Source organism: Bombina bombina, chromosome 4 (genome assembly GCF_027579735.1).
Source record: "Bombina bombina isolate aBomBom1 chromosome 4, aBomBom1.pri, whole genome shotgun sequence".
NCBI lineage: Eukaryota > Metazoa > Chordata > Amphibia > Anura > Bombinatoridae > Bombina > Bombina bombina.
Window position 1 is genome coordinate 459,813,733 of NC_069502.1, and position 288,358 is coordinate 460,102,090.

General features: G+C 40.8%; 1 protein-coding gene across 2 annotated transcripts; it reads left to right on the forward strand.

Annotated features, from left to right (window-relative positions):
- Positions 1–645: 645 nt before the first annotated feature.
- Positions 646–237,969, forward strand: AP2M1 (adaptor related protein complex 2 subunit mu 1). Of its 2 annotated transcripts, none has more exons than XM_053710328.1 (11): positions 646–748; positions 45,269–45,387; positions 83,130–83,395; positions 84,480–84,562; positions 116,895–117,030; positions 155,051–155,192; positions 156,363–156,482; positions 156,608–156,743; positions 179,468–179,565; positions 198,574–198,685; positions 236,880–237,969. In XM_053710328.1, the coding sequence occupies exons 2-11, from the start codon at positions 45,314–45,316 to the stop codon at positions 237,012–237,014; spliced, it is 1,302 nt and encodes a 433-aa protein (XP_053566303.1). In that variant the 5' UTR covers positions 646–748; positions 45,269–45,313; the 3' UTR covers positions 237,015–237,969. The 2 variants fall into 2 exon arrangements, with proteins under 2 accessions (XP_053566303.1, XP_053566304.1); XM_053710329.1 differs by having other exon boundaries at positions 683–780.
- Positions 237,970–288,358: the final 50,389 nt, after the last annotated feature.

Genomic DNA, 288,358 nt, shown 5'->3' on the forward strand with positions numbered 1-288,358 from the left:
CATTATTTCCTCAGCAGTTTGTACAGTTGTTACTGAGAGGGCTGCTTTAAGTGACTGTGTACAGTAAACAGTTACAAATGTATAAAAACCTGTAGGCTGAGGGTTTGATACAATGTATCCATGTAGGTGAGCAGAGCTGGCTGGCTGGGGAAAGTCTATGGGGAAAACAGGGACTTTACACCCCAAAATATGGCTCCCCGTTTTGTTCCTGGAGACACAAACACTGCAGTATTGTTGGTAGCCCTCATCTGAACCCCCACGCCAATTTTTGTAGGAAAATAATGAGATATGGCTGAGAAAATGATTTAGAACGCTAAACTAAGATTTTACCCAGCTTGATTAAAAAAACAACTTCCTTGTCCTGATAGTTTTTCATTATTTGAAAACCAAATTTATATTACAAAATGCTTTTTTGTCTATCTGATTGCTTTGCTTTCCATTCTTTCTGTATCTCCCACCTCATGCTCCGAGTCCATCAAAATACAGTATATACATTCTAATAACAGATGGGTCTCCCACAGTGCACGCACCTGTGTTATCAGTAGGTTGGTGACACCGCTACTATTAGGCAGCTAGTAGCTACTAGCAAGTAAGTACAGTCATATGCGCATGCCCAGCTTCCCATGAAAGTCTTGACAGCTTGATAAAAGACTAACGTAGCTGCGTATTGACGTCAACACTGCGGAAAGTAGTGGTGGGAGGAGGTGGCCGCCATCTTGGTTTATCATCGGAGGCACCAGGAGTGGCTGTAGGTATCTTGACAGGGCGGCGAGTTGGCTGGTAATAATCCAGATGTCATTTTGGCTTTTCATGTAATGGGAATGCATATGTGTATGTGACGGCAGGAGGGAGTGTTGGCACATTTCATCTTGTTTGTAATCTACTTTATATCATATAATGAAAATGCGGTTTCTTCTATGTAACTAGTAATTCCCTTGTTTGTATCTCATGCCTGTATTATTGTATCCCTCTGAAAGCGATTCCGTTGTCTGGATGTTCCTTCTGTGATTATTCATTGATATACCGGTTGTATATGCCTTGCACCGCGTTAGTTTCTTGCGCACAAATAGCGGATGATATATTGGCCTGTGTGCTGGCCTCCTTTACTTTCTCATATGCTCCTGTCACTATACGTTCAGTACACAAATATGTTTCCTAAATGCACTTTTCAGGTTGTATATCTCTCAGCCTTCTCTTTTTCGTACGTAACGGGTAGTATATCCTTTTTGTCATCCTTAAGGGACATAAAGCCCAATTTTTTTTTTTCTTTCATAATTTAGAAAGAGAACATTTAATTTTAATAACGTTCAATTTTACTTATTATCTCATTGCTTCATTCTTTTGATCTCATCATTTGCTAGATAGGCTGAGTTGCTTCTGATAGGTGACTGCACATAGATGCCTCGTGATTGGCTCGCCCACGTACATTGCTATTTCTTCAATAAAGGATATCTAAAGAATGAAGTAAACGACATAATAGAAGTAAATTGGGATGTTGATTAAAATTGTATTTTCTACCTGAATCATGAAAGAAACATTTTGGGTTTAGTGTCCCTTTACTGTCTAGAATACCCCGCCTAATAAATCCTTACAATAATCTCCCTGCTTTCTTGTTGCCCTTTAGCTGCAACTATCTCCTTTTAGTTACCTATGGGATTTTGAAAAGCAGAAAGTGCCCAGTCTGACAGATACCAGAAATGTTTACTCTTCCGCTATTCTGCATAAAAATGGATAGTATGTTTTGTTAGCTAATAAAAAGTGCAAATGAGCATTTTCTCCAGGAAGGAGCTTTGTTACAGCCATTAAAGGGATAGTATAGTCAAAATTAAACTTTCATAATTCAGATAGAGCATGGAATTTTAAGCAACTTTCTAATTTACTTCTATTATCAATTTTTCTTCTTCCTCTTATCATTTTTTTTTTTTAAAACAGCTCTCTTCCCTCTCCCACCCCCTAGGGTCACCCCATCTTAAGTACTGGCAGGAAGTCTGCCAGTATATCTATCTCTCTGTCTCTATTTCTGATCCCCTTTACCACCCAACCTCCCTGAGCCACCCTAACATTATTTTTTATAAAAAAAAACACTTTTCCGTAGTGTAGCTGCTCCCCTCCAAGATCCCTTTACAGACACGGATCCCACTCACTTCCGCGGCGTAGCGGTCCTGCCCGCCTCCAGCGATAGGCCACCTCCCTCCAAGCCCTCCCACAGCACCAATAATTGGTACCATCGCTGGCTGATGCAGAGAGGGTCACAGAGTGGCCCTCTCTGCATCGGTTGCTTAGCAAAGTGTATTGCACAATGCCTCAATATCGAAGCATTATTATTATCGGTTATTTGTAGAGCGCCAACAGATTCTGCAGCGATATAAACAAAGGGGGAGTACAACAAAACAATTATAGGGTAGAGGGCCCTGCCAAGAGTTGCACTGTTGTAGTCAGCTCTTAAGAAGGTGATCCACAAACAGCTGGACTATTAGGCTTACATGCTAAGAGGGTTCAGGGGATTGCAGTGGAGGAGAGGAACTGGTATTAGGAAAGGTTAGCGTAGGTTGTATGCGTCCCTGAACAGTAGAGTCTTTAGGGAGCACTTGAAGCTTTTAAAACTAGAAGAGAGTCTTGTGGAGCGAGGCAAAGAGTTCCACAAGATGGGAGCCAGTCTGGAGAAGTCCTGTAATCGGGAGTGTGATGAGGTGACAGGAGAGGAGGAGAGTAGGAGGTCATGAGCAGAGCGAAGGGGACGGGAGGGAGAGTATCTGGAGACAAGGTCTGAGATGTAGGGGGGAGCAGTGCAGTTGAGGGCTTTGTATGTCAGAATGAGAGTTTTGTGTTTGATCCTAGAGGCAAGAGGAAGCCAGTGAAGGGATTGGCAGAGAGGTGCAGCAGATGAAGAGCAACGTGTAAGGAAGATGAGTCTGGCAGAGGCATTCATTATGGATTGTAAAGGAGCTAGGCGGCAGGTGGGGAGACCAGAGAGGACAGAGTTGCAGTAATCAAGGCGGGAAAGAATGAGAGAGTGGATTAAAATCTTAGTTGTGTCTTGTGTAAGGAAGTGTCTAATTTTAGAGATGTTTTTAATATGAAAGCGGCAGGCTTTAGCCAATAACTGAATGTGAGGAGTGAAGGAAAGATCTGAGTCGAATGTGACCCCGAGGCATCGGGCGTGCGGGGTAGGGGTAATGATGGAGTTGTCGACAGTTAGAGATATTGGGGGTGGGGATTTTGGAAGAAGGGGGGAAAATGAGGAGCTCAGTTTTGGAGAGATTTAGCTTGAGGTAGTGAGAGGACATCCAGGAAGAGATATGAGAGACAGTTAGTGAGACGGGTTAGCAAGGAAGGAGATAGTTCTGGTGCAGAGAAGTAGATTTGGGTGTCATCGGCATACAAATGATATTGGAAACCGTGGGACTTAATTAGGGAACCTAGTGATGACGTATAGATAGAGAAGGGGACCGAGGACAGAGCCTTGTGGTACTCCGACAGAAAGTGGTGACGGGGCAGAGGAGGCCCCAGAGAAGGCTACACTGAAGGTACGGTTTGACAGGTAGGAAGAGAGCCATGAAAGGGCTGTGTCACAGATGCCGAAGGATTGGAGGGTTTGGAGCAGAAGAGGGTAGTCGACAGTGTCAAAGGCTGCGGACAGATCAAGGAGGATAAGCAGAGAGAAGTGGCCTTTGGATTTAGCTGTAAGTAGGTCGTTGGTGACCTTAACAATAGCTGTCTCTGTGGAGTGATAGGGACGAAATCCAGATTGCAGTGGGTCAAGTTTAACGTAAGGAAATGGGATAGGCGTGCATATACTAGTTTTTCGAGAAGCTTTGAAGCAAGAGGGAGGAGGGAAATTGGGCGGTAGTTGGATGGTGAGGTAGGTCCAAGGGAAGGTTTTTTGAGGATAGGTGTGACCAGCGCATGTATCATCGATGAGGGAAATGTACCAGTGCTGAGGGAGAGGTTGAAAATGTGTGTTAGTATAGGGGTAAGGGTAGCAGAGAGAGAGGAGAGCAGCTGTGAGGGGATAGGGTCAAGGGGACAGGTAGTGAGGTGAGAGCGTAGTATAAGTGCTGAAACTTCATCCAGCATTGCTGCAATACCCTGAAAACGATCGCTTTTCAGCGTTTGAAACTCCTGAGGACGTACCAGGCATGTCTTTTGTTTTTTTGTAGGACGTACCTGGTACGTCCTCGGTTATTAAGGGGTTAAAACTGCCCAAATTGATTGTAGTATGCAGTGTTATTGTTAATTAGCTAATATAACATTTAAATTCAATCTGTTGCAAAATTATTATTAAATGGACAGTGAACACCTTAAAATTGTAATACAAAATAAAACCACTTTGGCAATATACTTAAAACTGTGCTAAAGGGGCAGTGTACTGTAAAATAGTTTTTCCCTTAATCTGTATCCAATGAGTTATGCCAGCTGCAGAGTATAATATAAATTGCTTGTTTAGGTTTATTTTGCATATGTAAAAACTGTTTGTTTTTCTTGAAACCACATCCCATTAAAACGGGATCTTATTTATCTTTCTGTACACATGTGCTTGTTTTATATTATCTCTTTGTATACAGAAGTCTAATACCTAGAGAGAACAATTGAATATTATCATTGTATTAGTTCTCTCCTGCCTCCCTCTGGGAGTGTGTGTGTGTAAATAGTCCAGCAGGCAGAATGGTTCATTGGGAACAAATTAAGGTGGAGAAAATGTTTGGGTACACAGTCCTTTTTAACGTTTAAACAAATGTATCACTGAATATTGGTGTGTTTATTTTAAAATGTACAATACAGAAATATATGTACTCAAACAAGAACAATGATAAAGAAAAACACTTTAATGACTTTGACTGAATTATTCCCCTGTAATTTGTGGTGCCTTGAAAATTGTTCACATTAAAGTTATTGTGCAACTCTGCTGTTCTCACAAATTACTTTTTTGCTTTTATAAAAAAAACAAAAAAAAAACCTACTAGTTATATTATTAACAAATGACTATTTTTAATTGTGGGATTATGGTTTTTTTTTTTTTTTTTTTTTTTTTTTTTTTGGGGGGGGGGGGGGGGGGTTACACAAGAGCGCAAAATAGCGTTTTAGTTATATGTAAGCAGTAGTAAAATGTTCTAACAGATTAAAGCATTGCCTTTTTAATGTTTAATGGAATATTGTTAGTAGTTGTATAGTTTCACTTTATCAGGTTTTTTTGTTTTTGTTTTTTTATTTAACACTGCTGAGCAATACACAGGGTGCTATATCCTTATGTGTAGGGGATGTGCATTCTTGATTAAATGAATTCCTGGAAGCAGAGACTCGGTTACTGTGAGTCAGATTTTTTTGGATTTGACACCACCAAAGTATTATTGAAAAATCTGTGCCTTGCAATCTACATATGAGCAAATTTGCGTTCTCTCCTTAATTTCATCTGTATACATTCATGCCAAAATATTATGTACTAGATAAATTCCAGGGACCACTGATGATAAGCTTCCATTTAAAAAAAATCTAAGCAGTGGTTTACTAGCTTTTGTAACCAAAACACGGTTAAAGTGAATGTAAAGTCAGCATGGTCTCTAAAGTTCACATTAACTTTAAAGTTAAAATAACAGCACTTTAATTCATAATTTTTTTTTTAAAGATTGTAATTACCGAGTATTTTAATTTAATATCCTCGCATTCGTAATTATAATCGTCTGCCCGGCATTTTTCATCATTGATTGACAGGGTAGGCTCGATCATCAGAACCAATAAATGTATTTACCACGGGGGGACCAAACCCCTTTTGCTGTCACGCGTCTGTACTGCGCTTGCGTTAGACAGTTCTGACAACGATATCTGAAGCTCATGCACATTTCGCGCATGCGCAATTAGTTATCGGACTGTGTGAGGTGTTTAGCATCGCTTGGAGCGCGCATTGCCACTACGTAAACAGCGGGTGGGACCGCTGTATACGTAGGATTGAATAAGACAAGGAAGTTGCGGGTGGGAGGAGCTGGTAATTATAAGAGACTAAATTTCATATTATAATATAAAATTTATTATACATTTTATTAAAAAATGAAAGTGGCGGTTTAATTGATATAGTGATAAGCTATTGAATGATACATTCATATCCTAAAAAATTGACATTCACTTTAATCTTTATGTGCTTTGGGGAAGTTTATTTTTTTTTTTTCAATGAAATTCTCAGTAGCAAAGGGGTTAAAGCTAGTTTCATAATGGCGTCAGGCTAATAGGTGCACAGTGGAGTTCAAAGTATCACATAACTGTCAGGCACATATCTTGGCTAATAGACAAGGGAGGAGTACATACTGTGTTCATCTGGCTATAATGAGATTATAACAATCTGCCTTTTTTTCTTTAAACTGAAGTTGGTGGCAAAGATATGAAAATTCTCTGCTTTTTAAACCAGGGGTTCAAAATTTAAACTGTTAATGTATTAGAAACAAAGTCGGTATGTTTCAGCTTCCAGGGTTTGTTTAAAGCTTGGTCTTCTAGTTTGCTTGATTTCATTATAAACCTTTGCAGTTTAGAGTTGGTTTCTTTTACCCCACGTGTTTTCTAATTTTATATTTTCTGTGTGTGTTAAAATGAATCTCTAAAACACCTTCTACCTTGGCTCCTAAAGGTTTTTAGTTTGTCGATCCATATGTTTCTTGAATGTGTTTAAAGGGACAGTAAACCTAAAAAATGTTCTATAATTCTGCACATAGTGCAGAATTATATAACATTATTTTAGTGCTATAGTTATAAAAGCCTTTTTTTTTCCCTTTTAATATTTTAAAAATATGCCGCTTTTACAGACCCGCTCTCTGCTGAGCGGGTCTGTTTTTTTTTTGTTTTTTTTTTTTTTACTCAGCGCATCGGGCCAGCTGTATAGTCGCAGCCTGCCCCGACTGCGCCATAAGACTAAGTGCAGCTCGCTCCTGCTCTGTCTGACAGCAGGAGCGAGCTTCACTTAATGTTATGGCGCGGTCGGGCCGGGCTGTGACTATACAGCTGGCCCGATGCGCTGAGTAAAAAAGACCCGCTCAGCAGAGAGCGGGTCTGTAAAAGTGGCATATTTTTAAAATATTAAAAGGGGAAAAAAGACTTTTATAACTATAGCACTAAAATAATGTTATGTAATTCTGCACTATGTGCAGAATTTTATATAACATTATTTTTTTAGGTTTACTGACACTTAAAACTTTAAATACAAGCTTTTTTACATGTTTGAAACCTGTAGGGTTTTTTATTTTATGCCTATACATGTAGTTTTGTATGCAGCACGGATTACATCCTGTCTTCACAGGAACTATTTATTTTGTTAGCATTATCACTTAACTTTCCTGAGACCCTTGTCAGCATAGTGCCAGTTATTTCCTAAGATTCAGCACATTCTCCTGAATTTTAGGTCCTACCATTTCCTTCCTCAAATGACTAGGGAAGTAGAGCGATGTTTTATAATAAATTTGTGCTTTCCCTTGTTGGGGGGGAGTTTTTTGTTTTTAAAGTGGTGAATTTTGACGAATTAGTGCCCGGTTTTTAATAATCCTATTTAAAAACAAGGGCACTTTTAATTAATCAAAATTGACATTTCAAGCATTTTCTTCAAAAACGTACCTTTTTAATCCTGGGAGCCGCTGCAGTGCTTCCTCCACCCGTCGCAAGCCCTCGGGGAGAACGCCGTGATTGGAGGAAGCTGGATTCGCCATTTCTGACATAAGCAGAGGCTTCCGATGGCCGGGGGGGAATAGATGGAGCAGCATTCAGGATTTAAAGGTAACTTAAGATTTTGAAGAAAACGCTTGAAATTTCAGTTTTGTTGAATTAAAGTGCCCTTATTTTTTAATAGGATTATTTAAAAACTGGGCACTAACTCGTCAAAATTGTCCTTCACTTTGAAAAAACGCTTGTATGTAAAATGTCAACATAACGGGTTGAGAGGTTGTTTTAGTATCTGGGATGGATTTTCTTCATAGATGTGTGGTGAAAAATCTAAATGTTTAAAAGCTGGAGGTAAAATTGTAGGGGCCTGGGCTTCACAATCTGTCAAGCCCTTGGCTAAAATTAGGGGTGTGCATTTGGATGCTTCACAAGCATCCAAATGCAGGAGGAGGAGGCCGCTCGTGCCATTTGGCTCTTTTTGGAGCCACATTTATTCTTGTGAAAGTGCAACACAAAGATCTGTGCAAATCTTAGTGTGTAGTACAATTACAAGAATAAACGGGGCCCAGAAATGCGCCGAACAGCACAAGCGGCTGCCACATTTGGATGCTACTGAAGCATCCAAATGCACAGCCCTAGCTACAATATATAAAGTATATTAGAGCATTTTGGTATAGGATAAATGGAGGTTTTTTTTCAGTGGGTTACTTAGGTTCGCACAACATTCTTGGGTGCTCTGAATTTATGTAAATGTAGCCTTAGAGGGGGTATTCTATGCAGCATACCATAATAGCTGTGAGATCAGGCTACTTTTAATCTGTTGGGTCTTTGGTTTTATGTTTCAAATAATTATTATAGAAGGGGGATGTTGGCTAAAAGATCACATCTGGTAGATATGTAAAGCACAGTGGAATTTTTGCTGCCCCCTCTCCTGCTGGGATGTCTGAGATGTGTAAACTTTAGGAATGTGTGCGGATTATTTTTTTCACCAATTGCCTATTCTCCATTTTTCCATTCTCCTGTGCACCCAGGTTTAAAGGGAAAGTAAACACCTTGAGATTTTTATATAAGTTTCATTATGTGAAATGAAACAACTTTGCAATATACTTTCATTATTTATTTTGACCCTTTTTATGTCATTGCTCTGAAAATTTATCAATTTCTATTTCTTGGAACTTAAAATGCTCCATATTGACCTCTCAACACTAACTCTGCTACATATGTCCCTAATTGGTTTTATCAGATAACTGTAAAACCATTCCTTTTAAGTTAACTAACAGTTTGCGGACTAGTGCCCTAATTGGCTCCTCCAAATAAGGCAAATGGTGGGTGGCATTTGGCTATTGAAAAATAATTGCAGTAAAAAAGGATGTTACTTTGTTTTAAAAACTTTAGACCCGGCTGATATAATGTATCGCAACACAGCAGAAATGTCTTGTAATTACAAGGTGCTTACTTTTCCTTTTCAGTCCAGTGATCATCTCTAGCATATAATGCCCCTTTTAGTGGTGAAACCTGGGCTATTTTTTTTTATTTTTTTTTTTTTTTATTATTATTAAGAATTATTAGTTATTTTACTCCGAACAGAGTTAAACTTGAAATATTTTTGCAGTTTGCTTAATTAATTTGTATGTTTGATTTGATTAGTGTGGTTGAAGGACCTGTGTGACTACTGTATTTCTATTTTATGTTAAAATAGTTTTTATTGAAATAACATTTTCAAACAGAATACACGTCTTATGCAGTCAATTACAGAATCTTATCTACAGGCATAGTTAGTCAATTCAAGACCTTGTCACTGGTCTTTTTCCATATATCTTGAGTTGTCGATATTTATACATCATATCAGTTGTACTACTCCTCAAGGACTGCCAATGCATAACTTATACTCCTGTTACAGAGTAGAGAAAAAATAATAAAAAGGGTAAACCCTAAAAATAACTATGGATTTACAAACAAAACATTTGGTCCGATATGGTCTTTCAATCGTACATTACTGCAATCTCTTGTAAACAGGTCCTTTTATTTTTCCCTTGTGATCAGAATCCCTATCTGCATATATAATGTTTGGTGGGGTTTTTATGTTGAATGTAGTATCCAGTAAAACCAGATCTTGTGGAATGTGTCAGTCGTGCCTAATATCATTGCTGCCGCTTCATGTAGGGAGTATGTTAGTTTAAATCTCTCTAGTATTTCATTCCATGTTGGTACTCCTTCCTTCCAATATTTGGCAATACTTAGTCTCGTTATCGTGCAGAGTATTCTAATGAGAGTGTTGATATGTTTGTTAAGATTTGGTATGGGGGCATTCAGCAGTCCCTGATATATAGATAGCTCCTCTAAGAGGGAGCTGAGATGGGATGAAAGTTTGGACCAGATGTGAGCCACTCTCGGGCACTCCCACCACATATGTATATAGGTACCAACCGAATTACAACCCCTATAACAGTTTCTACTTCTACCTTCTGTGTAGTGTGAAGTTTTAATAGGCGTCAAATACCACCGAAAGATGGTCTTTAAGCTGTTTTCTCGAAGGTCCGCGCTGATTAATCCCTTGCATGAAGAATAAAAAAGGTCATGCCATTCTGGCAGTTCTAGTGTAGACTTCGTGTCTGTTTCCCATCTAATCATTATAGGTGTTTTAGTGCTACCCTCTGGAGCTTGTAAGGCCAAGTATAATTGAGAGATGGATTGTCTAGGTCTCGCTTGTGCGCTACACAGTCTTTCTAGTATGGTGCAGGGTTGTTTGCATATATTTGGGATGAACTTATGTAGGGCAGAGAGTATTTGTAAGTATAGATACCATTTGAGTGATAGTGGTGTTAATTTCTCTTGTATCTGGTTGAAGGTTAGTGGTTTATTGTTCATTAGAAGGTCTCCCACCCTGTAAAGACCCCTTATTTTCCCATTTATCTAGCTGTTTGCGATATTCCCCTGGGATAAGGTATTTAATTGGCATTTTGGGGGAGAATCTGGGCATCTTCCCCTTGCCAAGCGCCATTGTCCTCCAATTGTCAAGTGATAAAGTCGTAACAGGAGAGTATGTTTTATTTTGTTGTTGGAGTGTTCTATCCCAAATCAGATCTCCGGATGATTCTAGATCTGCTATCCCTGCTTCTATTTCCTTCCATACCAAATTTCCCAATGAGGAGCCCAGAAGAGCATCCTGTGCCAATCTAGCTGCTTCATAGTAATTAAGCAAGTTGGGGACCCCTACCCCCCCCTAGCTGTCTATGCTTGGTTAAAGTTAAGTGGGGAATTCTTGCTTGTTTCTTACCATTAATGAAGAAATTAATGTCTGATTGTAGGGTTTTGAGATCATTCTTTGGAACTGGGACGGGCAAGGTTCTAAATAGATATAGGATCCTCGGTAGTAGATTCATTTTTATGGCAGATATTCTACCATACCAGGAGAAGTTCAATAGTTTCCATTTAGTAATATCTGATCTTAGCTCTTTAAATAAGGGGAGATAATTTACCTTATATAAGTCTGAGTATTGGGTCGGTATCTTTGTACCTAAGTATTTAATATGTGTTTTAACCCAAGAAAATGAAAAATTTAACTCAATTAGTTTTTTTGTGTGAGCCGGTAGGGCTATGGCTAGTGCTTCGCTTTTGTCCAGGTTGATCTTATAGCCTGAAACCTGGGAGAACCTCTGCAATATTTCGTATAACCCCGTGAGGGATTTCAAGGGTTTGGTGAGAGTTAAGAGGACATCGTCCGCAAACAGGGAGATCTTATAGTCTGTGTGTTTGATTTTAAGTCCAGTCACCTCAGTTGAGTGCCTAATATTGGCCGCTAATGGTTCCATACAAAGGACAAACAGTAGTGGGGAGAGCGGGCAACCCTGTCTCGTTCCATTTTTAATGTATATAGGTGTGGAGTGATGTCCCATGGCCCTAACTGTAGCCGTAGGTTTAGAGTATATCCCTCGCAGTGCGTCTACAAATGGACCAGTAAATCCCATTTTATCCAGGACCGTGAACATGTATGTCCAGTCAATTCTATCAAACGCCTTCTCCGCGTCCAATGAGAGGACCAGAGAAGGCGTTTTAGTCCGGTCGAGTTGGGCTATTGTTGCTATGATCCGTCTTACGTTGTCAGGTGCTTCCCTACCCGTTATAAATCCCACCTGGTCCGGGTGTACTATGGTCGGTAATATGTGTTTTAGTCTATTGGCCAGAATTTTGGTAAAGATCTTTAGGTCCTGGTTTATAAGGGAGATGGGTCTGTAGTTGGGACATCTTTGTGGATCTCTGCCTGGTTTGGGTATCACCACTATCCTGGCTCCTAGTAAATCGCGTGGGATCTCATACCCCTGCATAATATAATTCGAAAATTTAACTAGATGTGATGTCAGGGAATTTTTAAATAATTTATAGTATTCACCCGGTAGTCCGTCTGGACCCGGGGCTTTGCCCGGTTTCAAATCTTTAATGGCTCCCAATACCTCGTTGGCAGTTATCGCCTGGTTTAAACTCTCCCTGTCTGTTTCTGTGATAGAGGGTAAATGGGCGTCATCTAGCATTTTTGTTAGTATGGATTCCGTGGTGGGGGAGTGGGCGACATGGGTTCCCTCATATAAGGTGCCATAGTATTGAGCAAAGCTGTCCACAATCTCCTGTGGGTGGGAGGTTGTGGTGCCATCTTGTTTTTGAATCTGTGTTATGGAGGCTATTTTTGCCCGTTCGCGAATTCTGTGCGCTAAGTACCTATCTGGCTTGTTTGCGTATATATAGTAGTTTGTCTTGAGCCGGAAGGCTGCTTTGACTGCCTGATCATTTAGAATAGTTGCTAACTCTGTTCTTTTACCCTGAAGCTGTGTCAGTGTAGCTCTAGATTGTCAGTTTGTGGTGCCTTTCTAATGTATCTATTTCTTTCTGTAGAGCTAACTTCTGTACATTCCGCTTTTTAAGAAGGATAGATTTTTCTTTTATCAATAGGCCCCTTAGGTAGGTTTTGTGAGCTGCCCAAGTCATGATAGGGTTAACCGTCGTCTCCGTGTTTATGCCCCAGTATTCTAGCATGTTACGTTCTACCGTCTCTCGGACCGTAGGGTCTCTTAGACAGAAGGGGTCATATGTCCATGATCTGGTCCTCCCCGGAACTTGCATGTCACCCAAGGTAAGCTGTACTATGGAGTGGTCTGACCACACACAGGAATGGATATTTGAGTTTATTAGGATGGGGCGTAGAAACTGACTGACAAATATATAATCTAGTTTTCTGTATGTTTTGTGCGCCGCTGAGAAAAAAGTAGAATCGTTTGTATGACCATATAATGTTTTCCAGGAGTCTATTAGTGTGTTGGTAGCGAGGTAGTCTTGTATTACTTTGATCATCCTACATTGTTTGTGTTGCTTAGTGGTATGTGGGGGGTTGTGTTTGTGGGGTTGCAATGTGAGATCTACATTAAAATCTCCAGCAAAGATTGTCCTAGTCTGAGACCATTCTGTCAAGAGGTGTGTAATTTGTCTAAAAAAGGCATCTTGTTTGTCGTTTGGTGCGTATATATTGCAAAATATTATATCGGAATTTTGGATCTGTCCTTTCACAATGAGGTATCTGCCCTCCTTGTCTTTGACTGTTTCCTGATGTGTAAAGGGAAGGGAGGAGTGTATCAATATGGATACCCCACGTTTTTTAGAGTCAGAGGTTGAGTGGTAATGGTGGCGGAAATCTTTAGTCCAGTATTTGGGTATTTGGGAATGTAGAAAATGTGTTTCCTGGAGAAAGATCACATTTGCTTTAAGAGATTTATATTGCGTGAGTGCCATTCTGCGTTTAATGTCTGTGTTCAGCCCCCTTACATTATGTGAAATTAAGTTAATAGTCCAGGGATCCATCTATCTCGGTGGGTGGGTGTTTGCTATGATTTTTGAGATTTTCTGTGAGTGGTGCACTAATAGAGCACAGGATGCCGTGAACCCCAGTTTGTAGACTACAAGCTGTGTTGCATAGTAAAATTTTTTTAACTCTCACCTTGGACCTCTCTCCCCGTTCCCTGCATACCTTCGAGGAGATCAAGAGAATGCAGTAAGGTCGTGACCAAATGAACATGGCTGATATATTGCATGAGTATTCACATACCGGATCCATAACAGTAACTAAGGAAAGAAAAAAATTAGAACAATAGAAATAACAAAACATAATAACTGAGATGTGCATGGTATACACTACATCTATGAACATTCTAGGGTTACACATTGGGGTAAATGTGCATTACAAAACTGTGTACATCATAAAAGATAACTATATCAGCAATGAGAGTAATTAAATTGTTTTTGGTTGATTTAAATCTAGTCTTTAACTTATGGGTGTTCACCCATCCCTGGACAGTCTCGGTTCGTCCCCTTTTGAAGGGGGTCAGTAGAAATTAACATTTTAGCCCCTGCCTGTCTACTTATCTCTAAATGGGTAGAGTCACCTAGGCAGGACAAAATGATTTTACAAATAGTAGCATACTTATCTATTAACCATCTGAAGGGGTTAGGCACTCTTCTTTCAGAGTACCTCCATTTTTGAACAGTCCTGATTAGTCTGGTCTCGTAGGGAAAAACCAGGAGAGAATTTTGTTCGATATGTTAAGTCAGAGTCCCAAGTCTCTCAAGTTTTCTGTTTCTTTTTTACAGCTTTGGTCCATCTTTCCCTGGTGGGAAGTAGCTGACGAGAAGTGTATTTCTATTTTAATTGGCCTAAACTATTTCTAAAGCTGCAACATAATCTACCGACCTGTATAATTGCATGATTACATAAGACCCTCAAATTAGATTATTTTCAATAGATTGTGATACATTTTAATTGTTAGTTGCATTTCTAAATTATATTTCTAATGACACGGTGAGTTCACGGATCATCTCTAATTACTATTGGGAATATCACTCCTGGCCAGCAGGAGGAGGCAAAGAGCACCACAGCATACCTCCCAACATTTCAAAATTCAAAAGAGGGACAACCCCCCCCCCCCAGCGGTAAAAAAAAATTAAATGTGGTGAGCGGGGCTTAAAAAAAATCATAAGACCAAAGTAATATAAATAAAATTCTAAATAAAGTCATATATATTTTAATACATAGCTATACCAGCGGTTTGAGCTTGTGTTTGATTTGCTGCCTATGTATTTAATTAGCCTTTGCAAAGGCATTGCTAAATATTTTTATCTTAATTGGACATTTAATAATAAATTCTTTAAAACTGCTCTCTGCATTCCGCATTAATATTCTAGATTCTGGCCTTTAAAGTCAGCAAAAATAGCTTACTTATACAGACAGACACTACATAGCTTACACTTATACAGGCAGATACACAGACAGACACTACATAGCTTACACTTATACCAAGGGCTAGACATCACTACCAGAGGTAGGTTAGAGAGGTCACCAATACCCGTGGTCAGTATATACAGTCTTCTTACTCCTGCTTAACAAACACACAATTCCTTTTCCACAGGGAATCTAACAGGTATCTAACTCTGTGAGAGCAAAGCCAGCTATGGACCCAATAGAATTTAAAAAAAAATATTTTTTTTTTTAAATGCCTGAGGCAAACCGGGACAGGGGAACAGACCCCGAAAATCGGGACTGTCCCGCGAAAATCGGGGCAGTTGGGGGGGGGGGGTATGCCACAGCAAAGCTGTTAAATATCACCTCCCTCCCTCCAACCCCAGTCATTCTCTTTGCCTACGTAAAAGCAAGGAGGTGGTAAAGTTTAGGTGTCTGAAAGAAGATTCTTCAATCAAGATTTTATTATTTTACAGCAGAACAAGTTTGTTCTGCTCTTTCCTGGGGTTTAGCCGTAGCCCATGTCAGTCTCTTCAGTAGAGCAGTGGTGGCTTTTATGAAATTGGGAACTTGTGGGGTATAATCCTTACTGCCCCTCCCAAAATAATTGTTGCTGCCCAACTTGAAAGCCTCAGTAAGATTACTCAGTCTTTATTTTTTTTTTTCCACAGGTCCATGGCGAGGGATATGACTCTCAAACTTAGTGAGCTGCCATTGAGGTAAGTGCTAAATTTATTTTTCTAAACGGGTAAAAAGAAAAATATTGGCACTTTTAACAGCTCTGTATGGGACATCAGATGCATTAGTCCTATTTGTTAATAGGATAATGTGAGGCAGTTTGTGCAGGCCCAGGGGACATAGGCTCAGTTTGTTTTTATTCTGGTCAGGGTGGTTAGTGTTCTTTCTACTTGCTCTCGGCGGCTTTACCTTCAGAGTGAAGATTAATGCCGGCCGGGTGGTTCTGCTTGATACGCGCCTTTTTTTTTTTTTTTTTTTTTTTTTTTTTTTCCTTCTTACTTCCTGAGTGCCGGAAGGGTGACATACTTCATTGTGGCTCTGCATCTTAGTGATGGCGGTCGCCGGATACCGGTGGGAGCAGCTCTGTATTTTCTCTATTGATTCCAGCAGGACAGGTAGGCATCTCAGAGCTAGCTGAGGTGTAGAGGCTGTCTGGGGTGCTCTAAAACGGCTGTTTTTGCATTAAGAAATAAAAAGTTGTTGCATTACAGGGATAGACTTTTTAATTCTAAGGTGGATGCTGTTCAGGGGTCTCCTGTTCAAGATATGCTGCAGCTTTCTGCTCAAGTGTCCCAAACTTTATCGTCTACACATGCAGTGCCCTGCACTTACTCTCACACTTCGGTTGGAGTTACTTTGCAAGACATTGCTACCCACATATCTTCTGCGGTAACTGATGCGCTTTCTGCTTTTTCTATTCTGCAGGGAAATCGCAAGAGGAAATGTAAGGTTTCTGACAGTCGTGGCTATTCCGAATGTTCCTTCCCTGAAGTCTGAGAAGGAAGATACTTCGGTGGCATCTGAGGGTGAAATCTCAGTGTAATTCCTTCTTCTGATGCTGAAGTTGTATCATTCAGATTTAAGCTGGAACACCTCCGTTTGTTACTTAAGGAGGTTTTTGCTACCTTTACCGACTGACACTACTGTCGTAGTCAATCCTAAGAAGTCTAGTAAGCTAAACAAGTACTTTGATGAACCTTCCATGGTGGAGGTTTTCCCTGTATCAGACCGGGCTACAGAGATTATTGCTAGGGAATGGGAGAGACCTGGTATCCCTTTTTTTTTTTTTTTTTTTTTTTCTCCATTCCCAATTTTTAAGAAGATGTTTCCAATTGCTGACTCTATCAAGGAGTCTTGGCAGATGGTCCCCAAGGTGGAAGGGGCAATTTCCACTTTGGCTAAGAGAACCACTATTCCCATAGATGATAGCTGTTGGAGGTGTTACTTAAAGTTGTATGTACACCAGGGTTTACAATGGCAACCTGCAGTGTGTATTGCTAGCGTCACCAGTGCGGCGGCATACTGGTTTGGTGTGTTGTCTAATTCTATTCAAACAGATACTCCCCTTGAAGAGATCCAGGATAGGATCATGGCTCTTACGTTAGCCAACTCCTTTATTACGGATGCTTCCCTACAGTTTACTAAGCTGGGAGCAAAGATGTCTGGTTTTGCCGTACTGGCCCACAGAGCTTTATGGTTGAAGTCCTGGTCTGCGGATGTATAGTCTAAGCTTTTGGCGATTCCCTACAAGGGTAAGACCTTGTTTGGGCCGCACTTGGCTGAAATTATTTCTTTCATTACGGGGAGAAAGGGTCATTTCCTCTCTCAGGATAAGAGGAATAAGCAGAAGGGACATCAGAGTAATTTAAATTCCTTTCAAAACTTCAAAGGTAAGCCTTCCTCTCCCTTTGCCAAGCAGGAACAGTCCAAACCTTCCTGGATGACCAACCAGTCTTGGAACAAGGGGAAGCCCGTTAATGACTCAGTCAGCATGAAGGGTCTGCCACCGATCCGGGACCGGATCTTGTGAGGGCAGACTTTCCTTTGCTCAGGCATGGATTTGGGATGTTCCGGATCCCTAGGCGGTGGACGTTGTGCATGATTAAGAACCTGTTTGGTTTGAAACGTTGCATTTTTATGCTTTTGTACTGGCCCAATAAAAGATAATTTATATGGTGCGGCTGCTTCTTGGACTTTGTACTCTTTTTGAGGGTTTAGAGTGTGAACCCTGCAGCAAGCACATTCCTGACACTGGTGCTGAACTCCTTTGGTTTTTACGGTGGGCATTGTGCCCCAGGGATACAAACTAGAGTTCAAAACCTTTACTCCCAGGGGCAGGTTTCTGCTCTCAAGATTATCTATAGACAAGATAAAGAGGCGTTCTTACACTGTGTCTGCGACCCTTCTGACCTGGGAATGATAGTTCCTGTTCAAATGCAGGAACAGGGTCTGGGATTTTACTCCAATCTGTTCGTGGTTCCCAAAAAAGAGGGAACTTTCAGACCAATTTTAGACCTCAAAAGTCTAAACAAGTTCCTCAGAGTACCATCCTTCAAGATGGAAACTATTCATTCTATTCTTCCCTTGGTTCGAGAGGGTCAATACATGACAACAGATTTAAAGGATGCATACCTGCATGTTCCCATCCACAGGGATCATCACAAGTTTCTGAGGTTTGCATTTCTATACAAACACTTCCAGTTTGTGGCTCTTCCATTCGGCCTTGCCACAGCTCCCAGAATTTTTTCAAAGGTCCTGGGATCCCTGTTGGTGGGGCATTTCAGTGGCGCCTTATCTGGACGACTTTCTGGTTCAGACGCCATCCTTTCAACAAGCCAACTCCCACACGGAGATGTTATCCTTTCTGCGTTCTCACGCATGGAAGGTACATTTGGGAAAGAGTTCTTTGATTCCAGCTACAAGGGTAGTGTTCTTGGGAACCATAATAGATTCCTATATCAATGAAAATATTTCTGACAGAGGTCAGAAAAAACGAAGATCTTCGATTCAGTCCTCTCCTCGGCCGTCAGTGGCTCAATGTATGGAGGCGATTGGTCTGATGGTAGCTGCCATGGACGTCATTCTGTTTGCTCGGTTCCATCTCAGACCTCTGCAGTTATGCATGCTCAGGCAATGAACAGCGATTTATGCGGCTCTGTCTCAGTGATTACATCTGGATCAGGCGACGAGATTCCTTCCTTGGTGGTTGTCTTAGGAACATCTCTCTCAGGTAACCTGCTTCCGCAGACCCACCTGGGTGATTGTGGCAACGGACGCCAGCCTGCTGAGATGGGGAGCAGTCTGGGGCTCACTAAAGGCTCAGGGGACATGGACTTAGGAGGATTCTGTTCTCCCCATAAACATTCTAGAGCTGATGGCAATCTTCAATGCTCGCCTAGCCTCAGTTAACTTCAGCTCGGTTTATCAGGTTCCAGTCGGACAACCTAACTTCAGTGACAACCTAACCCGGCGTTTCTTGGCCATGACAGAGGTAGCCAAGATTATTCAGTGGGCGGAGACCCACAACTGCTGTCTATCTGCAATCCACATTCCAGGAGTGGACAACTTGGAAGCGGATTTTCTGAGCAGACAGACCTTTCACCCGGGGGAGTGGGAACTTCATCAGGAGGTGTTTTCCAGCTTGACCCTCATGGCATCTCGACAGAATGCCAAGGTACGGGTCGAAGTCAGGCTGTACTGATAAATGCTCTGGCGGTTCCTTGAAATTTCAGACTAGCATACCTATTTCCTCCGTTCGCTCCCCTTCCACAGGTTATTGCTCAAATCAGAGGAGATGTTGTCGGTGATCCTCATTGCACCGGCGTGGCCTCGCAGGATCTGGTATGCAGACCTAGTGGAGATGTCTTCTCTTCCACCTTGGAGACTTCTAATTCAAGGGCCCTTCCTTCATCCAAATCTCGTTTCTCTGAAGCTGATTGCTTGGAGATTGAACACTTAATTCTATCTAAGCACAGGTTTTCGGAGTCCGTTATTGAGACCTTGATTCAGGCTCTTAAGCCTGTAACTAGAAAGATTTACCATAAGATATGGCGTAAATATCTGTATTGGTGTGAATCCAGAAGCTACTCTTGGAGTAGAGTTCGTATTACTAGAATTTTGTCCTTTCTCCATGAAGGTCTGGAGAAGGGCTTATCTGCAAGTACTTTGAAGGGTCAAATATCTGCCTTGTCTGTTTTGTTGCATAAACGTCTGGTGGATGTACCAGACATGCAATTTTTCTGTCAGGCCTTGGTCAGAATCAGGCCTGTGTTTAAACCTGTTACTCCTCCCTGGAGTCTTAACCTTGTTCTTCAGCATGCTCCGTTTGAGCCTATGCATTCCTTAGATATTAAGAGGTTATCTTGGAAAGTTTTGTTTCTTGTTGCAATTTTTTTTCTGCTCATAGAGTCTCAGAGCTCACGGCGTTGCAGTGTAAATCCCCTTGCCTTATTTTTCATTTGGATAAGGTAGTTCTGCGTACTAAGTTAGAGTTCCTCCCTAAAGTGGTTTCGGATAGGAACATTAATCAATCGTTCCTTCTTTGTGTCCTAACCCTTTTCATAAAGAGCGTCTGAAATACTATTTACAGGCGTCTAAGGATTTCCGCCAGTCTTCTGCTTTGTTGTTTTCTCTGGGAAACGCAAGGGTCAAAAATCTACGGCTACTTCTCTTTCTTTGTGGCTGAAGAGTATAATTCGTTTGGCCTATGAAACTGCTGGACAGCAGCCTCCTGAGAGAGTCATGGCTCATTCCACGAGGGCTGTTTCCTCTTCCTGGGCATTCAAAAATGAAGCTTCTGTGGAACAGATTTGCAAGACTGCAACTTGGTCTTCTCTACACACTTTTTCAAAATTCTATACATTTTGATATTTATTTTTTTTTGCCTCAATTGAGGCTTCTTTTGGGAGAAAGGTTCTTCAAGCAGTGGTGCCTTCCGTTTTAGGTACCCTGTCTTTTCGCTCCCTTATCTGTGTCCTCTAGCTTGGGTATTGATTCCCAATAGTTATTAAAGATGATCCGTGGACTCTCCTTCTCGTTAGAAAGAAAATTAAATTTATGCTTACCTAATTTATTTCTTGACACGATGCGTCCACGGCCCTCCCTGTTTATTTAGACAGATTTTTGTGTTATAAACCTTAGGCACCTCTGCACCTTGTGTTACTTCCTTTCTCTTTTTTTCCTTCGGTCGAATGACTGGGGTTGGAGGGAAGGGAGGGGACGTTTAAAGGACCAGTAAACACAGCAGATTTGCATAATAAACAAATGCAAGATAACAAGACAATACAATAGTATTTACTCTGAATTTCAAATGAGTAGTAGGTTCTTTTCTAACACATTTTAAAGTTATGTATATTTCCACTCCCCCTGTACCATGTGATAGCAATCAGCCAATCACAAATGCATATACGTATAGTCTGAGTTCTTGCACATGCTCAGTAGGAGCTGGTGACTCAAAGTGTAAATATAAAAGACACTGCACATTTTTTTTAATGGAAGTAAATTGGAAAGTTGTTTAAAATTACATGCTGTATCTGAATCATGAAAATTTAATAAAACCTGAGTGTCCCTTTAACAGCTTTGCTGTGGTGCTCTTTGCCGACTCCTGCTGGCCTGGGGGAACGGGGGCGAGTAGGTTTGGCTGATTTGAGGTCTGGGGGCAATACGAAATGAGGGGATAGGTTTGATATCCTGGTCAGGTTGCAAAATAGAGAATCTGCTTAAAGGGACAGTTCACTCAAAAATATTCTACCCATGTAAATTGTTCCCAATGATCCATTTTACCTGCTGGAGTGTATTTAATTGTTTACAAGTAGCTCCTTTACCCCTATTTTGGCATTTGAAATATCTGATTTAGCCTTTGGTATCCCTACCTATACTGGAGTCTAGGCTAGTGAATAGCCTAAGTAAATACTGCCAGCAGAAGAAAAACAGTGGGGTGCAGGATAATTAAAGGGCCATTGTACACCAGATTTTTCTTTGCATAAATGTTTTGTAGATAAGCCATCTGGTGGTATTTTTGTAACAATGCTTTTTTTTTTTATTTTATTTTTTTTAATTTATAACTTTGGGCATTAGTTAGGAGACTAAAAATCAGCTCCCAACCCCCTTTCACTGGGTTGTCCCAGCTTAACCTCATCAACGGGGCTGAACTTGGAGTTTCTAAGTAAGTTGGTTTTTTATTTTCTCTCTCTCTCTTTGTCTTTGTCTTTGTCTTTCTCTCTCTTTCTCTCTCTTTCTTTCTCTCTTTCTCTCTTTCTTTCTCTCTTTCTTTCTTTCTCTCTTTCTTTCTCTCTTTCTTTCTCTCTTTCTTTCTCTCTTTCTTTCTCTCTTTCTTTCTCTCTTTCTTTCTCTCTTTCTTTCTCTCTTTCTTTCTCTCTTTCTTTCTCTCTTTCTTTCTCTCTTTCTTTCTCTCTTTCTTTCTCTCTTTCTCTCTCTTTTTCTCTCTCTTTTTCTCTCTCTTTCTTTTTCTCTCTCTTTCTTTTTCTCTCTCTTTCTTTTTCTCTCTCTTTCTTTTTCTCTCTCTTTCTTTTTCTCTCTCTTTCTTTTTCTCTCTCTTTCTTTTTCTCTCTCTTTCTTTTTCTCTCTTTCTTTTTCTCTCTCTTTCTTTTTCTCTCTCTTTCTTTTTCTCTCTCTTTCTTTTTCTCTCTTTCTTTTTCTCTCTTTCTTTTTCTCTCTTTCTTTTTCTCTCTCTTTCTTTTTCTCTCTCTTTCTTTTTCTCTCTCTTTCTTTTTCTCTCTCTTTCTTTTTCTCTCTCTTTCTTTTTCTCACACTACTATAGCCTTGGGTGCAGCAAACAAAATGATCAATCCTGAAGAAAAAGTGCACTCCAAAGGTCTTGATATAGCTTCCACTTTAATGTGTTGACGTTTTCAAGCCTTAGCAGCTGGTCCTCAGACAGAAATTGAACAGCTACACTTACCACCACCGTGACTTTATACACAACACATCTGATCGTCACGCTCTACACGGTAGACACTCCCGGAAGTGGGAGTAGTCAGCCGTGTCAACGTAACGCTAAATAATAAAAACACCTAAAACGTTGATATATAACATTTTTACCAATTACCATGCAAATAACACGTAACAGTAAACGGACACCAGTGGAGACAGATGTAGGGCATTCGTAATACTTATGATAAACTATTGCCAGTCCGTATGCTACACAGTAACCATAGAAACTGTCAACAGAGCCGCTGTCAGAAAAATAGCGGAGCCGAGAAAGTGAGCCTCTGTCATATCTGTTCCAGTAATGTGTGTCGGATACATATAAAGACCATCCCGGCTATAGATCATAATAAAACCCAAAGTTGAGCCCATATAGACAAACCAGAGTCAACACAGTAAAATAGCAACAAACGAGTTAAGGCAAAACAATCTTCTACGATCAACGGAGTGATGACAGATGTGTGTATCTAACACAATGGATTCAATGTATCTATGGCCTGACAAGCAGAACAGGCATAACCATAGAATACAGATATCTAGTCCTCTGATCAAGTTTACATGAACCACAAAGTGTGAGAAACCCACATGTATCTACCCCCAGGCAAAGTGTGTAAATATCAAGCCAACAATTAGCTAAATCAAACGGTAGAAAATCGGCACAACAAGCAAATATACATTATATAAATGGATCGTGACTGTGTTCCTAACATCAGGCTGCTTGTTCTATTCCATATTTTATATATACATACATACATACATACATACATACGTACGTACCTTAGTAAGCAAGAAATGTTCTTACCGTGTCTCCAGGCAACCGTCACTGCTAACACTGACACCCGTTTTTTACAAAAGTATTGTTTTTCCACTTCAGTCGCTCCTTAATGTCGTTTGCCTCGACCCGGGTATCACTCCTGCCGCTATCCTCTCAGGGTAGGCAGAATCACCCGGTGGCGTCCTACGTGACTTCCGTATCACGTGTTGGCTAATCGACCAATTGGAGGGTAGATGCTCCGTACGGCGCTGCTATGGGGAAATCCCGTTCGGTGTCAGTGATCTTGGCGGTCTATAGGAGCCCTAATCCCGGAACCTCAACGGGCTATAAGCAAAGACTGCTCTGGCAGCTATACCTCAGCATACTCCAGTGCTTGTAAGGTATGAAAGTCAAATGATAACTGCACATCAAAAAGTTAAAACTTATCCTTTATTGAATTTTGTTAAAATTCCACGGCACACATGATAAAATCCATAAAACTTCAGTGAGAAATCCGTCAGTCTGACGCGTTTCGGCTATCTAGCCTTATTCATAGACTTAATTTGACTAGCACCTGTGGAGCTTAAATATGCTCCCTCACATTCTCATTGGTTGCCTATTTCTTCACTGAAAATTGTAGCATGGAGGCTTAAAGGGACAGCAGATACACACCAGTAATGACACTATAAAGGGGAAACACAATGTTATAGTGTAATAAACCCCTAGCTGGCTACTATATAGTTTCTATTACTCCTAAACATGCTATATATTTTAAATTCATATTAATTATGTTCAATATTGCATATATGCTAGAACAGAAGATATATATATATATATATATATATATATATATATATATATATATATATATATAATGCATGTGCATGCAAACAGATTAATACCTCAATCCTTATTTTGTGCTGAACATTGCCTATATCCTGACATGTCCCTTATAATTGTGTTTAGTATAGAGTAAATGATTAGTAATTGTTGATCTCAACATGATACCTAATTACTATATGTGTTCCATCTTGCTACACATTTTTACTCCCAAAAATTGATGATGTCTCCATCTATGTTTAGGCCGTTTGGTTTACGTGTCCTAAGCATAAAGATCCAGTAGGCCTCTTTTCTGAAAAGGGCATGTACCCTATTACCACCCCTGGGCTGTTTCATTACTAGATCAATAATCATCCAGGTCAGTGTTAGCGGTGACGGTTGCCTGGAGACACGGTAAGAACATTTCTTGCTTACTAAGGTATGATTGTACACTCTATTACTGTGACTCGGCAACTGTTTTGTATGTATATGAACATTATTATATCACAAGCTATTTATAAGGTGATATAGTAGGTAACCCACGTATAATAGAACCTCATAATAGCACTAAGATATTAACGTGCTATTTAACTCTTCATAATAATTAAGCATTTCTTGTCTATAAAGTAATTACTGAGATAGAGAAATGGAGAGTGACACGGCCACATGTAACAGTAATTTCTATTCAATGTTAAGCATGGATGACTTTGAGAAAAGCAGACCAACTTTAGAAAATACCTTTAATCCTGACAATCAGATAAAGGATATGTCAGAAATCTTTATGAGCATGGAACAGGCCCTTATCAGAGAATATCAGATCTGGTGGGACAAGAGATCCCTAGAAAAATATGTGGACTTAAATATGATACCCAGAGGCCTCAGATTACGCAAGAGACCATCCTTTCAAGTCTCTGATGAGTGGTTTATTTCAGAATGGAACAGTATACTAACGGAGTGTTCCATCAGACTCATGGGAGTCATAATTAAATTTAAAAACCAAAAGCTTGAAGAGGCAAGGGAATCTATTAAAGATCTACAGAGAGAACTGAATTCCTTTATTACACATGACCGTTACAGAGAATTAGATGTCCTATTAAAAACTACAATTGACAATATGAAACAGGACATTGACAGGCTAAAGTACAACAAATTTCAACGTGACACAGAAGACTACAGTAACAACAAGGTATATTACTGGAATACACAGACCTTTAGGAGACAAAGGAAACAGAAGAAGGTGAATAGAGGGAATACATCCACAGCTAAGAGCCAGGCACTTGGACAAGGGGGGAAGAAACAAGTGACATTTTCAGATACTGAAGAGTCCAATGAAGACATTGAAATTAGAGACTTTGTTGACTATATGTCAAGTGGTGCATCCTCTGATGAGGAAGCCTTAACACAATTTAATGAGGGTCCTACGAGTACATTACCAATAGGAAATATAGAATCATCAGTAGCCCCAAACACTACAGCCTCCTCAGGCATATTAAAATCAGGGAATAAAGGCAAATCGAATAACAAATATACTAGGGCTATAGAGATACAGCCTAGTACACACCTGACTACTGATAATATCGAGGCACAGGTTTTTCAGGGGGATGGGGCCAGAGGACAGGGGGGAGGAAGAGGAAGAGGAGGAAGAGGCAGATACAAGGAACTACAGTCCCAGAGAGACCAATACACACTGAGGAAAGGAACACAAAACAAATACAAAATATGAAGGTAATTAACATATCTAGAATAGAAATTAGTGAGGAAGAGATGTCCGCTTTGAAACTGGGCCTAAATTTTGTTCCCTCTGCAGACTTCAATGTGTTTGATACCCTAGTTGATGTTAACACTGAAGAAATATTTCACTAGTGGTGAAGATGTAGAAACAGAAACACATTTAAGTACTACAGATGAGTCTACCATAATGAACGATTTCTTTCAAATAAAAGATGCAGCAGATTTCCTTTCCCTTTACCATCTAGAAAGAGAAAGTTGTCCTCCCTCCACTACGAAAGGCATTCACAATGGCTTCAAGCGTAAGTCCAACTTTTATCCCACCCAGTCAAGGGGTTTGATCTTGGAACTCTTTCACAAAAGAGTAGAGGAAGATCTAATTAGACTCAAAAATGATGCTAAAACACATAGGTCCAACTTAACCAATAAGGAGAAAGAGGGCCTTAGAAAATTGAAAGAAAGAGACAACATAGTCATCAAAAGTTCAGACAAGGGGGGTACAACTGTAGTTATGGACAAGAGTACATACTTAGCAGAAGCATTTAGACAACTAGATGATGCTAATGTCTATAAGATACTTCATACTAACCCCACTAAACACTTCCAAGAATTATTAAAAGATTTGCTTGACGATGGCCTGGAACAAGGGGTGATGGACTTGTCGACCATGGAATATCTGTATATACATGAGCCAGTGATACCAATTTTTCATCACCTGCCGAAGGTCCACAAGTCCATCACCAATGTCAAGGGCAGACCAATTGTCTCAGGAATTGGCTCACTCTTTGAGAATTTGTCCAATTGGATAGAGTCCCTTCTACAGCCACTTGTTTGTAAATTACCCTCATTTTTGAGGGACACCAAACATCTGCTTAACTCAGTAAAAGATATAACTTGGAAGGAGGGGTATAGTTGGCTCACCATTGATGTGGTGAGCCTTTACTCCTCCATACCACATGAAAATGGCCTAAGAGCCATCAAAGAAATGATGGATCTCTTTAGTGACTATGAGGACAATCTGAAAGAATATATTGTAAGAACTGTTCACATTCTGCTGACCCATAACTATTTTGAATTTGAGGGCAAGTTCTATCTGCAGAGGCGTGGGACAGCAATGGGGGCTAAATTTGCCCCAGCTTACGCCAACCTATTTATGGGTTGGTGGGAGCTGTCCCACGTCTATGCAGATGGAAATCCTCATAGAGAGTCGCTGGTAGGGTACAAACGCTATATTGACGACCTCCTATTTATATGGACAGGGTCAGAAGCAGAGAGTGAACAGTTTGTAGCCTATCTTAATAACAATCAAGTGGGTCTTGAATTTACCTCCCAGTTTGGAGTGAATAAGATTGACTATCTTGATGTAACACTGGAGGGAGATATATACATTGGATGCATATCAACCTCATTATACACTAAACCAATATCTGCAAATTCCCTTTTGCATGCGAAGAGCTGTCACCCCAAACACATGCACTATGGGGTGTCAAAAGGGGAAATGATAAGGATTAGACGTAATTGCTCAGATGAAGGCACTTTTCTCAAAGAAAGCAGAAATTTAATTGCCAAATTGAGAGCCAGAGGTTATCCAGAGAATAGCATCATGAGAGCTTATAATGATGTTAGAGACATACCTAGGGAAGAACTACTTAAACCAAAAATGTCAAAAACAAAATATAAGAGAAATGAGAAAAGTACTAGCCACAAGAGTCAAACTGGAGGAATCACATTTGTGACCACCTATACAAACCAATACAACAGTATTTGCAATATTATTAGAAAGAATTTACCAATTTTGAAAGCTGATAATGTATTGAAAAATGTTGTTAAGGAGGGGTGCAAGTTTGTGTCCAAAAGAAATATTACCATAGGTAATATGGTATCCCCCAGTGTTTTAAAGAAACCCAAAAAAAACAGTAGTTGGCTCACTTGTAAAGGGCACTACAGATGTGGTACACGTAGCTGTGTAGCATGTGACCTTACACAGACAAGTAAGGTATTTCAATCTTCCAGTACCCATAAGGTCTTTAATTGTAGCTTTTGTACAAACTGCAGATCAGATCATGCCATATATATGGTGACATGCACAGCCTGTGAGAAACAGTACATAGGATGCACTTCCAGAGAGACAAGAGTTAGGATTAAAGAACACCTATATGACATAGACAAAGAAAGAGCCACTACAGGGGTTTCAAAACACTTCATATTTGAACATGGGGGAGATACCAGTACATTTACCTGGATGATTATTGATCTAGAAATGAAACAGCCCAGGGGTGGTAATAGGGTACATGCCCTTTTCAGAAAAGAGGCCTACTGGATCTTTATGCTTAGGACACGTAAACCAAACGGCCTAAACATAGATGGAGACATCATCAATTTTTGGGAGTAAAAATGTGTAGCAAGATGGAACACATATAGTAATTAGGTATCATGTTGAGATCAACAATTACTAATCATTTACTCTATACTAAACACAATTATAAGGGACATGTCAGGATATAGGCAATGTTCAGCACAAAATAAGGATTGAGGTATTAATCTGTTTGCATGCACATGCATTATTTATATATATATATATCTTCTGTTCTAGCATATATGCAATATTGAACATAATTAATATGAATTTAAAATATATAGCATGTTTAGGAGTAATAGAAACTATATAGTAGCCAGCTAGGGGTTTATTACACTATAACATTGTGTTTCCCCTTTATAGTGTCATTACTGGTGTGTATCTGCTGTCCCTTTAAGCCTCCATGCTACAATTTTCAGTGAAGAAATAGGCAACCAATGAGAATGTGAGGGAGCATATTTAAGCTCCACAGGTGCTAGTCAAATTAAGTCTATGAATAAGGCTAGATAGCCGAAACGCGTCAGACTGACGGATTTCTCACTGAAGTTTTATGGATTTTATCATGTGTGCCGTGGAATTTTAACAAAATTCAATAAAGGATAAGTTTTAACTTTTTGATGTGCAGTTATCATTTGACTTTCATACATACATACATACACACATACATACACACATACATACACACATACATACACACATACATACACACATACATACACACATACATACACACATACATACACACATACATACACACATACATATTATACATGCACACACAGTCATTGTCTAATGTTGTCTATAGGATAATAAAAAAAAAATAACATAACTACACTTCAAACTGAGATGATTATACCAATATTTTGCCAATACTAAAACACTGACAAAGTAATAAAGTTGTCTAATAACTAATTCAGTTAGTGCTTTCAGCAGTTTGCAAGGCTGGTGGTAGTTGTATAAGGGATTATCTTAGTGGGGGATGGTAAAGTTAGTGTTGTGAGAGGTTTAATATTAAGTTTGGTAGGGGATTCAAGTGGTAAGGGGTACATTATGGTGTATTATATAGTGATGCTTGGTGCATGTATACAAGTTTTTATCTTTGGCTCAGAGTAATGTATTGCAGCTGGAAGGTGAGGGGTTAATAAATTAATGCATAAGGATAGACGTATACATATGGGTGAGAGAGCACTCACACAACTGCACGATACACAATGAGTGAAAGGACATTCACACAACTACCAGATACATGTATGAGAGCACACTCGCACAAGTTCACTATCTCCCTCATTGGGTATTACACAACTTACCCCTCCTCCCCTTAGCTGCCACAAAACTTACTCCAGCCCCTTGTACAGAACAGTTTACTTTCAGGACTTACCGTACTGAGCAGATAGTTACTACACAAAATAAAGCCAGGATCCCAACACACTTCATGCTGCTCCTTCTTGTTGCGTCTTTGTTTTACTGCCCTGTCTGCTACTGCTCACTGGATATTATTGTCCTGCACTGCTGATGTCACTCTCAGCATGAGCGCAAGTTATCTTATTGATGCGCTATTAGTCTGCTGCTGATATCACTGTGAGGACTGTGAAACAGCTGCCCCATCTCTGCTTCCTAGCAACTTGAAAGCCACAGTGCGTAGCAACACCTGCCCAGCCCTAGTGAGTGCAGCAGCTTGATTGCCAATGAAGATATATATATATATACATTGCAAATCAAGCTGCCGCACAGTTGCTACGCAACAGTGCCTTGCAAGTTGCTAGGAAGCAGCGTAAAGGCTGGAGCTGTTCCATAAATCAGATTCCCAGATAGCGCTGACTCGCAGGGGGTTTGTAGCCTAGGGCCCGCGGCCACTTCCAGAACTTTGCACAATCAGTAATAGTAGTAGTACCACAATATTCCACCCTACCACTACCTGATGAAAAAAACAATAGCCTCTGTGCTAATCTGGCCCTGAAGCCAGCCCAGCCCACCGGGCATTTGGTGGGGACACGTGATGCTGCGTGAATCGATTCAGCCTCTTCACTGCATCTATGCAGCATCGTTGAGGGTTGCATCGCGATGCATTGTGGTGGCGATTATTTTCAACACCCCTAGTATATATACTGATGATCTACAACCAATAAGTGGATGTAGGCCAAAAAACTGTCAGACAAGACAGACCACGCCGCAATAAGCGGCTGAGTAACGTAACAGCAGGACAAGGAGGAAATAGGACCAGTAGAGCTGTTATAAGACAGAGAAATATCAAAAATACACCAAAGATGGCAAATCATAATGAAACCATTTATAAAATAATAAAGGCCTATTTAACAAAGCAACCAATTTTTGTACAGGATAGACTAGATGGAATAAAAAGTCCCATTCTGTAGGCAATAGATAGTAACCACTACTATGAGAGCTATTATGTTGGAAAACATCAGCAAGCTACTACATAATTTAACTAATAAATTGTGGCTCTCATTGTGGCAATACTTGTGTTTAGAGAAACACCTGCCAATCAAGGTGTGCGTTAAGTCCTTTTGGTGTCACAGTTTCTAATTTAAACATCCATCTCGACTCTCTTTGTAGCAACAGTTTGTTACGACCATGTTGCACTCAAAACCGGTCAATATAATCGATCCCTGCAAAAAACAGTTATGTCCCTGTTAGGCTACCCAAACCCCCCAACATGTCAGTCATCTATCACAAATACATCAGGAGTAACATAAGATTTCTAAGCTTACATACTAGCACACACAGGGCCACATATTAACCAACCCTAAAAGGCATGTTGCAATATAGACTCCCAATGTGGTATAACTGCATTCGCCCACTGTAGTGTGCTAACAATGTTGCATCCAACCCAACTAACCGAGCATACGTCAATAGGCAAACCCAACAACTACAAAATGCATTGGTAATCCAAATGCACATTCAGGCCCTTTGGATACATTGTGTCAAAGTTAAAAATCCACATGGATTAGGTAGTAGTAGGTGTTTGGCCCCATCACCCCCTCTCACACTTCTAGGAACATGATCAATAATTATGTACCTCAAATCGGATACCCCATGTTTGTTAGTACAGAAATGCCTGGCCACAGGTTGGTCTGAATCACCATCTTTGATGGCTTTGCGTATCGCAGACCGGTGGTTCGCCATCCTTGTCCTAAGATCATCCTGGGTCTTCCCTACGTAAAACCTGCCACATGGACAGTGAAGCAAGTATACAATAAACTTCATAGTGCAAGTAACCCTATGCTGTATATAGAACTTCTTATTGGACCAAGGATGTGTGAATGTATTGCTCTGTGTCAAGCCACTACACTGGAAACAACCCATTTTGGTGGTGCTCAACCATGTAGTTGACATATAACTATCACAATTGTCAGGTCTCAGCAGCAAGTCCTTCAAAGATCTTCCTCTCTTAAACCCCACCATGGGTGTTTCCATCTTCTCAAATGGTAAGGTATCATCGCTGGATAAAACCTCCCAATGCTTTCTCAATCTCCTTGAGAATTGTAATGTTTCTGGAGAAAATACTGTGGTAAAAATCATCTTCTGACTAGTTGTTCCCTTGTCAACATTCTCCAGAGCCTACTCCTGAGTCATAGACAGTGCTTCAACCCGTGCTTGGTTGAGTAGAACCATACCCACGGTCCATAAACTTCTTCTGCATACCATTTTAATTGGTGTTTTTCCTGGATCATCAGAATTGTTGCGAACCACACGCTTAAATTGTGACCTTGGAAGGGACCTCTTCAGACTCGGAGGATGACAGCTGGTCACTTCCAATAAAGAATTTCTGTCTGTCTCTTTATGGAACAACTTTGTACATAATCTCTTGTTATCCGTATAGATCCTTAGATCCAAAAAATCGATGCTATTGAGATTGAACGTTAGTTTAAAACAAACTTGAGTGTTGGCCTTGTTTAAATCTGCAAACCAAGTTAAAAGCTCTTCAGGGGTGCCACCCCAAATAACCAACAGGTCGTCTGTTTTGTAGAATTTTACCCTGTTGTCCCTAAAGGCATCCTTTTCTACAGTTTTGAACTGTGCCATAAAGAGATTCGCGTAGAATGGGGCCACATTGGACCTCAGTGCTGTGCCAGATGTTTGTAGAAAAAACTTTTTTTCAAATTGCCAGGATTTCAATAGCTTAAGCTCAATTGAGTCGAAGGAATGAAGTAGTTTCTCACTAACGGCTGAAGAATAGCATCCACATGTCGCTAAGGGTTGTGAAATAGACCCCCCCACCGAAACAATCGGCCTGCCTGGTGGTGCTGTCAGGTTTTTAAGCCAACTACATGGTTGAGCACCACCAAAATGGGTTGTTTCCGGTGTAATGGATGCATTACCTGTGGTGGCTTGACACTGAGCATTACATTCACACATCCTTTGTCCAATAAGAAGTTCTATATACAGCATAGGGTTACTTGCACTACGAAGTTTATTGTATACTTGCTTCACTGTCCATGTGGCAGGTTTAACGTAGGGAAGACCCAGGATGATCTTAGGACAAGGATGGCGAACCACCGGTCTGCGGTACGCAAAGCCATCAAAGATGGTGATTCAGACCAACCTGTGGCCAGGCATTTCTGTACTAGCAAACATGGGGTATCTGATTTGTGGTACATTATTATTGATCATGTTCCTAGAAGTGTGAGAGGGGGTTATAGGGCCAAATGCCTACTACAAAGGGAGTCCATGTGGATTTTTAACTTGGACACAATTTATCCAAAGGGCCTGAATGTGCATTTGGATTACCAATGCTTTTTGTAGTTTTTCAGTATATTTATAAGAATCTTAGCAGTACTCTCCAAATAATGAGTATATGGCAGGGTTATAACCCCTTAACGACGCAAGTCGTACAGGGTACGTCGCACACAACCTGGTCTTAAAAGACCAGTGATGTACCCTGTACAACATTAGGGGATTAAAGCGGCTGGAAGCGATCCTGCTCGCTTCCAGCCGCTTTCTGGTTATTGTAGTGATGCCTCGATATCCTGCAATAACACCCCTTGGCCATCCGATGCAGAGAGAGCCACTCTGTGGCCCTCTCTGCACCGGACATCGGTAGCCGGTATCGTTGGTGGGTGGGAGGCGGGTGGGCGGCTATCGATGGGCCGGGAAATGTAGAGGGGGCGGGATCGGGGGCTATGCGGGCGTGCACGGGGCAGGAGTGGGTGGGAACCGCTACACTACAGAAAATGTATTGTTATAAAAGTGGGGAAAAGGGTGTTATAAGTTAAAAAAAATAAAAATAAATCGAAGCTATCTAGGAGGGGGTGGGGGGGGAGCTACACTACAGAAAAGGGGGAAAAAAATAATAAAAGAAACTATTTTATACTAAACTGGGTACTAGCAGACAGCTGCCAGTACCCAAGATGGCGCCCATTAAGGCAGAGGGGGAGGGTTAGAGAGCTGTTTGGTGGGGGATCAGTCAGGTTGGGGGCTAAGGGGGGGTCCTACACAGCAGCATATGTAAATATGCTTTAAAAAAAAAAAAGCCTAAATATACCTTTTTATTTTAGTAGTGGCAGAGTTGCTGCCAGTACTTAAGATGACGGGGACAATTGTGGGGGAGGGAAGAGAGCTGTTTGGGAGGGATCAGGGGGTCTGATGTTTCAGGTGGGAGGCTGAGCTCTACACTAAAGCTAAAATTAACCCTGCAAGCTCCTTACAAGCTACCTAATTAACCCCTTCACTGCTAGCCATAATACACGTGTGATGCGCAGCGGCATTTAGCGGCCTTCTAAGTACCAAAAAGCAACGCCAAAGCCATATATGTCTGCTATTTCTGAACAAAGGGGATCCCAGAGAAGCATTTACAACCATTTGTGCCATAATTGCACAAGCTTTTGTAAATGATTTCAGTGAGAAACCTAAAATTGTGAAAAATTTAACGTTTTTTTTTTTTAATTTGATTGCATTTGGTGGTGAAATGGTGGCATGAAACATACCAAAATGGGCCTAGATCAATACTTGGGGTTGTCTACTACACTAAAGCTAAAATTACCCCAAAAAGCTCCCTAATTAACCCCTTCACTGCTGGGCATAATACACGTGTGGTGCACAGTGGCATTTAGCGGCCTTCTAATTACCAAAAAGCAACGCCAAAGCCATATATCTCTGCTATTTCTGAACAAAGGGGATCCCAGAGAAAAATTTACAATAATTTATGCCATAATTGCACAAGCTGTTTGTAAATAATTTCAGTGAGAAACGGAAATTTTGTGAAAAAGTGAACTATTTTTTTGTATTTGATCGCATTTGGCGGTGAAATGGTGGCATGAAATATACCAAAATGGGCCTAGATCAATACTTTGGGATGTCTACTAAAAAAAAATATATAAATTAAATGGATATTCTGGGATTCCTGAAAGATATTAGTGTTCTAATGTAACTAGTGCTAATTTTGAGAAAAAAATGGTTTGGAAATAGCAAAGTGCTACTTGTATTTATGGCCCTATAACTTGCAAAGAACATGTAAACATTGGGTATTTCTAAACTCAGGACAAAATTTAGAAACTATTTAGCATGGGTGTTTTTTGGTGGTTGTAGATGTGTAACAGATTTTGGGGGTCAAAGTTAGAAAAAGTGTGTTTTTTTCCATTTTTTTTCCCCCTCATATTTTATAAAAAAAAATTAAATTATAAGATATGATGAAAATAATGGTATCTTTAGAAAGTCCATTTAATGGCGAGAAAAACGGTATATAATGTGTGGGTACAGTAAATGAGTAAGCGGAAAATTACAGCTAAACACAAACACCGCAAAAATGTAAAAATAGCCTTGGTCCCAAACGGACAGAAAATGGAAAAGTGCTTTGGTCATTAAGGGGATAACTTAGTATATGCATATTTGATTGTGGGTTCAGTTTAAAGAAAGATTGTTAAATATATTAAGACAATAAAATTAATATAAATTTCTAAATTCTTTGTATTAGTTAATATCTATGAACACATTGGAATATATCTGTAGGGATCAGAATGTGAATCAATACTATACACGTTTGAAAACTATTAAAATATGCTATGTAGAGTTCATACACGTTTACCTTATTCACAATAGCCTTTCATTCAGAGTTGCATTTAAAATATCACAATGAGACTTAAAGGGCCATAATACCCAAATGTTTAAACACTTGATAGTGATGCAGCATAGCTGTAAAAAGCTGACTAGAAAATATCTCCTGAACATTTCTATGTAAAAAAGAAAGATATTTTACCTCAAAAGTTCCTCAGTAGCCACCTCCCATTGTAAAGGATTTCTAAGCAGCATATTAGTATGTCTGTCTGTCCTGGGACAGCTGAAAGGATGAGCCTCGTGAACTCTCATATTATTTCACCAATCAGGTAAAGGAAGCTAAGCTTACTATGAAATCTAATGAGAGCTAAGTCAAATCTCATTAGATCACAGTAAGAGTTCATGACCTCAGCACTGCTGATGTTGATTGGCTGCTGTTCATTTCTTCATTTTTATTTTTTTTTTTTATTTTTTTTTTTTACCTGCAGCTGGGAGCAGCTGAGTATAACTTTTTACACAGAACTTACTCTGCTGAGCTGAGGAAATTGTGAGGTAAAATATCTTCCTTTTTTACATAGAGATGCTCAGGGGATATTTTCCTGTTAGCTTTTTACAGTTATATGCTAAATCACTTGAAACTTATGCAGTATGAGTATTATGTCCCTTTAAGATAGCCACTACAAACATTCAGCAATACAATTTACAGTGCTAATTTAAACAATGGTACAATATACACTTCTATTAAAACATCAGAAATTGTATATTTCTGTTGTAAGGTGTATCCAGTCCACGGATTCATCCATTACTTGTGGGATATTCTCCTTCCCAACATGAAGCTGCAAGAGGATCACCCACAGCAGAGCTGTCTATATAGGTCCTCCCCTAACTGCCACTACCAGTCATTCTCTTGCAGCTCTCGACAAAGGAAGGAAGTTTCAAGAGAGATGTGGTGAATTAGTGTAGTTTATCTTCAATCAAAAGTTTATTTTTAAACGGTACCAGCGTTGTACTGTTTTTATCTCAGGCAGAAATTAGAAGAATAGTTTTGCCTGAGGTTTTTGATGATCTTAGCAGGTTGAAACTAAGGTCCACTGCTGTTCTCACACATAACTGAAGAGTATGGGAAAACTTCAGCTGGGGGAACGGCCTGCAGAATTAACTGCTCTGAGGTATGTTCAGTATATTTTTTTTCTAGAGAGATAAGGTCTAGAAAATGCTGACAGTGCCTGATATATATAAGGTAAGCCTGATTGCAGTGATTTAACAAACGACTGGCATCATGCTTGCAGTAAAGGGTAATATTCATGTTACTTGCTCTTATGGCCTAGTATGTAAAACGTTTGCATGATATATAAAGAACGTTTTTTACTAAGGGTGATAAATCTTTATTTGGGGCCTTGTTTTCCACATGGCTGACTAGATTTCTCCTAGGAGTAGTTTATTTATGGCCCTTTCACTTTGAGTGCATGGTGGGAGGGGCCTATTTTCGCGCTCTAATTGCGCAGTAGTTTTTACATTCTGAGACATCCAGCTTCCCTGAAGGAGTCCCCTGACATATTGGACCTCTGTAAAAGGTTTTTGTGCCTACAAAAGTAGTTTTATGGGAAGGTAGGAGCCACAGTAGAGCTGTGGCAGTTTGCTTGTGACTGTTATAACTGTTTTACCGTTTTTCTGCTTCGTTTTTGAGCCTGAGGGGTTAATCATCCATTTGCAAGTGGCTGCAATGCTATTTTAGTCCTATTATACACACTGTAAAAATGTAGAGTTAACTGCTTTTTTTCACTGCAGTTTTTGTGTTTATTTTTTTTTCCCTTAAAGGCACAGTACCATTTTTTTATATTCTGCTTTTTCACATTAAAGTGTTTTCCAAGCTTGCTGATCTCTTTACTAGTCTGTTAAACATGTCTGACATAGAGGAAACTCCTTGTTCATTATGTTTAGAAGCCATTGTGGAACCCCCTCTTAGAATGTGTACCAAATGCACTGATCTTACTATAAGTTATAAAGACCATATTCTGGCTTTAAAAGATTTATCACCAGAGGAAATTGACAAGGGGGAAGTTATGCCGACTAACTCTCCCCATGTGTCAGAGCCTATAACTCCCGCTCAAGGGGCGCCAAGTACATCTAGCGCGCCCATTGCGTATACTTTACAAGACATGGCGGCAGTTATGAATCATACCCTTACAGAGGTATTGTCCAAACTGCCAGGGTTACAAGGAAAGCGAGACAGCTCTGGGGCTAGAACAAATACAGAGCTCTCTGATGCTTTAGTAGCTATGTCTGATATACCCTCACAATGTGCAGAAGCCGAAGCAGGAGAGCTTCTATATGTGGGTGATTTTTCTGACTCAGGGAAGACACTTCAACCTGATTCTGATATGTCTACATTTAAATTTTAAGCTTGAACACCTCCGCGTGTTGCTCAGGGAGGTTTTAGCAACTCTGGATGACTGTGACGCCATGTAGTCCCAGAGAAATTGTGTAAATTGGATAAATACTATGCAGTGCCTGTTTACACTGATGTTTCTCCAATACCTAAGAGGTTTTCAGAAATTATTACTAAGGAATGGGAGAGACCAGGTGTACCGTTTTCTCTCCCCCTCCTGTTTTTAAAAAGATGTTTCCTATAGATGCCGCTACATGGGACTTGTGGCAAACGGTCCCTAAGGTGGAGGGAGCAGTCTCTACCCTAGCGAAGCGTACAACTATCCCTGTCGAGGACAGTTGTGCTTTTCTAGATCCAATGGACAAAAAATTAGAGGGTTACCTTAAGAAAATTTGTATTCAACAAGGTTTTATTCTCCAGCCCCTTGCATGCATTGCCCCTGTCACTGCTGCTGCGGCCTTCTGGTTTGAGTCTCTAGAAGAGGCTCTACAGGTAGAAACCCTGTTGGATGATATCCTTGACAAGCTTAAAGCTCTTAAGCTAGCCAATTCATTTGTTTCTGACGCCGTTGTTCATTTAACCAAGCTAACGGCTTAGAACTCAGGTTTTGCTATTCAGGCACGTAGGGCGCTATGGCTTAAATCCTGGTCAGCTGACGTTACTTCAAAGTCTAAGCTTCTCAACATTCCCTTCAAGGGGCAGACCCTATTTGGGCCTGGACTGAAGGAGATCATTTCTGATATTACTGGAGGAAAAGGTCACGCCCTTCCTCAGGATAGGTCCAACAAATTAAGGACCAAACAGACTAATTTTCGTTCCTTTTGAAACTTCAAGAGTGGCGCAGCTTCAACTTCCTCTAATACAAATCAAGAGGTAAATTTTGCCCAGTCCAAGCCGGTCTGGAGACCTAACCAGGCTTGGAACAAAGGAAAGCAGGCCAAAAAACCTGCTGCTGCCTCTAAGACAGCATGAAAGATCAGCCCCCGATCCGGAAACAGATCTAGTAGGGGGCAGACTTTCTCTCTTCGCCCAGGCTTGGGCAAGAGATGTCCAGGATCCCTGGGCGTTGGAAATTGTGTCCCAGGGATATCTTCTGGACTTCAAAGCTTCTTCCCTAAATGGGAGATTTCATCTCTCACAATTATCTGCAAACCAGATAAAGAGAGAGGCATTCTTACATTGTGTTCAAGACATCATAGTTATGGGAGTGATCCACCCAGTTCCAAAGGAGGAACAGAGGCAAGGCTTCTATTCAAATCTGTTTGTGGTTCCCAAAAAAGAGGGAACCTTCAGACCAATCTTAGATCTCAAGATCCTAAACAAATTTCTCAGGGTCCCATCCTTCAAGATGGAGACTATTCGAACCATCCTACCTATGATCCAGGAGGGTCAATATATGACTACCGTGGACTTAAAGGATGCTTATCTTCACATTCAGATACACGGAGATCATTATCGGTTTCTCAGGTTCGCCTTCCTAGACAGGCATTACCAGTTTGTGGCTCTTCCCTTTGGGTTAGCTACGGCACCAAGAAGCTTTACGAAGGTTCTAGGGTCACTCCTAGCGGTCCTAAGGCCGCGGGGTATAGCCGTAGCCCCTTACCTAGACGACATTCTGATACAGGCGTCGAATTTTCAAATCGCCAGGTCCCATACGGACATTGTTCTGGCATTCCTGAGGTCTCATGGGTGGAAAGTGAACGAAGAAAAAAGTTCTCTATCCCCTCTCACAAGAGTTTCCTTCCTAGGAACTCTGATAGATTCTGTAGAAATGAAGATTTACCTGACAGAGGCCAGGTTGTCAAAACTTCTAAATTCCTGCCGTGTTCTTTATTTTACTTCTCGCCCTTCAGTGGCTCAGTGTATGGAAGTAATCGGCTTAATGGTAGCGGCAATGGACATAGTGCCGTTTGCCTGCCTACATCTCAGACCGCTGCAACTCTGCATGCTCAGTCAGTGGAATGGGGATTACACAGATTTGTCCCCTCTACTAAATCTGGATCAAGAGACCAGGGATTCTCTTCTCTGGTGGCTATCTCGGGTCCATTTGTCCAGGGGAATGACCTTCCGCAGGCCAGATTGGACAATAGTAACGACAGATGCCAGCCTTTTGGGCTGGGGTGCAGTCTGGAACTCCCTGAAGGCTCAGGGCTCGTGGACTCGGGAGGAGGCACTCCTTCCGATAAACATTCTGGAACTAAGAGCAATATTCAATGCTCTTCAGGCTTGGCGTCAGCTTGCTGCGGTCAGGTTCATCAGGTTCATCAGATTCAGATCAGTCGGACAATATCACGACTGTAGCCTACATCAACCATCAAGGGGGAACAAGGAGTTCCCTAGCAATGTTGGAGGTTTCAAAAATAATTCTATGGGCAGAGGTTCACTCTTGCCATCTATCAGCTATCCATATCCCAGGAGTAGAGAACTGGGAGGCGGATTTTCTAAGTCTGCAGACTTTTTATCTGGGGGTGTGGGAACTCCTTCCGGAGGTGTTTGCACAGTTGATTCAACTTTGGGGCAAACCAGAACTGGATCTCATGGCGTCTCGTCAGAACGCCAAGCTTCCTTGTTACGGATCCAGGGATCCCAAGGCAGCGCTGATAGATGCTCTAGCAGCGCCTTGGTCCTTCAACCTGGCTTATGTGTTTCCACCGTTTCCTCTGCTCCCTCGTCTGATTGCCAAGATCAAGCAGGAGAGAGCTTCGATGATTTTGATAGCACCTGCGTGACCACGCAGTACTTGGTATGCAGATCTGGTGGACATGTCATCCCTTCCACCATGGACTCTGCCGCTGAGGCAGGACCTTCTACTTCAGGGACCTTTCAACCATCCAAATCTAATTTTATCTGCGGCTGACTGCTTGGAGATTGAACGCTTTATTTTATCAAAACGTGGTTTCTCCGAGTCGGTCATTGATACCTTAATTCAGGCTCAAAAGCCTGTCACCAGGAAAATCTATCATAAGATATGGTGTAAATATCTTAATTGGTGTCAATCCAAGGGTTACTCATGGAGTAAAGTCAGGATTCCTAGGATATTATCTTTTCTCCAAGAAGGATTGGAGAAGGGATTGTCAGCTAGTTCCTTAAAGGGACAGATTTCTGCTCTGTCTGGCGGATGTTCCAGACGTTCAGGCGTTTTGTCAGGCTTTAGTTAGAATTAAGCCTGTGTTTAAACCTGTTGCTCCGCCATGGAGTTTAAATTTAGTTCTTTAAGTTCTTCAAGGGGTTCAGTTTGAACCTCTGCATTCCATAGATATCAAGTTTTTATCTTGGAAAGTTCTGTTTTTGGTAGCTATCTCTTCGGCTCGAAGAGTTTCAGAGTTATCTGCCTTACAGTGTGATTCCCCTTATCTGATCTTCCATGCAGATAAGGTAGTTTTGCGTACCAAACCTGGGTTTCTTCCTAAGGTGGTATCTAATAAGAATATCAATCAGGAGATTGTTGTTCCGTCACTGTGTCCTAATCCTTCTTCAAAGAAGGAACGTCTATTGCACAATCTTGACGTGGTTCGTGCTTTAAAGTTTTATTTACAAGCTACTAAGGATTTTCGTCAAACATCTGCATTGTTTGTTGTCTACTCTGGACAGAGGAGAGGCCAAAAGGCTTCAGCAACTTCTCTTTCTTTTTGGTTAAGAAGTATAATCCGCTTAGCTTATGAGACTGCTGGCCAGCAGCCTCCTGAAAGAATTACAGCTCATTCCACTAGAGCGGTGGCTTCCACATGGGCTTTTAAAAATGAGGCTTCTGTTGAACAGATTTGTAAGGCGGCGACTTGGTCTTCGCTTCATACTTTTTCTAAATTCTACAAATTTGATACTTTTGCTTCTTCGGAGGCTATTTTTGGGAGAAAGGTCTTACAGGCAGTGGTGCTTTCCGTTAAAGCGCCTGCCTTGTCCCTCCCTTCATCCGTGTCCTATAGCTTTGGTATTGGTATCCCACAAGTAATGGATGAATCCGTGGACTGGATACACCTTACAAGAGAAAACAAAATTTATGCTTACCTGATAAATTTATTTCTCTTGTGGTGTATCCAGTCCATGGCCCGCCCTGTCATTTTAAGGCAGGTGTTTTTTATTTTTAAACTACAGTCACCACTGCACCCTATAGTTTCTCCTTTCTCTTGCTTGTCTTCGGTCGAATGACTGGTAGTGGCAGTTAGGGGAGGAGCTATATAGACAGCTCTGCTGTGGGTGATCCTCTTGCAGCTTCCTGTTGGGAAGGAGAATATCCCACAAGTAATGGATGAATCCGTGGACTGGATACACCACAAGAGAAATAAATTTATCAGGTAAGCATAAATTTTATTATTTGTGCGAATAGCCAAACTCTGAATTATAACTCTATATTTGCACAGATGAAACAATTTAGCATTAAGGATATATGTTTAACAATACATAGGCTATGAATATGAGCTAAAATACAAACTGCTCTTTAAATTTATTTACTACAGCAATATGAACACCAATCGATATCCAGTATTTCTTAATAGGAACAATCTCACCTCATATAAAAATAAGTGTAATTGCAATTGAAAAAGTATGGCCCACTTTGCTTATAGTTTGACTGTCTCCCACGCAACAGTTTTCAGTCAGTTTAGCAAAAATCCTTAGCAGCCTGCCAGTCCTTCTATCCTGCCTACAACTTATATTTAATCATAGGTGAGAAATATGAGGGGCCCTTCGGAACCTTGTCCCTTCTGATTGGACAACCTGGGATATATAGTTGCTAGGGAAAATGCATCCCTTAACAGCCAATCTCCTGGCTGCAATACTGGATTCCGGCCATCGGGGGGCAGCAGACAAGACAGATTCACTCAACCATTTCTAACATTCATGTTTGCTATATTTTAGATATCCCATATGATTATTTAGAATCATAATTTTTTACATTAAAGGGACAATTCTGGTGTAGACTGTCCCTTTAATTACTTACCATTCGAATTCCAGGCAGTATAGCCTCATGCCAATTTTCTGATTATTCCAATACTTGATACCTTTATGTTTTTAATATTTTATATCAAAAGAATTATACTGTTAATCCCAATATCTCCCTATATAATGGTTATTTAACATACTTTAAATTATTGCATTCTTGTTAGCATTTATATTTCATTTAGCATAACAGAAAATTTACAATTTGATATCAAACATCAATATTTTATAGTCCTATCACATCAAAGTGACTTCCATACATGCATCTCACTATATTTCAAGAGATGTATTTAAAATTTTATAAACATTTAGTGCATAATCATATGATATGACTTAGTTCATCCCATGTATGCAATCTTGTATTTATCATCTTTTAGCTCCATCTGGAAAAACAGAAAACTAGATAAATAGAATATCTATATCTATATCATCTTTTTTTTTTCCCCATGTCCATAGGTATATGTAATACAATCTGAGGCATATTTAATATGTTGTCTGAATATATGTAAATATATATATATATTCATACCAAATACAGCAGATAAATCATTGTTCTATAAGAAACAAAATTATACCAGTTACATTTTCAGTGAATTTCAAAGTTACAATACAACATACTTTCTGCTGTTTTGTTGGTACATGGGGAAACTCCATGGGCGATAATTTACACATGGCTGTCAATATTATAGTCCCTGAGAATGTTTGTGTTTTCGAGTCTTTTACCTAGACAGAGCGGCTACATTTTGGGTAGGAAACCCATATATGGGCATGTACCTTTGAGATTCCAGCATGCTAATTTCCATCTCATTAGGCCTTAAAGACATATCCCAGACACTTCGTCTTCACTCACTGTATGGGGTAAAGAGTGTTCTGAAGTTTGCATTTCCAATTAAGGAGCAAATGTTGTATTTTGAAGTTTTAAAAGGGGTTGATGGCCAAATGCTTTAGTGCCAGAAGAAAATTTCAGTTACAATCTGATATGCACTTCATTTTCACACCCTAGCTAGAAATGTCTCTTTTTAAATTACTTCTATGAGTGTCCTGTGTAATTGAAAGAAGTGGGGGAGGACTGACTATGGGTTTTAAGTCAATCCTTTACATCAGAATTGCTATTCTAGAGCACATCTGAAAATATATATATATATATATATATATATATATATATATATATATATATATCCTATTTATTTATATATATCTCTCTATCCTCTCTCCATCCTCTATCCTCTCTCCATCTCTATCCTCAAACTTAAAGTGATATTTTATTTGTTTGCATGTCATTGTCTATAGGAGAATAAAAAAAAATAACAGAACTACACTTCAAACTAAGATGATTATACCAATATTTTGTCAATACTAAAACACTGACAAAGTAATAAAGTTGTCTACTAATTCTACAGTTGGTGCTTCCAGCAGTTTGCAATTCTGGTGGTAGTGGTATAAGGGATTCTCTTAGTGGGGGCTGGTAAAGTTAGTGTTGTGAGAGATTTAATATTAAGTTTGGTAGGGGATTCAGGTGGTAAGGGGTAAATGATGGTGTATTGTATAGTGATGCTTGGTGCACGTATACAAGTTTTTATCTTTGGCTCAGAGTAATGTATTGCAGCTGGAAGGTGAGGGGATAGACGCAGATCCCATATTTGGCATAGTTTCTATATATTTTATGGAATAGAACACCTTATAACTTATGTAATAAATTAAGCTATGACATTAGTAATTAGGATATACAGAATCAGATTTTGTTTTCATGAACAATTATCCCAAAAAAATACTCTCCCACTTGCAACATAAATTTAAAACTGCTCCCTACATTTGAATGTAGTGTGCTGCTATATCAAAACAGTGAATTTCATTTCTCACCGTAGGATTCAAAGTAACAAAATAATGAGCCACCGTGGTCTACTCTGTCTACAACGTGTCACACAGCGGAAATAGTGTTACGTTACGCTATTGGTTGCTTCCATGGACCGCCTTTTAGCAAACCCCTTTCTTCTTAGTTATCAAGTCCCACGTATTGTCTATCACTGCGCTAGTTTAATTTGCTTTGTATTCTCTATTGACTATGCAAAGGTTGTAACTTGAATACAGTGCATTCGGCTTGCGACCTTTGCGTATAGTCAGAGAATACAAAGCGCAGTATACTAGCGCAGTGATTGACGTTACGTTGGACTTAGTAACTAAGCATAAGCCAACTTAATATTAAACCTCTCACAACACTAACTTTACCTGCCCCCACTAAGAGAATCCCTTAAACCACTACCACCCGACTTGCAAACACTAGACAACACTAGATACGAAGTAGTCATGCGCAACAATGGCCTTGCCGACATGAACAAAAATGGTGAATGGCTTGCAGATTCCGGCACCTTAAAAAGTCTGGTGATAGTGGCAATGCTTTCCCACACAAAATAATTCACAAGGTGGTGGGTGTCACCAGGCCATTAAACAGAGAACCAGATTGACCAGGAGGTCACTGCATGATAGTGATAAGTGGATGTGGCAACAGACAATCACGTTGTGGCTAGGCTGAAGCTAAAGATGCTGCATTTGTGGTCACCAATCGGCAGCTAGCTCCCAATAGTGCTTTGCTGCTTCTGAGCTTACCTAGGTATGCTTTTCAATTAAGTATACTAAGAGAATAAAGGACATTTATAGAAGTAAATTGTAAAGTTGTTTAAAAATGGTATGCTCTATCTGAATTAAGAGTTTATTTATAATAGTGTCACTTTAGGTTTTTTATATATAACATTTCTTAACCCTTGTGTTTTAAGGTTTATCTGCTTATCACTGCTCTGTTTATACATTCTAAGCATATGCCTATTATGAAAAGCAAATGTTTGGATAAGGATTCCAATGTTCTTGTGAATAACGCTCTACTTTTTTTTTTTTTTTCCCCCCCAGACCTTTTAACCACAATGGGAAAGAGAAACTGATGCCAATATCACCATGATCGGGGGACTTTTCATCTATAATCACAAGGGGGAGGTCCTCATCTCCCGGGTGTACAGAGATGACATTGGGTAAGTAACTTGGCTTCCTTATGTGCCTGTATCTTATAATTTGTTACTAGATGCAATGCCCTGTGCACTTGTGCTGCATATGTGATCCATGGCATGTGAAAAATGTACTGCTGTGTGGAGACTATTTACATTAAAGTATGGGTGATCCCTTGCTGCATGAACTGATATGGGGATATTCCAATAAGGTTATGTTCTACTTCCCATACTGTCCCGATTAATTGCTTGGCATTTTGTTCATGAAGATTGTTGATGATGATAATACTAATAATAAAGTTCAGCTTGAGTAAACCTGTTTTGCACATCACCCAAAGTTTTCTGTCATTTGGTAATATTTAAGCTGATCAAAAGCTATGTTTAATGCTTGCTCATCTTCAGTGTCTGACAGTGCTGCATGCTGCATTTTTATTTTTGCAACTTCTGAAGCAAAGGTAGTTCTAAGTGTCGGCCGCTTTTCATGTACTCATTGTAAGGAAAATGCTTCTATGGATCTATATATCTTTATAGATACTTTAATTTATACCCAGCTTCACTGGATTATAAAATTTGCTTAGACACTGACACTTAACACCTATTTGTATTTGTGGTGTGATTTATGTCTATGTTGGTGAGGGTCCACAAAATCCTTACTCTTGGGAAGTTAAAAACTTGACCACTAGGAGGAGGCAAAGAGACACCAAACCATAGTCTTCAAAAAGCCTTCCCACTTCCTTTCCTGTAGTTCTTTGCCTCGTCAAGGAGAAGGCAAGAATAGAGGTGTTAAGGGTTATCTAACAATTTTCTGTGAATAACTTATTGTACCAATCCACCTGCATATATAGTTTAATTTGCTTTTCTGACATTCTTCTGAATGCTAGTTCACTAATTAATGCATATTACTTGTTAGTAGACTGAGGCTAATCCTGCATCTCATTCTGGTTTTTTTCTTGCAGTCCTGAATATAATCAGTACTGTGTGTTTGTATGGTATTCACATTATGGGACTGACCCCTTATATATGCTTGCAATATGGTTGTCTGTATACATGCAGATGTGTATCTAAATTCTTTATTGTAGTTTTTGCCTATAGCGCAGTAACTGCTAACTCTTTTTGCAGTTCTGGTGTATACCGCAGGATCTGCTTTTATATTGCATTGCAGGTCTAGTGTATCTCACAATGTCTTCTGAATCTATTGCAGTTGGTGTGTACTGCATATCTGCTTTAATTTTGTTTTGTAGTTATAGGTATACAGAAGTATCTGTTTTTTTTATGGATTGCAGGTCTAGTGTATTCCACAATATCTGCTGAAATTGGTATTGCAATTCTAGTGTATGCTGTATATAGCTTTTTATTTGATATTGCAGTTCTAGGTATACCAAAGTATCTGTATTATATTGCATTGCAGGTTTCGTATATCCCACAATGTCTACTGGCATTTTGGGTTGCGCTTCTAGAGTGTTCCGCAGTATCTAAGTACATGGCAAGTCCAGCACTTATCAAAGTGTCTGCTTAATTTTTGTATTGCAGATTTAGTGTATGCCAGAAATCTTTACTGCAGCTCTAGTGTGTTCCGCAGTATCTGTCTTATACTACAATTCTAGTATATTCCGCAATAAGTGCCTTCTCTGGCATTGCAGGTCTGTTGTCTTCCACAGTACCTGTTTTTCTATCTTGTATTATAGCTTTGGGATATACCATTGTATGTGATTAAACCCTGTGTCGCTATTTCAGTATATACCTCAGTTGCTGCTTCGGTATTGCAGTTTGGGATATGCCGCAGTAACTGTTTTAAAGCAGACATCTCAGTTTTGAGAGATACCACATTAACTGCTTTAACCCTGTATTGAGGGTTTAGGTAGACCACAGTATTTGAGTCAATTCGGTATTGCAGGTCTATCGTATGTTGTGGTATCTGCGTAATACTGTATTGCAATTTCTAGTGTTTTCCATAGTATTTGTTCAAACCTGTATTGCAGTTTTAAAGTGATGGTAAATCCAAGTGTATAAGAGACACTAGGATTTACTAGCACTAAAAAAAAATCTTAATTTTTGCCATAGTTTCCTAAAAAAAAACGCTGTTAAACTCTGTAAGGCAAGTTTATCGCTAACTCAGCGCTCTTCTCCAGTAAGGTGACATTTCCACCTCTAGACCAATAGCTGGGATATTATCAGTTGACACGCATTGCTATTGGTTTAGAGGTGGATAGCGCTTTGCTGTGGGAGGCTGGAGGCACTGAGCTAGCGATATACTTCCCTTACACAGAGGGTGAGTTTAACAGTGTGTGTTTTTCTCTTGTAAGGTGTATCCAGTCCACGGATTCATCCATTACTTGTGGGATATTCTCCTTCCCAACAGGAAGCTGCAAGAGGATCACCCACAGCAGAGCGGTCTATATAGCTCCTCCCCTAACTGCCACCTCCCAGTCATTCTCTTGCAGCTCTCGACAAGGGAAGCAGCTAGAGAGATGTGGTGCATTAATGTAGTTTATCTTCAATCAAAAGTTTATTTTCAAATGGTACCGGAGTTGTACTATTTTAGCCTCAGGCAGAAAGTTGAAGAAGAGTCTGCCTGTGGTCTTTGATGATCTTAGCAGGTTGTAACTAAGATCCATTGCTGTTCTCACACATAACTGAAGAGATGAGTAACTTCAGCTGGGGGAATGGCGTGCAGGGTCTCCTGCTCTGAGGTATGTGCAGTTTTAAATATTTCTAGAGAAATGATAAGCTAGAAAATGCTGACAATACCGTATTTATTTAAGGTAAGCCTGATTAGTGATTTAATAACGACTGGTCTCATGCTTGCTGTAAAGGGTAATATTTTTATTATTTACTCACATTACTGAATAGATATAACGTTTGCTTGATGTGTATATAAACGTTTATTTCATATTGGTGATAACTTTATTCTGGGGCCCAGTTTTTCCACATGGCTGACTAGATTTTGCCTAGGGATAGTTTTTTAAGGCCCTCTCACTGTGAGTACAGGTTGGGAGGGGCCTATTTTCCATTAGTTTTTGCAGCTTGAGACATCCAGCTTCCCTGAAGGAGTCCCCTGAACATATAGGACCTGTCTAAGGTTTTTGTGCCTTCCAAAGTCGTTGTATGGGCAGGTAGGGCCACAGTAGAGCTGTGGCAGTTTGTTGTGACTGTTTAAAAACGTTTATCGTTTTTTTGATCCGGTTTTGAAAGGGGTTAATAATCCATTTGCAAGTGGGTGCAATGCTCTTTCAGCCTATTATACACACTGAAAAAATTTCGTAAGATTTACTGCTTTTTTCACTGTTTTAGCAGTTTCTGTGATTGTGTTTTTTTTTCTCTTAAAGGCACAGTACCGTTTTTTTTATTTTTTGCTTGTTCAGTTATTAAAGTGTTTTCCAAGCTTGCTGGTCTCATTACTAGTCTGTTTAAACATGTCTGACATAGAGGAAACTCATTATTCATTATGTTTAGAAGCCATTGTGGAACCCCTTCTTAGAATGTGTACCAAATGCACTGATTTTACTATAGATTACAAAGACCATATTCTGGCTTTAAAAAAATGTATCACCAAAAGAAATTGACAAGGAGGAAGTTATGCCGTCTAACTCCCCACGTGTCAGATCCTATAATTCCCGCTCAGGGGACGCCAAATACGTCTAGCGCGCCCATTGCGTATACCTTGCAAGACATGGCGGCAGTTATGAATCATACCCTTACAGAGGTATTATCTAAACTGCCAGGATTGCAAGGAAAGCGAGACAGCTCTGCGACTAGAATAAATACAGAGCTCTCCGACGCTTTAGTAGCTATCTCTGATACACCCTCACAATATAATGAAGCTGAAGCAGGGGAGCTTCAATCTGTGGGTGATTTTTCTGATTCAGGGAAGATACTTCAATCTGATTCTGATATGTCTACATTTAAATTTAAGCTTGAACACCTCCGCGTATTGCTCAGGGAGGTTTTAGCAACTCTGGACGACTGTGACACTATTGTAGTCCCAGAGAAATTTTGTAGATTGGATAAATACTATGCAGTACCTACTTACACTGATGTTTTTCCAATCCCTAAAAGGTTTTCTGAAATTATTACTAAGGAATGGGATAGACCAGGTGTACCGTTCTCTCCCCCTCCTGTTTTTAAAAAGATGTTTCCTATAGACGCCGCTACACGGGACTTATGGCAGACGGTCCCTAAGGTGGAGGGAGCAGTTTCTACTCTAGCTAAGCGTACCACTATCCCTGTCGGACAGTTGTGCTTTTCTAGATCCAATGGATAAAAAATTAGAGGGTTACCTTAAGAATTTTTTTATTCAACAAGGTTTTATTCTCCAGCCGCTTGCATGCATTGCCCCAGTCACTGCTGCTGCGGCTTTCTGGTTTGAGTCCCTAGAGGAGGCTCTACAGGTTGAAACCCCGTTGGAAGATATTATTGACAAGCTTAGGGCCCTTAAAGTGAAGGTCAATTTTCATCAATGAGTGCCCGGTTTTTAAAAATACTTTTAAAATCAGGGGCACTTTCATTGATGAAAATTAACATTGCACTGGATTTTAAGAAATACTTACCTTTTACTTCTGCAAAGCCGGATCGACAATCTACCTCCTTCTTCTTCCTGCTGTAGACAACAGCAATGACGAAACTGGCTTCCTCCAATCACAGCCAGGCATCACGAGCTGGACGCTCTGGGGTGCAAGCCATGATTGGAGGAAGCCGGTTTTTGTCATTTCTGACGTCGCTACAGAGGAACTGAGGCTGAGATCGGCGATCCGGTTTTGCAGGAGAAAAAGGTAAGTATTTCTTAAAATCCAGTGCAATGTTAATTTTCATCAATGAAAGTGCCCCTGTTTTAAAAAGTATTTTTAAAAACCGGGCACTCATTGATGAAAATTGACCTTCACTTTAAGCTAGCCAATTCATTTGTTTCTGACGCCGTTGTTCATTTAACCAAGCTAACGGCTAAAAATTCAGGTTTCTCTTGTAAGGTGTATCCAGTCCACGGATTCATCCTTTACTTTTGGGATATTCTCCTTCCCTACAGGAAGTGGCAAAGAGAGCACACAGCAGAGCTGTCCGTATAGCTCCACCCCCCAGTCATTCTCTTTGCCGGCTCTAAGCACTAGGGTCTCTCTCGGGAGGGTAAAGTGAATGTGGTGTTAGAATTGTAGTTTTTATTATCTTCAATCAAAAGTTTGTTATTTTAAATGGTACCGGTTTGTACTATTTACTCTCTAGCAGAAAAGTGATGAAGATTTCTGCTGAGAGGAAAATGATTTTAGCATGTTGTAACTAAAATCCACTGCTGTTCCCACACGACTGAGGAGTACCAGAAAACTTCAGTTGGGGGGAACGGTTTGCAGGGTAGTCTGCAATAAGGTATGTTCAGTCATTTATTTCTAGACAAGACTGAGATAATGCTAGAAGAGACTGACAATATCCCCATGAGGGGAGGGTAAGCTATGTTCAGAGACTTAGTAAGGAATTGAATGCTTACATAACAGGGCTAATTATGCTGGTTGACACTAATTCAGGGCAATCGATTGTTTATCTAAGGAAAATATCGTTTCTCCAACATAGGTGTGTCCGGTCCACGGCGTCATCCTTACTTGTGGGATATTCTCTTCCCCAACAGGAAATGGCAAAGAGCCCAGCAAAGCTGGTCACATGATCCCTCCTAGGCTCCGCCTACCCCAGTCATTCTCTTTGCCGTTGTACAGGCAACATCTCCACGGAGATGGCTTAGAGTTTTTTAGTGTTTAACTGTAGTTTTTATTATTCAATCAAGAGTTTGTTATTTTGAAATAGTGCTGGTATGTACTATTTACTCAGAAACAGAAAAGAGATGAAGATTTCTGTTTGTATGAGGAAAATGATTTTAGCAACCGTCACTAAAATCCATGGCTGTTCCACACAGGACTGTTGAGAGCAATTAACTTCAGTTGGGGGAACAGTGAGCAGTCTCTTGCTGCTTGAGGTATGACACATTCTAACAAGACGATGTAATGCTGGAAGCTGTCATTTTCCCTCTGGGATCCGGTAAGCCATGTTTATTACGATTGTAAATAAGGGCTTCAAAAAGGGCTTATTAAGACTGTAGACTTTTTTTGGGCTAAATCGATTGATTATTAACACATATTTAGCCTTGAGGAATCATTTTATCTGGGTATTTTGATATAATAATATCGGCAGGCACTGTTTTAGACACCTTATTCTTTAGGGGCTTTCCCAAAGCATAGGCAGAGCCTCATTTTCGCGCCGGTGTTGCGCACTTGTTTTTGAGAGGCATGGCATGCAGTCGCATGTGAGAGGAGCTCTGATACTTAGAAAAGACTTTCTGAAGGCGTCATTTGGTATCGTATTCCCCTTGGGGCTTGGTTGGGTCTCAGCAAAGCAGATACCAGGGACTGTAAAGGGGTTAAAGTTCAAAACGGCTCCGGTTCCGTTATTTTAAGGGTTAAAGCTTCCAAATTTGGTGTGCAATACTTTTAAGGCTTTAAGACACTGTGGTGAAAATTTGGTAAATTTTGAACAATTCCTTCATGTTTTTTCGCATTTGCAGTAATAAAGTGTGTTCAGTTTAAAATTTAAAGTGACAGTAACGGTTTTATTTTAAAACGTTTTTTGTACTTGTTATCAAGTTTATGCCTGTTTAACATGTCTGAACTACCAGATAGACTGTGTTCTGAATGTGGGGAAGCCAGAATTCCTATTCATTTAAATAAATGTGATTTATGTGACAATGACAATGATGCCCAAGATGATTCCTCAAGTGAGGGGAGTAAGCATGGTACTGCATCATTCCCTCCTTCGTCTACACGAGTCTTGCCCACTCAGGAGGCCCCTAGTACATCTAGCGCGCCAATACTCCTTACTATGCAACAATTAACGGCTGTAATGGATAATTCTGTCAAAAACATTTTAGCCAAAATGAACACTTATCAGCGTAAGCGCGACTGCTCTGTTTTAGATACTGAAGAGCATGACGACGCTGATATTAATATTTCTGAAGGGCCCCTAACTCAGTCTGATGGGGCCAGGGAGGTTTTGTCTGAGGGAGAAATTACTGATTCAGGGAACATTTCTCAACAAGCTGAACCTGATGTGATTGCATTTAAATTTAAGTTGGAACATCTCCGCATTCTGCTTAAGGAGGTATTATCCACTCTGGATGATTGTGACAAGTTGGTCATCCCAGAGAAACTATGTAAAATGGACAAGTTCCTAGAGGTGCCGGGGCTCCCAGAAGCTTTTCCTATACCCAAGCGGGTGGCGGACATTGTTAATAAAGAATGGGAAAGGCCCGGTATTCCTTTCGTCCCTCCCCCCATATTTAAAAAATTGTTTCCTATGGTCGACCCCAGAAAGGACTTATGGCAGACAGTCCCCAAGGTCGAGGGAGCGGTTTCCACTTTAAACAAACGCACCACTATACCCATAGAGGATAGTTGTGCTTTCAAAGATCCTATGGATAAAAAATTAGAAGGTTTGCTTAAAAAGATGTTTGTTCAGCAGGGTTACCTTCTACAACCAATTTCATGCATTGTCCCTGTCGCTACAGCCGCATGTTTCTGGTTCGATGAGCTGATAAAGGCGGTCGACAGTGATTCTCCTCCTTATGAGGAGATTATGGACAGAATCAATGCTCTCAAATTGGCTAATTCTTTCACCCTAGACGCCACTTTGCAATTGGCTAGGTTAGCGGCTAAGAATTCTGGGTTTGCTATTGTGGCGCGCAGAGCGCTTTGGTTGAAATCTTGGTCGGCTGATGCGTCTTCCAAGAACAAGCTACTTAACATTCCTTTCAAGGGGAAAACGCTGTTTGGCCCTGACTTGAAAGAGATTATCTCGGATATCACTGGGGGTAAGGGCCACGCCCTTCCTCAGGATCGGCCTTTCAAGGCAAAAAATAAACCTAATTTTCGTCCCTTTCGTAGAAACGGACCAGCCCAAAGTGCTACGTCCTCTAAGCAAGAGGGTAATACTTCTCAAGCCAAGCCAGCTTGGAGACCAATGCAAGGCTGGAACAAGGGAAAGCAGGCCAAGAAACCTGCCACTGCTACCAAGACAGCATGAAATGTTGGCCCCCGATCCGGGACCGGATCTGGTGGGGGGCAGACTCTCTCTCTTCGCTCAGGCTTGGGCAAGAGATGTTCTGGATCCTTGGGCGCTAGAAATAGTCTCCCAAGGTTATCTTCTGGAATTCAAGGGACTTCCCCCAAGGGGGAGGTTCCACAGGTCTCAGTTGTCTTCAGACCACATAAAAAGACAGGCATTCTTACATTGTGTAGAAGACCTGTTAAAAATGGGAGTGATTCATCCCGTTCCATTAAGAGAACAAGGGATGGGGTTCTACTCCAATCTGTTTATAGTTCCCAAAAAAGAGGGAACGTTCAGACCAATCTTAGATCTCAAGATCTTAAACAAGTTTCTCAAGGTTCCATCGTTCAAGATGGAAACCATTCGAACTATTCTTCCTTCCATCCAGGAAGGTCAATTCATGACCACGGTGGATTTAAAGGATGCGTATCTACATATTCCTATCCACAAGGAACATCATCGGTTCCTGAGGTTCGCATTCCTGGACAAACATTACCAGTTTGTGGCGCTTCCTTTCGGATTAGCCACTGCTCCAAGGATTTTCACAAAGGTACTAGGGTCCCTTCTAGCTGTGCTAAGACCAAGGGGCATTGCTGTAGTACCTTACTTGGACGACATTCTGATTCAAGCGTCGTCCCTTCCTCAAGCAAAGGCTCACACGGACATTGTCCTGGCCTTTCTCAGATCTCACGGATGGAAAGTGAACGTGGAAAAGAGTTCTCTATCTCCGTCAACAAGGGTTCCCTTCTTGGGAACAATAATAGACTCCTTAGAAATGAGGATTTTTCTGACAGAGGCCAGAAAAACAAAACTTCTAGACTCTTGTCGGATACTCCATTCCGTTCCTCTTCCTTCCATAGCTCAGTGCATGGAAGTGATCGGGTTGATGGTAGCGGCAATGGACATAGTTCCTTTTGCACGCATTCATCTAAGACCATTACAACTGTGCATGCTCAGTCAGTGGAATGGGGACTATACAGACTTGTCTCCGAAGATACAAGTAAATCAGAGGACCAGAGACTCACTCCGTTGGTGGCTGTCCCTGGACAACCTGTCACGAGGGATGACATTCCGCAGACCAGAGTGGGTCATTGTCACGACCGACGCCAGTCTGATGGGCTGGGGCGCGGTCTGGGGATCCCTGAAAGCTCAGGGTCTTTGGTCTCGGGAAGAATCTCTTCTACCGATAAATATTCTGGAACTGAGAGCGATATTCAATGCTCTCAAGGCTTGGCCTCAGCTAGCGAGGGCCAAGTTCATACGGTTTCAATCAGACAACATGACAACTGTTGCGTACATCAACCATCAGGGGGGAACAAGGAGTTCCCTGGCGATGGAAGAAGTGACCAAAATCATTCTATGGGCGGAGTCTCACTCCTGCCACCTGTCTGCTATCCACATCCCAGGAGTGGAAAATTGGGAAGCGGATTTTCTGAGTCGTCAGACATTGCATCCGGGGGAGTGGGAACTCCATCCGGAAATCTTTGCCCAAGTCACTCAGCTGTGGGGCATTCCAGACATGGATCTGATGGCCTCTCGTCAGAACTTCAAAGTTCCTTGCTACGGGTCCAGATCCAGGGATCCCAAGGCGGCTCTAGTGGATGCACTAGTAGCACCTTGGACCTTCAAACTAGCTTATGTGTTCCCGCCGTTTCCTCTCATCCCCAGGCTGGTAGCCAGGATCAATCAGGAGAGGGCGTCGGTGATCTTGATAGCTCCTGCGTGGCCACGCAGGACTTGGTACGCAGATCTGGTGAATATGTCATCGGCTCCTCCTTGGAAGCTACCTTTGAGACGAGACCTTCTTGTTCAGGGTCCGTTCGAACATCCGAATCTGGTTTCACTCCAGCTGACTGCTTGGAGATTGAACGCTTGATCTTATCGAAGCGAGGATTCTCAGATTCTGTTATCGATACTCTTGTTCAGGCCAGAAAGCCTGTAACTAGAAAGATTTACCACAAAATTTGGAAAAAATATATCTGTTGGTGTGAATCTAAAGGATTCCCTTGGGACAAGGTTAAGATTCCTAGGATTCTATCCTTCCTTCAAGAAGGATTGGAAAAAGGATTATCTGCAAGTTCCCTGAAGGGACAGATTTCTGCCTTGTCTGTGTTACTTCACAAAAAGCTGGCCGCTGTGCCAGATGTTCAAGCCTTTGTTCAGGCTCTGGTTAGAATTAAGCCTGTTTACAAACCTTTGACTCCTCCTTGGAGTCTCAATTTAGTTCTTTCAGTTCTTCAGGGGGTTCCGTTTGAACCCTTGCATTCCGTTGATATTAAGTTATTATCTTGGAAAGTTTTGTTTTTAGTTGCAATTTCTTCTGCTAGAAGAGTTTCAGAATTATCTGCTCTGCAGTGTTCTCCTCCTTATCTGGTGTTCCATGCAGATAAGGTGGTTTTACGTACTAAACCTGGTTTTCTTCCAAAAGTTGTTTCTAACAAAAACATTAACCAGGAGATTATCGTACCTTCTCTGTGTCCGAAACCAGTTTCAAAGAAGGAACGTTTGTTGCACAATTTGGATGTTGTTCGCGCTCTAAAATTCTATTTAGATGCTACAAAGGATTTTAGACAAACATCTTCCTTGTTTGTTGTTTATTCTGGTAAAAGGAGAGGTCAAAAAGCAACTTCTACCTCTCTCTCTTTTTGGATTAAAAGCATCATCAGATTGGCTTACGAGACTGCCGGACGGCAGCCTCCCGAAAGAATCACAGCTCATTCCACTAGGGCTGTGGCTTCCACATGGGCCTTCAAGAACGAGGCTTCTGTTGATCAGATATGTAGGGCAGCGACTTGGTCTTCACTGCACACTTACCAAATTTTACAAGTTTGATACTTTTGCTTCTTCTGAGGCTTTTTTTGGGAGAAAGGTTTTGCAAGCCGTGGTGCCTTCCATTTAGGTGACCTGATTTGCTCCCTCCCTTCATCCGTGTCCTAAAGCTTTGGTATTGGTTCCCACAAGTAAGGATGACGCCGTGGACCGGACACACCTATGTTGGAGAAAACAGAATTTATGTTTACCTGATAAATTACTTTCTCCAACGGTGTGTCCGGTCCACGGCCCGCCCTGGTTTTTTTAATCAGGTCTGATAATTTATTTTCTTTAACTACAGTCACCACGGTACCATATGGTTTCTCCTATGCAAATATTCCTCCTTAACGTCGGTCGAATGACTGGGGTAGGCGGAGCCTAGGAGGGATCATGTGACCAGCTTTGCTGGGCTCTTTGCCATTTCCTGTTGGGGAAGAGAATATCCCACAAGTAAGGATGACGCCGTGGACCGGACACACCGTTGGAGAAAGTAATTTATCAGGTAAACATAAATTCTGTTTTCTAAGACACTTTGAAAGTCTTTTTGGGTTCTTTCTGGGGTTATTACCCACATGGCTATTTTTTTATTCACTTAGGACTGATTTCTTAGGCCTCACAGCTCCGGAGTAGAGTGGGAGGAGCCTAATTTCGCGCCTCAGATGCGCAGTTAGAATTGCATAGACGTTCATGCTGCTTCACATGGAGGGTCCTGCTGCTGTTTGAGGGCCTAAAAGAAGCTATATTCCCCCAAATCTGATCCCTAAGGGCAGGTAGGGCCACAGCAGGGCTGTGGCAAGGTGCTGTAGTAATTTTAACCGGGTGTTGGCTTTAGGCTGCTCCGGTTTGGACATTAAGGGGTTAATCGTTTTGCTACTAGTGGTGCAATCTTACTAAGGCTTTAGGTACATACTGTGAAAATTTCAAAAGAATTGCTGCATTTTTCACTGTTTTGCAAAATTGTGTGCCCTTTTTATCTCTTAAAGGCACAGTAACGATTTTTCAAATTGTGTTTTTTATTTGATTAAAGTGATTTCCAAGCCTGTTTGTGTATACTACTAGTCTGTTAAACATGTCTGACACCAAGGAAAATCCTTGTTCAATGTGTTTAGAAGCCATGGTGAAACCCCCTCTCAGAATGTGTCCCACTTGTACTGATATGTCTATACACTTTAAAGATCATATTGTTGCACTTAAGAATGTGGCCCAAGATGATTCTCAGACTGAAGGTAACGAGGGTAGCCCGTCTACCTCTCCCCAAGTGTCACAACCAGTTACACCCGCTCAAGCGATGCCTAGTACCTCTAGTGCGTCTAACCCTTTTACATTACAAGACTTAGCGGCAGTCATGGATAATTCTCTTACAGCCTTCTTATCTAAGCTGCCCGTGTTACCTGCAAAGCGTGATAGCTCCGTTTTAAGAACAGATTATGAGCATTCTGACGCTTTGGTAGCCGTATCCGATATACCCTCACAACGCTCTGAAGTGGGAGCGAGGGATTTGATGTCTGAGGGAGAAGTCTCTGATTCAGGAAGGGTTCCTCCTCAGACAGATTCAGATACATTGGCTTTTAAATTTAAACTAGAACACCTCCGCGTTTTGCTCAGGGAGGTATTGGCTACTCTGGATGACTGCGACCCTTTGGTGATCCCAGAGAAATTGTGTAAAATGGACAAGTACCTAGAGGTCCCTGTTTACACTGATGCGTTTCTGGTCCCTAAGAGGATTGCGGATATCGTTACTAGGGAGTGGGATAGACCAGGTGTTCCCTTTGTTCCCCCTCCTGTTTTTAAGAAAATGTTCCCCATATCTGACCCCGTGCAGGACTCGTGGCAGACGGTCCCTAAGGTGGAGGGGGCTGTTTCTTCACTTGCTAAACGCACAACCATACCAATTGAAGACAGTTGTGCTTTTAAAGACCCTATGGATAAATAATTAGAGGGTTTACTTAAGAAAATTTTTGTTCAACAAGGTTTTCTTCTCCAACCTATTGCCTGCATTATTCCTGTAACTACTGCAGCTGCTTTCTGGTTTGAGGCGCTGGAAGACTCGCTGCAGACGGAGACCTCATATGAGGAAATTATGGATAGAATTAAGGCTCTAAAGCTAGCTAATTCTTTTATCACTGACGCCGCTTTCCAAATAGCTAAGTTAGCTGCAAAAAATTCAGGTTTCGCCATTTTGGCTCACAGGGCGCTATGGCTAAAGTCCTGGTTGGCCGATGTGTCGTCTAAATACAAGCTTTTGAACATCCCTTTCAAAGGAAAGACCCTCTTCGGGCCTGAATTGAAACAGATTAATGGTAGCAGCAATGGACATATAGTCCCTTTTTGCTCGTATACACCTCAGACCACTGCAACTATGCATGCTCAAACAGTGGAATGGGGATTATGCAGATTTGTCTCCTCAAATTCAGTTGGACCAGGAGACCAGAGATTCTATTCTCTGGTGGTTGTCTCAGGATCACCTGTCTCAGGGAATATGTTTCCGCAGGCCAGAGTGGGTCATTGTAACGACCGACGCCAGTCTGTTAGGCTGGGGTGCGGTTTGGGACTCCCTGAAAGCTCAGGGCTTATGGTCTCGGGAAGAAACGCTTCTCCCGATAAACATTCTGGAACTGAGGGCGATATTCAACGCTCCTCAGGCATGGCCTCAACTAGCTGTGGCCAAATTCATCAGATTTCAGTCGGACAACATCACGACTGTAGCTTACGTCAATCATCAGGGGGGATCAAAGAGTTCCCTAGCGATGACGGAAGTAACCAAAATAATCAGGTGGGCGGAGGATCACTCCTGCCATCTCTCAGCAATTCACATCCCAGGAGTAGACAACTGGGAAGCGGATTTTCTAAGTCGTCAGTTTTCACCCGGGGGAGTGGGAACTCCACCCGGAGGTATTTGCCCAGCTGACTCAGCTATGGGGCACTCCAGAGTTGGATCTGATGGCGTCCCGTCAGAACGCCAAACTTCCTCTCTACGGGTCCAGGTCCCGGGACCCCAAGGCAGTATTGATAGATGCTCTTGCAGCGCCTTGGTCCTTCAATCTGGCTTATGTTTTTCCACCGTTTCCCCTTCTCCCTCGTCTGGTCGCCAGAATCAAGCAGGAGAAGGCTTTGGTGATTCTGATAGCGCCTGCGTGGCCACGCAGGACTTGGTATGCAGACCTAGTGGACATGTCGTCTGTCCCACCATGGACGCTGCCAATGAGGCAGGATCTTCTAATACAGGGTCCGTTCAAGCATCCAAATCTAGTTTCTCTACGTCTGACTGCTTGGAGATTGAACGCTTAATTCTATCAAAGCGTGGTTTCTCTGAGTCAGTTATAGATACTCTGATTCAGGCTAGAAAGCCTGTCACCAGGAAAATCTACCATAAGATATGGCGGAAATATCTTTGTTGGTGTGAATCCAAGGGTTACTCATGGAGTAAGATTAGGATTCCCAGGATATTGTCCTTTCTCCAAGAAGGACTGGAGAAAGGATTGTCAGCTAGTTCCTTAAAAGCACAGATATCTGCTCTGTCTATCCTTTTACACAAGCGTCTGGCAGAGGTACCAGATGTTCAAGCGTTTGCTCAGGCTTTAGTCAGAATCAAGCCTGTCTATAAACCTGTGGCTCCGCCATGGAGTCTAAATCTAGTTCTTTCAGTTCTTCAAGGGGTTCCGTTTGAACCTTTGCATTCCATAGATATTAAGTTATCTTGGAAAGTTTTGTTTTTGGTAGCTATCTCTTCTGCTCGAAGAGTTTCAGAATTATCTGCCTTACAGTGTGATTCACCTTACCTGGTGTTCGACGCAGATAAGGTAGTTTTGCGTACCAAGCCTGGTTTTCTTCCTAAAGTTGTTTCTAACAAGAATATTAAACAGGAAATAGTTGTTCCTTCTCTGTGTCCTAATCCTTCCTCGAAGAAGGAACGTCTGTTACACAATCTTGATGTAGTTCGTGCTTTAAAGTTCTATTTACAAGCAACTAAGGATTTCAGGCAAACATCTTCCTTGTTTGTTATCTATTCTGGTAAGAGGAGAGGTCAGAAAGCGACTGCTACCTCTCTTTCCTTTTGGCTGAAAAGCATCATCCGTTTGGCCTATGAGACTGCTGGCCAGCAGCCTCCTGAAAGAATTGCTGCTCATTCTACCAGAGCAGTGGCTTCCACATGGGCTTTCAAAAATGAGGCTTCTGTTGAACAGATTTGTAAGGCAGCGACTTGGTCTTCACTGCATACTTTTGCCAAATTTTACAAATTCGATACTTTTGCTTCTTCGGAGGCTATTTTTGGGAGAAAGGTTTTACAAGCAGTGGTGCCTTCCGTTTAAGGTACCTGTCTTGTTCCCTCCCTTCATCCGTGTCCTAAAGCTTTGGTATTGGTATCCCACAAGTAAAGGATGAATCCGTGGACTGGATACACTTTGCAAGAGAAAACATAATTTATGCTTACCTGATAAATTACTTTCTCTTGCGGTGTATCCAGTCCACGGCCCTCCCTGGCATTTAAGTCGGGTAAAATTAGTTTTTTTGTTTAAACTACAGTCTCCACTGCACCCTATGGTTTCTCCTTTTTCTTCCTAACCTTTGGTCGAATGACTGGGGGGTGGAGCTAGAGGGGGAGCTATATGGACAACTTTGCTGTGTGCTCTCTTTGCCACTTCCTGTAGGGAATGCGAATATCCCATAAGTAAAGGATGAATCCGTGCAAGAGAAAGTAATTTATCAGGTAAGCATAAATTCTGTTTTTCTTTATTCTGTCTAGGGAGAGACTAATTATGGCAGAAAGGTTTTCCTGGTAAATAGGTGCCTGCCTTTAACTTTTTTCTCTTTCTCTTTCTCTCTTTCTCTCTTTCTCTCTTTTTTTCTCTTTCTCTCTCTCTCTCTCTCTCTCTCTCTCTCTCTCTCTCTCTCTCTCTCTCTCTCTCTCTCTCTCTCTCTCTCTCTCTCTCTCTCTCTCTCTCTCTCTCTCTCTCTCTCTCTCTCGTTCTCTCTTGTTCTCTCTTTCTCTCTCTTTTTTTCTCTTTCTCTCTTTCTCTCTTTTTCTCTCTTTTTCTCTTTCTCTCTTTTTCTCTCTTTTTCTCTTTTTCTCTCTTTTTCTCTCTTTTTCTTTCTTTTTCTCTCTTTTTCTCTCTTTTTCTCTCTTTTTTTTTCTTTTTCTTTCTCTCTCTTTCTCTCTTTTTTTTTCTTTTTCTTTCTCTCTCTTTCTCTCTTTTTCTTTTTCTTTTTCTTTCTTTTTCTCTTTCTTTTTCTCTTTCTTTTTCTCTTTCTTTTTCTCTTTCTTTTTCTCTCTCTTTTTCTCTTTCTTTTTCTCTCTCTTTTTCTTTCTTTTTCTTTCTTTTTCTCTTTCTTTTTCTCTTTCTTTTTCTCTTTCTTTTTCTCTTTCTTTTTCTCTTTCTTTCTTTTTCTCTTTCTTTCTTTTTCTCTTTCTTTCTTTTTCTCTTTCTTTCTTTTTCTCTTTCTTTCTCTTTCTCTTTCTCTTTCTCTTTCTCTTTCTCTTTCTCTTTCTCTTTCTCTTTCTCTTTCTCTTTCTCTTTCTCTTTCTCTTTCTCTTTCTCTTTCTCTTTCTCTTTCTCTTTCTCTTTCTCTTTCTTCATGTCACTGTTGAAAATGTATTAATGACCCAAAGAGTAGAGATTTTCTCCTCCATATCTATTCAGTAGAGAATTATCCCTTTACAGTCAAATACAGAACACTTTTTTTTTTTTTTTTTTTTTTTTTAACTTTTTGTCAGAACCCCCAAATTTTATTTTCCCTTTTGTGGCCCTTCATAGCTTTCTGGTGGTGGGAGCACACTGACTAATCAGATATCTAGATACCTGTCCTACACCCACCAAATGGGAAACACCTATAACATTAATCATAATTACACAAACTGTGCGAGTCATTTACCTCCATTTGGTTTAGCAAGGCGTTTTCCTGCCGTTCAAAGGGGGGGGGGGGGGAGACTTTAAGTTGCCTTGCACTTTGCTCTAATTAATCATAGTCACTATTAAAGCAACCTTTGTAGTGCTGGGCCACTCACAAAAACATATTGTGGAGAGATTGGTTAGAAGACAGGCCTAACCAAACCCCATGTTTGCTTCCTCGGCTATAGGAGAGAGCAGTAAAGTGTATCTACTGGAATGCATAGCATGACAAGTCTGTACTGGCCAGGTGATTATATTAAGTAAATAGAAATATTGTTTTCTTTTTAATGACACGATGAGTCCATGGATCATCTAATTACTATTGGGAATATCTCTCCTGCCCAGCAGGAGGCGGCAAAGAGCACCTTCCCTCCCACCCCTGTCATTCTCTTTGCCTACGTTAGAGCAAGGAAGTGGTAAAGTTAGGTGTTGGTAAAAGATTCTTCAATTAAGAGTTTTTATTATTTTTTAAGTAGTACAAGATTGTGCTGCTTTGTTCTGGGGTGTAGCCGTAGTCCATATCAGTCTCTTCAGTAGAGCAGTGGTGGCTTTAGAGCAATGGGAACTTGTGGTACCTAATTCTCACTGCGCCTCCTATATATTTATGCTGCCCTAATCCTGAGTAAGATTACTCAGTCTTTATCTCTGTTTCCACAGGTCCATGTGAGGGAGAGGACCTCTCAAACCTAGTGAGCTGCCTTGCTGCCTGGCAGATTTATGAGGTAAGTGCTGACTTTATTTTTTCTGAGACTAGTAAGAAAAAAGGACTCAGAAAAAGTTTGGGCACTTTATTCATTAGGAAAAAATATGGCATTTTATATATTTTCCTGGTGTGATCCTAATGTACTTAAGGGGATTATATACGGCAGCATTTGCAGGCACTGGGGACTTGAGGAGAATTTGCTCAATGTTGGTGATTCTCTTATTACGGAGCTTCACATAAAATGTCGACTGACACATTCATTTTGACACTCCCACGATTCGCGGGGCTTGTGTGGCGGTAGAATCATCTGTTGCGGACATATTTTCTCTCAATTTTGATAATATGAATGAGAGAAATTGGTCTACTTGCCGTTATTTTAGTTAGAACGGATTAAAGATAGTTTAACATTGTTTACAACAGCTCTGTTTTGGTTCCGGTTTCAATACACATTATCTCTGGTAATCCATCAAGGTTGACAACTCAGTAGAGCTATAGCTGAGATGTAGAAGCTGTTTGAAGTGTGTTGAATCTTTATTTTGCAGTAAAAAATAAAGCAATTGCGTTTTTTCAGTTCAAAAATAAAAGTTACGTTTTTGCAGTTCATCAAAAATAAAGCAGTTCCTTTTTAAAATTAAAAATAGTAACGTGTTTTTTTTTTTTTTTTTTCCTGTTTAAAATGTTAGTAAAATTTTATGATTTTATTTCTGTTAAGATCAAGACTCTGTTATAGATTACAGATATCCTTTTTGTTTAAATGATTATATAGTCCACCAGTCCTTTTCTGTTCCTCATGTGTTAAGAGAACACAATATTTATTTTTTGAGCCAATATTGTTTGCGTTTTTTGACAATGTTCAAAATATGCCGCAGTTTTTCTCCTCCGGTGTCCCAACATTTTTTTTTATTTTTTATTAATACAGTGACATGCTTTTCCTCCCAATTCCCTTGCTACAGGGAAAGCGCAAGAGGAAATGTAAGAAATCAGTGTGTATGGTTTCTGTCACGACTATTTATGCAGAACTTTCCCTCTCATAAGTTTGAAGAAGAGGATATTTCGGTATCGCCTGAGGGTAAGATCTCAGATTCAGACATTGTAATTCCTTCCTCTGATGCTGAAGTTGTATCCTTCAGATTTAAGCTAGAGCACCTCTGTTTACTAAAGGTTTTAGCTCCCTGGACGACTCCGATACTACTGTCGTAGTCAATCCTAAACAAGTATTTTGAAGTGCCCTCCATGGTGGAAGTATTTCCTGTACCAGATAGGGCTACAGAGATTAATGCTAAGGAAGATATCCATCTCCTATATTTAAAAGATGTTTCCTATAGCAGACTCTATCAAGGAGTCTTGGCAGACGGTACCCAACATGGAAGGGGCAATTTTCACGCTAGCCAAGAAAACTACTATTCCCATAGAGGATAGTTGTTTCTTTAAGGATCCTATGGATAAGAAGTTAGAGGGGTTGCTCAGTTTACAATGACTTCCTGCACTTTGTATTGCTACTGTCACTAGTGCGGCAGCATACTGGTTTGATGCGTTGCCTGATTCTATTCAGACAGACACTCCCCTCGAAGAAATCCAGGATAGGATAAAGGCCCTTAAATTGGCCAACTCTTTAAAATCTTGGTCTGCGGATGTGTCATCTAAGTCTAAACTTTTGGCTATTCCTTACAAGGGAAAGACCTTGTTTGGGTCTGGTTTGACGGAGATAATTTCTGATGTTACGGGAGGTAAGGGACATTTTCTCCCTCAGGATGAGAGAAATAAACAAAAAGGGACATCAAAGTAATTTTCATTTCGAAATTTCAAGGGAAATCCTTCCTCTCCCTCCTCCAAGAAGGAGCAGTCCAAGCCTTCCTGGAGACCCAATCAATCTTGGAACAAGTGAAAGCAATCCAAGAAGCCTGCTGTTGAGTCAGACAGCATGAAGGGGCTGATCCTGGACTGGATCTTGTGGGGTGTCAGATTTTCCTTCTTCGCTCAGGCTTTGTTTCGAGGTGTTCAAGATCCCTGGGCAGTGGACATTGTGCCCCAGGGATACAAACTAGAGGTCAGGACCTTTCCTCCCAGGGGCAGGTTTCTGCTTTCAAGATAATCTGTAGACCAGACAAAAAGAGGCGTCCTTACACTGTGTACGGGACCTCTCCGACCTGGGAGCGATTGTTCCTGTTCCAATGCAGGAACGAGGTCTGAAATTCTATTCCAATCTGTTCGTGGTCCCCAAGAAGGAGGGAACCTTCAGACAAATTTTAGATCTCAAAAGCCTAAACAAGTTTCTCAGAGTGCCGTCCTTCAAGATGGAAACTATTCGTTCCATTCTTCCTTTGGTGCAGGAGGGTCAATTTATGACCACTGTGGATTTAAAGGACGCATACTTGCATGTTCCCATCCACAGGGACCATCACAAGTTTCTAAGGTTTGCTTTTCTAGACAAACACTTCCAGTTCGTGGCTCCTCCATTCAGCCTTGCCGCAGCTCCCAGAATTTTCTCAAAGGTTCTGAGATCCCTGCTGGCGGTGCTCCTTTGTGGGGCATTGCAGTGGCACCTTATCTGGACGAAATTCTGGTTCAGGCACCTTCCTTTCAACAAGCAAGATCACACACGGAAATGTTATCTTTCCTGCGGTCTCACGGATGGAAGGTGGATTTAGAAAAGAGTTCCAAGTTCCAACTACAAAGGTAGTTTTCTTGGGAACCATAATAGACTCCTCATCAATGTATTTTTTTCTGACAGAAGTCAGGAAATCAAAGATTTTTGATTCTTGCCTAGCACTTCAGTCCTCTCCTCGGCCATCAGCGGCTCAGTGCATGGAGGTAATTGGACTGATGGTAGTGGCAATGGACATCATCCCGTTCGCCCGTTTCCACCGCAGACCTCACGGGTAAGCATGCTCAGGCAGTGGAACGGAGATTATGCGGATCTGTCTCAGCGATTGCAGCTGGAGCAGGAGACAAGGGATTCTCCACTTTGGTGGTTGTCTCAGGATCATCTCTCCCAGGGAACCTGCTTTCGCACACCTTCCTGGGTGATTGTCACAACAGATGCCAGCCTCCTGGTATGGGGAGCAGTCTGGGGCTCTCTAAAGGCTCAGGGAACATGGACTCGGTCGGAGTCTGTTCTACCAATAAACATTCTGGAATTGAGAGCAATCTTCAATGCTCGCCTGGCCTCAGTTAGCTTCGGCCCGGTTCATCAGGTTCCAGTCGGACAATATAACCTCAGTGGTTTACATCAACCGTCAGGGAGGAACTCTAAGTTCCTTGGCCATGACGGAGGTAGCCAAGATCATTCAGTGGGCGGAGACCCACAATTGCTGTTTGTCGGCGATCCACATTCCAGGAGTGGACATCTTGGAGGCGGACTTCCTAAGCAGGCAGACTTTTCACCCGGGGTAGTGGGAAGTGTTTTCCAGCCTGATTCTCAAATGGGGTCAGTCGGAATTGGATCTCATGGCATTTCGGCAGAATGCCAAGCTTCCGAGGTACGAGTCGAGGTCAAGGGACCCTCAGGCTGTACTTATGGACGCTCTGGTGGTACCTTGGAATTTCAGTCTCGCATACCTATTTCCTCCGTTTTCTCTTCTTCCTCGGGTCATTGCTCGAATCAAGCAGGAGAAGGGCGTCTGTGATCCTCATTGCACTGGCGTGGTCTCGCAGGATTTGGTATGCAGACCTGGCGGACATGTTCTCTTCCACCTTGGAGTCTGCCTTTGAGGAAGGACCTTCTACGTCAAGGACCCTTCTTTCATCCAAATCTAGTTTCTCTGAAGCTGACTGCTTGGAGATTGAACCCTTTTATCCAAGCATGGATTTTGGAATCGGTCATTGAGACCATGATTCAGGCTCATAAACCTGTGACCTGGTAAGATTTACCACAAGATATAGCGTAAATATCTCTATTGGTGTGAATCCAAGGTCTACTCTTGGTGTAGAGTTAGGATTCCTAGAATTCTGTCCTTTCTTCAAGAAGGTTTGGAGATGGGATTATCGGCAAGTTCCCTAAAGGGTCAAATCTGCCTGGTCTATTTTGTTACATAAACGTCTGGCAGACGTGCAATCGTTTTGTCAGGCCTTGGTCAGGATCAGGCCTGTGTTCAAACCAGTTACTCCTCCCTGGAGTCTTAATTTTAGTTTTAAGGTTCAAGTGGCTCAGTTTGAGCCTATGCATTCCTTAGATATTAAGCTGTTATCTTGGAAAGATTGTTTTTTTGTATTTCATTTGCTCGTAGAGTTTCAGAGCTCTCGGCATTACAGTATGAGTTACCTTACCTTATTTTTTATATCAGATAAGGTGGTTTTAGGTACTAAATTAGTGTTTCTCCCTAAAGTAGTTTCAAACTGGAACATTAATCAGGAGATTGTTGTTCCTTCCTTGTGTTCTAATCCTTCTTCTCAGAAGGAACGGCTTCTGCACAATCTAGATGTGGTTTGTGCATTAAAATTCTATTTACAGGTTACTAAGGATTTTCGTCAGTCTTCTGCACTATTTGTGGGTTTCTCTGGGAAACGTAAGGGTCAGAAAGCTATGGCTACTTCTTTCTTTATGGCTGAAGAGTATAATTTGCTTTGCCAATGAGACTGCTGGACAGCAGCCTCCTGAGTTACGGCTCATTCTACGAGGGCTGTTCTTAAGACAGGTTGTTGGTATGTTATAAACTTCAGACACCTCTGCACCTTGTTGCTTCCTTTCCTTTACTTCGGTCGAATGACTGGGGTGGGAGGGAAGGGAGGTGATATTTAACAGCTTTGCTGTGGTGCTCTTTGTCGCTTCCTGCTGGGCAGGAGTGATATTCCCAATAGTAATTAGATGATCCGTGGACTCATCGTGTCATTAGAAATAACAAAATTTATGCTTAGCGGATACATTTTCTTTCTAATGACTTGGTGAGTCCACGGATCATCATTAATTACTGTTGGGAATATCACTCCTGGCCAGCAGGAGGAGGCAAAGAGCACCACAGCAAAGCTGTTAAATAATACTTCCCTTCCCACAACCCCCAGACATGCTCTTTGCCTATAGTGCAAGGTGGAGGTGAAGGCAGGGACGCTGGTCCCGTGAGAAATCTGCTCTTATCATTTTGGAGTTGAGAGCAATTTACAATGCTCTGATGGTTTGGCTTCAGTTGTCTTAGCCCAGTTTATCGAGTCCTAGTCTGCCAATATAGCCCCTAGGGCTTACATCTTTTCCTCTGAGTTCCTTAGTCATGTAGGAAGTGTTCAGATTTTTTTTTTGTGGGCAGGTGCTCACAGTTCTGTCTATTGGCCATCCACTTTTCTAGAGTGGACTTCTGGGAAGCGGAGTTCTGTTCAGACAGACTTCCCATCTCAAGGAGGGGGACCTCGACTCGAAAGTGTTCTTCAGGTTAACATCTATTTACCAGAATTGGTTCCGATGGTGTCTCATCAGAACATCAAAGTTTCCTTGTTCGGTTGAAGTCAAGAGATCTTCATGCCTTTCTGATAGATGCTCCGGCAGTTCTTTGAAACTTCAGGTTCACTTACCCTTTTTTTCTCGGTTTGTTCTCCTTCCATGAGTCTTCGCTCAGATCAAGTAGGAGAGAGCATTGTTGTTTTTTTCTATTGGCTCCTGCATGGCTCGCAAGATTTGGTAGGCAGATCTAGTAGAGATGTCATCTCTACCTTTGTGGAAATTTCATCCAAATTTTGTTTCGCTGGCAGCTTGGAGATTGCAAGCTTGAATTTAGCTAAGCGTGGGTTTTCTTCTGTTATGTGTGATCAGTCCACGGGTCATCATTACTTCTGGGATATAACTTCTCCCCAACAGGAAATGCAAGAGGATTCACCCAGCAGAGCTGCATATAGCTCCTCCCCTCTACGTCACTCCCAGTCATTCTCTTGCACCCAACGACTAGATAGGATGTGTGAGAGGACTATGGTGATTATACTTAGTTTTTATAACTTCAATCAAAAGTTTGTTATTTTACAATAGCACCGGAGCGTGTTATTGCCTCTCTGGCAGAGTTTGAAGAAGAATCTACCAGAGTTTTTACTATGATTTTAACCGGAGTAGTTAAGATCATATTGCTGTTTCTCGGCCATCTGAGGGAGGTAAAAGCTTCAGATCAGGGGACAGCGGGCAGATGAATCTGCATTGAGGTATGTAGCAGTTTTTATTTTCTGAATGGAATTGATGAGAAAATCCTGCCATACCGTTATAATGACATGTATGTATACTCTACACTTCAGTATTCTGGGGATGGTATTTCACCGGAATTACTCTGTTAAAAGTTCACTAAACCTTTTAATAGGTATTTATCATGTTAAACGTTTTTGCTGGAATGTAGAATCGTTTGCATTTTCTGAGGTACTGAGTGAATAATATTTGGGCATTATTTTTCCACTTGGCATTTGCTTGTTTTAATTGTGACAGTTTCGTTTCTCTCTCACTGCTGTGTGTGAGGGGGAGGGGCCGTTTTTGGCGCTCTTTGCTACGCATCAAAAATTTCCAGTCAGTTACTCTTGTATTTCCTGCATGATCCGGTTCATCTCTAACAGAACTCAGGGGTCTTCAAACTTCTTTGGAGGGAGGTAGATTCTCTCAGCAGAGCTGTGAGACTTATATATTGACTGTGATTAAAAACGTTGCTCTGTAATTTTTATTTTCAAATTTAATTATTGTTACTTTACTAATGGGAACAAACCTTTGCTAAAAGTTGTGTTGTTTTTTTAAGGATTGATGCTATAACTGTTTTTCAGTTCATTATTCAACTGTCATTTAATCGTTTAGTGCTTCCTTGAGGCACAGTACGTTTTTGTTAAATAAGATTGTAACCAAGTTGCAAGTTTATTGCTAGTGTGTTAAACATGTCTGATTCAGAGGAAGATACCTGTGTCATTTGTTCCAATGCCAAGGTGGAGCCCAATAGAAATTTATGTACTAACTGTATTGATGCTACTTTAAATAAAAGCCAATCTGTACAATTTGAACAAATTTCACCAAACAGCGAGGGGAGAGTTATGCCGACTAACTCGCCTCACGTGTCAGTACCTGCATCTCCCGCCCGGGAGGTGCGTGATATTATGGCGCCTAGTACATCTGGGCGGCCATTACAGATAACATTACAAGATATGGCTACTGTTATGACTGAAGTTTTGGCTAAATTACCAGAACTAAGAGGCAAGCGTGATCACTCTGGGGTGAGAACAGAGTGCGCTGATAATACTAGGGCCATGTCTGATACTGCGTCACAGCTTGCAGAGCATGAGGACGGAGAGCTTCATTCTGTGGGTGACGGTTCTGATCCAAACAGATTGGATTCAGATATTTCAAATTTTAAATTTAAATTGGAAAACCTCCGTGTATTACTAGGGGAGGTTTTAGCGGCTCTTAATGATTGTAACACTGTTGCAATTCCAGAGAAATTGTGTAGGTTGGATAAATACTTTGCGGTACCGGCGAGTACTGACGTTTTTCCTATACCTAAGAGACTAACTGAAATTGTTACTAAGGAGTGGGATAGACCCGGTGTGCCGTTCTCACCCCCTCCAATATTTAGAAAGATGTTTCCAATAGACGCCACCACACGGGACTTATGGCAAACGGTCCCTAAGGTGGAGGGAGCAGTTTCTACTTTAGCTAAGCGTACCACTATCCCGGTGGAGGATAGCTGTGCTTTTTCAGATCCAATGGATAAAAAATTAGAGGGTTACCTTAAGAAAATGTTTGTTCAACAAGGTTTTATATTGCAACCCCTTGCATGCATCGCGCCGATTACGGCTGCGGCAGCATTTTGGATTGAGTCTCTGGAAGAGAACCTTAGTTCAACTACGCTGGACGACATTACGGACAGGCTTAGAGTCCTTAAACTAGCTAATTCATTCATTTCGGAGGCCGTAATACATTTAACCAAACTTACGGCTAAGAACTCAGGATTCGCCATTCAGGCACGTAGGGCGCTGTGGCTAAAATCCTGGTCAGCTGATGTAACTTCTAAGTCCAAATTACTTAATATACCTTTCAAGGGGCAAACTTTATTTGGGCCCGGTTTGAAAGAAATTATCGCTGACATTACAGGAGGTAAGGGCCACGCCCTGCCTCAAGACAAAGCCAAAGCTAAGGCTAGACAGTCTAATTTCTCCAACATAGGTGTGTCCGGTCCACGGCGTCATCCTTACTTGTGGGATATTCTCTTCCCCAACAGGAAATGGCAAAGAGCCCAGCAAAGCTGGTCACATGATCCCTCCTAGGCTCCGCCTACCCCAGTCATTCTCTTTGCCGTTGTACAGGCAACATCTCCACGGAGATGGCTTAGAGTTTTTTAGTGTTTAACTGTAGTTTTTCATTATTCAATCAAGAGTTTGTTATTTTCAAATAGTGCTGGTACGTACTATTTACTCAGAAACAGAAAAGAGATGAAGAATTCTGTTTGTATGAGGAAAATGATTTTAGCAACCGTAACTAAAATCCATGGCTGTTCCACACAGGACTGTTGAGAGCAATTAACTTCAGTTGGGGGAACAGTTTGCAGTCCCTTGCTGCTTGAGGTATGACACATTCTAACAAGACGATGTAATGCTGGAAGCTGTCATTTTCCCTATGGGATCCGGTAAGCCATGTTTATTACGATTGTAAATAAGGGCTTCATAAGGGCTTATTTAAACTGTAGACTTTTTCTGGGCTAAATCGATTGATTAACACATATTTAGCCTTGAGGAATCATTTTATCTGGGTATTTTGATATAATAATATCGGCAGGCACTGTTTTAGACACCTTATTCTTTAGGGGCTTTCCCAAAGCATAGGCAGAGTCTCATTTTCGCGCCGGTGTTGCGCACTTGTTTTGAGAGGCATGGCATGCAGTCGCATGTGAGAGGAGCTCTGATACTTATAAAAGACTTCTGAAGGCGTCATTTGGTATCGTATTCCCCTTTGGGTTTGGTTGGGTCTCAGCAAAGCAGATACCAGGGACTGTAAAGGGGTTTAAAGCTTAAAACGGCTCCGGTTCCGTTATTTTAAGGGTTAAAGCTTCCAAAATTGGTGTGCAATATTTTCAAGGCTTTAAGACGCTGTGGTGAAAATTTGGTGAATTTTGAACAATTCCTTCATGTTTTTTCGCAATTGCAGTAATAAAGTGTGTTCAGTTTAAAATTTAAAGTGACAGTAACGGTTTTATTTTAAAACGTTTTTTGTACTTTCTGATCAAGTTTATGCCTGTTTAACATGTCTGAACTACCAGATAGACTGTGTTCTGAATGTGGGGAAGCCAGAATTCCTATTCATTTAAATAAATGTGATTTATGTGATAATGACAATGATGCCCAAGATGATTCCTCAAGTGAGGGGAGTAAGCATGGTACTGCATCATTCCCTCCTTCGTCTACACGAGTCTTGCCCACTCAGGAGGCCCCTAGTACATCTAGCGCGCCAATACTCCTTACTATGCAACAATTAACGGCTGTAATGGATAATTCTGTCAAAAACATTTTAGCCAAAATGAACCCTTGTCAGCGTAAGCGTGGCTGCTCTGTTTTAGTTACTGAAGAGCATGACGACGCTGATATTAATATCTCTGAAGGGCCCCTAACCCAATCTGAGGGGGCCAGGGAGGTTTTGTCTGAGGGAGAAATTACTGATTTAGGGAACATTTCTCAGCAGGCTGAATCTGATGTGATTACATTTAAATTTAAATTGGAACATCTCCGCATTTTGCTTAAGGAGGTATTATCCACTCTGGATGATTGTGAAAATTTAGTCATCCCAGAGAAACTATGTAAAATGGACAAGTTCCTAGAGGTGCCGGGGCTCCCAGAAGCTTTTCCTATACCCAAGCGGGTGGCGGACATTGTTAATAAAGAATGGGAAAGGCCCGGTATTCCTTTCGTCCCTCCCCCCATATTTAAAAAATTGTTTCCTATGGTCGACCCCAGAAAGGACTTATGGCAGTCAGTCCCCAAGGTCGAGGGAGCGGTTTCTACTTTAAACAAACGCACCACTATTCCCATAGAGGATAGTTGTGCTTTCAAAGATCCTATGGATAAAAAATTAGAAGGTTTGCTTAAAAAGATGTTTGTTCAGCAGGGTTACCTTCTACAACCCATTTCATGCATTGTCCCTGTCACTACTGCCGCATATTTCTGGTTTGATGAACTGCTTAAGGTGCTCGATAGTGACTCTCCTCCTTATGAGGAGATTATGGACAGAATCAATGCTCTCAAATTGGCTAATTCTTTCACTCTAGACGCCTCTTTGCAATTGGCTAAGTTAGCGGCTAAGAACTCTGGGTTTGCTATTGTGGCGCGCAGAGCGCTTTGGTTGAAATCTTGGTCGGCTGATGCGTCTTCCAAGAACAAGCTACTAAACATTCCTTTCAAGGGGAAAACGTTGTTTGGTCCTGACTTGAAAGAGATTATCTCTGATATCACTGGGGGTAAGGGCCACGCCCTTCCTCAGGATCGGCCTTTCAAGGCAAAAAATAGACCTAATTTTCGTCCCTTTCGTAAAAACGGACCAGCCCAAGGTGCTACGTCCTCTAAGCAAGAGGGTAATACTGCTCAGGCCAAGCCAGCTTGGAGACCAATGCAAGGCTGGAACAAGGGAAAGCAGGCCAAGAAACCTGCCACTGCTACCAAGACAGCATGAAATATTGGCCCCCGATCCGGGACCGGATCTGGTGGGGGGCAGACTCTCTCTCTTCGCTCAGGCTTGGGCAAGAGATGTTCTGGATCCTTGGGCGCTAGAAATAGTCTCCCAGGGTTATCTTCTGGAATTCAAGGGACTTCCCCCAAGGGGGAGGTTCCACAGGTCGCAGTTGTCTTCAGACCACATAAAAAGACAGGCGTTCTTACATTGTGTAGAAGACCTGTTAAAAATGGGAGTGATTCATCCGGTTCCATTAAGAGAACAAGGGATGGGGTTCTACTCCAATCTGTTCATAGTTCCCAAAAAAGAGGGAACGTTCAGACCAATCCTAGATCTCAAGATCTTAAACAAATTTCTCAAGGTCCCATCGTTCAAGATGGAAACCATTCGAACTATCCTTCCTTCCATCCAGGAAGGTCAATTCATGACCACGGTGGATTTAAAGGATGCGTATCTACATATTCCTATCCACAAGGAACATCATCGGTTCCTAAGGTTTGCATTCCTGGACAAACATTACCAGTTCGTGGCGCTTCCTTTCGGATTAGCCACTGCTCCAAGGATTTCCACAAAGGTACTAGGGTCCCTTCTAGCGGTGCTAAGACCAAGGGGCATTGCAGTAGTACCTTACCTGGACGACATTCTGATTCAAGCGTCGTCCCTTCCTCAAGCAAAGGCTCACACGGACATTGTCCTGGCCTTTCTCAGATCTCACGGCTGGAAAGTGAACGTGGAAAAGAGTTCTCTATCCCCGTCAACAAGGGTTCCCTTCTTGGGAACAATTATAGACTCCTTAGAAATGAGGATCTTTCTAACAGAGGCCAGAAAAACAAAGCTTCTGGACTCTTGTCGGATACTTCATTCCGTTCCTCTTCCTTCCATAGCTCAGTGCATGGAAGTGATCGGGTTGATGGTGGCGGCGATGGACATAGTTCCTTTTGCGCGCATTCATCTAAGACCATTACAACTGTGCATGCTCAGTCAGTGGAATGGGGACTATACAGACTTGTCTCCGAAGATACAAGTAAATCAGAGGACCAGAGACTCACTCCGTTGGTGGCTGTCCCTGGACAATCTGTCTCAAGGGATGATGTTCCACAGACCAGAGTGGGTCATTGTCACGACCGACGCCAGTCTGATAGGCTGGGGCGCGGTCTGGGGATCCCTGAAAGCTCAGGGTCTTTGGTCTCGGGAAGAATCTCTTCTACCGATAAATATTCTGGAACTGAGAGCGATATTCAATGCTCTCCAGGCCTGGCCCCAGCTTGCGAGGACCAGGTTCATACGGTTTCAATCAGACAACATGACGACTGTTGCGTACATCAACCATCAGGGGGGAACAAGGAGTTCCCTAGCGATGGAAGAAGTAACCAAAATTATTCTTTGGGCGGAGTCTCACTCCTGCCACCTGTCTGCTATCCACATCCCAGGAGTGGAAAATTGGGAAGCGGATTTTCTGAGTCGTCAGACATTGCATCCGGGGGAGTGGGAACTCCATCCGGAAATCTTTGCCCAAGTCACTCACCTGTGGGGCATTCCAGACATGGATCTGATGGCCTCTCGTCAGAACTTCAAAGTTCCTTGCTACGGGGCCAGATCCAGGGATCCCAAGGCGGCTCTAGTGGATGCACTAGTAGCACCTTGGACCTTCAATCTAGCTTATGTGTTCCCGCCATTTCCTCTCATCCCCAGGCTGATAGCCAGGATCAAGCAGGAGAGGGCGTCGGTAATCTTGATAGCTCCTGCGTGGCCACGCAGGACTTGGTATGCAGATCTGGTGAATATGTCATCGGCTCCACCTTGGAAGCTACCTTTGAGACGAGACCTTCTTGTTCAGGGTCCGTTCGAACATCCGAATCTGGTTTCACTCCAGCTGACTGCTTGGAGATTGAACGCTTGATTTTATCGAAGCGAGGATTCTCAGATTCTGTGATCGATACTCTTGTTCAGGCCAGAAAGCCTGTGACTAGAAAGATTTACCACAAAATTTGGAAAAAATATATCTGTTGGTGTGAATCTAAAGGATTCCCTTGGGACAAGGTTAAGATTCCTAGGATTCTATCCTTCCTTCAAGAAGGATTGGAAAAAGGATTATCTGCAAGTTCCCTGAAGGGACAGATTTCTGCCTTGTCGGTATTACTTCACAAAAAGCTGGCAGCTGTGCCAGATGTTCAAGCCTTTGTTCAGGCTCTGGTTAGAATCAAGCCTGTTTACAAACCTTTGACTCCTCCTTGGAGTCTCAATTTAGTTCTTTCAGTTCTTCAGGGGGTTCCGTTTGAACCCTTACATTCCGTTGATATTAAGTTATTATCTTGGAAAGTTTTGTTTTTAGTTGCGATTTCTTCTGCTAGAAGAGTCTCAGAATTATCTGCTCTGCAGTGTTCTCCTCCTTATCTGGTGTTCCATGCAGATAAGGTGGTTTTACGTACTAAACCTGGTTTTCTTCCAAAAGTTGTTTCTAACAAAAACATTAACCAGGAGATTATCGTACCTTCTCTGTGTCCAAAACCAGTTTCAAAGAAGGAACGTTTGTTGCACAATTTGGATGTTGTTCGCGCTCTAAAATTCTATTTAGATGCTACAAAGGATTTTAGACAAACATCTTCCTTGTTTGTTGTTTATTCAGGTAAAAGGAGAGGTCAAAAAGCAACTTCTACCTCTCTCTCTTTTTGGATTAAAAGCATCATCAGATTGGCTTACGAGACTGCCGGACGGCAGCCTCCCGAAAGAATCACAGCTCATTCCACTAGGGCTGTGGCTTCCACATGGGCCTTCAAGAACGAGGCTTCTGTTGATCAGATATGTAGGGCAGCGACTTGGTCTTCACTGCACACTTTTACCAAATTTTACAAGTTTGATACTTTTACTTCTTCTGAGGCTATTTTTGGGAGAAAGGTTTTGCAAGCCGTGGTGCCTTCCATTTAGGTGACCTGATTTGCTCCCTCCCTTCATCCGTGTCCTAAAGCTTTGGTATTGGTTCCCACAAGTAAGGATGACGCCGTGGACCGGACACACCTATGTTGGAGAAAACAGAATTTATGTTTACCTGATAAATTTCTTTCTCCAACGGTGTGTCCGGTCCACGGCCCGCCCTGGTTTTTTTAATCAGGTCTGATATTTTATTTTCTTTAACTACAGTCACCACGGTACCATATGGTTTCTCCTATGCAAATATTCCTCCTTAACGTCGGTCGAATGACTGGGGTAGGCGGAGCCTAGGAGGGATCATGTGACCAGCTTTGCTGGGCTCTTTGCCATTTCCTGTTGGGGAAGAGAATATCCCACAAGTAAGGATGACGCCGTGGACCGGACACACCGTTGGAGAAAGAAATTTATCAGGTAAACATAAATTCTGTTTTTCGTCCCTTTCGGAATTTCAAAGCAGGAGCAGCATCAACTTCCACTGCACCTAAACAGGAAGGAGCTGTTGCTCGTTACAGACAAGGCTGGAAACCTAACCAGTCCTGGAACAAGGGCAAGCAGGCCAGGAAACCTGCTGCTGCCCCAAAGACAGCATGAACCGAGGGCCCCCGATCCGGGACCGGATCTAGTGGGGGGCAGACTCTCTCTCTTCGCCCAGGCTTGGGCAAGAGATGTTCAGGATCCCTGGGCGCTAGAGATCATATCTCAGGGATACCTTCTAGACTTCAAATTCTCTCCCCCAAGAGGGAGATTTCATCTGTCAAGGTTGTCAACAAACCAGATAAAGAAAGAAGCGTTTCTACGCTGTGTACAAGATCTGTTATTTATGGGAGTGATCCATCCGGTTCCGCGGTCGGAACAAGGACAAGGGTTTTACTCAAACCTGTTTGTGGTTCCCAAAAAAGAGGGAACCTTCAGGCCAATCTTGGATTTAAAGATCCTAAACAAATTCCTAAGAGTTCCATCGTTCAAAATGGAAACTATTCGGACAATCTTACCCATGATCCAAAAGGGTCAGTACATGACCACAGTGGATTTAAAGGATGCTTACCTTCACATACCGATTCACAAAGATCATTACCGGTATCTAAGGTTTGCCTTCTTAGACAGGCATTACCAGTTTGTAGCTCTTCCATTCGGATTGGCTACGGCTCCAAGAATCTTCACAAAGGTTCTGGGTGCCCTTCTGGCGGTACTAAGACCGCGAGGAATTTCGGTAGCTCCGTACCTAGACGACATTCTGATACAAGCTTCAAGCTTTCAAACTGCCAAGTCTCATACAGAGTTAGTTCTGGCATTTCTAAGGTCGCATGGATGGAAAGTGAACGAAAAGAAGAGTTCTCTTTTTCCTCTCACAAGAGTTCCATTCTTGGGAACTCTTATAGATTCTGTAGAAATGAAGATTTATCTGACAGAAGACAGATTAACAAAGCTTCTAAATGCATGCCGTGTCCTTCATTCCATTCAACTCCCGTCAGTAGCTCAATGCATGGAGGTGATCGGCTTAATGGTAGCAGCAATGGACATAGTTCCCTTTGCACGTCTACATCTCAGACCGCTGCAATTGTGCATGCTGAGTCAGTGGAATGGGGATTACTCAGACTTGTCCCCTACTCTGAATCTGGATCAAGAGACCAGAAACTCTCTTCTATGGTGGCTTTCTCGGCCACATCTGTCCAGGGGGATGCCATTCAGCAGGCCGGACTGGACAATTGTAACAACAGACGCCAGCCTACTAGGTTGGGGCGCTGTCTGGAATTCTCTGAAGGCTCAGGGACAATGGAATCAGGAGGAAAGTCTCCTGCCAATAAACATTCTGGAATTGAGAGCAGTTCTCCATGCCCTTCTGGCTTGGCCCCAGTTAAAAACTCGGGGGTTCATCAGATTTCAGTCGGACAACATCACGACTGTAGCTTACATCAACCATCAAGGAGGGACAAGAAGCTCCCTAGCAATGATGGAAGTATCAAAGATAATTCGCTGGGCAGAGTCTCACTCTTGCCACCTGTCAGCAATCCACATCCCGGGAGTGGAGAACTGGGAGGCGGATTTCTTGAGTCGCCAGACTTTTCATCCGGGGGAGTGGTAACTTCATCCGGAGGTCTTTGCCCAAATACTTCGACGTTGGGGCAAACCAGAGATAGATCTCATGGCGTCTCGCCAGAACGCCAAACTTCCACTCTACGGGTCCAGATCCAGGGATCCGGGAGCGGTTCTGATAGATGCTTTGACAGCACCTTGGAACTTCGGGATGGCTTATGTGTTTCCACCCTTCCCGCTGCTTCCTCGATTGATTGCCAAAATCAAACAGGAGAGAGCATCAGTGATTCTAATAGCACCTGCATGGCCACGCAGGACTTGGTATGCAGATCTAGTGGACATGTCATCCTGTCCGCCTTGGTCTCTACCTCTAAGACAGGACCTTCTGATACAGGGTCCATTCAAACATCAAAATCTAACTTCTCTGAAGCTGACTGCTTGGAAATTGAACGCTTGATTTTATCAAAACGTGGTTTTTCTGAGTCGGTTATTGATACCCTGATACAGGCTAGGAAGCCTGTTACCAGAAGGATTTACCATAAGATATGGCGTAAATACCTATACTGGTGCGAATCCAAAGGTTACTCCTGGAGTAAGGTTAGGATTCCTAGGATATTGTCCTTTCTACAAGAAGGTTTAGAAAAGGGTTTATCGGCTAGCTCATTAAAGGGACAGATCTCAGCTCTGTCCATCTTGTTACACAGGCGTCTGTCAGAAAATCCAGACGTCCAGGCCTTTTGTCAGGCTTTAGCTAGGATCAAGCCTGTGTTTAAAGCTGTTGCTCCGCCATGGAGTTTAAACTTAGTTCTTAACGTTTTACAGGGTGTTCCGTTTGAACCCCTTCATTCCATTGATATAAAATTGTTATCTTGGAAAGTTCTGTTTTTAATGGCTATTTCCTCGGCTCGAAGAGTCTCTGAGTTATCAGCCTTACATTGTGATTCTCCTTATCTGATTTTTCACTCAGACAAGGTAGTTCTGCGTACTAAACCTGGGTTCTTACCTAAGGTAGTCACTAACAGGAATATCAATCAAGAGATTGTTGTTCCATCCTTGTGTCCAAATCCTTCTTCAAAGAAGGAACGTCTTCTACACAATCTGGATGTAGTTTGTGCCCTCAAGTTCTACTTGCAGGCAACTAAGGATTTTCGACAAACGTCTTCCCTGTTTGTCGTGTACTCTGGTCAGAGGAGAGGTCATAAGGCTTCGGCTACCTCTCTCTCCTTCTGGCTTCGTAGCATAATTCGTTTAGCCTATGAGACTGCTGGACAGCAGCCTCCTGAAAGAATTACAGCTCATTCTACTAGAGCTGTGGCTTCCACTTGGGCCTTTAAGAATGAGGCCTCTGTTGAACAGATTTGCAAGGCTGCAACTTGGTCTTCGCTTCATACTTTTTCCAAATTTTACAAATTTGACACTTTTGCTTCTTCGGAGGCTATTTTTGGGAGAAAGGTTCTTCAGGCAGTGGTTCCTTCTGTATAATGAGCCTGCCTATCCCTCCCGTCATCCGTGTACTTTTGCTTTGGTATTGGTATCCCAGAAGTAATGATGACCCGTGGACTGATCACACATAACAGAAGAAAACATAATTTATGCTTACCTGATAAATTCCTTTCTTCTGTTGTGTGATCAGTCCACGGCCCGCCCTGTTTTAAGGCAGGTAAATATCTTTTAAATTATACTCCAGTCACCACTTCACCCTTGGTTTCTCCTTTCTCGTTGATTCTTGGTCGAATGACTGGGAGTGACGTAGAGGGGAGGAGCTATATGCAGCTCTGCTGGGTGAATCCTCTTGCATTTCCTGTTGGGGAGGAGTTATATCCCAGAAGTAATGATGACCCGTGGACTGATCACACAACAGAAGAAAGGAATTTATCAGGTAAGCATAAATTATGTTTCTCCGAATCGGTCATGGAGACCATGATTCAGGCTCATAGTTTATTTCTAGATATTGTGGATCCCAAGGATCTTATCTTTTTTCTCTGAAGACCTTGAGACGGAGTTCTCTTAGAAACCCTCAAGGGTCAGATTTCGGCTAATTCCATTTTGCGGATGGTGTCCTACGATAGCTTAGTTGTAAACTTTGTTGCTCTGTAAGCTGAAAGTCGAGTTCTGATCAGAGTTCCGGACTCTCGGCTTGGCATCGTGGTTCTCCTTATTTCGTATTTCTGACAGATAAGGCAGTTTTCTGTAGCAAGTTTGGTTTTCTTTCTAGGGTCCTTTTCGGACAGAAGTTTTTTATTCAGGAAGATGTTGTGCCTTTTCTCTGTCCTATTCCTTCTTTCATTAAGATCGGCTGTTGCACGTTCTTGATGTTGTGCGGGCCCAAGCATTTTATCTTTCTCATGAACTTTGTCAGTCTTCTGTAATTTTTTATTTTTTTTTCTGGATAAACATAAATGCCGGAAAGCTTCTTCTACTTTTCTTCTCTGGTTGCAAAGTGTTAATCGTAGGGCTCATAAGCCTACTGGATAATAGACTCCTGAGAGTATTTCAGCCCCCTCCACTGGGGTGGTGTCCTTGTCTAGCCTTCAAAAATGAGGCCTCTGTGGAACAGTTTTTTCTTAATTCTATTAGTTAGATTTTTTGCCTCGGCTGGGGCATCTTTTGGGAGAGAGGTTCTTCAAGTAGTGGTGCCTTTTGTTTAGGTTACCTGTCTTGCCCCTCCCTAATCTGTGTCCTCTAGCTTGGGTATTGATTCCCAGCAGTAATTAATGATGATCCGTGGATTCACTGTGTCATTAGAAAGAAAAGCCAGGAGTGATATTCCCAACAGTAATGATGATCAGTGGACTCACCGTGTAAAGAAATAAATTTATCAGGTAAGCATAAATTTTGTTTTTTATGAATGGTTTGGAGATGGATGTAGATGGTACTACACACAAAGGTGGAACGTAAGTTGGGGATGGAAGAGTAGCAAGTTACTTTGACTCTACACAAATAGCTGATAAAAGAAGTTGATAGCGAACTGTGCCTTCATTTATGAATTTCAATAAAGGATGCAGCCTGTCTCAACATTACTTTATTTTGACAATCATTCTATTCCATTCTTAGAAATTGTGATAACAAAGAATGACAAGCCAAGGTTCCCTGTCTCTTGCAGTTTTCATGCTACATTTCCCTCTGTGACACTCTATTCTGCCTTTTTACTATCTAAATTTATACAACTGCTAGGACTTAAAGCACTGTTAGTAATTAATTATTTTTGGCATGCAAACGTAAGTTCCTACACGGTCAGCCTTAAGAGTTATGAGATTGTGTGTTGTCCATTTTGCATCACTGGACTCTGCTGTTTTTTTTTGGGGTTTTTTGTGTTCATTTTTTTTTTTTTTTCTCTTTGATTTCTAACCCTTTCTTTCATTGCTGTCACTGTCCTTTTCCTTGCTGGTGCCATCTTTTCATCTCATCTCCTCATTGGCTGCTGTAGCAATAGGTAAGACCACTTGTACTGCTGCAACTTGCCCTGTGGTGGCTGCTGATAGTTTGCCTCTGCTGGGTCCTTGATTTATAACCTTTTGCTATCTTCACCCAATAGCATGCGTCCTAACATCTTAATGTCTGTATATCTTGCTGGCTTAGATGACATTGGTAAAGTGATATGGTTTACTAACAAATTAGGTTCACTAATCACTGCTTAGAAACCCTCTAAGCACAATAACGTACATTTTCTAGTGCATACCTACTTCTCCTTTCCCTTAAAGGCAACAACTTCTTACTGACATGCAAAGGATTTAGTATTAATACATTGTCGGCTTGCTGTGATTTGAGATTTAAACTAAAGTATGAAGATGTTTTATCTATAGTTATTTACTAGCGGTTGAACTTAACTGGGAAACGCCTTGTGATGTGCTTTGGGTCTCTGGCAGAGATGTTTAAGCACAAATTTGTTTTTTTTTTTTTACACAAAATCAAGAGGTGTGTGCCTCTAAGAAATACCCGCTCACTCATTTGTTCAGTTAGAAACCAGTAGTGCATTTCTGCTCCTTTAAAAAAAAAAAAAAAAAAAAAAAAAAAAAAGATACCAAAAGAATGAAGCAATTTTGATAAAAGATGGAGCTTGCAACTTTAATTCCTTCTATATATTTTTCTTCATTTTCTTGCTATCTTTATTTGAAAAATCATGAATGTAAGCATAGGAGCTGGCACATTTTTGGTTCAGCACCTGGATAGTGCTTGCTTGATTGGTGGCTACATTTACCCACCAATTGGCAGGCGCTACCCAAGTTCTGAACCAAAAATGGACCAGCTCCTATGCTTACATTCACTATGCTTGCTTTGTGTGTGTTTGTTTTGGGGGGGGGGGGGTTAAGTGTAATATGCTTTACATACAATAGTTTTTGAACGCATATTTTTTCACTTTTGTGATAAAACGTTTTTAAAACCAAGCTTTATTATCTATCTTAATGTCATACTATACAAATGTGTGTTTTTAGCCCATACCAAAATGTATGCAAAGAGATTAAACAGTCGGCTCTAGAGCAGTAATGCCCTACTGGGAGCTAAATGAATACATCTGGTGAGCCACTGATAAGAGACAAATGTCTAACTACCAATCACCAGCTAGCTCCCAGTAGTGTAGAATATGTACACATTCATATTCAATAGAAAATCATGCAAATTTAATTTAGGCTTTCCTACTCAATTTAATGTTAGTCCCTTCCATGCCAGAGACCAACTGCACAGTATAGTTATGTTGAATTCAGCATTTTAATTGCTTCTTCATTTATTTTAGGCGTAATGCAGTTGATGCATTCCGCGTCAATGTCATCCACGCCCGGCAGCAGGTGCGTTCCCCCGTTACAAATATCGCCCGCACCAGTTTCTTCCATGTCAAGCGTTCTAACATCTGGTTGGCGGCTGTAACCAAGCAGAATGTCAATGCTGCCATGGTGTTTGAGTTCCTGTACAAGATGTGTGATGTAATGACTGCTTACTTTGGCAAGATCAGTGAAGAGAACATCAAAAACAACTTTGTTCTGATCTATGAGCTGCTAGATGGTAAGAGGCATGGGTCTGACATGGTTCTCAATGGAGCCTTATCAGCAAACATACTGCTGTAAAACAAAAAAGTGTTCGTCTAAAATGTTCCTACATGTGCAAATGAGAGAATTTACTTCTGTTAATTCTAGATAACCTGTAGTTTGTAACAGAAGCACATTTTAAATAAAAATAAAGATGCATAGAGGTAGCTGTTAATTAATACTGGTCTCTTCTGGGCAATTGTAGTAAAAGTTCAAGTTACTTTGACACCACACAAATAGCTGATAAAACAAGTACATTTTATTGGAGGGGGTCCCCATTTGAGCTATAGAATAGACTGTTCTTTTCTTCAGCTAGTGCAACACAACAAAAATATTTATATATCATATCCTATTCACTGTATACTGTGCTATTAAGGGGATATTTAATAAAATATACATTTGTTCATATCCCTGCTAATTGTTTTATAATAAAGGAGCTTTCTTACTGGTTCATCCAGCAAATCTATAATATAGAAGTCCTTTGTCAGCATCATTTGAAGGCAAGCATTTTCTCCTGAGTTAAAAACAAAATAAAAAAAAAAATCTCTGCTTGGTGTTTCTAGAGACTTGAAACCCTTGTTTTTAGCTTTAGTAGTAAGTGTTTGTTACTTGCAGAAATAGCCAAATTGAATTCAGCTGCTGAAAGTTTTTTTTTTTTTTTTTTTGGCCAAATTGTGTGTTCATTGTATTTCCTACATTATTCTTCTTTTTTTTTTTATTTATTTATTTTTAATTTATTTTTGTCTAGTTGCAACCAAAATGCATTTCAGTGTTTTTCATTTACTTTCCTTAATATCTCTTTTTAAAAGGCGTGCAATACCCTGTACAAAAAATAGGTTATTTCAAAAAGGTCTTAAGGTTGTGGCGGAAATTAAGAGAATACTGATTTTAAATATAAAATGACAAATGTGTTCCTGTATGGTCTTTGTTTACACACAACTTCCTTGTCAAGAAAAGGTGAACACTATAGTATGTTCCTTCCTTAGCTTGTGCATGTTTGTTTGTTGCATGATACTCACTATTACTATTTTTATTTTTTTATTATTAATACAATTCTGTAGAAATACTGGACTTTGGTTATCCTCAGAACTCAGAGACTGGTGCACTGAAAACTTTCATCACTCAACAAGGGATTAAAAGTCAGGTATGTTGTGATTATCTAAGTAAATCTACATTTTACTTTACAATTAGTGTGGGTTTCTTTTACCCCCGACTAGTGGCTTGTCAGTTGTCCTTTTATCACCATCCTGTTTCTTTGGATGTAAAAGTTTGTTTCATTTATACGTGTGTATGTATGGTTTTAGGCAGGTGTGAAAAAGGCTTTAAAGTAATAATGCTTTCAGAAATAGAAATGTTAAGTTTATTTTTTTGGAAAAGATAATCCCTTTTATTACCCATATCCAACACTCTTAATCTACTGCCTCGTTTCAGTTCTTCTGACAGACTTGCATTTTAGCCAATCAGTGCTGACTCATAAATAACTTTACGGGAGTGAGCACAATAATTTAAATAATGTGTGTATCTGTAAAGTGAGGTATACCTGTGTATGTGTGTATGTATGTGTATGTATATGTGTGTGTGTGTGTATATATGATGGCAGCACTCACTTGTCCTTTTACATGTGTACTTTTATTTGTGACGTTTCGGGGACCGTATCCCCTTCCTCAGAAAGAGAATACAAGTGAAATGCATTCCTTTATACAAACAACCAACCAATGAAACACAAATCCCACCCCCTGAGTGAAAAAAACGCCAAAAGGTTGTCATAGCAACCTCTCTAAACATACACACCCACACCCATCAGGACCACAACAGTTCTCATAGGATCCAATGTAAACAGAGCAAATGTGTTAATCACATTGCAAAACAACAAAAAATGCAATAGAGCAAAAAAGCAGGGAAGACCTTAATCTGTTCTAGAAGTACCTGCACAGGGAAATCATGCTATTAACGTCATGGATACAGACTCAATTACACAGAGTAGAGTGGACACATCCCACACCGTTCATGTACAAATATGCAGACACCGTAGTGTCACCTTTGCGATCCTCGCATTCACTTTCACAGACGGGGAGGCCAATGAAATGTTCACATTCAGGATTATGTACAAAATCAAATATAGTAATGCGCATAGTAAGTACCCTGGAGCTAGGCTGCTGCGTTCATGACAAGGACCGCAATACCAGCGTGTGTCACGGGGGGCGGTGCCTATTGCGTCATCGCGTTGACCAGCTGGAAACCAAACAGCTGTCAGTCGGAAAACACGCTTTTACTACCATACAGGCAGGATGCAGCAGTCATCATTTCACCAATATAGGAAAAGATACACACACTCACACACTCACTCACTCACTCACTCAATACACAGCAATACATACGGCACCAGAAACAGTAATACACGGTTACACAGGGGCATAAATTCAGTGTGATATAGCCAATATGGACATAAGTCTGTAAGAAGCAGAGAATGTGTGTACACCCCATTAGCTAAACGGCTTCAATATACAAGACTCCATGAGAAAATGCATAATGTACATAATCGAGAAATATGGTCTATATAAAAAATGAAATATGTACAATATGAAAAATATAACTTAACAATGCAAAAAAATGTAAAAAATAAACAAATGGGTTGAGTGGAAAGAGGATTAAGAATGATTACAAATGATGCGTATAGCACCCACAGGAGGGGACCCAATATATGTTGCATTAGGGACAAAAACAAAAGCAAAAAGAAGAGAGAATGAAGCACCCACTGACCAGAGGTGATATACACAGCCAACTGGATGACAAGTTGCTGTACACCATATTTCACAATTGTGGGAAACATCGTTCTTATACAAAATCTATGTATTTAAAATACAGACACACGCTAGAATGGCTCATGGACTCTCAGAAAGTAGAATCGCTGGACAAACTAATTAAAGAAAACAGTGCCAATCGAGCATTGAATTTATTCCATGTGGTTGTATAGTGTTTAATCAATATGTCCATTTTGCTTCAATTTGGAGGAGAATTCTATTCCTATCACCACCCCTTTTCAGAGGTGGGACATGGTCAATGAGGACAAAGCGAAGATCCGTGGGGTTATGTCCAGCCTCTAGAAAATGTCTTGCGACCAATTGGTCGCTCTTTTGGTCCTTGATCGCCGCTCTGATGGCCGAACGGTGATTCGCCATCCTTGTACGGGCGTCATCAGATGTTTTTCCTACATAGAACTTGGCACAGCTGCAACTCAGTAGGTAAATGGCAAACGTCATTGTGCATGTTAGTCGATGTCTAATCGTAAACTTTTTTTTCTTATGGGGGTGACTGAATGTTGCCCCTGGAAGCCTAGAATTACAAGTAGTGCATCCTATGCACCGATAGCATCCCAACTTTTTTGGTTGGAGCCAAGTGTGTTTTTGATAACAATGGCTAGGGTCTGTCTTCATGAGGAGATCCCTCAAACTGGTGTTCCTTTTGTAGCCAACCCTTGGTGGTGCCCAATTGGACAGTGGTAAGTTAGGGTCACCTTGCACAATGTGCCAATGTTGTCGAAGACTCATCCCAGTCAATTATGTACATTATGCATTTTTTCATGGAGTCTTGTATATTGAAGCCGTTTAGCTAATGGGGGTGTACACACATTCTCTGCTTCTTACAGACTTAGGTCCATATTGGGTATATCACGCTGAATTTATGCCCCTGTGTAACAGTGTAGTATTATTGTTTCTGGTGCCGTATGTATTGCTGACTGTGTATTCCATATGTGTGTGTGTATGTCCAGCGTGTTTTCCGACTGACAGCTGTTTGGTTTCCAGCTGGTCAAAGCGATGACGCAATAGGCGCCGCCCCCCGTGACACACGCTGGTATTGGGGTCCTTGTCATGAACGCAGCAGCCTAGCTCCAAGGTACTTACTATGCGCATTACTATATATGATTTTGTACATAATCCTGAATGTGAACATTTCATTGGCCTCCCCGTCTGTGAAAGTAAATGCAAGGATTGCAAAGGTGACACTACGGTGTCTGCATATTTGTACATGAACAGTGTGGGATGTGTCGACTCTACTCTGTGTAATTGAGTCTGTATCCATGACGTTAATAGCATGATTTCCCTGTGCAGGTACTTCTAGAACAGATTAAGGTCTTGGATACTTTTTTGCTCTTTTGCATTTTTTGTTGTTTTGCAATGTGATTAACACATTTGCTCTGTTTACATTGGATCCTATGAGAACTGTTGTGGTCCTGATGTCACGTGGTGTCTTGCCTGTCTATTGGGTGAGCTGTGTGGGTGTGTATGTTGTTAAGAGAGGTTGCTATGACAACCTTTTGGCGGGTTTTTTCACTCAGGGGGTGGGATTTCAAACGTTAATTATTATGGACAACTTATATGTGCGAAAGTATAGGAGGAGCAATACAGACATATACCCCTTAAAATCATAAGAGCCAAAGCAACAAGAAATAAACGTACTTATTTCTTTAGGAAAAAAGTTCAATTTCAAAAAACAGTTCTGTGTCATAAGTTGCAAGAGTGGAACAATGTAAAGTATCCTTAGTTAAGTTTGCGGTCCTACTTACAGGAGACACCCTCAATCCTATGAGGTAAGTCTGATGCGCAGCTTAGGTAATCCACTGGTAGATTCTTTCACCAATTTTTCTGTTAAGTAAGGTTCGTGCTCCTTTTGGAGTGCGATGTAGACTTTCTGAAGAGTCTATCCGTCGGTTTAGATTATAGGATCGAAAAGAAAAAGAGCAACATAGCGTAACTCTGTAAAACAATTTTTATTGAAGTGTGGAGAGTACAGAGTATCTACTTACATAGTGTGACCTCAATCTATATGAGGTATCACATTGGCAACAAGTACAATTAAAATTCCAATCCCAACAGTTGCGTTCAATAAAATGGGGTTTTAAAATATAGATCCCCGGGTTTGTCAAAATCTATCGGTGCCAAAAATGAAGCTAATACAAAGCACCAATGAGTATCGGGCTAATAATCAGATTAAAGTGCATGGAAAATATAAAATCCAATTGGAGATTTAGCCGTTAAAAAAATATATAGGAATGAGTGAGCAGTCGGAACACACTGAAACACCTGACGCGTTTCAAAGCTACTCAGAGCTTTTTCATCAGAGGTAAGTGTTGTGCTTTAATTCCGGTTGCCCTTTTAAACTTCCCGCCGTTTGCGTGGAAGGAGTGTGTGTCCCTCTGCTGCCTTCCTATTGGTTGATAAAAAAGTCACTTTGTAGGATATGTTTATAAAAAGTATATATTTATACTTAAAAATTGATTTTGTTGTCTAAAAATGGAAAATATTCTTTGTATATTAATTTGAGCCTGAAACGAGCTGTAGATGTAAAAATGTGTGCTGATGTTACTAATGTTAATTAGCCGCTATATTTTATGCTCTACCAGAACAAACTTTTAATCGTTCTTAAGAGCTGCCTTATTTTAATGTTGATTTACACTCTACCTAGCCCTGTTTAAATAAAGTTTCTTGCTGATTTTGCTCAATTATGCAATTTGCCTATAAAAAATCCCCTTATTTAATGTATATTTGTATATAAAAAAAGAATTTAATTTTTATTTACAGAAATGTTTTGTTTTTACAATCTGTAAGGTAAAAACGATGTGTATTCATTTTAACCCTAGTACTCTAATTGGGCGGAAAAAAAATTGCTGATAGGTAGTATTGCTGAATATCCGCTGGATTTATGTACTGCTTTAGATAAAAACACAATTTATGCTTACCTGATAAATTTATTTCTCTTGTGGTGTATCCAGTCCACGGATCATCCATTACTTGTGGGATATTCTCCTTCCCAACAGGAAGTTGCAAGAGGACACCCACAGCAGAGCTGCTATATAGCTCCTCCCCTAACTGCCATATCCAGTCATTCGACCAAAACAAGCCGAGAAAGGAGAAACCATAGGGTGCAGTGGTGACTGTAGTTTAATCTAAAATTTTGACCTGCCTTAAAATGACAGGGCGGGCCGTGGACTGGATACACCACAAGAGAAATAAATTTATCAGGTAAGCATAAATTGTGTTTTCTCTTGTAAGGTGTATCCAGTCCACGGATCATCCATTACTTGTGGGATAACAATACCAAAGCTAAAGTACACGGATGAAGGGAGGGACAAGGCAGGTACTTAAACGGAAGGTACCACTGCCTGTAAAACCTTTCTCCCAAAAATAGCCTCCGAAGAAGCAAAAGTAACAAATTTGTAGAATTTGGAAAAAGTATGAAGCGAAGACCAAGTCGCCGCCTTGCAAATCTGTTCAACAGAAGCCTCATTTTTAAAGGCCCAAGTGGAAGCCACAGCTCTAGTAGAATGAGCTGTAATCCTTTCAGGAGGCTGCTGTCCAGCAGTCTCATAGGCTAAGCGGATTATGCTTCTTAACCAAAAAGAAAGAGAGGTTGCCGAAGCCTTTTGACCTCTTCTCTGTCCAGAGTAAACAACAAACAAAGCAGATGTTTGACGAAAATCTTTAGTAGCTTGTAAGTAAAACTTTAAAGCACGAACCATGTCCAGATTATTTAAAAGACGTTCATTCTTTGAAGAAGGATTAGGACACAATGATGAAACAACAATCTCTTGATTGATATTCTTAGTAGATACCACCTTAGGCAAAAACCCAGGTTTGTACGCAGAACTACCTTATCTGCATGGAAGATCAGATAAGGAGAATCACATTGTAAAGCAGATAACTCGGAGACTCTACAAGCCGAGGAAATAGCCATCAAAAAAAGAACTTTCCAAGATTAAAGCTTGATATCTATGGAATGAAGAGGTTCAAACGGAACCCCTTGAGGAACTTTTAAGAACCAAGTTTAAGCTCCATGGGGGAGCAACAGGTTTAAACACAGGCTTGATTCTAACCAACGCCTGAGCGTCTGGAACATCCGCCAGACGCTTGTGCAAAAGAATAAACAGTGCAGAGATCTGTCCCTTCAAAGAACTAGCTGATAATACTTTCTCCAAACCCTCTTGGAGAAAAGATAATATCCATGAGTAACTTTTGGATTCACACCAATAAAGATATTAATGCCATATCTTATGGTAGATTTTCCTGGTAACAGGCTTTCGTGCCTGTATTAAGGTATCAATGACAGACTCGGATAAAATCAAGCGTTCAATCTCCATGCAGTCAGTCTCAGAGAAATTAGATTTGGATGATTGAAAGGACCTTGAAGTAGAAGGTCTCGTCTCAAAGGCAGAGTCCAAGGTGGAAAGGCTGACATGTCCACTAGGTCTGCATAAAAGGTCCTGCGTGGCCACGCAGGCACTATCAAAATCACTGATGCTCTCTCCTGCTTGATTTTGGCAATCAGTCGAGGAAACGGTGGAAACACGTAAGCCAGGTTGAAAGACCAAGGCGCTGCTAGAGCATCTATCAGCGTCGCTTCCGGGTCCCTGGACCTGGATCCGTAATAAGGAAGCTTGGCGTTCTGGCGAGACGCCATGAGATCCAGTTCTGGTTTGCCCCAACGATGAATCAATTGAGCAAACACCTCCGGATGGAGTTCCCACTCCCCCGGATGAAAAGTCTGACGACTTAGAAAATCCGCCTCCCAGTTCTCTACTCCTGGGATATGGATCGCTGATAGGTGGCAAGAGTGTTTCTCTGCCCAGCGAATTATTTTGGAGACTTAGGAGTTCGCTAAGGAACTCCTTGTTCCCCCTTGATGGTTGATGTAAGCCACAGTCGTGATGTTGTCCGACTGAAATCTGATGAACCTCAGGGTTAACTGAGGCCAAGCCTGAAGAGCATTGAATATTGCCCTCAATTCCAGAATATTTATTGGGAGGAGTGACTCCTCCTGAGTCCACGATCCCTGAGCCTTCAGGGAGTTCCAGACTGCACCCCAACCTAGAAGGCTGGCATCTGTCGTTACAATTGTCCAATCTGGCCTGCGAAAGGTCATACCTTTGGACAGATGGACCCGAGATAGCCACCAGAGAAGAGAATCTCTGGTCTCTTGATCCAGATTTAGTAAAGGGGACAAATCTGTGTAATCCCCATTCCACTGACTGAGCATGCAGAGTTGCAGCGGTCTGAGATGTAGGCGCGCAAACGGAACCATGTCCATTGCCGCTAAGCCGATTACCTCCATGCACTGAGCCACCGAAGGGCGCGGAATAGAATGGAGAACACGGCAAGAATTTAGAAGTTTTGATAACCTGGACTCCGTCAGGTAAATTTTCATTTCTACAGAATCTATCAGAGTCCCTAGGAAGGAGACTCTTGTGAGTGGGGACAGAGAACTCTTCTCGTTCACTTTCCACCCGTGCGACCTCAGAAATGCCAGAACTATGTCCGTATGGGACTTGGCAATTTGGAAATTTGAAGCCTGTATCAGGATGTCGTCTAGATAAGGGGCCACTGCTATGCCCCGCAGCCTTAGAACCGCCATAAGCGACCCCAGAACCTTTGTAAAAATTCTTGGGGCTGTAGCTAACCCGAAGGGAAGAGCCACAAACTGGTAATGCCTGTCCAGAAAGGCAAACCTTAGGAACCGATGATGATCTTTGTGTATCGGAATGTGAAGGTAAGCATCCTTTAGATCAACCGTAGTCATATATTGACCCTCCTGGATCATAGGTAGGATGGTCCGAGTAGTTTCCATTTTGAATGATGGAACTCTGAGGAATTTGTTTAAGATCTTTAGATCCAAGATTGGTCTGAAGGTTCCCTCTTTTTTGGGAACCACAAACAGATTTGAGTAAAATCCCTGTCCCTGTTCCTCCTTTGGAACTGGATGGATCACTCCCATAACTAGGAGGTCTTGCACACAGTGTAAGAATGCCTCTTTCTTTATCTGGTTGACAGATAATCGTGAAAGGTGAAATCTCCCTTGTGGAGTAGAAGCCTTGAAGTCCAGAAGATACCCCTGAGATATAATCTCCAACGCCCAGGGATCCTGAACATCTCTTGCCCACGCCTGGGCGAATAGAGTCTGCCCCCTACTAGATCCGTTACCGGATAGGGGGCCGTTCCTTCATGCTGTCTTAGAGGCAGCAGCAGGCTTTTTGGCCTGCTTGCCTTTGTTCCAGGACTGGTTAGGTTTCCAGGCCGTCTTGGACTGAGCAAAAGTTCCCTCTTGTCTTGTAGCAGAAGAAATTGATGCTGCACTTGCCTTGAAATTTCGAAAAGGCACGAAAATTAGACTGTTTGGCCCTTGATTTGGACCTGTCCTGAGGAAGGGCATGACCTTTACCTCCAGTAATGTCAGCAATAATTTCCTTCAAACCAGGCCCGAATAGGGTCTGTCCCTTGAAGGGAATGTTAAGTAGATTAGACTTTGAAGTCACATCAGCTGACCAAGATTTAAGCCATAGCGCCCTACGCGCCTGGATGGCAAATCCAGAATTCTTAGCCGTTAGTTTAGTCAAATGAACAATGGCATCAGAAACAAAAGAATTAGCTAGCTTAAGTGCTCTAAGCTTAAGTATGTCCTCCAATGGAGTCGTTGTCTGTAAAGCCTCTTCCAGAGACTCAAACCAGAACGCTGCAGCAGCAGTGACAGGAGCAATGCATGCAAGGGGCTGCAGGATAAAACTTTGTTGAATAAACATTTTCTTAAGGTAACCCTCTAATTTTTTTTTATCCATAGGATCTGAAAAAGCACAACTGTCCTCGACAGGGATAGTAGTACGCTTTGCTAAAGTAGAAACTGCTCCCTCCACCTTAGGGACCGTCTGCCATAAGTCCTGTGTGGTGGCGTCTATGGGAAACATTTTTCTAAAAAAATAGGAGGGGGGGGGGGGGAAACGGCACACCGGGTCTATCCCACTCTTTATTAATAATTTCTGTAAACCTTTTAGGTATTGGAAAAACCTCAGTACACACCGGCACTGCAAAGTATTTATCCAGTCTACACAATTTCTCTGGCACTGCAATTGTGTCAGTCATTCAGAGCAGCTAAAACCTCCCTAAGCAAAACACAGAGGTTCTCAAGCTTAAATTTAAAAGTAGAAATATCAGAATCAGGTTTCCCTGAGTCAGAGATATCACCCACAGACTGAAGCTCTCCTTCCTCAGCTTCTGCATATTGTGAGGCAGTATCAGACATGGCCCTTAAAGCGTCTGTATGCGCTGTATTACGCCTAACACCAGAGCTATCACGCTTTCCTCTAAATTCAGGTAGTCTGGCAAATACCGCTGACAGTGTATTATCCATGACTGCCGCCATGTCTTGTAAAGTAATCGCTATGGGCGTCCTTGATGTACTTGGCGCCATTTGAGCGTGAGTCCCTTGAGCTGGAGTCAAAGGGTCTGACACGTAGGGAGAGTTAGTCGGCATAACTTCCCCCTCGTCAGAATCCTCTGGTGATAAATTTTTTAAAGACAAAAGCTGATCTTTATTGTTTAAAGTGAAATCAATACATTTAGTACACATTCTCATATGGGGTTCCACCATGGCTTTTAAACATAATGAACAAGGAGTTTCCTCTATGTCAGACATGTTTGTACAGACTAGCAATGAGACTAGCAAGCTTGGAAAACACTTTAAATCAAGCAAATATAAAAAACGGTACTGTGCCTTTAAGAGAAACAAATTTTGTCAAAATTTGAAAAACAGTGAAAAAAGGCAGTAAATCAAACAAAATATTTACAGTGTATGTAATAAGTTAGCAGAGCATTGCACCCACTTGCAAATGGATGATTAACCGCTTAATGCAAAAAACGGATAAAAAAAACGAAATAAACGTTTTTTTAAAAGGTCACAACTGCCACAGCTCAGCTGTGGCCCTACCTTCCTCAATAAACAACTTTTGAAGCCTTTAGAGCCCTTCAGAGATGTCCTATAGCATGCAGGGGACTGCTGAGGGAAGCTGAATGTCTGTCTGTCTCTAATTTTAACTGCGCTAAAATAGGCCTCTCCTACTACAACAGTGGAAAGCCTCAGGAAACTGTTTCTAGGCAAAAATCAAGCCAGCCATGTGGAAAAAACTAGGCCCCAATAAGTTTTATCACCAAAGCATATATAAAAACGATTAAACATGCCAGCAAACGTTTTATATTGCCATATTATCAGAGTATATATCTCTGGTAGTAAGCCTGATACAAGTCGCTATTAAATCACTGTTTTTAGGCTTAACTTACATTTAATCAGGTACCAGCAGCATTTTCTAGTCCCTAGAGAAACTTAAAACTGCACATACCTCAATAGCAGGATAACCTGCACGCCATTCTTCCTCTGAAGTTACCTCACTCCTCAGACATATGTGAGAACAGCAGTGGATCTTAGTTACAAGCTGGTAAGATCACAGAAAACGCAGGCAGATTCTTCTTCTAAATACTGCCTGAGATAAAATAGTACAACTCCGGTACTATTTGAAATTAACAAACTTTTGATTTAAGAAAAAACTAACTATTTTACCACTCTCCTCTTACTACCTCCATCTTTGTTGAGAGTTGCAAGAGAATGACTGGATATGGCAGTTAGGGGAGGAGCTATATAGCAGCTCTGCTGTGGGTGTCCTCTTGCAACTTCCTGTTGGGAAGGAGAATATCCCACAAGTAATGGATGATCCGTGGACTGGATACACCTTACAAGAGAAAACCATTGAGTATCTTTAAAAATGCCTGATTTAACTATGTACTTACACACTGCCTAGCCTTTACTGGATGATAGGTATTGTGTTTTTTATATAAAGAATTCTTGTTGTTTTAGCTCAATTTGATTATTTAAGTAGATGAAATCTAATAGTATGTTTGGAGTTGCAGTGTGCCTGCATTTTAAACATAAAAGGGCTAAAAGTTTGCTTCATATGTCTTGTAAATTATCCTATTTATACACTGGTGGCTTTTATGGCTTTTATTTTCTCTATTTGAGAGGATGGGATATATATATATATATATATATATATATATATATATATATATATATATATATATATATATATATATATATTTTCCTGGAAAAAAAAACGGATGCACTCTCAGGTCTTTTTAGTGAAGAAAAAATCTTTAATGTAACGTTTTCAGGGACTTCCTCCCCGTCATCAGCATAAGTTTTGTGTCAAACAAGCAAATATTTAATTCAAAACATGTGATTTTAAACAATTTCAAATACCTGTGTTGAAATCAATGAGCTGGCGCATCTCCTGCGTTCCACTGTGTGCATATCGGAACTAACTACACTTCCTGTGTTTCCGGCAATTGGGGTCAATAACTAGAATAATAAAATTGCAACATAAAACTGTGCTTCAATATAAAATTAGTATGCAATACATATCGTGAAAGAACTTAAGTGTACCATTCTTGGTTGTGACATTAATGTGCTTTAAATTGTGATATCACTAAATCTGCTAAATGCTATTCTGTGTCCCTCTGTTCTTATTACAAAGCTAACGCGCAACACTTTTTTCGTTTCTTTATGCTACTCGCATATCTCTATCTGCAAGCATTTAGACTTGCTATTAGAGTATCTCTTTTGCCCAAGAAGTTTGTAATATTTATTGTCTTGCTGAGCGTCTGATTTGTTTGTCTGTGCTGCTATGGTAACCGGCTACTGCCAGATCTACTTGGCGCACTGGTCTATGGTAGTATTTGCACTCTAAAGACCGCTATAACAGAAAAGTTTTCCCCAATAGCAGGGGTTGGACCAACGTCCTCAAGTAGTAAATGACATGATTATTGCTGCTACTGTATGTGTGTATATTACACCAACATTAGCCACTAGAAGCAACTCGGGCACAATAAAGGTGAACCATAAAACTAAGACTTAAACACATTGAGAGGGGCATAAGGGAAAATAAAAATAAAAACGAACAACATAAATGCACAACTAAAAAAATTCAAACCAGTATTTAACAATATTTCATATATCTATGGTTTACACTACATGTATACCCCATAGTCTGGTGGACTTAGTCAAATGTCCGCAATGAAAAAATGTGCTATTAGCACTCAGTACTGTCTCTGTACTTCCTATTATCCGTGGTGGTCAACTGACTTGCTGTACCTGCATGCAAGTCTGCATATAGAATAGATCCCAGTCTCAGTTGTATGTCCATCCATGTTAGCTCTCAATGAGGCCTTTTGTTGGGTTTCATCTTCCCTTAGTTACATCTTTCTTTGGTAGGTTTGTCCTTTCTGTACGTCATTCCCAATTTCTTCTTGTAGACTTAAACACATTGAGAGGGGCATAAGGGAAAATAAAAATAAAAACGAACAACATAAATGCACAACTAAAAAAATTCAAACCAGTATTTAACAATATTTCTCCTACATTGGTGTGTCCGGTCCACGGCTTCATCCTTACTTGTGGGATATTCTCATTCCCTACAGGAAATGGCAAAGAGAGCACACAGCAAAGCTGTCCATATAGCCCCCCCTCTGGCTCCGCCCCCCAGTCATTCTCTTTGCCGCTCTGAACAAGTAGCATCTTCACAGGGATGGTAAAGAGTATGTGGTGTTAGTTGTAGTTTTATTTCTTCTATCAAGAGTTTGTTATTTTAAAATAGTGCCGGTTTGTACTATTTACTCTACAACAGAAAGCGATGAAGAGTTCTGTTAAAAGAAGAGTATGATTTTAGCACCAGTAACTAAAATCCATTGCTGTTCCCACGCAGGACTGTTGAAACAAGAGAACTTCAGTTGGGGGGAACAGTTTGCAGGCTTATCTGCTTCAGGTATGATCAGTCACTTTTCTAACAAGACCTAGTAATGCTAGAAGACTGTCAGTTTTCCCTTATGGGATAGGTAAGCCATTTTCTTAGACTCAGTTACAGAATTAAGGCTTATAACTTGGGCTCTATGCTGGTTGACACTATTGTGGGCTTAATCGATTGATTTTTATCATGTTTATTTGACATTTGGAGTGTTTGGCAAACTTTGAAACACTTTTGGGGACATTTATTTGCGCCTGGCAGTTGTTTAAACACCTAATCTTGTTAGAAAGGCCCCTTCACTCTGGAATGCAGAGGGAGGAGGCCTCATTTTCGCGCCTCAGTTGCGCAGTTACTTTCTCTAGGCAGTGCATGCAGCTTCATGTGAGAAGGTCCAGTGGCTTAGAAAAGGACTTAGAGAGGCTTATTACTGTTGTGAATAACCCCTAAGGAAGGTAAAAGCCGCAGCAAAGTCTGTGGCAGGGACTGTAGTGTGTTTAAACCGGTCAATTGTGATTATTAGCTCCGGTTTGGTCATTTAAGGGTTAAGAGACTTGAAATTTGGTGTGCAATACTTTTAAAGCATTAAGACACTGGGGTATAAGTTTCATAAAAATCGGATATTTCTTTGATGTTTTTTCAATCATTCAGAAATAAAGTGTGCCCTTTTTATTATTTAAAGAGACAGTAACGGTTTTGTTTAAAATTGTTTTTATTGCATTAAAAACCTGCCTAAGTCTGTTTTAACATGTCTGTACCTTCAGATAGCCTATGTTCTGTGTGTATGGAGGCCAAGGTGGTTCCCCCATTAAATGTATGTGCGAATTGTGCCATGGCGTCCAAACAGAGTAAGGACAGTACTGTCACATTTAATAATGTTGCCCAAGATGATTCTTTAAATGAAGGTAGTGGGGATAGTTCATCATCCTCTCCTTCTGTGTCAACACCAGCTTTGCCCGTGCAGGCGATACCTAGTACATCTAGCGCGCCAATGCTTGTTACTATGCAGCAATTAACAGCAGTAATGGATAATTCTCTAGCAGCTCTTTTATCCAAACTGCCAGCATTTCCTAGAAAGCGTGATTTCTCAGTTTTAAATACAGAGGATGAGCAAGTAGGCGCCGACGATTTATCTGTTATACCCTCACATCAATCTGAGTTGGCAGTGAGGGAGGGTCTGTCTGAGGGAGAAATTTCTGACTCAGGAAAAATTTCTCAGCAGGCAGAACCTGATATCGGGGCATTTAAATTTTAAGCTAGAACATCTCCGCGCTCTGCTTAAGGAGGTGCTAGCTACCCTTGATGATTGTGATACTTTGGTGATTCCAGAGAAGTTGTGCAAAATGGACAAATTCTTAGAGGTCCCAGTGCACGCTGACGCTTTTCCGATACCCAAGAGGGTGGCGGACATAGTGACTAAGGAGTGGGAGAAGCCAGGTGTACCTTTTGTTCCCCCTCCTATGTTTAAGAAAATGTTCCCCATTGTCGACCCCAGAAGGGATGCATGGCAAACGGTCCCTAAGGTAGAGGGGGTAGTTTCAACGTTAGCTAAGCGCACAACTATTCCTATAGAAGACAGTTGCGCTTTCAAAGATCCTATGGATAAAAAATTGGAAGGATTGCTTAAAAAGATATTTGTTCAGCAAGGTTTCCTTCTTCAACCAATTTCGTGCATTATTCCTGTCACCACGGCGGCGTCTTTTTGGTTTGATGAACTAGAAAATTCGCTCCAAAAGGAGACTCCATATGATGAGGTCATGGACAGAATTCACGCACTAAAGTTGGCTAATTCCTTTATTTTGGATGCTGCTTTTCAATTGGCTAAATTAGCGGCGTAAAATTCAGGTTTTGCAATAGTGGCGCGCAGGGCGCTTTGGCTAAAATCTTGGTCGGCGGATGTGTCGTCCAAAACAAAATTGCTTAATATTCCTTTCAAAGGTAAGACCCTTTTCGGGCCAGAATTGAAGGAGATTATTTCAGACATCACTGGGGGAAAGGGCCATGCCCTCCCACAGGATAGGCCTTTCAAGGCTAAGAATAAGTCTAATTTTCGTTCCTTTCGCAATTTCAGGAACGGACCGGTTTCTAACTCTGCAGCCTCTAGACAAGAGGGTAACACTTCCCAGCCTAAACCAGCATGGAAACCATTGCAAGGCTGGAACAAGGGAAAACAGGCCAAGAAGCCTGCTGCTGCTACCAAGACAGCATGAAGGGGTAGCCCCAGATCCGGGACCGGATCTAGTAGGGGGCAGACTTTCTCTCTTTGCTCAGGCTTGGGCAAGAGATTTTCCCGACCCCTGGGCACTAGAAATTGTCTCTCAGGGGTATCTTCTAGAGTTCAAGGAACTTCCTCCAAGGGGAAGGTTCCACATGTCTCGCTTATCTTTAGACCAGATAAAGAGACAGGCATTCTTACGTTGCGTAGGAGACCTATTAAAGATGGGAGTGATACACCCAGTTCCAACAGCGGAACAAGGTCTGGGTTTTTACTCAAACCTGTTTGTAGTTCCCAAAAAAGAATGAACTTTCAGGCCAATTCTGGATTTAAAAATTCTAAACAAATTCCTCAGAGTTCCATCATTCAAAATGGAAACCATTCGGACGATTTTACCAACGATCCAGGAGGGTCAATATGACTACCGTGGACCTAAAGGATGCATACCTGCATATTCCTATCCACAAAGATCATCATCAGTTCCTGAGGTTCGCCTTTCTGGACAAACATTACCAGTTCGTGGCTCTTCCGTTCGGTTTAGCCACTGCTCCCAGAATTTTCACAAAGGTGCTAGGGTCCCTTCTAGCGGTCCTAAGGCCGAGGGGCATTGCAGTAGCACCTTACCTAGACGACATTCTAATTCAAGTGTCGTCCCTTCCCAGAGCAAGGGCTCATACAGACATTGTTTTAGCCTTTCTCAGATCTCACGGGTGGAAGGTGAACATAGAAAAGAGTTCCCTGTTCCCGTCCACAAGGGTTCCCTTTCTGGGAACAATAATAGACTCTGTAGAAATTAAGATTTTTCTGACAGAGGTCAGAAAGTTAAAGCTTCTAAACGCTTGTCGAGTTCTTCAATCTATTACTCAGCACTCCATAGCTCAGTGCATGGAGGTAATAGGACTAATGGTTGCGGCAATGGACGTGGTTCCTTTTGCTCGAATTCATTTAAGACCATTGCAACTGTGCATGCATGGGGATTATGCAGACTTGTCTCCCCAGATTCAAGTGGACCAGATAACCAGAGACTCACTCCTCTGGTGGTTGGCTCAGGATCACCTGTCTCAGGGAATGAGTTTCCGCAGACCAGAGTGGATCATTGTCACAACCGACGCCAGTCTCTTAGGCTGGGGCGCGGTCTGGGGCTCCCTGAAAGCTCAGGGTCTATGGTCTCGGGAAGAGTCTCTTCTCCCGATAAACATTTTGGAACCGAGAGCGATATTCAATGCGCTCCTGGCTTGGCCTCAACTAGCGAAGGCCAGATTCATAAGATTTCAGTCGGACAACATGACGACTGTAGCGTACATCAATCATCAGGGAGGAACAAAGAGTTCCCTGGCGATGAGAGAGGTATCCAAGATCATCAAATGGGCGGAGGATCACTACTGCCATCTAGCTGCAATTCACATCCCAGGAGTAGACAACTGGGAGGCGGATTATTTGAGTCGTCAGACTTTCCATCCGGGGGAGTGGGAACTTCACCCGGAGGTCTTTGCCCAGTTAACTCAACTATGGGGCATTCCAGATATGGATCTGATGGCGTCTCGTCAGAACTCCAAGGTTCCTCGCTACGGGTCCAGATCCAGGGATCCCAAGGCGACACTAGTAGATGCATTGGTGGCGCCTTGGTCGTTCAATCTAGCTTATGTGTTTCCACCGTTCCCTCTCCTTCCCAGGCTTGTAGCCAGGATCAAACAGGAGAAGGCCTTGGTGATTCTAAAAGCTCCTGCGTGGCCACGCAGGACTTGGTATGCAGACCTGGTGAATGTCATCGGCTCCACCATGGAAGCTACCTTTGAGGCAGGACCTTCTAGTACAAGGTCCATTCGAACATCCAAATCTAGTTTCTCTGCAACTGACTGCTTGGAAATTGAACGCTTGATTCTATCTAAGCGTGGGTTTTCAGATTCGGTTATAGATACTCTGGTTCAGGCCAGAAAACCTGTAACTAGGAAAATTTACCATAAGATATGGCAAAAATATATCTGTTGGTGCGAATCCAAGGGTTACTCTTGGAGTAAAATTAGAATTCCTAGGATACTTTCATTTCTCCAAGAGGGTTTGGATAAAGGTTTGTCAGCTAGTTCTCTAAAAGGACAGATCTGCTCTGTCTTGTTGCACTTACTTCTGGCAGCCGTGCCAGATGTACAGGCATTAGTTAGAATCAAGCCTGTCTACAGACCTATGACTCCTCCATGGAGTCTAAATTTAGTTCTTTCAGTTCTTCAAGGGGTTCCGTTTGAACCTTTGCATTCCATAGATATTAAATTACTATCTTGGAAAGTTCTGTTTTTGGTTGCTATTTCTTCTGCTAGAATTTCTGAATTGTCTGCTTTGCAGTGTACTTCACCCTATCTGGTATTCCATACAGATAAGGTAGTTTTACGTGCTAAGCCTGGTTTTCTTCCAAAGGTGGTTTCCAATAGGAATATTAACCAGGAAATAGTTGTTCCTTCTCTGTGTCCGAATCCAGTTTCGAAGAAGGAACGTTTGTTACATAACTTAGATGTAGTTCGTGCTTTAAAATTCTATTTAGAAGCAACAAAGGATTTCAGACAGACATCTTCTTTGTTTGTCGTCTATTCTGGTAAGAGGAGAGGTCAGAAAGCTACTGCTACCTCTCTCTTTCCTTTTGGCTAAAAAGCATCATCCGTTTGGCCTATGAGACTGCCGGCCGGCAGTCTCCTGAACGAATTGCAGCTCACTCTACTAGAGCTGTGGCTTCCACATGGGATTTCAAGATTGAGGCTTCTGTTGAACAGATCTGTAAGGCAGCGACTTGGTCTTCTCTGCATACTTTTGCCAAATTTTACAAATTCGATACTTATGCTTCTTCGGAGGCTGTTTTTGGGGGAGAGGTTTTGCAAGCTGTGGTGCCTTCCGTTTTTAGGTTACCTGACTTGTTCCCTCCCTTCATCCGTGTCCTAAAGCTTTGGTATTGGTTCCCACAAGTAAGGATGAAGCCGTGGACCGGACACACCAATGTAGGAGAAAACAGAATTTATGTTAACCTGATAAATTTCTTTCTCCTACGGTGTGTCCGGTCCACGGCCCGCCCTGGCTTTTAGTCAGGTTTAAAATTTTTATTTTTCTGTATACTACAGTCACCACGGCACCTTATAGTTTCTCCTTTTTTCTCCTAACCGTCGGTCGAATGACTGGGGGGCGGAGCCAGAGGGGGGGCTATATGGACAGCTTTGCTGTGTGCTCTCTTTGCCATTTCCTGTAGGGAATGAGAATATCCCACAAGTAAGGATGAAGCCGTGGACCGGACACACTGTAGGAGAAAGAAATTTATCAGGTAAACATAAATTCTGTTTTCATATATCTATGGTTTACACTACATGTATACCCCATAGTCTGGTGGACTTAGCACATTTTTTCATTGCAGACATTTGACTATTAGCACTCAGTACTGTCTCTGTACTTCCTATTATCCGTGGTGGTCAACTGACTTGCTGTACCTGCATGCAAGTCTGCATATAGAATAGATCCCAGTCTCAGTTGTATTATATGTATGTCCATCCATGTTAGCTCTCAATGAGGCCTTTTGTTGTGTTTCATCTTCCCTTAGTTACATCTTTCTTTGGTAGGTTTGTCCTTTCTGTACGTCATTCCCAATTTCTTCTTGTAGATCACTCGTATCCGCTCATCGTTTTAATAAGATGTTGTTTTATTTCATTCCTCTGTTATTTAGGGTATAGGACTGTAGGGCTACTTATTTAAATAGAGTCTGCAGTCTTTTTTGTGGGTAAATGGCTAAATAGGGGGCTCTGAACTTTAAGTTGGAGGGAATTACTCCTGTGTCCCCCTCCACTATAAATGTGCTGTATATGTTGGATAATCTACCCCAAGAGGGGCCTGATTCACAACATAGAGCTACAAAAGGTTCCTAGAGCCTCCAGCCGTACCCTAGTTTGTTGCTCCCCTCTATATAAGTGCCTTAAAGTCTGGAGGAGAATTTAAACCTCCTGGGGCTATGGTGCCCAACCTATATATCCATTCTGCCTCTTGCCTTAAGAGGGCTTTGTTGCGATCTCCTCCCCTATCTAAAGGGGGAATGTGATCAATCAGAATGTACCTTATAGTGGATACTTGGTGTGCCATCCGTGCACAATGTCTGGCTACTGGTTGGTCGGATTCTCCCTGGGACAACGCTACTCGTATGGCTCGTCTATGATTCGCCATCCTCTCACGTAGTGTGCCACTCGTTTTGCCGACATAGAATCGTGCACATGGGCAGTACAGGAGGTATACCACAAATGTGGTGTTACAAGACAGAGTGTTTGATGGTGTATATTTTATTTGTATGTGGGTGATGGAAATTCTTTGTTGCTACCCAGCCATTGCATGTAGTACACCCCAGGCATTTGTATGAGCCTTTAATGTTGATACAAGTTGTTTGTATGTAACTATGTTTTGGGTCTGTCCGTACCAGAGCATCTCTGAGGTTGGTGCCCCTTCGATAGGCTATCATGGGTGTTAGGTTTTTCGTGAATGTTAATTTGGTATCTGTTTCAACCACTGGCCAGTGCTCCTTTAATATTATGCCCGCATCCGTAGTACTGGGTGAGAAGGTTGTGGCCATGATCAATCTGTTTTTCTCTATTGGCTTTTCCTTGTGGCTGAGGCTATGCTGTGTATGAGGTAGGATTTCTCTTAACATGTTATCCACTACCTGTTTCTTATAGCCCCTCTGCAGGAACTTATCCCTCATATATTGCAGTTGTGAGACCCCTGTTGCTGTGTTGGAGTTGTTACGCATGACCCTGGTCATCTGGGATTTAGCGATGCCTTTTAATAAAGCTGGTGGGTGGCAGCTAGTGGCATCCAAGATAGAATTTCTGTCAGTAGGTTTACTATAGAGCGTTGTTCCTAGAGAGTTCCCTTGTATGAAAATACTAAGGTCAAGAAATTGTATTTCTGTATCATGGTGTGTCATTTTAAACCTCACTGGGGTAGGGGTATTGTTCCAATACTCAAACCAGTCTAGAAGCCTTTGTCGCCCCCCTCTCCAGACCATGAACACATCGTCGATGTATCTTGCATAGAATACTATCGAGGATGTGTCTATTTCACAGGAATTGATTTTCGAATTCGGACATGTAGATATTGGCATACGATGGGGCCATATTAGACCCCATCGCTGTGCCTGTGAGTTGTAAGTAAAACAATTTCTCGAACCGGAAATAATTCCTGGTAAGACAGAATTCCATCAATATCATTAGAAAGTTAATGGGTGGTCCCTCATACTGCTCACTGTCAATGAGGTGTCCTGTGGTAGCCGTCAGACCAGCGTCATGAGGGATAATGGTGTAGAGACTGTTGACATCCAGGGTAACCAGGATGTCACCAGTCTCCACGACCACATCCCCCATTTTCCTGATCAAATCACTAGTGTCAGATATATAGGATCTAGTCTTCTTTACAATAGGTTGTAAGAGGATGTCAATGACCTGTGCCACGGGCTGTGTGACTGACTGTATTGCTGACACTATCGGGCGCCCAGGTGGGCGGTCCAGTGTTTTGTGTATTTTGGGAGTAGTGTATAGGATAGGAATTTTAGGATATGTGGTAGTACAATACTCATAAAGTTGTTCAGTGAGGTGTCCCTGTTCGAAACCTAGTTTCAAGATCTTATCTAGTTCATTTTTGAATTTAGCTGTGGGGTCATTGTGTAACACTTTGTAGGTATTGTTATCAGCTAACTGTGTTAAAATGTCTTCTCTATAATCATCATAGTTCATAATGACTATGGCCCCGCCTTTATCGGCCGGGCGGATGATTAAAGTATGATCATCTTGTAAAGATTTGATTGCTGTCCTCTGTCTGTGTGAGGTTATGTTTCCATAACTTGTTATTTCTTTGATGTTCCATGTCCTGTGTGACTAGTCTCATATAGGTCTTAGTGCTAGCGCTGCTGTTTTGGGGCTCAAAGGTACTAGGTTTCTTACACTTTTGTATTGGGCTTATGGATTCCACCCTTTGTAGAATATGTTGAAAATGTTCTTTAATTTTCAGGGTGCGATTTAATTTGTACAGATCTAATTTGAGATCTAACTCTGCCATATTATGGCTTGGTACAAACGATAAGCCTTTGTTAAGGATAGTACGTTCAGCCATTGTGAGGACATGCTTACTAAGGTTAACTATTATATCCTCCGCCTGTTTTGGCGTGTGGGTCTGTACCTGCCTCCCTGCCCGCCTCTACACCATTATCCCTCATGACGCTGGTCTGACGGCTACCACAGGACACCTCATTGACAGTGAGCAGTATGAGGGACCACCCATTAACTTTCTAATGATATTGATGGAATTCTGTCTTACCAGGAATTATTTCCGGTTCGAGAAATTGTTCTACTTACAACTCACAGGCACGGCGATGGGGTCTAATATGGCCCCATCGTATGCCAATATCTACATGTCCGAATTCGAAAATCAATTCCTGTGGAATACAGACACGTCCTCTATAGTATTCTATGCAAGATACATCGACTATGTGTTCATGGTCTGGAGAGGGGGGCGACAAAGGCTTCTAGACTGGTTTGAGTATTGGAACAATACCCCTACCCCAGTGAGGTTTAAAATGACACACCATGATACATAAATACAATTTCTTGACCTTAGTATTTTCATACAAGGGAACTCTCTAGGAACCACGCTCTATAGTAAACCTACTGACAGAAATTCTATCTTGGATGCCACTAGCTGCCACCCACCAGCTTTACTAAAAGGCATCGTTAAATCCCAGATGACCGGGGTCATGCGTAACAACTCCAACACAGCAACAGGGGTCTCACAACTGCAATATATGAGGGATAAGTTCCTGCAGAGGGGCTATAAGAAACAGGTAGTGGATAACATGTTAAGAGAAATCCTACCTCATACACAGCATAGCCTCATCCACAAGGAAAAGCCAATAGAGAAAAACAGATTGATCATGGCCACAACCTTCTCACCCAGTACTACGGATGCGGGCATAATAAAGGAGCACTGGCCAGTGGTTGAAACAGATACCAAATTAACATTCACAAAAAACCTAACACCCATGATAGCCTATCGAAGGGGCACCAACCTCAGAGATGCTCTGGTACGGACAGACCCAAAACATAGTTACATACAAACAGCTTGTATCAACATTAAAGGCTCATACAAATGCCTGGGGTGTAGTACATGCAATGGCTTGGTAGCAACAAAGAATTTCCATCACCCACATACAAATAAAATATACGCCATCAAACACTCTGTCTTGTAACGCCACATTTGTGGTATACCTGCTGTACTGCCCATGTGCATGATTCTATGTCGGCAAAACGAGTGGCACACTACGTGAGAGGATGGCGAATCATAGACGAGCCATACGAGTAGCGTTGTCCCAGGGAGAATCCGACCAACCAGTAGCTAGACATTGTGCACGGATGGCACACCAAGTATCCACTATAAGGTACATTCTGATTGATCACATTCCCCTTTAGATAGTGGAGGAGATCGCAACAAAGCCCTCTTAAGGCGATAGGCAGAATGGATATATAGGTTGGGCACCATAGCCCCAGGAGGTTTAAATTTTCCTCCAGACTTTAAGGCACTTATATAGAGGGGAGCAACAAACTAGGGTACGGCTGGAGGCTCTAGGAACCTTTTGTAGCTCTGTAGTGAATCAGGCCCCTCTTGGGGTAGATTATCCAACATATACAGCACATTTATAGTGGAGGGGGACACGGGAGTGATTCCCTCCAACTTATAGCTCAGTGCCCCCTATTTAGCCATTTACCCACAAAAAAAGACTCTGCAGACTCTATTTAAATAAGTAGCCCTACAGTCCTATATACCTATACCCTAAATAACAGAGGAATGAAATAAAACAACATCTTATTAAAACGATGAGCGGATACGAGTGATTGGGAATGACGTACAGAAAGGACAAACCTACCAAAGAAAGATGTAACTAAGGGAAGATGAAACCCAACAAAAGGCCTCATTGAGAGCTAACATGGATGGACATACAACTGAGACTGGGATCTATTCTATATGCAGACTTGCATGCAGGTACAGCAAGTCAGTTGACCACCACGGATAATAGGAAGTACAGAGACAGTACTGAGTGCTAATAGCACATTTTTTCATTGCGGACATTTGACTAAGTCCACCAGACTATGGGGTATACATGTAGTGTAAACCATAGATATATGAAATATTGTTAAATACTGGTTTGAATTTTTTTAGTTGTGCATTTATGTTGTTCGTTTTTATTTTTATTTTCCCTTATGCCCCTCTCAATGTGTTTAAGTCTTAGTTTTATGGTTCACCTTTATTGTGCCCGAGTTGCTTCTAGTGGCTAATGTTGGTGTAATATACACACATACAGTAGCAGCAATAATCATGTCATTTACTACTTGAGGACGTTGGTCCAACCCCTGCTATTGGGGAAAACTTTTCTGTTATAGCGGTCTTTAGAGTGCAAATACTACCATAGACCAGTGCGCCAAGTAGATCTGGCAGTAGCCGGTTACCATAGCAGCACAGACAAACAAATCAGACGCTCAGCAAGACAATAAATATTACAAACTTCTTGGGCAAAAGAGATACTCTAATAGCAAGTCTAAATGCTTGCAGATAGAGATATGCGAGTAGCATAAAGAAACGAAAAAAGTGTTGCGCGTTAGCTTTGTAATAAGAACAGAGGGACACAGAATAGCATTTAGCAGATTTAGTGATATCACAATTTAAAGCACATTAATGTCACAACCAAGAATGGTACACTTAAGTTCTTTCACGATATGTATTGCATACTAATTTTATATTGAAGCACAGTTTTATGTTGCAATTTTATTATTCTAGTTATTGACACCAATTGCCGGAAACACAGGAAGTGTAGTTAGTTCCGGTATGCACACAGTGGAACGCAGGAGATGCGCTCCAAATGCACTGTTTAGGCGCCAGCTCACTGATTTCAACACAGGTATTTGAAATTGTTTAAAATCACATGTTTTGATTTAAATGTTTGCTTGTTTGACACAAAACTTATGCTGATGACGGGGAGGAAGTCCCTGAAAACGTTACATTAAAGATTTTTTCTTCACTAAAAAGACCTGAGAGTGCATCAGTTTTTTCCAGGAGTATCCATCGCATGTTTGCACCCAGGCAGATGTGTAAAAAAAAAACTGTCAAAATGCACTAAGATAAGAGGCGGCCATCTAAGGGACACAACCCAAATTTGTTACAGGGATAGACTTTTTGATCCTGAACCATCGTAAGCTAAGGCGGTTGCTGTTCAGGTGTCTCCTGTATCAGATATGCCACAGCTTTCTCCTCAAGCGTCCCAATCATTTTCGTGTCCACATGCAGTGCCCTGCGTTTCCTCACGCTCCGGTAGGAGTTTCTTTGCAAGATGTTGCTGCCCAAGTATCCTCTGCGGTGTCTGAGGCGCTGTCTGCTTTTCCCATGCTTCAGGGAAAGCACAAGAGGAAATTTAAAGAGTCAGTTAGTAAGGTTTTTGATCCGGTTGTGGCTAACCAGGGTGCTCTTTCTCAAAAGTCTGAGACACTTTGGTAGCATCTGAGGGTGAAATCTCAGACTCGGACAGTATAATTCCTTCTCCTGATGCTGAAGTTGTATCCTTCAGGTTTAAGCTGGAACACCTCCTTATGTTACTTAAAGGGACATTGAACCCAAATTTGCTCTTTTGTGATTCAGATAGGGCATGCAATTTTAAGCAACTTTCTAATTTACTCCTATTCATTTTTCTTCATTTTTTTGCTATCTTTATTTGAAAAAGAAGGCATCTAAGTTTAGTTTTTTGGTTCAGACCTCTGGGCAGCACGTCTTTATGGGTGGATGAATGTATCTACCAATCAGCAAGAACAACCCAAGTTCACCAAAAATGGGCCGGCATCTAAACTTGCATTCTTGCATTTCAAGTAAAGATACCAAAAGAATGAAGAAAAATTGATAATAGGAGTAAATTAGAAAGTTGCTTAAAATTGCATTCTCTATCTGAATCATGAAAGAAAAAATTTAGGTTCAGTGTCCCTTTAAGGAGGTTTTGGCTACTTTGGACGACTCGATAGACTGTTGTAGTCAACCCTAAGAAGTCTAGTAAACTAAACAAGTACTTTAATGTTCCTTCCACGTTGGAGGTATTCCCTGTACCAGACCGTGCTACAGAGAATATTGCACTGGAGTGGGAGAGACCTGGAATTCCTTTTTCTCCATCTCCAATGTCAAGAAAATGTTTCCAGTAGCTGACTCCATTAAGGAGTCATGGCAGACTGTTCCTAAGGTGGAAGGAGCGATTTCCACTTTGGCCAAGAGAAAACCACTATTCTCAGAGGATAGCTGTTCTTTAGCAAGGCCTCCAACTTCTTTTCCATTGGATCCTTAAAAGATGTACGTTCACCAGGGTCTCCAATGGCAGCCTGCGGTGTGTATTGCCACTGTCACCAATGCGGGAGCCTAGTGGTTTGATGCCTTGTCTGATTCTATTCAGACAGATACTCCTCTAGAGGAGATCCAGGACAGGATCAAGGCGCTTAAGTTAGCCAATTCCTTTATCACGGATGCTTCCTTACAAGTTATCAAGTTGGTAAGGTTAGGGAACCTAAGGGGGTTTGTGACATTGAAGTCAAGTGTAGAATTATACACTAGTTAAATCAAATAGCAAATATATTTATTTTTACACTTTTATTTAACAAATATGCTTGAAACAGACGTTACCAGGGGGGGAATAAAGTAAATCCACGGTTAAGCAACCTCTGGACCAATTGTAAATTTACAGAATCTAGAGATCCCCACCGGTAATTGGACAAGTAAAATAGGGATGTGTTATAGAAGGCTAAAAAAGAATGGGATAAGTCACTTCCATACTTCAAATAAATAATAGCCAAATTCGATAGCATCCAAGTTTAAAAATAAGGGCTAGTGGACTGGGTGTTGCATGTCAAATCAGTAAGTCATACAGGGTAGGGAAGTTAGCATAAGGGTGATTCCATACACACAGGGTAGGTACTTAGGACAAGCATACAAATGTACAAGCTATGCGCTCAAAGGCGTCCTCCTGCCTGCGTACTGCTCTGATTAAACAGAGTCAGACGATTTCTGGCTAAAATCCCTTTCAGATAGAGCTAGTTCACATACACACAATTCATTCTCATATGCGCTCTGGATGTATTATATTCAATACAAAATGTCACCATAAATTTCTCTCAGTTAAGTTCAAACCGATACATTCAATTCAACATCAAAGGTTACTATGTAGCTTATAGCGTAATGGCGTATAGAGCTTAACAGAAATGTAGCTGTTTGTAACTAGGCAATTAAGCTTATTCTTAGATGACAGTTATAAATATTATAACAACCCTCCTATAGTAGCAGTTGGAGTGAGAAAACTATAGCAATATAAATATAAGGTTACAGCGGTATACAGTTAGAGAATTTTGAAAAAACCTCTACTGCTATTTTGGGTATGTGACTAGCTCGCACGCTTATTCCACCCAAGGCCACGCCCACCAAAGCTCTATCTGAAAGGGATTTTAGCCTGAAATCGGCTGACTCTGTTTAATCAGAGCAGTACGCAGGCAGGAGGACGCCTTTGAGCGCATAGCTTGTACATTTGTATGCTTGTCCTAAGTACCTACCCTGTGTGTATGGAATCACCCTTATGCTAACTTCCCTACCCTGTATGACTTACTGATTTGACACGCAACACCCAGTCCACTAGCCCTTATTTTTAAACTTGGATGCTATAGAATTTGGCTATTATTTTTTTGAAGTATGGAAGTGACTTATCCCATTCTTTTTTAGCCTTCTATAACACATCCCTATTTTACTTGTCCAATTACCGGTGGGGATCTCTAGATTCTGTAAATGTACAATTGGTCCAGAGGTTGCTTAACCGTGGATTTACTTTATTCCCCCCCTGGTAACGTCTGTTTCAAGCATATTTGTTAAATAAAAGTGTAAAAATAAATATATTTGCTATTTAAGTTATCAAGTTGGGAGCAAAAATGTCTGGTTTTGCTGTGCTAGCTCACAGAGCCTTGTGGTTGAAATCCTGGTCTGCGGATGTTTCATCTAAGTCAAAGCTTTTGGCTATTCCCCCCCCCCCCCCACCCCCACCTACAAGGGTAAGACCTTGTTTGCACCTGGCTTGGCTGACATAATTTCAGATATTACAGGTGGAAAGGGATACTTTCTTCTACAGGATAAGAGGAATAAGCAGAAAGGACATCAGAGTAATTTTCGTTCCTTTCGAAACTTTAGAGGTAAACCTTCCCCTCCCTCTTCCAAGCAGGAACAGTCCAAGCCTTCTTGGAAACCCAATCAGTCTTGGAAGAAGGGAAAGCATTTTAAGAAACCCATGGCTGATTCCAAGTCCGCATGAAGGGTCTGCCCTCGACCCTTTCTCGGTGGACATTGTATCCCACGGGTACAAGTTATAAATCAGGGTCTGGGATTCTACTCCAATCTGTTTGTGGTTCCCAAGAAAGAGGTAACTTTCAGACCAATTTTAGACCTGAAATGTCTAAACAAGTTACTCAGAGTACCGTCCTTCAAGATGGAAACTATACGTTCTATTCTTCCCTTGGTCCAAGAGGGTCCGTTCATGACAACCATAGACCTAAAGGATGCGTACCTTCATGTTCCCATTCACAGAAATCATCACAAACTTCTGAGATTTGCCTTCTTGGACAATCCCTTTCAGTTTGTAGCTCTTCCGTTTGGTCTTGCCACAGCTCCCAGAATTTTTTCAAAGATTCTGGGGGCTCTACTGGCGGTGGTCTGGTCTCGGGGCATGGCAGTGGCGCTCTATCTGGGCGACGTTCCTGTTCAGGTGCAGTCTTTTGACCGAAGTGGCTCGAATTATTCAGTGGGCGCAGGCCAATATCTGTTTATCTGCGATCCACATTCCAGGAGTGGACAATTGGGACACGGATTTTCTGAGCAGACAGACTTCATCCCGGGGAGTGGGAACTCCATCCGGAGGTGTTTTCCAGCTTGACCCTTAAATGGGGGCGACTGGATCTCATGGCATCTCGGCAGACTGCCAAGCTCCCGAGGTACGGTTCAAGGTCAAGGGATCCACAGGCCGTTCTGATAGATGGCATACCCGTTTCCTCCGTTCGCTCTCCTTCCACGAGTCATTGCTCGGATCAAGCAGGAGAGGGCGTCAGTGATTCTCATAGCACTGGCGTGGCCTTGCAGGATCTGGTATGCAGACCTAGTGGAAATGTCATATCTTCTACCTTGGAGACTACCTCTGAGGAAGGACCTTCTACTTCAGGGTCCCTTCCTTTATCCAAATCTCGTTTCTCTGAAGCTGACTGCTTGGAGATTGAACGCTTGATTTTATTTTTTGATCCAGGCTTGCAAGCCTGTGACGAGAAATATTTACCATAAGATATGGCATAAATATCTGTATTGGTGTGAATCCAGAGGTTACTCTTGGAGTAGTCAAGATTCCTAGGATTTTGTCCTTTCTCCAGGAAGGTCTGGAGAAGGGTTTGTCTGCAAGTACTCTGAATGGTCAGATCTCTGTGTTGTCTATTTTGTTGCATAAACGTCTGGCGGACATACCAGACGTGCAGTCTTTTTGTCAGGCCTTGGTCAGAACCAGGCCTATGTTTAAACCTGTTACTCCTCCATGGAGTCTTAACCTTGTTCTTAGTTTTACGGCAGGCTCAGTTTGATCCTATGCATTCCTTAGATATTAAGTGGTTATCTTGGAAGGTTTTGTTTCTTGTTGCTATTTCTACTGCTCAGAGAGTCTCAGAACTCTCGGCATTAGTGTGATTCCCCTTATCTTTCATGCTGATAAGGTGGTTCTTCGTACTAAGTTAGGTTTCCTTCCTAAAGTTGTTTCGGACAAGAATTTTAATCAGGAAATCGTTGTTCCTCTTTTGTGTCCTAATCCTCCTCATAAGGAGCATTTGCTGCACAACCTAGATGTTGTGCGTGCACGGAAATTCTACTTGCAGGCGACTGTCTTCTGCTTTGTTTTTCTGGGAAACGCAACAGTGAGAAAGCTACGGCTGCTTCTTTCTTTCTTCTTTCTTGCAAATCTGTGGAGCAGATTTGCAAAGCTGCAACTTGGTCCACTCTGCATCCTTTTTTCTAAATTTGATACTTTTTCTTTGGCTGAGGCTTCTTTTGGGATATAGGTTCTTCAAGCAGTGGTGCCTTCTGTTTAGGTTACCTGTCTTGTCCCTCCCTTATTTGTGTCCTCTAGCTTGGGTATTGATTCCCAACAATAATTGATGATGGTCCGTGGACTCACTGTCTTAAAGAGAAAACAATTTGTTTACCTGATAAATGTGTGGTTATTGCAGGATGCCTCGATATCGAGGCATCCTGCAATAACACCCCTGGGCCATCCGATGCAGAGAGAGCCACTCTGTGGCCCTCTCTGCACCGGACATCGATGGCCGGTATCGTTGGTGGGTGGGAGCTGACTTGGGAGGCGGGTGTGCGGCCATCGATGGGCCGGGTAATGTAGAGGGCGTGGCCGATGGGGGCGGCGGGCGGGCGCGTGGACGGGAGCAGGTGGGAACCGCTACACTACAGAAAAGTTTTTTGTTTGTATAAGTGGGAGAAAGGGGTATTTTAATGTTTTTAGGTATCTAGGAGGGGGTGGGGGGTTGGTCTTTGGTGTGGGGGGGAGCTACTCTACAGAAAATGGGAACATTTTTTAAAAAAAACTACAATTTTATTCTAAACTGGGTACTGGCAGACAGCTGCCAGTACCCAAGATGGCGCCCATTAAGGCAGAGGGGGAGGGTTAGAGAGCTGTTTGGTGGGGGATCAGTCAGGTTGGGGGCTAAGGGGGGATCCTACACATCAGCATATGTAAATATGCTTTAAAAAAAAAAAAGCCTAAATATACCTTTTATTTTAGTACTGGCAGAGTTGCTGCCAGTACTAAAGATGGCGGGGACAATTGTGGTGTGGGGGAGGGAAGAGAGCTGTTTGGGAAGGATCAAGGGGTCTGATGTTTCAGGTGGGAGGCTGAGCTCTACACTAAAGCTAAAATTAACCCTGCAAGCTCCCTACAAGCTACATAATTAACCCCTTCACTGCTAGCCATAATACACGTGTGATGCGCAGCGGCATTTAGCGGCCTAAGTACCAAAAAGCAACGCCAAAGCCATATATGTCTGCTATTTCTGAACAAAGGGGATCCCAGAGAAGCATTTACAACCATTTGTGCCATAATTGCACAAGCTGTTTGTAAATGATTTCATTGAGAAACCTAAAATTGTGAAAAATTTAAAGTTTTTTTTTTTTTTAATTTGATCGCATTCGGCAGTGAAATGGTGGCATGAAATATACCAAAATGAGCCTAGATCAATACTTGGGGTTGTCTACTACACTAAAGCTAAAATTACCCCAAAAAGCTCCCTACATGCTTCCTAATTAACCCCTTCACTGCTGGGCATAATACAAATGTGGTGCACAGTGGCATTTAGCGGCCTTCTAATTACCAAAAAGCAACGCCGAAGCCATATATGTCTATTTCTGAACAAAGGGGATCCCAGAGAAAAATGTACAACCATTTATGCCATAATTGCACAAGCTGTTTGTAAATAATTTCAGAGAGAAACCACTTTTTCACAAACTTTTGAACTATTTTTTGTATTTGATCGCATTTGGCGGTGAAATGGTGGCATGAAATATACCAAAATTGGCCTAGATCAATACTTTGGGATGTCTACTAAAAAAAATATATACATGTCAATGGATATTCAGGGATTCCTGAAAGATATTAGTGTTCTAATGTAACTAGCTCTAATTTTGAAAAAAAAACTGGTTTTGAAATAGCAAAGTGCTACTTGTATTTATGGCCCTATAACTTGCAAAAAAAGCAAAGAACATGTAAACATTGGGTATTTCTAAACTCGGGACAAAATTTAGAAACTATTTAGCATGGGTGTTTTTTTGTGGTTGTAGATGTGTAACAGATTTTGGGGGTCAAAGTTAGAAAAAGTGTGTGTTTTTTCCATTTTTTTCTCATATTTTATTATTTTCATCATATATACATATATATATATATATATATATATATATATATATATATATATATATATATATATATATATATATATATATAATATATAAATAATAATAATAATGGTATCTCTAGAAAGTCCATTTAATGGCGAGAAAAAGGTATATAATGTGTGGGTACAGTAAATAAGTAAGAGGAAAATTACAGCTAAACACAAACACCACAAAAATTTAAAAATATCCTTGGTCCCAAACTGACAGAAAATGGAAAAGTGCTGTGGTCATTAAGGGGTTAAAGACCAAGTAATATGGCTGAGGCATATTGAGCTGTATGTCTATGGGTTAATGTTTGCAATCTAACAGTATGGGCTGTCAAAACCATTTTTTCTAGTGATCACAAATGGAAAGAGAAGTAATCCTTTTGTTCTTGCCATAAGTACTAATTGTTCTTACCTTGTCCACAGTTACCTGACCCTTTAGATCTAACTAGACTTCTCTTGTTTTTGTTCGTGTTTCCTGACATGCTTGTCCGTTCTCCCTGCGTTTGCCTCCTATGTCGCTGCTTTTTCTGCTGTGTGGCTGGACCTGTAGCATCAGGTAGGAAAGCATAGATGTAGGTGCATTGCTGGTATTCTGCAATACTTGGTATTGGTGTTTTATGTCTTTTTAGTCTTTATGATTGCAAAATGTTGAGGTTTTTTTTGTCTACTTTTAATCTTAACCAATTTTCTTTCTTGTCAGGATATTAGCATTATAATTTTAAAGGAATCTGAACAATCAGAATTATAGATAGCTGCTCCTTTTTTGTTTTAAACTTTAAAGGGACACTGAACCCAAAAATCTTCTTTCATGATTCAGATAGAGCATGCAACTTTCTAATGTACTCCTATTATTCAATTTTCTTCGTTCTCTTGCTATCTTTATTTGAAAAAGAAGGCATCTAAGCTTTTTTTTTTATTCAGAACGCAGCAATTTTTTGCAAGGACAACCCAGGTTGTTCACCAAAAATGGGCCGGCATCTAAACTTACATTCTTGCATTTCAAATAAAGATACCAAAGGAATGAAGAAAATTGGATAATAGGAGTACATTAGAAAGTTTCTTAAAATTTCATGCTCTATCTGAATTGCGAAAGAAAAAAATTGGGTTCAGTGTCCCTTTAATTTATTAATAAATGCTTTTAATCTCTGCAGTTGCGTGGACAGACAAATGCATATATTTTTGTGTATACCCAGATTTAACATTTATTTTATTTTTATATTTTTTTTGTAGTTTGGATTGTTTCAGAATGATCATTTATTTGTATAGAGCCACAAAATTCCGTAGTGCTGGGTACTTTGATAGTGGTATACAGTGACAAGCATTTGTGATGAGATACAAAAACATAACTGACTAAACTAATCTAGTACAGGAGGAGGAGGGCCCTGCTCCGAAGAGCTTAGTCTACTTGAGGTGGTTTAGCTAATTTTGGACACTTTTTTTTTTTTTTTTTTTTTTTTTTGTTTGTTATAATTTATTTTAAAGTGCAAACATATTACTCTGCACTGTAACATTTGCTACAGAGTAGCATTGTACATAATTATGGTTTTATGTAATTTGTGAGAAATATCCAGTACATCCTTTTTTTTTATATAACCTCTCTTTCTTTCCTTAATAGACCAAGGAGGAACAGTCACAGATCACTAGCCAGGTGACAGGACAGATTGGTTGGAGACGTGAGGGGATCAAATACCGCCGGAATGAATTATTTCTTGACGTTCTGGAAAGTGTAAACTTGTTAATGTCCCCACAAGGTGAGCACACTGCATAGGTCATTTCTTTAGTGGTTGTAATATTCTTCAAAATCTGATGGGTGTTATCTTTTTTTTTTTTTTTTTTTTTTTTTTATTTTTTTATTATAGTATTTCATTACTGTTATTTCATATTACCTAACATCTTTCTGACTAAAAGGAAAATGAAATATATTATAAAATCAATCAGTATACATTAGAGCAATGGACCAAATTTATTAGAGTGTATCAAGATTAAGAACTAAGGCAGAGTCCTGAGCAACACATGACACCCCTCAACTAGCGTGAGATATGTATGTATACATACTAGAGCTGCAACAACTAATCGTCATAATCGATAATAATAGATTATGAAAATAGTTGTCAACGAATCTCATAATCGATTAGTTGGATTGCAATTAGTTGGTCTGTGCACAACACCAGCTGCTTCACTCCAATGAACTCCTGTACATGGTATTGTGTTTTATGGTTATGTCCTTAGCCTAAAGGACATCTACAGACGTCTACTTTTCACTTTTTCAGGACAGTATACGTTAACAACTACCCCTGGCTTATGTGCAACTCAGAAATAATAGGAGTCATCATTTGGATTGTTTATATTAAATCAGGTGATTTGGAACTATGCTTTTCATGATATAGTGCCAAGCTTGTTATTTACACCTAGCCCTAGATTGATGAGAGTTATTTAAATTGATGTGCACTATTATCTGTTTGCACAATTATTAGCATATTGCTTGTTATTGCTGATTATATGTACTGTAAAAATAAATGTGTAAGGCTTTGTCCTGTTATTGATATAAAGTCATTGGCGCGTTTGATTTGTTTTTTATTGTTAATTTATATTTTTAATATATTGTGATAATATGTACCAGATTCAACCTATATGTATATATCTTTTATTTTTAGAGTGGACTAGATATTTCCCTCTAACATTATAGCTGGTTATTTGCCATTGCATATAGATATTCAAGATATTTTTTTATGTAAGAATGAAGTCAAGGGTTACTTTATTGAGAGGCCCCTTGCCAAGCTGAAAACCCCTTTACATTGGTGAAGAGCTAACAAAGATAAATATCCCACTTTGGTGAAATTGGCAAAACCCTACTTATACATCTCAAGCACCTCAACACCATCGTAGTGCCTTTTCTCTGCTGCAGGAAATATAGCTGCAAACAGAGAACCAGCCTTAGCCAGAAGCATGTGGACATGTTGAGATTTTTTGCATTTCAATGCAAAGTTTTTGAAAGAGTGAATAACAGAATGTTATCAACAGTGATAGTCTAACTCTTTCTAGTTCTACCTCTTTTCAAACAGGTTTTGGTTTTGTTTAATTATAAAACTGTTCTCTGCTGCTTAAAAATTGGACAAACAGTTGTGTTAATGTAAAGTTTTAGTCTGAAGTTTATATTTGTAACACTCAGTATGTGGATTTTATTTAAAATATAGGAAACAATTATTGATTCTTTTTTCTTTCATGTAATTAGCAAGAGTCCATGAACTAGTGACGTATGGGATATACATTCCTACCAGGAGGGGCAAAGTTTCCCAAACCTTAAAATGCCTATAAATACACCCCTCACCACACCCACAATTCAGTTTTACAAACTTTGCCTCCTATGGAGGTGGTGAAGTAAGTTTGTGCTAGATTCTACGTTGATATGCGCTCCGCAGCAGGTTGGAGCCCGGTTTTCCTCTCAGCGTGCAGTGAATTTCAGAGGGATGTGAGGAGAGTATTGCCTGTTTGAATTCAATGATCTCCTTCTACGGGGTCTATTTCATAGGTTCTCTGTTATCGGTCGTAGAGATTCATCTCTTACCTCCCTTTTCAGATCGACGATATACTCTTATAAATATACCATTACCTCTGCTGATTTTCGTTTCAGTACTGGTTTGGCTTTCTACAAACATGTAGATGAGTGTCCTGGGGTAAGTAAGTCTTATTTTCTGTGACACTCTAAGCTATGGTTGGGCACTTTTTTAATAAAGTTCTAAATATATGTATTCAAACATTTATTTGCCTTGACTCAGGATGTTCAACATTCCTTATTTTCAGACAGTCAGTTTCATATTTGGGATAATGCATTTGAATCAAATTTTTTTCTTACCTTAAAGATTTGACTTTTTTCCCTGTGGGCTGTTAGGCTCGCGGGGGCTGAAAATGCTTAATTTTATTGCATCATTTTTGGCGCTGACTTTTTTGGCGCAAAAAATCTTTTCTGTTTCCGGCGTCATACGTGTCGCCGGAAGTTGCGTCATTTTTTACGTTCTTTTGCGCCAAAAAATGTCGGCGTTCCGGACGTGGCGTCATTTTTGGCGCCAAAAGCATTTAGGCACTAAATAATGTGGGCGTCTTATTTGGCGCTAAAAAAATATATGGGCGTCGCTTTTGTCTCCACATTATTTAAGTCTCATTTATTACTTCTGGTTGCTAGAAGCTTGTTCACTGGCATTTTTTCCCATTCCTGAAACTGTCATTTAAGGAATTTGATCAATTTTGCTTTATATGTTGTTTTTTCTATTACATATTGCAAGATGTCTCACGTTGCATCTGAGTCAGAAGATACTTCAGGAAAATCGCTGTCTGGTGCTGGAACTACCAAAGCTAAGTGTATCTGCTGTAAACTTTTGGTAGCTATTCCTCCAGCTGTTGTTTGTATTAATTGTCATGACAAACTTGTTAATGCAGATATTTCCTTTAGTAATGTACCATTACCTGTTGCAGTTCCATCAACATCTAATGTTCAGAATGTTCCTGATAACATAAGAGATTTTGTTTCTGAATCCATCAAGAAGGCTATGTCTGTTATTCCTCCTTCTAGTAAACATAAAAAATCTTTTAAAACTTCTCTTTATACAGATGAATTTTTAAATGAACATCATCATTCTGATTCTAATGACTCTTCTGGTTCAGAGGATTCTGTCTCAGAGATTGATGCTGATAAATCTTCATATTTATTTAAAATGGAATTTATTCGTTCTTTACTTAAAGAAGTACTAATTTCTTTAGAAATTGAGGATTCTGGTCCTCTTGATACTAAATCTAAACGTTTAGATAAGGTCTTTAAATCTCCTGTGGTTATTCCAGAAGTTTTTACTGTTCCTGGTGCTATTTCTGAAGTAATTTCCAGAGAATGGAATAATTTGGGTAATTCATTTACTCCTTCTAAACGTTTTAAGCAATTATATCCTGTGCCGTCTGACAGATTAGAATTTTGGGACAAAATCCCTAAAGTTGATGGGGCTATTTCTACCCTTGCTAAACGTACTACTATTCCTACGTCGGATGGTACTTCGTTTAAGGATCCTTTAGATAGGAAAATTGAATCCTTTCTAAGAAAAGCTTATCTGTGTTCAGGTAATCTTCTTAGACCTGCTATATCATTGGCTGATGTTGCTGCAGCTTCAACTTTTTGGTTGGAAACTTTAGCGCAACAAGTAACAGATCATGATTCTCATAATATTATTCTTCTTCTTCAACATGCTAATAATTTTATCTGTGATGCCATTTTTGATATCAGAGTTGATGTCAGGTTTATGTCTCTAGCTATTTTAGCTAGAAGAGCTTTATGGCTTAAAACTTGGAATGCTGATATGTCTTCTAAATCAACTCTACTTTCCATTTCTTTCCAGGGTAACAAATTTGGTTCTCAGTTGGATTCTATTATCTCAACTGTTACTGGTGGGAAAGGAACTTTTTTACCACAGGATAAAAAATCTAAGGGTAAAAACAGGGCTAATAATCGTTTTCGTTCCTTTCGTTTCAACAAAGAACAAAAGCCTGATCCTTCATCCTCAGGAGCAGTTTCAGTTTGGAAACCATCTCCAGTCTGGAATAAATCCAAGCCTTCTAGAAAAGCAAAGCCAGCTTCTAAGTCCACATGAAGGTGCGCCCTCATTCCAGCTCAGCTGGTAGGGGGCAGGTTACGTTTTTTCAAAGAAATTTGGATCAATTCTGTTCAGAATCATTGGATTCGGAACATTGTTTCAGAAGGGTACAGAATTGGTTTCAAGATAAGACCTCCTGCAAAGAGATTTTTTCTTTCCCGTGTCCCAGTAAATCCAGTGAAAGCTCTAGCATTTCTGAAATGTGTTTCAGATCTAGAGTTGGCTGGAGTAATTATGCCAGTTCCAGTTCCGGAACAGGGGATGGGGTTTTATTCAAGTCTCTTCATTGTACCAAAGAAGGAGAATTCCTTCAGACCAGTTCTGGATCTAAAAATATTGAATCGTTATGTAAGGATACCAACGTTCAAAATGGTAACTGTAAGGACTATCTTGCCTTTTGTTCAGCAAGGGCATTATATGTCCACAATAGATTTACAGGATGCATATCTGCATATTCCGATTCATCCAGATCATTATCAGTTCCTGAGATTCTCTTTCCTGGACAAGCATTACCAGTTTGTGGCTCTGCCGTTTGGCCTAGCTACAGCTCCAAGAATTTTTACAAAGGTTCTCGGTGCCCTTCTGTCTGTAATCAGAGAACAGGGTATTGTGGTATTTCCTTATTTGGACGATATCTTGGTACTTGCTCAGTCTTTACATTTAGCAGAATCTCATACGAATCGACTTGTGTTGTTTCTTCAAGATCATGGTTGGAGGATCAATTCACTAAAAAGTTCATTGATTCCTCAGACAAGGGTAACCTTTCTGGGTTTCCAGATAGATTCAGTGTCCATGACTCTGTCTTTGACAGACAAGAGACGTCTAAAATTGATTTCAGCTTGTCGAAACCTTCAGTCACAATCATTCCCTTCGGTAGCCTTATGCATGGAAATTCTAGGTCTTATGACTGCTGCATCGGACGCGATCCCCTTTGCTCGTTTTCACATGCGACCTCTTCAACTCTGTATGCTGAATCAATGGTGCAGGGATTACACAAAGATATCTCAATTAATATCTTTAAAACCGATTGTACGACACTCTCTAACGTGGTGGACAGATCACCATCGTTTAATTCAGGGGGCTTCTTTTGTTCTTCCGACCTGGACTGTAATTTCAACAGATGCAAGTCTCACAGGTTGGGGAGCTGTGTGGGTATCTCTGACGGCACAAGGGGTTTGGGAATCTCAGGAGGTGAGATTACCGATCAATATTTTGGAACTCCGTGCAATTTTCAGAGCTCTTCAGTCTTGGCCTCTTCTGAAGAGAGAATCGTTCATTTGTTTTCAGACAGACAATGTCACAACTGTGGCATACATCAATCATCAAGGAGGGACTCACAGTCCTCTGGCTATGAAAGAAGTATCTCGAATTCTGGTTTGGGCGGAATCCAGCTCCTGTCTAATCTCTGCGGTTCATATCCCAGGTATAGACAATTGGGAAGCGGATTATCTCAGTCGCCAAACGTTGCATCCGGGCGAATGGTCTCTTCACCCAGAGGTATTTCTTCAGATTGTTCAAATGTGGGAGCTTCCAGAAATAGATCTGATGGCGTCTCATCTAAACAAGAAACTTCCCAGGTATCTGTCCAGATCCCGGGATCCTCAGGCGGAAGCAGTGGATGCATTATCACTTCCTTGGAAGTATCATCCTGCCTATATCTTTCCGCCTCTAGTTCTTCTTCCAAGAGTAATCTCCAAGATTCTGAAGGAATGCTCGTTTGTTCTGCTGGTAGCTCCGGCATGGCCTCACAGGTTTTGGTATGCGGATCTTGTCCGGATGGCCTCTTGCCATCCGTGGACTCTTCCGCTAAGACCAGACCTTCTGTCGCAAGGTCCTTTTTTCCATCAGGATCTCAAATCCTTAAATTTAAAGGTATGGAGATTGAACGCTTGATTCTTGGTCAAAGAGGTTTCTCTGACTCTGTGATTAATACTATGTTACAGGCTCGTAAATCTGTATCCAGAGAGATATATTATAGAGTCTGGAAGACTTCTATTTCTTGGTGTCTTTCTCATCATTTTTCTTGGCATTCTTTTAGAATTCCGAGAATTTTACAGTTTCTTCAGGATGGTTTAGATAAAGGTTTATCCGCAAGTTCTTTGAAAGGACAAATCTCTGCTCTTTCTGTTCTTTTTCACAGAAAGATTGCTAATCTTCCTGATATTCATTGTTTTGTACAAGCTTTGGTTCGTATAAAACCTGTCATTATGTCAATTTCTCCTCCTTGGAGTTTGAATTTGGTTCTGGGGGCTCTTCAAGCTCCTCCGTTTGAACCTATGCATTCATTGGACATTAAATTACTTTCTTGGAAAGTTTTGTTCCTTTTGGCGATCTCTTCTGCCAGAAGAGTCTCTGAATTATCTGCTCTTTCTTGTGAGTCTACTTTTCTTATTTTTCATCAGGATAAGGCGGTGTTGCAAACTTCTTTTGAATTTTTACCTAAGGTTGTGAATTCCAACAACATTAGTAGAGAAATTGTGGTTCCTTCATTATGTCCTAATCCTAAGAATTCTAAGGAGAAATCGTTGGATTCTTTGGATGTTGTTAGAGCTTTGAAATATTATGTTGAAGCTACTAAGTCTTTCCGAATGACTTCTAGTCTATTTGTTATCTTTTCCGGTTCTAGAAAAGGCCAGAAAGCTTCTGCCATTTCTTTGGCATCTTGGTTGAAATCTTTAATTCATCATGCCTATGTCGAGTCGGGTAAAACTCCGCCTCAAAGGATTACAGCTCATTCTACTAGGTCAGTTTCTACTTCCTGGGCGTTTAGGAATGAAGCTTCGGTTGATCAGATTTGCAAAGCAGCAACTTGGTCCTCTTTGCATACTTTTACTAAATTCTACCATTTTGATGTTTTTTCTTCTTCTGAAGCAGTTTTTGGTAGAAAAGTACTTCAGGCAGCGGTTTCAGTTTGAATCTTCTGTTTATGTTTTTCATTAAACTTTATTTTGGGTGTGGATTATTTTCAGCAGGAATTGGCTGTCTTTATTTTATCCCTCCCTCTCTAGTGACTCTTGCGTGGAAAGATCCACATCTTGGGTAGTCATTATCCCATACGTCACTAGCTCATGGACTCTTGCTAATTACATGAAAGAAAACATAATTTATGTAAGAACTTACCTGATAAATTCATTTCTTTCATATTAGCAAGAGTCCATGAGGCCCGCCCTTTTTTGTGGTGGTTATGATTTTTTTGTATAAAGCACAATTATTCCAATTCCTTATTTTATATGCTTTCGCACTTTTTTCTTATCACCCCACTTCTTGGCTATTCGTTAAACTGAATTGTGGGTGTGGTGAGGGGTGTATTTATAGGCATTTTAAGGTTTGGGAAACTTTGCCCCTCCTGGTAGGAATGTATATCCCATACGTCACTAGCTCATGGACTCTTGCTAATATGAAAGAAATGAATTTATCAGGTAAGTTCTTACATAAATTATGTTTTTAGTCGATTAATCGAAAAAATAATCGGCCGATTAATCGATTATAAAAATAATCGTTAGTTGCAGCCCTAATACATACATATACACATATATATATATATATATATATATATATATATATATATATATATATATATATATCTATCTCTATCTCTATCTCTATCTATCATCTCTATATCTATCATCTCTATCATCTCTATCTCTATCTATCTCTATCTATCATCTCTATCATCTCTATCTCTATCTATCTATCATCTCTATCTCTATCTATCTCTATCTATCATCTCTATCTATCTCTATCATCTCTATCATCTCTATCTCTATCTATCATCTCTATCTCTATCTATCATCTCTATCTCTATCTATCATCTCTATCTCTATCTATCATCTCTATCTCTATCTATCATCTCTATCTATCATCTCTATCTCTATCATCTCTCATCCTCTACCCTGTAAGCTACTAGCCAGGCCAAAATGTTACTCGCCACTTCTAATCCCGCCCACACCACACCCATTACTCAACCCCCTCTGCATATTTTTTAGCCATTGTGAAACACATTATTGTGCATTCATTTTTAATGTTTATTATTTTATACCTTAAATTAAAAAAGGTTACCTACAGTAATAGATTAACAAAAATGAGTGCATAGCAGTTAGCAACATCACCTTGGTGGCTCTTGGTAAGACAACAGCTGGATAGAAATAGGAAGTTGTTGAAGTGAGAGAGTGCTGATAGTCATGGAAGGTCATAGCAGACCTGGAGATTTCCTTTTAATAATTATCTCCTCTCCCTTCTTTCTCAACTATTTTTCTCCTCTCCTCTTCAATCTCTTTTCTCTTGTAAGGTGTATCCAGTCCACGGGTTCATCCTTTACTTGTGGGATATTCTCCTTCCCTACAGGAAGTGGCAAAGAGAGCACACAGCGGAGCTGTCCATATAGCTCCCCCTCTAGCTCCACCCCCCAGTCATTCTCTTTGCCGGCTCTAAGCAATCGGAAGGGTAAAGTGAATGTGGTGGTAGAATTGTAGTTTTTATTTTCTACAAGCAAAAGTTTATTTTAAATGGTACCGGTGTGTACTATTTACTCTCTAGCAGAAAGGAGATGAAGATTTCTGCAGGGAGGAAGATGATTTTAGCATGTTGTAACTAAAATCCAGTGCTGTTCCCACAAAGGACTGTGGAGTACAAGAGAACTTCAGTTGGGGGGAACGGTTTGCAGGTTAGGCTGCAATAAGGTATGTTCAGTCATTTATTTCTAGACAAGACACTGATAATGCTAGAAAAGACTAATAAGATCCATCCCCATGAGGGAAGGGTAAGCTGTATTCAAAGACTAAGTATGGAATTGCTAGCTTACATAACAGGGCTAATTTATGCTGGTTGACACTACTTAATGGCAAACGGTTTTCTCTTGTTAAGTGTATCCAGTCCACGGATCATCCATTACTTATGGGATATTCTCCTTCTCAACATGAAGTTGCAAGAGGATCACCCACAGCAGAGCTGCTATATAGCTCCTCCCCTAACTGTCATATCCAGTCATTCTCTTGCAAGCCTCAACCAAGATGGAGGTCGTAAGAGGAGTGTGGTGTTTTAAACTTAGTTTATTCTTCAATCAAAAGTTTATTTTTAAATGGTGCCGGAGTGTACTGTTTATCTCAGGCAGTATTTAGAAGAAGAATCTGCCTGCGTTTTCTATGATCTTAGCAGAAGTAACTAAGATCCATGGCTTTTCTCACATATTCTGAGGAGTGAGGTAACTTCAGAGAGGGAATGGCGTGCAGGTTTTCCTGCAATAAGGTATGTGCAGTTAATATTTTTCTAGGGATGGAATTTGCTAGAAAATGCTGCTGATACCGAACTAATGTAAGTAAAGCCTTAAATGCAGTTATAGCGACTGGTATCAGGCTTATTAATAGAGATACATACTCTTATAAAAATGTAATATAAAACGTTTGCTGGCATGTTTAATCGTTTTTATATGTATTTGGTGATAAAACTTATTGGGGCCTAGTTTTTTTTCCACATGGCTGGCTTGAATTTGGCCTAGAAACAGTTTCCTTAGGCTTTCCACTGTTGTAATATGAGTGGGAGGGGCCTATTTTGCAGTTTTTTTTGCACAGCAAAAATTACAGACACAGCCATCCAGCTTCTTCCTGCATGCTCCAGGACATCTCTGGAGGGCTCAAAAGGCTTCAAAGTCGTTTTTGAGGGAAGTAAAAAGCCACAGTAGAGCTGTGGCAGTTGTGACTGTTTGAGAAAAAAAACAAAAAACGTTTTTGTCTTATTATTTTTTGGGTATTAAGGGGTTAATCATCCATTTGCAAGTGGGTGCAATGCTCTGCTAACTTGTTACATACACTGTAAAAATTTTGTTAGTGTAACTGCCTTTTTTCACTGTTATTTAAATTTTGACAAAATGTGTGTTTCTTAAAGGTGCAGTAACGTTTTTTATATTGCTTGTAAACTTGTTTAAAGTGTTTTCCAAGCTTGCTAGTCTCATTGCTAGTCTGTTTAAACATGTCTGACACAGAGGAAACTACTTGTTCATTATGTTTGAAAGCCATGGTGGAGCCCCATAGGAGAATGTGTACTAAATGTATTGATTTCACCTTAAACAGTAAAGATCAGTCTTTAACTATAAAAGAAATATCACCAGAAGATTCTGACGAGGGGGAAGTTATGCCGACTAACTCTCCCCCACGTGTCAGACCCTTCGCCTCCCGCTCAGGGGATGCACGCTAATATGGCGCCAATTACATCAGGGACGCCCATAGCGATTACCTTGCAGGACATGGCTGCAATCATGAATAATACCCTGTCAGAGGTATTATCCAGGTTGCCTGAATTAAGAGGCAAGCGTGATTGCTCTGGGGTTAGGAGAAATACAGAGCGCGCAGATGCTGTAAGGGCCATGTCTGATACTGCGTCACAATATGCAGATCATGAGGACGGAGAGCTTCAGTCTGTGGGTGACATCTCTGATTCGGGGAATCCTGATTCAGAGATTTCTAATTTTAAATTTAAGCTTGAGAACCTCCGTGTGTTGCTTGGGGAGGTATTGGCTGCTCTGAATGACTGTAACACAATTGCAGTACCAGAGAAATTGTGTAAGGGGAAAAATACTATGCGGTACCAGTGTGTACTGATGTTTTTCCTATACCTAAAAGGCTTACAGAAATTATTAGCAAGGAGTGGGATAGACCGGGTGTGCCTTTTTCCCCACCTCCTATATTTAGAAAAATGTTTCCAACAGACGCCACTACACAGGACTTATGGCAGACTGTCCCTAAGGTGGAGGGAGCAGTTTCTACTTTAGCAAAGCGTACTACTATCCCGGTTGAGGACAGTTATGCTTTTTCAGATCCAATGGATACAAAATTGGAGGGTTACCTTAAGAAAATGTTTATTCAACAAGGTTTTATTTTACAGCCCCTTGCATGCATTGCGCCTGTCACGGCCGCGGCGGCATTCTGGTTTGAGGCCCTGGAAGAGGCCATCCATACAGCTCCATTGACTGAAATTATTGACAAGCTTAGAACACTTAAGCTAGCTAACTCATTTGTTTCTGATGCCATTGTTCATTTGACTAAACTAACGGCTAAGAATTCCGGATTCGCCATCCAAGCGCGTAGGGCGCTATGGCTTAAATCCTGGTCAGCTGACGTGACTTCGAAGTCTAAATTACTCAACATTCCTTTCAAGGGGCAGACCTTATTCGGGCATGGTTTGAAGGAAATTATTGCTGACATTACTGGAGGTAAGGGTCACACCCTTCCTCAGGACAGGGCCAAAGCAAAGGCGAAACAGTCTAATTTTCGTGCCTTTCGAAATTTCAAGGCAGGTGCAGCATCAACTTCCTCCGCTTCAAAACAAGAGGGAACTTTTGCTCAATCTAAGCAGGCCTGGAAACCTAACCAGTCCTGGAACAAAGGCAAGCAGGCCAGAAAGTCTGCTGCTGCCTCTAAGACAGCATGAAGGAAAGGCCCCCTATCCGGCGACTGATCTAGTAGGGGGCAGACTTTCTCTCTTCGCCCAGGCGTGGGCAAGAGATGTTCAGGATCCCTGGGCGTTGGAGATCATATCTCAGGGATATCTTCTGGACTTCAAAGCTTCCCCTCCACAAGGGAGATTTCATCTTTCAAGGCTATCTGCAAATCAGATAAAGAAAGAGACATTCCTACGCTGTGTGCAAGACCTCCTAGTTATGGGAGTGATCCATCCAGTTCCGCGGACGGAACAAGGACAGGGTTTTTATTCGAATCTGTTTGTGGTTCCCAAAAAAGAGGGAACCTTCAGACCAATTTTGGATCTAAAGATCTTAAACAAATTCCTCAGAGTTCCATCTTTCAAAATGGAAACTATTCGGACCATCCTACCCATTATCTAAGAAGGTCAGTACATAACCACAGTGGACTTAAAGGATGCCTACCTTCACATACCGATTCACAAAGATCATCGGTTTCTAAGGTTTGACTTTCTAGACAGGCATTACCAATTTGTAGCTCTTCCCTTCGGGTTGGCTACAGCCCTGAGAATCTTTACAAAGGTTCTGGGCTCACTTCTGGCGGTTCTAAGACCGCGAGGCATAGCGGTGGCTCCGTGTCTAGACGACATCCTGATACAGGCGTCAAGCTTTCAAGTTGCCAAGTCTCATACAGAGATAGTTCTTGCATTTCTGAGGTCGCACGGGTGGAAAGTGAACAAGGAAAAGAGTTCTCTATCCCCACTCACAAGAGTCTCCTTCTTAGGGACTCATAGATTCTGTAGGAATGAAAATTTACCTGACTGAGTCCAGGTTATCAAAACTTCTAAATGCTTGCCGTGTTCTTCACTCTATTCCGCGCTCTTCGGTAGCTCAGTGTATGGAGGTAATCGGCTTAATGGTAGCGGCAATGGACATAGTGCCATTTGCGCGCCTTCATCTCAGACCGCTGCAATTATGCATGCTGAGTCAGTGGAATGGGGATTACACAGATTTGTCCCCTCTGCTAAATCTGGATCAAGAGACCAGAGATTCTCTTCTCTGGTGGTTGTCTCGGGTACACCTGTCCAAGGGTATGACCTTTCGCAGGCCAGATTGGACAATTGTAACAACAGATGCAAGCCTTCCAGGTTGGGGTGCAGTCTGGAATTCCCTGAAGGCACAGGGATCGTGGACTCAGGAGGAGAAACTCCTTCCAATAAATATTCTGGAGTTAAGAGCGATATTCAATGCTCTTCTGGCTTGGCCTCAGTTAGCAACACTGAGGTTCATCAGATTTCAGTCGGACAACATCACGACTGTGGCTTACATCAACCATCAAGGGGGAACCAGGAGTTCCCTAGCGATGTTAGAAGTCTCAAATATAATTCGCTGGGCAGAGTACCACTCTTGCCACCTGTCAGCAATCCATATCCCAGGCGTGGAGAACTGGGAGGCGGATTTTCTAAGTCGTCAGACTTTCCATCCGGGGGAGTGGGAACTCCATCCGGAGGTGTTTGCTCAGTTGATTCATCGTTGGGGCAAACCAGAGTTGGATCTCATGACGTCTCGCCAGAACGCCAAGCTTCCTTGTTACTGATCCAGGTCCAGGGACCCAGAAGCGACGCTGATAGATGCTCTAGCAGCGCCTTGGTTCTTCAACCTGGCTTATGTGTTTCCACCGTTTCCTCTGCTCCCTCGACTGATTGCCAAAATCAAACAGGAGAGAGCATCGGTGATTCTGATAGCACCTGCGTGGCCACGCAGGACTTGGTATGCAGACCTAGAGGACATATCATCCTTTCCACCATGGACTCTGCCTCTAAGACAGGACCTTCTGATACAAGGTCCTTTCAATCATCCAAATCTAATTTCTCTGAGACTGACTGCATGGAGATTGAACGCTTGATTCTATCAAAGCGTGGCTTCTCAGAGTCAGTCATTGATACTTTAATACAGGCACGAAAGCCTGTTACCAGGAAAATCTACCACAAGATATGGAGTAAATATCTTTATTGGTGTGAATCCAAGAATTACTCATGGAGTAAGGTTAGGATTCCTAGAATATTGTCTTTTCTCCAAGAGGGCTTGGACAAAGGATTATCAGCTAGTTCCTTAAAGGGACAGATTTCTGCTCGGTCTATTCTTTTGCACAAGCGTCTGGCAGAGGTTCCAGACGTCCAGGCATTTTGCCAGGCTTTGATTAGAATTAACATAAATAAAGAGAGAAGCGCTCAACCTGGGAACGAACAATAGCATAATAGCTTGCTCTATGGCTAGTTACCACCTAAGAAGCAGCCTCTTTTTGCTCAAAATGTGCCTTTCACAGAGAAGAACTTTCCTGAAGCATATCAGTCTGATCCTGACTTCACAGTACAGTCCAGCCCCGAAATACCAGGCAATCCCTCTCTGAACAAGAGAAACAGCAAAACCCCAAACGTACGTTTCGGCCTATTGTGGGCCTCGTCAGTGAGGTGCAGCCATATCCCTCTAGGCACACTGAGCAACGGGTCCACGTCTGGATTCCCGCATCACACTTAGGGAGACTTCCCAAAATGTCATAATTTGCATAAATAAAAAGATAGAAGCGCTCAACCTGGGAACGAACAATAGCATAATAGCTTGCTCTATGGCTAGTTACCACCTAAGAAGCAGCCTCTTTTTGCTCAAAATGTGCCTTTCACAGAGAAGAACTTTCCTGAAGCATATCAGTCTGATCCTGACTTCACAGTACAGTCCAGCCCCGAAATACCAGGCAATCCCTCTCTGAACAAGAGAAACGGCAAAACCCCAGACGTACGTTTCGGCCTATTGTGGGCCTCGTCAGTGAGGTGCAGCCATATCCCTCTAGGCACACTGAGCAACGGGTCCACGTCTGGATTCCCGCATCACACTTAGGGAGACTTCCCAAAATGTCATAATTTGCATAAATAAAAAGAAATTAGAATTAAGCCTGTGTTTAAACCTGTTGCTCCCCCGTGGAGCTTAAACTTGGTTCTTAAAGTTCTTCAAGTTGGTTCTTAAAGTTCTTCAAGTTCTTCAAGGAGTTCCGTTGGAACCCCTTCATTCCATTGATATTAAACTTTTATCTTGGAAAGTTCTGTTTCTCCAACATAGGTGTGTCCGGTCCACGGCGTCATCCTTACTTGTGGGATATTCTCTTCCCCAACAGGAAATGGCAAAGAGCCCAGCAAAGCTGGTCACATGATCCCTCCTAGGCTCCGCCTACCCCAGTCATTATCTTTGCCGTTGTACAGGCAACATCTCCACGGAGATGGCTTAGAGTTTTTTAGTGTTTAACTGTAGTTTTTCATTATTCAATCAAGAGTTTGTTATTTTCAAATAGTGCTGGTACGTACTATTTACTCAGAAACAGAAAAGAGATGAAGAATTCTGTTTGTATGAGGAAAATGATTTTAGCAACCGTAACTAAAATCCATGGCTGTTCCACACAGGACTGTTGAGAGCAATTAACTTCAGTTGGGGGAACAGTTTGCAGTCCCTTGCTGCTTGAGGTATGACACATTCTAACAAGACGATGTAATGCTGGAAGCTGTCATTTTCCCTATGGGATCCGGTAAGCCATGTTTATTACGATTGTAAATAAGGGCTTCATAAGGGCTTATTTAAACTGTAGACTTTTTCTGGGCTAAATCGATTGATATTAACACATATTTAGCCTTGAGGAATCATTTTATCTGGGTATTTTGATATAATAATATCGGCAGGCACTGTTTTAGACACCTTATTCTTTAGGGGCTTTCCCAAAGCATAGGCAGAGTCTCATTTTCGCGCCGGTGTTGCGCACTTGTTTTGAGAGGCATGGCATGCAGTCGCATGTGAGAGGAGCTCTGATACTTATAAAAGACTTCTGAAGGCGTCATTTGGTATCGTATTCCCCTTTGGGTTTGGTTGGGTCTCAGCAAAGCAGATACCAGGGACTGTAAAGGGGTTTAAAGCTTAAAACGGCTCCGGTTCCGTTATTTTAAGGGTTAAAGCTTCCAAAATTGGTGTGCAATATTTTCAAGGCTTTAAGACGCTGTGGTGAAAATTTGGTGAATTTTGAACAATTCCTTCATGTTTTTTCGCAATTGCAGTAATAAAGTGTGTTCAGTTTAAAATTTAAAGTGACAGTAACGGTTTTATTTTAAAACGTTTTTTGTACTTTCTGATCAAGTTTATGCCTGTTTAACATGTCTGAACTACCAGATAGACTGTGTTCTGAATGTGGGGAAGCCAGAATTCCTATTCATTTAAATAAATGTGATTTATGTGATAATGACAATGATGCCCAAGATGATTCCTCAAGTGAGGGGAGTAAGCATGGTACTGCATCATTCCCTCCTTCGTCTACACGAGTCTTGCCCACTCAGGAGGCCCCTAGTACATCTAGCGCGCCAATACTCCTTACTATGCAACAATTAACGGCTGTAATGGATAATTCTGTCAAAAACATTTTAGCCAAAATGAACCCTTGTCAGCGTAAGCGTGGCTGCTCTGTTTTAGTTACTGAAGAGCATGACGACGCTGATATTAATATCTCTGAAGGGCCCCTAACCCAATCTGAGGGGGCCAGGGAGGTTTTGTCTGAGGGAGAAATTACTGATTTAGGGAACATTTCTCAGCAGGCTGAATCTGATGTGATTACATTTAAATTTAAATTGGAACATCTCCGCATTTTGCTTAAGGAGGTATTATCCACTCTGGATGATTGTGAAAATTTAGTCATCCCAGAGAAACTATGTAAAATGGACAAGTTCCTAGAGGTGCCGGGGCTCCCAGAAGCTTTTCCTATACCCAAGCGGGTGGCGGACATTGTTAATAAAGAATGGGAAAGGCCCGGTATTCCTTTCGTCCCTCCCCCCATATTTAAAAAATTGTTTCCTATGGTCGACCCCAGAAAGGACTTATGGCAGTCAGTCCCCAAGGTCGAGGGAGCGGTTTCTACTTTAAACAAACGCACCACTATTCCCATAGAGGATAGTTGTGCTTTCAAAGATCCTATGGATAAAAAATTAGAAGGTTTGCTTAAAAAGATGTTTGTTCAGCAGGGTTACCTTCTACAACCCATTTCATGCATTGTCCCTGTCACTACTGCCGCATATTTCTGGTTTGATGAACTGCTTAAGGTGCTCGATAGTGACTCTCCTCCTTATGAGGAGATTATGGACAGAATCAATGCTCTCAAATTGGCTAATTCTTTCACTCTAGACGCCTCTTTGCAATTGGCTAAGTTAGCGGCTAAGAACTCTGGGTTTGCTATTGTGGCGCGCAGAGCGCTTTGGTTGAAATCTTGGTCGGCTGATGCGTCTTCCAAGAACAAGCTACTAAACATTCCTTTCAAGGGGAAAACGTTGTTTGGTCCTGACTTGAAAGAGATTATCTCTGATATCACTGGGGGTAAGGGCCACGCCCTTCCTCAGGATCGGCCTTTCAAGGCAAAAAATAGACCTAATTTTCGTCCCTTTCGTAAAAACGGACCAGCCCAAGGTGCTACGTCCTCTAAGCAAGAGGGTAATACTGCTCAGGCCAAGCCAGCTTGGAGACCAATGCAAGGCTGGAACAAGGGAAAGCAGGCCAAGAAACCTGCCACTGCTACCAAGACAGCATGAAATATTGGCCCCCGATCCGGGACCGGATCTGGTGGGGGGCAGACTCTCTCTCTTCGCTCAGGCTTGGGCAAGAGATGTTCTGGATCCTTGGGCGCTAGAAATAGTCTCCCAGGGTTATCTTCTGGAATTCAAGGGACTTCCCCCAAGGGGGAGGTTCCACAGGTCGCAGTTGTCTTCAGACCACATAAAAAGACAGGCGTTCTTACATTGTGTAGAAGACCTGTTAAAAATGGGAGTGATTCATCCGGTTCCATTAAGAGAACAAGGGATGGGGTTCTACTCCAATCTGTTCATAGTTCCCAAAAAAGAGGGAACGTTCAGACCAATCCTAGATCTCAAGATCTTAAACAAATTTCTCTAGGTCCCATCGTTCAAGATGGAAACCATTCGAACTATCCTTCCTTCCATCCAGGAAGGTCAATTCATGACCACGGTGGATTTAAAGGATGCGTATCTACATATTCCTATCCACAAGGAACATCATCGGTTCCTAAGGTTTGCATTCCTGGACAAACATTACCAGTTCGTGGCGCTTCCTTTCGGATTAGCCACTGCTCCAAGGATTTTCACAAAGGTACTAGGGTCCCTTCTAGCGGTGCTAAGACCAAGGGGCATTGCAGTAGTACCTTACCTGGACGACATTCTGATTCAAGCGTCGTCCCTTCCTCAAGCAAAGGCTCACACGGACATTGTCCTGGCCTTTCTCAGATCTCACGGCTGGAAAGTGAACGTGGAAAAGAGTTCTCTATCCCCGTCAACAAGGGTTCCCTTCTTGGGAACAATTATAGACTCCTTAGAAATGAGGATCTTTCTAACAGAGGCCAGAAAAACAAAGCTTCTGGACTCTTGTCGGATACTTCATTCCGTTCCTCTTCCTTCCATAGCTCAGTGCATGGAAGTGATCGGGTTGATGGTGGCGGCGATGGACATAGTTCCTTTTGCGCGCATTCATCTAAGACCATTACAACTGTGCATGCTCAGTCAGTGGAATGGGGACTATACAGACTTGTCTCCGAAGATACAAGTAAATCAGAGGACCAGAGACTCACTCCGTTGGTGGCTGTCCCTGGACAATCTGTCTCAAGGGATGATGTTCCACAGACCAGAGTGGGTCATTGTCACGACCGACGCCAGTCTGATAGGCTGGGGCGCGGTCTGGGGATCCCTGAAAGCTCAGGGTCTTTGGTCTCGGGAAGAATCTCTTCTACCGATAAATATTCTGGAACTGAGAGCGATATTCAATGCTCTCCAGGCCTGGCCCCAGCTTGCGAGGACCAGGTTCATACGGTTTCAATCAGACAACATGACGACTGTTGCGTACATCAACCATCAGGGGGGAACAAGGAGTTCCCTAGCGATGGAAGAAGTAACCAAAATTATTCTTTGGGCGGAGTCTCACTCCTGCCACCTGTCTGCTATCCACATCCCAGGAGTGGAAAATTGGGAAGCGGATTTTCTGAGTCGTCAGACATTGCATCCGGGGGAGTGGGAACTCCATCCGGAAATCTTTGCCCAAGTCACTCACCTGTGGGGCATTCCAGACATGGATCTGATGGCCTCTCGTCAGAACTTCAAAGTTCCTTGCTACGGGGCCAGATCCAGGGATCCCAAGGCGGCTCTAGTGGATGCACTAGTAGCACCTTGGACCTTCAATCTAGCTTATGTGTTCCCACCATTTCCTCTCATCCCCAGGCTGATAGCCAGGATCAAGCAGGAGAGGGCGTCGGTGATCTTGATAGCTCCTGCGTGGCCACGCAGGACTTGGTATGCAGATCTGGTGAATATGTCATCGGCTCCACCTTGGAAGCTACCTTTGAGACGAGACCTTCTTGTTCAGGGTCCGTTCGAACATCCGAATCTGGTTTCACTCCAGCTGACTGCTTGGAGATTGAACGCTTGATTTTATCGAAGCGAGGATTCTCAGATTCTGTGATCGATACTCTTGTTCAGGCCAGAAAGCCTGTGACTAGAAAGATTTACCACAAAATTTGGAAAAAATATATCTGTTGGTGTGAATCTAAAGGATTCCCTTGGGACAAGGTTAAGATTCCTAGGATTCTATCCTTCCTTCAAGAAGGATTGGAAAAAGGATTATCTGCAAGTTCCCTGAAGGGACAGATTTCTGCCTTGTCGGTATTACTTCACAAAAAGCTGGCAGCTGTGCCAGATGTTCAAGCCTTTGTTCAGGCTCTGGTTAGAATCAAGCCTGTTTACAAACCTTTGACTCCTCCTTGGAGTCTCAATTTAGTTCTTTCAGTTCTTCAGGGGGTTCCGTTTGAACCCTTACATTCCGTTGATATTAAGTTATTATCTTGGAAAGTTTTGTTTTTAGTTGCGATTTCTTCTGCTAGAAGAGTCTCAGAATTATCTGCTCTGCAGTGTTCTCCTCCTTATCTGGTGTTCCATGCAGATAAGGTGGTTTTACGTACTAAACCTGGTTTTCTTCCAAAAGTTGTTTCTAACAAAAACATTAACCAGGAGATTATCGTACCTTCTCTGTGTCCAAAACCAGTTTCAAAGAAGGAACGTTTGTTGCACAATTTGGATGTTGTTCGCGCTCTAAAATTCTATTTAGATGCTACAAAGGATTTTAGACAAACATCTTCCTTGTTTGTTGTTTATTCAGGTAAAAGGAGAGGTCAAAAAGCAACTTCTACCTCTCTCTCTTTTTGGATTAAAAGCATCATCAGATTGGCTTACGAGACTGCCGGACGGCAGCCTCCCGAAAGAATCACAGCTCATTCCACTAGGGCTGTGGCTTCCACATGGGCCTTCAAGAACGAGGCTTCTGTTGATCAGATATGTAGGGCAGCGACTTGGTCTTCACTGCACACTTTTACCAAATTTTACAAGTTTGATACTTTTGCTTCTTCTGAGGCTATTTTTGGGAGAAAGGTTTTGCAAGCCGTGGTGCCTTCCATTTAGGTGACCTGATTTGCTCCCTCCCTTCATCCGTGTCCTAAAGCTTTGGTATTGGTTCCCACAAGTAAGGATGACGCCGTGGACCGGACACACCTATGTTGGAGAAAACAGAATTTATGTTTACCTGATAAATTTCTTTCTCCAACGGTGTGTCCGGTCCACGGCCCGCCCTGGTTTTTTTAATCAGGTCTGATATTTTATTTTCTTTAACTACAGTCACCACGGTACCATATGGTTTCTCCTATGCAAATATTCCTCCTTAACGTCGGTCGAATGACTGGGGTAGGCGGAGCCTAGGAGGGATCATGTGACCAGCTTTGCTGGGCTCTTTGCCATTTCCTGTTGGGGAAGAGAATATCCCACAAGTAAGGATGACGCCGTGGACCGGACACACCGTTGGAGAAAGAAATTTATCAGGTAAACATAAATTCTGTTTTTTGATGGCTATTTCCTCGGCTTGGAGAGTCTCTGAGCTATCTGCCGTACAATGTGATTCTCCTTATCTGATTTTTCATGCAGATAAGGTAGTCCTGCGTACCAAACCTGGGTTTTTACCTAAGGTGGTTTCTAACAAGAATATCAATCAAGAGATTGTTGTTCCATCATTGTGTCCTAATCCTTCTTCAAAGAAGGAACGTCTTTTACATAATCTGGACGTAGTCCGTGCCTTGAAGTTTTACTTACAAGCTACTAAAGATTTTCGTCAAACATCTACCCTGTTTGTCGTTTACTCTGGACAGAGGAGAGTTCAAAAAGCTTCGGCAACCTCTTTCCTTTTGGCTTCGGAGCATAATATGCCTAGCCTATGAGACTGCTGGACAGCAGCCCCCTGAAAGGATTACTGCTCATTCTACTAGAGCTGTGGCTTCCACCTGGGCCTTTAAAAATGAGGCCTCTGTTGAACAGATTTGCAAGGCTGCGACTTGGTCTTCGCTTCACACTTTTTGCAAATTTTACAAATTTGATACTTTTTGCTTCTTCGGAGGCTGTTTTTGGGAGAAAGGTTCTTCAGGCAGTGGTTCCTTCCGCTTAATCCTGCCTTGTCCCTCCCATCATCCGTGTACTTTAGCTTTGGTATTGGTATCCCATAAGTAATGGATGATCCGTGGACTGGATAAACTTAACAAGAGAAAACATAATTTATACTTACCTGATAAATTTATTTCTCTTGTAGTGTATCCAGTCCACAGCCCGCCCTGTCCTTTTAAGGCAGGTCTAAATTTTAATTAAACTACAGTCACCACTGCACCCTATGGTTTCTCCTTTCTCTGTTTGTTTTCGGTCGAATGACTGGATATGACAGTTAAGGGAGGAGCTATATAGCAGCTCTGCTGTGGGCGATCCTCTTGCAACTTCCTGTTGGGAAGGAGAATATCCCATAAGTAATGGATGATCCGTGGACTGGATACACTACAAGAGAAATAAATTTATCAGGTAAGCATAAATTATGTTTTTTATTGAAAATTTCGTTTTTTGAGACACTTTGAAGGTTCCTTTGGGTTTCTTTCAGGGGTTGTTACCCACATGGCTATTATTAAAACACTTAGGAGTGGTTATTTAGGCCTCACAGCACCGGAGTAAGGTGGGAGGGGCCTAATTTCGCACCTCAGATGCGCAGTTATATTGATTGGAACTTCAGGCTGTTTCACATGGAGGGTCCTGCTACAGTTTGAGGGCCTATAAGAAGCTTTTTTCCCCACAAATCTGGCTCCTAAGGGCAGGTAGGGCCACAGCAGAGCTGTGGCAAGGTGCTGAAGTTGTTTTAACCGGTCTGTTGGCTTACTATCGATCCGGTTTGGGCATTAAGGGGTTAATCGTTTTTATTGCTAGTGGTGCAATCTTACTAATGCTTTAGGTACATACTGTAAAAATTTCGAAAAGTTTGCTGCATTTTTCACTGTTTTGGAAAATTGTGTGCCTTTTTTTTATCTCTTAAAGGCACAGTAACATTTTTTGCAAAGTGTGTTTTTACTTGATTAAAGTGATCTCTAAGCCTGTTTGTCTTACTACTAGTCTGTTAAACATGTCTGACACCAAGGAAAATCCTTGTTCAATGTGTTTAGAAGCCATGGTGGAACCCCCTCTCAGAATGTGTCCCACTTGTACTGATATGTCTATACACTTTAAAGAACATATTGTTGCACTTAAAAATGTGGCCCAAGATGATTCTCAGACAGAAGGTAATGAGGTTAGCCCGTTAACCTCTCCCCAAGTGTTACAACCAGTTACGCCTGCTCAAGCGATGCCTAGCACCTCTAGTGCGTCTAACTCTTTTACCTTTGCAAGACTTGGCGGCAGTTATGGATAATACCCTCTCAGTGTTTTTTTATCTAAACTGACCGTGTTACTTGCAAAGCGTGATAGCTCTGTTTTAAGAACAGATTCTGAGCATTCTGACGCTTTAGTAGCCGTATCCGATATACACTCACAACGCTCTGAAATGGGGGCGAGGGATGTGCTGTCTGAGGGAGAAATTTCAGATTCGGGAAAGGTTGCTCCTCAGACAGACTCAGATACGTTGGCTTTTAAATTTAAACTAGAACACCTCCGCTTATTGCTCAGGGAGGTATTAGTTACTCTGGATGACTGCGACCCTATGGTGGTTCCAGAGAAATTGTGTAAAATGGACAAGTACCTAGAAGTTCCTGTTTACACTGATGTGTTCCCGGTCCCTAAGAGGTTTGCTGATATCGTTATTAGGGAGTGGGATAAACCAGGTATTCCCTTTGTTCCCCCTCCTGTTTTTAAGAAAATGTTCCCCATATCTAACCCCATGCGGGACTCGTGGCAGACGGTCCCTAAGGTGGAGAGGGCTGTTTCTTCACTTGCTAAACGCACAACTATACCAATCGAAGACAGTTGTGCTTTTAAAGACCCTATGGATAAAAAATTAGAGGGTTTACTTAAGAAAATTTTTGTTCAACAAGGTTTTCTTCTCCAACCTATTGCGTGCGTTGTTCCTGTAACCACTGCAGCTGCTTTCTGGTTCGAGGCGCTGGAAGATGCGCTCCAGACGGAGACCTCATATGAGGACATTATGGACAGAATTAAGGCTCTTAAGCTGGCTAATTCTTTTATCACAGATGCCGCTTTCCAACTAGCTAAGTTAGCGGCAAAAAATTCAGGTTTCCCCATATTTTTTTTTTTTTTTTTTTTTTAATTTAAATTTTTATTAAGCAGGTTTGATATACATAACATGCGAACAGACAGTTCAGCTCCATGTGGCTGCAATGTTAAATACAAGTACAAACAAGGAATATAGCTTATTAACTGTGTTCTATAAAGCAGCCAATACATGTATACAGAAAAGGCCTTCGAAAAGTCTGCCTTTAACAGCCGGCCGTCAAATGCTTAGTTAACCTTTTTTAACATCAAAAATTAAGAGACTGAAAGGAAGGAAGGAAGAAAGGGATATTTAGCAGGGAAAAAAGAAAGAGGAAGCCTTCGTACCCGCACCTACTGTTGGGTGTCGCAGTTTCTTAGGTATCTTACTAGTCTTAATGCATACCTTAGGAGGGTGGTGTACTGTACGTCCCAAATACCAGCATGCCATCTCAATGAAAGAGCCTTAAGGTGGGATTTGGAGCATTTCCCAGTATAGTTTTATATTTAAAAACCTGTTGTCTATTTTGCTTGAGATAGGAGTATTCTTCCAACGAGATAAGCTCCTGGGTTCTAGCCGTCCATTCTGCAATTGTTGGGGTAAGGTGAGACTTCCACTTTCTAGGTTTCGCCATTTTAGCGCGCAGGGCGTTATGGCTAAAGTCCTGGTTGGCCGATGTGTCGTCAAAATCCAAACTATTGAACATCCCTTTCAAAGGAAAGACCCTCTTCGGGCCTGAATTGAAAGAGATTATTTCAGAAATCACTGGGGGAAAAGGCCATATTCTCCCCCAGGACAAGCCCTTCAAGACGAAGAACAAACAAAATAATTTTCGTTCCTTTCGGAATTTCAGGAGCGGTCTCGCTTCATCCTCCCCTGCTGCAAAGCAAGAGGGTAACACTTCCCAACCCAGGGCAGCCTGGAAACCTTACCAGGGCTGGAGCAAGGGTAAACAGGCCAAGAAGCCTGCAGCTGCCTCCAAGACAGCATGATGGGGTAGCCCCAGATCCGGGACCGGATCTAGTAGGGGGCAGACTCTCTTCGCTCAGGCCTGGGCAAGAGACGTACACGATCCCTGGGCCTTAGAGATTGTATCCCAGGGATATCTTCTAGAATTCAAGGACTCCCCTCCAAGGGGAAGGTTCCATATTTCTCGTCTGTCTACAGACATGACAAAGAAAGAGGCGTTCTTACGCTGTGTAGAAGACCTACATACAATGGGAGTGATCCACCCAGTTCCAATTGCGGAACAAGGGCTGGGGTTTTACTCAAACCTGTTTGCGGTTCCCAAAAAAGAAGGAACTTTCAGACCAATCCTGGATCTCAAAATTCTAAACAAATTCCTCAGAGTCCCATCATTCAAGATGGAGACAATTTGGACAATCTTACCAATGATCCAGGAGGGTCAATATGACTACTGTGGATCTAAAGGATGCATATCTACACATTCCTATCCACAAAGTTCATCACCAGTTTCTCAGGTTCGCCTTTCTGGACAAGCATTATCAGTTTGTGGCTCTTCCTTTCGGGTTGGTCACTGCTCCCCGAATTTTAACAAAGGTGCTAGGATCCCTCCTGGCGGTGCTAAGACCGCGTGGCATAGCAGTGGCGCCTTATCTAGACGACATCTTAATTCAGGCGTCGACTTTCCAAAGAGCCAAGTCTCACACGGAAATTGTAGTGGCCTTTCTGAGGTCTCACGGGTGGAAGGTGAACATCAAAAAGAGTTCTCTCTCCCCCCTCACAAGAGTTCCCTTCCTAGGAACCCTAATAGACTCGGTAGAAATGAAAATATTTCTGACGGAGGTCAGAAAGGTAAAACCCTTAACTACTTGCCGAGCTCTTCATTCCATTCCTCGGCCATCTGTAGCTCAGTTCGTAACAACCGACGCCAGTCTGTTGGGCTGGGGTGCAGTCTGGGACTCCCTGAAAGCTCAGGGCTTATGGTCTCGGGAAGAAGCTCTTCTCCCGATAAACATTCTGTAACTGAGGGTGATATTCAACGCGCTTCAGGCATGGCCTCAGCTAGCTCCGGCCAAGTTCATCAGATTTCAGTCGGACAACATCACGACTGTAGCCTACATCAATCATCAAGGGGGAACAAGAAGTTCCCTAGCAATGATGGAAGTAACCAAAATAATCAGGTGGGCGGAGGATCACTCTTGCCATCTCTCAGCAATTCACATCCCAGGAGTAGACAACTGGGAGGCGGATTTTCTAAGTAGTCAGACTTTTCACCCGGGGGAGTGGGAACTCCACCCGGAGGTTTTTGCCCAGCTGACTCAGCTATGGGGCACTCCAGAATTGGATCTGATGGCGTCCCGTCAGAACACCAAACTTCCTCTTTACGGGCCCAGGTCCCGGGATCCCCAGGCGGTGTCGATAGATGCTCTAGCAGCGCCTTGGTCCTTCAATCTGGCCTATGTTTTTCCACCGTTTCCTCTCCTCCCGCGTTTGGTTGCCAGAATCAAGCAGGAGAGGGCTTTGGTGATTCTAATAGCGCCTGCGTGGCCACGCAGGACCTGGTATGCAGACCTAGTGGACATGTCATCTGTGCAACCATGGACACTACCAATGAGGCAGGACCTTCTAATACAAGGTCCTTTCAAACATCCAAATCTAATTTCTCTACGTCTGCTTGGGGATTGAACGCCTAATTCTATCAAAGCGTGGTTTCTCTGAGTCGGTTGATACCCTGATTCAGGCTAGAAAGCCTGTCACCAGGAAAATCTACCATAAGATTAGGCGAAAATATCTTTTTTTTGGTGCGAATCCAAGGGTTACTCGTGTAGTAAGGTTAGGATTCCCAGGATTTTGTCTTTTCTCCAAGATGGATTGGAGAAAGGATTATCAGCTAGTTCCTTAAAGGGACAGATATCTGCTTTGTCTATTCTTTTTCACAAACGTCTGGCAGAGGTACCAGACGTTCAAACGTTTAGTCAGGCTTTAGTCAGAATCAAGCCTGTTTATAGACCTGTGGCTCCGCCATGGAGTCTGAATCTAGTTCTTTCAGTTCTGCAAGGGGTTGTTACAGGGCAAACGCAGCAGGATAGAAGTCAATTTGAATTCTGCGACCTCTGATGCTTTGTTGGCTATTTCTGATGTACCCTCACAGGGATCTGAATTGGGGGTCAGGGAACTTCTGTCTGAGGGGGAACTTTCCGATTCGGGAAGTGTTACCTCAGACTGACTCGGACGTCATGGCCTGTCACTTCGGGAGGTTTTAGCGACTCTGGATGACTGTGACCCTATTGTGGTACCACCAGAGAAATTGTGTAAGATGGACAAATATTTAGAGATGCCTGCTTACTCTGATGTTTTTGCGGTTCCTAAGAGAATCTCGGAAATTATTACGCGGGAATGGGAAAGACCGGGTATCCCGTTTCTTTCATGTAATTAGCAAGAGTCCATGAGCTAGTGACGTATGGGATATACATTCCTACCAGGAGGGGCAAAGTTTCCCAAACCTCAAAATGCCTATAAATACACCCCTCACCACACCCACAAATCAGTTTTACAAACTTTGCCTCCTGTGGAGGTGGTGAAGTAAGTTTGTGCTAGATTCTACGTTGATATGCGCTCCGCAGCAGGTTGGAGCCCGGTTTTCCTCTCAGCGTGCAGTGAATGTCAGAGGGATGTGAGGAGAGTATTGCCTATTTGAATTCAATGATCTCCTTCTACGGGGTCTATTTCATAGGTTCTCTGTTATCGGTCGTAGAGATTCATCTCTTACCTCCCTTTTCAGATCGACGATATACTCTTATATATACCATTACCTCTACTGATTCTCGTTTCAGTACTGGTTTGGCTTTCTACTACATGTAGATGAGTGTCCTGGGGTAAGTAAGTCTTATTTTCTGTGACACTCTAAGCTATGGTTGGGCACTTTTTATATAAAGTTCTAAATATATGTGTTTAAACATTTATTTGCCTTGATTCAGGATGTTCAACGTTCCTTATTTCAGACAGTCAATTTCATATTTGGGATAATGCATATGAATAATTCTATTTTTTCTTACCTTAAAATTTGACTTTTTTTCCTGTGGGCTGTTAGGCTCGCGGGGGCTGAAAATGCTTCATTTTATTGCGTCATTCTTGGCGCGGACTTTCTTGGCGCAAAAATTTTCTTGTCATTTCCGGCGTCATACGTGTCGCCGGAAGTTGCGTAATTTTTTTGACGTTTTTGCGCCAAAAAGTGTTGGCGTTACCGGATGTGGCGCCATTTTTGGCGCCAAAAGCATTTAGGCGCCAAATAATGTGGGCGGCTTTTTTGGCGCTAAAAAATTTGCGCGTCATTGTTGTCTCCACAATATTTAAGTCTCATTATTTATTGCTTCTGGTTGCTAGAAGCTTGTTCATTGGCATTTTTTTCCCATTCCTGAAACTGTCATTTAAGGAATTTGATCAATTTTGCTTTATATGTTGTTTTTTCTATTACATATTGCAAAATGTCTCAGATTGTCCCTGAATCAGAAGCCACTTCTGGAAAAACGCTTAACTGAGTTTCAGTTCTACCAGAGCTAAGTTCATTTATTTTAAATGTTATAAATGTTTATCTTTAGCTATGGTTTGTAATAAGATATTATGTTATACTTTTACATGCGGAATCCATTAGTATTTATGCTTTATATATTTTCTTTTCTTACAAGAAATATTTAGAAGACTTATAAGAAATATTTTTCTGATTCTATGTTAAAGGCTTTGTCTGACTTCGTGCCTTCTAATAAAATTTTTAGGTCTTTTTCACTTCTTTTTTAATTATTGAAGTTTCAAATGACCAACAACATACTGATTTATCTTTCTCTGATGTTTTTTTCAGAAATTTTCTTCATCAGATATTGACACTAACAAATCTACTTTTTTATTATTTTTCAATTATTAAAGTACATTTGTTCTTTGTTGAAAAGGTGTTGATTATTTTGGATATTAAGGTAACTAGTTTTTTAAGACTAGCTGACATTATTTCTGCCTATTTCTTTAGAGGTTTTCTTTCCAATTCCCTATACTAGGGAATGGAATAGGCTGAGAATTTTCTTTTATTCCTTCTTCAAAGGTTTTAAACTATATTCTTTGCCAGCAGTTAAATTCAATTTGGAGGGTTCTCCAATTTATTGGGGCTATCTCTACTCCTACTAATTATGCTATTGTTTCTATAGCAAAATAGTATTTATTTTCCTTTAGATGGTTGTATCTTATTTATGGAAAATTATTTAGTTTCAGGTACTTTTCTTGGTCCTGTGATTTATTTGGATATTGCAATTGCTTCATTTTTGTTCTGTTTACTTTAAGATCAAGTATCAGATTTAAGATTTATTTTAGCATTGTTAAAGGAACAACATTTACTAGACTAGGTGCTGTTGCATCTGTCTTGTTGTTTTGCATTTATTGATTATGCAAGTCCACTGTATTGGCTGGTCCTTTAAACCGGACTATCATGCTAATCATTTCATTTGTGTCTTCATTTTATTGAATATTTTCGCAAATGAGGGTTAATCTATGTCTTTAGCTTTTTTAGCTAGAAGAATTTTGTGATTTAAAAAAAAAATAATAATCCATATTTCCTTTGTTCTAAGATAATCAATTATTTGTTTTATAATTGGATTCGATTCTTAACTGTTACTCTGGGCTTCAAGGTTGAGTTCTAAGACTAAAACTTTAAGCTTATACTAGTTAGGAATTCGTTCCTTAATAAGAACAACCAGAGTTCTTTCCCAAGTAACATGTCTATAATTGGAGTTCGAAATCAGCTCCCTAATTTTGCGATGTACGTGCCGTATTCCAGCTTGGCTGGTAAGGGGCAGGTTAAGGCTTCTTTGAAATTTATTTTGTCCAAAATTTCTTTGATTTTATTCCAGCAAGGCTAACACTTTCTTTAACTGTGTTTCTGTCCTATATATTTTGGGTACTGTTGAAGCATGGCTGGGCACCCATGGGGTTCAAGCGCTGCTCAGACCTGGAATCTTCTGGGGTATTTCTTCCAGTTTCTTTTGAGGAACCGGGTTTTGGAGTTTTATTCAAACTATTTTGCCTTTTTATGGTCTTTGATAGCATTATTTGTTTTCATTAGATACAATAAATGCATATTTTCATTCAGATTATTTTCTGAGGATGCGGAATCTCATATGATTCACTTACTCTTCAGGACATAGTTAAAGGATCTTCTTTTCTAAAGCTCTTGATCCCTCACACAAGGGTCACCTTTTTTAGGTTTCCAGATAGTTTGTGTCACTGTCCTTGTCTCTATCAGACAAGGGATAATGTTATTGGGTTCCGTCTATCGGTACCTTTAGTCTCTTATTTCCTTCAGTTGCTATATATGCATAGAAGTTTTAGGTCTTATGGCCACAGCATTGGATTCAATTCCCTTTGCTCATTTTCACTAGAAAGAACCTTTTTCTGTCTTTTATAAGTGTTGTTTCTTCAAGAACATGGTTGGAGGATCAATTTACCAAAAAGTTAGTTTGATTCCTCAGACAAGGGTAACCTTTTTAGGTTTCCTGATGGATTCAGTGTTCTTGATTCTGTCTCTGACGGACAAGAGGCGTCTGAAATTGGTTTCAGCTTATCGAAACCTTCAGTCTCAATCATTCCCTTCGGTAGCCTTATGCATGGAGATTCTAGGTCTTATGACTGCTGCATTGGATGCGATTCCCTTTGCTCGTTTTCACATGCGACCTCTTCAGCTCTGTATGCTGAACCAGTGGTGCAGGGATTATACAAAGATATCTCAATTAATATCTTTAAAACCGATTGTTCGACACTCTCTGACCTGGTGGACAGATCACCATCGTTTAGTTCAGGGGGCTTCTTTTTGTTCCTCCAACCTAGACTGTGATCTCAACAGATGCAAATATGACAGGTTGGGGAGCTGTATGGGGGTTTCTGACAGCACAAGGGGTTTGGGAATCTCAGGAGGTGAGTTTACCAATCAACATTTTCAGAGCTCTTCAGTCGTGGCCTCTTCTAAAGAGAGAGTCGTTCATTTGTTTTTAGACGGACGATGTCACAACCGTGGCATATGTCAATCATCAAGGAGGAACTCACAGTCCTCTGGCTATGAAAGAAGTCTCTCGAATACTTGTATGGGCGGAATCCAGCTCCTGTCTAATTTCTGCGGTTCATATCCCAGGAATAGACAATTGGGAAGCGGATTATCTCAGTCGCCAAACACTACATCCGGGCGAATGGTTTCTTCACCCAGAGGTATTTCTTCAGATTGTTCAAATATGGGGACTTCCAGAAATAGATCTGATGGCTTCTCATCTAAACAAGAAGCTTCCCAGGTATCTGTCCAGATCCAGGGATCCTCAGGCGGAAGTAGTGGATGCATTGTCACTTCCTTGGAAGTATCATCCTGCTTATATCTTTCCGCCTATAGTTCTTTTTCCAAGATTCTAAGGAACGTTCGTTTATTCTGCTGGTGGCTCCAGCATGGCCACAGTTTTTGGTATGCGGATCTTGTCCGGATGGCCACTTGCCAACCGTGGACTCTTCCGTTAAGACCAGACCTTCTATCGCAAGGTCCTTTTTTCCATCAGGTTCTCAAATCCTTCAATTTGAAGGTATGGAGATTGAACACTTGATTCTCAATCATAGAGGTTTCTCTGACTCTGTGATTAATACTATGTTACAGGCTCGTAAAACTGTATCTAGGAAGATATATTATCGAGTCTGGAAGATTTTCATTTCTTGGTGTGTTTCTCATCTTTTTTTCTTGGCATTCTTTTAGAATTCCTAGAATTTTACAGTTTCTTCAGGATGGTTTGGATAAGGTTTGTCTGCAAGTTCCTTGAAAGGTCAAATCTCTGCTCTTTCTGTTCTTTTTTTTCACAGAAAGATTGCTAGTCTTCCTGATATTCATTGTTTTGTACAAGCTTTGGCTCGTATAAAACCTGTTAAGTCAATCTCTCCTCCTTGGAGTTTGAATTTGGTTCTGGGGGCTCTTCAAGCTCCTCTGTTTGAACCTATGCATTCGCTAGACATTAAATTACTTTCTTGGAAAATTTTGTTTCTTTTGGCCATCTCTTCTGCTAGAAGAGTTTCTGAATTATCTGCTCTTTCTTGTGAGTCTACTTTTCTGATTTTTCATCAGGATAAGGCAGTGTTGCGAACTTCTTTTAAATTTTTACCTAAGGTTGTGAATTCTAACAACATTAGTAGAGAAATTGTGGTTCCTTCATTGTGTCCTAATCCTAAGAATTCTAAGGAAAGATCGTTGCATTCTTTGGATGTAGTTAGAGCTTTGAAATATTATGTTGAAGCTACTAAGGATTTCCGAAAGACTTCTAGTCTATTTGTTATCTTTTCCGGTTCTAGGAAAGGTCAGAAGGCTTCTGCCATTTCTTTGGCATCTTGGTTAAAATCTTTGTTTCATCATGCCTATGTCGAGTCGGGTAAAACTCCGCCTCAAAGGATTACAGCTCATTCTACTAGGTCAGTTTCTACTTCCTGGGCGTATAGGAATGAAGCTTCAGTTGATCAGATTTGCAAAGCAGCCACTTGGTCTTCTTTGCATACTTTTACTAAATTCTACCATTTTGATGTGTTTTCTTCTTCTGAAGCAGTTTTTGGTAGAAAAGTACTTTAGGCAGCTGTTTCAGTTTGATTCTTCTGCTTATAATTTCAGTTTTTTTTTTCATTATAAGATTTAAACTTTATTTTGGGTGTGGATTATTTTCAGCAGAATTGGCTGTCTTTATTTTATCCCTCCCTCTCTAGTGACTCTTACGTGGAAGATCCACATCTTGGGTAGTCATTATCCCATACGTCACTAGCTCATGGACTCTTGCTAATTACATGAAAGAAAACATAATTTATGTAAGAACTTACCTGATAAATTCATTTCTTTCATATTAGCAAGAGTCCATGAGGCCCACCCTTTTGTGGTGGTTATGATTTTTTTGTATAAAGCACAATTATTCCAATTCCTTATTTTTTTATGCTTTCGCACTTTTTTCTTATCACCCCACTTCTTGGCTATACGTTAAACTGATTTGTGGGTGTGGTGAGGGGTGTATTTATAGGCATTTTGAGGTTTGGGAAACTTTGCCCCTCCTGGTAGGAATGTATATCCCATACGTCACTAGCTCATGGACTCTTGCTAATATGAAAGAAATGAATTTATCAGGTAAGTTCTTACATAAATTATGTTTTTCACCTTCTAATTTTAAGAAAATGTATCCCATATCAGACAGTGTTCGGAACTCTTGGCAAACAGTCCCTAAGGTGGAGGGAGCTATATCTACCCTGGCTAAGCGTACAACTATTCCTATTGAGGACAGTTGTGCTTTCAAAGACCCTATGGATAAGAAATTGGAGGGTCTTCTAAAAAAGTTATTTATTCATCAGGGTTTCCTTTTACAACAGACGGCCTACATTGTACCAGTTACCACTGCGGCGGCCTTCTGGTTTGACGCCTTAGAAGAGTCTCTTAAGACCGAGACTCCTTTAGAGGAAATTTTAGATAGAATTAAGGCTCTTAAGCTGGCTAATTCTTTTATTACGGATGCCGCCTTTCTGATTGCCAAATTGGCGGCTAAGAATGCCGGATTTGCCATTTTAGAGCGTTATGGTTAAAATCTTGGTCTGCTGATGTGTCATCTAAGTCAAAGCTTTTGGCTATTCCTTTCAAAGGAAAAACCCTATTCGGGCCTGAGTTGAAAGAAATCATTTCTGACATTACGGGAGGTAAGGGTCATCTCCTACCTCAGAATAGAACAGCTAAACTAAGGGGTAAACAAAATTTTCGTTCCTTTCGGAACTTCAAAGGATTCCCCTCTTCCTCTTCTTCCACTAAACAGGAAGGGAATTTTGCTCAGGCCAAGTCTGTCTGGAGACCCAACCAGGCTTGGAACAAGGGTAAACAACCCAAGAAGCCTGCTGCTGCTACCAAGACATTATGAAAGGGGCGGCCCCCGACCCGGGACCGGATCTAGTAGGGGGCAGACTTTCTCTCTTTGCCCAGGCTTGGATAAGAGATGTTCAGGGCCCCTGGACACTGGAAATCGTGTCCCAAGGGTATCAACTGGAATTCAAAAATTCTCTCCCAAGGGGGAGGTTTCTTCTTTCACGATAGTCTGCAGACCAGATAAAAAGAGGCGTGCTTACGTTGTGTAAAAGAGCTCTCTACTATGGGAGTAATTTGTCCCGTTCCAATACTGGAACAGGGGCAGGGGTTTTACTCAAATCTTTTCGTGGTCCCCAAAAAAGAGGGCACGTTTCTACCTATTTTAGATCTAAAAAGTCTAAACAAGTTTCTCAGAGTCCCATCCTTCAAGATGGAGACTATTCAAACAATTTTGCCATTGATCCAGGAGGGTCAATATATGACTACCGTGGACTTGAAGGATGCATATCTTCATATTCCTATCCACAAGGATCATCAACAGTTCCTAAGGTTTGCCTTCCTGGACAAACATTTTCAGTTTGTGGCTCTTCCCTTTGGGTTGGCCACAGCACCCAGGATCTTCACGAAGGTTCTAGGGTCACTTCTGGCGGTTCTCAGGCCGCAGGGCATTGCAGTGGCGCCTTATCTGGACAATATTCTGATCCAGGCATCTTACCATCTTACAAAATCTCATACAGACATGGTTCTGTCCTTTCTGAGGACTCACGGGTGGAAGGTGAATCTAGAAAAGAGTTCATTACTTCCAGAGACAAGGGTTCCCTTCTTGGGAACTCTAATAGATTCCATATCCATCAAAATAATTTTGACGTAGGTCAGAAAGTTAAAGATTCTGAATACATGCCGAGCCCTTCAGTCCAATCCTCGGCCATCAGTGGCTCAGTGCATGGAGGTAATTTGATTGATGGTGGCGGCAATGGACATCATTCCGTTTGCTTGTTTTCATCTCAGACCGCTACAACTAATGTGCCTCTCAGGGTACGGTCCTTCAAAATGTAAACCATTGGTTCCATTCTTCCTTTGGTCCAAGAGGGTCAGTTCATGACGACCATAGACATGAAGGACGCGTATCTTCATGTTCCTATCCATAGGGATCATCAAATTTCCTGAAATTTGCCTTTCTAGAAAAACACTTTCAGTTTGGACTTGCCACAGGTCCCAGAATGTTCTCAAAGGTTCTGGGGGCTCTCTTGGCAGTGATCAGGTCTCGGGGAATTGCCGTGGCGCCATACCTTGACGGCATATAGGTTCAGGCGCCATTTTTTCAACAAGCAAACTCTCATACAGAGATCTTGTTGTCTTTTCTACGTTGCCATGGAAAGTGAATCTGGAATAGAGTTCCCTTGTTTCAGCTACAAGGGTGGTTTTCTTAGGGACCATAAAAGATTCCCTATCTATGAAAATGTTGACGGAGGTCAGAAAATCCAAAATTCCCTCTCCTTGCCTCTCTTCAGTCTAGTGTTCTGCCATCAGTGGCTCAATGTATGGAGGCAATTGGTCTGATGGTTGCTTCCATGGACATCTTTCCCTTTGCTCAATTCCATTTCAGAGCTCTGCAATTATGCATGCTCAGACAATGGAACAGAGACCATTCATATCTGTCTCAGAGGATAGATCTAGACCAGTTGACACTCTTTCCCATGGTGGCTTTCTCAGGACCATCAGTCTCAGGGCACATGCTTCGGGAGACCTTCCTGGGTGATTGTGACCACGGACGCCAGCCTGCTAGGCTGGGGAGCAGTCTGGGACTGTGGACTCGGGAGGAGTCTGCTCTCCCCATCAACATCTTGGAGTTGAGAGCGATTTACAATGCTCTGATGGCTTGGCCTCAGTTGTCTTTAGCCCGGTTTATCAGGGTTTAGTCGGACAACATCACCTCAGTGGCTTACATCAACCACCAGGGAGGAACTCTGAGTTCCTCAGCCATGAAGGAGGTGGCACAGATTATTCAGTGGGCTCACAATTGTCTGCCATCCACATTCCTGGAGTGGACAACTGGGAAGTGGATTTCCTGAGCAGACAGACATTTTATCCCGGGGAGTGGGCTTTCCATCCGGAGGTGTCCTCCAGGTTAACCCTCAAATGGGGGGTGCCGAAGTTGGATATGATGGCGTCTCTGCAGAACGCCAAGCTTTCAAGGTACGGTTTAAGGTCAAGATCCTCAGGCCGCTCTGATAGATGCTCTGGCGGTTCCTTGGGATTTCGGTCTAGCATACCCGTTTCCTCCGTTTGCGCTCCTTCCACGAGTTATTGCTCGTATCAAACAAGAGAGAGCGTCAGTAATTCTAATAGCTCCTGCATGGCCTTGCAGGATCTGGTATGCAGACCTAGTGAAGATGTCTTCTCGGCCGCCTTGAGGTGTCCTCTGAGGAAGTACCTTCTAACTCTGGGTCCATTCCTCCATCCAAATCTCGTTTTTCTGAAGCGCACTGCTTGGAGATTGAATGTTTAGTTCTGTTTAAGCGTGGATTTTCTGAGTCGGTCATTAAGACCATGATCCAGGCTCGCGAGCCTGTTACTCGAAAAATTTACCATAAGGTATGGCGTAAATACCTTTTTTATTGGTGTAAATCTAAGGGCTACTCTTGGCGTTGGGTCAGGATTCCTAGAATATTTTTTCTCCAGTAAGGTCTGGAGAAAGGGTTGTCAGTCAGTTCTCTGAAAGGTCAGATTTCTGAATTATCTATTTTTTTTACACAAGGGTCTGGCGGATGTGACAGATGTTCAATCTTTTTGTCAGGCCCTGGTCAGAATCAGGCCTGTTTTTAAACCTGTTGCTCCTTGTTCTTAAAGTTTTGCAGCAGGCTCCGTTTGAGCCAATACATTCCATAGATATATAAAGTTGCTATCTTGGAAGGTTTTGTTTTTTATTGCTATCTCTTCTGCTCGGAGCGTTTTGGAACTCTAGGCTTTGCAGTGTGATTCGCCTTACCTTATGATTTGGTATGCCGATCTGGTGGACATGTCATCCCTGACACCTTGTAGTCTTCCATTGAGGAAGGATCTTCTAATTCAAGGACCCTTCCTTCACCCAAATCTAGTTTCTCTGAAGCTGACTGCTTGGAGATTGAACGCTTAATCCTTTCCAAGCAGGGGTTTTCTGATCCGGTCATAGAGACCTTGATTCAGGCGCGTAAACCTGTGACTAGAAAATTATACCATACGATATGGCGTAAATATCTTTATTGGTGTGAATCCAAGGGCTACTCATGGAGTAGTTAGGATTCCCAGAATTTTGTCCTTTCTTCAAGAAGGTTTGGAGAAGGGTATATCGACAAGTTCCCTAAAGGGTCAGATCTCTGCCTTATCTATTTTGTTGCACAAGCGTCTGGCAGATGTCCCTGATGTTCAAATTTTTTTTGTCAGGCCTTGGTTAGGATCAGGCCTGTGTTCAAACCAGTTACTCCTCCTTGGAGTCTGAATTTAGTTCTTAAGGTTCTTCAAGGGGCTCCGTTTGAGCCTATGCATTCCTTAGATATTAAGTTATCTTGGAAAGTTTTATTTCTTGTTAATATTTCTTCAGCTCAAAGAGTATCTGAGCTTTCAGCGTTGCAATACAATTCGCCTTACTTTATTTTCCATTCGGATAAGGTAGTTTTACGTACTAAACTAGGGTTCCTTCCTAAGGTTGTTTCAGACAGGAATATTAATCAGGAAATTGTTGTGTCCTAATCCTTCTTCTCAGAAGGAACGTCTTCTGCACAATTTGGACGTAGTCTGTGCTTTAAAGTTTTACTTACAAGCAACCAAAGACTTTAGTCAGTCTTCTTCTGTTTGTAATTTTCTCTGGAAAACCTAAGGGTCAGAAAGCTACGGCTACCTCCTTTCTTTTTGATTGAAGAGTATCATCCGCTTTGCATATGAGACTGCTAGACAGCAGCCTCCTGAAAGAGTTGCTGCTCATTCCACTAGGGTGGTTGCTTCCTCATGGGCATTCAAAAATGAAGCTTCTGTAGAACAGATTTGCAAGGCTGCAACTTGGTCTTCTCTTCACACTTTTTCTAAATTTTGCAAATTTGATACTTTTGCCTTGGCTGAGGCTGCTTTTAGGAGAAAGGTTCTTCAAGCAGTGGTGCCTTCCGTTTAGGTTTCCTGTCTTGTCCCTCCCTTATCATCTGTGTACTCTATCTTTGGTATTGTATCCCACAAGTAAGGATGATGATCCGTGGACTCATCGTGTCTTTAAAAAGAAAATTTATGCTTACCTGATAAATTTGTTTCTTTTTAGACATGAGTCCACGGCCCGCCCTGTTCTTTTAAGACGGGTTATTATGTTTGTAAACTTCAGACCCCTATGCACCTTGGCTCTTCCTAACTTTGGTTGAATGACTGGAGTGGGAGGGAAGGCAGGAGCTATTTAACAGCTCTGCTGTGGTGCTCTTTGCCGCCTCCTGCTGACCAGGAGGTGTAATCCCACAAGAATGATGATCCGTGGACTCATCGTGTCTAAAAAGAAACAAATTTATCAGGTAAGCATACATTTTCTCTCCCCCCCCCCCCTTTCCTCCTCTGCTACTTTTTATTGCTCTTGTTGCTTGGCTGTACTTCAAACTAGTTTACCAGTGAGGTGAGAGGTTTTATAGAGCTCTTGGGGTTTGGGAATCTTTGCTGCCTCCTAGGGGCACGGAAAGAATAATTCCCAGGAGTAATGGATCATTGACTCACCATCATGAAATAAATTAATTTATCAGGTAAGCATAAATTGGTTTTGGTTTTTTTATTTATAATTTATGCTTCATAATTCATTGCATTTCAAAAATATCTGTATACAAAAAACTAAAAAAATTTCAAAGCATTAAAACGTTGGCTATGTTAGAAAAATAATTGTTTTGTAGTCCTTGACATGCCACTTGAATATTAAACTTGCTACCTTTGCAATGGTCAATTAAGAACAGATATAAAAGTGCTCCTGCACATATCAACCAGTCACTATGCAGCATGCAGGCGTGTCTGGGTTTTGCATTTCCTGGAATGCTACTCAGGGGCAGTGGAAACACTACAGTTTTTAGGGCGGGCTGAATTACTGGAAGAACAAGCAAAATTAAATCATAAAAGTTTATTTTAATGATGCATAACATTTTTTTTATTGCAAATTCCATTTTGAGTTCAATGTCCTTTTTTTTTTTTTTTTTTTTTTTCCTTAATTTTAATGATCATAAAATGGTTGAGGACCCCTCTCCTATTTTCAGGGCAGGTACTCAGCGCACATGTGTCTGGCCGGGTAGTTATGAAAAGCTACCTGAGTGGTATGCCGGAATGCAAATTTGGAATGAATGATAAGATTGTCATTGAAAAACAAGGCAAAGGAACTGCTGATGAGACGGGCAAGACGTGAGTATAGCAAACAGTCTTGGAAAAGAGAGGTTTCTTGTTAATGTAGAATATCACTTTCACATTTTTGACTTTACAGCATTCACTTGAATATGAGAATATAACAAGCAATGCCAAAAAATATATAAATTAAAATTATATTTATTTATTTATTTATATATATATATATATATATATATATATATATATATATATATATATATATATATATATATATATATATATATATATATATATTCACCTGAATATTTAAACAGTTGATCATGTACAAGTACATTGCTTGACTGGCGCACATAGGTTTTCATTGCCCATGTTTGTTTCTGGATTGTCAAATTTATTATTTTATTTTTTTGCAAGCTCGGTGCTTCCAAAGTCTTGTAATTTTTATTTTTAGGTGTCCTAGCTTGCAAGCACTGCTTCCAATACTTTGTCATATGGCTGAACCTATTTAGCAACACACACACCTATTTTATATATGTATATAGCACTTTCTTATATCTTTCCTTCCCTTCTCTCTACTTCTCTTTTAAATTGCATCTATATTGTATCAGTTGTGTATGTCCTAATCACTGAAATTTTATTCAAGGAACATAAAAAATATATATACACAAAAATATATATATATATATATATATATATATATATATATATATATATATATATATATATATATATATATATATATATATATATATATATATATATATATATATATACACACATACACACATACACACATACACACATACACACACATACACACATACACACACATACACACACATACACACACATACACACACACATACACACATACACACACACATACACACACATATACACATACATACACATACATACACATATACACATATACACACACATATACACACATATACACACACATATACACATATACACATATACACACACATATACACATATACACACATATATACATACATATACACATATACACATATATACATACATATACACATATACACATATATACATACATATACACATATACACATATATACATACATATACACATACACACACATACACACGTGTGAAAATGTATCAATCCTAGATAATGGGGATTTTTTTTTTCCGTTTTGTGTAAACTAATTACTGTGTATATATGGAATACTTATGTCTTGTTAGGGGCAAACAATCCATTGCCATAGATGACTGTACATTCCACCAGTGTGTCCGTCTCAGCAAGTTTGACTCTGAGCGCAGCATTAGTTTCATACCTCCAGATGGAGAGTTTGAGCTGATGAGGTAGGTTTTCTTATTTCTTACTCTTCCTTATTTTACATATCATTCAAGTTTTTTAAACAATGAGGCAGAGTAATTATTCATGGTGTTGATTATTTTTATAACCATGACTAACATTCTACCTGTAGGTACCGTACCACAAAAGACATAATTTTGCCATTCCGTGTTATTCCTCTTGTGCGTGAAGTGGGTCGTACAAAACTGGAGGTTAAGGTGGTTATTAAATCAAATTTCAAGCCCTCCTTGCTCGCCCAAAAAATTGAGGTAAGAAAAGTTGATTTAGAAATACAATATTTAAAGACATGCTTCTACCTGATTATAATGGGCACACTTTCAATCTAAACTTTCATATGCCACATACGTATTTTAGACTTTTGACCTAGAAATAGATACATAATAGTTTAGTACAGGGGTTGACAAATTTGTTTAACATTTAGGAGCCAGTGATACTTTTAGGAGCCAGTCAGTGCTATTTGTATATATAAATATGGAGAATAACCCAAAAAGTTATAAGCCAGAGGTAACTTTCTAGGAGCCAGTGGCTACCTGGCTCTTGGGTATGTCGGGGCCCTGGTTTAGTAGGCTTGCTGCTCCTGTTCTGATTTTCTTTCTAATGACACGATGAGTCCACGGATCATCTAATTACTAATGGTGTATATATATCACTCCTGCCCAGCAGGAGGCGGCAAAGAGCACCACAGCAAAGCTGTTAAATATCACCTCCCTTCCACCCCAGTCATTCTCTATGCCTATGTTAGAGCAAGGAAGTGGTAAAGTTAGGTGTTAGAAAAGATCCTTCAAGCAAGATTTTGTTATTTTTAAGTAGTGCAAGATTGTTCTGCTTTGTCCTAGGGTGTAGCCGTAGTTCACATCAGTCTCTTCAGTAGAGCAGTAGTGGCTTTAGAGCAGTGGGAACTTGTGCGACATAATTCTCACTGCGCCTCCCATATACTGATGCTGCCCTAACTCTGAAAGCCTGAGTAAAAATACTCGGTCTTTTTCTCTCTTTTTTTTTTACAGGCCCATGTGAGGGAGAGGACCTCTCAAACCTGGTGAACTGCCTTGCTGTCTCTCAGATTGAGGTAAGTGCTGACTTAAATTTTTGTGGGATTATAGAGAGACGCAGAAAAAGTTGGGCACTGTATTTCAAAGGATGGGACACATACAAAGGCTCAGTGGAGTTTGGGCACTTTATTTTCAAAGACATATATTCTCCTATAGACGCAGGTGACACTATATATGAAGACCGCTTAGATGCAGGCACTGGGGCTAGAAAAAGTTTTATATGCTAGGCTCTACATTGTTGGTGGTTTCACTACTCCCGGCGGTTTTACTTATCTGAAACAATATGCCGACCGGGAGATTATTTTTTTGCGACGCCCACGATGGGCGGAGCTAGGGGAGGCAGCAATTTGTGTTGGGCGCCTTTTTCCCTCACTTCCTAGTGATCGGAAGGGGAAGTAGTACAGTAGCTATTTCTATTATGCATACTCTTTCTTTCATGTAATTAGCAAGATTCCATGAGCTAGTGACGTATGGGATATACATTCCTACCAGGAGGGGCAAAGTTTCCCAAACCTTAAAATGCCTATAAATACACCCCTCACCACACCCACAATTCAATTTTACAAACTTTGCCTCCCATGGAGGTGGTGAAGTAAGTTTGTGCTAGATTCTTCGTTGATATGCGCTTCGCAGCAGGCTGGAGCCCGGTTTTCCTCTCAGTGTGCAGTGAATGTCAGAGGGATGTGAAGAGAGTATTGCCTATTTGAATTCAATGATCTCCTTCTACGGGGTCTATTTCATAGGTTCTCTGTTATCGGTCGTAGAGATTCATCTCTTACCTCCCTTTTCAGATCGACGATATACTCTTATATATACCATTTCCTCTACTGATTCTCGTTTCAGTACTGGTTTGGCTTTCTACTATATGTAGATGAGTGTCCTGGGGTAAGCAAGTCTTATTTTCTATGACACTCTAAGCTATGGTTGGGCACTTTTATATAAAGTTCTAAATATATGTGTTTAAACATTTATTTGCCTTGATTCAGGATGTTCAATATTCCTTATTTCAGACAGTCAGTTTCATTATTTGGGATAATGCATTTGAATATTAAATTTTTCTTACCTTTAAAATTAGACTTTTTTTCCTGTGGGCTGTTAGGCTCGCGGGGGCTGAAAATGCTTCATTTTATTGCGTCATTCTTGGCGCAAAAATTTTCTTTTTCATTTCCGCCGTCATACGTGTCGCCGGAAGTTGCGTCGTTTTTTTGACGTTTTTGCGCCAAAAATTGTCAGCGTTACCGGATGTGGCGTCATTTTTGGCGCTAAAAGCATTTAGGCGCCAAATAATGTGGGCGGCTTTTTTGGCGCTAAAAAATTCGAGCGTCATTGTTGTCTCCACAATATTTAAGTCTCATTGTTTATTGCTTCTGGTTGCTAGAAGCTTGTTCATTGGCATTTTTTCCCATTCCTGAAACTGTCATTTAAGGAATTTGATCAATTTTGCCTTATATGTTGTTTTTTCTATTACATATTGCAAGATGTCTCAGATTGACCCTGAATCAGAAGCCACTTCTGGAAAAACGCTTAACTGAGTTTCAGTTCTACCAAAGCTAAGTTCATTTATTTTAAATGTTATAAATGTTTATCTTTAGCTATGGTTTTAATAAGTTATTATGATATACTTTTACATGCAGAATCCATTAGTATTTATGCTTTATATATTGCCATTCTTACATCTTATGTACAAGAAATATTTAGAAGATTTATAAGAAATATTTTTCTGATTCGATTTTAAAGGCTTTGTCTGACCTCGTGCCTTCTAATAAAAATTTTTAGGTCTTTTTCACTTTTTTAATTATTGAAGTTTCAAATGACCAACAACATACTAATTTATCCTTCTCTGATGATGATTTTTCTCTTTCAGAATTTTCTTCATCAGATATTGACACTAACAAATCTACTTTTCTTTCATGTAATTAGCAAGAGTCCATGAGCTAGTGACGTATGGGATATACATTCCTACCAGGAGGGGCAAAGTTTCCCAAACCTCAAAATGCCTACAAATACACCCCTCACCACACCCACAAATCAGTTTTACAAACTTTGCCTCCTATGGAGGTGGTGAAGTAAGTTTGTGCTAGATTCTACGTTGATATGCGCTCCGCAGCAGGTTGGAGCCCGGTTTTCCTCTCAGCGTGCAGTGAATGTCAGAGGGATGTGAGGAGAGTATTGCCTATTTGAATTCAATGATCTCCTTCTACGGGGTCTATTTCATAGGTTCTCTGTTATCGGTCGTAGAGATTCATCTCTTACCTCCCTTTCTCCAACATAGGTGTGTCCGGTCCACGGCGTCATCCTTACTTGTGGGATATTCTCTTCCCCAACAGGAAATGGCAAAGAGCCCAGCAAAGCGGGTCACATGATCCCTCCTAGGCTCCGCCTACCCCAGTCATTCTCTTTGCCGTTGCACAGGCAACATCTCCACGGAGATGGCTAAGAGTTTTTTGGTGTTTAAATGTAGTTTTTATTCTTCAATCAAGAGTTTGTTATTTTAAAATAGTGCTGGTATGTACTATTTACTCTGAAACAGAAAAGAGATGAAGATTTCTGTTTGTAAGAGGAAAATGATTTTAGCAACCGTTACTAAAATCGATGGCTGTTTCCACACAGGACTGTTGAGATGAATTAACTTCAGTTGGGGGAAACAGTGGGCAGACTTTTGCTGCTTGAGGTATGACACATTTCTAACAAGACTTGGTAATGCTGGAAGCTGTCATTTTCCCTATGGGAACCGGTAAGCCATTTTCTTAGTTTAGTATAAGAATAAAGGGCTTCACAAGGGCTTTAAAGACTGGTAGACATTTTTCTGGGCTAAAACGATTACTTTATAAGTATATTTAGTGGATTATAACTATAAATAGTTCTTTTAATCTTGGAGATATATTAAAAAAACGGCAGGCACTGTATTGGACACCTTTTTCACTGGGGGCCTTTTCTAGTCATAGGCAGAGCATTTTCGCGCCACTAATGCGCAGTTGTTTTTGGAAAGCAAGGCATGCAGATGCATGTGTGAGGAGCTAAGAACCACTGAAAAAGCTTATTGAAGGCGTCATTTGGTATCGTATTCCCCTCTGGGCTTGGTTGGGTCTCAGCAAAGCAGATACCAGGGACTGTATAGGGGTTAAATGTAAAGACGCCTCCGGTTCCGTTATTTTAAGAGATAAAGCTTTCAAATTTGGTGTGCAATACTTTTAAGGCTTTAAGACACTGTGGTGAAATTTTGGTGAATTTTGAACAATTCCTTCATACTTTTTCACATATTTAGTAATAAAGTGTGTTCAGTTTAAAATTTAAAGTGACAGTAACGGTTTTATTTTAAAACGTTTTTTGTGCTTTGTTATCAAGTTTATGCCTGTTAACATGTCTGAACCATCAGATAGACGATGTTCTGTATGTTTGGAATCCAAGGTTCCTCCCCATTTAAATATATGTGATGAATGTGACATAGTGTCCAAACAAAGTAGGGACAATGATGCCACTGATAATGATGTTGCCCAAAATGATTCCTCAAGCGAGGGGAGTAAGCATGGTACTGCATCATCCCCTTCTGTGTCTACACCAGTCTTGCCCACACAAGAGGCCCCTAGTACATCTAGTGCGCCAATCCTTCTTACTATGCAACAATTAACGGCTGTAATGGATAATTCTATTAAAAACATTTTGTCCAAAATGCCCACTTATCAGAGAAAGCGCGATTGCTCTGTTTTAGATACTGAAGAGCATGAGGACGCTGATGATAATGGTTCTGACATACCCTCACACCAATCTGAAGGGGCCAGGAGGGAGGTTTTGTCTGAGGGAGAAATTTCAGATTCAGGAAAAATTTCTCAACAAGCTGAACCTGATGTTACTTTTAAATTTAAATTAGAACATCTCCGCGCTCTGCTTAAGGAGGTGTTATCTACTCTGGATGATTGTGACAATTTGGTCATTCCAGAGAAATTATGTAAGATGGACAAGTTCCTAGAGGTCCCGGTGCCCCCCGATGCTTTTCCTATACCCAAGCGGGTGGCGGACATTGTAAATAAGGAATGGGAAAGGCCCGGCATACCTTTTGTTCCTCCCCCTATATTTAAAAAATTATTTCCTATGGTCGACCCCAGAAAGGACTTATGGCAGACAGTCCCCAAGGTCGAGGGGGCGGTTTCTACTCTAAACAAACGCACTACTATCCCTATAGAAGATAGTTGTGCTTTCAAAGATCCTATGGATAAAAAATTAGAGGGTTTGCTTAAAAAGATGTTTGTTCAGCAAGGTTACCTTCTACAACCAATTTCATGCATTGTTCCTGTCACTACAGCAGCGTGTTTCTGGTTCGAAGAACTAGAAAAGTCGCTCAATAAAGACTCTTCGTATGAGGAGGTTATGGACAGAGTTCAAGCACTTAAATTGGCTAACTCTTTTATCTTAGACGCCACTTTGCAGTTAGCTAGATTAGCGGCGAAAAATTCAGGTTTTGCTATTGTGGCGCGCAGAGCGCTTTGGCTAAAGTCTTGGTCAGCGGATGTGTCCTCCAAGAACAAATTGCTTAACATCCCTTTCAAAGGTAAAACGCTGTTTGGCCCTGACTTGAAAGAGATTATTTCAGACATCACTGGGGGAAAGGGCCACGCCCTTCCTCAGGATAGGTCTTTTAAGGCTAAAAATAAGCCAAATTTTCGTCCCTTTCGCAGAAACGGACCAGCCTCAAATTCTACACCCTCTAAGCAAGAGGGTAATAGTTCTCAAACCAAACCAGCCTGGAGACCGATGCAAGGCTGGAACAAGGGTAAGCAGGCCAAGAAACCTGCCACTGCTACTAAAACAGCATGAAGTGTTGGCCCCCGATCCGGGACCGGATCTAGTGGGGGGCAGACTCTCTCTCTTTGCTCAGGCTTGGGCAAGAGATGTTCAGGATCCTTGGGCGCTAGAAATAGTTTCTCAAGGTTATCTCCTGGAATTCAAGGAACTACCCCCAAGGGGGAGGTTCCACAGGTCTCAATTGTCTTCAAACCAAATAAAAAGACAGGCATTCTTACATTGTGTAGAAGACCTGTTAAGAATGGGAGTGATTCATCCTGTTCCATTAGGAGAACAAGGGATGGGGTTTTACTCCAATCTGTTCATAGTTCCCAAAAAAGAAGGAACATTCAGACCAATTTTAGATCTCAAGATTCTAAACAAATTTCTCAGGGTTCCATCGTTCAAGATGGAAACCATTCGAACAATTCTTCCTACCATCCAGGAAGGTCAATTCATGACCACGGTGGATTTAAAGGATGCGTATCTACATATTCCTATCCACAAGGAACATCATCGGTTCCTAAGGTTCGCCTTTCTGGACAAGCATTACCAGTTTGTGGCACTTCCGTTCGGATTAGCCACTGCTCCAAGGATTTTCACAAAGGTACTAGGGTCCCTTCTAGCGGTGCTAAGACCAAGGGGCATTGCAGTAGTACCTTACTTGGACGACATACTGATTCAAGCGTCGTCTCTGTCAAAAGCAAAGGCTCATACGGACATTGTCCTAGCCTTTCTCAGATCTCACGGGTGGAAAGTGAACATAGAAAAAAGTTCTCTGTCCCCGTCAACAAGAGTTCCCTTCTTGGGAACAATAATAGACTCCTTAGAAATGAAGATTTTTCTGACAGAGGCCAGAAAATCAAAACTTCTAAGCTCTTGTCAAGTACTTCATTCTGTTCTTCTTCCTTCCATAGCGCAGTGCATGGAAGTAATAGGTTTGATGGTTGCGGCAATGGACATAGTTCCTTTTGCACGAATTCATCTAAGACCATTACAACTGTGCATGCTCAGACAGTGGAATGGGGATTATACAGACTTGTCTCCGACGATCCAAGTAGATCAAAGAACCAGAGATTCACTCCGTTGGTGGCTGAACCTGGACAACCTGTCACAGGGAATGAGCTTCCGCAGACCAGAGTGTGTCATTGTCACGACCGACGCCAGTCTGGTGGGCTGGGGCGCGGTCTGGGAACCCCTGAAAGCTCAGGGTCTATGGTCTCGGGAGGAATCTCTTCTCCCGATAAACATTCTGGAACTGCGAGCGATATTCAATGCTCTCAAAGCTTGGCCTCAACTAGCAAAGGCCTAATTCATAAGGTTTCAATCAGACAACATGACTGTTGCATATATCAACCATCAGGGGGGAACAAGGAGTTCCCTGGCGATGGAGGAAGTGACCAAAATAATTCAATGGGCGGAGAATCACTCCTGCCACTTGTCTGCAATCCACATCCCAGGAGTGGAAAATTGGGAAGCGGATTTTCTGAGTCGTCAGACATTCCATCCGGGGGAGTGGGAACTCCATCCGGAAATCTTTGCCCAAATAACTCAATTATGGGGCTTTCCAGACATGGACCTGATGGCGTCTCGTCAGAACTTCAAGGTTCCTTGCTACGGGTCCAGATCCAGGGATCCCAGGGCGACTCTAGTAGATGCACTGATAGCGCCTTGGACCTTCAACCTAGCTTATGTATTCCCACCGTTCCCTCTCATTCCCAGGCTGGTAGCCAGGATCAATCAGGAGAGGGCTTCGGTGATCTTGATAGCTCCTGCGTGGCCACGCAGAACTTGGTATGCAGACTTGGTGAATATGTCATCGGCTCCACCATGGAAGCTACCTTTGAGACAGGACCTTCTTGTTCAAGGTCCATTCGAACATCCGAATCTGGCTTCACTCCAACTGACTGCTTGGAGATTGAACGCTTAATTTTATCAAAGCGTGGGTTTTCAGATTCTGTCATTGATACTCTTGTTCAGGCTAGAAAGCCTGTAACTAGGAAAATTTACCATAAAATATGGAAAAAATATATTTGTTGGTGTGAATCTAAAGGATTCCCATGGAACAAGATAAAAATTCCTAAGATTCTATCCTTTCTACAGGAGGGTTTGGAGAAAGGATTATCTGCAAGTTCTTTGAAGGGACAGATTTCTGCTTTATCTGTTTTACTTCACAAAAAACTGGCGGCTGTGCCAGATGTTCAAGCTTTTGTTCAGGCTCTGGTTAGAATCAAGCCTGTTTACAAACCTTTGACTCCTCCTTGGAGTCTCAATTTAGTTCTTTCAGTTCTTCAAGGGGTTCCGTTTGAACCCTTACATTCCGTAGATATTAAGTTGCTATCTTGGAAAGTTTTGTTTTTGGTTGCAATTTCTTCTGCTACAAGAGTTTCAGAGTTATATGCTCTGCAGTGTTCTCCTCCTTATCTGGTGTTCCATGCAGATAAGGTGGTTTTGCGTACTAAACCTGGTTTTCTTCCGAAAGTTGTTTATAACAAAAACATTAACCAGGAGATAGTTGTGCCTTCTTTGTGTCCGAATCCAGTTTCAAAGAAGGAACGTTTGTTACACAATTTGGATGTAGTTCGTGCCCTAAAATTCTATTTAGAGGCTACAAAGGATTTCAGACAAACATCTTCTTTGTTTGTTGTTTATTCTGGTAAAAGGAGAGGTCAAAAAGCAACTTCTACCTCTCTCTCTTTTAGGCTTAAAAGCATCATCCGATTGGCTTATGAGACTGCCGGACGGCAGCCTCCTGAAAGAATCACAGCTCACTCCACTAGGGCTGTGGCTTCCACATGGGCCTTCAAGAACGAGGCTTCTGTTGATCAGATATGTAAGGCAGCGACTTGGTCTTCACTGCACACTTTTACCAAATTTTACAAATTTGATACTTTTGCTTCTTCTGAGGCTATTTTTGGGAGAAAGGTTTTGCAAGCCGTGGTGCCTTCCATCTAGGTGACCTGATTTGCTCCCTCCCATCATCCGTGTCCTAAAGCTTTGGTATTGGTTCCCACAAGTAAGGATGACGCCGTGGACCGGACACACCTATGTTGGAGAAAACAGAATTTATGCTTACCTGATAAATGACTTTCTCCAACGGTGTGTCCGGTCCACGGCCCGCCCTGGTTTTTTTAATCAGGTCTGATGAATTATTTTCTCTAACTACAGTCACCACGGTATCATATGATTTCTCCTATGCATATTCCTCCTTTACGTCGGTCGAATGACTGGGGTAGGCGGAGCCTAGGAGGGATCATGTGACCAGCTTTGCTGGGCTCTTTGCCATTTCCTGTTGGGGAAGAGAATATCCCACAAGTAAGGATGACGCCGTGGACCGGACACACCGTTGGAGAAAGTAATTTATCAGGTAAGCATAAATTCTGTTTTTCAGATCGAAAATATATATATATATATATATATATATATATATATATATATATATATATATATATATATATATATATATATATATATATATATATATATATATATATATATATATATATATATATATATATATATATATACACACACCATTACCTCTGCTGATTTTAGTTTCAGTACTGGTTTGGCTTTCTGCAACATGTAGATGAGTGTCCTGGGGTAAGTAAGTCTTATTTTCTGTGACACTCTAAGCTATGGTTGGGCACTTTTTTATAAAAAGTTCTAAATATATGTATTCAAACATTTATTTACCTTGACTCAGGATGTTCAACATTCCTTATTTTCAGACAGTCAGTTTCATATTTGGGATAATGCATTTGAATAATTTTTTTCTTACCTTAAAATTTGACTTTTTCCCTGTGGGCTGTTAGGCTCGCGGGGGCTGAAAATGCTTCATTTTATTGCGTCATTCTTGCAGACTTTTTTGGCGCAAAATTTTTTTCTGTTTCCGGCGTCATACGTGTCGTCGGAAGTTGCGTCATTTTTGACGTTCTTTTGCGCCAAAAGTGTCGGCGTTCCGGATGTGGCGTCATTTTTGGCGCCAAAAGCATTTAGGCGCCAAATAATGTGGGCGTCTTATTTGGCGCTAAAAAAATATGGGCGTCACTTTCGTCTCCACATTATTTAAGTCTCATTATTTATTGCTTCTGGTTGCTAGAAGCTTGTTCACTGGCATTTTTTCCCATTCCTGAAACTGTCATTTAAGGAATTTGATCAATTTTGCTTTATATGTTGTTTTTTCTATTACATATTGCAAGATGTCCCACGTTGCAACTGAGTCAGAAGACTGGAAAATCGCTGCCTGGTGCTGGAGCTGCCAAAGCTAAGTGTATCTGCTGTAAATTTTTGGTAGCTGTTCCTCCAGCTGTTTGTATTGAATGTCATGACAAACTTGTTAATGCAGATAATATTTCCTTTAGTAAGTTCCATTACCTGTTGCTGTTCCGTCAACATCTAATACTCAGTGTTCCTGATAACATAAGAGATTTTGTTTCTAAATCCATTATGAAGGCTATGTCTGTTATTCCTCCTTCTAGTAAACATAAAAAGTCTTTTAAAACTTCTCATTGTTCAGATGAATTTTTAAATGAACATCATCATTCTGATTCTGATAGTGGTTCTTCTGGTTCAGAGTATTCTGTCTCAGAGGTTGATGCTGATAAATCTTCATATTTATTTAAAATGGAATTTATTCGTTCTTTACTTAAAGAAGTCCTAATTGCATTAGAAATTGAGGATTCTGGTCCTCTTGATACTAAATCTAAACGTTTAGATAAGGTTTTTAAATCTCCTGTAGTTATTCCAGAAGTTTTTCCTGTTTCTGGTGCTATTTCTGAAGTAATTTCCAGGGAGTGGAATAATTTGGGTAATTCATTTACTCCTTCTAAACGTTTTAAGCAATTATATCCTGTGCCATCTGACAGATTAGAGTTTTGGGACAAAATCCCTAAGGTTGATGGGGCTGTCTCTACTCTTGCTAAGCGTACTACTATTCCTACGGCAGATGGTACTTCCTTTAAGGATCCTTTAGATAGGAAAATTGAATCCTTTCTAAGAAAAGCTTATTTGTGTTCAGGTAATCTTCTTAGACCTGCTATATCTTTAGCGGATGTTGCTGCAGCTTCAACTTTTTGGTTGGAAGCTTTAGCGCAACAAGTTACAGATCATAATTCTCATAGCATTATTATTCTGCTTCAACATGCTAATAATTTTATTTGTATTGCCATCTTTGATATCATTAGAGTTGATGTCAGGTATATGTCTCTAGCTATTTTAGCTAGAAGAGCTTTATGGCTTAAAACTTGGAATGCTGATATGTCTTCTAAGTCTACTTTGCTTTCCCTTTCTTTCCAGGGTAATAAATTATTTGGTTCTCAGTTGGATTCTATTATCTCATCTGTTACTGGAGGGAAAGGAACTTTTTTACCTCAGGATAAAAAGTCTAAAGGTAAATTCAGGTCAAATAATCGTTTTCGTTCATTTCGTCACAACAAGGAACAAAAGCCTGATCCTTCATCCTCAGGAGCGGTATCAGTTTGGAAACCATCTCCAGTCTGGAATAAATCCAAGCCTTTTAGAAAATCAAAGCCAGCTCCTAAGTCCACATGAAGGTGCGGCCCTCATTCCAGCTCAGCTAGTAGGGGGCAGATTACGTTTTTTCAAAGAAATTTGGATCAATTCCGTTCACAATCTTTGGATTCAGAACATTGTTTCAGAAGGGTACAGAATTAGTTTCAAGATAAGACCTCCTGCAAAGAGATTTTTTCTTTCCCGTGTCCCAGTAAATCCAGCGAAGGCTCAAGCATTTCTGAAATGTGTTTCAGATCTAGAGTTGGCTGGAGTAATTATGCCAGTTCCAGTTCTGGAACAGGGGATGGGGTTCTATTCAAATCTTTTCATTGTACCAAAGAAGGAGAATTCTTTCAGACCAGTTCTGGATCTAAAAATATTGAATAGTTATGTAAGGATACCAACATTCAAAATGGTAACTGTAAGGACTATCCTGCCTTTTTTATTCAGCAAGGGCATTATATGTCTACAATAGATTTTTCAGGATGCATATCTGCATATTCCGATTCATCCAGATCACTATCAGTTTCTGAGATTCTCTTTCCTAGACAAGCATTACCAGTTTGTGGCTCTGCCGTTTGGCCTAGCAACAGCTCCAAGAATTTTTACAAAGGTTCTCGGTGCCCTTCTGTCTGTAATCAGAGAACAGGGTATTGTGGTATTTCCTTATTTGGACGATATCTTGGTACTTGCTCAGTCTTCACATTTAGCAGAATCTCATACGAATCGACTTGTGTTGTTTCTGCAAGATCATGGTTGGAGGATCAATTTACTAAAAAGTTAATTGATTCCTCAGACAAGGGTAACCTTTTTGGGTTTCCAGATAGATTCAGTGTCCATGACTCTATCTTTGACAGACAAGAGGCGTCTAAAATTGATATCAGCTTGTCGAAACCTTCAGTCACAATCATTCCCTTCGGTAGCCTTATGCATGGAAATTCTAGGTCTTATGACTGCTGCACCGGACGCGATCCCCTTTGCTCGTTTTCAAATGCGACCTCTTCAGCTCTGTATGCTGAACCAATGGTGCAGGGATTACACGAAGATATATCAATTAATATCTTTAAAACCGATTGTACGACACTCTCTGATGTGGTGGACAGATCACCATCTTTTAGTTCAGGGGGCTTCTTTTGTTCTTCCGACCTGGACTGTAATTTCAACAGATGCAAGTCTTACAGGTTGGGGAGCTGTGTGGGGGTCTCTGACGGCACAAGGGGTTTGGGAATCTCAGGAGGTGAGATTACCGATTAATATTTTGGAACTCCGTGCAATTTTCAGAGCTCTTCAGTCTTGGCCTCTTCTAAAGAGAGAATCGTTCATTTGTTTTCAGACAGACAATGTCACATCTGTGACTTACATCAATCATCAAGGAGGGACTCGCAGTCCTCTAGCTAGCTATGAAAGAAGTATCTCGAATTCTGGTTTGGGCGGAATCCAGCTCCTGTCTAGTTTCTGCGGTTCATATCCCAGGTATAGACAATTGGGATGCGGATTATCTCAGTCGCCAAACGTTGCATCCGGGCGAATGGTCTCTTCACCCAGAGGTATTTCTTCAGATTGTTCAAATGTGGGGACTTCCAGAAATAGATCTGATGGCCTCTCATCTAAACAAGAAACTTCCCAGGTATCTGTCCAGATCCAGGGATCCTCAAGCGGAAGCAGTGGATGCATTGTCACTTCCTTGGAAGTATCATCCTGCTTATATCTTTCCGCCTCTAGTTCTTCTTCCAAGAGTGATCTCCAAGATTCTGAAGGAATGCTCGTTTGTTCTGCTGGTAGCTCCAGCATGGCCTCACAGGTTTTGGTATGCGGATCTTGTCTGGATGGCCTCTTGCCAACCGTGGACTCTTCCGTTAAGACCAGACCTTCTGTCGCAAGGTCCTTTTTTCCATCAGGATCTCAAATCCTTAAATTTAAAGGTATGGAGATTGAACGCTTGATTCTTAGTCAAAGAGGTTTCTCTGACTCTGTGATTAATACTATGTTACAGGCTCGTAAATCTGTATCTAGGGAGATATATTATAGAGTCTGGAAGACTTATATTTCTTGGTGTCTTTCTCATCATTTTTCCTGGCATTGTTTTAGAATTCCGAGAATTTTACAGTTTCTTCAGGATGGTTTGGAGAAAGGTTTGTCTGCAAGTTCCTTGAAAGGACAAATCTCTGCTCTTTCTGTTCTTTTTCACAGAAAGATTGCTAATCTTCCTGATATTCATTGTTTTGTACAAGCTTTGGTTCGTATAAAACCTGTCATTAAGTCAATTTCTCCTCCTTGGAGTTTGAATTTGGTTCTGGGGGCTCTTCAAGCTCCTCCGTTTGAACCTATGCATTCATTGGACATTAAATTACTTTCTTGGAAAGTTTTGTTCCTTTTTGCCATCTCTTCTGCCAGAAGAGTTTCTGAATTATCTGCTCTTTCTTGTGAGTCTCCTTTTCTGATTTTTCATCAGGATAAGGCGGTGTTGCGAACTTCTTTTGAATTTTTACCCAAGGTTGTGAATTCCAACAACATTAGTAGAGAAATTGTGGTTCCTTCATTATGTCCTAATCCTAAGAATTCTAAGGAGAAATCATTGCATTCTTTGGATGTAGTTAGAGCTTTGAAATATTATGTTGAAGCTACTAAGACTTTCCGAAAGACTTCTAGTCTATTTGTTATCTTTTCCGGTTCTAGGAAAGGTCAGAAGGCCTCTACCATTTCTTTGGCATCTTGGTTGAAATCTTTAATTCATCATGCTTATGTCGAGTCGGGTAAAACTCCGCCTCAAAGGATTACAGCTCATTCTACTAGGTCAGTTTCTACTTCCTGGGCGTTTAGGAATGAAGCTTCGGTTGATCAGATTTGCAAAGCAGCAACTTGGTCCTCTTTGCATACTTTTACTAAATTCTACCATTTTGATGTGTTTTCTTCTTCTGAAGCTGTTTTTGGTAGAAAAGTACTTCAGGCAGCTGTTTCAGTTTGAATCTTCTGCTTATGTTTTCAGTTTTTTTCATTATAACATTTAAACTTTATTTTGGGTGTGGATTATTTTTCAGCGGAATTGGCTGTCTTTATTTTATCCCTCCCTCTCTAGTGACTCTTGCGTGGAAAGATCCACATCTTGGGTAGTCATTATCCCATACGTCACTAGCTCATGGACTCTTGCTAATTACATGAAAGAAAACATAATTTATGTAAGAACTTACCTGATAAATTCATTTCTTTCATATTAGCAAGAGTCCATGAGGCCCACCCTTTTTGTGGTGGTTATGATTTTTTTGTATAAAGCACAATTATTCCAATTCCTTATTTTTTATGCTTTCGCACTTTTTTCTTATCACCCCACTTCTTGGCTATGCGTTAAACTGATTTGTGGGTGTGGTGAGGGGTGTATTTGTAGGCATTTTGAGGTTTGGGAAACTTTGTCCCTCCTGGTAGGAATGTATATCCGATACGTCACTAGCTCATGGACTCTTGCTAATATGAAAGAAATGAATTTATCAGGTAAGTTCTTACATAAATTATATTTTTTTTATTATTTTTTTATTATTAAAGTACATTTGTTCTTTGTTGAAAAGGTGTTGATTATTTTGGATATTAAGGTAACTAGTTCTTTAAGACTAGCTGACACTATTTCTGCCTATTTATTCTTCTGTGTTTTCAGAGGTTTTCTTTCCAATTCCCCATACTAGGGAATGGAATAGGCTGAGAATTTTCTTTTTTTCCTTCTTCAGAGGTTTTAAACGATATTCTTTGCCAGCAGTTAAATTCAATTTGGAGGGTTCTCCAATTTATTGGGGCTATCTCTACTCCTACTAATTATGCTATTGTTTCTATAGCAAAATAGTATTTATTTTCCTTTAGATGGTTGTATCTTATTTATGGAAAATTATTTAGTTTCAGGTACTTTTCTTGGTCCTGTGATTTATTTGGATATTGCAATTGCTTCATTTTTGTTCTGTTTACTTTAAGATCAAGTATCAGATTTATGATTTATTTTAGCATTGTTAAAGGGACAAAATTTACTAGACTAGGTGCTGTTGCATCTGTCTTGTTGTTTTGCATTTATTGATTATGCAAGTCCACTGTATTGGCTGGTCCTTTAAACTGGACTATCATGCTAATAATTTCATTTGTGTCTTCATTTTATTGAATATTTTCGCAAATCAGGGTTAATCTATGTCTTAAGCTTTTTTAGCTAGAAGAATTTTGTGATTTTTAAAAAAAAAAAAAAAAATCCATATTTCTTTTGTTCTAAGATAAATCAATTATTTGTTTTATAATTGGATTCAATTCTTAACTGTTACTCTGGGCTTCAAGATTGAGTTCTAAGACTAAAACTTTAAGCTTATACTAGTTTGGTTGTTCTTATTAAGGAACGAATTCCTGAATTCTTTCCCAAGTAACATGTTTATAATTGGAAATTTTTCAGTTCGAAATCAGCTCCCTAATATTGCGATGTACGTGCCGTATTCCAGCTTGGCTGGCAAGGGGCAGGTTAAGACTTTTCTTTAAAATTTATTTGCTTCTATTCGGTCCAAATTTCTTTGATTTTATTCCAGTAAGGCTAACACTTTCTTTAACTGTGTTTCGGTCCTATATATTTTGGGTACTGTTGAAGCATGGCTGGGCACCCATGGGGTTCAAGCGCTGCTCAGACCTGGAATCTTCTGGGGTATTTCTTCCAGTTCCATTTTTAGGAACCGGGTTTTGGAGTTTTATTCAAACTATTCTGCCTTTTTGGTCAGTGATAGCATTATTTGTTTTCATTAGATACAATAAATGCATATTTTCATTTTTCTGTTTTCATTCAGATTATTTTCTGAGGATGCGGAATCTCATATGATTCACTTTGCTCTTCAGGACATAGTTAGAGGATCTTTTTTTCAAAAGCTCTTGATTCCTCACACAAGGGTCACCTTTTTTAGGTTTCCAGATATTTGTGTCTCTGTCTTTGTCTCTATCAGACAAGGGACAATTTTATTGTTTTCAGTTTGTCGGTACCTTTAGTCTCTATTTTTCCTTCAGTTGCTATATATGCATAGAAGTTTTAGGTCTTATGGCCACAGCATTGGATTTAATTCCCTTTGCTCATTTTCAATAGAACCTTTTCAGTCTTTTATGCTGAATTATGGTGCAGGGATTCTAGGATTTCGCATTTTTAATTTTCAAATCCTAATATTTATCTCTCTTGATTTGGTGGTTAAGATCACCATCATTTAGTCTACAGGTCTCTTCGTTTCTTTCAACCTGGACCATGATCTCTACAGATGTGAGTCTTTTTGGTTGGGAGGCTGTCTGAGGATCTCTGTCAGCACAAGGGGTTTGGAAATCTCAGGAGGCGAGATTACCATTTGATATTTTAGAACTCCGTGCTTTCTCAGAGTTTTTCAGTTTGTTTCTTTTTGAAGAAGAGACGTTTAATGTTTTTTAAACAATATCATTACTATGGTGTATGTCAATCATCAGAGTAGGACTATCAGTCCTTAGGCTGTGACAGAAGTGTCTCGGATATTAGCTTGGGCTAAATCCAGCTCCTATCTAAATTCTGTGGTTTTTTTCCCAGGTATAGATATTTGGGAAGCAGATTATCTCTGTTAATCAAGCTTTTCTTCCGGGAGAATGGTCTCTCTTACCCAGATATGTTTTTCATTTCATCTGAATAAAGAACTTCCCAGGGGCCTATTAAGGTCCGGGAATCTTCAGGCGGAAGTAGTGTATGCATTGACATTTCTTTGGAATTATCTTTTTGCCTATTTCTTTCCGCCTCTAGTTCTTCTTCCAAAATTCTTATGGAGTATTTGTTTGTTATGCTGGTAGCTCCAGCATGGCCTCTCAGGTTTTGGTATACGAATCTCATTCGGATGGCCAGTTGCCAACGTTGGACACCTCCGTTTAAACCAGACCTTTTCTTTCTCAAGGCCTTTTTTTCCATCAGGATATCAAATCATTACATTTGAAGGGATGGAGATTGAACGCTTGGTTTTTAGTCATAGAGGTTTTTTCTGACTCATTGATTAATACTATGTTTCAGGCTCATAAATCTGTCTCTAGAAAGATTTATATTGAGTCTGGAAGACCTACTTTTCTTGGCATTCTTTTAAAATTCATAGAATTTATTATTTTTTCAGGTTGGTTTGGATAAGGTTTTGTCTTCAATTCTTTGTTGGGACAAATCTTTACTCTTTCTGTTCTTTTTACACAGAAAGATTGCTAATCATCCTGATATTCATTGTGTTGTACAGGTTTTGGTCCATATCAAGCCTGTCATTAATTCAATCTCTCCTCTTTGGAGTCTCAATTTGGTGCTGAGGGCTTTACAGGCTCCTCCGTTTGAAACTATGCATTTTCTGAACGTTAAATTACTTTCTTGGAAAAGTATTGTTCATTTTGGTTATTTCTTCTACTAGAAGATTTTTTGAGTTATCTGCTCTCTTTTGTGAATATCCTTTTCTGATTTTTCATCAGGATAAGGCAGTGTTACTTCCTGATATTCATAATTTTTTTCAGGTTTTGATTCGTATCAAACCTGTCATTAAGCCAATTTCTCCTCTTTGGAGTCTTAATTGGGTTCTGAAGGTTTTTCAGGCTCTTCTATTTTGAGCATATGCTTGCTCTGGACATTCATTACTTTCATGGAAAGTATTGTTCTTTTTGGACATCTCTTCAGCTAGAACAATTTTTGAATTATCTGTTCTTTCTTGTGAATCTCCTTGTTCTGATTTTTCATCAGGATAAGGTGTTTTTTTTGCTGTCCTCATTTCAGTTTTCACCTAAGTTGTGAATTCTAACAACATTAGTGGAGGAATTATTGTCTTTTCCTTGTGTCCTAATCCTAAGAATTCTTTGGTAAGATTCTTACATTCTTTAGGATGTGGTAAGAGTTTTGAAATATTATGTTGAAGCTACTCAGATTTCAGACAGACTTCTAGTCTATTTGTTATCTTTTCTGGTTTTAGGAAGGTCAGAAGGCTTCTGCCATTTCTTTGGCATCTTGGTTAAGCTTTTGATTCATTATGCTTATTTGGAGTCGATTATTCCCCGTCTCAGAGGATTACGGCTCATTCTACTAGGTCAGTTTCTACTTCCTGAGCTTTTTAAGAATGAAGCTTCTGTTGGTCAAATTTGCAAAGCAATGACTTGGTCTTCTTTGCATACTTTCACTAAATTCTACCATTTTGATGTTTTCTCTTCTTCAGAAGCAGTTTTTGGTAGAATAGTACTTCAGGCAGCCGTTTCAGTTTGATTCTTCTGCTTATAATTTCAGTTTTTTTCATTTTTAAAATTGAAACTTTTGATTTGGGTAGTGGATTAATTTTTCAGCGGAATTGGCTGTCTTTATTTTATCCCTCCCTCTCTAGTGACTCTTGCGTGGAAGTTCCACATCTTGGGTATTTATATCCCATACGTCACTAGCTCATGGACTCTTGCTAATTACATGAAAGAAAACATAATTTATGTAAGAACTTACCTGATAAATTAATTTCTTTCATATTAGCAAGAGTCCATGAGGCCCACCCTTTTTTGTGGTGGTTATGATTTTTTTTGTATAAAGCACAATTATTCCAATTCCTTTATTTTTTTGATGCTTTCGCTCTTTTCTTATCACCCCACTTCTTGGCTATTCGTTAAACTGAATTGTGGGTGTGGTGAGGGGTGTATTTATAGGCATTTTAAGGTTTGGGAAACTTTGCCCCTCCTGGTAGGAATGTATATCCCATACGTCACTAGCTCATGGACTCTTGCTAATATGAAAGAAATGAATTTATCAGGTAAGTTCTTACATAAATTATGTTTTTAATACATGCGTGTCTAGTAATGGAGACCGGTTTCCTGCATCTGCTGCTGAGTTCCGGATCTGTTAGTGGAACGGTTCCTGCTTAGAGAGCTGAGGTGTAGAGGTGATCTGCAGTATTGTTTAGTTTTTCTGTCCCCTCTGCATATATAAAATAAGTTACTGTTTAAAATTTAGTAACGTTTTTCTGTTTTAATTTTTATTAAAAAAATGTGAACTTTTTATTTGATCATTTGATCCATTGTGAGTCAGAATGGACAGAGAGGCTTTGCAAAATGTCAATTGTTCTATGTTTTGATGCCAATGTGGAACCACCAATCCCTTTCTGTTCCTCATGTATTGAGAGAACTTTAAATTATAGGGATAGACTTTTTTTTCTGAGCCAACATTTTCTAAGGAGGATGCTGTTCAGGAGTCTAATGACAATGTTCAATATATGCCGCAGCTTTCTCCTCAAGCGTCCCAAATGTTATCGCCCACACATGCAGTGCCCTGCGCTTCCTCTAACTCCTCCTGGAGTTACGTTGCAAGACATCGCTTCCCTCATGTCTTCTGCAGTTTCTGATGCGTTGTCTGCCTTTCCCATGTTGCAGGGAAAGCGTAAGAGGAAAAACAAACATTCAGTAAGCAAGGTTTCTGACGCAGTTGTTGCTATTTCGAATGCCCCCTCCCAGAAGCCTGAGGAGGATACTTCGGGAGCATCTAAAGGTGAAGTTTTAGATTCTGACAGTGTAATTCCTCTTACTGATACTGAAGTTGTATCTTTCATGTTTAAGCTAGAACACCTCCGTCTGTTACTCAAGGAGGTTTTAGCTACATTGGACGACAGCGACACCATGGTCGTAGTTAATCCTAAGAAATCCAGTAAGCTAAACAAATATTTTGATGTACCTTCCTTGGTGGAGGTTTTTCCTGTACCAGATCGAGCTACTGAGATCATTGCTAAGGAATGGGAGAGACTGGGTATCCCTTTTTCTCCATCCCCTATATTTAAAAAGATGTTTCCCACAGCGGACTCTATCAAGGAGTCTTGGCAAACAGTACCCAAGGTGGAAGGGGCAGTTCCCATTCTGGCCAAGAGAACTTCCATCTCCATAGAAAATAGTTGTGCCTTTAAGGATCCTATGGATAAAAAAATTAGAGGGGTTACTCAAGAAGATGTATGTACACCAGGGTTTACAATGGCAACCTGCAGTGTGCATTGGGGTTTTATTTCAATCTGTTCGTGGTTCCCAAAAAGAAGGGAACCTTCAGACCAATTTTAGATCTCAAGAGTCTAAACAAATTTCTCAGAGTACCGTCCTTTAAGATGGAAACTATTCGTTCCATTTCCTTTGATCCTAGAGGTTCAATTTATGACAACGGTGGATTTAAGACGCATACCTGCATGTTCCCATTCACAGGGATCATCACAAGTTCCTAAGGTTTGCATTTCTAGACACACTTCCAAGTCGTGACTCTTCCTTTCGGCCTTGCCACAGCTCCCAGAATTTTCTCAAAGGTTCTGGGATCCCTGTTGGCTGTGCTCAGATTACGGGGCATTGCAGTGGCGCCCTATCTGGACGACATCCTGGTCCAGGCGCCATCCTTTCAACAAGCAAGATCCCACACGAAATTGTTATCTTTCCTGCGATCTCATGGATGGAAGGGAAATTTGGAAAAGAGCTCCTTCGTTCCAAATACAAGGGTAATTTTCTTGGGAACCATAATAGATTCCCTATCAATGAAAATCTTTTTGACAGATGCCAGGAAATCAAAGATTTTCGATTCATGTCTAGCCTGTCAGTCCTCTCCTCGGCCATCAGTGGCTCAGTGCATGGAGGTAGTCGGGCTGATGGTAGCGGCAATAGACATCCTGGAATGCGGAGTTCCTTAGCCATGTCAGAAGTACCCAAGATAATTCGGTGGGCGGAGACCCACAATTGCTTTTTGTCAGCGATCCTCATCCCAGGGGTGGCCATATGGGAGGCGGACTTCCTGAGCAGGCAGACCTTTCATCCGGGGGAGTGGTAACTCCATCTGGAAGTGTTTTCCAGCCTGATTCTCAAATGGGGTAAGCCGGAATTGGATCTCATAGCATCTCGGCAGAATGCCAAGCTTCCGAGGTACGGGTCGAGGTCAAGTAACCCTCAGGCTGTACTGATAGACGCTCTGGCAGTACCTTGGAATTTCAGTCTTGCATACCTATTTCCTCCGTTCGCTCTGCTACCTCGGGTCATTGCTTGAATCAAGCAGGTGATGGCATCGCAGGATTTGGTATGCAGACCTGGTGGATATGTCATCTCTTCCACCTTGGAGACTTCCTTCTACTTAAAGAGCCCTTTCTTAATCCAAATCTAGTTTCTCTGATGCTGACTGCTTAGAGATTGAACGCTTAATTTTATCCATGCGGGATTTTCAGATTTGGTCATAGAGACCATGATTCAGGCTCGTAAACTTGTGACTAGAAAGATTTACCACAAGATATGGCGTAAATATCTATATTGGTGTGAATCCAAGGGCTACTCTTGGCGTAGAGTTTGGATTCCTAGAATTCTGTCCTTTCTCCAAGAAGGTTTAGAGAAGGGATTATTAGCAAGTTCCCTAAAGGGTCAAATATCTGCCTTGTCTATTTTGTTACATAAACGTCTGGCAGACGTACCAGACGTACTATCGTTTTGTCAGGCCTGTGTTCAAGCTAGTTACTCCTCCCTGGAGTCTTAATTTAGTTCTTAAGGTTCTTCAAGGGGCTCCGTTTGAGCCTATGCATTCCTTAGATATTAAGCTGTTATCTTTGAAAGTTTTGTTCCTTGTTGCTATTTCCTCTGTTCGTAGAGTGTCAGAGCTCTCGGCATTACAGTGTGAGTCTCCTTACCTTATTTTTCATTTTGGGTAGTTTTACGTACCAAGTTAGGGTTTCTCCCTAAGGTAGTTTCTGACCGGAACATTAATCAGATTGTTGTTCCTTCCTTGTGTCCTAATCCTTCTCAGAAGGAACGGCTTTCTGCACAATCTGTACGTGGTTCGTGCACTAAAATTCTATTTACAGGCGACTAAGGATTTTCGTCAGTCTTCTGCACTGTTTGTGGTATTCTCTGGGAAACGTAAGGGACAGAACGCTACGGCTACTTTATTTTTGGCTGAAGAGTATCATACGTTTTGCCTATGAAACTGCGGGACAGCAGCCTCCATAGAGTTACGGCTCATTCCATGAGGGCTATTTCCTCCTCATGGGAATTCAAAAATGAAGCTTCTGTGGACAGATTTGCAAGGCTGCAACTTGGTCCTCTCTTCACACTTTTTTAAAATTCTATAAATTTGACACTTTTTGCCTCGGCTGAGCCCTCTTTTGGGAGAAAGGTTCTTCAAGCAGTGGTGCCTTCCATTTAGGTTCCCTGTTTTGTCCCTCCCTTATCTGTGTACTCTAGCTTGGGTATTGAATCCCATTAGTAATTAGGTGATCCGTGGACTCATAGTGTCATTAGAAAGAAAACAAAATTTATGCTTACCTTATAAATTTTATTTATTTCTTGACAAGAGTCCACAGCCCGCCCTGTTCTTTTAGACAGGGTGTTAGTATGTTATAAACTTCAGACACCTCTGCACCTTGTTACTTCCTTTCTCTCCTTTACTTCGGTCGAATGACTGGGGTGGGAGGGAAGGGAGGTGATATTTAACAGCTTTGCTGTGGTGCTCTTTGCCGCCTCCTGCTGGGCAGGAGTGATATATCCCATTAGTAATTAGATGATCCGTGGACTCATCGTGTCAAGAAAGAAAGAGAATTTATCAGTTAAGCATAAATTTTGTTTTTGCTTCTGCACAAGTGTCATGTTTGATCATGCCTGATTTTTAGTTTTTTTCCTTCTTCCCCTAGGTTCGTATACCAACTCCTCTCAATACCAGTGGTGTACAAGTCATCTGCATGAAGGGTAAAGCAAAGTACAAGGCCAGCGAGAATGCCATTGTTTGGAAGTGAGTTCTAATTATTTTTCATAAGTGGGGTCTGCAGAGTGTAATATTGCATCATTTATTTTTGTTTGAGGCACTTGTTTAAGCTTAAAAAGATCAACTGCGATTTATTTAAATTTCTTCTACAAGATATGACGAGTCCACAGATTTCATCCTTGTGGGATTTATCCTCCTGCTAACAGGAAGTGGCAAAGAGCACCACAGCAGAGCTGTGTATATATAGCTCCTCCCTTCCCTCCACCTCCAGTCATTCTCTTTGCCTGTGTTAGTAATAGGAAGAGGTAAAGTGAGGTTTTAGATTCTTCAATCAAGAAGTTTTTTATTTTAAAATGGTACCGGTGAGTACTATTTTCCCCTCAGGGAGAAATGGATTAAGGAATGAAGAAATTTGATGATCTTGGCAGACGTTACTAAGATCCATTCTGGTTCCCACAGAGCGTCTGAAGGTAGTGCAAGAGAAATCTTCAGTGTGGAGAACGGTGTCATGCTACAAGCAGCATTGAGGTATGTTCAGTCTTTTATTTCTGAGGAGACTTGGTATATCAGAACTGGCTGATATTATTCACTGTAAGGGAAGGGGTAAGCAGTAGACCGGTATGATTATGGTGTTACTGAATTTACTATGTTATATACACATTGAATTACTATGCTTAGGTATTTTAATAGGGGCTTGACACTGGGCTACAAAGGCAACATGAGATTGTCTGAGGGAGAGAGGCAGCTGTGACATTTTTTATAATTTTATTATATGGCATAAAACGTTAAGTATGTTTGCAGGGGGCCACATGGCTGGTTTAAAAAAAAAAAAGCTTCCCATGCGGTTATGGAGTCTGAGTGAGACGCCCACGGTGGGCGGGGCCTATTTTGCACGTTTAGACGCGCCGTTTTCTCTAAACTAGAAGGCAGCAGGCATTAGCTCCGGTGGGGCCTAAAGTTGATTTTCAGTCACCGGATCGTTGTCGAGTCAATCATGTATACCCTGAGGGTAGGTAGGAGCCACAGCAGAGCTGTGGCGAGGTGCAGGGGACGTTTTTGTTGTTAAAATGTATTTTTCGATATAAAATGTCTCTTTAAAGGGTGATGTAACCTTTTACTTAAGGGGTGCAATAATTTTTGGCAAAATTGAACTGTTTTTAATGATTTGTTAGTAATAAAAATCGTTTTTTGGGCAGTACAGAAAAATTGTTGTGCTTTTATTTCTTAAAGGCGCAGTACATTTTTTTTCAAAAAAAATGTTTTGAATCAGTAAATAAGGTTTTTAACGACTATTGTGGCTATTGCTAGTTTGTTTAACATGTCTGAACTTTAGGAAACTCCTTGTTCTATGTGTTTAGAGGCCATTGTGGAACCCCCTCTTACTTTGTGTATCTGTTGTACTGAAAGAGCCTTACAATGTAAAAAGCATAGGTTATGTAAAGAAAGTGTGCCTAAGGATGATTCTCAGTCTGAAGAGAATCAGGATATGCCGCATAATTCTCTGTGTCACAACCTTTAACACCCACCTAAGCGACGCCGGGTTCCTCAACCACGTCTAATTCTTTTACTCTGCAGGATATGGCTGCAGTTATGTCAACTACCCTTACTCTGAGGTATTATCTAAACTACCAGTGTTACAGGGTAAACGCAGTAGGACAGGAATTAATGTAAATACTGAGTCCTCTGATGCCTTGTTGGATATTTCCGATGTACCCTCACAGGGATCTGAGTTGGGGGTCAGGGAACTTTTGTCTGAGGGAGAACTTTTGGAATCGGGAAGTGTGTTACCTCAGACAGATTCGGACGTTATGTCCTTTAAATTTAAGCTGGAACACCTCCGCCTGTTACTTAGGGAGGTTTTAGCAACTCTGGATGACTGTGACCCTATTATGGTACCACCAGAGAAATTGTGTAAAATGAACAAATATCTGGAAATTCCCGCTTACACTGATGTTTTTCCGGTTCTTAAGAGAATCTCAGAGATTATAAAGGAGTGGGACAGACCGGGTATACCGTTCTCTCCTCCTAATTTCAAGAACATGTATCCCATATCAGACACCATTCGGGACTCTTGGCAAACTGTCCCTAAGGTGGAGGGAGCTATATCTACCCTGGCTAAGCGTACAACTATTCCTATTGAGGACAGTTGTGCTTTCAAAGACCCAATGGATAAGAAGTTAGAGGGTCTTCTAAAGAAATTATTTATTCATCAGGGTTTCCTTTTACAACCAACAGCCTGCATTGTTCCAGTTACTACTGCAGCGGCTTTCTGGTTTGATGCTCTAGAAGAGTCTCTGAAGGTTGAGACCCCTTTAGAGGACATTTTAGATAGAATTAAGGCTCTCAAGCTAGCTAATTCTTTTATTACAGATGCCGCCTCTCAAATTGCTAAGTTGGCGGCGAAAAATGCAGGATTTGCCATTTTAGTGCGTAGAGTGTTATGGTTAAAATCGTGGTCTGCTGATGTGTCATCTAAATCAAAGCTCTTAGCTATTCCTTTCAAGGGTAAGACCCTATTCGGGCCTGAGTTGAAGGAAATCATTTCTGACATTACAGGGGGTAAAGGTCATGCTCTACCTCAGGATAGGTCTGTTAAGATGAGGAGCAAACAAAATAATTTTCGTTCCTTTCGGAATTTTAAAGGAGTACCCTCTTCTTCCTCTTCCTCCACAAAGCAGGAAGGGAATTTTGCTCAGGCCAAGTCCGTCTGGAGACCCAACCAGGCTTGGAACAAGGGTAAGCAACCCAAGAAGCCTGCTGCTGCTACAAAGACAGCATGAAGGGATGGCCCCCGATCCGGGATCGGATCTAGTAGGGGGCAGACTTTCTTTTTTTTACCCAGGCTTGGGTAAGAGATGTTCAGGACCTCTGGGCACTGGAAATCGTGACCAACGGGTATCAACTGGAATTCAAAAATTTTCTCCCAAGAAGGGAGATTTCTTCTTTCACGGTTGTCTGTAAACCAGATAAAAAGAGAGGCGTTCTTACGTTGTGTAAAAGACCTCTCTACTATGGGAGTAATTCATCCCGTTCCAAGATTAGAACAAAGACAGGGATTTTTACTCAAATCTTTTCGTGGTTCCCAAAAAAGAGGGAACGTTCAGACCTATTTTAGACCTCAAGAGTCTAAACAAGTTTCTCAGAGTTCCATCCTTCAAGATGGAGACCATCCAAACAATTTTACCTATGATCCAGGAGGGTCAATATATGACTACCGTGGACTTTAAGGATGCATACCTTAATATTCCTATCCACAAGGATCATCATCAGTTCCTAAGGTTTGCCTTCCTGGACAAACATTTTCAGTTCATGGCTCTTCCCTTCGGGTTGGCCACAGCACCCAGGATCTTCACGAAGGTTCTAGGGGTCCCTTCTGGCGGTTCTCAAGCTGCGGGGCATAGCAGTGGCGCCTTATCTGAACGATATTTTGATTCAGGCGTCAACTTATCTGACAAAATCTCATACAGACACAGTGTTCTCCTTTCTGAGAACTCACGGATGGAAGGTGAACCTAGAAAAGAGTTCACTAATTCCACGGACAAGGGTTCCCTTCTTGGGAACTCTGATAGATTCTGTAGACATGAAAATATTTCTGACGGAGGTCAGAAAGTCAAAATTCTAAATAAATGCCGAGCCCTTCAGTCCAATCCTCGGCCATCAGTGGCTCAGTGTATGGAGGTAATTGGATTGATGGTGGCGGCAATGGACATCATTCAGTTTGCTCGTTTTCATCTCAGACCACTGCAACTGTGCATGCTCGGACAGTGGAATGAAGACTATGCAAATTTATCTCCTCGGATAAATCTGGATCAAGAGACCAGAGACTCTCCTCTTTGGTGGTTGTCGCCGGATCATCTGTCCCAAGGGACGTGTTTCCGCAGACCCTTGTGGGTGATAGTGACAACGGACGCCAGCCTACTGGGCTGGGGTGCAGTCTGGAATTCCCTGAAGGCTCAGGGTGTATGGACTCAGGTGGCGTTTCTACTTCCAATCAATATTCTGGAATTGAGAGCAATATTCAATGCGCTTCAGGCATGGCCTCAGTTGGCTTCGGCCAAATTAATCAGATTCTAGTCGGACAACATCACGACTGTGGCTTACATCAATCATCAGGGAGGAACGAGGAGTTCCTCAGCGATGACTGAAGTATCCAAAATAATACGATGAGACCCACTCTTGTTATCTGTCAGCAATCTACATCCCAGGAGTGGACAACTGGGAAGCGGACTATTTAAGCCGCCAGGCTTTTCATCCGGGGGAGTGGGAACTCCATCCGGAGGTATTTGCCTCACTTATTCTCCGATGGGGCAGACCGGAATTGGATCTAATGATGTCTCGACAGAATGCCAAGCTCCTAAGATACGGATCCAGGTCGAGGGATCCTCAGGCCGAACTAGTAGATGCCTTGGCAGTGCCTTGGTTGTTCAACCTAGCTTATGTGTTTCCACCGTTTCCTCTCCTTCCCCGGGTGATTGCTCGGATCAAACAGGAGAGAGCTTCGGTAATTCTAATCGCGCCTGCGTGGCCAGGCAGGACTTGGTATGCAGATCTAGTGGACATGTCCTCTCTGCCTCCGTGGAAACTCCCAGTGAGACAGGACCTTCTCATTCAAGGTCCTTTCCAACATCCAAATCTAATCTCTCTGCAGCTGACTGCATGGAGATTGAACACTTGATTTTATCTAAGCGGGGATTCTCTGATGCGGTCATTGATACTTTGATTCAGGCACGTAAGCCTGTCACTAGAAAGATCTATCATAAGATATGGCATAAATATCTTTTTTGGTGTGAATCCAAGGGGCTACTCATGGTGTAAGGTTAGGATTCCCAAGATTCTGTCTTTTCTCCAAGAAGGATTGGAGAAATGGTTATCAGCGAGTTCTTTATGTTTAAATATTTTTTATTGGTAACGTAATTCTTGTTTACCTACAATACAAAAGTTGATCAGCCATTTCTCCAGAAACATAAACATCAAGATAACAGGAGATGACAATCTCAATACACCCAAACAGCATTCTCCTCCACCCTCCTCCACATCCCAATACATTTCATAGACCCAGAAAGACCTATCTTTATGTGTAGAGGATTCTGAAAAACCACATCAGCATCCAGAGATGTCCAAGGTAGTCCTCTGTATCTTGGAGATTGTCCCAGATAGATTGTCATAGCGTTATCACCACATAAGTCTGTTTCTCAATAATAGAACAGTAAAGAACAAGGGTGACAATTTCTTAACTCTCGTAATGATCAAGTAAACATTTAGGTTAAGGTAAGTAGTTGTCCTTAAGACTCCTTTCAAACAAAACAGTTTCAGAAAGGGAAAAAAGGGGGGGGGAGAGAGAAGAGAAGGGGGCGATAGTGTCCCCGCTCCCAGCGATCCTCCAAGGCCTACGAGAAGCGTTCAGACCCAGTTTCTAGGGCTCAAGTCGGCCTGCACGTTCTCCTCTATGGGGTGTCGCATTGCTAATCCAGTAGTACCATATCTTCTGAAAAGAAGCCCTATTATTTAACGTGTCTGTTGCGTATTCATACATAGTATAGGTGTGGCATATTTTATTGTATATTTCTAACCATGGGGGTGATCCTATCTTCCAGTATTTTGCAATGCAAACCCTTGTCACTGTGCACAGAATTCTGATGAATGTATTGATATATCTATGGAATCTATCTATGGGTTCGTGTAGTAATGCTTGTTGGATAGTGAGTGTAATCTCCTCCTCCAGTGTTCGGCTAATAAGGGCAGAGAGTTTTTGCCATGTCCCCTGTATTTCCCTACATTCCCACCACATGTGTTTGTAGGATCCCAATTCCCCGCACCCTCTATAAGTTGCTGCCATTTGGCTGTATATGGGCTGTCCTCATTGGGGTTAAGTACTATCTAAATAGGGTCTTTGTGACATTTTCCTTTAGATCCATACTAATTAATCCCTTATCAGCTACTTGGAATAGTTCCTCCCATTCGTGTACTTCTTTATCAGCGAGTTCTTTAAAGGGACAGATCTCTGCTTTGTCAATTTTATTGCACAAACGTTTGGCAGATGTTCCATACGTTCAGTCTTTTTGTCAGGCTTTAACGAGAATTAAGCCTGTGTTTAGACCAATTGCTCCACCTTGGAGTTTGAATTTAGTTCTTAATGTTCTTCAAGGGGTTCCGTTTGAACCTATGCATTCCATAGATATTAAGCTGTTATCTTAAAAGTTTTGTTTCTGGTTGCTATTTCTTCTGCTCGTAGAGTTTCTGAGCTTTCAGCATTACAATGTGATTCACCTTATCTTATCTTCCATTCTGATAAGGTGATTTTACGTACCAAACCTGGTTTCCTTCCTAAGTTTGTTTCTAATAAGAATATTAATCAGGAAATCGTTGTTCCTTCATTATGTCCTAATTCTTCTAAGAAGGAGCGTAAGTTGCATAACCTGGACGTGGTCCGTGCCTTAAAGTTTTACTTGCAGGCGACTAAGGATTTCCGTCCATCTTCTTTATTCATTGTTTATTCTGGAAAGCATAGAGGTCAGAAAGCTACGGCTAGCTCTCTTTCTTTTTGGCTGAGAAGTATCATCCGCCTGGCATATGAAACTGCTGGACAGCAGCCTCCTGAAAGAATTACGGCTCATTCTACTAGGGCTGTGGCTTCCTCATGGGCATTTAAAAACGATGCTACTGTTGAACAGATTTGCAAGGCTGCGACTTGGTCGTCTCTTCACACTTTTTCCAAATTTTACATATTTGATACTTTTGCTTCTTCTGAGGCTGGTTTTGGGAGAAAGGTTCTTCCAGCAGTGGTGCCTTCCATTTAGGTCTCTATCTTGTCCCTCCCTTTCATCCGTGTCCTATTGCTTTGGTATTGTATCCCACAAGTAAGGATGAAATCTGTGGACTCGTCTTATCTTGTAGAAGAAAAGTAAATTTATGCTTACCTGATAAATTAATTTCTTCTACGATATGACGAGTCCACGGCCCACCCTGTCATTTTTAAGACAGATTTATTTTATATTTTTTATCAACTTCAGTCACCTCTGCACCTTTAGCTTTTCCTTTCTCTTCCTAACTTCGGTCGAATGACTGGAGGTGGAGGGAAGGGAGGAGCTATATATACAGCTCTGCTGTGGTGCTCTTTGCCACTTCCTTTTAGCAGGATAATAAATCCCACAAGTAAGGATGAAATCCGTGGACTCGTCATATCGAAGAAGAAATTAATTTATCAGGTAAGCATAAATTTACTTTTTTCAGTATGTTGCAAAAGGTGTAATTGTGACTATTTTGTAAGGGTGCTAGAAGTCTATTGGTGGATGAAACGTGAATGTTTTGGATTGATTGTGGGAATATATTCTTCTCATGGGGGATGGAATGTTAGTGCTCAGGATTGCTAAGGTTTTTCTTTATCTTAGGTGGGACCTGGGGGGGTAAAATTACTCTACTGGATTAATGCACAAGCTTTATGACTTACTGTATTTAGTTTTTTTTTTGGAAGGTTTGAAATGTGGATGATTGTACAACCCACTTTAAAAACAGAGTAGGATGGTGTGAAGTTTATCAGGCTTGTCGCTAGTAGCTCAAAGTAGAATATTGTCTACGTTAGTAATATATTGGTTTCACTTTATCTGTAGTAGGAGCTTGCTTTAGGGTGTGATTTTTTTTTTTTTAAAGACACGATGAGTCCACGGATCTTCTTAATTACTAATGGGATATAGACCTCCTGGTCAGCAGGAGGAGGCAAAGAGCACCACAGCAGAGCTGTTAGATAGCTCCTCCCACCCCAGTCATTCTCTTTGCCTACGTTAGTGATAGGAAGAGGTAAAGTGAGGTGTTAGAAAAGATTCTTCAATCAAGAGTTTTTTATTTTTAAAGTAGTGCCAGAGAGTGCTGCTTTGTTCTAGGGTGTAGCCGTAGTCCATATCAGTCTCTACAGTAGAGCTATTGGTGGCTTTAGAGCAATGGGAACTTGTGGGACATAATTCTCACTGCGCCTCCCATACTGATGCTGCCCTGACTAAGAAAACCTGAATGAATTTTACTCAGGACTTTCATTTCTTTCCAGGTCCATGGGAGGGAGAGGACCTCTTAAACCTTGCTGCCAGGCAGACAATGAGGTAAGTGCTAACCTTTTTTTTTTCTCTTACTTGGTGTATCCAGTCCACGGATTCATCCTTACTTGTGGGATATTCTCATTCCCTACAGGAAGTGGCAAAGAGAGCACACAGCAGAGCTGTCCATATAGCTCCGCCCCCCCCCCCCCAGTCATTCTCTTTGCCGCTCTAACAAGTAGCATCTCCACGGGAGGGTAAAGTGAATGTGGTGTTAGATTTGTAGTTTTTATTTCTTCAATCAAGAGTTTGTTATTTTAAAATAGTGCCGGTTTGTACTATTTACTCTGTGGCAGAAAGTGATGAAGATTTCTGCTGAGAGGAAAACTATTTTAGCATGTTGTAACTAAAATCCATTGCTGTTCCCACACAGGACTGTTGAGTACCGGAGAACTTCAGTTGGGGGGAACAGTTTGCAGGATTAACTGCTATAAGGTATGCTCAACCACTTTTTTTCTAGTCAAGACCTGGTAATGCTAGAAGACTGACAAGAATCCCCATGTGGGGAAGGTAAGCCATATTCTGAGACTTAGTATAGAAGGATGGCTTCGTTAAAAGGGCTTAAAACGCTGGTGGACACTGTTAAGGGGAAATCAATTATTTTATTACAATAATCTGATATTTGTACAAGTGTTTATTACATTTGGAACACTTTTTTGGGGTTTTATTCCGCCTGGCATATCTTTAGACACCTATTTTGGCTTGGGAAGGCCCCACAACTCCGGAGTGAAGAGGGAGGGGGCCTAAATTTCGCGCCTCAGTTGCGCAGTTAATTTGCAAGACTGCTTCATGCAGCTTCACGTGTAGAGTCCAGAGATTGCTGGAGGACTCCAGAGAGGCTTATTTTCGTCCAAAACTAATCCCCAAGGAAGGTAGGGCCACAGCAGAGGCTGTGGCATGGTGCTGTAGTTTGTTAAACCGGTGGCCTGCTTTAATTTGCTCCAGTTTGGGCAATAAGGGGTTAATTGTCTTGAAATTTACTGTGCAATCATTTCAAAGCATTAGGATCATATGGTGAAAATTTCATAAAGATTGGATGTTTTTTTGAGGTTTAATAAAAAAGTGTGCGCTTTTTATTATTTAAAGGCACAGTACCGTTTTTTCAAAAATTTTATTTTACTGTATTTGAGTGCTGTCTAAGTCTGTTTAACATGTCTGAGCCTACAGATAAACCCTGTTCTATGTGTTTAATAGCCATTTCGGTACCCCCTTTACATTTGTGTTTAAAGTGTGCTAAGGTATCTAAACATTTTAAAGACCATGCAGTGAAGCTTAAAAATGTAGCCCAAGATGATTCTTTGACGGAAGGTAACGAGGATAGTCCTCCTTCCTCTCCCCATGTGTCGACACCAGTTACGCTCGCGCAAGCGTGGCCTAGTACCTCTAGCGCATTGGGCCCTATTACATTACAACAATTAGCAGCAGTCATGGATAATTCCCTTGCGGCATTTCTATCCAAACTGCCAGTTTTTCCTAAGAAGCGTGATAGCTCAGTTTTAAGAACAGAGGATGAGCAATCAGAAGCTTTGGATGATTTATCCGTTGTACCCTCACAACACTCTGAAGTGGCAGTGAGGGATGTGCTGTCCGAGGGAGAAATTTCTGACACATGAAAAGTTTCTCAGCGGGCAGAATCCGATTCCTTAGCGTTTAAATTTAAGCTGGAACACCTCCACGTACTGCTTAAGGAGGTTTTAGCTACGCTGGATGATTGTGACCCCATGGTGGTCCCAGAAAAATTGTGTAAAATGGACAGGTTTCTAGAAGTCCCTGTATACACTGATGCGTTTCCGATCCCCAAGAGGGTGGCGGATATTGTGACTAGGGAGTGGGAGAGACCAGGTGTACCTTTTGTCCCCCCCTATCTTTAAGAAAATGTTCCCCATAAATTACCTAAGGCGGGACGCGTGGCAGACGGTCCCTTAGGTAGAGGGAGCAGTTTCAACACTAGCCAAGCGCACAACCATTCCGATAGAAGACAGTTGTGCTTTCAAAGATCCTATGGATAAAAAATTGGAAGGTTTACTGAAGAAAATATTTGTTCAGCAAGGTTTCCTTCTTCAACCAATTGCCTGCATTCTTCCTGTAACTACTGCAGCGGCTTTTTGGTTTGAGGCGCTGGAGGAGTCGCTCCAGAGGGAGACTTCATATGACGAAGTCATGGATAGAATTCATGCTCTAAAGCTGGCTAATTCTTTTATCACTGATGCCGCTTTTCAATTAGCTAAGTTAGCGGCGAAAAATTCTGGTTTTGCCATTATGGCGCGAAGAGCGCTTTGGCTCAAATCACGGTTGTCTGACGTGTCGTCCAAAACAAAGTTACTAAACATTCCTTTCAAGGGAAAGACCCTTTTCGGTCCCGAGTTGAAAGATATTATCGCGGATATCACTGGGGGAAAGGGCCATGCCCTTCCGCAGGATAGACCGTTTAAGGCCAAAAACAAGGCTAATTTTCGCTCCTTTCGCAACTTCAGGAGCGGACCTGCTTCAACCTCTGCTGCCGCAAAGCAAGAGGGTAATGCTTCACAGCCCAAAGCAACCTGGAAACCCTTGCAGGGCTGGAACAAGGGTAAACAGGCCAAGAAGCCTGCGGCTGCTACCAAGACAGCATGAAGGGGTAGCCCCCGATCCGGGACCGGATCTAGTAGGGGGCAGACTTTCTCTCTTTGCTCAGGCTTGGGCAAGAGATGTTCCAGATCCTTGGGCATTAGAAATTGTTGCTCAGGGGTATCTTCTAGAATTCAAGGACTCTCCTCCAAGGGGAAGGTTCCACATTTCTCATTTGTCTTCAGACCAGACAAAGAAACAGGCGTTCTTACGCTGTGTAGAAGATCTACTAAAGATGGGAGTGATTACTCAAACCTGTTTGTAGTTCCCAAAAAAGAAGGCACTTTCAGGCCAATCCTGGATCTAAAAATTCTAAACAAATTCCTCAGAGTTCCATCATTCAAAATGGAAACCATTTGGACAATTTTGCCGATGATCCAGGAAGGTCAATATATGACTACCGTGGATCTAAAGGATGCGTATCTACATATTCCCATCCACAAAGATCACCATCAGTTCCTAAGGTTCGCTTTTCTGGACAAGCATTACCAGTTTGTGGCCCTTCCTTTCGGGTTGGCCACTGCTCCCAGAATTTTTACAAAGGTGCTAGGGTCCCTCCTAGCAGTACTAAGACCGCGGGGCATTGCAGTAGCACCTTACCTAGACAACATCTTAATACAGGCGTCGTCTTTTCACAGAGCCAAGGCTCATACGGACATTGTGCTGCCCTTTCTAAGGTCTCACGGGTGGAAGGTGAACGACGAAAAAAGTTCTGTCCCCGCTCACAAGGGTTCCCTTCCTGGGAACACTAATAGACTCGGTAGAAATGAAGATATTTCTGACGGAGGTCAGGAAGTTGAAGCTTTTAACTACTTGCTGAGTTCTTCATTCCATTCCTCGGCCTTCTGTAGCTCAGTGCATGGAGGTAATCGGATTAATGGTCGCGGCAATGGACGTGGTCCCTTTTGCCCGAATTCATCTTGGACCACTGCAACTGTGCATGCTCAAACAGTGGAATAAGGATTATGCAGATTTGTCTTCTCAAATACAACTGGACCAGAAAACCAGGGATTCTCTTCTCTGGTGGTTGTCTCAGGATCACCTGTCTCAGGGAATGTGCTTCCGCAGACCGGAGTGGATCATTGTCACTACCGATGCCAGTCTGTTAGGCTGGGGTGTGGTCTGGGACTCCCTGAAAGCTCAGGGCCTATGGTCTTGGGAAGAATCTCTTCTCCTGATAAACATTTTGGAACTGAGAGGGATATTCAACACTCTCCAGGCATGGCCTCAACTAGCGGAGGCCAAATTTATCAGATTTCAGTTGGACAACATCACGACTGTAGCGTACATCAATCATCAGGGAGGAACAAAGAGTTCCCTAGCGATGAAGGAAGTAACCAAGGTCATCAAATGGGCGGAGGATCACTCCTGCCATCTCTCAGCAATTCACATCCCAGGAGTAGACAACTGGGAGGTGTGGGAACTCCACCCGGAGGTTTTTGCTCAGTTGACCAGCTATGGGGCATTCCGGAATTGGATCTGATGGCGTCCCGTCAGAACACCAAACTTCCTCTTTACGGATAGAGGTCCAGGGACCCCAAGGTGACATTAATAGATGCCCTAGTAGTGCCTTGGTCCTTCAGTCTAGCTTATGTCTTTCCACCGTTTCTGGCTACCAGCCGAGGGAGAAGAGGAATCAAACGGGAGAAGGCTTCGGTAATTTTGATAGTGCCTGCGTGGCCACGCAGGACTTGGTATGCAGACCTAGTGGACATGTCATCTGCTCCACCATGGAAGCTGCCATTGAGGCAGGATCTTCTAATTCAGGGTCCATTCAAGCATCCAAATCTAGTTTCTCTGCAACTGACTGCTTGGAGATTGAACGCTTAATTCTAGCTAAGCGTGGGTTCTCTGAATCAGTTATTGATACTCTGATCCAGGCCAGAAAGCCTGTCACCAGGAAAATTTACCATAAGATATGGCGGAAATATCTTTGTTGGTGTGAATCCAAAGGTTACTCGTGGAGTAAAGTTAGGATTCCCAGGATTTTGCCTTTTCTCCAAGAAGGATTGGAGAAAGGATTGTCAGCTAGTTCCTTAAAGGGACAGATATCTGCTCTGTCCTGTTACACAAGCGGCTGGCAGCAGTACCAGATGTTCAGGCGTTTGCACAGGCTTTAGTTAGAATCAAGCCTGTCTATAAACCTGTGGCTCCTCCATGGAGTCTTAATTTAGTTCTTTCAATTCTTCAAGGGGTTCCGTTTGAACCTTTACATTCCATAGATATTAAGTTATTATCTTGGAAGGTTTTGTTTTCTGCTCGGAGAGTTTCAGAATTGTCTGCTTTGCAGTGTAATTCACCCTATCTGGTGTTTCATGCAGATAAGGTTGTTTTGCATACTAAACCTGGTTTTCTTCCGAAAGTTGTTTCTAATAAGAATATTAACCAGGAAATCATTGTTCCTTCTCTGTGTCCTAATCCAGTTTCTAAGAAGGAACGCCTTTTGCACAATCTTGATGTGGTTCGGGCTTTAAAATTCTATTTAAAGGCAACTAAAGATTTCAGACCAACATCATCCTTGTTTGTTGTCTATTCTGGTAAGAGGAGAGGTCAGAAAGCGACTGCTACCTCTTTCCTTTTGGCTGAAAAGCATCATCCGATTGGCTTATGAGACTGCTGGACAGCAGCCTCCTGAACGAATTACAGCTCATTCCACCAGAGCTGTGGCTTCCACATGGGCCTTCAAGAATGAGGCTTCTGTTGAACAGATTTGTAAGGCAGCGACTTGGTCTTCACTGCATACTTTTGCCAAATTTTACAAATTCGATACTTTTGCTTCTTCGGAGGCTATTTTTGGGAGAAAGGTTTTGCAAACAGTGGTGCCTTCCGTTTTAGGTTACCTGACTTGTTCCCTCCCTTCATCCGTGTCCTAAAGCTTTGGTATTGGTATCCCACAAGTAAAGATGAATCCGTAGACTGGATACACCAAGTAAGAGAAAACAGAATTTATGCTTACCTGATAAATTACTTTCTCTTACGGTGTATCCAGTCCACGGCCCGCCCTGGCAATTAAGTCAGGTTCAAATTTATCTTTGTAAAACTACAGTCACCACTGCACCCTATGGTTTCTCCTTTTTCTCCTAACCGTCGGTCGAATGACTGGGGGGGCGGAGCCTGAGGGGGAGCTATATGGACAGCTCTGCTGTGTGCTCTCTTTGCCACTTCCTGTAGGGAATGAGAATATCCCACAAGTAAGGATGAATCCATGGACTGGAAACACCGTAAGAGAAAGTAATTTATCAGGTAAGCATAAATTCTGTTTTTTTTTTTTTTTTCTAGGGGTAAAGGATCTCGGAGAAAGTTTGGGCATTTTATTAAATTTCCATGTATCCTCATTGTATTCAGATCAGACTCTCCTAACGTTAGTAGGGGACATTAAGGCAGTTAAGATGTGGAGTTGTCTATCAAGCCTAAGGGAAAGAAAATAGGGCTTACGACATAGAAACTGTGATCATCAAATGCATAGAATGCTTTGCATGCAGTAGCTGTTCGCTTGCTCTCGGTGGCTATGTTTAGCCTATGACGACCGGGAGATTTCATATGGATTTTTTAATCAGGCACTAGCATGTTTTTTATTCCTAGGCGGTCTCATCTAATAGAACCACCTGGGTGTTTACATGTGGGCTTGCAGTGTATAGCGATATTGACTGACTAGCCTCCTTTAAATTGAGTACGGTTCTATCCTTGTTATTACATAAGGTCTAGACTGTTGCCCCCGGTGCAATCACTAAAAATGGCGACCGGGAGAGTACTTGGGGGTCGCTCACGAGGGGCGGAGCTTGTATATGGCGCCAAGGTATTCTCTCCTCCCTCCTAGCTGTTGTGGCTATACGCTAGGAGTGGAGGATGGCGCTGTATAGTAATACATTTCTAACACTTCTGGTTTTCGGAAGTTCCGACGAAATTGTCTAAATACTTGTGGTTCAGATTGCGCTATTATGAGGTCAGGAAGGCTGTCCAACACCTCAGTGTTGTCTAGCTGATGTATGGACAGAGTTTAACAGTACTGACAAAGTTTTCATACATGTTTAGCTATGTTTGCCCTTGTAATAATAAAGATGAGTTACTCTTTAACATTTCAAGAATATCACTTCCTATATGTTCGTTTTCACTAACAACTATTAAGTCTTTTATTAATTTAACCTGCTATATGTGAAGCAGGTTATTGAAAGACGTGCACATTAATTCCTTACGATTTCCAGGAATTGCTGCACTAGAAAGGTCATGGCGACGTCTATGGACAGCAATGTCGGCTGCTAGGTTCGCTTGCCGATACACACAGAAATTACTTGCTTTTAGAATATAAAGACAGTAACGTTTTTTGTGTTAATTTTTATTACAAATGTTCACTCTTTTCTGATCCTTCTCCTTTTAGGGAGTTTGCTGTTTTTGGAGTCTATTAACCTTTTTCTCCTATAGGGTCAGAAAAAAAAAGATTTTTATAGGCCACATGCAATACTCTGCAATTCCTCTCACACTCCTTCCAGAGTTGCTCTGCTTTTCTGGCATATGTTTTTCTCACGGGGTAGAGATCATTACTAGAGGAATTATTTTCAATCATCTAGGGTGATTGATTCAGTGGTTGCTATTCCGACTGGTTCTTTCCTGTTACCTGAAAGAGGAAGATACTTTGGAATTATATGAGAGAGTATTCTCAGGTTCAAATAAATAACATTGACGAAATTCAGGGTATGCTGCAGCTTTCTCCCCAAGCGTCCCAAGCTTTACTGCCCGCTCAAGCAGTACTCTGCACTTCTGCTTTAGCGCACGCTGGAGTTACCTTTAAAAGACATAGTTGATCTCATGTCTTACACAATTTCTGATGCGGATGCGTCTGCTTTCCCAATGCTGCATGGCAAGCGTAAGAGGAAATGCCAGACATGCAGTAACTAAGGTTTCTGAGTCTCTCTGGCATAGCTTAGTGACTAGCCCAGCTGCTTAGAAAGCAGTAGTTTGAGAGTTCAATTCCACCCCCTAGGGGCTGGTACTTTGTATACAATGGTGGCAAACATCAGAAGGCGAAATGTCAGATTCAGAAAGTTCATCCCCTCTGACACGGAGGTTGTAACTTTTATGTTCAAGTTAGATCACCTCCGCCTGTTGCTCAGGGAGGTTTAGATTACATTAGGGAATGGGAGAGACCAGGCATCCCCTTTTCTCACTCTCCTATTTTTAAGATGTTTCCCATAGCTCTTTCAAGGAGACTTGGCAAATAGTTTTTAAGAGAAGGGGCATTTTCCACCTTAGCCAAGAGCACTACTATTCCCATAGAGGATAGTTATGCTTTCAACGATCCTTTGGATAAGACGTTAGAGGGGTTACTTAAAAGGATTTATATTCACCATGGTCTGCTATTGCAGTCACCTGCGTACATTGCTACCGTCACTAGTGCGGCAGTGTATTGGTTTGATGCTCTGTCTGAGACTCTCAGGACTGAGACTTCCTTGGAGGAGATCTAAGACAGGATAAAAGCTCTGAATTTAGCTAATGCTTTTATTACGGATTTCTATCCTGGCCCGCAGAGCCTTATGGTTAAAACCGTGGACGTATCGCCTAAGTCTAAGCTTCTAGAGATTCCTTACAAGGGGAAGACCTTGTTTGGACCTGGATTGACAGAAATTATTTCGGATATCACAAGGTAAATTCTTTCTCTTCTTCCTCTAAACCGGAACAATTCAAACATACTTGGAGACCCAACCAGTCTTGGGATAAGGGTAAACAATCCAAGAAGCCTGCTGTTGAATCCAAAACAGCTTGAAGGGCATGCCTCCGATCCGGGACCGGATCTGGTAGGGGGCGGTCTTTACTTTTTCGTCCAGGCTTGGGTTCAGGACTTTCAGGATCCCTGGGCAATAGAAATAGTGTCTCAGGGATACGAATTGGAGTTTATCTGCAGACAAATGGAGAGGTGTTCTTACATCGGGTAGGAGACTTCTCTGACCTGGGAGTGATTGTTCCCGTTCCAGTACAGGAACAGGGTCAGTGTTTTTCTTCCACTCTGTGGTTCCCAAAAAGGAGGGAACCTTCAGACTAATTTTAAATTTGAGTCTAAATTTCTCAGGGTTCCGTCCTTCAAGATGGAAACTTTTCGTTCCATTCTTCCCTTAATCCAGGAGGGTCAATTCATGACATCTGTGGATTTATAGGAAGCGTTCCTACATGCCCTTCTCAAGGATAGGTTTCTATGATTTGCCTTCCAGTATAAACACTTCCAGTTCGTGGCTCTTCCTTTCAGCCTGGCCACCATTCCCAGATCTTCACAAGGGTTTTGGGGTCTCTGTTGGCTGTACTCCGGTCACGGGGCATTGGGGTGGCGCCTTATCTGGATGACACTCTAGTCCAGGCACCATCTTTTCAACAAGCAAAATCCCACACCGATTTAGTGTTATCTTTCCTGTGACCTCACGGATGGAAGGTAAATTTGGGAAAGAGTTCCTTAGTTACAAACAATAGTCACTTTCTTGGGATCCATAATAGACTCCTTGTCCATGTAGATTTTTCTGACAGAAGTCTGGAAATTAGATTATAGATCCTTGTCTAGCCTTTTCAGTCCACTCCTCGGCCATCAGTAGTTCAGTGCATGGAGTTAATCATCATCCCGTTTGTTCGTTTCCATCTCAGACCTCTGCAGTTAAGCTTGTTCAGGCAATGGAACGGTGAATATACGGACTTGTCTCCTCAAATAACTCTGGAGCAGGAGACAAGGGACTCTCTTCAATGGCGGTGGTCTCTAGATCATCTCTCCCAGGGGTTGTCACCTTGGCGACTTCCGTTGCGCAAGAACCTTTTGATTCAGGGGCCCTTTTTTCATCCAAATCTAGTTTCTCTGTAGATGACTGTTTGAAGATTGAATAATTTTATCCAAGCGGGGTTTTTCTGATCTGTCATAGACCATGTTTCAGGCTCTTAAGCCTGTGACTAGAAGGATTTACCATAAGATTTGCTGCGTATACCTTTTTATTGGTGTGAATCCAAGAGCTACTCATGCAGTAGGGTTAGGATTCCTAGAAGTTTTTTCTTTTCTCCAAGATTGGGAGAAGGGTTTTCTACGAGTTCTCTAAAGGGCCAGATCTCGGCTCTATCTAGTTTGTTGCACAAACGTCTGGCGGGTTTCCCAGATGTTCATTCATTTTGTCAGGCCTGTATGCAAGCTAGTTACTCCACCATGGAGTCTTAATTTAGTTCTCAGTTTTTCAAGGAGCTCCCTTTGAGCCTATACATTCCTTAGTTATTATCTTATCTTGGAATGTTTTCTTTTTTGTTGCTATTTCTTCTGCTTGGAGAGTGTCAGAACTCTCGGCATTATAGTATGAGTCTCCTTATTTTATTTTCCATTCAGAAAAGGTGGTTTTACGTACTAACTTATGTTTTCTTCCAAATGTTGTTTCTGATGGAACATTAATCTGGAGATTGTTGTTCTTTCATTGTGTCCTATTCCTTCTGTTTAGTAGGAAGGACTTATACACAATCTGGATGTAGTCCGTGCTTTTAAGTTTTACTTTCAGACGATTAAAGTCTTTAGTCAGTCGTTTTTTATTGTTTGTGTTTTTCTCAGGAAAACGTAAATGACAGAATGCTACGCCTACGTTCTTTTTGGTTGAAGAGTATCATAGGTTTTGCATATGAGACTACTGGGCAGCAGCCTCCCTGGAGAGTTTCGGCTCATTCCACGAGGACTGTTGCTTCCTCATGGGCGTTCATAAATAAAGCTTCAGTGGCAGTTTTGCAAGGCTGCAACTTGGTCCTCTCTTCACACTTTTTCTATGTTCTATAAGTTTGTCTTTTTTTCTTCGGCTGAGGCCGCATTTGGGAGAGAGGTTCTTCAAGCAGTGGTGCCTTCCGTTTAGGTTCCCTGTCTTGTCCCTCCCGTATCATCTGTGTACTCAAGCTTGGGTATTGAATCCCATTAGTAATTAAGATGATCCGTGGACTCATAGTGTCTTAAAAAAGAAAAGAAAATTTATGCTTACCTGATAAATGTATTTCTTTTTTTGACACGAGTCCATGACCCGCCCTGTGTGTTTAGACAGGTTATGGATTATTTTAAACTTCAGACACCTCTGCACCTTGGCTTTTCCTTTCTCTTCCTAACCGGTCGAATGAGTGGAGTGGGAGGGAAGGAAGGGAGGAGCTATTTTACCGCTCTGCTGTGGTGCTCTTTGCCTCCTCCTGCTGACCAGGAGGTGAATATCCCATTAGTAATTAAGATGATCCGTGGACTCATCGTGTCAAAAAAGAAATAAATTTATCAGGTAAGCATAAATTTTCGTTTTGTTCCAAACCCCCCCCCCCCCACCCATTATTTGGATTGTTTTCTGATTAATCCTATCTGCCTTTGTTTCAGGATAAAGCGCATGGCTGGAATGAAGGAATCTCAGATCAGTGCTGAGATTGAGCTTCTGCCGACCAATGATAAGAAAAAATGGGCTCGACCACCAATTTCCATGAACTTTGAGGTAAGCTGGGATGAGCCAGAACTGCAGTCTGTTCAGTGCCTTTGTGAGTCTATTTTTTTATTTTTCTGCACAATAAAAAAAGCAGAAGAGTTAAAAAAAATTTCATCAGATGGTGAGAGTCCACGACATGTGTGGGCATTCCCCTCCTGTCCACTAGAGGGAGGCAAAAGATATTCCAACACCAGAGCTTTAAATGTCTCCCACTTCCCATGATCCTCATTTTATTTTGCCTCCTTAATGAGTGAAGTGAAAGTGAATTGCTGATCTACTTGCCTTGAAAGGAGAGTTCTCTAACCAATCTAAGGCCCATTTCCTCCTAACAGTACCTTGTCGGTCAGAGGGGTAGACAAGAAGTTATCAGCTTGGCAGTGAAAGATATGTTCTCAGTGAGAAATGTCACATGCCTCCCAGGTAAAATGTGGACTTGTCCACCAATCCCCTGCTCTACAGTGAGCTGCCTGTGGATCCCCCAGCCCTTTACCAGGTTAAATGTGGACTTGTCCACCAATCCCCACAGTTGAGATGCTGTTGATGCAGCTGAGGTAAGCAGTGGACGAAGGTGCTGAGGTAAGTACTTGCACCTTTATAGCCCACCAGCTATTAGACTGAACAAATAAACATGCTTCATATAGTTTGTGGACCTATATTTGTGCACCTTATTTTACTATATATTTTTTTATTATTTTTTATCGTTGCCATTGCTTTAAATTTAGTGTTCATTTTAGCATGCTCAGATGTTGCACAGTTTTGTTTTTTTCATTCATTTGCGCAGGGTTTTTTTTTTTTTTTTCCTTCGGGTATTTGGCTTTAGCACTCACAGTAGCACAGGTGCACTAAAGGTGGTTAGCCTTTTTTAGCACACCTTTTCTGAGAAAATCCTCTCCAGTTTCTGTTATGCTGTAATCTCTCAACGTGTGGGATAAGCTCTCAGGACTGGTGGAGGTGGTGAAGTACCCTGATCATCAGAGCTTGGCTTCAAGATTTGTGGGTGTAGATTGTATTAAAGGGGTGAAATACATGCTAGATGTATTCAAAGCAAATGTTAGCCTTAAAATATGTAGATGAATTTTTACAATTACTTTAGTTTAAATATTGAGAATAAGTGTAAAGGTTTAGTTTCTATAAACTAAATGGGTACCACAATGTTTGAACTATTTTTATATTTATCTGTTTGTGCAAACAAAGCTGTGTGGAATCCCTTTTCTCCTACATTGGTGTGTCCGGTCCACGGCTTCATCCTTACTTGTGGGATATTCTCTTCCCCAACAGGAAATGGCAAAGAGAGCACACAGCAAAAGCTGTCCATATAGCCCCCCCCTGGCTCCGCCCCCCAGTCATTCTCTTTGCCGCTCTGAACAAGTAGCATCTCCACGGGGATGGTAAAGAGTATGTGGTGTAAGTTGTAGTTTATTTCTTCTATCAAGAGTTTATTTTAAAATAGTGCCGGTTTGTACTATTTACTCTACAACAGAAAGTGATGAAGAGTTCTGTTAAAAGAGTATGATTTTAGCACCAGTAACTAAAATCCATTGCTGTTCCCACGCAGGACTGTTGAAACCAGAGAACTTCAGTTGGGGGGAACAATTTGCAGACTTATCTGCCCCAGGTATGACCAGTCTCTTTTCTAACAAGACATAGTAATGCTAGAAGACTGTCAGTTTCCCTTAAGGGATCGGTAAGCCATTTTCTTAGACTCAGTAACAGAATTAAGGCTTATAATTGGGCTCTATGCTGGTTGACACTATTGTGGGCTAAATCGATTGGTTTATATCGTATTTATATGACATTTGGAGTGTTTTGTAAACTTTAAAACACATTTGGGAACGTTTAATTACGCCTGGCACTTGGTTAGACGCCTAATCTAGTCAGAAAGGCCCCTTCACTCTGGTATGCAGAGGGAGGAGGCCTCATTTTCGCGCCTCAGTTGCGCAGTTACTTCTCAAGGTAGTGCATGCAGCTTCATGTGAGAGGGTCCTGTGGCTGAAAAACGGACTCAGGAAGGCTTATATTCTGTGGGAATAACCCCTAAGGAAGGTAAAAGCGCAGCAAAGTCTGTGGCAGGGACTGTAGTGTATTTTAAACCGGTAAATTGAACTATTAGCTCCGGTTTGCTCATTTAAGGGGTTAGAGACTTGAAAATTGGTGTGCAATACTGTTAAAGCATTAAGACACTGGGGTGTAAATTTTATAAAGATCGGATATTTCCTTGATAGTTTTTCAAACATTCAGAAATAGTGTGCTCTCTTTATTATTTAAAGAGACAGTAACGGTTTTGTTTAAAATCGTCTTTATTGCATTAATAGCCTGCCTAAATCTGTCTAACATGTCTGTATCTTCAGATAGCATATGTTCTGTGTGTATGGAAGCCAAGGTGGTTCCCCCTTTAAATGTATGTGCAAATTGTGCCATGGCGTCAAAACAAAGTAAGGACAGTACTGTTACATTTAATAAGGTTGCCCAAGATGATTCTTCAAATGAAGGTAGTGGGGATAGCTCATCATCCTCTCCTGTGTCAACACCAGTTTTGCCCGCGCAGGCGATACCTAGTACATCTAGCGCGCCAATGCTGGTTACTATGCAGCAATTAACAGCAGTAATGGATAATTCTATAGCAAATCTTTTATCCAAACTGCCAGCATTTCCCAGAAAGCGTGATTGCTCAGTTTTAAATACAGAGGATGAGCAAGTAGGCGCTGACGATAATTTATCTGTTATACCCTCACATCAATCTGAGTTGGCAGTGAGGGAGGGTCTGTCTGAGGGAGAAATTTCTGATACAGGAAAAATTTCTCAGCAGGCAGAACCTGATATTGTGGCATTTAAATTTAAGCTAGAACATCTCCGCGCCCTGCTTAAGGAGGTGCTAGCTACCCTTGATTGTGATTTCTCCAACATTGGGTGTCCGGTCCACGGCGTCATCCATAACTTGTGGGAATATTCTCTTCCCCAACAGGAAATGGCAAAGAGCACAGCAAAAGCTGTCCATATAGTCCCTCCTAGGCTCCGCCCACCCCAGTCATTCTCTTTTGCCGCTGAACAAGCAGCATCTCCACGGAGATGGTGAAGAGTATGTGGTGTTTAGTTGTAGTTTTTTATTCTACTATCAAGAGTTTGTTATTTTAAAATAGTGCTGGTATGTACTATTTACTCTGAAACAGAAAAGGATGAAGAGTTCTGTTTGTGAGAGGAGTATGATTTTAGCAGCAGTAACTAAAATCGTTTGCTGTTTCCACATAGGACTGTTGAGATGAGAACTTCAGTTGGGGGAAACAGTTGGCAGACTTTTCTGCTTTTAGATTTTATCTAAGCGTGGATTTTCGGATTCTGTGATAGATACTCTGGTACAAGCCAGAAAACCTGTAACTAGAAAAATTTACCATAAAATATGGAAGATATATCTGTTGGTGTGAATCCAAGGGATTCTCATGGAGTAAGATCAAAATTCCTAGGATCCTTTCTTTTCTTCAAGAAGGCTTGGATAAGGGATTATCAGCGAGTTCTCTAAAGGGACAGATTTCTGCTTTATCTGTCTTGTTACTCAAAAGACTGGCAGCTGTGCCAGATGTTCAAGCTTTTGTTCAGGCTTTGGTCAGGATCAAGCCTGTTTACAGACCTTTGACTCCTCCCTGGAGTCTGAACTTAGTTCTTTCAGTTCTTCAAGGGGTTCCGTTTGAACCTCTACATTTCATAGATATCAAGATGTTATCTTGCAAAGTTATGTTTTTGGTTGCTATTTCTTCTGCTAGAAGAGTTTCTGAGTTATCTGCTCTGCAGTGTAATCCGCCCTATCTGGTGTTCCATTCAGATAAGGTTGTTTTGCGTACTAAACCTGGTTTCCTTCCAAAGGTTGTTTCCAACAAGAATATTAACCAGGAAATAGTTGTGCCTTCTTTGTGTCCGAATCCAGTTTCAAAGAAGGAACTTTTGTTACACAATTTAGATGTAGTTCGTGCTTTAAAGTTCTATTTAGAAGCAACAAAGGATTTCAGACAAACGTCTTCTCTGTTTGTCGTTTATTCTGGCAAGAGGAGAGGTCAAAAAGCTACTGCTACCGCTCTTTCCTTTTGGCTGAAAAGCATCATCCGATTGGCTTATGAGACTGCCGGACGGCAGCCTCCCGAACGCATCACAGCTCACTCTACTAGGGCTGTGGCTTCCGCATGGGCCTTCAAGAACGAGGCTTCTGTTGATCAGATATGTAAGGCAGCGACTTGGTCTTCCCTGCACACTTTTGCCAAATTCTACAAATTTGATACTTTTGCTTCTTCGGAGGCTATTTTTGGGAGAAAGGTTTTGCAAGCCGTGGTGCCTTCCGTTTAGGTAACATGATTGGCTCCCTCCCTTCATCCGTGTCCTAAAGCTTTGGTATTGGTTACCACAAGTTATGGATGACGCCGTGGACCGGACACACCAATGTTGGAGAAAACAGAATTTATGCTTACCTGATAAATTACTTTCTCCAACGGTGTGTCCGGTCCACGGCCCGCCCTGGTTTTTTAATCAGGTTTGATGAATTTCTTTCTTTAACTACAGTCACCACGGCACCCTATGGTTTCTCCTGTTTTTCTCCTGTCTGTCGGTCGAATGACTGGGGTGGGCGGAGCCTAGGAGGGACTATATGGACAGCTTTTGCTGTGCTCTTTGCCATTTCCTGTTGGGGAAGAGAATATTCCCACAAGTTATGGATGACTCCGTGGACCGGACACACCGTTGGAGAAAGTAATTTATCAGGTAAGCATAAATTCTGTTTCTTTGGTGATTCCAGAGAAGTTGTGCAAAATGGACAAATTCTTAGAGGTCCCAGTGCACGCTGATGCTTTTCCGATACCCAAGTGGGTGGCGGACATAGTGACTAAGGAGTGGGAGAAGCCTGGTGTGCCTTTTGTTCCCCCTCCTATATTTAAGAAAATGTTCCCCATTGTCGACCCCAGAAGGGATGCATGGCAAACGGTCCCTAAGGTAGAGGGGGCAGTTTCAACATTAGCCAAGCGCACAACTATTCCTATTGAAGACAGTTGCGCTTTCAAAGATCCTATGGATAAAAAATTGGAAGGTTTGCTTAAAAAGATATATTTGTTCAGCAAGGTTTTCTTTTTCAACCAATTTCGTGCATTATTCCTGTTACCACGGCGGCGTCTTTTTGGTTCGAGGAACTAGAAAATTTGCTCCAAATGGAGATTCCATATGATGAAGTCATGGACAGAATTCACGCACTAAAGTTGTCTAATTCCTTTATTTTGGATGCCGCTTTTCAATTGGCAAAATTAGCGGCGAAAAAATTAAGGTTTTGCTATAGTGGCGCGCAGGGCGCTTTGGCTAAAATCTTGGTCGGCGGATGTGTCGTCCAAAACAAAATTGCTTAATATTCCTTTCAAAGGTAAGACCCTTTTCGGGCCTGAATTGAAGGAGATTATTTCAGACATCACTGGGGAAAGGGCCATGCCCTCCCACAGGATAGGCCTTTTAAGGCTAAGAACAAATCTAATTTTCGTTCCTTTCGCAATTTCAGGAACGGACCGGCTCCTAACTCTGCAGCCTCTAGACAAGAGGGTAATGCTTCCCAGCCTAAACCAGCATGGAAACCATTGCAAGGCTGGAACAAGGGTAAACAGGCCAAGAAGCCTGCTGCTGCTACCAAGACAGCATGAAGGGGTAGCCCCCGATCCGGGACCGGATCTAGTAGGGGGCAGACTTTCTCTCTTCGCTCAGGCTTGGGCAAGAGATGTTCCGGATCCCTGGGCACTAGAAATAGTCTCTCAGGGGTATCTTCTAGAGTTCAAGGAACTTCCTCCAAGGGGAAAGTTCCACATGTCTCGCTTATCTTCAGACCAGATAAAGAGACAGGCATTCTTACATTGCGTAGGAGACCTATTAAAGATGGGAGTGATACACCCAGTTCCAACAGCGGAACAAGGTTGGGGTTTTTACTCAAACCTGTTTGTAGTTCCCAAAAAAGAGGGAACTTTCAGGCCAATTCTGGATTTAAAAATTCTAAACAAATTCCTCAGTTCCATTATTCAAAATGGAAACCATTCGGACGATTTTACCAACAATCCAGGAGGGTCAATATATGACTACTGTGGACTTAAAGGATGCGTACCTGCATATTCCTATCCACAAAGATCATCATCAGTTCCTGAGGTTCGCCTTTCTGGACAAACATTACCAGTTTGTGGCTCTTCCATTCGGTTTAGCCACTGCTCCCAGAATTTTCACAAAGGTGCTAGGGTACCTTCTAGCGGAACAGGGGATTATGCAGTCTTATCTCCCCAGATTCAAGTAGACCAGGTAACCAGAGATTCACTCCGCTGGTGGTTGACTCAAGATCACCTGTCTCAGGGAATGAGTTTCCGCAGACCAAAGTGGGTCATTGTCACGACCGACGCCAGTCTCTTAGGCTGGGGCGCGGTCTGGGACTCCCTGAAAGCTCAGGGTCTATGGTCTCGGGAAGAGTCTCTTCTCCCGATAAACATTTTGGAACTGAGAGCGATATTCAATGCGCTCCTGGCTTGGCCTCAACTAGCGAAGGCCAGATTCATAAGATTTCAGTCGGACAACATGACGACTGTAGCGTACATCAATTATCAGGGGGAACAAAGAGTTCCTTGGCGATGAGAGAAGTATCCAAGATTATCAAATGCGCGGAGGATCACTCATGCCATCTATCTGCAATTCACATCCCAGGAGTAGACAACTGGGAGGCGGATTTTTTGAGTCGTCAGACCTTCCATCCGGGGGAGTGGGAACTCCATCCGGAGGTCTTTGCCCAGTTAATTCAACTATGGGGCATTCCAGATATGGATCTGATGGCGTCTCGTCAGAACTCCAAGGTTCCTCGCTACGGGTCCAGATCCAGGGATCCCAAGGCGACGCTAGTGGATGCATTGGTGGCGCCTTGATCGTTCAATCTAGCTTATGTGTTTCCACTGTTCCCTCTCCTTCCCAGGCTGGTAGCCAGGATCAAACAGGAGAAGGCCTCGGTGATTCTGATAGCTCCTGCGTGGCCACGCAGGACTTGGTATGCAGACCTGGTGAATATGTCATCGGCTCCACCATGGAAGCTACCTTTGAGACAGGATCTTCTAGTACAAGGTCCATTCGAATATCCAAATCTAGTCTCTCTGCAACTGACTGCTTGGAAATTGAACGCTTGATTCTATCTAAGCGTGGGTTTTCTGATTCAGTTATAGATACTCTGGTTCAAGCCAGAAAACCTGTGACTAGGAAAATTTACCATAAGATATGGCACAAATATATCCGTTGGTGCGAATCCAAGGGATTCTCTTGGAGTAAAATCAAAATTCCTAGGATTCTTTCCTTTCTCCAAGAGGGTTTGGATAAAGGTTTGTCAGCTAGTTCTCTAAAAGGACAGATATCTGCTCTGTCTGTTTTGTTGCACAAACGTCTGGCAGCCGTGCCAGATGTACAAGCGTTTGTACAGGAGTTAGTCAGAATCAAGCCTGTCTACAGACCTTTGACTCCTCCATGGAGTCTAAACTTAGTTCTTTCAGTTCTTCAAGGGGTTCCGTTTGAACCCTTACATTCCATAGATATTTAGTTACTATCTTGGAAAGTTCTGTTTTTGGTTGCTATTTCTTCTGCTAGAAGAGTTTCTGAATTATCTGCTTTGCAGTGTACTTCTCCCTATCTGGTATTCCATGCAGATAAGGTAGTTTTGCGTACCAAGCCTGGTTTTCTTCCAAAAGTGGTTTCCAATAGGAATATTAACCAGGAAATAGTTGTTCCTTCTCTATGTCCGAATCCAGTTTCGAAGAAGGAACGTTTGTTACACAACCTAGATGTGGTCCATGCTTTAAAATTCTATTTAGAAGCAACAAAGGATTTCAGACAAACATCATCCTTGTTTGTCGTTTATTCTGGTAAGAGGAGAGGGCAGAAAGCTACTGCTACCTCTTTCCTTTTGGCTGAAAAGCATCATCCGATTGGCTTATGAGACTGCCGGACGGCAGCCTCCTGAACGAATTACAGCTCACTCTACTAGAGCTGTGGCTTCCACATGGGCCTTCAAGAACGAGGCTTCTGTTGATCAGATCTGTAAGGCAGCGACTTGATCTTCTCTGCATACTTTTGCCAAATTTTACAAATTCGATACTTATGCTTCTTTGGAGGCTGTTTTTGGGAGAAAGGTGTTGCAAGCTGTGGTGCCTTCCGTTTAGGTAACCTGACTTGTTCCCTCCCTTCATCAGTGTCCTAAAGCTTTGGTATTGGTTCCCACAAGTATTTATATATATATATATATACAGTCACCACGGCACCCTATAGTTTATCCTTTTTCTCCTAACCGTCGGTCGAATGACTGGGGGGCGGAGCCAGAGGGGGGGCTATATGGACAGCTTTTGCTGTGTGCTCTCTTTGCCATTTCCTGTTGGGGAAGAGAATATCCCACAAGTAAGGATGAAGCCATGGACCGGACACACCGTAGGAGAAAGAAATTTATCAGGTAAACATAAATTCTGTTTTTTTATATTATCCTGCTCCGTACTGCCCTGTTTGGACAGTCTTTTATTGCCTTTTATATATCTGTAATTGTCTACTGCAGGGGAAACCGATAAGGGGCAACTTAAAGGGACAGTCTAGTCAAAATTAAGCTTAAATTATTCCAATAGGGCATGCAATTTTAAACTTTCCAGTTTACTTTTATCATCAAATTTGCTTTGTTCTCTTGGTATTCTTTGTTGAAAGCTAAACCTAGGTAGGCTCATATGCTTATTTCTAAGCTGTTGAACTGCTTCTTATCTGTTTTTAAAAAAATTGAGTGTGACACTGCTAGTTCATGTGTCAGATAACATTGTGCTCACATTTTACTGCAGTAATTGTCACTATTTTATAGGTACTGTAGAGTTTTTATTGAATACCAAATTAAATTACTGTACCGTGCTAGTGTTAAACTAAACTTAGTGCTATTGCACTCCTAATATGTTTTCAAGTTGTTAAACACACTGAGAGAAAAAAAAATTGCCTTGTTTCACGAAGGCGGTTTTCACTTTACAGCATGGCTCCGGTCCCTAACCTACTGTATAAGCGAGGTATACCTCCAATGCTCAAATAAGAGATGTATGTATTTCTGCCTCTAGGGGGCCCTGCAGGTGAAAGGCTTTAGTTTTGCTTGTACCTCCCACAGTGGGTGATAGTTGTTGTATAGTAGATAGTTTCTGTCCTCTCAGACCTTAATTGACAGTATAGGTGACAAATTAGTTTATCTTTATAACCTTTATCTAAATGATTCAACCTCCCCCCCCCCCCATCACAGCATAATGTCTACCTATAGTCTTGCCAGTAAAAAAAAAAAAATTTGGGGGGGGGGGTTGTCGTCCTCTCAGTAAAATGGTGAGACCATCATCTAGAGTTTGGAAAATTTTTTTTTTTTTTTCTTTCAAAGTTCTCATTCCAGAAACACTTTCTGCTGCTTCTGTATCGTCGGTGTTTCTCTTACCCGCATCTTTATCTGAATCATGAAAGAAAAAAATGTGGGTTTAGTATTCGTTTAGAGCATGCAACTTCCTAATTTTACTGCGCTACACAGGTGCTGAACTATAATGGGCCGCCTCCTAAAACAACTCCATGCTGCATTTTTAATTTTTCAATTTTTCTTAAAATTTCAATTTTTCCCTGGAAAAAACAGGAGAATTTTTTTTTTTCCTAAGATATGGCGAGTCCACGGAATCATCAATTACTAGTGGGAATATCACTCCTGGCCAGCAGGAGGCAAAGAGCACCACAGCAAAGCTGCTATATAGGTGTCACTTCCCTTACCCATAACCCCTAGTCATTCTCTTTGCCTGCGGTGCAAGGAGGTGGGAAGTTTTGGTGTTTGATGCTACAATCAAGATTTTATTATTTTAAAGCAGAGTAGATTTGCTCTCAGCTTTCCTGGGGTCTAGCCTTAGCCCACGTCAGCCTCTTCAGTAGGGCTGTGGTGGCTTTTAAGCAATTGGGAACTTGTGGGGTACAATCCCCACTGCATTTTCTCAAACAGTTTTGCTGCCCTATTCAGATAGCCTAAGTAAGCTTACTCAGTCTTTTTCCACAGGTCCATGTGAGGGATGGCACCCTCTCAAACCAAGTGAGCTGTCCTGCCGGACAGCTGGATGTACAGGTAAGCACCTTTTTGTCTCAGGGAGGAGACCGGCACAGAATGGGTTAAAAGGGACCCTCTGTACTTACTTATGGGACTCTGCATCCTTAAGTAAGGATGTTGAAGGGCAGGGGCACGCACTTCAATGTGGCATGGAGACTTAAAGTTGAACTCCTTTACGGAAAGGAAGGGGTTAATCTCTAATTTTGGCTCATTAAAAATGTTTTATATCTTTAAGAATGTTGTATGGCATTTTTATGTTTAGTGGAAATCACTATTTCATGTTTTTGGCTGCTTTGACGTTAGGCTGCCAGAAGAAAACGGCAGCTAGCTTTGGCAGCCTCTATTTCCTGCACGGAGACTGTTATTAGGGCGCACTCTGTCTATTAGTGGCGCTACTACTAGGGGATTTATTCCAGAATGTGTGTTTTAATAACTGCAGCCAGTTTTGTTATTTTTCAGGCTGCTAGAATCCTTTTCTGGTCTAAGCTATTGGCGGACTGAAGCGCAATGTAATGTGCTTCATTTCTTTGCCTAGTTTTTTTCCATGCCTCCTTCCTCGCCAAAAGCGAAGCAGTGCCATTTTCGTTGTTCTAGGTCTGTAGATTTATAGCTCCGCCTCGTTCTCCGCAATGAGAACGGAGCGTGGTTTGTATTTTTTGTTCTCCAGTTTAAGAGAACAATGTGGTGAAATAAGTTTCTATGTCTGCAGAGCGAGAGCATTCTGAGTTCTGTCAGCGTTCATTATGCGGTCTGTCAGCGTTCTGGCACGTACAGTAATGATGTATACGATGTTAGATACCACTTAGTGGTAGACTTGTTTTGGCCTGGGCTTTGGTACAGGGGGCTCTTGAGGACAATTGTTTTTAATAAACATTCAAGTCCCTTATTTTATTAGAACTCCTTAGATTATATGGATATTCAGTTATTATTTTGAGCCTCTTGTTCTTCAAAATTTATTTTAAACAATTCTTACGGTGATATTCATTTAAACTGATAGCGCAAAATAAAAAAAGTGTAATTTCTTTAAGACACGAGTCCATGGATCATCTTAATTACTAATGGGATATAGATCTCCTGGTCAGCAGGAGGAGGCAAAGAGCACCACAGCAGAGCTGTTAGATAGCTCCTCCCTTCCCTCCCACCCCAGTCATTCTCTTTGCCTACGTTAGTGATAGGAAGAGGTAAAGTGAGGTGTTAGAAACGATTCTTCAATCAAGAGTTTTTTATTTTTAAAGTAGTGCAAGATTGTGCTGCTTTGTTCTGGGGAGTAGCCTAGTCCATATCAGTCTCCACAGGAGAGCTTTTGGTGGCTTTAGAGCATTAGGAACTGGTGGGGCATAATTCTCACTGCGCCTCCTATACATTTATGCTGTCCTAGTCCAGATAGCCTAAGCGCATGTAACTCAGGCTTATTATCTTCCACAGGGCTATGGGAGGGAGAGGACCTCATACACCTGCTGGGCTGGCCTGCTGTCGGTCAGCATTTAAGGTAAGTGCTAGCTTTATTCACTCTGGGGAGTATTCTCAGAAGAAAGTGGGAACTTTATTTTTTTTACAGTGGCATAAGTCTTAGGGAATTACTAGGCTTCTTATGCTGGGACATTATTCCCTCTTGTATGGAGGGTGTTTGTTTTTGAGACAGCCATGAGTACAGGCACAGGGCTGGGAGAAAGCTTGGGTGCTTACAGAAAAGTATAGACTGTATACAAGGTTCTGGCTCACTTTTATTGGGATGGTGGCTGCGATTCTTATTTCTTTTACAAGATATGACGAGTCCACGGATTTCATCCTTACTTATGGGATTAAATTGTATATCCCATACGTCACTAGCTCATGGACTCTTGCCAATATGAAAGATGAATTAATCAGGTAAGTTCTTACATAAATTATGTTTCTCTTGTAAGGTGTATCCAGTCCACGGATCATCCATTACTTGTGGGATATTCTCCTTCCCAACAGGAAGTTGCAAGAGGATCACCCACAGCAGAGCTGCTATATAGCTCCTCCCCTAACTGCCATATCCAGTCATTCTCTTGCAACTCTCAACAAGCATGGAGGTAGTAAGAGAGAAGTGGTGTAATGTCTATTACACAATCTTGACGTGGTTCGTGCTTTAAAGTATTATTTACAAGCTACTAAAGATTTTCGTCAAACATCTGCTTTGTTTGTTGTCTTCTCTGGACAGAGGAGAGGCCAAAAGGCTTCGGCAACCTCTTTCGTTTTGGCTAAGAAGTATAATCTGCTTAGCTTATGAGACTGCTGGCCAGCAGCCTCCTGAAAGGATTACAGCTCATTCTACTAGAGCTGTGGCTTCACATGGGCCTTTAAAAATGAAAGAAAGTACAAAGTCCGGAACTTGCAGTAAAAACTTCAATGCTTTATTATCCTTTTAAAAGCGGTACATGTATACAAGACAAACACATGCCCTCAGTGCAAGCTTACGCGTTTCGGCTTAACTGCCGTACTCATAGCTTCCTATCCACCTTCTCACTAGGGGGCCATTTAAGAGAAGTAAAACCATTTGATTGGCTGGGGTTACATGTTTGAAATTAACTATTTCATTGCTAACTTGTATTGCTATTAGGCTTAATTAGCCTTACTCCTTAGAATTTAGCTAAACATATTAACATTAGCAATTTACATGTCATGCTAAAACCTCAATGCATTGGTTACAACAACTTCTTTAAGTTCTTATTATCACAAAAAACATATTTTCTTCCATTTGTTTTCCTTTAATTACTTTTATACAGAGATTATTCCATTTAAAATTTAATAAAAGGTGCTATTTTTGGTAATACATGCTTCCTAATACATTGCGCACCTTATAACCTTAATAATTGATACATAACCAATCTTACAGCAATTAATCTAACCTGGTATGATATTTTGTCAATACTCTATAGCTTGCTTATAAATGTTTGTATCATAAATTTTCATAAACACCTCAAATCTTAAATTATACGGAAATTCTGTGTCTTCAAAATTTGAAAATTAGTGTATAGAAAATATACAATGTATATACTGTAATTTGAGATTAATATCCTCCCATATTCAATAAAATATTTAACAAGACAATACATTACTAATGTATACTGAATTTTAGAGACTTCAAGTCTTCTTTCTCAGTGTCACATTAAAGTAAAGTATTTTCTTCCAAAAATTAATGAGGTCATAGGAACAATTCAACCCCTTTGGATATCTCGTTTGGAGATGGAATATCCAAAAGACCTCACGTTTCCCTAGTGCCTGATCTCTATCTCCTCCCCTTTGATTAATATTAACCACTTCTATGATGGTCCATTTAAAGCTTTCTGCCTGTTTGTTATGGACCAAATTGAAGTGCTGCACCAGGGGGGTGGTCAGGACACCCGTCTTGATATCTGAAAGATGTTCCCTAATTCGTACACGTGTTTCTCTGGATGTCATACCCACATATTGTAGGTGACAAACTTCACAACCTGCTAGGTATATGGTATACTTGCTTCTGCAATTCATACACCTATTGTGTCGATATACTTTATTCGTTACTTCACTTTTGAAACCTTCACCTGTAATCACGTGCTCACATGCCTTGCTGGAATGGTTGTTACATCGAAACACTCCCTTGAAACGTAGCCAAGAACTTGAATCCCCTCTCTTTATTGTTTTGAGCTGTGTAGGTGCCAAGATGTTACCTAAAGAAACATCTACATCCCTTCTTTACAGTGTCCTCTAAGGCTGCATCTGCTGCCAATAGTCTAAAATTCTTCTCTACTATTTGGCAAATTTTATGATACTGAGTACTGTAATCAGTAGTGAAAAATATTTTCCCTTGATTAGTAGATTTGCTACATACTGATTTCTCTAGTAGGGTCCCTCTTTCAATGATGGCAACTTCCTGTCTCGCTTTTGCTACTACATGTTGATTGTAGCCTCTATTAATGAGGCATTCTGTTAATTGATGTGCATGTGTCTCATAGGCCTGAGGGTTACTGCAATTCCTCTTTAATCTTGAAAACTGTCCCTTTGCGACAGACCTAAAGACCTGCTTAGGATGACTGCTCCTGGCGTGGAGAAGGGTATTACCTGTGATCGGTTTTCTGTAAACCTCAGTTTCAATTCCTACATTTGGTATACCAATCAGGGTTAGGTCCAAAAGATTAATTCTGGAATTAAGTTCAAAAGTGAACTCTAACCCCATATCATTAGTATTAATCCAGGTTACAAATTCAATTGCCATTTCTTCAGTCCCTCCCCACACCAGGAGCAGGTCATCTATGTAACGTTTATAAAAACGGATGTACTGTCTAAAGCGATTCCCACCCCCATAGATGCGGGACAGCTCCCACCAACCCATATATAGGTTGGCGAAAGAGGGTGCAAATTTTGCACCCATCGCTGTCCCGCATCTCTGGAGGTAGAAATCCCCCTCGAAAGTGAAAAAATTGTGCGTCAGTAAAAACCTGAGTATCCTCAGTATATATTGCACATACTCATCCGTATATCCTGTTCTTTGCAAAAAGAATTCAACAGCCACTAGACCTTTGTCATGGGGTATTGAAGTGTACAATGCCCTAACATCGATGGTAAGCCACAGATTTGAGGCCCCCCAGTCCAAATCTTTCATCAGATTTAATACATGAGTAGTGTCCTGAAGGAAACTGGCTAAACCACTCACCAATGGCTGCAGAATACTATCCAGCCACTGGGAGGATCTCTCTAGTAGGGACCCAATACCACTTACAATGGGTCTACCTGTGACCCCCTCCAGGGACTTGTGAACTTTTGGCAAATGATTGAAAATTGGCATCACTGGATTTTCCACCAGGAGGAAGTCACAAGTAGACTCATCCAAAATCCCCAATTCCTTGCCATCGTCCAAAATTTGTGCCAGTTCCCTTTTAAACCTGATGGTGGGATCACCACCTAGTCTTTGATAGAATTTTTCATTTCCCAATTGCCTCTCTGCTTCAGCAATAAACTGGGATCTAGACATCACCACAACAGAACCTCCCTTATCAGCATTCCTAATTACCAGGTCCTTGTTTTTTTGTAATTTCATCAAAGTCTTTCTTTCTTTAGCATTTAAATTATGTTGTCCTGATTGGGTGGTCTGGTGTAGTGATATCAGATCTCTTTTGAAGACACATAGAATTTCCGTATAATTTAAGATTTGAGGTGTTTGTTTATGAAATTTTATGATACAAACATTTATAAGCAAGCTATAGAGTATTGACAAAACATCATACCAGGTTAGATTAATTGCTGTAAGATTGGTTATGTATCAATTATTAAGGTTATAAGGTGCACAATGTATTAGGAAGCATGTATTACCAAAAATAGCACCTTTTATTACATTTTAAATGGAATAATCTCTGTATAAAAGTAATTAAAGGAAAACAAATGGAAGAAAATATGTTTTTTGTGATAATAAGAACTTAAAGAAGTTGTTGTAACCAATGCATTGAGGTTTTAGCGTGACATGTAAATTGCTAATGTTAATATGTTTAGCTAAATTCTAAGGAGTAAGGCTAATTAAGCCTAATAGCAATACAAGTTAGCAATGAAATAGTTAATTTCAAACATGTAACCCCAGCCAATCAAATAGTTTTACTTCTCTTAAATGGCCCCCTAGTGAGAAGGTGGATAGGAAGCTATGAGTACGGCAGTTAAGCTGAAACCCGTAAGCTTGCACTGAGGGCATGTGTTTGTCTTGTATACATGTACCGCTTTTAAAAGGATAATAAAGCATTGAAGTTTTTACTGCAAGTTCCGGACTTTGTACTTTCTTTCAAGTTTTCAAGCCCTTAACGGAACTGTTTGCAGCGGGTATACCCCTGGAGGTTACCTATTCAAGGAGGTGAAGATTGGCCATACAGTCTGGATGCAAACGCTGTCCTCTCGTTTGGAGTTGTTCTCATCTGGGTATCAGTCTCCCCCTCACAAGTCGGCCACGTCTTCTGACGTCATTTTGCAGAGCCCGGGTGTAGTTTGCTTGTGGGAGTTAGCTCCAAGCTGAAGAATGGCGATCCGCAGTAGAGCCTAGGAGGAAGGCCTCCCGAACGGCTCTCCACCCAGCGAGCACGAATAAGGCCGTGAAGAGAGAGGGTAAGTTTCCCTTTTCTTAAAGGTGAATATCAGGACAGCTTTGTTTATCTCACATCTTGGAATTGTGTGTGGCCACTATAAACAAGTGATAATTTCACGCAGCATTACTCTTCACTGCACAAGTGGTACCTACGGGTGTTTTTAGGGGTCTCCCTTTCATTGGGGTATATCCTTTAAAAATGAGGCTTCTGTTGAACAGATTTGCAAGGCGGCGACTTGGTCTTCGCTTCATACCTTTTCAAAATTCTATAAATTTGATACTTTTGCTTCTTCAGAGGCTATTTTTGGGAGAGAGGTTTTACAGGCAGTGGTACCTTCCGTTTAAGTACCTGCCTTGTCCCTCCCTTCATCCGTGTACTTTAGCTTTGGTATTGGTATCCCACAAGTAATGGATGATCCGTGGACTGGATACACCTTACAAGACAAAACATAATTTATGCTTACCTGATAAATTTATTTCTCTTGTGGTGTATCCAGTCCACGGCCGCCCTGTCATTTTAAAGCAGGTATTTTTTAATTTTAAACTAGTCACCACTGCACCCTATGGTTTCTCCTTTCTCTGCTTGTCTTCGGTCGAATGACTGGATATGGCAGTTAGGGGAGGAGCTATATAGCAGCTCTGCTGTGGGTGATCCTCTTGCAACTTCCTGTTGGGAAGGAGAATATCCCACAAGTAATGGATGATCCGTGGACTGGATACACCACAAGAGAAATAAATTTATCAGGTAAGCATAAATTAAGTTTTCTCCTGTTAAGTGTAGTCAGTCCACGGGTCATCCATTACTTATGGGATATTAACTCCTCCCTAACAGGAAGTGCAAGAGGATCCCCCAAGCAGAGCTGCTATATAGCTCCTCCCCTCTACGTCACACCCAGTCATTCTCTTGCACCTAACTAATAGATAGGATGTGTGAGAGGAGTGTGGTTATTAAATTTAGTTTTTTATTACTTCAATCAAAAGTTTGTTATTTTAAACAGCACCGGAGTGTGTTGTTTCTTCTCAGGCAGTATTAGAAGAAGAATCTACCCGAGTTTGTGTATGATCTTAGCGGACATAACTAAGATCCATTTGCTGTTCTCGGCCATTCTGAGGAGCGAGGTAACTTCAGAACAGGGGACAGCGGGCAGGGTTCACCTGCAAAGAGGTATGTTGCAGTATATTATTTTCTAAGGAATGGAATTGACTGAGAAAATACTGCTAATACCGATATAATGTAAGTACAGCCTTAAATGCAGTAGTAGTAACTGGTATCAGGCTGTTATGTATGTATGTATGTTGGCACCAAAGTATTTCTGGGGAATGGCACTTCACTAAGAAAATACTGTATACATATAACTCTAGCCTCTCTGCAGTGATAGCGACTAGCAACAGGCTTTTATTCTTATTCATATATTTAAAAAGTTTACTGACAGGTTAATCGTTTTTTTCTCTGAGGTACTTGGTGAAAATTTATGGGCATTATTTTCCACTTGGCTGTCGTTTATTTTGCATAAAATCAGTTACTGAGCTTCCCCACTGCTGTATTAAGAGTGGGAGGGGCCTATTTTTGGCGCTTTTACTACGCATTAAAAATTCAGTCACAGTCTTCCTTATTCTCCCTGCATGATCCAGGACGTCTCTACAGAGCTCAGGGGTCTCCAAAACTAGTTTGAGGGAGGTAATCACTCACAGCAGACCTGTGAGACTGTGCTTTGACTGTGATAAAAAACGTATTTATTTGTCAATCGGTTTTTTTTTGGTAATAAGGGGTTAATAATCCAATTGGTGATGGGTGCTATCCTTTGCTAAATTAATGCATTTCATATGAAAAATTGATTGCTATAACTAAACCGGTTCATTGTTATATCAAAGTGACAGTTTTTTTGTGTGCTTCTTAAAGGCACAGTAACGTTTTGCATATTGCTTGTAAATTCAGTTGAAAAGTATTTCCAAGCTTGCTAGTCTAATTGCTAGTTTGTTTAAATATGTCTGACACAGAGGAATCTCTTTGTGCAATATGTTCAAAAGCCAAGGTGGAGCCGAATAGAAATTTATGTACTAATTGCATTGATGCTACTTTAAATAAAAGCCAATCTGTACATGTTAAGCAACATTCACCAGACAACGAGGGGGAAGCTATGCCGACTAACTTGCCTCACGTGTCAGTACCTGCATCTCCCGCTCAGGAGGTGCGTGATATTGTAACGCCAAGTACATCAGGGCGGCCATTACAAATCACTTTACAAGACATGGCTAATGTTATGACTGAAGTTTTGTCTAAATTGCCAGAACTTAGGGGTAAACTAGATCACTCTGGGGTGAGAACAGAGTGCGCTGATAATGCTAGGGCCATGTCTGATACTGCGTCACAATTTGCAGAACATGAGGACGGAGAGCTTCATTCTGCGGGTGACGGATCTGATCCAAATAAACTGGATTCAGACATTTCAAATTTTAAGTTTAAGCTGGAAAACCTCCGTGTATTACTAGGGGAGGTGTTAGCGGCTCTGAATGATTGTAACACAGTTGCAATCCCAGAGAAAATGTGTAGGTTGGATAAATATTTTGCGGTACCGACGAGTACTGACGTTTTTCCTATACCTAAGACTTACTGAAATTGTTACTAAGGAGTGGGATAGACCCGGTGTGCCTTTCTCACCCCCTCCTATATTTAGAAAAATGTTTCCAATAGACGCCACCACACAGGACTTATGGCAAACGGTCCCTAAGGTGGAGGGAGCAGTTTCTACTTTAGCTAAGCGTACCGCTATCCCGGTGGAGGATAGCTGTGCCTTTTCAGATCCAATGGATAAAAAGTTAGAGGGTTACCTTAAGAAAATGTTTGTTCAACAAGGTTTTATATTGCAACCCCTTGCATGCATTGCGCCTGTCACGGCTGCGGCAGCCAGGGCCGCCATCAGGGGGTGACAGGGGTGACTCCTGTCAGGGGCCCAATGGGCCAGGGGGGCCCCATGAGTCAAGAACTAAAAAAAAAAAAATTTTTTTTTTTTTTTTTTTTTTTTAAATTTTGGCAGCCACCAGTGGGTACTACAGCAGAGTGCTAATTGAGCATGGGAAATGTTATTACAAGGAGTAAAGTATTAGCATTTGAGAGGATTTCTGAGTGTGCACTAAACCACTATGCACAGTGTGAGACAGACTTGGCGCTTTGTTTGTACAGTGTGTGCCTGAGTCAGACGGCAGATCACTTTCATTTGCAGAGGAGGTAGGACTTAATTCAGAGTGACAACTTCAGTGTGGTAGTAGTTGTTTGGTTGGGCCAGGGGTCCATAAAAAAATTTTTTTTTAGCAGCAGTGTATTTATGATTATTTGACAATGTTGTAGAAATTCTATATTTAAAACCATGCAGAAATGTTTCCTCCTCAATACACAAATGGTAGGTGCCCTTTTGGCAGATTCCAGTTTACTGCCCCTTTATGCAAGGACTTTCCATATGCAAGGAGGCATTTTATCTAAGATTTTTACATCTGCATAAAATGTTATAGTCTCAGACTAAGATTGCTCAGTGTTTGAAATGAGACAGGTTAACTTAAAACTGTTCAGTTTACACTACAGCTGACTTAATTTTGAAATACATACCAACAAGCCTATATCCTACATTTAACCAGATCTAATGGTATGAGTACCACAGCTTATGGTTTCACCAAGACCATATAGAGTACAGCATTTTCAAAATCCATAAGTACAGCTGACAGATCATGGGAACATTTGTACACTATATTTGAAGTGGTGCTCTTGGTTGGGGAAAATGGGGGAAAAAACAAACAAACATATGTCAACCTTTTAAAAGTACTTTTCTTCATCTAGCTATCTACCCAGATCATTAATGTACAATTTTGAATTCACAGAATTATTCTTGTTTATACATTTACAAATATGGTTCTTTAAAAAGTGATCTCTTAATTTCTTCAATTTTTTGTATCATGCATGTCACACACTGTTGATTTAGGGGATGCAAGGTGCATAAATGTTTCCTCCTGTGAGTGTTTCTGTGAGTGTCTGTGTTTATTATCTTTGTGCTTTGGTTTGTGTCTCTATGAGTGTATGTATTTTTTTTTCTATGGGTCTCTCTGTGAGGGTGGGTGTGTATGTCTTTGTGCATTTTCTGTGAATGTCTGTGAGGGTGTGTGCATATGTCTTTGAGCTTTTTCTATGGGTGTCTCTGTGAGGGTATGTTTGTATTTGTGTATTTTCTCTGGATCCCTCTGTGAGGGTGGGTGTGTATGTCTGTGTTTTCTGTGGATGTCTCTGTGAGGGGGTGTGTGTGTATGTATGTCTGTGTTTTCTGTGGATATCTCTGTGAGGGTGTGTGTTTTCTGTGTGTATGTCTTTGTGTGTTTTCTGTCAGTGTCTCTGTGTGTGTATGTCTTTGTGTGTTTTCTGAGGCTGTCTCTGTCGGTGTTTCCTTGGGTGTATGTGCAAGTTTGTGTTTGTGTGTGTGTGTCCATTGTCTGTTCCTTTTTAGGAAATTTTGACCTTACTACTGATTAGTCACATCTTTCTACAGACTTTGAGACTAATGAGATCTTTACAGAAGTCACCAATCCACCATTTAACCTTTAAATTATTGTTTAGGCAGCTCAGGGCACTTCCTTTCAGCCACTGCATGCTGTTGTCATCATTTAGTTGGCATCTTCCTTTACAAAAAGATAATCAAAACTCCATATTTTGTTTTCTAAATCTCCTTTTTTTACAAAACTGTAGTCTACCTCATTACTTGTCAGGTCTATGTAAAGAAGGGCTGAGTGTCTGTTTGGGTGTCTGTGTCTGAGTGTGTTTCTTTTCGTGTCTACTAGAGTGTCTATATGTGAATCCTTATGTGTGAGTGTGTGCTTCAATGTATGAGTGTGTCTGTGCGTTTGTATGTTACTACCTTTACAACATTTTCAAGTTTAAATAGACACTTAAAAATAAAGTGCATATATGTTTTAGTCACTTGGTCAAAAATTGCACATGTCAAAGGGGGGGGGGCCCTGATCAATGGTTAAGTCAGGGGCCCCAAAATTTCTAGTGGCGGCCCTGGCGGCAGCATTTTGGTTTGAGTCTCTGGAAGAGACCCTTGACTCACCTCCATTAGATGAGATTACACACAAGCTTAAAACCCTTAAGCTAGCTAATTCATTTATTTCTGATGCCGTAGTACACTTAACTAAACTTACGGCTAAGAATTCCGGATTCGCCATTCAGGCGCGCAGAGCGCTGTGGCTAAAATCCTGGTCAGCTGATGTGACTTCTAAATCTAAATTGCTTAACATACCTTTCAAGGGGCAGACATTATTCGGGCCCGGTTTGAAAGAAATTATCGCTGATATTACGGGAGGTAAAGGCCATGCCCTGCCTCAAGACAGAGCCAAACCAAGGGCTAGACAGTCTAATTTTCGTGCCTTTCGTAACTTCAAGGCAGGAGCAGCATCAACTTCCTCTGCTCCAAAACAGGAAGGAGCTGTTGCTCGCTACAGACAAGGCTGGAAACCTAACCAGACCTGGAACAAGGGCAAGCAGGCCAGAAAACCTGCTGCTGCCCCTAAGACAGCATGAAGTGAGGGCCCCCGATCCGAAAACGGATCTAGTGGGGGGCAGACTCTCTCTCTCTTCGCCCAGGCTTGGGCAAGAGATGTCCAGGATCCCTGGGCGTTGGAGATCATATCTCAGGGATATCTTCTGGACTTCAAAGCTTCTCCTCCACAAGGGAGATTTCATCTTTCAAGGTTGTTAACAAACCAGATAAAGAAAGAGGCGTTTCTACGCTGTGTACAAGACCTCTTACTAATGGGAGTGATCCACCCAGTTCCGCGGTCGGAACACGGACAAGGGTTTTACTCAAATCTGTTTGTGGTTCCCAAAAAAGAGGGAACCTTCAGACCAATATTGGATTTAAAGATCCTAAACAAATTCCTAAGAGTTCCATCGTTCAAAATGGAAACTATTCGGACAATCTTACCCATGATCCAAAGAGGTCAGTACATGACCACAGTGGATTTAAAGGATGCCTACCTTCACATACCGATTCACAAGGATCATTACCGGTATCTAAGGTTTGCCTTCCTAGACAGGCATTACCAGTTTGTAGCTCTTCCCTTCGGGTTAGCTACGGCTCCAAGAATCTTTACAAAGGTTCTGGGCTCTCTTCTGGCGGTACTAAGACCGCGAGGAATATCGGTACCTCCGTACCTAGACGACATTCTGATACAAGCGTCAAGCTTCCAAACTGCCAAGTCTCATACAGAGTTAGTACTGGCATTTCTAAGGTCGCATGGGTGGAAAGTGAACGAAGAAAAGAGTTCTCTCTTACCACTCACAAGAGTTCCCTTCTTGGGGACTCTTATAGATTCTGTAGAAATGAAAATTTATCTGACAGAGGACAGGTTAACAAAACTTCTAAATGCTTGCCGTGTCCTTCATTCCATTCAACACCCGTCAGTGGCTCAATGCATGGAGGTAATCGGCTTAATGGTAGCGGCAATGGACATAGTACCTTTTGCACGCCTGCATCTCAGACCACTGCAATTGTGCATGCTAAGTCAGTGGAATGGGGATTACTCAGATTTGTCCCCTATGCTGAATCTGGATCAAGAGACCAGAGATTCTCTTCTATGGGGGCTTTTTCGGCCACATCTGTCCAGGGGGATGCCCTTCAGCAGGCCAGACTGGACAATTGTAACAACAGACGCCAGCCTTTTAGGTTGGGGCGCTGTCTGGAATTCCCTGAAGGCTCAGGGATCATGGACTCAGGAGGAGAGTCTCCTTCCAATAAACATTCTGGAATTGAGAGCAGTTCTCAATGCCCTTCTGACTTGGCCTCAGTTAGCAACTCTGAGGTTCATCAGGTTTCAGTCGGACAACATCACGGCTGTGGCTTACATCAATCATCAGGGAGGGACAAGGAGTTCCCTAGCGATGATGGAAGTCTCAAAGATTATTCGCTGGGCAGAGTCTCACTCTTGCCACCTGTCAGCGATTCACATCCCAGGCGTGGAGAACTGGGAGGCGGGAGCGGCGCTGATAGATGCTCTGACAGCACCTTGGGTCTTCAACATGGCTTATGTGTTTCCACCGTTCCCGATGCTTCCTCGATTGATTGCCAGGATCAAACAGGAAAAAGCATCGGTGATTCTAATAGCGCCTGCGTGGCCACGCAGGACCTGGTATGCAGATCTAGTGGACATGTCATCCTGTCCACCTTGGTAGCTGCCTCTGAGACAGGACCTTCTAATTCAGGGTCCTTTCAAACATCAAAATCTAATTTCTCTGAAGCTGACTGCATGGAAATTGAACGCTTGATTTTATCAAAGCGTGGATTTTCGGAGTCAGTAATTGATACCTTAATACAGGCTAGGAAACCTGTTACCAGGAAAATTTACCATAAGATATGGCGTAAATATTTACACTGGTGCGAATCCAAGAGTTACTCATGGAGTAAGGTTAGGATTCCTAGGATATTGTCTTTTCTACAAGAAGGTTTAGAAAAGGGTTTATCTGCAAGTTCTTTAAAGGGACAGATCTCAGCTCTGTCCATCCTTTTACACAAACGTCTGTCAGAAGTTCCAGACGTTCAGGTTTTTTGTCAGGCTTTGGCCAGGATTAAGCCTGTGTTTAAGACTGTAGCTCCACCGTGGAGCTTAAACTTAGTTCTTAACGTTTTACAGGGTGTTCCGTTTGAACCCCTTCATTCCATTGATATCAAGCTGTTATCTTGGAAAGTTCTGTTTTTAATGGCTATTTCCTCGGCTCGTAGAGTCTGAGTTATCGGCCTTACATTGTGATTCTCCTTATCTGATTTTTCATTCAGATAAGGTAGTTCTGCGTACTAAACCTGGGTTCTTACCTAAGGTAGTCACTAACAAGAATATCAATCAAGAGATTGTTGTTCCATCATTGTGCCCTAACCCTTCTTCAAAGAAGGAACGACTTCTGCACAATCTAGACGTAGTCCGTGCCCTGAAATTTTATTTACAGGCAACTAAAGATTTTCGCCAAACTTCTTCCCTGTTTGTCGTTTATTCTGGACAGAGGAGAGGTCAAAAAGCATCTGCTACCTCTCTCTCTTTTTGGCTTCGTAGCATAATACGTTTAGCCTATGAGACTGCTGGACAGCAGCCTCCTGAAAGGATTACAGCTCATTCTACTAGAGCTGTGGCTTCCACTTGGGCCTTTAAGAATGAGGCCTCTGTTGAACAGATTTGCAAGGCTGCAACTTGGTCTTCTCTTCATACTTTTTCCAAATTTTCCAAATTTGACACTTTTGCTTCTTCGGAGGCTGTTTTTGGGAGAAAGGTTCTTCAGGCAGTGGTTCCTTCCGTATAAAGATCCTGCCTGTCCCTCCCGTCATCCGTGTACTTTAGCTTTGGTATTGGTATCCCATAAGTAATGGATGACCCGTGGACTGACTACACTTAACAGGAGAAAACATAATTTATGCTTACCTGATAAATTCCTTTCTCCTGTAGTGTAGTCAGTCCACGGCCCGCCCTGTTTTTTATGGCAGGTCTAAATTTTAAATTATACTCCAGTCACCACTGCACCCTATAGTTTCTCCTTTCTCGTTTGGTTTTCGGTCGAATGACTGGGTGTGACGTAGAGGGGAGGAGCTATATAGCAGCTCTGCTTGGGTGATCCTCTTGCACTTCCTGTTAGGGAGGAGTTAATATCCCATAAGTAATGGATGACCCGTGGACTGACTACACTACAGGAGAAAGGAATTTATCAGGTAAGCATAAATTATGTTTTTTCTTCGGGTGAAGCCATTCCTTTGTTGATTTGGATGTATGCTTTGGGTCATTGGCATGCTGAATGATGAAGTTCCTCTTTATGTTCAGCTTTCTAGCAGAAGCCTGAAGGTTTTGTGCCAATATTGACTGGTATTTGGAACTGTTCATAATTCCCTCTAGCTTAACTAAGGCCCCAGTTCCAGCTGAAGAAAAACAGCCCCAAAGCATGATGCTGCCACCACCATGCTTCACTGTGGGTATGGTGTTCTTTTGGTGATGGGCAGTGTTGTTTTTGCGCCAAAAATATCTTTTGGAATTATGGAACCATAACACCTTTTCCCACATGCTTTTGGGAGACTTCAGATGTGTTTTTGCAAAATGTAGCCTGGCTTGGATGTTTTTCTTCGTAAGAAAAGGCTTTCGTCTTGCCACTCTACCCCATAGCCCAGACATATGAAGAATATGTGAGATTGTTGTCATATGTACCACACAGCCTGTACTTGCCAGATATTCCTGCAGCTCCTTTAATGTTGCTGTAGGCCTCTTGGTAACCTCCCAGACCAGTTTTCTTCTCCTCTTTTCATCAATTTTGGAGGGACGTCCAGTTCTTGGTATATGTCACTGTTGTGTCATATTTTCTCCATTTGATGATGACTGTCTTTACTGTGTTCCATGGTATATCTAATGCCTTGGAAATTCTTTTGTACCCTTCTCCTGACTGATACCTTTTATATAATCTCTTATTGGAGGCGCCTCTTTCTTTCTTTTTTGTCGTTTTGCTATTCTGTCTAATCATGGTTTTTCTGAATCGGTTATTGGGATCATGGTTTAGGCTTGCAAGCCTGTTACTGGTAAATTTTACCATAAGGTATGACGTAAATTTCCTGATTGGTGTGAGTCTATGGACTACTCTTGAAGCTAGGTTCGGGATTACTAGGAGTTTTGCCTTTCTCTGGGACGTTCTGGAGGACGTTTTGTCAGTTCTCTGAAGGGTCAGATTTCTGCGTTATCCTTTTTTTATACAGGTGTCTGGCGAATGTGCCAGACGTGTAATCTTTTTGTCAGACTCTGGTTTAGTATCAGGCCTGTGTTTAAGTCTGTTGCTCCTCCTGGAGTTTTTAACCTTGGTTTTAAGGTTTTTTCAGCAGGCTCATTTTGAGCCATATTTCATAGATCTAACAAAAGAAAAAAAAATTACTTTTTTTTTTTTTTTTTTAATCTTCTGTTCAGAGAGTTTAAGTACTCTCGGCTTTGCAGTATGATTTGCTTTTTTTTCTTTTGTATAAGACTTTTTTTTTATCCTAAGTGAATATATTGTTTGGGAATCATTGTTCCCTCTCTGTGTCCTCATTCTTTTTCTTTTGAGGTACTGTACGTGTGTGCAGAGTTTGGATGTTGTGTGGGTTTCTGTATTAGAAATATACTGCTACTTCTCTTTTTTTTCTGGTTGAGAAGTTTACTTTGTTTGCTTTTCAGAACTGCAGGGCTGCAGTTTCCTGAAAGAGTTATGGCTCATTATTCAATGGCTGTCTCTTCTTTTTAGACTTTCAAAATTAAGCTTCTGTGGCATAGATTTACAAGTCTGCAACTTAGTTTTTTCTTTTAATTTTTTTCCAAATTTGATGCTTTGTCTCGGTTGAGGCTTCTTTTGGGATATAGGTTCTTCAAGCAGTGGTGCCTTCTGTTTAGGTTACCTGTCTTGTCCCTCCCTAATCATGTGTCCTCTAGCTTGGGTATTGGTTCCCACTAGTAATTGATGATTCTGTGGACTCACTATATCTTAGGATCATCCTTGGCGCGAAAAATAAATGACACAACTTTGTCATTTCCGGCGTCATAGCTGACGCCGAAGCCTTACACACGGTTGCATCATTAGTGACGCGAGTGTGTCATTTCCGGTTATTATTGGCGCCAAAAAAGTTTTCAGTTACGTTGTGCGTCATACATAGCGCCAAACTTTTATTTCAATACCCCATTGATGTTTGCCTCTTGCCTTTTTCTCTATCAGAGGGCTATGCTATTTGCATTTTTTCCCATCCCTGAAACTGTCATATAAGGAAATTGATAATTTTGCTTTATATGTTTTTTCTTTTACATTTTGCAAGATGTCTCAATCTGATCCTGCCTCAGAAGTTTCTGCTGGAACATTGCTGCCTGGCATCGGTTCTACCAAAGCTAAGTGCATTTGTTGTAAGATTGTGTAAATTATTCCGCCGAATGTCATTTGTAATAGTTGTCATGATAAACTTTTACATGCAGATAGTGTGTCCATCAGTAATAGTACATTGCCAGTTGCAGTTCTAATGTACATGATATACCTATGAATTTTAAAGAATTTGTTTGATTCTATCCAGAAGGCTTTGTCTGCATTTCCACCTTTTAATAAACGTAAAAGGTCTTTGAAATTTCATCAACTAAATGAGAAGTTTTTAAAATGACCAACAACATAATAATTTATCCTCTTCTGATGAGGATCTATCTGATACAGAAGATCCTTCCTCAGACATTGACACTGACAAATCTACTTATTTATTTAAAATAGATTATATGCCTTCTTTATTAAAAGAAGTGTTAATTACTTAGGATATTGAGGTAACCAGTCCTCTTGACGTTCAGTCTAATAACCGTTTAAATGCTTTTTTTAAACCTCCTGTTGTTTCTGCAGGGGTTTTTCCTATTCCTGAGGCTATTTCTGATATGATTTCTAGGGAATGGAATAAGCCAGGTACTTCTTTTATTCCTTCTTCAAGGTTTAAAAAATTGTATCCTCTACCAGCAAATTCTATAGAGTTTTTGGAAAAAATCCCCAAAGTTGATGGGGCTGTTTCTACTCTTGATAAACGTACCACTATTCCTATGGAAGATAGTACGTCCTTTAAGGATCCTTTAGATAGGAAGCTTGAATCTTATCTAAGGAAGGCCTATTTATATTCAGGTCATCTTCTCAGACCTGCAATTTCTTTGGCTGATGTTGCGGCTGCATCAACTTTCTGGTTGGAGAATTTAGCGCAACAAGAATTGGATTCTGGGGGGCGTGTCCGACCAGCGACTAAGATGGCTGCCTTTTACATTTAGTGGAACATTGGAGCTGATAAATCTGCTGTTTATCCCTCCTTAGACCAGCAAATCTTATTTCTATTTGAGAGATAGGTGAAAAGTAATACCTATAGACTGGATTGATATGTGCAAATCACATAATTGAGCATAGGCAGAACTGATTAGAGGAGGTGCGCAGCAGAGGCCTTGCAGCGGCCTGGACCTTTCTCTACCCCCCACGCTATTCTGACATGTCAGTGTTTCCAACCATTTGTGTTGAAGAATCTTTAAGAGCAAACTAACAAACTTGTTCATAGTTGGACTGGACCCTCAGTAAAAAAAAAAATATATATATTTTTTGATGCACAGGGAGATAAGAAGGGAAAAACGCTATCACAGGCCTGTTGACACCTGGATTTTGATATGGATGCGGTATCCGTATGGGAAGAAGATATTTTGCGACTCATCAGAAATCATTTCAGTACTATGAAGCGGGAGCTGGATTCCCTACTGTCCACCTTTGCTTGTCCTCTAATAGTGGACTTACCTCAAGAGCGGTTGGTAGCAGTGTACAGAGATGCGGAGCTCATTGCGGAGGCCTCGCATTCAGGCATCGATTTACCGACGGGTCCCACATTTCAAGCTCCGTTGGAGATATCGGAGGAGACTCCTGTGACAGCTGCGACTAGTGGAGTTCCGGAACAGTGGGCTTGGAGAAATGGATGCAGAGAACCATGCCGATAACACAGAGCTTGACAGAACCGGCTGGTCGAGTCACGGGAAGGCGCCCCCGGGGCGAGATCGGCCTGCTACCTGAGGAATCAGTTTCAGCTAGTGCAGACCCAGAGGCGGCTATTTACAATGTGGTTTACCACAACTCCCAGCAATGGAAGTCCACCTCTGTCCAACTATATGTACTTTTGCATTTCAACAGAGGTCTGGACAAATCGGAGACTATGCGCTGCGTACCAGCTAGAAAAGGCTTGACATTTGAGGATAAAAATGGTCCCAACGGGCCTAATTTGGACATTGACCTGTTCTGGTTCTCATACCTATACTCTAGTCTCTACAGCAGAGCTTTCCAAACTTTTTATGTTGGTGACACACTTTTTAGACCTACATCATTTTGCGACACAGTAATTCAGTTGTACTAGCAAAAAGGAGGTTAAACTAACTTATTTTAAGAGATACGGACACATACATGAATTATATAATAATGAAATGTATTTACAAGTAACAGTAAGTATGTGCAAGAATTAAAAAAAAGTTTAATGACACCAATAGCTACTTAGTATTTTAATGGGATGTATGAGGTTGATGGGATGAACACAATTTCTGAATATTTGGTGGAATATTAGATAAAGACACTCGCATTTCATCATCAAGCATTTCTTAAGCTTCTACTTCCTATCCATACATCAAGAGCAGGAGCAGCAATGCACTACTGGGAGCTAGTTCCAAAAAAACCCCCACTGACTTCAGCTCAGCATTTAAGCTGATGCCCTCAGAGCTCTGTGTGTCCGATTGACTACTGCCCGCGCTGCAAACACACTGCTCTCCCACTCACTGACTACACATGCAGTCACGAGCTGATTAAGGAGACTACACATGCAGTCACGAGCCAATGGGAATAGTTTCAGTTCCCACTGAGCTGCGCCAATAGGTTAAGATTATCTGTGTCCCCCTAGGTATCAATCACGTGTCAACCATGTGATATGCATAGCAGGCAGACGGAAAGTCAGAAACCAAAAAAAAATAAAAATAAATTTGTGCTGAAGCAGGGACACACCTACACACTGCTGCCGACACACTAGTGTGTCCCGACACACAGTTTGGAAAGCACTGCTCTACAGGCAGGGAATTGGATAGACTTGGTATGTTCTTGTCTGTTAAGCGTATTTGCTGTCTATTTTTTCTTGATCTAAATGTGCTTATTTTTTGCATTACTGCTGTTATATATGTGTTTGACCCATAAGAACCTACAGCTATGAGGGGTTACATAATTTCTTCAAAGTTAACGCTACGTTTATATTTAACTAAAGCTGAGCATATTATAGCAAATAAGTGCCTATTTGACACCACATTTAGCCATATACTGGGAAATGTTACTGTATGTGACATTGATTTGTTCTGCACCCTAGTTTTACAGGCAGGGAATTTGATAGATTTTTTTTATGTGCATTTTTGGAATAGTTCTAGTTACTGTTAAGATTATTTGCTGTCTATTTTTTTCTTGATTTAACTGTGTTCATTTTTTGCATGGCTGCTGTTATATATGCTTGACCCATAAGAACCTATAGTTACGAGGGGTTATATAATTTCTTCACTGGTAGCATTATGTTTATATTTAATAGATCCTACTTTATTTTTATTATATTCCTTCACCATAGAGCTTAAGTGAAAACAGAGGGCTTAAGTGTCAACTTGATAGCCTAATACAAATATGCGACAGCTCACAATATAGTTGATTTATTTTTATAACTCCATCTAGGCTTTACAGTTTTAGTTTTCTATCCAGCATCTCACTGTGATCAAAGAATTGTGTCAGAGTCCTAGAGTTTTTTTGTATTTTCTTAATAGATCTATGTAGATCCCCTTACATTCTTCCCAATAGAGATAATACAAGTGATGCATCCAATATTTTATATATATTATGGGTCCAGTTTCTACAGTTGCTTCTAAACAATGTAATATCTTGATGCACACAAATTTGTTTGTATAAATGTTAGTCCACCATTATTTATACTTATTAAGGGTCCAAAAGTGGCCCTGTATACTCAAAGTTCATAAGTGACCCCTACTATATCCCCTATTAATACTCACTATTGTTAAAGGTCCAAGAGAGGCCATTTGTTTCTTTAAGGGGATTCTATGTTTATAAGCTTTGACATCCACAAGTAGGGGTTACCTTTGTTTATTGTACCGTTTTCGCATAAAATTAAAACTGAGGATATTATAGTTAATAAGTGCATATTTGATACCATATCTAGCCAATATACTGGGAAATGTAACCTATAACACACTATAAAGTATATCCTAATCCTTATACTTCTTCCTGATACTCTGTAATTTTATTGTACTTCTGGTAATGCAATAACAATGTATAGTGTTTGTGATATGTTGTATATGACATTGATCTGTTATGCTCTCTAGTTTTGGAAATTTGTAAGCTTTATCTTCAATAAAAAAAATTAAAATTAAAATAAAAAAATAGTAAAAAAAAAAAAAGAATTGGATTCTGACATATCTAGCATTATTCGCTTACTGCAATATGCTAATCATTTTATTTGTGATGCCATTTTTTATATTATCAAAATTGATGTTAGATCCATGTCTTTAGCTATATTAGCTAGATAAGCTTTGTGGCTTAAATCTTGGAATGCTGATATGACATCTAAATCGAGATTACTATCTCTTTCCAAGGTAATAATTTATTTGGTTCTCAGTTGGATTCTATTATTTCAACTGTCACTGGGGGAAAGGGATTCATCCTTTACTTGTGGGATATTCTCCTTCCTAACAGGAAGTGGCAAAGAGAGCACACAGCAGAGCTGTCCATATAGCTCCCCCTCTATCTCCACCCCCCAGTCATTCTCTTTGCCGGCTCTAAGCAATAGGGTCTCTCTCGGAAGGGTAAAGTGAATGTGGTGTTAGATTTGTAGTTTTTATTCTACAAGCAAAAGTTTATTTTTAAATGGTACCGGTTTGTACTATTTACACTCCAGCAGAAAAGGGATGAAGATTTCTGCAGAGAGGAAAATTATTTTAGCATGTTGTAACTAAAATCCACTGCTGGTCCCACACAGGACTGAGGAGTACAAGAAAACTTCAGTTGGGGGGAACGGTTTGCAGATTAGGCTGCAATAAGGTATGTCCAGTCATTTATTTCTAGACAAGACTGTGATAATGCTAGAAAAGGACTGATAAGATCCCCATGAGGGAAGGGTAAGCTTTATTCAGAGACTAAGTATGGAATTACAAGCTTACATTACAGGGCTAATTTATGCTGATTGACACTTTTTTTATGGGTTGACACTTTTTTATGGCAAACGGTTTTACTTATAAACATTGTTTTTGAGACACTTAGAAGGTCCTTTTGGGTTTCTTTCAGGGGTTGTTACCCACATGGCTAATAGTATAACTCCTAGGAGTGTTTCTTTAGGCCTCACAGCACCGGAGTAAGGTGGGAGGGGCCTTATTTTGCGCCTCAGATGCGCAGTTAGATGGACTAGATCTTCAGGCTGTGTTCACATGGTGGCTCCTGCTACAATTTGAGGACCCATAAGAAGCTTTTTCCCCATAAATCCGACTCCTAAAAGAAGGTAGGGCCACAGCAGAGCTGTGGCAAGGTGCTAAATTTGTTTTAACCGGTCTGTTAGCTTACGTCAACCATCAAGGGGGAACAAGGAGTCCCCTAGCAATGATGGAAGTAACCAAAATAATCAGGTGGGCGGAGGATCACTCTTGCCACCTCTCAGCAATTCACATCCCAGGAGTAGACAACTGGGAAGCGGATTTTCTAAGTCGTCAGACTTTTCATCCAGGGGAGTGGGAACTCCACCCGGAGGTATTTGCCCAGCTGATTCAGCGATGGGGCACTCCAGAATTAGATCTGATGGCGTCCCGTCAGAATGCCAAACTTCCTCTTTATGGGTCCAGGTCCCGGGATCCCCAGGCAGCGTTGATAGATGCTCTAGCAGCGCCTTGGTCCTTCAATCTGGCCTATGTGTTTCCACCGTTTCCTCTCCTTCCTCGTCTGGTTGCCAGAATCAAGCAGGAGAGGGCTTCGGTGATTCTAATAGCGCCTGCGTGGCCACGCAGGACCTGGTATGCAGACCTAGTGGACATGTCATCCGTTCCACCATGGACTCTGCCAATGAGGCAGGACCTTCTACTTCAAGATCCTTTCAAACATCCAAATCTAATTTCTCTGTGTCTGACTGCTTGGAGATTGAACGCCTAATTCTATCTAAGCGTTGTTTCTCTGAGTCGGTTATCGATACCCTGATTCAGGCCAGAAAGCCTGTCACCAGGAAAATCTACCATAAGATTTGGCGAAAATATCTTTGTTGGTGCGAATCCAATGGTTACTCATGGAGTAAGATTAGGATTTCCCAGGATATTGTCTTTTCTCCAAGAAGGATTGGAGAAAGGATTATCAGCTAGTTCCTTAAAAGGACAGATATCTGCTTTGTCTATTCTTTTACACAAACGTCTGGCAGAGGTACCAGACGTTCAAGCGTTTAGTCAGGCTTTAGTCAGAATCAAGCCTATTTATAGACCTGTGGCTCCGCCATGGAGTCTGAATATAGTTCTTTCAGTTCTGCAAGGGGTTCCGTTTGAACCTTTACATTCCATAGATATTAAACTTTTATCTTGGAAAGTTTTGTTTTTGGTAGCTAGCTCTTCTGCTCGAAGAGTTTCAGAGTTATCTGCTTTGCAGTGTGACTCACCTTACTTGGTGTTCCACGCAGATAAGGTAGTTTTGCGTACCAAACCCAGTTTTCTTCCTAAGGTTGTGTCTAATAAGAATATTAATCAGGAAATTGTTGTTCCTTCCCTGTGTCCTAATCCTTCTTTGAAGAAGGAACGTCTGTTACACAATCTTGATGTGGTTCGTGCTTTCTATTTACAAGCAACTAAGGATTTCAGACAAACAACTTCAATGTTTGTCATCTATTCTGGTAAAAGGAGAGGTCAGAAGGAGACTGCTACCTCTCTTTCCTTTTGGCTGAAAAGCATCATCCGTCTGGCCTATGAGACTGCTGGCCAGCAACCTCCTGAAACAATTACTGCTCATTCTACCAGAGCAGTGGCTTCCACATGGGCTTTTAAAAATGAGGCTTCTGTTGAACAGATTTGTAAGGCAGCGACTTGGTCTTCGCTGCATAACTTTTCTAAATTTTACAAATTCGATACTTTTGCTTCTTCGGAGGCTATTTTTGGGGGAGAGGTTTTACAAGCAGTGGTGCCTTCCGTTTAAGCTACCTGTCTTGTTCCCTCCCTTCATCCGTGTCCTAAAGCTTTGGTATTGGTATCCCACAAGTAAAGGATGAATCCGTGGACTGGATACACCAAGTAAGAGAAAACAGAATTTATGCTTACCTGATAAATTACTTTCTCTTGTGGTGTATCCAGTCCACGGCCCGCTCTGGCTATTAAGTCAGGTAGATCTTTTTGTTTAAACTACAGTCACCACTGCACCCTATGGTTTCTCCTTTTTCTTCCTAACCTCCGGTCGAATAACTGGGGGGTGGAGCTAGTGGGGGAGCTATATGGACAGCTCTGCTGTGTGCTCTCTTTGCCACTTCCTGTTAGGAAGGAGAATATCCCACAAGTAAAGGATGAATCCATGGACTGGATACACCACAAGAGAGTAATTTATCAGGTAAGCATAAATTGTTTTTTCTGCCTCAGGATAAAAAACCTAAGGGTAAATCTAAGGTTTCTAACCGTTTTCGTTCCTTTCGTCCAAATAAGGAACAAAAACTTAATCCTTCCCCCAAATAAATCCAAGCCATTTAAGAAACCAAAGTCAGCCCCTAAGTCCGCATGAAGGTGCGGCCCTCATTCCAGCTCAGCTGGTAGGGGGCAGATTAAGGTTTTTCAAGGATATTTGGATAAATTCTGTCCAAAATCAATGGATTCAGAGTATTGTCTCTCAAGGGTATCAAATAGGATTCAGAGTAAGATCTCCTGTGAGAAGAGTTTTTCTCACGTATCCCAGCAAATCCAGTAAAAGCTCAGGCTTTCCTGAAGTGTTTCATACCTGGAGTCTTCAGGGTTAATCATGCCAGTTCCTTTTCAGGAACAATGTTTGGGGTTTTATTCAAATCTATTCATTGTCCCAAAGACTGAACATTTATTCAGACCAGTTCTGGATCTAAAAATTTTGAATCGTTATGTAAGAGTACCAACTTTCAAGTTGGTGACTTTAAGGACTATTCTGCCTTTTGTTCAGCGAGGACATTATATGTCCACAATAGACTTGCAGGATGCATTCCTTCATATTCCGATTCATCCAGAACATTATCAGTTCTTGAGATTCTCTTTTCTAGACAAGCATTACCAATTTGTTGCTCTTCCATTTGGCCTAGCAACAGCTCCAATAATCTTTTCAAAGGTTCTAGGTGCCCTACTCTCTGTATTCAGAGAATAGGGTATTGCAGTGTTTCCTTATTTGGACGATATCTTGGTACTAGCTCAGTCTTTACGTTCTGCAGAATCTCATACAAATCAACTAGTGTTTCTTCGGAAACATGGTTGGAGGATCAATTTACCAAAAAGTTTCTTGATTCCTCAGACAAGGGTCACCTTTTTAGGCTTCCAGATAGATTCAGTGTCCATGACTCTGTCTCTAACAGACAAGAGACGTTTGAAATTGGTTGCAGCCTGCCGGCACCTTCAGTCTCAGTCATTCCCTTCAGTGGCTATGTGCATGGAAGTTTTAGGTCTCATGACTGCAGCATCGGACGCAATCCCCTTTGCTCGTTTTCACATGAGACCTCTACTGCTTTGTATGCTGAACCAATGGTGCAGGGATTATACAAAGATATCCCAATTAATATCCTTAAATCCCAATGTACGACACTCTGACGTGGTGGATAGATCACCATCTTTTAGTTCAAGGGGCTTCTTTTGTTCGGCAAATCTGGACTGTGATCACAACAGATGCGAGTCTTTCAGGTTGGGGAGCTGTTTGGGGATCTCTGACAGCACAAGGGGTTTGGAAATCTCAAGAGGCGAGATTACCAATAAATATTTTAGAACTGCGTGCAATTCTCAGAGCTCTTCAGTATTGGCCTCTGTTTGAGAGAGAACCGTTCATTTGTTTTCAGACAGACAACATCACAACAGTGGCATATGTCAATCATCGGGGTGGGACTCGCAGTCCCCAAGCTATGAAAGAAGTATCTTGGATATTTGCTTGGGCGTAATCCAGCTCCTGTCTAATCTCTGCGGTGCATATCCCAGGTGTAGACAATTGGGAGGCGGATTTTCTCAGCCATCAGACTTTACATCCAGGGGAGTAGTCTCTCCATCCAGATGTGTTTTCTCAGATTGTTCAGATATGGGGTCTTCCAGAGATAGATCTCATGGCCTCTCATCTCAACAAGAAACTTCCCAGATACCTGTCCAGGTCCAGGGATGTTAAGGCGGAAGCAGTGGATGCGCTGACACTTCCTTGGTGTTATCATCCTGCTTACATTTTCCCGCCTCTAGTTCTCCTTCCAAGAGTGATCTCCAAAATCATCATGGAACAATCATTTGTGTTGCTGGTGGCTCCAGCATGGCCACACAGGTTTTGGTATGCGTATCTGGTTCGGATATCCAGTTGCCAGCCTTGGCCACTTCCGTTAAGGCCAGACCTACTGACTCAAGGTCCGTTTTTCCATCAGGATCTCAAATCATTAAATTTGAAGGTATGGAAATTGAACGCTTAGTACTAAGTCATAGAGGTTTCGCTGACTCAGTGTTTAATACTATGTTACAAGCTCATAAATCTGTCTCTAGAAAGATTTATTATAGAGTTTGGAAGACTTACATTTCATGGTGTTCTTCTCATAAATTCTCTTGGCATTCTTTTAGAATTCCTAGAATTTTACAGTTTCTTCAGGATGGTTTGGATAAGGGTTTGTCTGCAAGTTTCTTGAAGGGACAAATCTCTGCTCTTTCTGTTTTATTTCACAGAAAGATTGCTATACTTCCTGATATTTACTGTTTTGTACTGGCTTTAGTTCGTATTAAGCCTGTCATTAAATCAATTTCTCTTCCTTGGAGTCTTAATTTGGTTCTGAAGGCTTTTCAGGCTCCTCCATTTGAGCCTATGCATTCTTTGGACATTAAACTACTTTCTTGGAAAGTGTTGTTCCTTTTGGCCATCTCTTCTGCTAGAAGAGTTTCTGAGCTATCTGCTCTTTCTTGTGAGTCTCCTTTTCTGATTTTTCATCAGGATAAGGCAGTTTTGCGGACTTCTTTTAAATTTTTACCTAAGGTTGTGAATTCTAACAACATTAATAGAGAAATTGTTGTCCCTTCCTTGTGTCCTAATCCTAAGAATTCTTTGGAAAGATCCTTACATTCTTTGGATGTAAGAGCGTTGAAATATTATGTGGAAGCTACTAAAGATTTCAGGAAGACTTCGTCTATTTGTTTTATTTTCTGGTCCTAGGAAAGGTCAGAAGGCTTCTGCTTTTTCTTTGGCTTCTTGGTTGAAACTTTTGATTCATTAAGCTTATTTGGAGTCGGGTCAGGTCCCGCCTCAGAGAATTACAGCTCATTCTACTAGATCAGTCTCCACTTCGTGGGCCTTTAAGAATGAAGCTTCAGTCTATCAGATTTGCAAAGCGGCAACCTGGTCCTCTTTGCATACATTTACTAAATTCTACCGTTTTGATGTATTTGCTTCTTCAGAAGCAGTTTTTGGTAGAAAAGTTCTTCAGGCAGCTGTTTCAGTTTGATTCTTCTGCTTTTGATTTAAGTTTTTTTCTTTCATTTATGAGAATAAAATTATTTTTTTGGGTTGTTGTTTAGTTTTTTTTTCAGCGGAAAATGGCTGTTTTTATTTTTATCCCTCCCTCTCTAGTAACTCTTGAGTGGAGTTCCACATCTTGGGTATTGCTATCCCTTACGTCACTAGCTCATGGACTCTTGCCAATTACATGAAAGAAAACATAATTTATGTAAGAACTTACCTGATAAATTAATTTCTTTCATATTGGAAAGAGTCCATGGGGCCCACCCTTTTTATGGTGGTTATGATTTTTTTATATAAAGCACAATTATTTCCAAATTTCTTTTGTTGATGCTTTCTACTCATTTCTTTATCACCCCACTGCTTGGCTATTCGTTAAACTGAATTGTGGGTGTGGTGAGGGGTGTATTTATAGGCATTTTGAGGTTTGGGAAACTTTGCCCCTCCTGGTAGGATTGTATATCCCATACGTCACTAGCTCATGGACTCTTGCCAATATGAAAGAAATGAATTTATCAAGTTCTTACATAAATTGTTTTTTCATTTCTCTTCCGCTGAATGACTGGGGGTTATGGGTAAGGGAAGTGACATATATAGCAGCTTTGCTGTGGTGCTCTTTGCCGCCTCCTGCTGGCCGGGAGTGATATTCCCACTAGTAATTAATGATGCAGTGGATTTACCATATCTGGAAATAAAGACATTTATCAGGTAAGTATAAATTATGTTTATTTTTTTTTTATTTTTTTATGATTTATTTATTTTTAATCTATAATTCTTTCCATCCTAGGTTCCATTTGCGCCGTCCGGTCTAAAGGTTCGATACTTAAAGGTTTTTGAGCCCAAACTGAACTACAGTGACCATGATGTGATTAAATGGGTTCGCTATATTGGACGAAGTGGAATCTATGAAACACGGTGTTGAAGAATTGGATCTCTGAGAGTGAAAGGAAAAGCCTTCATCATTAACTCTCCATCTTCTCTTACTTGTTAAATGGTGTTAGCCCGATGACTTCAGAAAATGGAAGGGTTTGTCTCCTGACTAGGGTGGAAGGTGATGCTCCATTTTTCTGCTTGACCATTAGTCACTTTTCTTAGAACTCATTCAGTGCTGAAGCTTGGATAACACAATTTCAGCTCTGAATGCATTAACCATGCATACAGGAGCCTAGGTGGGATTTCCTCTGCACCCTGTGGTCCCTATCTTATTGTGCTGTGGTTTTGATTCCTCACCAACACCATTCTACATATTCTTTTAACCCATTCGGTTTTCGAAATATTGCTGGCAGATGGTATTCCTGTGTAGTGCTCTCTACACGCTCCTTATCCTGGCCCTCCTTTATACAACATTGTGATAATTAGTACTCCTTTTGCAACTAAATGTTGGGATGCAATCACATACCAGCAAAATATCTGAGTGGGGAAAACCATGGTGCCGGCAGCAGGTTTTGCGGGGTGGAGTTGTGTCCTGGAGTGATGCACCTTTTTTTTTTTTTTTTTTTTTTTATTGCAGTAGAAGTAAATGTACTTTGTTGGAAAGCTCAATTAAATTCCCATTTGATCATCCTATAACAAACTACCACTGCTGCTTTTCCATTACTTAAGAAATGTAATACTACATAACACACGTCCCTATTTTTTCCAAAACTTTTTTTGTAATATTTTAAACCTATTCACTGTTGGGGAGTGTAAATATTTAACCACATCACTAGCAAAGTCCAAACACTAGTGCTACAATTAATTGGACGGGCACCCACACCTGCTTGTGTGACCTGTGTGGTCCTGTGACTTCTCACTAATATCCATGTGCTCCTTGTGCTGTGATTGCTGTTTTTCTTTGTGATGGTCATTATACACCTAATAAACAGTGTAGAATTAAATCCTATTGCGTCTGTGCTATGTTTAGACCCAGGTATCTATATTCTGTCCTATACTCTAGTAAATAATTTGCATTTTCTGTCTTATGAGAAATATCCTAGCTATGCAAATAAAGTTATAAAATAAACAAGCAAAATGTGCATTTTTATTTATTTTAAATAGAGAATCTGTTTAAGGGACAGCAAAGATTAAAATTTAAACTTTAATGCAGGGATGGGGGAACTTGGCCCTCCAGATGTTTCAGAACTACATTTTCCATTATGCTCAACTGGACTTGAGTGCCTAAGCATCATGGGTAATGTAGTTCTGAAACATCAGGAGGGCCAAGGTTCCCCATCCATGCCAATTAAACTAGTTTACTTTCTTGTTCTCGTATCTTTTTTATATAAAAGCATACCTAGGTCGGCTCAGGAGCAGCAATGCACTATGGGAGCTAGCCACTGAATGGTGGCTCTTGTTATTGGCTTATTCAATGTGTTCAGGTAGCACTAGGTAGTGCTTTGTTTCTTCACCAAAGGGATAGAGAATAAAGCAAATTTGATAATATAAGGGAATTTAAAGTTGTTTAAAATTGTATGCTTCTGGATCACAAAAAGGAAAAATTTGAGCTCTGTGTTCTTTTTACATCTGAATTAAAAATAATTAATTCAGCATTCCAGTCTTTATCCTTATTGGAACATTTGTGAGTCTTCTGAGCTGTGTGAGTCCTAAAGAGCAGCTATGCACACACACGTACTTTAAAAAAAAAAAAAAAAAAAAAGTGGTTTGCTTTGAAATTTATATTGATGACAAAAAAAAATTTAACATGTTTTTTAGAAAAAATGCACTTTAATATGCATGAGTTATGTTTAATTTTCTTTCTTTTTTATTATTATTATTATAAAGAACATAACAAGAAAACATGTTAACAGAATAGTGATCAAAAATGTTCACATAAAAATACAGGAGTACTTGTTTCATGGGTTAATGTCAATCTGTTAAATTCTCCAGGTGAACTTTGAATTAGCAAAGATGAGTGTACCAGTCTTGAAGAGAGATAAGAAATTAGAGGGGAAAGAGATGGAGAAAGGGGTAAGAATGTGTTTGGGAGGAGGGGGCCACGGACCATGTGAATCCAGCAAGACTGTCTATTATATTGTTTGTCTAATAAAACCTTATTGACATTAGGCGAGGGATGAACATAGTGCCTGGTGATTACGAGAGTGAATGATCTTCCCAGAGGAATTGAATTTCCATAAAAGGAGTTTTTTTATTATATTTGAAGTGGCCATATTCTTCTAAAGATAGCAGTTCCATTACTTTGTTTCCACGTCTATTCTGAATGTGTTAATGCTGTCTTCCAGTGACGTGCAATAAATGATTTGGCTGTATATATTTTGATATGCAATAGAATTAATCTAAGTTTACAGGGGATTTTTGGTAGATCATTTAATAGTCATCCTAGAAGTTAAGAAGTCCTTATTGAGTATTGATTTGAAGTTAGTTTCTACAGTTTGCCATAGTGGTTCTATCTTATGATAGTGCCATCACATGTGAGGCAAGCTGCCAATCTCCCCACAGCCTCTCCAACATCCATTAGAGGTCCCCGGGTAGATGCTATTTAGACTAGTCGAAGTCTGATGTCAATGGAGGAGTACTTTTTATAGTTCAGCTCCACACAAATCCTAGAGCTTGAGGACCTGCAGGTTTTTTGAATATTTTGTCTGAAACTTTATTAACCGTTGTATTGCTAGGTCTCTGTCATCTAATGGCATAGTCAGGAAGGGAAATATTTCCTGATTGTATAAGTTTTCTGGACAAGGAGAGGGTATTTTTAACTGCTATTTGTTTGAAACATGACGATTCAATTGTGGTCAGATCAGAGAAGATCTGATTTGTACGTGGTGATAAATTGTGATATCCGGGCGTATTAAATAAAGTTAATAAAATCACCCAGCTTTGGTTGTGCAATTGCTCTTTCAATTAGCTTGCCTTCAATAAAATTAACTAAAGGAGTAGTATGGTCCCACTCTTGCTTTCGCCTATATCCCTTATCTAATCCCCCAACCATTTCTGAATTAAAGGGCCATTATACACTCATTTTTTTTCTTTGCATAAATGTTTTGTAGATGATCTATTTATAAAGCCCATCAAGTTTTTTGTTTTTTTTTAAATGTATAATTTTGCTTTTTTTTAAATAACATTGCTCTGATTTTCAGACTCCTAACCAAGCCCCAAAGTTTTATATGAATACTGTCAGCTACCTTCTCCAGCTTGCTCCTGTTTGTGTAAAGGGTCTTTTCATATGCAAAAGAAGGGGGAGGGGGAGTGTCTTGTTTCTCACTTGCAGTGGGCTTTCCAACTGCCTTTTCAACAGAGCTAAACTGAAAGCTTCTAAGTAAGTTTTTAAACCGTTTTATACTGGATTTTATATCAGTATCTGTGCATCTTATTCTTTATAGTAGTGTCTATTACATGCAGTTATATGAAAATGAGTGTATACTGTCCCTTTAAGTGGAACAGGAAACTGGTGTGGATGAAAGATATGTTACACCCTGATTTTACGATCAGATCCCATAAATGGAAGAGGTGTCTATGAATTTCTCAGTGATAGAATTGGGTGGTCTTAAAGGGTCAGCAAATTTAAGATTCTCAAAATGTCAGTCTGTTTGTTTCTATGTTAAAGGGACAGTCAAGTCCAAAATAAACTTGTATGATTCAAATCGGGCATGTAATTGTAAACAACTTTCCAATTTAATTACCAATTTTGCTTTGTTCTCTTGGTATTCTTAGTTGAAAGCTAAACCTATGCTAATTTTTTAGACCTTGAAGGCCGCCTCTAATCTGAATGCAATTTGACAGTTTTTCACTTCTAGAGGGCGTTGGTTCATGTGTGTCATATAGATAACATTGAGCTCACGCATGTGAAGTTACCTAGGAGTCAGCACGGATTGGCTAAAATGCAAGTCTGTCAAAAGAACTACAATAAGGGGGCAGTTTGCAGAGGTATAGATACAAGGTAATTAGAGGTAAAACGTGGATTATAACTGTATTGGTTATGCAAAACTGGGGTATCGGTAATAAAGGGATTTTCTCTTGTTAACTGTATTCAGTCCACAGGTCATCCATTACTTATGGGATATATTCCCTTCCCAACAGGAAGTTGCAAGAGGATCACCCAAAGCAGAGCTGCTATATAGCTCCTCCCCTCACATGTCATATCCAGTCATTCTCTTGCAACCCTCAACATAGTAGGAGGTCGTGAGAGGAGTGTGGTGTTTTATACTTAATTATTTCTTCAATCAAAAGTTTATTTTTAAATGGCACCGGAGTGTGCTGTTTTTCTCAGGCAGTATTTGGAAGTAGAATCTGCCTGCGTTTTCTATGATCTTAGCAGAAGTAACTAAGATCCACTGGCTGTTCTCGCAAATTCTGAGGAGTGAGGTAACTTCAGAAAGGGAATAGCGTGCGGGGTCTCCTGCAAATGAGGTATGTGCAGTAAAATATTTTTCTAAGGATTGGAATTGACTAAGAAAATACTGTTTATACCGAAGTAATGTAAGTACAGCCTTAAATGCAGTGGTAGCGACTGGTATCAGGCTGATTAAATGTATGTGCAGTAATGTAATTTTCTAAGGAATGGAATTTGACTAAGAAAATGCTGCTAATACTGAAAGTAATGTAATGAGCCTTAACTGCAGAAGCGACTGGTAGCAGGCTTATAAATAACAATACATACTCTTTAAAAAAAGGGATTTTGAAAACGTTTACTGGCATGTTTAATCGTTTTTGTGAGGTACATTGGTGATAAAACTTATAGGGGCATGAATTTTTCCACATGGCTGACTTATATTTCTGCATAGAAACAGTTAACTGAGGTTTCCCACTGCTGTAATAATGAGTGGGAGGGGCCTATTTCAGCGCTTTTTTGCGCAGTAAAAATTCAGTCAGTCTTCCTGCTTCTTCCTGCATGACCCAGGACGTCTCTAGAGAGCTCAGAGGTTTTCAAAAGTCTTTTTGAGGGAGGTAATCAGTCACAGCAGACCTGTGACAGTGTGTTTTGACTGTGTTAAAAAACGTTTATTTGCACATTGACTATCCGTTTTTGGGTATTAAGGGGTTAATCATCCATTTGCTAGTGGGTGCAATGCTCTGCTAAACTAATATATTTACTGTGAATATTTGGTTGCTGTAACAGATTTAGTTCCCTAGCGATGTTAGAAGTCTCAAAGATAATTCGCTGGGCAGAGTCTCACTCTTGCCACCTGTCAGCGATCCACATCCCAGGTGTGGAGAACTGGGAGGCGGACTTTCTAAGTCGCCAGACCTTTCATCCGGGGCAGTGGGAACTTCATCCGGAGGTGTTCGCTCAACTGATTCGTCGTTGGGGCAAACCGGAACTGGATCTCATGGCGTCTCGCCAGAACGCCAAGCTTCCTTGTTACGGATCCAGGTCCAGAGACCCGGGAGCGGCGCTGATAGATGCTCTAGCAGCCCCTTGGGTCTTCAACATGGCTTATGTGTTTCCACCATTTCCGCTGCTGCCTCGACTGATCGCCAAGATCAAACAGGAGAGTGCATCAGTGATTCTGATAGCGCCTGCGTGGCCACGCAGGACCTGTTATGCAGACCTAGTGGGCATGTCGTCCTGTCCACCATGGTCTCTACCTCTGAGGCAGGACCTTCTAATACAAGGCCCTTTCAACCATCCAAATCTAATTTCTCTGAGGCTGACTGCATGGAGATTGAACGCTTGATCTTATCCAAGCGTGGCTTCTCAGAGTCAGTTATTGATACTTTAATACAGGCTCGGAAGCCTGTTACCAGAAAAATCTATCATAAGATATGGCGTAAATACTTATATTGGTGCGAATCCAAGAGTTACTCATGGAGTAAGGTTAGGATTCCTAGGATATTGTCCTTTCTACAAGAGGGTTTGGAAAAGGGCTTATCTGCTAGTTCGTTGAAGGGACAGATTTCTGCTCTGTCTATTCTTTTGCACAAGCGTCTGGCAGAAGTTCCAGACGTCCAGGCTTTTTGTCAGGCTTTGGCTAGGATTAAGCCTGTGTTTAAATCTGTTGCTCCTCCGTGGAGCTTAAACTTGGTTCTTAAAGTTCTTCAGGGTGTTCCGTTTGAACCCCTTCATTCCATTGATATTAAGCTTTTATCTTGGAAAGTTCTGTTTTTGATGGCTATTTCCTCGGCTCGAAGAGTCTCTGAGTTATCTGCTTTACATTGTGATTCTCCTTATCTGGTTTTCCATTCAGACAAGGTAGTTCTGCGTACTAAACCTGGGTTTTTACCTAAGGTAGTTTCTAACAGGAATATCAATCAAGAGATTGTTGTCCCATCGTGCCCTAATCCTTCTTCAAAGAAGGAACGTCTTTTGCATAATCTGGACGTAATCCGTGCCCTGAAATTCTATTTACAGGCAACTAAAGATTTTCGTCAAACTTCTTCCCTGTTTGTCGTTTATTCTGGACAGAGGAGAGGTCAAAAAGCTTTGGCAACCTCTCTCTTTTTGGCTTCGTAGTATAATACGTTTAGCCTATGAGACTGCTGGACAGCAGCCCCCTGAAAGAATTACAGCTCATTCTACTAGAGCTGTGGCTTCCACCTGGGCCTTTAAGAATGAGGCCTCTGTTGAACAGATTTGCAAGGCTGCGACTTGCTCTTCGCTTCACACTTTTTCGAAATTTTACAAATTTGACACTTTTGCTTCTTCGGAGGCTGTTTTTGGGAGAAAGGTTCTACAGGCAGTGGTTCCTTCCGTTTAAGTTCCTGCCTTGTCCCTCCCTTCATCCGTGTACTTAGCTTTGGTATTGGTATCCCATAAGTAATGGATGACCCGTGGACTGAATACACTTAACAAGAGAAAACATAATTTATGCTTACCTGATAAATTTTATTTCTCTTGTAGTGTATTCAGTCCACGGCCTGCCCTGTCTTTTTAAGGCAGATCTAAATTTTAATTAAAACAGTCAGTCACCACTGCATCCTATGGTTTCTCCTTTCTTGTCTTGTTTCGGTCGAATGACTGGATATGACATGTGAGGGGAGGAGCTATATAGCAGCTCTGCTTTGGGTGATCCTCTTGCAACTTCCTGTTGGGAAGGGAATATATCCCATAAGTAATGGATGACCCGTGGACTGAATACACTACAAGAGAAATAAATTTATCAGGTAAGCATAAATTATGTTATCTCTCTTTTTAAACGATAATTCTGGTGTTCACTGTCCCTTTAACATTACAACCTTTTATTTTTAAATGTTTAGCTATAATAATGCTTACTTTTAATTATAGAACAGTTAGTGCACGGTAGTTCACCAACCCTTCCATGACAAATCTTACATGGGAGGTATAGAGCTCACATGAAATTATGCCACACCTACATTTCCTCCCACTGAAGCCCAATTGCTTCACATGAGTTGCGGGGAGAGTGTAGGAAGTTGCGCATGTGCAAACCTGTAACCCCACGAAACCAGGCATTTGTGATGTTATCAAGCACGCGTTCACAAGAGTAATCCATAGCGCAACATTTGTTAGCAATAGGTGGATGGCTAATACTTTGAAAGAAAGAAAAATGCAGTGGGGTAGTAGGTGACAAGGTAATATCCCACAGGGCTAACATTTGAGATAAAAATATCAATTATAAATTACATATTTATGACAAATGATGGATGAAAGTTTTATATTGATTACATCTTGTAAATGCAAAATTGAAGTGATTTCTGAGTTTACTGTCCCTTTTAATTGTTTTGGTACCCAGCAGAGAGCCCTGAACCTGGGAGCCCTCAATTTGTTAGTCTAATGAAACCCAAGCTTTTCTATCTACGGATAGATGCTGATCTAACACTCTGCAAGGCAACTGCTATATAATAGTCCAACGTTCAGTAAGCCCAATCCACCCGAGTCAGTGGGTTTGTAAAGTGCATTTCTGTTTATGCAAGGTTTACTTTGTTCTCCTACACATTATTAAATTGCCTTGTGAGAAGGAAAGACCCAGCTGTATGTGCCAAAATTGCTAAAATGGTTGAAAGAATAAAAAAAGAGAAAAGAAAAAATTAGAATAAGTTCGTAAAGTATATATGTATGAAACAGTCCCAAATAAGGGTAGGTGCTGCTTCCTCTTCACTGTAAGAACCCAAGCTGGGAACTAAGTTTATCTGTGAAGTAGGGAAAGAAAGAGGGCGCTCCAATGGTGAAATACATTGATATAATATAGCAATCCACAAAATCCCCAATGGAGAAGCGTGCAATTGGTGCATGATGAAACAAAGCTGTCCAGCTTGCTCACACTCAGGCCTCCAGCAGACTTATGCCACACCGAGTGTATCGGTAAATCACAAGCCTCCAACTTGATGTGCATGGTAAGAATCTATTATAAGGGGACTATTCGCAGAGACAACTGTCAGGTCTCAAGAACGTGATAAGCGAATAGTAGAATTGTTAACCCCAAATATAGTTTCAATTTTCTAAGTAAAAACAATGCATTTTAATATACGCTGAGCAATAAAAACAAAGTATCAACACGTTTCTCCATCCAAAGACTTTCATCAGGTGATAAAATTTGTAGTAGCAACACTTACTTTAAAGGATACAACATTAAACAAACATTTCATTCAGCTGCGTGTTTCTATAACCACCGGGCCATGACTGGGTAAGCATTATTAAGTAAAAATGTTACAATTTGCTTACTACAAGTGACACATTAAAGATAATATGGAGTGCTACATTTGTACTTTTCCCTCCCAGCCTGCAGCTGAATAAGTCTATGTATTGTTGTCATTCTACAAGCACCCATCACCACTACAGAGTATACATAAGCGGGAATTCTCTTATAATTAATAGTAGTGCCATTAGCATTTTCAAACTAAAACTGTATGTGTTTTATTCTAAATTTCCCCAATAGAACACACTACCATTTCATTTGCAAAGTGTTTAACAATCACTAACTGTGACTACACAAGATCAAGATTTGGTTGCTAGACAACAAAAATGATTAAAAGATCTAAATGCAGTATTTAATGTAACTAATGAAGTGGACAATTAAACTCCAAATATGAAGCATATGTTAAAAGAACTGCATAAATCATGGTTTAAACAGTCCAAAGCATGGTGGGACCATCATTTCTTTGAACTTTATATCAATCACAAACTGATTCCACGTGGATTACGAGTCCAACTCTTCCCTACCTTTCAGTTTAAAGATAGTGCCCTAACTACAGAATGGGAAGAGGCACGGAGTGCTCACATAAACTGATGTCGATTCTGGTTAAACATGACAAATCAGAAGTTAATATTCCAAGCAGAAATTGATTACTATAAGTCTAAATTAACTCAATTTGAATCCCTAGAGAATTTCCAACGAATTTATCAACAATTCCAAATTGGAAGATGAAATCACCAAGACTAAAGGTCAAATTAAACAGAGATAAAACTGATTTTTTTTTTAATAACAAAGTATATAGATGGAGAAGGAAGGGCTTCTTTAGGAACCCTAAAACCACCAATACTGTTATTTTAACAGATGGGGAAGGAGGAGATATATGGTGACCCCTGAAAATAATACAACTGGTGGTTTTAGGGTTCCTAAAGGGCTTCTTTAGGAACCCTAAAACCACCAATACTGTTATTTTAACAGATGGGGAAGGAGGAGATATATGATGACCCCTGAAAATAATACAACTGCCTCAACCGCCAATAATTACATTCCAGCCAAGACACACAAAAGTTTTTTAGGTCCAAGTTCAGGATCAGAGAGAGACACCAGGCGGGGCAGAGGCAGCTCCAATAAGAAAAAGGAAACCTTAAGAACAAGAGGGGCCAAACAAAGGAAACTGACAGTGAGTCCCTTCTCCCAAATCAGACTGACAAACTAACTTATCAGTCAAATCAAATCATGCTTTATCTGCACAACATCTATCCGTTTTAACCAAAGGGCTATCATTTTGTCCAAAAAACAAACTTGATCAATTTCAACTAACCAAGGATATCCATCTTTTTGTACGAAAACTCATGTTAAAGAAGATTTATTCGTTCAAAGATAATCCTGAAAACATACAATGGTCTAAGGAAGAATGAGAGACCATAAATGATTTGGAAGAATTATTAAAAGAGTGATGTACAATCAACTATAAATTAGCGTGACCTGATAAAAAAAAAAAATCACAGTATATACCAAATATAACACAATTTCATAACATAAACATTCAATCAAATAGTATGTAATGAGATTAATTCATTAACCATCCAAAACTCAACCAATAACATCTCATGATGAACAAAAAGCATTTATGGAAATAAAAAGTTGGGAAGATGTAGTGATTAAAGGATCTGATAAAGGTGGCAACATTGTGATCTGGCCCACTGAGAAATATATCCATGAGTCCTATAAGCAACTAAATAACAGACTTTTATAAAAAAAAACTTTTATATTCAATCCATCGGTCTCTTATATAAAAACTTAAAATAATATTATTCACAAGGCCAAAGAGGAAAATATCATTAAAAACAAAGAATTAGCGTTTCTAAAAACACGCAATCCCAATACTTCTACACTACATCTTATCCCAAAAATATATCCAATCTACCAGGCCGGCCCATTGTCTTTTAGGCAATGGATGTTTAACAGAAAAGGCCAGTCGATATATGTCGACAAAAGACTTAGAAGTTTTGTGGAAGAATTAGCCTCATATGTGAGGGATACAACTGAAGTGCTAGAACAATTAGATGGTATTCAACTTAAATCTGAAACTTGGCTGGTCACAGCAGACATTGAATCATTATATACCAGTATTAACGACTCTTCTGGTATAGAAGTTGTAAAATATTTTCTTGACCAGGATCCAACAGAATCTAAAGAACAGAACAAATTTATTTTGGAATTATTACAATTTATATTAAATCATAACTTTTTTGTGTTCAATGACCAACATTACCTGCAGATCAGAGGCACAGCTATGGGCACTGCATGTGCCCCCACATACGCCAACCTATTTTTAGGTTGGTGGGAAAAAGAAATGGTATTCACTGACAGTAATGCACAATTCGTGGATAAAATCCCATTATGGATTTGTTATATTGACTATATCCTGTTCATTTGGGAAGGATCAAAAAACAGAATTGGATTCATTTTTAATACATCTTAACCAGAATGACATCAATATAAAGTTAACATATGAATGCAGACTATCAGAGATCAATTTTTTGGATTTTAAGATTACAAGAATGATGGATACCTGGAAACAGATTTATACTGCAAAAAACTGCTACCAATTCTATTCTGCACCATCAAAGTGCTCATGCACCAAGCACTTTAAGATCCTTACCTATTGACAAATTCCTTAGAACACGCAGAAATTGTTTGACTATGAAAATTTTCAAAACCAGAGCCTCAGAATTGGAAAAGAGATTGAAAGCAATCAGCTACAGTAACAGGAGTTTGAAAAAAGCTAAATACAGAGCCTTACACACTCAAGAATTGAACTATTACATCCCAAATTCAAAAATCTAGATGAGCAAATAAGACTCATTCCACACATAATTCACAAATGAATGATGTAACTAACATAATACAAAGGTCGTGAAAGATACTAAAAAAAATTCCGGATTTAAATAGAATCCTTGGGGAGAAGGTATCTGTCTGCTACAAGAGATCTAGGAATCTCAAAGGCAGATTAATTCAAAGTCACTTTGTGAACAAAAAACAGAATGCATACTGTCAATACATTACCCAAACCGACCAAATTCAGGATAGGTTTGGAAGAATACACACAATTGAACATCATATAACATGTAATACCTGTGGAGTAATATATGCAGTTAAATGCAAATGTGACTTGTACTATATTGGAATGACTACACGTCCCATGAAAAAAAAACTAGGTGAACTCATGAGTAACATAAGAAACGCTGAAAAGATTTACAAAAAGGAAAGATCACACAAGTGGCCAACACTTTCTTCAGAAACACAAAGAAAGTCCCAAGGAGATATCATGCTTTGGATTGGAAAATATATCACTCGGTATTAGGGGAGGTGATTTGGAAATGCATTATTGCAAGCAGAATGCAAATGGATCTATCTGTTGGACAGTCAATCCCAAGGGATTAAATGAAAACAACAATTTCTATGTATTCTTAGCTAAAAATAAAATGTAATCATTGATTAGCTAAATAGAAGAGATTCTCAGTGATTTCAACTTATCACACTAATATTAGACTTTGGGGAATATTTGTGAGAAAGATCAAAGTATTTTTAACTAAATAGCTGGTATGATCAGTGACTTTAACCCATTACACCAATAGGATTCTTGATCCTCATCACTAATTTTTCCCATATGAAGCAATTCTATCACAAAATATATTATCGCTACATAACAGCTCACACTGTAATTACAAGGTGTGTATATATATATATATATATATATATATATATATATATATTTAGAAAAAGAGTAAATTTCTGCGCTTAGGAATATGTAGCTGGACCTTTAGTATTGTACCAGGATACCAGTATATACTATGTGGAGATGTGTTCTGAATGTTATATCGTTATATAAACCTATATCTATATTCACACAATATGCAATTGAAATAAAGTAAATCTAGTTGTAGTATAATCACAGATGATCTAAAAATCTATGTGGAGAAGCGCACAAGAAAGGCACCCCTAGTGAAGAAGTCTGTTTTGTACAGATACAATAAGCAATGCAAATAAAATCAAACCACTCACGTGATTAAACCTCAATTCCTATGAGGTATCAATAAGACATTGGTTATAGCTGATCACTCCTTTTGCTCTCCTTCTCTGAATCCCACCGACTTCCCTTTGCTCCTTGGCTGTAGTACAACAGTCTCTGTGTCTCCAGACAAAATTGTGGAACTCAATCCACTATGGAACCCAGGGGCAGGTAGGGAGAAATGGGGCAGTACAACCAGGTGTATAAAAACTAGATATTTATTGGACAATGTATATACACGTATGAACCATAGTATAAAATAACATAACATAAAAAGCCACCAGTGGTATTAGTAGCTGTAAAAAGCAGCACTGACGGTTAGAACAAATGTCTAATTGTAAGACCCGTTTCCTTCCGTTATTTAGCTGCTGTGTGTATAAAAGAACTAGCCCTCTCCAGATCCAATACCAGCTGACACACGATCACACAACCAGGTGTGTGATACGGTGTGCTGTGTTGTATCAGCATTTCGCAACTCGATTGGTTGCTTCGTCAGAGGTAGGGGCCGCCCCCCTCCCATTCTGTCTTATAAAGCGTAATAGGGCTCAATTAGTTCATAACGGTGTTTCGTTATCGCCATATTGGTTATTGGCAACCCGCCTATGTGTTACATAATTTGATATGCTTAATGATTAATTGAATGCATAGCTTGCAAGTATGTACAATATGAACCTTCCATAGAATTGATGCAGTTAATAAACATTAATAAAAAACCAAGTTAATCAAAAACTGAGTTGATAAAAACCTTTGCATAGATTGTCATCCTGTGATAATGCAATGTTAGTGTACAACTTTGACATAAACAGCCAGCCTGTTTTACTATCATTTAACACATAGTTATTTGTTTATACTACCATTCGTACTGGTCCAGCTTTATCAATCTGCATATAATATTACGATCTATATGCCTGAAAGGTCCCTAATTCCTGTATGTATCACAGTGTCCTATTCCTGCATTATATTAGGGGGAGGTAAAAAGTGAGTACCTCCCCCTAATTTAAAATGTTGTTGTATTTGCCAGGAATCAACTTCACCCAGCAGTGATTTAAACTTTCTCCCAGCTGATGAGTAGCAACAACTACGAAACAGTCTGTCCTGGGATAGTTTTAAATCACTGCTTTAACCCTAGCTAAGTCTATAAGCTGTGTGAACAGCGATACTTGGCGTTAAGGGAATCTGCTGAAAAGCAGGCTGAAGTAAAAAGGTGTGTCATTGTGAACCTAATTTGCATCTCTTACCCAGAATCCGTTGCTGCATTGTAAATAATGTATTCCAGAGGTTTTATGTGGGAAAAACAAGCCTTCTGGCTTGTCTAGATCTGTTAATGAGCTTCACAATGAGTTATTTTCTCTGCATTATATTACAAATATATACAGATAATGTGTTCCTTATTTCTTTATAACATGTACACAATACTAAATAAGTATCTGTTTATCTGGATGTTAATATTCAGGTCTTCCTTGAATTTTAACTCTTTCAGGAATGGAATGAATATATTTTCTCCTCAAGTAATGTTGGTTTGAATTTTAATTTTGAAAACTAGTGAAAGTGAATCACTAGTGTTAGTACATCTATTAACCCCTTAGTGACCAGAGCACTTTTCCATTTTCTGTCCGTTTGGGACCAAGGCTATTTTTACATTTTTGCGGTGTTTGTGTTTAGCTGTAATTTTCCTCTTGCTCATTTACTGTACCCACACATATTATATACCGTTTTTCTCGCCATTAAATGGACTTTCTAAAGATACCATTATTTTCATCATATCTTATAATTTACTATAAAAAAAATTATAAAATATGAGGAAAAAATGGAAAAAAACACACTTTTTCTAACTTTGACCCCAAAAATCTGTTACACATCTACGACCACCAAAAAACACCCATGCTAAATAGTTTCTAAATTTTGTCCTGAGTTTAGAAATACCCAATGTTTACATGTTCTTTGCTTTTTTTGCAAGTTATAGGGCCATAAATACAAGTAGCACTTTGCTATTTCCAAACCACTTTTTTTCAAAATTAGCGCTAGTTACATTGGAACACTAATATCTTTCAGGAATCCCTGAATATCCCTTGACATGTATATATTTTTTTTTAGAAGACAACCCAAAGTATTGATTTAGGCCCATTTTGGTATATTTCATGCCACCATTTCACCGCCAAATGCGATCAAATAAAAAAAATCGTTCACTTTTCTTTCATGTAATTAGCAAGAGTCCATGAGCTAGTGACGTATGGGATATACATTCCTACCAGGAGGGGCAAAGTTTCCCAAACCTTAAAATGCCTATAAATACACCCCTCACCACACCCACAATTCAGTTTTACAAACTTTGCCTCCGATGGAGGTGGTGAAGTAAGTTTGTGCTAGATTCTACGTTGATATGCGCTCCGCAGCAAGTTGGAGCCCGGTTTTCCTCTCAGCGTGCAGTGAATGTCAGAGGGATGTGAGGAGAGTATTGCCTATTTGAATGCAGTGATCTCCTTCTAAGGGGTCTATTTCATAGGTTCTCTGTTATCGGTCGTAGAGATTCATCTCTTACCTCCCTTTTCAGATCGACGATATACTCTTATATATACCATTACCTCTGCTGATTCTCGTTTCAGTACTGGTTTGGCTATCTGCTATATGTAGATGAGTGTCCTGGGGTAAGTAAGTCTTATTTTCTGTGACACTCCTAGCTATGGTTGGGCACTTTGTTTATAAAGTTCTAAATATATGTATTCAAACATTTATTTGCCTTGACTCAGAATGTTCAACTTTCCTTATTTTTCAGACAGTCAGTTTCATATTTGGGATAATGCATTTTAATTTAACATTTTTTTCCTTAAAATTTGACTTTTTCCCTGTGGGCTGTTAGGCTCGCGGGGGCTGAAAATGCTTCATTTTATTGCGTCATTCTTGGCGCGGACTTTTTTGGCGCAAAAATTCTATTTCCGTTTCCGGCGTCATACGTGTCGCCGGAAGTTGCGTCATTCTTTGACGTTATTTTGCGCCAAAAATGTCGGCGTTCCGGATGTGGCGTCATTTTTGGCGCCAAAAAGCATTTAGGCGCCAAATAATGTGGGCGTCTTATTTGGCGCGAAAAAATATGGGCGTCACTTTTGTCTCCACATTATTTAAGTCTCATTTTTTATTGCTTCTGGTTGCTAGAAGCTTGTTCTTTGGCATTTTTTCCCATTCCTGAAACTGTCATTTAAGGAATTTGATCAATTTTGCTTTATATGTTGTTTTTTTCTTTTACATATTGCAAGATGTTCCACGTTGCAACTGAGTCAGAAGTTACTTCAGGAAAGTCACTGCACAGTGCTGGAGCTACCAAGCTAAGTGTATCTCCTATAAACTTTTGGTATCTGTTTCTCCAGCTGTTATTTGTATTGCATGTCATGTCAAACTTATTAATGCAGATAAAATTTCCTTTAGTACTGTTACATTACCTGTTGCTGTTCCGTCAACATCTAATTTTCAGAGTGTTCCTGATAACATAAGAGATTTTATTTTTTAAATCCATTAAGAAGGCTATGTCTGTTATTTCTCCTTCTAGTATACATAAAAGTCTTTTAAAACTTCTCTTTTTTCAGATGAATTTTTAAATGAACATCATCATTCTGATACTGATAATGGTTCTTCTGGTTCAGAGGTTTCTGTCTCAGAGGTTGATGCTGATAAATCTTTGTATTTGTTCAAGATGGAATTTATTCGTTCTTTACTTAAAGAAGTGTTATTTGCATTAGAAATAGAGGATTCTGGTCCTCTTGATTCTAAATGTAAACGTTTAAATAAGGTTTTTAAATCTCCTGTAGTTATTCCAGAAGTGTTTTATCTCCCTGATGCTATTTCTGAAGTAATTTCCAGGGAATGGAATAATTTGGGTAATTTATTTTCTCCTTCTAGACGTTTAAGCAAATTATATCCTGTGCCATCTGACAGATTAGAGTTTTTTGAGACAAAAATCCCTAAGGTTATGGGGCTATCTCTACTCCTGCTAATGTACTACTATTCCTACGGCAGATAGTACTTCATTTAAGGATCCTTTAGATAGGAAAATTGAATCCTTTCTAAGAAAAGCTTACTTATGTTCAGGTAATCTTCTTAGACCTGCTATATTTTTAGCGGATGTTGCTGCAGCTTCAACTTTTTGATTAGAAGCTTTAGAGCAACAAGTAACAGATCATAATTTTATAGCATTATTATTATTCTATAACATGCTAATAATTTTATTGGTGATACCATCTTTTGATATCATTAGAGTTGATGTCAGGTATATGTCTCTAGCTATTTTAGCTAGAGAAGCTTTATGGATTAAACTTGGAATGCTGACATGTCTTCTAAGTCATCTTTGCTTTCCCTTTCTTTCCAGGGTAAATAATCATTTTAGTTCCTTTCCTTACAAGGAACAAAAGCCTGATCCTTCATCCTCAGGAGCGGTATCAGTTTGGAAACTATTTCCAGTTTGGAATATATCCAAGCCTTATAGAAACCTATAGCCAGCTCCTAAGTACCTATGAAGGTGCGGCCCTTATTCCAGCTCAGCTGGTATGGGGCAGATTACGTTTTCTTCAAAGAAATTTGGATCAATTCCGTTCTTAATCTCTGGTTTCAGAAACATTGTTTCAGAAAGGTACAGAATTGGCTTCAAGTTAAGGCCTCCTGCTAAGAGATTCTTTTCTTTCCCGTGTCCCAGTTAACACAGCAAAGGCTCAGCATTTCTGTAATGTGTTTCAGATCTAGAGTTGGCTGGAGTATTTATGCCAGTTCCAGTTCTGGAACAGGGGCTGGGGTTTTATTTTATCTCTTCATTTGTACCAAAGAAGGTCAATTCCTTCAGACCAGTTCCGGATCTGTCATTATTGAATCGTTATGTTAGGATACCAACATTCAAGAGGGTTACTGTAGGACTATCCTGCCTTTTGTTTAGCAAGGGCATTATATGTCTACAATAGATTTACAGGATGTGTATCTGCATATTCCGATTCATCCAGATCACTTTTAGTGTCTGAGATTCTCTTTTTAGACAAGCATTACCAGTTTTGTGGCTCTACCGTTTGGCCTAGCCTCAGTTCCAAGAATTTTTTTCAAAGATTCTCGGTGCCCCTTTTTTCTGTAATCAGAGAATAGGGTTTTGGTATTTCCTTATTTGGACGATATCTTGGTACTTGCTCAGTCTTCTCATTTTCGAAGAATCTCATACGAATCGACTTGTGTTGTTTCTTCAATTTCATGGTTGGAGGATCAATTTACCATTCAGTTCATTGATTCCTCAGACAAGGGTAACCTTTTTAGGTTTCTAGATAAATTCAGTGTCTATGTCTCTGTCCTTGTCAGACAAGAGAAGTTTAACATTGATATCAGCTTGTCAAAACCTTCAGTCACAATCATTCCCTTTGGTAGCCTTATGCATGGAAATGTTGGGTCTTAGGACTGCCGCATCAGATGCGATCTCCTTTGCTCGTTTTCACATGCGACCTCTTCAGCTCTGAATGCTGACCCAATGGTGCAGGGATTACTCAAAGATATCTCAATTAATATCTTTAAACCGATTTTTACAACACTCTCTGACATGGTGGACAGATCACCATCGTTTACTTCAGGGGGCTTCTTTGTTCTTCCGACCTGGACTATAATCTCAACAGATGCAAGTCTTACAGGTTGGGGAGCTGTGTGGGGGTATCTGACGGCACAAGGGGTTTGGGAATCTCAGGAGGTGAGATTTCCGATCAATATTTTGGAACTCCGTGCAATTTTCAGAGCTCTTCAGTCTTGGCCTCTTCTCAAGAGAGAGTTGTTCATTTGTTTTCAGATAGACAATGTCACAACTGTGGCATACATCAATCATCAAGGAGGGACTCACAGTCCTCTGGCTATGAAAGAAGTATCTCGAATTTTGGTTTGGGCGGAATCCAGCTCCTGTCTAATCTCTGCGGTTCATATCCCAGGTATGGACAATTGGAAAGCGGAATATCTAAGTCGCCAAACGTTGCATCCGGGCGAATGGTCTCTTCACCCAGAGGTATTTCTTCAGATTATTCAAATGTGGGAACTTCCAGAAATAGATCTGATGGCTTCTCATCTAAACAAGAAACTTCCCAGGTATCTGTCCAGATCCCGGGATCCTCAGGCGGAGGCAGTGGATGCATTATCACTTCCTTGGAAGTATCATCCTGCCTATATCTTTCCGCCTCTAGTTCTTCTTCCAAGAGTAATCTCCAAGATTCTGAAGGAATGCTCGTTTGTTCTGCTGGTAGCTCCGGCATGGCCTCATAGGTTTTGGTATGCGGATCTTGTCCGGATGGCCTCTTGCCAACCGTGGACTCTTCCGTTAAGACCAGACCTTTTGTCTCAAGGTCCTTTTTTCCATCAGGATCTGAAATCCTTAAATTTAAAGGTATGGAGATTGAACGCTTGATTCTTGGTCAAAGAGGTTTCTCTGACTCTGTGATTAATACTATGTTACAGGCTCGTAAATCTGTATCCAGAGAGATATATTATAGAGTCTGGAAGACTTATATTTCTTGGTGTCTTTCTCATCATTTTTCTTGGCATTCTTTTAGAATACCGAGAATATTACAGTTTCTTCAGGATGGTTTAGATAAGGGTTTGTCCGCAAGTTCCTTGAAAGGTCAAATCTCTGCTCTTTCTGTTCTTTTTCACAGGAAGATTGCTATTCTTCCTGATATTCATTGTTTTGTACAAGCTTTGGTTCGTATAAAGCCTGTCATTAAGTCAATTTCTCCTCCTTGGAGTTTGAATTTGGTTCTGGGGGCTCTTCAAGCTCCTCCATTTGAACCTACGCATTCATTGGATATTAAATTACTTTCTTGGAAAGTTTTGTTCCTTTTGGCCATCTCTTCTGCCAGAAGAGTTTCTGAATTATCTGCTCTTTCTTGTGAGTCTCCTTTTCTGATTTTTCATCAGGATAAGGCGGTGTTGCGAACTTCTTTTGAATTTTTACCTAAGTTGTGAATTCCAACAACATTAGTAGAGACATTGTGGTTCCTTCATTATGTCCTAATCCTAAGAATTCTAAGGAGAAATCGTTGCATTCTTTGGATGTTATTAGAGCTTTGTAATATTATGTTGAAGCTACTAAGTCTTTCCGAAAGACTTCTAGTTTATTTGTTATCTTTTCCGGTTTTAGAAAGGCCAGAAAACTTCTGCCATTTCTTTGGCATCTTGGTTGAAATCTTTATTTCATCTTGCCTATGTTGAGTCGGGTAAGACTCCGCCTCATAGGATTACAGCTCATTCTACTAGGTCAGTTTCTACTTCCTGGGCGTTTAGGAATGAAGCTTCGGTTGATCAGATTTGCAAAGCGGCAACTTGGTCCTCTTTGCATACTTTTACCAAATTCTACCATTTTGTTGTATTTTCTTCTTCTGAAGCAGTTTTTGGTAGAAAAGTACTTCAGGCAGCGGTTTCAGTTTGAATCTTCTGCTTATGTTTTTCATTAAACTTTATTTTGGGTGTGGATTATTTTCAGCAGGAATTGGCTGTCTTTATTTTATCCCTCCCTCTCTAGTGACTCTTGTGTGGAAAGATCCACATCTTGGGTAGTCATTATCCCATACGTCACTAGCTCATGGACTCTTGCTAATTACATGAAAGAAAACATAATTTATGTAAGAACTTACCTGATAAATTCATTTCTTTCATATTAGCAAGAGTCCATGAGGCCCGCCCTTTTTTGTGGTGGTTATGATTTTTTTGTATAAAGCACAATTATTCCAATTCCTTATTTTATATGCTTTCGCACTTTTTTCTTATCACCCCACTTCTTGGCTATTCGTTAAACTGAATTGTGGGTGTGGTGAGGGGTGTATTTATAGGCATTTTAAGGTTTGGGAAACTTTGCCCCTCCTGGTAGGAATGTATATCCCATACGTCACTAGCTCATGGACTCTTGCTAATATGAAAGAAATGAATTTATCAGGTAAGTTCTTACATAAATTATGTTTTTCACAAATTTTTTCACAAACTTTAGGTTTCTCACTGAAATTATTTACAAACAGCTTGTGCAAATATGGCACAAATGGTTGTAAATTCTTCTCTGGGATCCCCTTTGTTCATAAATAGCAGACTTATATGGCTTTGGTGTTGCTTTTTGGTAATTAGAATGCCACTAAATGCCACTGCGCACCACACGTGTATTATGCCCAGCAGTGTAGGGGTTAATTAGGGAGCATGTAGGGAGCTTTTTGGGGTAATTTTAGCTTTAGTGTAGTGTAGTAGACAACCCCAAGTATTGATCTAGGCCCATTTTGGTATATTTCATGCCACCATTTCACCGCCAAATGCGATCAAATAAAAAAAAAAGTTACATTTTTCACAATTTTAGGTTTCTCACTGAAATAATTTACAAACAGCTTGTGCAGTTATGGCACAAATGGTTGTAAATGCTTCTCTGGGATCCCCTTTGTTCAGAAATAGCAGACATATATGGCTTTGGCATTGCTTTTTGGTATTTAGAAGGCCGCTAAATGCCGCTGCGCATCACACGTGTATTATGGCTAGCAGTGAAGGGGTTAATTAGGTAGCTTGTAGGGAGCTTGCAGGGTTAATATTAGATTTAGTGTAGAGCTCAGCCTCCCACCTGAAACATCAGACCCCCTGATCCCTCCCAAACAGCTCTCTTCCCTCCCCCACCCCACAATTGTCCCCGCCATCTTAAGTACTGGCAGAAACTCTGCCAGTACTAAAATAAAAGGTATTTAGCCCTTTTTTTTAAAAAAAAAAAGAAGCATATTTACATATGCTGATGTGTACGATCCCCCCTTAGACCCCAACCTCACTGATCCCCCCTAAAAAGCTCTATAACCCTCCCACTCTAACTTAATGGGCGCCATCTTGGGTACTGGCAGCTGTCTGCCAGTACCCAGTTTAGAAGAAAAAAATGGGTTTTTTTTACATTTATTAAAAGTTTCTGTAGTGTAGCTTCCCCCCACACAAAACCAACCCCCCACCCCTCCATGATCCCCTCCATGATCACTTTTTGTGCTTAGATTTGGGTCTTATTTATTAATACATTTTCCGTAGTGTAGCGGTTCCCACCCGCTCCCGCCCCGTGCACGCGCCCGCCCGCCACCCTCCGTGCACGCGCGCGCGCCCGTGCGCGCCCCCGACGATCGCGCCCCCGATCCCACCCCCCTTGACGTCATGCGGCACACCGATGGCCGCCCACCCGCCTCCCAAGTCGGCTCCCACCCACCAACGAAACCGGCCATCGATGTCCGGTGCAGAGAGGGCCACAGAGTGGCTCTCTCTGCATCGGATGGCTGTAAAAGGTTATTGCAGGATGCCTCCATATCGAGGCATCACTGCAATAACCGGAAAGCAGCTGGAAGCGAGCAGGATCGCTTCCAGCTGCTTTCCACACCGAGGACGTGCAGGGTACGTCCTCAGGCGTTAACTGCCTTTTTTTTGAGGACGTACCCTGCACGTCCTCGGTCATTAAGGGGTTAATACATCACCACACTGGTCGGTGTTTGGTCATGTATACACCTATCCTGTTTTAACTATCTTTCCCTTATTATAAAGGTTACAGGAAAACCAGATCTGGTGTATACAGAAAGAGAACAACTTGCATGTCTTTAACTATGTGTTTAATTATGTGTTAAGTATATCGCTAGATATGCTATAAATGTAATTTCTTCCTTGGACCAATTAGGATGTAGAGAATATATATTTATATTTATATACATGTTAGAGAAAAGCTGCTAGATCTATATCCCTATTTAACCCATTTGGCTCCAGGGTATTTAATGAAAAAATCCAAAAAGTTTCCTTAATTCCAGCAGTCTACTCCCACCTCTCTTGTTTACATCAATTTGTTCTATCGCTTTTATATAGAAGTCATTTTTATTTTTGTTGTGTTTTTGGCAGAAATGTTGGATAAGAGGGGTATTTAATGTCCCTGCTTCAATATTTTTCATATGTTCCAGACATCTAGTTTTAAGTTTTCTTTTTGTACGTCCTATGTACCTTAAAGGATTCTAGCATGTAGACTACATAGTCTGATTTACAATTGAGCAGTTTTTTTATAGGAAATTTTTCCAAATCTTCAGTTTTTATTGCAAATTTGTTGAATTGTTTAGAAGGATGTGTGTGTTCACAACAAACACAACTTTTTCTAAAACATTTATGAAAACCTTTTAACACTGCTGTGGTTATTTTGTTTTTTTGGCCTTTAAATTTATTTTCAGTTTTACTCCTAATGACACTGAGTGCAAGAACAGATTTCAGATTTTGTTTTTTTTTATATATATTACATCTGGATTCTTTCCAATTATATCTTTCAATAACAGGTCTTTTTGTAGTATCCCCCAGTGTTTATTTAAGATGTTTTTAATTTTCCAATGGCCATCATTAAATGTTGTGACAAATTTAACTTTGCTTTTAGTTGTTCTATTGATTGGCCTCTTCCTATTTTGTATCAGGGATTGTCAGGGATTGTCTATCCAGTGACTTTGCTCTCTCATAAGCTCTTTCAACAATTTTATCTGGGTATTTCTTTTCTTTAAATTTTTGTTTCAAGATGTCTGCTTCTTTCTCAAAGTTGTCTATCTCTGTACAATTTCTTTTTAATTGCTGAAATTGTCCATAAGGAATGTTCTCTATCCACTTTGGATGGTGAGCGCTTCTCGCATCCAGATACCCATTAGTGTCTGTCTGCTTGCGAAAAAGGTTGCTCTTAACTATACCATCCAAAGTGGATAGAGTAACATCCAGAAAGTCGATTTGTTTATCGCTTATTGTTTCTGTAAATTTAAGGTTCATGTTATTATTATTAAGTTGATCCACAAAATCCTTCCAGTCACATTCATCTCCTTCCCAGACTATTAGGATATTGTCTATGAATCTACACCATAGTTTAATCTGGCCGTATTTATATCCAGTGCCCTCATAGACCACATCATTTTCAAAAGCCCCCATGTAGAGATTGGCGAAATTTGGCGCAAATTTTGTGCCCATTGCCGTGCCAGTTTTTTGTAAATAAAAATTTTCCTCAAAGAGGAAATAATTATTTTCTAGAACAAACTTGATGGAATCTAGAATGAACTTCTTTTGGTTATTGACCATCTGGTCAGACTGTTCTAAAAATGCTTGATGGCCTGTATCCCCCTAATAGATAATATAATCCCACTCACTGTTTTTTCACATATTTTTATGTTTATTTTCCCCTTTCTTATTTTATTCACCCCAATTTGTACTATTTTTTTTTTTTGCACTCTAAATAAATATATCCCTTTTGTTATCCTTTAATCACTCCTTGAATCACTTTCTACATTATTTTAATACCAAAGTTGGGAACTATATAACAACGAATATAAAATTTATATACCAAATAAGATGTGAGATCAAATAAGATGTGAGTCCATAAATCCATAATAAAGCTGACAAATCACTTATAGAAGATATAGTAATGAAATTAAAGGGACAGTCTACACCAGAATTTTTATTGTTTTAAAAGATAGATAATCCCTTTATTACCCATTTCCCAGTTTTGCATAACTAACACATTTATCATATATTTTTAACCTCTGTGATTATCTTGTATCTAAGCCTCTGCAAACTGCCCCTTTTTTCAGTTCTTTTGACAGACTTGCAGTCTAGCCAATCGGTGCCTGCTACCAGATAACTTCTTGTGCACGAGCACAGTGTTATCTATATGAAATACGTGAACTAACACCCTCTAGTGGTGAAAAACTGTTAAAATGCAATCTGAAAGAGGTGGGCTTCAAGGTCTAAGAAATTAGCATATGAACCTCCTAGGTTAAGCTTTCAACTAAGAATACCAAGAGAACAAAGCAAAATTGGTGATAAAAGTAAATTGGAAAATTGTTTAAAATTACATGCTCTATCTGAATCATGAAAGTTTATTTTGGCCTAGACTGTCCCTTTAATTCCATGTGTACAAGTAATCCACCAATTGCATTATCGCTTGCATGATTGACAGGTCTTCTCACCAATCAAGGTCATTCAAAACAAGGGGTTAGAAGAAATGCAGGCTGCACTTTCAGGAATTTCCGTAAAAGACAAGACTTTATTTCATCACTTTAAAATATTTGCAAGCACACTCCATAGTAGTTACCCAAACACACAGGGAGAAAAAGGCTGCTTTCCGACGCGTTTCCTGCTCAAACAGAGCACTTCATCAGGGATAGCAGCTGTTTCCCTTACAAGCTATTTATTCAAGTTGAAGTGTTAACCCTTAGATGGCCAATACCTTTGGCCTATTTCAAATCTTCAAAAATTGATTTAATTCATCAAGGGTATAGCACAATCAACACGATAAATATTACAACATTCCACTCATAATGATACAACAGTTATTTGAACTTATTAAAACAATATGCACTATTTTCAATTGGGGAAGATTCAAAAGAACAATTGTTTTAGAACAAGAGATTAGATTTCAATATCAGGGAAGGATATAAGATTCTTAAACTTAAAATTTAAAAAAGGCATTAGTTAGAATTTATAGACACAAAGTCTGGTTCTAATGTAGTTAGTCCTTATCAGTTAATCTATTCATGATGAATCACTAGCTATCAGATCGTTAGTTGGTGTGAGCTAGCTGATACAATATTTCAGACATAAGATTGTGATACTATATGAGAAAAACAAACAAAGCTTTAGTCTGTTTAATTCTTACACTGAATTTCCTATTTAACGAAGTGTTAGCGAGTGGGAGCTAGCTAATACAAGAAATGGATAAAATGTAATATATTAATTTGTATTAATAATAATCTATCAACTATTGATAAATAACTGATTAGTGGGAGCTAGCTGATACAATATTTTAAACATGAGATTGGGATCAAATAAGGAAGATATTTACTCCTTGTACCTATTAAAGTTGCACTTATAATATATCACATAATTTACAAAATTTTATTTAGTGGGAGCTAGCTGTTACAATGTCTAAAGTGTTGAATGTCTAAATTGAAGTTATTTACATACGACTAATATAGACACTATGATTTCACTATTATTTAAAGTTTAATGAAATTGTTATATTATTTTAATATTTTTTATGATTTTGTACTTGGGATGGAAGAAGACTGGTTTATTCAATCACCGGTATACAGTTGTAAATCCTAACTTTTATTTATTCCTTTTGGGGAACCGGTTTCCAACTTATGAATCCAGAATGCTTCCTTCCTATTTAGTTTTGCTAATCTGTCGCCCCCTGAGATTCTCTTTGGCACCCTGTCTATCACTTGAAATTGAAACAATGTTAATATCTGATCCTGCATCATTCTATCATAAGTTGACCCTTGTCTGTGTGTCGCAAAGTGTTTAGCTACAGGAGTCTTGGGTTCCTTAGCTTCTATAGATAATAAATGTTCACGTATACGCTCTTTTACAGATCTGATGGTTCTACCAGTATACTGTTTGCCACATAATTTACAAGTTATCAGGTAGACTGCAAAATCTGACTGGCAAGTAAAGTGTTGATAGATATTAAACTCATGTTTAGTGGTGTGTGATTCAAAAATATCTCCCATTTTTACATATTGGCAACTTTTGCATAGTCTGACCCCCACATCTAAAGGTGCCTTTCTTAGGGTTTAGCCAAGTTTCTGTATTTACTGATGTTTGTCTGTGTGACTCTGAGAAATTTCTATTGACATATTGACCTATGGTTTTTGCTCTTCTAGAAACGAATTTTACTCCATTGCCAGAAATATTCGCTAATGAAGATATCTTTTTACTTTACTACATATTTTATAGTATTGATTGCTATATTGGGTGGAAAACACTATTTTCCTCTCAAAATTATCACTCTCACTTTTATCTTTCAGAAGAATATCTCGATCCATTTGTCGTACATTATTTTGTGTATTCTCCAGTTGTTTTTTATTATAGCCTCTATCAATAAGGCGCTTTTTTAATTGGTCTGCATGTTTATTGTAATTCTCTACACTACTGCAATTGCGGCGCAGATGCATAAATTGCCCTTTAGGAATAGCACTTTTTAAGTGTTTGGGATGATTAGATTCTGCTCTTAGAATTGTGTTTCCAGCTAAATCTTTTCTAAAAGTTTCCATGTTCACAATCTTATTGCTCTTATCCAATTTTACTTTGAGATCTAAGAAATTTATGCTGTCTTTTGCCCAACTCCAAGTAAATTTAAGGTTCATACTGTTGTTGTTTAAAGTTTTAACAAAATTTTCTATCTGTTCTACACTGCCATTCCATATTATCAGCACATCGTCAATGAACCTAGTATAAAATCTGATGTTCTCTTTATAGTGATTTAGGTCACCAAATATTTTAAACAATTCAAAGTATCCTAGGTAAATATTGGCATAAGAGGGGGCAAATTTCGCCCCCATTGCCGTACCTCTCTGCTGTAAATATATTTTACCCTTAAATACAAAATAGTTGTGGGTTAATATAAAGCTGACAACATCTACAAGATAGCTAATAAAGATGATAGTAAAAAGTTTCAAAATTTCCTCTAGGGCTAACAGACCTTGTTTATGGGGGATGCAGTAATATAATGATACTACATCAATGGTTAATAACAAGTCTGAGTCCCTCAATTTAAACCCATCTAACTTCCTTAGTAATTGTTTGGTATCTCACCAATCACATTGATTAAAATACGGATAAACATCACTTTGATCGCATTATCTTATAAATAATGATAGTCTATACGCCAACTAATTTCCTTAATATTAAAGAGGCAAAACGTTTAGACAATCCTAAAATATGAAGATATTTGGTTAATGCACGATATCCGATATTCATCCAATCAGTGAATGGCAATTGAGATTGGCAATGATACCAACCAACCGCAACTCCCCCAAAATTGAGTGATAGCCAGCTCCACCAATCAGAATCCAATAAAGGGTATATAAATCACGCAAGTTGAGAACCAGATCGCCCTTTGAAAAAGCCACGACGGCGAAAAGTGTCAGTGGCGTCTTTGCTCTATTTTTTTAACTGCAATGCTCACTCTTTAACTTAAATAACCATGGAAATGACTTTGGGAGTCCTTATCTAACTTTAAAACAACTTTAGCGTAAATCCTTGTTGATTAACAGCCATTCAATGTATGTTACTTGGTGGCTAAACAAATCATATAAGATCACTTGAGTTGGATTTCTTCCCAGTTACTGAGACTCCGCTTATTATTACCTCCATTTACTCATTTTTTAGAGGAGCATATGTAAAAAAATTTCCTCCAAATATTTTTGTGAGAAATATTATGAATTTGACAACATTTTGAGAAGTGCAATAGTAGTCTCCAATATTTTAACAGCAATGTACTAGAATTCAAGTAAACATGAAAGGTAAATCAGTGATGAGTTCGTTGTTCCAAGCTAGAGAATATAAACTATTGTAACAAAACATCTAACAGGTATTTTAAGTCCTTTAGCATGAACCAATGTTCGGTATTAAGTCAGAGCTGGATTGGTATATGAATGTACACTGTGATTTTTAATAAAAAGTACAATCTTCATGTAGCACATCCAGGCGGGCCAAGGCGTAGTAGGGAATTGGAGGGGGGGGGGAGGGATGGGGATCAGATCTGGTTGGGGAAGGGGGTGGAATTTGGCAGGTAGGTTAGACTTGGGTATTTCCAGATATCTAGGTCCACTAGTCAACTTGTAGAGTATGAAGTTAGGAGTGGCAGTGCTGATGCGTTCTGGAGGCCTCATAGTAATGATACCAGGGTTCCCATATAACCCAATACAGATCCTCTTTGTTCAGATTAGAGTAAAAACTTCTTTCCATTGTGGCAAGAACCTGTGTGGTTGTTATGACGTTCGAGATGTCAGGGTGCAATGATTGTTTCCATGTTTGTGCTATGGTAAGTTTTATAGTGGCAAAAATGAAGATGACCAGTTTAGATTGTAGGACGGGAAATTTAGTTGGGAAGAAATGGAACAGGGCTATCTCTATGCGACATGGCAAAGTCATTCCCATCTCCTCACATATATGGAAAACCTCTTCCCAGCAGGGCCCCAATGCAGGTCAGCTCCATCAAATATGAAAATCTGACCCTCTTTCTCCACAGTTGCGCCAGCAAAGGGGAGACAGTATCTGGAACATCTGAGATAGTCGAACAGGTGTGTAGTACCACCGAAGGAGTATTTTCATATACGATTCAATGGTGTTTGCACAGTGAAGGTTTTTTTTCGTCAGTGTTATAGCTCTATGTAAGTCTTTGTCAGCAATAGGCCTAGCTAAGTCAAATTCCCAAGCCTTAAGTTGCCAAATTCTGTCATTGTTAGTGGATGTTTGGATCATAGTATAATGGTGGGATAGGGTTTTGGGAATCCTTTGTCTGAATGTTCCAAATTTTTTCCCAGGAGGTCAGAGGTCGAAGGTCAGATTTAGGAAAGCCCCAGGATATAAAAAAATTGTGTAATCTAGAATATTCAAATGGAAGCCACAGAGGTGGGTCCTGTGTTATTGAATCCACTCCACGCGGAGGAAGTAATGTGTCTGTGAGGTAAAGTTGTGAGACTTGTTGTAGGCCCCACTTTTCCTAATGTGTAGTGTACATGTCTGGGAGTGCAATTAGTAGGCTTGAAATAGAGTTTAGTGGAGATGGGTGCTGTGATATTTCCTAAAGATGTTGGAGAGAGTGCCAAGCTTTTAGGTTATCCCGGATAACTCCGTTATGGATCATCAATTGATTCAAACGGTATACCGAAATCCAGGGAAGATCCGCCAGACATAGGCCCGCAGGGAGGTCGGATGCTTTTAGGTCTCATGAGCATCAGGTGCGATCCTCTTTGCTCAATTTCGTTTGAGGCCTTTATAGCTTTGCATGTTGCACCAAGGGTGCAGAGATTATTTTCAGATATCACAACTGATATACTTAAATCCCAATACTCTATTCTCTCTGATTTGGTGGTTGGACTATCACCTTATTGTTCAGGGGGCCTCATTTGTTCGTCCTACCTGGACTATATTCTCAACAAATGCAAGTTTTTCAGGTTGGGGAGCTGTCTGAGAGTCTCTGACAGCACAAGGGGTTTGGAAACCTCAGGAGGCAGGGTTACCAATCATATTTTAGAACTTCATGCTAGTTTCAGGGCTCTTCAGGCGTGGCCTCTATTGAAGAGAGAACTTTTACATTTATTTTCAAACAGACAATAGCACAACAGTGGCATATGTCAATCATCTAGGAGGGACTCGCAGTCCTTCAGTTATGAAGGAAGTATCTTGGATACTTTATTGGGCGGAATCCAACTCTTGTCTAATTTCTGCAATTCATATCCCAGGTGTAGACAATCGGTAAGAGGATTATCTCAGCCGTCAGACTTTATATCCGTGGGAGTGGTCTCTCCATCCAGATGTGTTTTTTTCATCTTGTACAAATGTGGGGTCTTCCAGAAATAGATCTGATGGCCTCTCGTCTAAACAAGAAGCTTTACAGATACCTTTCCAGGTCCAGGGATTCTCAGGCAGAGATGGTGGATGCCTTAGCAGTTCCTTGTTTTTTACCAACCTGCTTATATTTTTCCGCCTCTGGTTCTTCTTTCAAAGGTAATCTTCAAGATCATAATTGTTCAATCTCATGTGTTTCTGATAGCACCAGCATGGCCTCACAGGTTTTGATATGTGGATCTATGCCAGCCTTGGCCACTTCCTTTAAGGCCAGACCTTTGTTTTTTCCATCAAGATCTCAAATCTCTACATTTGAAGGCATGGAAATTGAACGCTTAGTACTTAGTCATAGAGGTTTCTCTGATTCAGTGATTAGCACTATGGTACAGGCTCGTAAGTCTGTTTCAGGGAAAAAATGTTATCGGGTTTGGAAAACCTATATTTCATGGTGTTCCACTCATAATTATTATTGGCATTCTTTCAGAGTTCCTAGGATTTTACAGTTTCTTCCAGATGTTTTGGAGAAGGGTTTATCTGCAAATACTTTGAAGGATAAATTTCTGCTCTTTCTGTCTTATTTCATAGAAAGATTGCTAAACTTCCTGATATTCACTGTTTTGTTAAGGTTTTGATTCGTATCAAACCTGTTGTTTATTCTATTTCTTCTCCATGGAGATTCAACTTAGTTTTGAAGTTTTTTTTTCAGGCTCCTCCTTTTGAGTCTATCCATTCTCTGAATATTAATTGCTTTTTTGGAAAGTGTTATTTCTATTGGCTATCTTTTCTGCTAGAAGAGTTTCTGAATTGTCTGCTCTCATTTGTGAGTTTCTTTATCTGATTTTCCATCAAGATAAAGCTGTTTTGCGGACTTCATTTACATTTTTGCCTAAAGTTCTGAATTCTAACAAATTCAATAAGGAATTTGTTGTTCCTTCTTTGTGTCCTAATTCTAAGAATACTCTTGTAAGGTTTTCTCATTCTTTGGATGTGGTAAGAGCTTTGAAATATTATGTTGAGGCTATTTAAGATTTCAGAAAGACTTCTAGTCTGTTATTTCTTCTGGCTCCAGGAAAGGTCAGAAAGCCTCTGCATTTTGATTGAAAATCATTTTACTAGATCAGTTGCCTCTTCTTGGGTTGTCAAGAATGAAGTTTCAGTTGAATACATTTGCAAAGCAGTAATTTGGCTTTCCTTTGCATACTTTTTCTTAATTTAACCATTTTGTTGTGTTTGCTTTTTCGGAAGCAGCCTTTGGTAGAAAGGTTTTTCAGGCAGTTGTCTCAGCTTGATTCTAATGCTTTTGATTTGAGTTTTTTTTTTTTTTTAATTTTTAAGAAAACCTTATTTTTTGGGATTTAATTTCTCAGCAGAAATAGCTGTTTTTATTTTATCCCTCCCTCTCTAGTGACTCGTGGACTTCCACATCTTGGGTATTATATCCCATACGTCCCTAGCTCATGGACTCTTGCCACTTACATGAAAGAAAACATAATTTATGTAAGAGCTTACCTGATAAATTAATTTTTTTCCTAGTGGCACGAGTCCATGAGACCCACCCTATTTTTGGTGGTTATGATTTTTTTGTATAAAGCACTTTATTTTTTTGCTCCTTCTTTTATACCTCACTTCTTGGCTACACGTTAAACTAAGGTATAAGTGAGGTAGGAGGTGTATTTATAGGCATTTTGAGGTTTGGGAAACTTTGCCCCTCCTTGTAGGAATGTATATCCAAAACGTCACTAGCTCATGGACTCTTGCCACTATGAAAGAAATGAATTTATCAGGTAAGTTCTTACATAAATTATGTTTTCTTGTAAATACTTTACTGAAGCAAAATTATAAACAACAAAATTCTGGAGTTGAGGAAAGGGGAATAGAATACCCAAAGTTTAAGCACAAGTCTCTCAACAAGCACAGACTACCCAGCGGTCACTGTTGGTGAGGATTTGGCTTTTAGAATGCATATAAGCATACACAGGTATCACAGGAGATGTTCTTGGTTTAAGGAGCAAGGTAAGCATACGTGGGTATCAAGGTAAGTATGCTTGGTTTCAAGAGGAAGGTGAGCGTACGTGGGTATCAAGGTAAGTATGCTTGGTTTCAAGAGCACTTGTAATCCAGAAATGGGGATGACAACACAAAAGGTAAAAGTAAATCTCTTAGAAGTGCACGAAAAGGCCGAGTATTGCTGCTTTTACTCCTAGTCCATGTCAAATATGCAATAAGCCATCAGCACTGTATTCATTTAGAAAACTTTATTGGAACAATAAGCGACATTTCGAGGAATTAACCTCTTAATCATGCTAATAATGTGACATTTGCATTGCATTTAAATACCTTCTCAGTGGCGCGAAACTGACCTCTCTGGGACCTATGGTCGCCACTTAGTGGTTGTACAATATACCTACACCATTAAAATCAATATTTTGTGAATGACATTAAAAACATAAGGGTAACATCAAAAATAAAAAACAAATGTCTTTAACTTATGTTCTTTTACCTTCCATTTCTATGTAGACAATCTTTTCCTCTTTTGTATGTCTAAGCAGTTTTATAGTGAGCTGTAATCAAGAATAATACAATTTAACGTTAAGTAGCAGTGAAATTACAATCTAACTTTCATTTTAAAGTGCTTATACTTAGCAATATTGTATTACTGTTATATACTTGTATCCAGATTGCAAATATCATTTTAAATCAAATTATTATGAAGACTGCCAATCAGTAACTGGTTTCAAGAGCAAGGTGAGCATACATAGGTATCACAGCAGAGATGCTTGTCTTCAGGAGCAAGATAAGCATACACAGGTATCCCAGCAGAGATGCTTGGCTTCCAGAGAAAGATAAACATACACCGGTATCACAGCAGAGATGCTTGGCTTCAGGAGCAAGGTAAGCATACACAGGTATATCAGCAGAGATGCTTGTCTTTAGAAGCAAGGTGAGCATACGTGGGTATCAAGGTAAGTACGCTTGGTTTCAAGAGCAAGGTGAGCATACATGGGTATCAAGGAAATTATGCTTGGTTTCAAGAGCAAGGTGAGCATACATGGGTATCAAGGGAAATATGCTTGGTTTGAAGAGCAAGGTGAGCATACACAGGTATCACAGCAGAAATGCTTGTCTTCAGGAGCAAGGTAAGCATACACAGGTATCACAACAGAGGTGCTTGGTTTCAAAAGCAAGGTAAGCATACACAGGTATCACAACAGAGGTGCTTGGTTTCAGAATCAAGGTAAGCATACACAGGTATCCCAGCAGAGATGCTTGGCTTCAGGAGCAAGGTAAGCATACACAGGTATCACAGCAGAGATGCTTGGCTTCAGGAGCAAGGTAAGCATATACAAGTATCACAACAGAGGTGCTTGTCTTCAGAAGCAAGGTAAGCATACACAGGTATCACAGCAGAGGTGCTTGTCTTCAGAAGCAAGGTAAGCATACACAGGTATCACAGCAGAGATGCTTGGCTTCAGGAGCAAGGTAAGCATATACAAGTATCACAACAGAGGTGCTTGTCTTCAGAAGCAATGTAAGCATACACAGGTATCCCAGCAGAGATGCTTGGCTTCAGGAGCAAGGTAAGCATACACAGGTATCACAGCAGAGGTGCTTGTCTTCAGAAGCAAGGTAAGCATACACAGGTATCACAGCAGAGATGCTTGGCTTCAGGTGCAAGGTAAGCATACACAGGTATCACAGCAGAGATGCTTGGCTTCAGGAGCAAGGTAAGCATACACAGGTATCACAGCAGAGATGCTTGGTTTCAGAATCAAGGTAAGCATACACAGGTATCCCAGCAGAGATGCTTGGCTTCAGGTGCAAGGTAAGCATACTTGGATATCATAGCAGAGATGCTTGTCTTCAGAAGCAAGATAAGCATACACAGATATCACAGCAGAGATGCTCGTCTTCAGGAGCAAGGTAGGCATACACAGGTACAACAAGTATGCTAAGTCTCTCAGGAGCAAAGAGAACATACACAGGAATCCCAGTAAGCAAGCCAAGTCTCAGGAGCAGGAGCCAGAGAAGTATGCTCTGTATAGGACAAAAACTCAGCAGCGAGTGAAGGGCTAATTGTACTTTTATAGGAACTCTCACACCTGGTGTGAGGTGGGGAGTTCCTGTAATCAACAGGATGGCTCTTTAAATCCTAGGGAGTTGCAGCACAGCAGATACAGACTGATCTTGGTGTGGGACGCCAAGAAGAGGTCCTCCAGGTAAGAGTCCTGACACAAATAGACACTTTTTTGGATACTGTTGATTTGCCCCTCAAAGGTTGGATCTAAGTAAATGGTAAGGTCCCCACCTACCACTAGAGCCCCCTTTCTGAGATCAAGAATTTTGTTTGTAATAGCATTAATAAAAGTGTTGTTGGGCGTGTACACATTTACTAATGTCACAATTTTTTCATATAGAGTACTGATTAGGACCAGGTATCTACCGTCTGGATCTTTTTTTTCTTGCATCAATTGGAATGGAATTAAATGTTTCAATACTATTGCTACGCCATTCCATTTTTTGGGACCTGTGGCAAAATATGCTATCGGATACTTGGTGCTGGTCTATTTCGGTTCATGTACTTTTTTGAAGTAGATTTCTTATAAGAAAGCCACATCTCCCTGTAATTTGATGAGTTCTTTTATCACCATAGATCTCTTTACAGGGATGTTGAGGCTCTTGGTGTAAAAGGGATATTACGTTTATGTGTGTATCTTATATTTGCCATCATGTGTGTATGTTTTATGAAGGGGGAAGTGGAGAGAAGAAAAAAAAAGGGGGGGAGGCGGTGGCAGAGAAAGAAGAGAGTATGGGTTTGGGGTGGGCTATATAGGAGATGAAGAGGGGGAGGAATAGAGGTTGCAGTTGCTTTTTCTCAATTTAAAGTCAGTCAACAGTAAAGAAGTTATTCAATCAAACCACAATACAATATAAGGTATAGAGTAATACAGAGTAGGTATATAAGATATGGTGATTACACCACTAAAGAAAGGTAGTGTAACTGTGGGTGATGTAGTATCGGAAGAAAAAATGAGTGAGGGTTGTATCCTCACCTCTGTTCCATTATAAGTTTGTGTGTTGAGTATTAGATAGTATCTTAGGGTGGCATGCAGGGAATAAGGAGTGGGGGTATAAATATTTGGTTTGTAGGGAGGGGGTCAAATTGATGCTCTGGAATGATATATTACACTGGAAGTCTAGTATATGATATCAGAGCTTGTGTCATAAGATTCTGTATAACCTGAGATCGTGGATTACAGATGTTATTAATAATATTGGTATATTTGTTAAAACAGTGAATAATCAAACATTATAAACAACATTTCTAGTAGGTTATGAATGATAAAGTTATTGAAAATACAAACATGGGTACAAATGAAGTCCTGGAGATAGCCAGATAGGGCATTGGGGGCCACAGAGAAAGCCATGAGAAAGTATAAAGTGTCATCATGTGTTTGCAGTTTGTGTGCAGATTGTTTCATGTTGCTGTCTATTTCTTTTTGTTTTTCTTCTATCTGGTGGACCTTTTGAGAGTCACTGCTGTAAGGTTTGCAGTTTTCCAAACAATTGACGTACTTCTAACATAACTGCCTGCATATCATCTTTTGAGGACAGGTTTTTGAAATCTAGTTATTGTTGATTTATCGTGGGTGATAGTATCATGTATTTGAGCAGTTGTGATTGTGTGTTATTCGAAGGGGGGTCAACTATTTTTTCAGAGGCAGTTTCAGGTGTTTTTAAGTATTAAAAAATAGTAGCGTAACGAGTAATGAGCTGATAACTCCAATACTAACTAAGGGGGCGCTCCGCTAGTGAACAATATTCCTATGTTATAATGAAATGTCAATTAGTATATAAAGATATATTTAGACCTTGTGCAAAAATCATTGACAGCTAGATATAAGCATATACAAATATAATGCAATACAAGTGTAGACAAATGGAGTTCGTAATTTATACGGTAAATACCAATCCCAAACGATATAGGTAATAAACAGTCTCTTCAAATGTTCCAAATGATCAAAGGTAATGGCACAGAAGAAACTTAACGGCTGCTCTCTGGAAAAGCTGGGAAGTGGGAAAAAAATACAGAGGCGCCTCTAAGTGCAGCAACAACCTCGAATCAGCAATAAAAATCTATGTCTATGTACTCACATTTAACAAAGCACACGGACCAAGGCTTTTGAGCCGCTCGGCTGACTCTAAAACAATGGTTACACAGCAGGCTGTAGTGACGTGTTCTCTCCGTAGTGATCCACTCGCTGTACTGCCCAAGAGAGATTCGACAAATGGGTACCAATAATATGGTGCAAGATAAATTGACTCCAGTAAGTCAACAGGACAGCGGTAATATATAAAAATGCTTTAATTAAAATACTTTTAAAACATCTCAGACAGTGACGCATTTCTCGGCGTGCAACGCCGTTTCCTCAGACTGTATTGTTAAAAACTACCACTGACCATTTAAACCTATCTTGATCAATCAATGAATTTCTCAATGTTCACCACACCTCCTCTATGACATCACACAATTGTATTGCATAATCTATGTTTCTATTAAATAGATACACAAAATGTATATATAGAGTAGTATAATACATATATGTTACATATGTTTCAAAAATCTGCAACTATAAGCGTAATCTGTTCAAAATGTGTTATCAAAAACACTCAAGGACGATGTCAGTATATCAACACCTGTTTAGCTAAGGTAATCAATAGATCCTAAACAATGTGCTCAGCACATCATAATATAGACAGAACCACATTCAAAGTTTATGAAAATTTTTACATTTATATGATAAGTATCTAAAGTGGATAAATATATGTGTAACAATGAATATCTCAATCGGTATAACCGATATCCATTGTAAAATATATGACAAAAATAACAGACTAAATAAAAAGATAATCCAGCTCACACTAAGCCATATGGGAACTCTCATTTATAAGTATCTCATGTTCTAAAAAATATACATGTAAAATGATAAGTAATAAAAAACATAAAAATAAAGACACCTTGGTGCTACCCTAAAAATTCTCTATGAATAGAGATGTAAGTAATTACATCATGATAGTGATAGATGATATTATTAGTGATGAGGTTATCAGCCTCAAATGTGTGTGTAATGATAAAAAAATATGTAAATAATATAATAATCTAAAGTATATTCATTCTGTATATGCATAATAAATATATATATAAACATATATTTTTAACAATACAGTCTGAGGAAACGGCATTGCACGCCGAGAAACACGTCACTGTCTGAGATGTTTTAAAAGTATTTTAATTAAAGCATTCTTATATATTCCCGCTGTCCTGTTGACTTACTGGAGTCAATTTATCTTGCACCATATATTGGTACCTGTTTGTAGAATCTCTCTTGGGCAGTACAGCGAGTGGATCACTACGGAGAGAACACGTCACTACAGCCTGCTGTGTAACTATTGTTTTAGAGTCAGCCGAGCGGCTCAAAAGCCTCGGTCCGTCCCATTTGCACTACAGTGTGCTTTGTTAAATGTCAGTACATCGACATAGATCTTTATTGTTGATTTGAGGTTGTGTTGTTGTTGCTGCACTTAGAGGCGCCTCTGTATTTTTTTTCCCCACTTCCAGGGAAATTCCAGGGTTTTTAAGTATTGGTTGAGCATGGAGAGTTTAGAAGCCTTTTCCATTTTATTATTTTTCCTGAGAGACATAGAGTCCCTCTATGAAAGTGATATATGGGAATGACTGCTGATGTAATCAATTACAGCTGTATAGTTAGTTGTGAGCTTGCAATTTTTGTCTGTATTAGTTGAGGTAATTACAGATGAAATGTCTTTGGGCCACTGCTATATCTGCTATTTATCGGAGGCCAGATATGATAAAAGGTCTCAGAGCAGTTTTTAGTGTATTATATATAGGGGTTAGCCCAAAGAATGCAGCTACCACTTGAGTGTCAGTATAGTCAGCTCTGCAGTTATTATGCTTGTGTGGAGCTCATTGGTTTAGATGTTATTCAAAAGGCTAGCAGCTTGTAAATTCTGCAATAATTTCTGTGTTTGCTAGTAAAAGGTGTTTCCACTTAATCCCAGTACCTCTAGTGGAGAAGAACGAAATGATATGAGGATAAGATCAGGTTTCTCTTCTGGGCCCTCTGGGCACACCAGTGGTTATCCTCTGCTCAAGGGTCTTCTGTGCTCTGAGGGTTCCACATAGAGCTACCTGGCCCCTGAATTGGGCTTTCCAGATGTTCTTTGGCTGTTTCGTGGTTCAGGGCTGTGATTGCGGCCGACCCGCATGACTTACACCACCGCAGCCTGTCTCAATGACCGTGCTTTCAGTGCGGTATAGGTCGGGATGCCGTGAGGATGTTGGGGTATTTGTGCAGCTATTTAGCTGTGCATTTGGGGAGGGATGGGTTAGGGAACCACTCGTTTTGATGCTGGAAGTGAGGCCTAGGAGCTAATTCATTATGTGGCCATTATCTAGCATGGCCAAGCTCCACCCCCATCTTATTTTTCATCAGGATAAGGCAGTTTTGAGAACTAAGTTTGATTTCCTAACATGAGTAGGGAAATTGCTGTTCCTTCTTCTTTCATAATCCCAAGAATTCTATGGAGAGGCAACCTGGATGTTAGAGCTTTAAAGGAATATTTGCAGGCTATTAAGGATTTCAGACAAACTTCTAGCTTGTTTGTTAATTTGTCTCATTCTAGAAAAGAATTTCTTTTGCACCTAGGCTTAAGCTTTTGACTTAGAAGGCTAAAATGGAGGTAGGCCAGTCTCCTTCTATATGGATTACTGCTCATTCTACCAGATTATTTGCCACATTTTGGGCTTTTAAGAATGTAGCTTCTGTGGATCAAATTTGCAAGGCAACTACTTCATCTTCTTTGCATACTTTTACTAAATTCTGCCATTTTGATGTTTTTTGCTTCTTCTGAAGCAGCCTTTGATAGAAAAGTCCTTCGGGCCATTGTTTTTGGTTGATGTAGTTTTTATTAGGTTATTTTTGCTTTATTTTCATGTTTTGCATAATAAAAAAAAATATATAAGATAAACTAAATAGGAATCATGTTTCTCCCACCCTCATTACTCGTGGACTATACTGCTTGGTTATTAGTTTCCCCAGGAGTAATGGATTGTGGACTCTCACCACCCACCATATGAAAGAAAACATAATTTATGCTTACCAGATAAATTAATTTATTTTATGGTGGTCCACAAGACCCCACCCTGTTTTTTAATCTTGTGGTAACTTAATTTTCTTTGTTGCACCTCTTTTTTTTTTTCCTGCTCCTTTTTTTTTTTCTATCTTTTTTGTTTGTTTGGCTCTACGTCAGACTAGTTTCTGGTAAGGTGGAAGGGTTTTTTATAAAGCTCTTGGGGTTTGGAAATCTTTGCCTCCTCCTAGTGGCCAGGAAGAGTAATTCCCAGGAGTAATGGACCATGGACTTCCACCACCATGAAAGAAAGTAATTTATCAGTTAAAAATCTGTTTTTCCTGCAGATGGTAAGTCCAGTAGTGAGGGTGCTTATTAAGTATGTAGTCAGGGCCGGCCTATGGGCAAGGCGGACAGGCGACCGCCTCAGGCCCCGCGATCAGGGAGCCCCGCCGCAAAGGTAACCAAAAAATATATTTTTTTTATTATTTTAATAAAAAAAATTTAATTGTATTTTTTTTTTTAAATATATTTTTTTCTCGCCTTTTGTTTGCGCAATAAATTTTTTTGAGGGAGGGGGGACCACGGCCCACGAGACACACACGGGGCGCGCCAGGTGTCAGCAGCATTTGAATGATTGGAGCATATAACTTTTATTCTCCAATCATTCGTTGCTGAGTGTCACTGAGGGGAGGAGGCGGAGCACGGCACGGCCTGTCACGCTCAGGAGGGACTTTAGTGTGCAGCAGTCGCAGACCATCGTAGCCAGGTGAGGAGCGCCCTGCTTTGGGCCAGGCCCCCAGACAGTCAGACACAGTGAGTGTGACTAGTGCCACATTTTAATTATTCAAAGGCACTCTGGCAGGTAGGCTGGGCCCTGGGCATAATTTTATTGCATGGGGCTGGGGTATAATTTTATTGCAGGGGGACTGGGTTTCATTTTATTACAGGGGGGGCTTCATTTTATTGCTGGGGGCAATTGAAGGGGGACTGGGGCATAATTTTATTGCAGGGGGATTCATTTTATTGTTGGGGGCTGGGGAAATCATTTTATTGCTGGGGGACTGGGTTTCATTTTATTACAGGGGGGGCTTCATTTTATTGCTGGGGGCAATTGAAGGGGGACTGGGGCATAATTTTATTGCAGGGGGATTAATTTTATTGTTGGGGGCTGGGGAAATCATTTTATTGCTGGGGGCATCATCTTTTGTTGGGGGCATAATTTTATTGCAGGGGAGATAGGACATAGTTTTATTGCTGGGGCATCATTTTTGTGCTGGGGGCATCATTTTATTGCAGGGGGCTTCATTTTATTGCAGTGGGGCTGGGGGCACTATTTTATTGCAATGGGGCTGGGGGCTTCATTTTATTGCTGGGTGCATCATTTATTGCTGGGTGCATCATTTATTGCAGGGGTGCTGGGGGCATCATATTTTTGTTGGGGGCATCGTTTTATTGCAGGGGCAGGGCTGGGGGCATCATTTATTGCAGTGGGGATGGGGCATCATTTTATTGCAGTGGGAATGGGACATCATTTTATTACAGGGGGACTGGGCATAATTTTATTGCTGGGGGAATCATTTATTGCAGGGGGGCTGGGGGCATAATTTTATTGCAGGGGCATCATTTTATTGCTGGGGGCATCATTTTTTGCAGTGGGGATGGGGGCATCATTTTATTGCAGGGGGGCTGGGGCATCATATTTTTGTTGGGGGCATCATTTTATTGCAGGGGGTCTGGGGCATCATATTTTTGTTGGGGGCATCATTTTATTGCTGGGGGCATCATATTTTTGTTGGGGGCATCATTTTATTGCAGGGGCATCATTTTATTGCAGGAGAGCTGGGGCATCATTTTATTGCTGGCGCATATTTTTGTTGCAGGGGGGCTGGGGGCATCATTTTATTGCAGGGGGCTTCATTTTATTGCTGGAGGCATCATTTATTGCAGTGGGGACAGGGCATCATTTTATTGCTGGGGGCATCATTGCAGTGGGGCTGGGGGAATCATTTATTGTTGGGGGCAACATTTTGTGCAGGGGTCTGGGGCATAATTTTATTGCAGGGGGACTATGCTTCGTTTTATTGCAGGAGGGCTTCATTTTATTGCAGGGGGCTGGGGAATCATTTTATTGCTGGGGGGCTGAGGACATCATATTTTTGTTGGAGGCATCATTTTATTGCAGGGGGCATCATTTTATAACAGAAAGCATCATTTTTTTTGCAGGGGGACTGGGCTTCATTTTATTGCTGGGGGCATCATTTTATTGCAGTGGGGATGGGACATCATTTTATTGCAGGGGGCTGGGGGTTTAATTTTATTGCTGGGGGCATCATTGCAGTGCGGCTGGGGGGATCATTTATTGCTGGGGGGATCATTTATTGCTGGGGGAATCATTTATTGCTGGGGGTATCATACTTTTGTTGGGTCATCATACTTTTGTTGGATGCATCATTTTATTGCAGGGTGCATCATTTTATTGCTGGGGCATCATTTTATTGCAGGGGGGCTGGGGGCTTAATTTTGTTGCAGGGGGGCTCGGGGCCTAATTTCTTTCATGTAATTAGCAAGAGTCCATGAGCTAGTGACGTATGGGATATACATTCCTACCAGGAGGGGCAAAGTTTCCCAAACCTCAAAATGCCTATAAATACACCCCTCACCACACCCACAATTCAGTTTTACAAACTTTGCCTCCTATGGAGGTGGTGAAGTAAGTTTGTGCTAGATTCTACGTTGATATGCGCTCCGCAGCAAGTTGGAGCCCGGTTTTCCTCTCAGCGTGCAGTGAATGTCAGAGGGATGTGAGGAGAGTATTGCCTATTTGAATGCAGTGATCTCCTTCTACGGGGTCTATTTCATAGGTTCTCTGTTATCGGTCGTAGAGATTCATCTCTTACCTCCCTTTTCAGATCGACGATATACTCTTATTTATATACCATTACCTCTGCTGATTTTCGTTTCAGTACTGGTTTGGCTTTCTACAAACATGTAGATGGGTGTCCTGGGGTAAGTAAATCTTATTTTCTGTGACACTCTAAGCTATGGTTGGGCACTTTATTTATAAAGTTCTAAATATATGTATTCAAACATTTATTTGCCTTGACTCAGAATGTTCAACATTCCTTATTTTCAGACAGTCAGTTTCATATTTGGGATTATGCGTTTGAATTAATCATTTTTTCTTACCTTAAAAATTTGACTTTTTTTCCCTGTGGGCTGTTAGGCTCGCGGGGGCTGAAAATGCTTCATTTTATTGCGTCATTCTTGGCGCAGACTTTTTTGGCGCAAAAAATCTTTTTCTGTTTCCGGCGTCATACGTGTCGCCGGAAGTTGCGTCATTTTTTGACGTCCTTTTGCGCCAAAAATGTCGGCGTTCCGGATGTGGCGTCATTTTTGGAGCCAAAAAGCATTTAGGCGCCAAACAATGTGGGCGTATTATTTGGCGCCAAAAAATATGGGCGTCGCTTTTGTCTCCACATTATTTCAGTCTCATTTTTTCTTTGCTTCTGGTTACTAGAAGCTTGTTTATTGGCATTTTTTCCCATTCCTGAAACTGTCATTTAAGGAATTTGATCAATTTTGCTTTATATGTTGTTTTTTCTCTTACATATTGCAAGATGTCTCACGTTGCATCTGAGTCAGAAGATACTTCAGGAAAATCGCTGTCTAGTGCTGGAACTACCAAAGCTAAGTGTATCTGCTGTAAACTTTTGGTAGCTATTCCTCCGGCTGTTGTTTGTATTAATTGTCATGACAAACTTGTTAAAGCAGATAATATTTCCTTTAGTAATGTACCATTGCCTGTTGCAGTTCCTCAACATCTAAGGTGCAGAATGTTCCTGATAACATAAGAGATTTTGTTTCTGAATCCATCAAGAAGGCTATGTCTGTTATTTCTCCTTCTAGTAAACATAAAAAATATTTTAAAACTTCTCTCTCTACAGATGAATTTTTAAATGAACATCATCATTCTGATTCTGATGACTCTTCTTATGCCAGTTCCAGTTCTGGAACAGGGGATGGGGTTTTATTCAAATCTCTTCATTGTACCAAAGAAGGAGAATTCCTTCAGACCAGTTCTGGATCTAAAAATATTGAATTGTTATGTAAGGATACCAACGTTCAAAATGGTAACTGTAAGGACTATCTTGCCTTTTGTTCAGCAAGGGCATTATATGTCCACAATAGATTTACAGGATGCTTATCTGCATATTCCGATTCATCCAGATCATTATCAGTTCCTGAGATTCTCTTTTCTGGACAAGCATTACCAGTTTGTGGCTCTGCCGTTTGGCCTAGCTACAGCTCCAAGAATTTTTACAAAGGTTCTCGGTGCCCTTCTGTCTGTAATCAGAGAACAGGGTATTGTGGTATTTCCTTATTTGGACGATATCTTGGTACTCAGTCTTTACATTTAGCAGAATCTCATACGAATCGACTTGTGTTGTTTCTTCAAGATCATGGTTGGAGGATCAATTTACCAAAAAGTTCATTGATTCCTCAGACAAGGGTAACTTTTCTGGGTTTCCAGATAGATTCAGTGTCCATGACTCTGTCTTTAACAGACAAGAGACGTCTAAAATTGATTTCAGCTTGTCGAAACCTTCAGTCACAATCATTCCCTTCGGTAGCCTTATGCATGGAAATTCTAGGTCTTATGACTGCTGCATCGGACGCGATCCCCTTTGCTCGTTTTCACATGCGACCTCTTCAGCTCTGTATGCTGAATCAATGGTGCAGGGATTACACAAAGATATCTCAATTAATATCTTTAAAACCGATTGTACGACACTCTCTAACGTGGTGGACAGATCACCATCGTTTAATTCAGGGGGCTTCTTTTGTGCTTCCGACCTGGACTGTAATTTCAACAGATGCAAGTCTCACAGGTTGGGGAGCTGTGTGGGGATCTCTGACGGCACAAGGAGTTTGGGAATCTCAGGAGGTGAGATTACCGATCAATATTTTGGAACTCCGTGCAATTTTCAGAGCTCTTCAGTCTTGGCCTCTTCTGAAGAGAGAATCGTTCATTTGTTTTCAGACAGACAATGTCACAACTGTGGCATACATCAATCATCAAGGAGGGACTCACAGTCCTCTGGCTATGAAAGAAGTATCTCGAATTCTGGTTTGGGCGGAATCCAGCTCCTGTCTAATCTCTGCGGTTCATATCCCAGGTATAGACAATTGGGAAGCGGATTATCTCAGTCGCCAAACGTTGCATCCGGGCGAATGGTCTCTTCACCCAGAGGTATTTCTTCAGATTGTTCAAATATGGGAGCTTCCAGAAATAGATCTGATGGCGTCTCATCTAAACAAGAAACTTCCCAGGTATCTGTCCAGATCCCGGGATCCTCAGGCGGAAGCAGTGGATGCATTTTCACTTCCTTGGAAGTATCATCCTGCTTATATCTTTCCACCTCTAGTTCTTCTTCCAAGAGTAATCTCCAAGATTCTGAAGGAATGCTCGTTTGTTCTGCTGGTAGCTCCGGCATGGCCTCACAGGTTTTGGTATGCGGATCTTGTCCGGGTGGCCTCTTGCCATCCGTGGACTCTTCCGCTACGACCAGACCTTCTGTCGCAAGGTCCTTTTTTCCATCAGGATCTCAAATCCTTAAATTTAAAGGTATGGAGATTGAACGCTTGATTCTTAGTCAAAGAGGTTTCTCTGACTCTGTGATTAATACTATGTTACAGGCTCGTAAATCTGTATCCAGAGAGATATATTATAGAGTCTGGAAGACTTATATTTCTTGGTGTCTTTCTCATCATTTTTCTTGGCATTCTTTTAGAATTCCAAGAATTTTACAGTTTCTTCAGGATGGTTTAGATAAAGGTTTGTCCGCAAGTTCCTTGAAAGGACAAATCTCTGCTCTTTCTGTTCTTTTTCACAGAAAGATTGCTAATCTTCCTGATATTCATTGTTTTGTACAAGCTTTGGTTCGTATAAAACCTGTCATTAAGTCAATTTCTCCTCCTTGGAGTTTGAATTTGGTTCTAGGGGCTCTTCAAGCTCCTCCGTTTGAACCTATGCATTCATTGGACATTAAATTACTTTCTTGGAAAGTTTTGTTCCTTTTGGCAATCTCTTCTGCCAGAAGAGTTTCTGAATTATCTGCTCTTTCTTGTGAGTCTCCTTTTCTGATTTTTCATCAGGATAAGGCAGTGTTGCGAACTTCTTTTGAATTTTTACCTAAAGTTGTGAATTCCAACAACATTAGTAGAGAAATTGTGGTTCCTTCATTATGTCCTAATCCTAAGAATTCTAAGGAGAAATCGTTACATTCTTTGGATGCTGTTAGAGCTTTGAAATATTATGTTGAAGCTACTAAGTCTTTCCGAAAGACTTCTAGTTTATTTGTTATCTTTTCCGGTTCTAGAAAAGGCCAGAAAGCTTCTGCCATTTCTTTGGCATCTTGGTTGAAATCTTTAATTCATCTTGCCTATGTTGAGTCGGGTAAAACTCCGCCTCAAAGGATTACAGCTCATTCTACTAGGTCAGTTTCTACTTCCTGGGCGTTTAGGAATGAAGCTTCGATTGATCAAATTTGCAAAGCAGCAACTTGGTCCTCTTTTTTACTAAATTCTACCATTTTGATGTATTTTCTTCTTCTGAAGCAGTTTTTGGTAGAAAAGTACTTCAGGCAGCGGTTTCAGTTTGAATCTTCTGCTTATGTTTTTCATTAAACTTTATTTTGGGTGTGGATTATTTTCAGCAGGAATTGGCTGTCTTTATTTTATCCCTCCCTCTCTAGTGACTCTTGCGTGGAAAGATCCACATCTTGGGTAATCATTATCCCATACGTCACTAGCTCATGGACTCTTGCTAATTACATGAAAGAAAACATAATTTATGTAAGAACTTACCTGATAAATTCATTTCTTTCATATTAGCAAGAGTCCATGAGGCCCACCCTTTTTTTGTGGTGGTTATGATTTTTGTATAAAGCACAATTATTCCAATTCCTTATTTTATATGCTTTCGCACTTTTTTATCACCCCACTTCTTGGCTATTCGTTAAACTGAATTGTGGGTGTGGTGAGGGGTGTATTTATAGGCATTTTGAGGTTTGGGAAACTTTGCCCCTCCTGGTAGGAATGTATATCCCATACGTCACTAGCTCATGGACTCTTGCTAATATGAAATAAATGAATTTATCAGGTAAGTTCTTACATAAATTATGTTTTTATTGCTGGGGGCACCATTTATTTTATTTATTTGTGTGTGTGTGGGCTGTGTGTGTGTGTGTGTGTGGGCTGTGTGTGGGCTGTGTACACCTGTGTTCCTGTGTATGTGTCTGAGTGTGTGGATGTATGTGTATATAAATATCTCTGTGTATTATATCTGTGTTTTTGTGTGGTACAGTGCATTGCCCCATTTCTTTTAAGTATTTTTTGTTCTGGGTAGAGGCCCTGGGATGTCAATCTGCCTAGAGACTTGCACTTGCTAGGGCCGGCCCTGGCGTCTCTAATGTTCTTGTTGTTATAAGAAAACACATAAAAATAAGGCCCAGTTCAACTCAACTGTTCCTAATTGTCAGCATAATTCTTCATTATATACATTAACAGTTGTTCCAATAGTACAAATGGTATATTGCAATATATACAATGTTATAGTGCTCCACGTTAGTGGATTTATGTTTTTTTTTATATATATAAAATGTTGTGCATAACCTTAAATTATTATTTTTTTTTCATTATAAAAGCTGTGGGGCGGGGTTGGGGTGGAGAGAAAGGGGCCCCATTTTGTCATTCTGCCTTGGGCCCCGCAATGGCTAGGGCCGGCCCTGTATGTAGTTTATTTATGTGGGCACTTATGTAGTCTATAGGCTATTAGTAGGCACACTTAGTGCTGTGCATCATAGCCAGGCGACTATTGTGACAGGTATTTTTCCTTATATGTTCAGTATGGGAATTTGGGCTGCAGGAACCTACATTTTTATTATATACACGTTATGTTTTTTTATTTTTTTGGTTGTTAGCACGCATTGGTTATTTTTAGTGCATTTGAGTTATGTTAGCGCGTATCTGCTTCTTGCTTATGTTTAGTTTTTGGGGTGTATTTAATGAAGGTTTTCTGTTTATGTATTTACATACCTATTATTTTTTAGGATTTTTGTGTTTAAATCCTTGATTGTATTTGCCTGCTACATTAATTTATTTTCTGTGGTTTTCAGTCTAGGTCAATTTTTTCATGATGGAGCGTTCTGGTTCTGTCCTCACTATTTTACTACTAATATTAAGTGTATTTTGTTCTTACTTTTCCTGGAGTGGTTTTTGGTAGGTCCTTCACACAGTAGTTTCTGTACAGTAATAAAAAGAGGGTTTTGATTTAAAGGGTATATATAATAAATTATATTGTCCCACCCTCATTACTCGATTCCACAACTTGGGTATTAGTTTCCCAGGATTAATGGTTTGTGGATTCTTACCACCTTTATAATTTATGGTTACCTGATAAATTAATTTATTTCATGGTGTTGAGAGTCTGCGAGACCCGCCCATTTTTTTCTAGATATTATTTCTTTCTTTCATGTAATTGGCAAGAGTCCATGAGCTAGTGACGTATGGGATATACATTCCTACCAGGAGGGGCAAAGTTTCCCAAACCTCAAAATGCCTATAAATACACAAAAAGAAGGATACAATATACAGTGCTAGATGGAAAATAACACTTAAATGTAACAACAAGAACTGATACTCTCCTTTTAAATAAGACTGCAGCCTTCTTACAGTCTCTCCTCTATGACTGTTTTGAACAAGTGGAAATGGAAAATAGATGGCGCTGGTCTGTACAATGATGTTTCTCTATATGATGAAGAGAAAAAGGGCTTGAGGTGTGTGTAGAATCCAATTAATATAAGTGCAGTATACTCACTCCGTAAGTAGTGGGAGTTCAGCTGCAGTGTGATATGTCTCCAGAGTAATGAAGTTCCCCGGAATAAATGTGTGATTTCAGGATCTATCCAGAACCTGTTAGTAGGTCTGCAAGCAAATGAAGACTCAAAATGACCAAAAGGTGTCCAGTAAATCAAGAAAAACAAAATAGTAACTTACTCCATATATAGGAGAATCCGGCTTGTCTCAGCAAAGAAGGGTATCAACAGTCTTCCAACTTTGATTAAAATGTATTTATTTAAGCTTCTGGATAGATCCTGAAATCACACATTTATTCCGGGGAACTTCATTACTCTGGAGACATATCACACCGCAGCTGAACTCCCACTACTTATGGAGTGAGTATACTGCACTTATATTAATTGGATTCTACACACACCTCAAGCCCTTTTTCTCTTCATCATATAGAGAAACATCATTGTACAGACCAGCGCCATCTATTTTCCATTTCCGCCTATAAATACACCCCTCACCACACCCACAATTCAGTTTTACAAACTTTGCCTCCCATGGAGGTGGTGAAGTAAATTTGTGCTAGATTTCTACGTTGATATGCGTTTCGCAGCAGGCTGAAGCCCAATTTTCCTCTGAGTGCAGTGAATGTCAGAGGGATGTGAAGAGAGTATTGCCTATTTGAATACCATGGTCTTCCTCTAAGGGATCTATTTCATAGGTTCTCTTATCGGTCGTAGAGATTTCTTCTCCTACCTCCCTTTTCAGATCGACAATATACTCTTATATACCATTACCTCTACTGATTCTCTTTTCAGTACTGGTTTGGCTATCTACTATATGTAGATGAGTGTCTTAGGGTAAGTAAGTCTTATTTCTATTTATGACACTCAAAGCTATGGTTGGGCACTTTATATGTAAAGTTCTAAATATATGTGTTAAAACTTATATTTGCCATGATTCAGGATAATCGGTATTCCTTCTTTCAGACTGCCAGTTTTCATTTTTGGGAAAATGCATATAAATTATATTTTTTCTTACCTTAAAAAATTTTTCAATTTACTTTTTTCCAAAAATGCGGGCTGTTAGGCTCGCGGGTGCAGAAAATGCTTCTATTTATTGCGTCATTTTTGGCGCTAAACTTTTTTGCCGCAAAAATTTCGTCATTTCTGGCGTCATAGTTGGCGCCGGAAATTTTCACGTGATTTCGTCATTTTTGACATATGTGTGTTGCGAACGTTTTTTGGTTCCAAAAAATATGGGCGTCATTCTTGGCGCCAAAAATGTGGGCGTCATACTTGGCGCCAGTTTTTTTTCACATTATTTCAGTCTCACTTTTTAGTTGCTTCTGGTTTTCTAGAGGCTTGTTTCATTTTGCATTTTTTCCCATTCCTGAAACTGCCATTTAAGGAATTTGATAATTTTGCTTTATATGTTGTTTTTTCTATTACATATTGCAAGATGTCACTACCTGACCCTGGATCAGAATCTACTTCTGGAAAGACGCTGCCTGATGTCGGTTCTACCAAAGCTAAGTGCATTTGTTGTAAACTTTTGGTAACTGTTCCTCCGGCTGTAGTTTGTGTTAGTTGTCATGATAAACTATAAAACGCAGATAGTATTTCCATTAGTAATATTCCATTACCTGTTGTTGTTCCTTCAACATCTAATGTTCAGGATGTTCCTGTTAATGTTAAAGAGTTTGTTTCTAATTCTATTCAGAAGGCTTTGTCTGTTATTCCTCCTTCTAGTAAACGTAAGAGGTCTTTTAAAACTTCTCATATTTCAGATGAATTTTTAAATGACCGCCATCATTCTGACTTATCTATTTCTGAGGAGGATCTATCTGGTTCAGAAGATTCTGCCTCAGATATTGACACTGATAAATCTTCATATTTGTTTAAGATGGAGTTTATTCGTTCTTTACTTAAAGAAGTGTTGATTGCATTAGATATGGAGGAGTCTAGTCCTCTTGATATTAAAACTAATAAGCGTTTAAATTCAGTTTTTAAACCTCATGTAGTTATTCCAGAAGTTTTTCCAGTTCCTGATGCTATTTCAGAAGTAATTTCTAGGGAATGGAATAGTCTGGGTATTTCATTTACTCCTTCTCCAAGGTTTAAGAAATTGTACCCTTTGCCATCTGATAGATTAGAGTTTTGGGAGAAAATCCCCAAAGTTGATGGGGCTATCTCTACTCTTGCTAAACGTACTACTATTTCTACGGCAGATAGTACTTCGTTTAAGATCCTTTAGATAGGAAGCTTGAATCCTTTTTAAGGAAGGCTTATTTATGTTCAGGTAATCTTCTTAGACCTGCTATTTCTTTGGCTGATGTTGCTGCAGCTTCAACTTTCTGGTTGGAGGCTTTAGCGCAACAAGTGTCAGATCATAATGCTTATAGCATTGTTAAACTTCTTCAACATGCTAATAACTTTGTTTGTGATGCCATTTTTTTATATCATTAGAATTGATGTCAGGTATATGTCTTTAGCTATTTTAGCCAGAAGAGCTTTATGGCTTAAGTCTTGGAATGCAGATATGACTTCTAAGTCAACATTGCTTTCTCTTTCTTTCCAAGGTAATAAATTATTTGGTTCTCAGTTAGATTCAATAATTTCAACTGTTACTGGGGGGAAGGGAGCCTTTTTGCCTCAGGATAAAAAATCTAAGGGTAAATATAGGGCTGCTAATCGTTTTCGTTCCTTTCGTCAGAATAAGGAACAAAAGCCTGACCCTTCCCCTAAAGGAACAGTTTCCGTTTGGAAACCTTCTCCAGTCTGGAATAAATCCAAGCCTTTTAGAAAGTCAAAACCAGCTCCCAAATCCGCATGAAGGTGCAGCCCTCATTCCAGCACAGCTGGTAGGGGGCAGGTTACGATTTTTTCAAAGATGTCTGGATCAATTTGATTCAAAGTCTTTGGATTTAGAACATTGTTTCACAAGGGTACAGACTAGGTTTCAAGGTAAAACGACCTGTGAGAAGATTTTTTCTCTCACGCATTCCAGTAAACCCAATAAAGCTCAAGCGTTTCTGAAATGTGTTTCAGACCTGGAGTCAGCTGGGGTAATTGTGCCAGTTCCAGTTCTGGAATGGGGCCTGGGGTTTTATTCAAATCTGTTCATTGTTCCAAAGAAAGAATTCTTTCAGACCAGTTCTGGATCTAAAAATATCGAATTGTTATGTAAGGATACCAACATTCAAAATGGTGACTATAAGGACTATTCTGCCTTTTGTTCAGCAAGGGCATTATATGTCCACAGTAGACTTACAGGATGCATATCTTCATATTCCAATTCATCCGGACCACTATCAGT

Bases quoted from the DNA above. Each gene is read 5' to 3' on its own strand.
- AP2M1 (XM_053710328.1), top strand. From the start codon at position 45,314: ATGATCGGGGGACTTTTCATCTATAATCACAAGGGGGAGGTCCTCATC. The intron at 84,563-116,894 runs GTATGTTGTGAT...TTTCCTTAATAG, and splicing joins AACAAGGGATTAAAAGTCAG to ACCAAGGAGGAACAGTCACA. The intron at 179,566-198,573 runs GTGAGTTCTAAT...CCTTTGTTTCAG, and splicing joins GAGAATGCCATTGTTTGGAA to GATAAAGCGCATGGCTGGAA.